Raw genomic sequence first — 243,793 nt, forward strand, 5'->3', positions numbered from 1 at the left:
CTTTTGGAAAATTCACCCATAAAAGCATCAGACTCGCCTGCATTGTATGTGGAAATCTGCGATGTCATCCTTTGAGCAAGGGATAAAAATTCACCCCTGGGTACCAATTTTAATAAGCCTTAATTAGACCAATTTGTTGTAAGCTGAGGTTTCCAGTCTGCAATTTGACAAGCAGCTTGAGCTGGTTCACTACATTTTTATGGTCGGGAATTTCCGTATCTCAAACAAAAGGTCAAATGAAACATAGGATTTTAGCCGAAAGACTCCTAAAGGGATACTGAATTTCTGCTGTCTTTCGTATGTGTGTGTTTTGTTTTGTTTTTCGAGTGTCTTTATGAATGCTGAAACATGATCATGGGGGCGGCAGAATAAGTCAGATCCTCTCAGACTGTCTTTGCATGCAGCAACATGCAGGAGGGCACATAGAACAGGTCATCTCTTGTGCAGACCTTGCCAGTAGCTCACAGTCTTCTTTCCTACAGAGTTGGAGATGACCTCCCAGTCCCCAACACAGACCACAAACAATACCTGAAAATCAGATGGAGAGAGCATAAGAGATAAGGCATCTTGCCCAGGAATGACAATTTTTTTTTATTATTATTATCCTTGGACTGGAAAACTGTTTGCTTAAATTATAGCATCTTTAAGATATCCAAGAAAGTTAATGTCACCAGAGTTGCACTTTGAGGCTGTATCCCTGGAATTTCATTCAGGACCATTCGAAGGAAAAGTTTTACAAAATTCACTGATTTTGCTGTAGAGAGTTGAGGTTTCTCTTCAGGAGAAGGGGGTATGTGAGTCAGAAAACAAGAGAAAAGAACGTTGAACATTATCTCTTTCATCAACGAAGTTTTGATATCAGAAATTCTAGGCAATCTACCTAAAGATGGAAGGAAAGTTCTACAACTAAAAGAGGTTTCCAGGCTGGGCGTGGTGGCTCACACCTGTAATCACAGCACTTTGGGAGGCCAAGGTGGGCAGATCACCTGAGGTCAGGAGTTCAAGACCAGCCTGGTCAACATGGCTAAACACTGTCTCTACTACAAATACAAAAATTAGTCAGGCGTGGTGATGGGTGCCTGTAATCCCAGCTACTCAGGAGGCTGAGGCAGGAGGATCACTTGAACCTGGGAGGCGGAGGTCATGATCACATCACTGCACTCCAGTATGGACAACAGAGCAAAACTGTCTCAAAAAAAAAAAAAAAAAAGAGGTTTTCAGAAAGGTTTCAAATAGCCTGTGGCAAACAGAGCCAGGCCTCAGGGCTGGTCTACTAGGCAGTGTCTACCCTGCGCCTATATTGCTGGGGGCATCAAAAGGCCCAGTTTCCCTCTAAATATTATCCCTTCCAATCCAATACCTAAAATGCCCACATTGGAACTAGACCATTGGTTAAAGGCCAGAAGAACCAAGATAAGAATATGAAAATATGGTGCCTAATACTGATCATGCATAAACCTCAGACTAGTTCACTGATATTGTTGGCAAACTGACCCTTGAGAGTGTAGTAGCCAGGTCAGCTATACTTCTTTGAGTTCCAGGAAAGAACTAGAGCATAAAATGCTGCCAGGAGGATGGGGCAGTTTGGAACTGGGGTGTGGCAGATGACAGAGGCACAGGGGACAACTCCATTTGGGGCAAGGAGGCGAGAGGCAAAACTTAAGGGTGGAGGAAGAGGTCAGTTACAGAGGGGAGGGTGACACAAATCAATAGCTCATGTGACAATTTTTTCTTATTCCTGGTGAGAAAGCTCAGAGAGCTACACCGGGACCTGTTTTTCCTAGTGGAAGAATTGCCCTTGGTCCTGGATGCTCTATTCCAACTGCCAGACACTGGCTAAGGATGCTAAGATCCTATGTTCTATGAGGGAAGCCTTTTCCCCATCTACAAGAGAAGGAGCATGAGCAGCCAGAGTGAAGTCAGTCCTAAAGGCTCACTGGACATGCAGCAGGGATCCCTCCCCAGGCATGTGCTCACCCACACCCATGGGCTGTGGAGACCTGCCTGGAGCACCTGCTTGCTGCCCAAGGTCCAGGCATCAGTCAGAGTCCAGCCCTCACAATTCCCCACATCCAGCCAGCCCATGCAGTTAGAAGGCTGGGCCATCTGGAAATCTGCCTCTGCTCCAACAGACGAGACATTTGGATGACAGATCACAGCTTTGATGAAGCTCGGTGGCTGCTTTTAACAAGGGGTCCCTGTTTCCATGTGTCACAAAAGGCACATTCCTGAAAACAATGTGGTTAGACCATGCAGTTCATAGGATGAGAATCTTGGAACTGGATTTTATTTCCTTCCAGTTGTTTAGAGGCGACGTAGATAAAGCCACATCTGCACGACTTTTGCATGAAGCAGCTCCTCTCAGACTGGGATGCAGAAATATCCCTGTGGTTGTATCTGATGTGTCTTTGCTGTTTGCCTCAGTCTCTCCCTGTCGCCTACTGGGTCTCTTATTTCACAGTAAAAAGAGTTGTGTACTTAGGCTTGGAGCAGCAGAAACAAATGACATTGCGAGCATTACTGCTATAAAGATAATATATGTCAAGTGATGCGGGATTCATCATATTCATATACATTATTTAGGCAAACATTTCAATACACTGGTTCTCACAAAACAGTCAAATTAGACTAATCATATAAACAATAAATCATGGAACCAATTTCAAGAAAAACAAGTTTTGCTTTGGAAAATTGCATTCAGAATATATGCACTGGAAACAACTTATAAAAAAGCAGCTTGTAAAAATAATGTACAACTATTAAGTTAGATTAGGTAGGATTTGGATCCAATGAAACAAGATTTCCAAAATTTTTGGAAACAATTTTTATTTTACCCAGGATTTTGAAGACAAAAAATTAAAATGTGTACCTTATCGTCCTTTGACATTTTTACAGTTTCCACCCCGCCCCCCAACTTAAAACCAAAGGAAATAAATAGCAGATTTGGAAATAAGTTATATGGAAAGTGTCTTCCCTTCTTTGCCACCCTCTCCATTCCCAAAGAAGAGGGAGAAACTGATGAATCCACTCTGACTTTCTGGAGCAGTTCAGCAACAGGAAATGCCTCCCAGCTCGGCTGGACATTTTGGTTCCACTGGGAGGCTTTTCTAACCACCATCTTTATTTTCTTTAACCAAAGCAACCCAATCATTCTGTGGTTTGAGCCTCCATGACAAAGCAAAGAAAGGTTGAGGCAATCCTACTCTGAGTTACTGATGGTCTCAACAGGCAAGCCAGTCCTGGTTTGGGGTCTAACTTCTCCTGCCAGGACCTGGTGGAGTGGGGTGGTTTTGTGTGTTCACACGTTCATCTGAATAATTCTTTCAAATGCATCTCAGAAAATCACAGCATCAGGACAGTGTGTGGATCACCACGGAAATGACACTGCTCAGGCTGAGCTGCTCTGACTATGAAAGCAGATAGTCCCCAAACATCATCCTATAAAACAGAATGGAAAATGCTTTTCAATGAGATCAAGCCAGCTGTCCTGTGTCCTGCCTGAGGTTCCTGGGGTGTGCCTGGAACAATAGATGCTGTGGATAAACCTGAACTTTAATCCTCTCTTCTCCTTCCAGATTTCATTTTCTTCTCACTGCCAGTTAGTTCTGAGAAAGTGATGCCAACAAATAAGGATAGGAAGACAGAATCCCACTGGCCTGACTGTCTTCAAGAGCAAAATGGGAATTTATCTGAGTAGAGAGGACCTTATGAACCGCCTCCCTCAAAGAATTGCCTGCAAGGGGTCATACTGGAACACATCGCAGGCTCACACTGTCACAAGGCAGCCTGCTGGCATGGAGGGAACCCAACTAGCCTGCTGCCACCTTCTCCTCCCCAGGGATCCCCCAACCACTGGAGCCAGAAGGAGCTGTCCAGGATCAGACTCTTTAACTTATGTATAGAAACGTGGTGAAAATGACAATATAACAGACGGTATTTATACTCCTGGAGCCAAAGTGAAACTTTTTCCTCACCACTAACATTTCCTTAAGCCCCAAATTTCACAGCTCAAGAAACTTCTCAGGGGAATTAGTTAGCCAAGTTCAAGTTGGAAGAAGCAGAGAAGTAGCTTATGTAAGTTTCTAAGGCTGTAGATTCTTCTGTGGATCCCACTAGAAATGAAGGGAAGCCTGCAGAGGCCTCCCAGGGTATGTGAGTTGCATTGTCAAAGCTCAAAACAGTTCCGTGAATCTGTTACACCCAAGCTGCGTTATGACACGAAGTGGCTAGAACGTGACAGAATTGTTCCAACAGAACTCTGGACGAGCTGTGTTTCCTGGCCTTTTATCTGTAGGTGTGATCAGAGCTGGTGACACTAGCAGGACCAGCTGTTTAGACGCTAAACCTCCTCCATCCATTAGCCCACAGCCAAGCAAGTCAACAGAAGCAGTGGTGAAATGTATTTACCTTGGACTGGTTCTGCTAAAGCAAGCAAGGCCTCCCTGTAGGCACTGGAAGACTGAAGGTCAGAAAGAACACTCTTGTCAGAAGCCTCTTCCTTCTTCCTTCCCTCTCTAGATGCTCAGAAGACAGATGAAGGAAACACAAATACAGCCTGGTGTAGGAGGCAAGGTGTCTTATCACAAAATGCCTCCAACCTTACTTCTGTGGATCCCACTAGAAATCAAGGGAAGCCTGCAGAGGCCTCCCAGGCTATGTGAGTTGCGTTGTCATAGCTCAAAACAGTTCCGTGAATCTGTTACACCTCAGCAGTACCCAAAGCCTGTTGTTCCCTGCACACCCACACTGCCTGCTTGTCTCTCTCCTTATCTGCCTAGTTACCTGTTCTTTAAATGCCCAGAGACTACTCCACCCCTGACAATACACGCACATACACGTACACACACACATCTTTGCATAGGTAAAGGCTGCTTAGTGCTCCACCAAGACTCATCTCAGTAGTCACTTTCTCTGGCACCCCTGACACTCTCCCAAACAGAAAACCTCAAATGGGGCTTCTTGAGGTGGTGTGGCCTTCTGGTTCACCGCAAGCCATTCATCCTGCACCATGATTGTCTGAGAAAGGACCGTGTCTTAAACCTGATGTTCAGAATGTCTGTCGAATTTAATCTAATGTAGCTTTGCAGAGAACACTTTGATTGACAATATAAATTCCTGTAGACATATTTGTCAGTGCTCCTTCTGTAGGGAACTGGCACCGTCACCACCATCCAGTTACTCAAGCCAGAGACTGGCCTGTCCACCATCCAATCTGTCACAAGCTTCTCCCCATGCCACTTCCTACTTTGTAGTCTTGGGGCTTCTCATCTCTCACCTGAACTATCTCAGGGACTCCTACCTGGTCTTTGTACTGGAAATCCACCTTCACTGCACTGTCACTGATCTCACTGAAACAAAGGCCTGGCTGGTCACATCACTCTATTGCTTACCACCACCCATAGCTGGAGCAGGCCTTCCCATCTGGCACCTTAGCCCACCAGGGAGCCATGTGGAGAATGTGTGGTGGGGATGTTGGCACCTCCTCCACTCTCGAGGCAGTTGGACAGGACATAGGACTTCCCCAGATGTGACATCTAGCTGCAAGCAGCTTTGTCTATTTACCCCAGTACCTAGACAGATGCAACCTAGTCATGTGATATGACTAGAAGCCAAGACCCCAGCCTCCTAGCACCCCACTCCCATTTCCCAGCCACATCTCACGCTCATAAGCTCCACTCTTGCCCTTTAGCCTGTAGCTTTGATGGTGCAGCCCCAGGTATGCAGCTGCTTGCTACCAGGAGATTTGCTCTCCCACTACCTGAAACATCTTCCTACTTTATATTTTAAATTTATATTTTAAGATTCTCTAAATATAAATTTCCCATCTTTTCTCACCACATTGAACTTTTCCAAGCTAGCTTGCTCAAATTAATCGGAAAGGGAACCACAATAAAAATGGATCTGATGCATGTTCATGTCATTCAACTGATTTAAATAAACCCAGTGTAGCATCATGACTCTAAAGCCAGAAAGAATCCCTTAAAGAAATGAACGTCCAGGCTCTTAGCTCAGCGTCGGAATAATTATCAACATGTGCTCCATTTCCCTCCTGATTCCTTCTGGCCCACTTAAAACTTGTCATTTTTCAGAATTAAATCTCAAGTTTTGCAAAGGCTTATACTTCAGGATGTAGAATCAGAGATTATTTTTGCTTGCTCCTGAGAGTTATGTATGGAGGAGATCGCTAATTAAAATATCTTGGCGTCTGTCCCTGAAGGCAGTCTCCTCCTGCCACTCCAAGAGCTTTCCAGCTCATGTCCTTGTTACTTGTCAGATCCAGATGAATGTGAGTGACAAGGAGTGGCAAAGTGAAGAGGAATGCAACCAGGCTCAAACTGAACAAACCCACAAACAGCTGTTGCAACCATGAGACGCAGCATTTATCACATGTTATTGATTCAAGAAAAATTTATTGACTACCTACCAGGTTACTTTTCTTAATTAGGTAATGTATGTATGAGTGTTTGCAACATTATTCTCTATGCCTTTTTGTTATGTCTGAAATATTTTGTAACAATATTTACCAATGGAAGAGTTTTCCAGTTGAAATGATTTATCCATGTTTCAGTGAAAGCTGGGAGAAGAGTCAGCCTCCTGGGTCTTTCTCATTCTTACTGAAAGATGCACTCTTACCAGGACAGTCTGATGGTCAGGAAGCAGTCAATAAGTTGAGTGAGGTCTTTAACCTGAAGAGTTAGTGATTCTTAGTGTGCCACAGTATTAACAAATAGTGCTCTTGTCAATGCCAAAGAGGTATTTTTTCTTCACAGCTAAAAACGTTTAGGTCAGGACCCTCAAACATTCCTATTTACAGAAGAAAAGAAGAACGAACTTACTTTTACTGAGTACCAACTATGGGCAATTAGAATCATAATTATGCTTGTTCTTCATCAAGGGTGTTTGTTTCTCATCAAATTCAATATTCATAGAACATTTTTATTTCAAGTCATCTCACTCTGCAAGAGTTTTGAGAACCCATTGAAAACATCCCGTGTAAATAAAACAGGACTGCTGTCATTGAAGCACTTGGTAAATCCTCATTGTCTCAATCATTAGACTAAGTCATTGCTCAGCTGTAGCCTATGGCCTAAAAAAGAATATGCAGACCAACCATTCCGCTGATTTCCTCACCCTCTCCCATCAGACAGATGCCTGTTTGAATTAGTAGACCCAAATAACTCTGTCCTCTCTTTCTTCTTCAATTAGAAATGAGAAAAAAAATGTACAGAGGTTAAGCTAATCCCTAAAGGAATGCCACACCAACTTGTAATCAAGTCATCCCCCAAAATGATGGAACTGGCCCATGCAGAAAAACTTTCATCATTCACCCACCCTGGCTGCCATGATTAAATATTGAGAAAGAGGCCAGTTAGCCTTATGGGAAGAGTTACAGCTTGGATGAATCATGAGCTGTAAATAACCATCCACATTTCCCCCTTCTGCATCATTTCCCTTATGCCGCCCTCCTTCACAGAGGAGAACCTACGGTGAAGTGAAAAGGGATTTAAAGCTAATCTTAAGGAATCTGTTTGTTTTACAGAAGGTAGCAACCACTGGGGCATGTCAACTGACATTCCCTGCCCTTCTTGTCAAGGTAGAGCAGGGAATCACTGAGATTATAAGTAGGAAAGTGTTCGAAAGCCTTTAGTGCCTCCCATTACTGCCAACGTCTCTGAGCCTGGTAGTGGCAGGGGTCTAGTTTTCCTGATTCTCAACCCTGCTAACTGTACTACATGGCCTCTTTGTTACAGATAAGCAGAAGTGAGACTCCCCAAATGCTTAAATCATGTGGACACAGTCACAAACCACACTTAGATCTCAAGGCACTTAAGTCAAAGTCTACTTTCCAAGGGCAGCACTGAAACAATGACATGACTACCTCAGGCTGCAGATACTAGGGTGATTAAGATCCAAACACAACAATTGAAAAAAAAAAAAGCCCCAGTGCCCCAGCCAGTCACTATTACGCCCTGTACTTTATTCAGTTTACTCAAACAACTCGGGATTTTCCAGCAAAACAGAAAAAAATCCAAGTTAATACTTTAGCTGTCATGAATGTGAAAAAAACATAAATGTCTTTGACAAGCATTGGCAACATGCTGGGTTGTTGAAAATGTGAGTTTGCTTTTGTCTATTAATGATAGTCTTTATATAGACTGTTGTAAGATATAAAAATTATAACTAAATAAAGCTGTTAAAATTTGATGAATCTGAAGTTGAAAAACTTATTCGTAAAGTACAACACAGGACATCTTGAGAGAGAAAATACAATGTTTTACATCTGAAGCCCTTTATTGACTACAATGCAGAACATTTTATTTTATGACACAGTGGGTTTTGTTATTGTTGACATTTTCACCAATTTAACTGAAGACAAAAGTCAAGACAATCAAATGGTAACTAGTAGCAGATAAATGAGAGCAAGCATAGAGATTGTTCTTTGGACTGATGTTAAATCAATTAGTCAATAAAGGATTTTCCACCGTCAAATAATTATGACGTATTAACAGTCGCCAAATAACATTGGATGGGACTCCTCTAGAAATAGCTAAAGCCTTTCATTTTATATATGGAATAGCCAGAAAATGTAGATGGCTTACATCAACTCATAAGATTTGCCCATCTTAGATTGCTCTGAGATTCAGAGAAATAAAAATTTCATCATATGTTATGCAATAGTTTCTTCAAATACCTTCTCATGCTCAATAAAATTAACATGTCATCCAGGCACCCTTTAATCTCAACACATGACATATAAATGGTCACATCCATCATACACACATAGATGATTAGAAGACTCAAGAAATATGCAAGGATGGCAAGAAATCACTTGATTCTTTGGTTATGCCCTAGTGACAAATATACATTACTTGGCAACCAGCCAATCAATTTTGGAAATAATATTAGCCCATGACCTAATACATTCTAACAGCCTATCCCTCATTTTTCATGCATCATTAGGGCCGGTCACCAATCTCCTGCCATCTTTCCCAGGCATACATTCCTTTCTTTGGAAACCTGAAATGCCCCTAGATAAATGTGCCCTTCTCCAGAGAAACACATTTCCCACTCAATTACAAATCCTGACTCAAAGCTAAAATTAATACAGGCAGGCAATTGAGGGTTCTTAGAAAACTTCCTTAAAAATGACAAATGTATGTGATGTTAACACTATCCAATGTATCTGCATGCCACCATATTAAATTAAAAACACCTGGTGTATTTATACACGTTCAGTGGCTTACAGATTAGAATCCTAGAAACAATACATGTCGTATAGCAAAAAATATACATATAATAATCCCCCTATAGTTTATATAAATGATGAAATGTTTTTGAATATATCTATATATATACACATATATACTCTGTGTGTGTGTGTGTGTGTGTGTGTGTGTGTGTGTGTGTTGACAGAATCAGGCACACAAATACTGCAGTCCTTCATTGGCTCTTCCGCTTCAGTGTCAAAGTCACCAGGTTTCAAAGTCTTAAGGATCAAAACAAAGGTCACCGCTGGGGACAAAGGACTGGCTTGATGCACCTGCCTTTGTGAAGGACCAAGTTTGCTGGACAGTGGCAACCGGCAACGCACGGCTTGTTGCAAGGACCAATTTCATTCCAGTTGTCACAGGTCTTGACACATCCTGGGCCACAGGTATCGTACACAGCACCATGCTTACACTGCGTGGCTGAAGAACAGAAGGAGACAAAGGCATGACATGGAGAAAGGCCCCATTAATTTACCCTCAGCCGGATGCCATTCCTGCAGGCTCATGTCACGGCATAGACCTTTCCATAGCACAGGCTCAGATTTGCATTTTAACAAGAGAATTACAAACATACAACACTCCTCACACACTCTGGGAATCACCTACATCTATAAAAACAAATGTAGCTAGATCTGAATAAGAATTTATCTTATTCTGAGATAAGATAAACTATAAATGTGTAAGTCTACAGGAAAATCTTTAAGGCTATTTAGTTACTGTACAAATAACTAAATAGCATAAAACATCTGCTGCAAATAGTCCTTTCAGCTATTGAGCTGTGATGAATAGGAATATTTTGTGCAACTACATTGATATTCGAACATATGAAATTACACACAAAGAAAAGACCTACCAAGGATAGTGGAAATGTGTGACATATTTTAATCAATGTGGTTGCGTGTTAAATCAATAAATTTAAGGCATGTTGGGGCAAGATTGGGATAAACAAAATAGAGAAAAGTCAGATGTGTGATGCAGGGAGGACAGTGGCTGGCTGGGTCAGATGACGTTACCATGTCACAGCCAATTTACTAACTTTATTGACTTAGACACAAAGTGATTTTGACAAAATGCTGAGAGATCCTGAAAACTCCTGACTAGACTTGTCAGAAAAACATAATGCAAACATGCTGGAAGTTTTGTGACACACAGACTTTTCCATCTGAGTTATATCTAGTGACAGTCCAGGGGGCCACCCCTCATTTCTCAAGAATAGGAATGTTGACACGAGCAGCAATTTAGAGCAGGAACTCTCCAAGAACACCAATAACTATTCAATCTTCATTTACAGTTGCTTTAAACAAAAGTAACAACAATGGAAGACATTCTCAGCTTAAACAGCTCTATTGTTTATGCTGTTTGGAGAATAATACCTGGTGAGGAATCATGTAATTGTAAAATTTGAAGGTAGAACTGGTTTGCCAGCAAATGAGCCTCACTTTGAGTCTTTCAAGTTATGCATTTAGAATTCCCACAAAATGTTGGTGTTTGGTCATATTTAACTAACAGAAAGTTAACAAGCACCATAAAATAAATCCTATGAAGGTTTCTCAAATATCCATTACACTGGTTAAAAACAAATGAGAGAGCACCTTCTATCCAAACAGTAATCAATGACCTCTCATCACCTCTTACTTACTATTCAAAAAGCGAGTTGTATAAAACATAACATTTAAATAAAACAGACTTGACTCTGTAATGAACATTTTTCTGTATAGACTCATATTAAGCACTGCCATATTACTTATGTATCCCTGCTTCAACTGTTAATGAAACCATTGACTCTTAGTAAACACCTGCTCTGAACAAAGCCCTTATACAAGATGATTTGGGGACAGAGGTTAATGACATGGCTGCTGTCTGATACACCAGCACAGGGATGAATTCGTAGCAGCTAATTACTGTCAATGATATGGAAACACCCCATGTAACCTAAGCCTTATCGATTCCTATGCCTAGCTCACTCTCAGCTTTCTGCGGTGCCTTTTCAAAGGTAACTTCCTATTGAAAATAGCATTTTCATATTCCCTACCTCTTTCCCTATTTATATCTTCTTTACACATACCACTACCTGACATTGTATCATATTTACTCTGTCTTCCAACACTACAATGTAAGCTCACTGAGGGTGGAGATTTTGTCTGGTCCCTCACTATATCATTAGCACACACATTTTCTGGAACATGGCGAGCATTAGATATAGAAGCTAGCAATAAATATTTGCTCAATAAAGCTGTTATGAAACAGACATAATCACAACAGAGAGGGGATTGGAATTTTCCATTTGCACCTCAGGATCTGTCCTCTACCCCTCTTTACCCTGTTCTGTGATCTGTGCCCTTGTTCTTTTCTACAGATGACATCAGCGGACACCCTTGTGAATGGTGGACTCCAGTGCCTCGATCTGGTGCCATTATTTAGCTCAATGAATGTCACCACCATTCACCCCATCTTCTATTCTTCTCAACTGAGTTTCCAACCTTTTCAACTGAATTCCCACCTCATCCGTGTGGATGAGATGGATGTTCCTTGACTGATATGCAGAGCACCTGCTGCTTATCCCATCACTGCATCTACAACATGAGATTGTAGTCACCAGTTTCATCCTCTCATACTCCTCTCTCTCTACACACACACCAACTAAAATATAGGCTACTAGAGGGGAATGCTGCTCTGTTCCTTTATTTTTCTGCAGGGATATGGTGTTTAACATTTAGTAGATACACAGGGGACTATTGAGAGATTGAGTGGACGGGTACATGGATGAGTGAGTGGGTAGATGGACATAACCCTTCCTTAAACTCTCTCAATTTAGGCTTCTCTGGTAATCTTTTGACTTTTCACTGATCCCTTCAAAATCCTCTTCTCTTCTCAGTGACTAACAAAATACCCTATACACTGCATATACATCCAAGCTGAGTATCATATTTACACACAGTAATTGTATTCATGTATTGTTATGCTTTGGTAGACTAATGGTGGTCACAACTAGAAGTTAGAATCACCTGGGAAACTTCCTGATGCCCAGACTTCACTCCAGATCAATTGCATTAGAACCCCTGAAGGTGGGATCAGGATATCGGTAAGGAAACAAAACAAAACACTCCCCTTTTCCTTCCAACCTTGCCCCACACTGGTGATTCTAATGAGTGGCTGAGATTGAGATTTGATCCTGCAAACAAACCCTACATTTATGCTTCAGTCACTCAGAGACTCATTCCTTCTTAGCAACCGAGAAGAAAACTATTTCCAAAGTAGAATTAGGTCCTACGATTTCCCAACCTCTTCTACCTCAAGCCCTACTGGAACACTTCACCGTCCCAGAGCCCTCACCTCTTTTAGTGTTGGATTTAGGTCATCTGCAGGAGCACCCTAAACTCACCCCTCACTGCCTCTTCTCATGTGCACCCATCCTGGATCTGCCATTCTTCTTTTCTGCCCCATCTCTTTCAGAACTTGCCCTACTCTTTGTCTGTCTCCTAGCACAGTAATCTTCTCCCTATCTATTTAACAACAACCACAACAAAAATATTCCCTAAGCCATCAGATTTATTTTCTTTTTCCTTTCACCTCCAGACGTTGTGGAAGAATGTAGTCTTGTTAGCCTAGTCGCCTGCAATTAATGAACGTTGACAGCTCATCTTCCTCAGCCAGCCCTTGGTCGAAGCAGTTCCCTCCAAAGCTTTCCCTGATGTCCATATCCACTGACATCTTGGCAACTCCTGTTTTCCCAAGACCACTCTGCAAAATATTTGGTCTTTGTGTCCATTTTATCTTATGACACGGAACTCTCCTGGTTATTCTGTTGACTCTTGGAGAAGACCGTCTCTCTTGGGTTTCTTTGCCTACTTTTTAGCATTAAATGTTCACATTACCTCCTGGAATCTCCCCTTGACATTGTTTTCTCTTATCTCTCTCTCTTCCTTAATTAATACAGTTTTATCTCTTTCTTCCAGTTAGAGACCTCTGAAATCTGTTACCATTAGTTCTGATTCTTTTTCCAGTCTATCCATTTTATTATAATGCAGATGTCCCCTCCTTCAAATAGTTTCTGGATATCCCCCCCAAGTTGCCTTCTCTCTGCAACCCACAGTACTTTTCATGTTATAGTTATTGGCTTATTTGCTTTAATCCCCCAATTATAATACAGCAATTGTTCTTAGTCAGAGATACTCATAAGAGTCCCCTGAGGTGCTTTGAAAAAATATTTATTTCTCAGCTCATCCCTAAAGGTTTTTGCTCTGAGTCTGCAGTGGTATCTGTGTAGCTATTGATTTTAAAGGTTCTGGGGGTCACTGTGACAAGCACCCGCAGTTGAAGAGAACATATCGCTGAGGCCTGGGCTCCCGAGGGCAGGATTCTTATCTTCTGTAACCAAAGGTTCTGACACAGGGACAGGCACGGGGGAGCAGCTCAGTGCATACCTCCTGGATGAGGATTTCATATTAATGACATTCAATCCATCATTCCTTTTTCCAGTGTGGATTTCATTTGGGCAGTCTTGAGTTCGTTCTCCACCCCGCTGCTTCCAGAATCTCTCTTTCAACTCACCTTACCCTATAGAGGCTTTGCTCCCCTTTGAGTCTTGCAAGGATTCCTCGTAGTATAAAGACTTCTCAGTAGCATTTCTTCTTTCCTATCACATTCTTTGTGTTTCCCTGACTATCCTCTCGCTATGAACTCTCCCATGTCTTCTCCTCTCTCCGACCTCTCAATTCTGTCTTCTAGTTCTATCTTTCAACTTCTTCTGAGGCATTTTACCTTCGACTACTAATGACTGGTATGTCCCTCACAGTCTACAAGTCAAAAGTAGACTGCAGAAAATGAAAACTACTAGAGACAGAGAGAGAGAAAAAAAAAAAAGATCTTTCTCTCTTGTATTATCCTTCCTCATCTCCAATTCAATTCAGAATAAATCAATAAACATCCACGGAGTATCTATGTGCCAGGCTTTCTCTTAAGCCTGGAGAATAAAATGTGATCAGTTATCATCTCTGTCCTCCAGTTATAGAAGGTTGGGCTTATAACCAAATAGGTAAAGCTGATGTATAAATACATTCTTAATAAAATATAAGATGTGTCACATCAGACAATGAGAACAAAGTACAGGAGAAGAGTTAAGAGAGAAAGACATTAGCTCAGCGCTGAGAGTTGGGTAGAGATCAGGGAAAACTTGAGAGAATGGATCCTGTGTATCAAGTGAGCAAACCTGTCAGACAGACAATGACAGGAAAAGCTTCTCAGATACACAGAAGAGCAGAAACAAAGGTGCGGGTGCAGGCAGCAGCAAGGTACTGTGGCTTAAACAGAGAAGGGTGGATCCTTGGTTTGGGGGGTTGGAAGCATGGACCTTGAGGAGGGTGAGCAGCAGGAGATAGAGGCATAGAAGTAAGCAGGGGTCAGAGACCACAAATGACCCCATGAGCCTTGGCAAACAGAAGCCTTGGGATGTTTTAAGCTGTGGAGTGACATCATCAGATTTGCCTTTAATTCAGCACAACGTTTAGATGATCCTAGAACACTAACACTACCCTGAACCCTCATTTACCCTCTGTGAATTCAGTTGTTTTTTCAAACTTGTAAAAGGCATATGATCATTTCTTAAAACATAGGTGTAATTTGATTTGCACACATGCATTTTAAAGGATTTATTTGGTTAAACAGTGTAACAACAACAACAGGGATCTGCCAAAGTGGTTAGAGTTAGAGTGCATTTATTCTCCAAGGGGCATTCCAACAGCCATAGGTGAAACATAGAAACATTGTGTGCCAGCTTTATCAATACATTCAAGCAGCATGGCTCTGTGACTTCCGGAGCTCAACCGTCTCTGCATCCCACTACAGGATCCTGAAGGTCACAGTATCTGACTTTATCTCTTGAACGTTTACAGGAAGCATCCAATCAGTCAAGAAAAATCTCAGTGTATATAAGTAGGGCAGAGTTGCTGCAGGGAAGGAGCTAGAACCATCTGGGGTTTGTAGAACCAAACAAAGAAGGAGGAAACTGTTCACAAGCCCAGCAGACCATCCACTGTGTCGCAGAAAGATACAAACGCCCATGTTTCGAGCACCTTTTCCACGTATAAAATGTATTACTGAATGCGCAGTGACAATTAGTATCAGTAATAGGCAGGTGGCAGGCATTCTGCTAAGGACAACAATGTAAGAGACAGCAGACAAGATCACAACAAATTTAGAGTCAGAAGGTACCGAGTAACAACCACCAGTGACAGGGAACAAACAAACAGAAATTGGAAAGTCACCAAGGTGACTACGATTTAGCTACATGTTTGGATGAGTTAGTTGACACTAATATAAGCACATAAATATGCATTCTTTTTTTCCCACCATGCTCTTGGGTCTTTGTGTTCTCATAATGATTAATAAAATGTGATCAGATATCATCTCTGTCCTTAATCATAATGATTAAGGATGGGGCAATGATGCAAGTTGACCTGGGTGCAACTCCCAGCTTCCTCACTTTCTAGCTCTGTGAATTTCAGCAAATTACTTAACTATTTTAAGTCTCAATGTCCTTATCAGTAAAATGTGAGTAATATAATGTTACCATATAAAGTATTATTGGCATTATTAAGATAAAATATAGTATAAAATGCTAGTATAGTCCTTGGGGAAAAGGACATGTTTAAAAAGGGTGAATAGTAATAGAAATGATTATTATTAAACTTTTACATACTTTCACTATATCTCTTAGCATATTACATTTTATTTAGTAATTTGTATGCTAAATTAGTTCTTTATGCTATAGGTAGTGGAGGCATATTGTGTCTGTAGTCATAACATTGTTTAAAATCCAGGCTAGACTTTAAAACGTCACTGGTTCATTATGAATTTCTTGCCTGACTGACTTCTTATATGTTCAACTTCCAAACTTTTTCTGGGGAAGATTTCTCTTCTTTGCCTTATGTGGCCTTAAGTGCTGTCATGAGTCAAAAGACCTAGGAGCTATAGCTATTATAGTCTTCAATATTCTAGATGAATCTGAACTGAATCTACTGAGAGATGCTACAGATCTCTGTAAATTTACTTCTTCATGTACCAACTGTCAGTCTCTGGAAGTCCATAAAGTGTGTGTATGCATGTGTGTATGTGTGCGTGTGAGAGAGAGAAAGAGTGTGTGTGTGTCTAAAACATTCCCCTCCCACTGAACTTCATTCGATGAAGTTATACTTCACCCAGATGGCTAAACTAAGAAGTAAATGGAATCTTTCAGGAGCCATATTCCTTTTCCATTAGAAAAGTAATTTTAGCTCCAGAGACTCAGTTTCTGAAATCAAGATGCTGACTTGAAATGCGTAGTCCTCAGATGCAATGTGTACACTGAAACGGTTTTAAGTATAGCTCTGGGCCAGGAAGAGAAGGCTCATATATCCTATATCTAACATGATCACAACCACAGCACTACCACAGCTAAAAATATTAATAGAATTTTGCTGAGCGCTGCATTATACCAGGATAGATGGCTGCATGGGTGCTTGACTTCATTTATTTATTCATTTTCTGGTAGATTCAAGGAATGGGGGATTCAAAATAAAGGGTGCTAGGAGTCTTCAAGATGGCTAGAAGGACCCAGTTCCTCAAAAACCTTACTCTTGCATATTCTACCCAGCACTGATGCATTAGGTTACAGGTTGGCCATTTGCCTCACCTTTCAGCAGCCTTAGCCACACTGTAAGTGAATTATTTTTATTGAATTAATACCTCTCTGAGAAGGGCAGCATTGATAGAACAGCTCACTTGCTATGGAAAGGTGAACTCTGATATAAAGATTGGACTTGAGTTTGCAGAAGAGAGGGCACAGCCAAAACAGAAGGCAGAGGAAGGTGAAAGGGCTTTGGTGCTTTTTGAAAAACACAGACTAGTGACTGAACCAAGGGGCAGCTGAGGAAGCTTCAGCAACCCCCAAATATCCAACATCCTATGTTCCCGAAGCCACCCAAGTAAACACACAAACTAACTCAGGAAATTCAACACTGGCTGCCATGTCAGAATCGCCTGGGGAGTTTTAACAGGTACATAATGTCAATTGAAACAAGAGGTCAGGGCATAGGGCACAGGCTTAGGTTCTCAGTTTATTTTTTAAGCTCCCAGGGTGATTCCAATGTCCAGCTAGGTTATGACTCACAGGTCTCAGTGAATGCGATATCTGTATACTGCAATCACAGCTTCAAGGCAATTCTTCTTGACCCTTCTTTTAACGAGATGACCACTCTTATCTTCAGCCAATGTAGACATTGTGGAGTCAGCCATGGCATGAACGGCCTTCTTTTCTGAGATGTGAGCTAAAGCTATTAGGACTAGGATAGTATGCTGAAAATCCCAGTCTTTATTTCAGGCAAATCCAGCCATTTAAAGATAAAAATTTGCCAGTCCTTGAACTGAATGACAACTATTCAGCCATTTCGCCTTCAAATTTTGATTGAGCATCTTCTATGACCTGGATACTCTTTGAGATGCTGCACCCACATATCACTAATGTTTGTAACTACATATCAGGTATTATTGTAAAATTGCAAATTTCCAAAATCTAGACTCTCTTCCCTCCTCTTCACATGCACAGCCAGCAACTTATTCCAAGCCACCATCGGCTTTTCATCAGGACTATCACAATAGCCTCCTGCCTAGTACCCTGGTTTCAATCTTGTCCCCTTCCAATCTATTCTCTATCTAATATCCAGGGTCATCTTTGGGAAGCAGAAAGAGGCATGCTTAAAAGCTATCAGAGGCTTCCACTTCTCTTGGAATAAAAGCTAGACTCCTTTCAAAGCCTTGCCAAGTCCTTCATGGTTCAGCTCCTGCTCCTACCCCACCTTCCTCTTGTGCCCTTCTTCCCCTTGCCCACCAGGCTCAAACCACACTGGCTCCTCTCCACTTTGAAAGCAAGCTAATAATTTTTCTCCTGCCTTATGCCATCAAATATGTTTCTTCTGCATAGAATGCTTGCCCTCCCTTCACTTCTTCAGGGCTAGGCTGAAATATCACCTGCACAGAGAAGCCGCCCTCTTCAGCCCATCTCAGCCCTCTCCAATTGTTTTGTATCACTCTGCCCTGTTTGTTTCCTTCCTCATACTTACCATAATTTGCAAATATTTATTGTACAGTTATGTTTCTGTCTGTTTCCCCCACTAGGCTGCCAGTGCGTCAACGACCAGGGCTTCAGCTCTTATATTCATAAAAGTACCCACAATGTTAGCACAATGCCCAGTACCTAGCCATTTTGTAACAAATATTTCTTGGATGAATAAAGGAATCCATTTTACAGATATCAAATAAGCTAATTAACTTGCCTGAGGCAAAAGAGCTATTAACAACTATTATAGGAATCTCTCAGAGCGAAAAAAAGAAAAACATGCTACTAGGCTTTGTATAACAATCTCTAAAAAAAAAAAAAAAAACTATCATGTTTATCATGAAGACCTTAAATGACTGTAATTGTCCCAAATCTCCTTTGCTTCACACATAACCTAAGCCACAGCTATGACTGTCCATGAGCTAAGTATATCCAGCTGGTAGTTTGAGGTCGAGAGGATTTTGCAACAGTGGAAATCCTTAAATTGCTTAAATATGCTTGTCACAAAGCATTTATCTTAAGTGCTGTCTACCTTGCCCAGCTGGGCTATCAATGGGATTTTCCTTTGGCAAGGGGGCAAGCGGCCATTCACATCAGCATCCACAAGTTTCCTCCATTGCCATCTTGGGCATTGCAGTAAACTTCTGATGGGTGGACCCACCAGGACTTCTTACCTGCACAATTCTGCTGAGGCTCCCAGTGGACTTTGATGCCCTCTCTTTGGCAGGCCCGGGTGTATGCCAGGAATGACTCACAGTAACAGTTTTTATGGACTGGACATTCACACATGTCTGTCACACAGGACCTATAGGACCCAATAGAGAGATACAAATGTTTAAAAATATCAAGCCATAAATACTCTAAATGTAACTTCAGAAAAGGCTGTAGTCGGGGAAACCTGATTGGCTTATTAAAATTTGCTATTTTAGGTTAGAAACCTAAATTGGCAAAATTCTGCATGAAACTTAACTACTGGATACCTCTGAACAATGTGATACTAGATTTTCTTTCTTCTGGAGCAATATTATCCAATAGAACTTGCTGTAAGGATAGACATGTTCTGTCATCTCTACTGTGCAAAGCCACTGTCCATATTTGGCTACTGAGTGCCTGGAATGTGGCTACCGAAACTAAGGAACCAAGTTTCTAATTTGCTTTAATTTTGATTAACTTAGATGTAAATAGCCCCACGTGCCTAATGGCTACCCCACTGAAATACCATTGCCATCTTGTGACGAACACTGATATAAAACTAACAGATTTTACTGCAATGTTTCCAAAAATGGTGACCAACTTGATGAAAACACAAAATCCCATAGCTTTCTGAAGACAGACAATTAGAATTCACTTCTGTAATATCTTAGAATCTTAGTCTTTTAAAGAACACTGAATCTTCATTCTTTGGAATGTAAAGTGACAAATTCTAAATAAAGCAAACATTTCAGGGCTCTAATTAGACTGCACAATAAACAGGATTGAATCAGCCTCCACAGCTGAAATATGGAAATGATGGACCAGGACATAAATTGAACTGGAATGTGTGTAAATGCAAACTAACAAATTTGTAAACATGTTGACCACAAAGACATAATAATGGCCTCACATTAGTATATAATATTAGTTTACAAAATGCTTTCACATCCAGCCTGTCACTGAATAGTAAACAAGGCATAGTACAGTTTCTTGTTCTATAAATGAAGGGGTCATTTTACAAATAAATACATGGGCCCAAAGTCAGCACTTTGAAGTGGAAAAGAGCAAATTAAATTATATCTCCCAGCTTTGAAAGCAGTGTCCTTTTTATTATACCATACAACAACTCTCATCTTCCCCTTCCAGCAAATTTACTGCCTAACAGTTGCAAATTAACACTTATGCAAGAGGCCTCCAATATTAATAAAATTAAACTATCCTTATATTTTTCATAACCTTGTTCAGCAAACTCCCTTCCTCACAGAAGCTATTTCAAGGCTGAACACAGAAAAAATAATATCCAAGAGTACAAGTTGCACTTATGATCTTGAAAAGTGATCATGACACTGCCATCGGGTGTTAATAATGTCATTTTCCAAAGGTGTGGGACCTGTGTCAAACAGCAAAAAGCAGATTCAAGGAGCAATAGATCCACAGTGAACCCTCAAAGTTATTGCAGCCTAACACTCAAGGGCACAGCTTTGGGAAATAGGAACTAACAGGGACAAAAGAAGAACAGATCTAAAGAGGCTTCTTCCGTGTCATGGACTGAGAGATTATTTGGTGAATGATACCTAAGACACAATAACCAGGACAGAAAAAGTGTTCTTTTTTTCTTCGTAGTAATAACAAAGTTGTGTTTGTTGTTTGTTTGCCTTGAGATGGAGTTTTGCTCTTGTTGCCCAGGCTGGAGTGCCATGGCACAATCTTGGCTTACTGAAACCTCCACCTCCTGAGTTCAAGTAATTCTCTTGCCTCAGCTTCCCACGTAGCTGGGATTATAGGAACCGGCCACCATGCCTGGCTAATTTTTTATATTTTTACTACAGACGGGGTTTCACCATGTTGGCCAGCCTGGTCTTGAACTCCTGACCTCAGATGATCCACTCACCTCGGCTTCCCAAAGTATGGGATTACAGGAGTGAGCCACTGCACCTGGCTCAAGGTTGTATTTCTTAATACCTTTTTCCACGTTTATTACAGAAACCCGGGAAATCACCTTCACTAGCAAATGCATTCAGGCACTAAACACCCAGTACTGTCTTTACACTGGGTAGAGCCTCTGGAATTCCAAAGAGAAGCCAAATAAAGCTTGCCCTTAAAATAGCATCTAAACATCAATGAATGAATCCCCCTCAATGCCATTTCCCTTTGTTGTTTCAATTTTCATCTCAGAATAACCCACACCCACTGTATTCATGCTCAGACTTCACAGCAACGTTTTTGGCTGCCCCGGGTTCTAACCTCTAATGCCATTACTGCTTCACTTTCCCAGTAGAATTTGTTCCCCACCCTCTCTCCTGGCCCATGGGGGTGGGTCTCTTTCTATATACACAGCTCCCACTGCCAAGACATGGATGGAATGCCATCTCATGGGCCTAGTAAAATGGCGGCACATATATGGGAAAAGGCTGGTCTCAGTGTGAGGAAATGTGTCCTTGGATTTGAACAAATGCCTATGGTATTTCTGTAAAATTCCGTGGACAATAAACAAATAAAATGTAATTTATTTGGATAAGGGGATTGTTGGTGAGTGTTTTCCTTCTTTTCTCTTGATTACCACTTGCCTTGTGAAGCTATTTACACAATTGAAGATATAGACAGCTAAATCCAATTCATTGAGACTGTTGAGAGAGAATGTTTTAAGCACACATTTAATAATCACAGTGTACATATACTTCCCTTCACCCACAGACAGGCCCTTCTGTCTCCACAGACACAATCAATGATATGCCTTCGCTATAAAACTAAGGAAGATTTGACCTTTTTACATGATTAAGCACTCACTCAAGGGAACAACAATGAGAGAAAATTTTTTTATCCAAGCCAGTACTTTACTTGAAAATGTTTTATATATTTTTAAAGGCTTGAAATATGTGTTTTGTCATGGAAGTTAAAAATTCAAGTGTTGTTTTTCACTTAGCAAGCTAATGATCTTTACACAAAATCATGAACAGAGTTTATGAGAGAATGGAGAAGTAGCCAGCCCCTGCTCCGCTGGCAGAGGTGTGAAACTGCCAGCTCTTACGCAAAGTGTTTTTCACGGACTGTCTCCTCCACTCCACGCAACAATGGGATATGAGGCAGAGATTCCCACTGCTTCATTTAACAGGTAGGGAAACTGAAGCTTGAAGAAGTTAACTTACTCAATGTCACATGGTTGATCATAGATCCAGAACTGCAAAGCTAGGACTACATCTTGGTTTTTTCTGATCTCAGAACCCATATTCACAGTAACTATACATTAGATCTTTCTAGAGAGTCACTCAATTGAGTAATATGGATAAACAGCCCAGAGAAGGTTCTTACTCTCTGATGAAAATTTTACACCTAAGGAAACAGTAATGCACGTGAACATAGGCTTCAAATCTAGGAATTTTCATCACAACGCTATTTACATTGAAAAAGAGAAAGGAAATAACCTGAATTGTCTATAATAAGGGCCCAGTTAAATAAATTCAGATGACTTCTATGATGAAACACCCTACAGCCATTACAATGATGTTTTGGAAACATATTTTTAAATATGAGAAAATGTTCAGGAAGGATTAACTGGAAAAAAAAGGATAATAAAACTGTGTTTCAACATCATGTAATCACACAAGGAAAACAAGAATAACTGAGAACAGATACGACCAAATCCACCAGCCAACTCGGGGTAGTGGATTGGGCTTCTCTTTAATTTTCTTACCTGTATTTTCCACAGTGAATACATATCACTTTTCTAAAAAGCTAAACATCACCAGTTTACTATTACGACTACACAAAAGAATATCATGAAAGATATTAATATTTAAATCAGAATTTAGGAATGATAGTGAGAAAATAAAGAATGGGAGAAAATGAGAGTGTCTATTTGTAGGTCTTAGTTATTCAACATTCCTCCGGCTAAAATCTTCCCATTCTGTGCCCTGACAGCCTCTTGAGATAGACTTCAGCTGGACTCACTTTGCACTGCCCTCACACTTGCATTTCATTGGCCTGCTGCTGTGGTGGTGGAATAGGTCATGGAATAATTACGCATGCTTCTGCTGCTTACAAAGGTATTAAGAGAAAAGTAAAAGCATCTTCAAATGCACTTCAAATTTTAGGGAGGAACAAAACTATTATTCAACTATTCAATTCGTGTTTATCACACTTAATAATTCAGTGTGAGGAAAATCTAATTTGTGACACAGTGAAGTTTGAGTTTTTCTGTGTTTATGGAAGATTGTTGTCCTTTCCTTAATCAGTATGCACCCATAGTCTACATTCATATTGCTTTTATAGAATAAGTAGCAGAATTTTATCACTTCTGGTAGTGAGTAGATTTATGGCTTTGGTGTCTCCAGTCTCATAACATTGTTCTGTCACAATTACGTTCTATTTGATGGTGAGTTGGTCAGGAGACACAGCCGCCCACTGCTCCAGCGGGAAAACACAGGCCACATTACTCCGAGCTTTTCCAGGAAAGCTCTGCAGGTGAAGAGAGGCTGCCTGATTCTTCGGGTTTCTATTGCAACAAAATTGGCAAAATAACAAAGGAATCAGCCCAATGCAATTCCTTTAAAGCATTCTGTCTGTCACAGGAGTTTCAAATTAATGTATCTAGAAATGGTTTCGTGATTCATCTGCCCTACTCCTGGCATCTTGCCTGGCAGCCAAGAGGTGCAGGCAGGACTCTTGCTCTGTGTGGTTAACACAGCTGCTCAGTGCCACAACAAGGCAAGAGGAGTCCCGGAGCTGCTGCAGAGGCCCAGGGAGCTGGCAGCAGGCTGGGCAGCACTTTCTCACACACCCACTACCTCCCTTCTCTCAGTGTTTGGTGTTTGTGTGTCATGTTTCGAAGACTCCTTGAAGACATATTTTACCCTATTCCTTATAGCACTCATCCCAGTAGTGGGATTAGAACTGACCTGTGGTCAGTTCCCTCACCGAAATCCAACTAATCACGATTCAGCTGCAGAGAAGCCTTCAGAACTCTTTTCCCGCATCAAACCACAACTACTGCCTCCTGAAAACGTCACACCAGAAACCATTAGCCACGTGTGGTTATTTAAATTGGAATTTAAGTTAATTACCATTAAATAAAATTACAAATTCAGTTGGTCAGTCCCATTGGTCACATTTCAAATGTTCAATGGCGGCAGGTGCAAGTAGCCCCCATACTAGACAGAGCAGACTGAGAACAATTCCATCACTGCAGAAAGTTCTGTTAGGTGGTGCTGCCAAGAGTGCAGCTCCATCAGCACCAGGGAATCCCTTTCCGTCCTCCTAGAGGGATTTATAGGCGTACTGAGATTAGGATCAAGCTCACCTTCTGACTGGGCACCTACAGAAAAACAGTCCAAACTTCTTGGCATCAAATTCAATGTTCCTAGCAATCTAGACTTCAGCCTACTTTTCTAACTTTATCTCTTTCTTCTCCACTCATTCTTTTACCAGGTCATAGAATGTCCCATCAACCCTTGTACTTCCATCCACCTTGCTATTCCTGCCTTGAAGGGACTTCCATGTCTTTTCCAAGGGAAAAATCTAATGTCTATCCTTTAAGAGTTAATTCAAATTCCTCAGTGGGGTCTTCCAAGTGGCCCAAAGAAAGTTAGCCACTCCCCATGGGGTCCCATGTCCTTCATACCTTTCTTACTGCACAGATCCTTTGAAACATCACCTCTTTCCCTGTTGGGGGGACAAAGACTGTGTCTGGCTCATCTAGCCCCAGCACAGGGCCTTGAACACATAGGTCAGTCAATATTCAGTGAATTGTTCAAAGACTGAACGAGAGTAACCTCATGGCCGTTTCCCAGCTTCCACAGGATTGGACAGCAGGACGCTGACATCTGAAGGGCATGAATTCCATCCTTGCTCCCACTCTGTGGCCTCTGTGTGGCCACTGCCTAATATGGCCAAGGCCACAGGGGCTCTTGGCCACACCAACCTCTGAACTAAGCTGCTTCTTTAAGAAACTTTCTGCTGTCATTTTCATTTTGAACCTCTTGCACACCTCTCCTGTCTCAGGGGATTTTTTTTTTAATTTACTGACTGGTGGAAAAAAGGATTTGATGAGATAATTCTGCTTTAATAAAGCACATATTTGATATAAGAACAACCTACAGTTTTTCATGTTATTAAAAAGGCAAACCTCCAATACTGCTAAAATCAAAACATCAAACACATCTATGCTCCCTAGCAACAGCATATCCAAGTGGTTTCCCCTCTGCTTTCTCTGGCACAAGGGCCATTGCTGTCAGACAGAGACAAGTGCCTCTGTGCTTCCCAGGCACAGTTTTGAATGACAGATGTATTACTCATTGGGAACTCTCCACACTGCCTCTGGAGAACAGAAGGGCAAGCCAGGAGTGGCAGGAGCCAGCTCCATCTTGGAGCCAGATATCCAGAGTTCTGACTGTCTCCTCTGCCACCACAAAGGGTCTTTGACTGGACTATCTGAAGGTTTGTCAATCTGAAGGTCAGCTTTCCTGGGAGCTATGGCAGGACCAAGGCAGAACTCAACAGTGTAAGGAAGATAGCAAGAAAACCACCAGGTGGTCATACGGCTTTCCTTGTTCCATGTATCTAAGAAGGTCATAGAAGTGAGTGAAGGCATCTTAGGCTTATCGGTGCCTGAGCATCAATGGAAAACAGGGGAGGGAAAAGATAAAGGAGACAGAGTCCTGGCTCAGCGAGAAGCGTGGTTAGCTACCACAAACCTATTAAAAACTCACATTTTAATCCTTGAAATTCTGCCCTGATTTCCATAATCTGAGTTGCACGCAAATAACTAAAGGTAGCAGCCAAGGTAGGAAGGCACGTCCATCTCACTTTATGCCTCTGAAAACAATTTCATCCAGTATCATGCTCTTTTCCTCAGTCCTACCCAGGCACGTTCACACATTCATTCTTGTCCATCTATGGAAGGGGTATAATAAACACCACTCTCACATGGAAAACCTGGCCAGAAAGTTCAATCCTGGGAACTGTGAGGCTGCTTTACTGAGGTGTTAATGAAAGGGCAGCGCCAGTCTGCTGAGCCAGCCAGTAGGGAGCTCCTGCTGCTCCCTCCACAGCCTTCCTGGGCCAGCCCCAGTTTAGCATCCCTGTGGCGACTGTCCGTGCTGCCTTAAGTATGGTTGAGGATAGTCCAGGTTCTATGGCTGCCTAGGGTGGCCAGGACAGAACAGCAAGTCCAGGCATTTTCATTAGCTTGTCGATTTCATAACCTTAATCTGAGGAGACAGGGCAGGGGACTACCTGAAACGGGAGTCTGGCCTGTTTCTCTGGTTGTAGATACAAAAGTTATCCCTGGTTCAGCTTTCCCAAATTCTCCCCTCCCCCGCCACCCTCAAGTGAGATCATTAGGCCACTCCTCAGTGAAAAGAAGACATTCATGGAGCTCTGTTTGTTCCAGGCACTAAACAAGGTACAGAGGCTAGCAGAGATGGACTCCTCCAAGAAAACAGGATTGTGCAGACACTAAAAACCAAACTCCAAATGACATAACGACATTAAGAATGAGCAAAAGGGAATTCCTGGCTAAGGGAGGTGCCTGAATAGAGGCACAGAATTTCCAAATCACCAGATCTTAGATTTGATAGTCACGTGGTCAACGACTCCCAACATCGAAAACATTACAAAGCAAAAAAGTCCCTGACAGAGAGTCACACAGCCTCTTCCTGAGACCTTGCAGGACAGGTGGCTGGTTTCTGTGCAGAGCAGCTCTGCAGATCTGCTGGTTATGACATTTCTTTCTTCTAGGGATCCAAATCCTCATAATCTCCAGTTAACTCTCAGGTCTGACATCGGGAGCCACACAGAGTCACTCAATGTGCCTCTGCTCATAAGGACTCTTAGTCACCTTCCTGCACTGCCCTGCTCAGCCTTGTATATTCATCTTCCTGCCTTCTGTGTCCCTCCCTCCCTGTCACCTGCTTGCTTCCTGGCTTGACAAGAACAAAAATTCAACAACCAAATTAACAGGAGAAAAACATACTGAACCATTTTCGTTCATGATTCACAGTGAATCTCTTACTTGATTGCCTGCCCACTGTCCCTACCTTATATACATTGCCTACTTATACATTCCAACATTTTTTACCTAATTTAGATTCTCTCCAAGTACTAAAAATACTTATTTTTAAATCCTCCTAACTTTCCCCAGGAGATGAATGGCATTACCACACAGCAGCACACAGGAGCTCCGGAAATGGTCATTCACCTCTGACCCTCTTCTGAAACTACAGATTGTTTTTGTGGAATCATGTAGGCATCTGTGGACACAGAGACCTCTTTTAAGAGAGTAGCAATTCTTAGGATTTTCCACGGATGCCAGTTTTAGAAGAAGCCCCACATACTTGCTTTTATAGAGGTATGCTTTTAGCAGTGACCAAACAACCATCACACATGTCTGGAATCTAAAGTATTTTCTACCTTGATAAGGCCATATATCAGACCATATGTGGAGAGTATAATCCTTATGCCCACAGTTAAATTCTCTCCCATCTAATAATGGGGAAGGGATGTGTGCCATTTTGCTATTTCCTCTATATCCAGGAGCCACAGCTTTAAAGAACCCAAAGCCAGAGACTATACCTAACCAGTAACCCTGAGAAATACTCCTGTTGGGAAGTTGAGCTATCTTTGCTTGAGTAGGAAACACTGTCTTCACAGAAGGAAAAACTGACCATGATTAATAGACATTTGCTGAGTTGTCACTCTTCCAGAGATAACTCCTCATTTCAGTTTGGGGCCAATTCTAGCAGAGCCCAGCAACTCCTGAAAGAAGCCTCAGGAGCTGGCCAGGGAGAGAGAAGCTTGGTCACGACCCCCCTCTAGTGGCTGAGAGTTAGAGCGCCAAGTAACCGTAATTCTTACTTCAGCATTTGCTTCTAAATCAAACAACTCACCTTTTTGGAGGCTGGCTGATAAAAAAGAACATAAAAATGGTGCTTGGCAGAAAATCAATCACTTTTCTCTTAAACTTGTGCTCAATTCATCACTGTCATGCTTACTGTAAAACAATTGTAAGACCGGTGAACTAAACCCCTGTGTAATCCTGAGCACCTACCCCTATGCCTGCCAAGAAGGGTGAGTGCCTCTGAGGTAGGCTCCTGTGGAGGGCAAGGCGAGGTGGCCCACAACCACCGGGAAGAAGCCTGTACGCCATCCATCTTTTTCACCTTTTTAGTGAAATCTCATTTTACTTATGTACTGCATCAAGCTACATGTATCTTTTTTTTTTTTTTATGTGTCTCTAAAAACAATCTCAAGTACAAGTGAATCGGAATCTTTCAGCTAAGCAGAAGAGAAACATTCTTTACCACAAAAGGAAAAACCAAGCTGTTTTTTTCTACTCCCACACACTCATTTAACACAGAATCTTTAGGTCACCAAAATGTGCAGGAACTTTCCCCACTAACCACTAGTTCTCCAGGGGACACCAACTAGATGTCCTGAAATTTAACTCAATTCTGACACTATCTCGTGGAGTTAGTGTCAGATCCCACAGGCAAAGGTCTCAGTCCCACAGCACTGCTCCCCACTTTAGATGTCAGTTGCAGCCCCAGTTTGTGGCTTGTGCTTCTGACCAACCGGTTATAAATCAGAGTTTCCACAACCCACTTCTTGGATCCAGTTAATTTGCTAGAGTGGCTCACAGAACTCAGGGAAACACTTACTTACATTGGCCAGTTGATTATAAAGGCTGTTACCAAGGACACAGATGCACAGCCGGATGGAAGAGACACACTGGGCCAGGGTGCGGGAAGGAACACAGAGCTTCCTTCCGTGCCCTTTCCAGGCACACCACGTTCTGGAACCCCTGTGTGTTTAGCTATCCAGAAGCTTCCCAAACCCTAACCCTCTGGGTTTTCATGGAGGTGCCATTACATAGACCTAATCAATTACATCACCGGCCATTGGTGATCAACTCAACTTTCATCCTCTCTCCCCTCCTCAGAGGCTAGGGGGAGAGGCTGAAAGTCCAACCCTATAATCACATGCTTGGTTCCTCTAGCAATGGAGCCCGTCTCCATCCTGAGGCTGTCCAGAAGCCCCCCTGTGGTCTTCTCATTAGAACAAAAGATGCTCCTATCACCCAGTAAATTATAAGGGATTTAGGAGCTTTGCATCTGTCACTCCTACCATCCAGGAAATTAATTGTAAAGGTCTCAGGAGCTGTGTCAGGAACTGGGGTCAGAGACCAAATTAAAATACAATACTGGAAAAAAAAGATTTCCCTAGTGTCCTTACATACAAAGTTTTAGGTGCTCTGTGTCAGAAAACAATATACACATTTCAGTATACATATTTCATATCTATCAAGTCTGAGGTGGTAATACTATCAGGGGCCCACGGTACCAGAATGTTGCCAATATTCAGCTGCATTTTGGGGTATGCCTGCCTCCTGGTTTATAAAATGATGGGGTTCCCACCATACTAGTATTCTAACTCTGTCAAGATATGAACTTGCCCAGAGCTCAGTTAGCCCCCAAACTAGGTAGTATATGTATTTCAAAAGCCCCCTGCCCAGAAATGAGAGAGGGATCTTTACCCCAAAGAAACTCACTGTCTCCTCTGGTGAGCCCATCTCACTATAATTCTACTTCCAACATAGATACACACCATCTTTGAAGCTGTTCTAGTTCCCTCAACAAACAACAAGGGAATGTCCATTGTGTGCAACCTGTGGGCTGGGCAGTGTGGTAAGTGCAGAAAGAAAGAAGAACCTGGCTTTGATCCCGGGGCTCTGGGGTATGGCGGGGAGAGCCGGGCAGGACTGGGCCAGGCAACACGCAAGGAGTCTTGAGGGCCACACGTTACAGAGCACTGGTTCTTGGGCCCCAGTAAGTACAGGGCTGGCTCTTGAAAGCAAATGCCTTCTTAACTGTTGCTCCCTCGCATGCGTCTCACGTCTGGGCCCTCGAGAAGAAAACGTGCCTACACAAGTGTCTCACAGCATAACCTATTGAAAGAGGCAGCAAGGTAAGGGGTCACCACACCAAGGCTGAACCGCAATTGTGTTATCGTGGGCACATTATTACCTCCTTCTACACCCTCCTTTCCTTGCCTAATCACTCTCCCTTAGGTTTCTCATAGAAGGTAAATGAAAATCTTTGTTCTTTCCTTCCCCAATGAATCCCTAAAGAGAAGAGCAAATTTCATCCATGCACAGAAATGGAAATGGTTAGGGGACTGAGTAAAACAGAAATTATAGCCCCCCCATCTTTGACTCTGCCAAAGTTAAGAATTTGAAGGATGTGCAGGAATTGAATTTTGTTCTTTGTTTCCTATCCATCTAGGGTGCCATCCCTCGGGACCCCAGCCCCAGCAGTGTCTCTAGTCTTCCCATTGGCAGCAGAACAATACCAGCCTGGGTTTGCCTGTACTGGCCACAGCCACCTCTAGAGAGGGCAGTCATTGGGAGTGTGGAGTCACAAGTGGCAGCGAGGAAAATTTATGAAAGTGAAGGCATCTAGCATCTGGAGGCCACACCCCAGCCACACGCAGCAGCCACCACCAGCCCCCTGCTTCAAAGGGGCCGATCCTTCCATAGGCCTTTTTCACATTAGGCAGTGGATGGCTGCCAAGTCACACAAACAGGCAAAGGCACAAATCCTCCACTACATGCATTAATCAAAGGACGGCAGCGGCAGTTGCCCCAGGAGGATGCGGTACGGTGGTGAACTTTTCAGATTCCGGGGGCCTTGTATCAAGCATCTGCTGTGCCTTTTGGCTCCACAATAAACCAGCATTCACATCCCATCAGTGCACAAGAGGGGGTCTTTTCACACTCAATGCCCTTTGCAGTCTTGTCTTCCCAGGGATAGCTCAGTCCACTGGACTATTCTTTCAGTAGGCTGTCAGAGCAGAGGAGAGAAATGAGGAGATAATTTGAAGGGCAGTCAGAAGACAGAGAGAGAGAGCAAGACAGAATCAAGAAGACTTGAATATGTTTTGCATCAAAAGGGGAAAAGAAGCCCAAGATAGCATGCTGAAGCTGAAGAGGTAGAGGGCTGGGGTAACTGGTGACATAATATAGGGAAGAAAACAGGAGAAGGGGTCAAGAACGCAGGAAAAAGATTACCCTCCTATTTATTTATCATTGCTAGTAGTCAAATTTCTGAAAAAAAGAGAAAAATATAGCAGTCCTTACATGCATATAAGGCAACATAGGGAGAGAGAACTTCTAGGTCAGCAGGTGGAAGAAGGAAGACCAAGGTCCCAATCCAAATATCTAGCAAAGAAGCCAGCAGAGCTGAATGCAATTTGCAAATGGTGTTTGCAGGTGAGAAAAGATTCCAGACAAGGGACAAGATGAAAGCCTCTACAGAATGAGATTTTACTCCCCAGCTCATCTATGCCCTTGGGGACTCATGACAAAGGAACTGAAATGGAACTAAGCCAGCATTTTAATCGGGCAGAAATTTAGTGCTGGAGAAAATGATAATCTGGCAGGTTTTCTGGGTTGTTTTTTTGTTTTTGTTTTTTTTTTTTCAGATGGAGTCTCACTCTGTCTCCAGGCTGGAACCAGTGGCACAATCTCAGTTCACTGCAAACTCCGTCTCCTGGGTTCAAGTGATTCTCCTGCCTCAGCCTCCTGAGTAGCTGAAACCACAGGCACGCACCACCATGCCCACCTAATTTTTTTGTATTTTTAGTAGAGATGGGGTTTCACCATATTGGCCAGCATGGTCTCAAACTCCTGACCTCATGAATCACTCACCTCGGCCTCCCGAAGTCCAAACTCCTGACCTCATGAATCACCCACCTCGGCCTCCCAAAGTCCTGGGATTACAGGTGTGAGCCACAGCATGTGGCCCTAATATGGCAGGTTTTCTAGATTTTTAAGCTTGTTATCCAAGAGTAGTGATAGAACATTTTCCCCAAAGCAGGGGACCTAAAATTGAGAACCTTTTTTTTTTTTTTTTTTTTTCCCCTTGGTGGTAACCCTTATAGATGTTTTCTTACTAAATAGTTTTATGTTCTCACCATACAATAAAAGTCTTAATTGCAGCAATCATAGCAACCCACTGTGGCTTAGGGCTGTGAGGGCTCAAAAACCTCACAATAGGCTGGATGACTCACAAAAAGTCAGAGAATTATAGAATCATAGAGTTTTAAAAGACCTTAGGGAATATCTACTCCCTGCAGGAATTCCTTTTATAATACTCCTGCCAGATGGTCATACATCTGCATCATGTCTGTGATAGGAGCTCGGGAGCTTTTTAGGAATCTCATTCCTGTGATAGACAATTACAGCTTCCATCTCTCAGGACGTTTTCTTATATATTAAATGAAAATGTGTTCTATAACTTCCAGCCCTTTATTCAGATCCTGCCTTCTGTTACATTGTAGAATTATTCTATTCTATTTCAGCTTCCATGTGACAGCCTCTTCAAACACATTACATAACATAAAAATGTTCCACTTAAAAGTTAAACTTTTGGGGGGCCTCCAGAAGTATTACTATTGAGAGAATATGTTAACTTCTCTTCCCAGGTCAGTAAGAGGCGTGGTTTCAAAAGCAAGAACTTCCCAGCGACGAGCCTGACCTGCCTTCTTTCACGTCTCCAGGAGCTTAGAGGTCTTTGTCCAATTTTCACGGGCGTGGGAAAATAGATTGCCCGGGTGAGCTGCTTTCGTTTCGAAAAGCCCGCGAAAAGCTATGGGAGGACTGTGGGCCAAACAACCAATCAGATGTCAGAATCAAAGATCAGTCATTCCAGCGGAAGTTTAAAAGAACTGCTCTCACTGGACAAAAATTTGAATGGGGCAGGAGTAATTCCCAGATGAAAAGACCCCCTGCCCCTCACCTGTATGGATTTCCCTCTCTGGGATCCCCTCCCATGACAGTGTGGGAGCTGGCGTTCTCTCTCCCTACTTCTCTTTCTCTCTCTGCCTAAGAAATCACTTTTCTGCAAAAGCTCTTGGTGTCCAATATTTACTTGAACAGTATCACTGCACCAGGGCCTCCTACCCATTCTTGGGTGGACGAAGGCCCAGGGACTTGAGCACATCGGGCACCTCCCATGGGAGCTGAGCCTCCCCCGCATCCAGCAACCTGGTCATACTATCATATCATTTTTTATTTTCTTTGCTTTTATTTATTTATTTATTTTTACTTCCAGCAGCTAAAGGGTGTGCCACCTAAGTGTAAATGCTATTTCCCTTTTATTTATTCTTTTAATAAATCTCTACTGAACTACCCATTGTGCTTGTCTCTCAGCAAGGGACAAAGATGAGTGAGGTGGGGTTCTTACTCCTAACTACACATTGTGTCAAAATAGGTTATAATAAAGGAGGAAATAATGTGTGTTACAAAAAGCAGTCTAACATCACCAAGGGAGTTCAAGGAAATGGATTATTCTGGCATGGAGGATAGGAAGTGAGAAGTTAGGAAAGATTTTGAGGAGGTGGTATCATTTGAATTACATCTAAAAGAAAAAAATAAGTTTTACCCAGGCAAAGAGGAAAGAAAGGCTGTTTAGAAAAATGTGTACTTTAGACATACATTTGTTTGAAACAGGATACGGTCCATTTGGGGACCCATGAACATCAAGAAGGGGAACAGACAACACGAGAAATCAACAGGACAGGTAGGTTTTGCTTATTTAATGACTTCCTTGTATGCCAAGCTATGAAGCATGAACATTATTTAAGTCATCAGAAGGAGTCATTGAAAGTTTGAGCAGTAAAGTGATAGAATTCAAAATGCACATCAGGAAGGTGAACTAATAACAATATTTTGGATGGAATGGAAGAGGTGGAGAAAGGAAGTTACACAGGGATTAAGCAGCTATTTCTGAAGATCCAACTAAGGATTACAAGAGGAAAAAGACACCACAGGGAGAGTTACCATTTTCCTGTGGTGTCTTTAAGTTGTAGTCTAAGATACCATTTACCTGGGACAACACTGGTAGAAATTGAGAGGGGACATAAAGCATAGAGATAGGTGAACATATAGAGCCTCAACAAGGATATTATATTGGGGCAAAATGAAAAAAGAAGAATCAAAGATGCAGCTAGAGATTCAAGCCTGGATTTAAAGTCTGCCAAGAATTTAGAGTGATGCAAAAGAGCAGGGTGGGAGGAGAGATGATGAGTTTGTATTTAAACACACTGTGTTTCTGATGGAACATCCAGGCAGTGGTGTGGTGGTAAATGTTCAACTACTGCCTCTTGGTGGGATCAGGAAGAAGAGGGGACCCCTGATTGGTAGCGCATGCTAACTTATGTGGTATAAATACTCATAGTGTGGCTGCTTCTAAGCTACAGTACCAACGTGGCATTACTGATTACTAAACACACCGTTTAGGAGAGATTCTAACAATTGGCATTAGGGGGACAATCCAAGCCAGCTTCATCACACCACTGTGTCTACATTGGAGAGGGGAGACAGGGTTGAGCCAGAGTGTTCCTATTGTACAGTCAACAAAATGTGATTCTTTGCCAGACAGAGACAATGACTACTGACAAACTTGGGCATCTCTACTAACATGCATCCAACTTCAGCCAAAAGCCCACCAATGGGTTCTCTCACTCTCTCTTACCAACATTCATATGCAAGACATAAAAACAAGGGCTGACAGCAACCAATGAGTTCATGCTGGTTTTATTTTTTATAATGTCTTAGGATGATTCCTCCTTTAAGATTTATTATTGTTTTGCCTACCATGAAATAGTAACTAAGCATTTTGCTAAATCAATTTAAAGATTGCTTTGTTTCATTGCTATCATTGTAAGTACCTCTGGGCTGTCTGCTGTTTTATAACGGCTCTTCATAGTGCCACTTAGTCACTCATAGGATGCAATTTGGACTTTTTTTTTTTTAAGAGAAACTCTATTTTTTTTATCTCTTTCCAGGTATATAAAAATCTAGCATTATGTCTATATAATACTGGGGAAGTTAATGATGCTATAAGGTTGGTAAGGAGTACTATGTGGAACACAAAATTTAAAAGCTGAGTGAAGTGAATAATCCATATAAAGATAATGATTGAAAGCCATGCACTGGGGAAGAAAGTAGGAGGAAAGAGGAAAAAGTAGAATAGTTGAAAAAGATTTTTACTAACACTCAAGAGGAAAAGTTGTAATTTCTCACTTATATATTTCCAACTACAGCACAGACATCATCATATGCCTTCTTGGGGACACAGCAGCCAGTTTAATATTTTTGTCTAACCATTTCTTGTAATAATGTATAGGGGAACAAAATGCTTCATCCCTATATAGCAGCCAAATGTTCTTTCAAATGTATTAAACCGATCATAAAACTCCTTTAATCAAAAGTTTCCAAAAATATCTCATCACATTTAAAGTACAATCTAGCTAAGCCCTAGTCATGATCCGCAAGCCCCCAGATGACCTAAGCTCTTTCTGCATTACACCTTCATCTCCATTTAGAAGCCCTAGCTCACTACCGTCCAACCTGGCTGGCCTTCCTGCTTTTCCTTGAAAATGCCAATCTCATTGCTGCCTCTTCCTGGAACAATTTTCTGGGCTAACTGGAGAAGTGGCTCTCTTCTTCTCAAATTTCAGGCTAATATTACCTCCTCAGACACTCCTTCCCTGACCACTAGTATCTAAAATGACCCAATTCTCCCATGTTATCACCTTCTCTTAAGTCAGAAATTATTCTGTTTAGTTGATTATGTTTGGTGACACTCCCCAACTAAAATGTGAGTTCTATCATGAAAGACTGTGTTAAATTTCCTGCCAAATCTCTGGCGTCCAGCACAGTTACTAGCACATTGCAGCTGTTCATCTGTGGAATGGCAAATGCTCCCACTCCCATTAATTGGGTACATTTTAAAGGAAAAGGAAACTTTATTGAAGAATGATCCATGTCTTCACAATCCTATCTTTCACTGTATCTAAATATAATGCCCAGCCACCATGATGTCACATTAAGCAACACAACAATATTGAATGAATATTGAATGAATAATTCAATACATGTCTTGGGGTCTTGCAGAGAAGCATAGTCAGGCCATTTAAAAGGAACATGAAAGAATGTGCTCATTTCTCTCTGCCATGCTGGGAGCAATTTACAGTATCCTTAGGAAGCCCTGCAGTAAGATAAGGTAAATACAGGTATTAGTTTCCTTTAGTCACTCATGCATTCAACTAGTATTTAATAAACATGGAACTGAGAACTAGTGACTTAAACATAAGAAGTCAAAATCTCCACTTTCAAAGACTTAAAATAGAGTGAGATAAGCAAATACAAAAGTAATTTTATTACCATATGATCAATATTATAATAGAGATATGAAAACAATATTGAGAGACACCAGAAAAAGAAATGATCAACTGAGTTGGAAATGGAGAGGGTATATTTGAGAAAACTTCATTGAAGAGGGGACCAATGACCAACAATGATCAAAGTTTTGCATGAATGTGAAAGGCAAAGAAAAGCAAAACACAAAGGAGGATAGCACATGGAAAGCCATTAAGCCTTTAAATGGCATTACCCGCTAGGGAATTATAATAAATTTTATATGGTATAAGTAGTTGAACATGTGTGAGAAGAGATCACAGGCTTACCAAAATGTAACAAGGAGAACATAGATAACAGAACTATACACTATCTATTTACAAATATAATGGCAAAAATAACACATAAAACATAATTAAGCAGAATTCAACAGTATATTAGAAGAATAACATATCATAACAAAATACTGTTTTTTAGGAATGCAAGGTTGGTTTGATTTTAAAATATCTACTGATATAATTTTTCACATTAATAAATGAAAGAACTGCTATGTATTCATGCTTACAGATGCAACATCTTATACAATAAATTTAACATTAATCCTGGTTTCAAAATGTCACAAACATGGTAAAACTAAAGCAAAAGAATATTTCTTTAACACTGTGAAGAGTCTACCTCAAGTTAGAGAAACAGAATTGTTCTTAACAATAAAATATTAAAGGCATGCCTGTAAATTCAAAAATAAAGAATGCTTTCCATTACCACTATTAACTAACATTATTCTAAAGTTAAACAGCCTCTAAAATTACACAGAAAGCAAATAATATGCATCGATTTTAAATGACATGACAGCCTGTAATTTAGAAACTTCAAAAAAAATTAGCTATAAAAACAATTTTCCAGAGCCAGGTACAGTGGCTCACACCTGTAATCCCAGCACTTTGGAAGCCAGAGGTGGGTAGATCACCAGGTCAGGAGTTCAAGACCAGTCTGGCCAACATGGTGAAATCCCATCTCTACTAAAAATACAAATATCAGCCAGGTATGGTGGTGGGCACCTGTAATCCCAGGCACTTGGGAAGCTGAGGCAGGAGAATCGTTTGAAACTGGAAGGCAAAGGTTGCAGTGAGTTGAGATCGTGTCACCGCTCTCTAGCCTGTGTGACAAGAGCGACACTCCATCTCAGAAAAGAAAAAAAGTTTTCCTATATGCCATTAATAAGTGCTTAAGACATAAATTATACAAAAAGACCCAATTTACAATGCTAATCCATCAATGTAACAAAAAAATAGACTTTACAATGTAAAATATATGAAAAGCAAACAATAAAATGTACTTGTATAAATGAAGAGATATTTTCTGGGCTAATATGATGTAAGTATTAATAACATATTAAAATACAACCCAATACATGGAAGAAAATTAATTTTAAAAATCACTTTGGCTGCACAGAGGAAGCTGGGATGTGAAGGCAGAGGCTACTTTAGTCCATCAAGGGAGAAGATCCACCTGAAAGGAGAGTGAGTAGTTGGAAGGCAGAAAAGATAAGAATGATCTACACCAAGACAATGATGGGTGCTAATGCAACACAGGAAACGGCTTTTAAGTGTTTGAGAGCCTATGTCAACAAGATTCAGAAGCTGATTGAATATTTGAGCTACTAGAGTTAAAGAAGAACAAATGCACATTCAACAAAGATTTGCCGAGTACTCTCTATGTGCCAGGCATTAAATTATACACTGTGCAGCATGGATAATTAAATGAAAAGACATTAATTCAGCATCCTCTTGGGAAAGGAGATAGATTAAAAGATACAGTCTCAACCAAAAAGAAATCTACATGCATTTCTTTAAGTACAAACAAAAATCTGATGTGAATCCTAATTAGCTGGAAATTACAAAAAAAAATGATACTTTCAAAATTAAAGAATAGCTCTATTCTTAGAATATAAACATACTTAGAAGAATCTAAAAAAGAGAAGGATAATGTAGAAGTTAAGGGAAAGACACCAAATAATCCGTGAATGTGGCTCAGACTGAGCAAATTTATGAGTTAGAACTATAATCTAGGAGATGAGAATGGGGTTCAGAAGTGAAAGAAGACAAGGCCTCTCTACTGCTGGTTCTCAGTCCTGATTGTACTTTGGAATCATCAGGGAGATTTAAACAGCACTGATGCCCAGGCCACAGCTTAGAAGATTCTGATTTAATTGGCCTGAATGTTGCCAGGGCATCAGAAAACTCCCAAATGACTCCAATGTGCAGTCTGTCCAAGAAATACATATACCCCAGGAGTTGATCCTCATCTCTAGGAGTCCTTGGTTCGTGATCTAGATATTTACTCCAAACGAACGCAGCTAACAAGGACCTAATCTTAGTGCTCAAAGATTGCAGGGGCCTCTAATTCTCTTCAGAAACCCTCTTACAGCCAGCGAACTCCTGTTTTTAGAATTAAAAAAAACCTATGATACATAATTTTAGTTCTTCTACAATCTAAATAGCTTTTCCAACCTTAAAACTGCACATTACACACTAATAATTATACACAATAGACTGTAGCACATTACAGTCTAATGATTTTCTTCCACCTCTGTTTCGGAAATAAAACTTTGGGGACAACATGTAAGCTTGCCCCCTCTAAATCTGCATTAAAAGAATTTTAGTTCACTTTAGAAATGCTGGTTGATATAGAGCTCTTAAAATTGTATCCCTTTATGCTATATTCTATAAAGAAATACTGTATTAATGCATGTGAAATAAAAACTAGTCTGAAGAGTTTCTGTGGACTCTGAAAAGAACATTATATCTTCCCACTGACCTTTGCACAAGAATCAGGTAAATACTGATAGGAAAATGTTATTTCAGACCTTTGATGAAAATCATCCCTATGTACCTATCATAAACTCAGAGAAAAATGAACAATCTTGGTTGTTATTAAAAGCATACAGAAAAAAGAACTGTAATATTCTCTCTCAAAGCCTTTGACTCACAATTGTCCTTTAACTAAAGATCAATGTAAAACCAAAATTCTCAAGGAGCAAAGGGCAAATAACAAGGTTGCAAAAGGTTCTCTGTTAACAATGATTTCTCTCCAACAAAAGTAGTCTATATTTCTTCTGGCTTTTGCTCTGCAGGGCTGGTGTCTGCGTGCAGGCAAATTTACTAAGGTCTCTAGATCCAGGTGACAACCGATCTCTATAACCCCTGGTCCTTCTATTCAAACCCCAGCCATGACTTGGCCTCATCTGAGACTTGTTACAAATGCAGAACCTCAGCCCTACCTAGAACCTATTGAGTCACATTCTGTTTTAACAAGATCTCAGATGATTTGAATGTGCTTGGAAGTTTGAGAAGCTCTGGTCTAAAATGGGCTACTAAAAGTTTGATTTGCGGAATACCAGCATCAGCCTCACTAGGAGCTAGGTGAACATGCAAATTGCTGGGTTCCATTCCAGACCTATTCAAGCAGAATCTGTTGGGGTGTGTCCTGGAGCCCAGATATCTACAGTTTACTAACCTGTTCAGCAGTGTCTTGTATACAACAAGCTTTGAGTGGCAACAGTCTAGAACAGGTTTCTGTGCCAGCCCACCCACCCCATCTTTGCCCAAGCTGGAGTGCAGTGCACAACCACATCTCATTGCAGGCTCCAACTCTTGGGCTCAAGCGATTCTCCCTCTTTAGCCTCCCAAGTAGCTGGGACCACAGGCATGTACCACTAAAAAAAGAAATTGCAGAGACAGGGTCTCAGTATGTTGGCCAGGCTAGGTCTTGAATTCCTGGTTCAAGCAATTCGACTGCCTTGGCCTCCTGAAGTTCTGGGATTGCATGTCTGAGCCACTGCACTGAGTCTGATTGTCACCTTTTGTGAGGGCAGAAAAAGTTTTTGCTCCGTATTTCTTTGGTCCTCCACAATGTGCTGGATTTGAGGCACTGTACTGGGCACATCAGAGATGCTGAAGAAACATTATTGTTCCGTGATTGAAAAGTAAAAGAAGTCTTTTTTCTTCTGAAGTTCTGGATAATGCTCAGAGGCTAGCAATTAATGGTAAGTCAGAATCAAGTCAATAATAACAGTGGATTTACATTTCACCCTCATATACAAGCTTCCCCAATGAAAACTTTCTCTGTAATTCTTTCTTGTTTAGTAATCATGACCAAAACTCCCAAGAGGTCAAGGAGAAAAGTGAGTAAGAATGTGAACAGAATAAACTTCCAGAGTGGAAGATGAAAACTCAAGTCACTTTTTAAGTTAAATAAACCTAGGAAAAATGGAAGGAATTCAGTTTGAAATTATAAACAGTAAGTACTTTTAAACAATAAAAAAATAAGGAAACCAAAATATTGAAACTAAAATATCAACTACCAGCTATCTATCACTGGCAAGTAACTTAAGCTTTTGTTCATAATGAAATATTTCAAACAGAAAAGAACAGACAGTAATACAACAAATACCTATGTAGCCAGCACTCAGAATTAACAAATGTTAACATTTTGCTATGTTTATTTTAGATTTTGAAAAGCATAGTAGAAATCTTTTTGGCCTCTTCCATCCGTAATTCCATTCCTTTCTCTTCTTCCCCAAAGGCAAATAACTATTCTTTGTTTAATTATTATTTTATTAATATATCATACTATGTATTAAACAATCTATAAGTATACATTAAATAAATATAATCTTAATTTATATATTTTTAAATTTATATAATTAAATAATATAGTAAATAATTATATATTGCCTACAAATAACTAATTGTTAATATAACATTAAATGACATAATTTTACTACATATAATCTTAGCCATAATTATATGTGATATTCCTTTATATTTTGAATTTTACATAAATGATATTACACTATATATTGCTCTTGAATTTGATTTTTTCATAATTGTTTCAAAAATGTATGCACATTTATATCATTATATCTAATTCATTCACCTTAATCAGTGTATAATATTCTTCTTTAAGAAGTCATTCACCTAATCACAGATAATAAGATGTATCCAATTGGTGGCTACTATTAAAACTATTCCAAATGGCCAGGTGCAGTGGCTCATGCCTGTAATCCCAGCATTTTAGGAGGCCAAGGCAGGCAGATCACCTGAGGTCAGGAGTTCATGACCAACTTTAACAATATGGAGAAACCCCATCTCTACTAAAAATGCAAAATTAGGCAGGTGTGGTGGCACATGCCTGTAATCCCAGATACTCAGGAGGCTGAGGCAGGAGAATTGCTTGAACCCATGAGGCGGAGGTTGTGGTGAGCTGAGATTGTGCCATTGCACTCCAGCCTGGGCAACAAGAGTGAAACTCCATATCAAAAAAAATAAGACAACTCCAAATAAACATCTTTTTTTTTTTGCTATTTTTAATTAAAATTTAATTGTATTGTATGTCATATCAATCTTTGGAATATGTTGAGACTCTTGGAGTCTAATGAGTGGTCAAGTTTTTACAATTTTCCATGTATGCATTGATAAATGCGTATTCTTCTCTCCAATGCAAAGTTTTAAATATGTCTATTAAATCACACAATTTCAATTGTTCAAATATTTTATACTTTTACAGCTCTTCAGCTTGAGGTATCCATTTCTGGGCGTAGTATGTTAAAATCTGTCCTTATGATGAAAGAGTTGTCAAATTCTCCTTGTAAGGTGGACAATTTTTTATGTAAATGTGAAGTCAATGTTACTGGGAATTATTATAATATTTTCTTAACATATTGTTTCTAATATCACTTTTTTCACTTTTTTACCTTTATTCCGTCTGATATTCTTGCTATAGCAACTTGCATTGATTAGTTTTAGGTTCTATTTTTTCACACCTTTACTTTCAGTTTTTCTGTGTCATGCTGTTAGATATTCCTCTTGCAAACCACATATAACCGTATATAATGACTTTTCCTAGATATTTGATTTGAGGGTCTCCAATTTTTAATAGGGAGCTTTAATCCATTTATAATTTTATTGATCACTGATCTATTTGAATTTTTGGCCTTCATCTTTTTATGTTTTCTATTTATATTGGTTTTTCTTCTTGATTTTGCTACTTCCTGCCTTCTATTTCCTTTAGAAAAACCAAATGTTGTTACTGTCTGGTCCAGTAATCTCATTACTGGTTGTTTCTCCTTCAGAAACAAGGGATCAGAAAGCATATATGCATGAAGATGTTCCATGTAGCATTACTTACAATGTTGAACTAGAAACATATGTCCAACAGTAGAGAACATGATGACATGTTTTATAACCACTAGAAGTATTTTTGAAGCTTATGTAGCATAAGAAAATGTTAATGATGTGCTATTGGGAGAAAAAGCAGAATACATTATTTCATGTATACCATGTGTACCATGATTTCAACTATGTAAAAAAAGTTGGTGCTTGGTTCAAAGATGTTCAGCCCATCTGGTTCCTTTGAGCAGCACTGCCCTCCTCTGCTGCGGGTACTACGTGGGTACCCTGGCACATGCAATGTTAACATTTAACTCAGCTTGTATCACACATCCCTCGTTGTTTTTCACTCTCAGTAGTCCTAGCCAGTGATAGATGTATTCATCCAGAAAGTTCTCCTGAACCTACTGCATTATTCAGTTCTTCAGAGGGTTCTCAAGTGAAACAGAAACAATAGCATGCACGTATAGGTCACTGTATCGAGTGTGTGTGTGTGTGTGTGTGTGTGTGTGTGTGTGTGTGTGTGTAAGAGACAATGACAGATTTTAAGGAATTTTTTGACGTGATTGTGGGGGCTGGTAAATCCAAACTCTGTAGAGAAGCCTGGCAGGCTGGAGACCCAGGCAAGAGGTGATGCTGCGTTTCATGAAGTTGATCTTCTGGCAGAATTCCCTCTTGTTTGAGGGAGGTCAGCTTTTTTCTGCAAAGGACTTCAACCAAATGAATGAGGCCCACCCATGTTACAGATGATAATCTGCTTGATTCAAATTCAACTAATTTAAATTTAATTTAATCTAAGTGATACCCATGCAGAGGAATCTAGCATAATATTTGACTAAATATCTGGGTATGGTTGCTTAACCAAATTGACACACAAAACTAAATACCACACTCATCATGTTCATGCTATCATTCATCCACCTATCCATCCAGAAAATTTTCATTGAATATCACATACACGCCAGGCAGACATTGTTGTCTTTCCACTCATCCCCCTAATGGCAATAAATCCCAGATCAAGTGATCACCCTCCCAGCACAGGGAATGTGCTTTGGAAATGTTCCTCCTCTTCGAGCAGGGAAGGCCTTGCATCAAAAATGAGATGCAAAAATGTATAGTATCATGCATAGAAACTGGGCTACTTTCTTTTAAATTATCTTTTGTGACTCTAGATTTTATTTTGTTTTGTTTTAATAAAATGGAATAAATAAATTGAAAGTTTGGTTAAGAAAATGGAAATTAGGAAAAACCATACTAAAGAAACGTATTCAAGGTAGAAATTTAGTTCTCAGGGTTTTTCAGAGGTTTATGCTTAAATCTTTAACACAAGAAGTAAAAGTTCTGGAAAACGCTTTTCCATTCCCTTAGGATGGCCTGTGCTTATTACATTAGCAGAGTGTCTTTAGAACTGGCCTTACAGAAACCTCTCTGATGCCAAATTGGCAGAACTTCTTATATCCCAACCTTCTGTTTCTGGGTTGAAAAATGATTTTTGAAGCAAGTTTGGCTTATGTTATGCAAAAACTTTTCAGAGACCCGCAGTGTCCAAGGTATTAAATAACAGCTGACAAGAATGAAAAAATTATAATAGTAAACAGGGCAATCATAACACTTTAGGTACGTTTCTTCAAGTTATCATAAAGGTTTTGTAGTTGAGAGTTATTTTATTGTCTCTCCCTAGGGAGACTGGATATCATGAGTGATTGTCAATCTAACAGCTTTCTTGTCTGTTTTCTATTAGTCATTACTTTTTTTTTTTTTTAAACCTAGAAGGGGCCTGGGACAAGGTATGGCCTCCTGATATATCCTCCTGACAGCTAAGTTTGGTGCTTCTGACTCTAGGGACTCTTGAGACATCCTCACAGGAATGTAAGCCTAGTAGTACTCTTGACCCTGGTGGTCTTATAAAAATGACTGTGACAAATGGAAATAGCACCACTTTATATTTGGAAACTAAATTTCTGAGGTAGCTTCCCATTGACGAATGAAGCAATTTGACTTTAGGCATAACTGATGCTCCGACATTTTACTGTATTATAAACAATTTCCAAAAACATAAGGGTAGATGAGGTCTTGAGTGGGGGATATGGATTTACATTGATTTTTCTTAAGATTCTGTCCTTTTAGCCTTTAATAATTGTTACTGTCTACATACCAGTAATAATACCTATTAAGGAAAAAGAGTGACTTTAAGAATCCCCATCTGCTTTTCTCTTTTTCTTTTTCTTTTTTTTCTTTTTGGAGACAGAGACTCCCTTTGTCACCCAGGCTGGAGTGCAGTGGCACGATCTCAGCTCACCGTACGTCCACCTTCCAGGTTCCAATGATTCTCCTGCCTCAGCCTCCTAAGTAGCTGGGATTACAGGTGCATACCACCATGTCCGGCTAATTTTTGTATTTCTAGTATACACGGAATTTTGCCATGTTGGCCAGGTGGGTCTCGAACTCCTGACCTCAGGTGATCCACATACCTTGGCCTCCCAAAGTACTGGGATTACAGGCGTGAGCCACAGCACCCAGCCAGGATAGTCTTTATGATTGCTGTTTTGCTGTTTATTGTTTGATTTCATTAACAATCATGAAAACAAACAATTCAAAGAAGATGACAACAGTTGCTTATAAAGGTGTAAAGAATGAAACATTTAATTTAAAAATCTAATTTCTAAGGGTCTCAAAATTCTCAATTACATTCCACAATTCTGTAATTCTAAAAATGAGTCATTCAGAAAGACAAAGAAAATGAGCTGTCCCTGAGCACTGAAACACCAGCTTCATTAAAGATCTAATATCCCACAAGTTTTCTTTCTTTGTAAATATGGGAATGAGTCAGTAAGCTGAATAAGGCAGAGTAAAAGGTAGGTGGAAGAAAAACTCATTGTATTTCAGAAATCTTTTCTCTTCTACCTTCATTAGAAGGAAGAAGGCAGTAGTCAATCAGCCAACTAGCCAGCCAGCCAATATTTTACTAGGTAATGGAATTACAGTTATAAATAAGACAGGGAGGTCCCTACTCTCATGTAGTTTACAGGCAACCTCAATTTTAATCTCATTTTAAAAATCAACTTAAAAGGGAATTAGTTATTCATTATGTTTAAATGTGAGAACCAATGTCACCGCATTAAAAGATGCTGGACGTCATTGGTCATCAAGGAAATGCAAACCAAAATTATAATAAAATACCACTTCATATCTACAGGATAGCTTTAATTAAAAAGTCAAAGTGTTGACAAGGATGTGGAGAAGTTAGAATACTCAGAATACAAAACAGCAGCCATTTTGGAAAACAGTCTGGCAGTTCCTCAAATAACTAAACAGAATAACCCAGCAATTTCACTTCTAGCTATAGATCCTAAAGAATTGAAAACAGAATTGAAACAAGTACATGTACATGGCACTACTCTTCACAATAGTATAAAGGTATTAATAGATACAAATCAAATGTCCATCAAACAATGAATGGATAAATAAATGTGGTATATCCATACAATGGAAAATTATTTGACCATGAAAAGAACTGAGTTACTGATACATGCTACAATATGGATGAACTTGGAACACATGCTAAGTATGGAATGTTCAGAATGGAGAAATCTATAGAGATAGAAAGTATATTAGTGGTTGTCAAGGGCTAAGAATAAGGTGAAATAAAAGGAGAGTGATTGCTAAAGCATACAGGGTTACTTTTATAGGTAATAAATATGTTCTAGAACTGACAGTTAATTTTATAAGCACATAGCTGTGAAAATAAAAACTATTAAATGACATATTTTTGGTGAGTGAATTATATATGTGTGTAAACTATATCTCAATAACACTAGTGTTTTTTAACTTTTAAAGAGCCAGTGCCATGATTATTGTCTCAAGAGATTAGTTACCTCTCTCACAAAATCATCATTCTATCTCCAAATACTTGTACTAGTTTATCTGTACTGTTCTTATTCATATTACAGTCATTTGTGCACACATTTAATGCCCTCTGCTGGAATTCCAGCCCCTGGAGGGAAGACATCTACTTCATCTCTGTAACCCCTGAAGCAACCAGTTTAAAGCCATTTTTACATAGCATGCTTAATTCACTTTTGAAAAACTGAACCATCGTTGGTCAAAATTAAGAATTACTTTATGACATGGGAATTGCTAATTTAATAATATTTTAAAAACACACACACATAGTAAATGACAGCCTTTCCACTTAACACACTTCCTTGACTCTTACTGTTTTTAGGGTGGCCTGCAAAATCTGGCCTGGACCACCCTCTTCAGTCCCAACTCATCCACCTGTCCTCTGCTCTCACCTTGTCTTCTTTCAGTTCTAGAACTATGTGTTTGCCCCTTTCTACCACAGGGCCTTTGCACTGGAGTTTTGCACTGCCCTCTCCTGATAGTGTCCACTTTTCTTCAGATGGCAGCTGAAGCTCCCTTCCTCAGGTTGCCTTCCTGTGGCCAAGAACCACATCATGTCTACATGATAGTAGCTCACAAATCTTTCCACTTTTCCTTGTGACATTTTACACTATCACAGTTTGCAATGGCATTTACATGTATGATTAATTGATATCTTTTTCCTAAGTTGTAAACTCAGTGAGAACAGAGAGCTGCCTCTTTTATTTACATATGCATCCCAAATGCCTAGCACAGAGCCTGGGAACTAGAAGGCACTCAGTAAATACTTTTGAATGAATTTATGAATTGGATTCTTAATGGTCAATCAATAAAACAAAACTGCAGAAGAACCTCAGTGCTAACATGAGCAAGATTCCATAAACTGGCAATTCATGTGTCAAATCTGGTTTGAAGAACAGATACACAAAGGGACGACAAGAATCCATAAACAGCAACTGCTGTTCACAGCCAGGGCCAAAAAGTAGAACAGCATAGGACCTTGGCTGGCTGCATTTGCAGCAGCACAATATAAGGGTTAAATTCCTGGGACCTTGGGCCCCACAGGGATAGAGGTGAACTCCCAGAGATGCTGGAAAAACATGTGCAGATGTTGACGCTTGTGGTGCAGATTACAAGAGGAAGGGGGTAAAACACATGGCCACATGAAGACAGCTGCCTAAAAATGGAAACCCAGGCTTATTATGGAAGAATCATCTTCCTCCCTCTAGATTAAAAGCAGAAAGGCAATAACAATGCCAATTGTGTCAATAAATACTGTCGGTAAGAGAGAAGATGGTCCTAATACTCATTCATGGGAACAGTTGTACTTAAAACCACTGGAAGAAGCAGATGGCAGGAAAAAGACAAGAGACAGAAACATCACCCAGATTACCATGCTGGCGTGGATAAGAAGGAACTTACAAATAAAACCAGTATTGTGGTTGAATAATTATGCCCCTCGCCAAACAATGTCCCAGCCCATTTGGGAAGATAATTGGTCACCATGACGCCACTTCGATAAACATCAGACACTTTAAATCACACTTACTATTAGAAGCCCATGAAATATAGATACAAAGTCTGTAGCACACTACCCGGCACATGATGAAGAACCTAATCTATGTTAATTTTTTAAACTTAATTATTATTAAGCCCAAAGTTTTATATTTTCTTATAAAACTTATTCTAAAACTGCAAGGACAACATTTGCTCCTATGTACTGAAAGCATTCTAGATGGTTTAAAAAAAAAAAAAAAAAAAAAAAAAAAAAAAAAAAAAAGGATGCTGACCAAAATAAATTCCGGATGGATTAAAGCTTTAAAATAAAATAAAATAAATGAAATGAAATTATAAAAGTAACTTGAAGAAAATTTATGTATATTTCTTATGTAATTTAGGGACCAGTTAGTCCCATATAAACATAAATGGAAAGGGAAAACCTATAAACCACAAAAAAAGACATATTGACTACCAAAAAATGGTAACACTTGCATATGATAATAACTACTATAATTAGAGAAACAAAGCAAATGGCAAAGGGAAAAACTGCAGCATACTATAAAAGGCTAATATCTTTAATACCAAAAGAACTCTCAAAAATCAATAGGAAAAAGAGGAATAACATTAAAAATGAGAAATTAATTTTTACCTATCACTTCTTTTTGAGTGATAAGAATTTCTTTTTGAGTTTTTTCGATTTTGATTGTTTATCTTAATGAAAATATGTTAGCAAGGTGCATGCAATGAGCTGCTTGCTCACATATTTCTGCTTAAGTTATAAAATTGACAATTGGCCTTTCTGGCTGCCATATATATATATATACACACACACACACACACACACACACACACACACATATATATATATATATATATATATATATATATATACACATATATATATATTGCACCTTAAAATGTGCATGCCATTTGACTTAGAAACTCTACCTCTAAAATTTTATCTTAAAGAAATGAGGGTAAGCTCAACCATAACTGTGAATTATGTTCATTTTAATGATACTTAGAATTGCCTTAAATGCTCAACATTCAACATTAACAAAAATGATTAGATAAACTATGACACATCTATGTTCATATTAATGAGTTAATTTTTGTAAAGCAACTAAAACTTTGGTGCACAGTAAGTTCTAATAGGTATTTAATAAATGAAAAGAAAAAGAAAATATTATACAGGGATTTAAAATTATCCTGTAAAAGAGTATTTACTGATGAGTAAGGATGTGAATAATATATTGTTAGACTGAAATATGCTGCCGCAGTATATACAGTATGACCTGATTGTTGTAAAATAAGCGTATGTGTGGATACACATACCTGGATATCTTGAAATTTAAAAACCAGGTCTCTGGGTGAAGTAATTTTTACTTTTTTCATTGTCTGTGTTTTCTAATTTCCTATAGCATTCAAAATACATGTGTAACACATTTTTTAACATAATGAATTTGACTTTAAACTTGCTAAAAGGAAGAATTTTATAAATTTTGTAAACTCCCCCAAAAGTTTAAACAAAACTTATATAAAACTTTCTATAAATTCTAGAAAACAATAATTATGTACATTCTTTCATAACTACTTAGATAATACAAGATTATTTTCTTTTAAGTTCATTTCAGAATTGACAGCAATTCCCACAGACCATAATTCTGCCTTAAATTGTTTTCTCTTTAGAGGATTTAAAAGAATCTTAGCCTGTGAGATTCACACAGATTACCAGGGAATTATTTATCATTTTCCAATGCCAGCTGAGATTCAAACCAAAGTCTTGAATCCAGACTTACTCCACCTGGTTATTCCCAAATGAGATTTGTTTTCCACAGACCACCCAACTGCCTCCAAATGACTGTAACATTCAAGCCTCGGCCAATCAACAGTCTTCACAACCCAATTGGATCAACAGCAAAGTCCATCTGATTGATTGTGCAGACAAACCATATTCATGAAAAGGTAACTGGGGAACAAATTAAATTTGAACAAAACAGGCTGATGCAGGGCTATGATGGGCAAAACCTTAGGTACAGCTCACCAGGACAAAACCTCTGTTAACAATCTAGAACCAAAAAATTATGCTGCGGAGTCCCTCACTTCCCATTTGAAATTCTATGAAACAGCAGGAGATTCCATAAACGCTTACGAAAAAATAATAAAAAGCTGTCTCTCCTCAATAATTTTTCCTACAAGTTGTTAACAGGACCGTGTCACTGAAAACTAATTTAAGCATTAATCTTTCTTATGGAAATCCCAGCATTTACTTTCCTTGTTTTGCTTTCAGAGCAGGTTCGGCCATTGAACTTAAAAGAAAACTACTGAACCAGAAGGATTTTTCTCTTGCAAACATTTTAAGGGCAAAAGCAATCTTTATCTTTCCATACAAGTCCTTGAGTTTATGTAAGTCTCTCCCGAGAGACTTTAACTCCATAGACCTACAATAATCTCTCAATCCTAAAATTAATATCAATTTTTCCATACCTAATTCTTCACACTTTTGTCTGATTATTCAGTTTGTATGCATTTATTACTCCAATTATAAATTATAAATTATAAAGCAATCTGATTCAGATTAGAAAGAATAGTTTTGGGGTTTGAGACCAGCACCTTTAGCTTCCATAGAAAACCCCTCCCAGATGCAGCTCATCCTGGTTCTCCATACGACACAACTAAACCTTTCCATCCTAAATTCATTTGTACAGATTCTTCCAAATATCACAGGAACACACAGTATATAAGGTCTGAAAGCACATGCAACAGTGATGAGGAAAGTGACAAACACATTACTTTTGTGATTCCAGACCAGCAGGCCAGCTGTTGTTCTCATCACATCCTTTCCTGAACCCTCCGGAGGCTTTGCAATCTGGCGCTCACCCTCAGTGCTAATCAAACAGAACAGGAGGCAAACGCTAACCTGTGCATCCACTTTCCTACTCCCTCTCCTGTTCTGTACCCTCACCTTCAAAAAATACAGACACTGAGCAGGTGGGAAAAGCAGGGTGGGGAAGGAGTCAACCGCAGGGAAGTTGTGGGAACATGCTGGCTTGGGATCCACAAGTTGAGATAATGTGTCCTTTGTGCTTACAAAGCCAGGTGTCCTTTGCCCATGAGAAGACCAAAGATGATAAAAATGCAAACTACAGTGCAGAGCCAATGGATACACAGCCAGCAAAGTCCACTGCACTCGAGAGCCAGTGGAAACCTTGACACACAGTTCAAATTCAGGTCGCTGCTTCAAAATCTCATCAGGAGCATGACTTCATTTGAAAAGTTTCTAGGACAGTTGAGGGTTTTCCTTGGATGGCATTTCCCCCCTTGATATATAGTGACTGTCAGCAAGATTCTCTGTAACATTAAAAACCAGGGGAATAAAAAGCAGCCCATTCTCAAGGGGAAAGAGACTTTGCAAGGATCAAAAAGAAGCTAGAGCAAGTGGAAGAGAACTAAACCACTGGTACTGGTGAAACCCAAGATTGTCAAATCTTCAAAGAAACCTTTTAAGTGCTGACATACTTAGAATAAACTGGAGTAAAGAAAATTAATTTCTCAAACAAGGTTGGCAGCAGGCATTTGGCACAGAGGAAGTTTTAACCTTGAGGCAGAAATCATAACTAGTTCATCTTTGTCTCCCTCAGAGCCTAACTGGTACCCACAAGCAGTGAAAACTCAGTCACTGCTCACTAAGCTAACCTCTTTTTACTATTTTATTTATTATGCCAGTTGAGAAACCTAAGAAAGTATAACAATTAATAGGAGAGCTGTTGAATGGCCCAGAGAATTAAGCAAGGTAGAAATTCATATCTCAATTGTGATGATTAATTTTACATGTCAACTTGACTGGGTCATAGGTGCCCAATATTTGGTTAAATACTATTCTGGGTATTTATCCAACGTTGTTTTTGAGTAAGATTCACATTTAAATTGGTAGACTAAGTAAAGCAGATTGCTCTTCCTAATGGGTGTGGGCCCCATACAGTCAATTAAAGACAAAAAAGCTGACCCTCCCCTGAGTAAGAGAGAGTTCCTCCTGCCTGCCTACCTTCCAACTGAGACACTGGCTTTTTGCTGCCTTTGAACTTGAGCTAAAACATCATCAGCTCTCCCTGGGTCTTGGGAGCCTGGTGGTCTTTGAACTGGGACTATGACATCAGCTCTCCTGGGTCTCAAGCCTTCAGACTCAGACTGAAATTACACCATCAGCTCTCCTGGGTCTCCAGCTCACCAACTCATCCTGCAGATCTTGGGACTTGTCAGACTCCATAGTTGTGTAAACTAATTTCTTATAATAAATCTCTTTCATACACATATACACATATCATATTGGTTCTGTTTCTCTAGAGAATCTATCTCAAAATCATCCGCCAACCTCTTACATGACTACCCACTCTCTTGCAAGAAATACTGTAGGCTTAGACCAACAGTAAAGCACCTGGTAGCCTATTTTAGGGTGAAAATTAGACCTCTGTAATATTCAAGGAAGTATCTAGTGTTTAGGAACATTCAAAAATACATGGGGATTTTTAGGAGTTTTCCCATTGCAGTCCAAGTATTTGGCATCAGGTGAAAAGCAGAATTAAACAATGCATGTGCTTTCTATTTCCTGTGTAAATACTTAACAAAAACAAACACAGAAAAAGCACAGTCAAAAAAGTCTCATTTTCTCTATTCTTATAATCAAAATCCATACTAAAGTTTACAGGGATACACTGAAGAGATTTGCAAGAACATGGAGGATCCACCCTTAAGTAAGGGAGCCAACAGCAACCACATGCTCTGTATGTCACTCATTATGTCATGATGGTTTCCAGCATTCTGAAGAACACTGCCCAGTAAGATCAGTGACCAAGAGAAGACAGTGAAAGAAAATTAACATGGAAACTGTGTTACCTCAGCCAGTGGGCTGTTGGCTCCAGGAATGAGCTGACTTCACAATAACAATTCATGAGACCAGTTCCACATGCCTTATTAGCTTACCTAAGGTTGTGATGCAAGTCCATTTCTACTGAGCCAGGTTCATTTCACAACACTGGAGAAACCAGAAGTGTACAACCCCCATGTAGGTCTAATCTGTCAGGGATCAGCATATCGAAAGACAAACAATCTCCATTAATTTGTCAATAGCACTGCTGATAATCGGACTTACAGAATCAGCACAGGCCTCTCACTGGTATTAACATTTTCAAATCTCTACAAAGTCTTGCAGATTCACATTGTAATCTGAAAAGGTATTTGTTTGTTTTGTTTGTACTATTCCCTATACTCAACACTGGTAAATGAGTATATATGCATAGCATTTTTTAAAAATTGTACTAAGTATTTTAAATATATACCTCATGTAACGGTTATAATTATGAGGTGGATATTAGGTTATATGCACTTTATAGACAAGGAGATGGAGGTCTAGAACACGTAAACCATTCTTTTAGGTACATGCAGTAATGGTGAAGCCAGGATTTGAGCCCAAGTGATTTGACAACAAGTCCTCACTTTTAGCCATTATACCAAACCTCAACACATCAGAAAACCCAATACACAGAGCACCAAACCTCGTATGTCACACAGCCTCTACCAGATAAGGAGCTGACATGACATGAAATAAAAAGGAGGCTCGTTGAAAAAACAGTCTTATAACATAGAAAGCTGCCCTAGATTTATTTTTGAAGACCAGAACACAGAAGAGAGGAGAAAAACACCTGGGCCTGTGTTGGTGTCAGATTTCTATTTTACTTCCGAAAAAAACCTAAATCGAAATCCAAATTACATAACGCTCCAAATCAGTTGCTAAGCCAGTTGCCTTTGTTCCAATTTGGTCCCCGGAGGACTTCAGCCAGAGCTACTCTCTGAGGTTTGGCAGCAATTAAAAAATCTGAGAGAATTAGCATTCTAATGTCCAGAGGATACAGTGACAAATTAGTTTGTGGATGCTGTTCAGTTAATCAGCTCATCCAAATCTGCATCTCCCAATTGAGATTAAGATGCTGTGTGTTGAATTGCCACACCCATAGTTTCTGTATGCTAAAAACAATTCTATAAAGAAAAGATTTATTCTAATTCTGATTAACTTCTCCTGCATTAAATCAACTACTGGAAGTCTGCAATGCCAGGACCCTCACACTAGGAGACGTGAAATACAAATGTGCTCTAGTTCTCATCCTTCTGGCACTTATACCCTCTGGTTGAGGAGATGGGAAATGAGCCAAAGAAAGGACACCAACAGAGGACCTAAATTCTACTTAAAGACCACACAAGAAGCTAGATAGTTTGGTTAACAAGCAAATCAATGGGCTGGTCAATTTATGATTCATGTAGGAGTTCAGAAGAAAAGAAAAAGCATGTGTCAGTGAACAGGAAAGACTGCACAAATGTCATGAAATTTCAGCTAGATCTGGAAAGATGGATAGGATTTGGAAAGATTAAAAAAAGAAGATTCTAGAAAAAATGGTCTGAGGCACAACAGAGGACATTACAGTCAAAGCCTGTCAGCCTGATTGGACCAGAGGTTTGAGAAAGGAAGAATTTATTTGAACAGGTAGGCAGAGTAGAGAGTAGAGCAAACCTTGGATGTCAAGCTAAAGAATTTGGAATTTTGTCCTGCAAATAAAGTGGGCCACTTAAGATTTCTGATGAAAGGCCCACATAGGCTGGGTGGTGGCTCACATCTGTAATCTCAGCACTTTGGGAGGCCGAGGCAGGAGGATCATGAGTCAGGAGATGGATACCAGCCCGACCAACATGGTGAATCCCCGTCTCTACTAAAAAATACAAAAATCAGCCGGGTGTGGTGGCACGTGCCTGTAATCCCAGCTACTTGGGAGGCCGAGGCAGGAGAATCACTTGAACCTGGGAGGCTGAGGTTGCAGTGAGCTGAGACTGCTCTACTACACCCGATCCTGGGTGACAGAATGAGACTCTGTCTCAAAAAAAGAAAGAAAGAAAGGCCCAAAGAGCCTAAAGCAGCACTTGGGTGTGGCATTCGCCAGGCAGAGGTTGGGAGCAGACAGAAGCTGGCAAAGTGGACTGCTTAGGAGTCTATGGCTGTAGAGCAGGCTTAGGGGAATGAGGTCCATAGACTCTACTGGGAAGTGAAACTGGCAAGGAGAGAAGGAGAACAGTGCTGGCTGAGCCTGTCTACACACAGGGCACCATGTTTCCTAGCTCCACATTCATTTTCTCATTGGGGTTGAACAGCCACCGAGAGTGTAGCTCTTATTCATTTCACCTTACAGACAAGGAAAGTCAGAGAAGTTATCTAATTGTATGACTTGCAAAGGGAAGAAAAGTGATATATGCACCTTGGATAAATCAATAGAGTCAGTAAGTGGTTGAAAAGGGTGTGAAAGGCAGGATGGAGTCAATCATGCCTAATTATGCCTAAAACGTTTCAAACAGTAAAAAGCTGAAGATGTTTCCTAATAAAAATACGCACCCAACAAGAGCACATAGGTCATGTAGGTTTCCCTTTCCAGGCTAGCTGTTCGCCCCGGAAGTGTCTGGAGTGTGCCCCCAGTAGAGCTACACAGATCACATTCCGTTTACTCCCACTCAGGACTGAGATGAGCTCCTGACTTGGCATAAGCCTTGTGCGTCTAGTCTTGTGTGGCACAAGTGTTGTTTGGCTAAGGATCAACAACACCAACTAGAAGACAGGATTTGGGGCTGGGACACGTAAGGCTTGAATATTAATTCAATGCTTATTAACCTAGAATAGACTGGGCCACCTTGAGAACATCTAAAATCTGATTGCTCTATTCCTGTGATCCAGTAAAGGGCATCAATGAGCATTGTTTCAGTGCTCCTCCAACACAGGGGTCATATTACTTTGAATGAAGATGTGTCCCCAATGCACATGAAAAATAATTAACTTACTTCAAAGCAAAATGGATATGTTGGAAACAACACAGCTACCTTTTTTAATTGGAACTGTGAAGTAAATATACACTCGAACATTAAATTGTCTCATAGTCAAAAAGCCAGAGAGGGACGAACTTCATCCCTTCATCCTCACTAAGGAATTCACCTATCAAAAATTATTTCATCTGCCATTGGAAAAATAACAAGACTTGTGAGTCAAAGATCAAACTGTTCTCATCACTGGGGACTCCAGATATCCCTGATTGGCCCTCTATGGTAAACTTGGTTTCCAAGAATAAATGTGATTGACTTTGACAGGTCCTCAGGTGCTTTTAGTTTTCTTCCAACATCATCTAGAGAGAAGAAGAACAAATCCCAAATTGAACCTGTCTTCTTAGACCTTTCTTAAGGAAGTCCAGAACAGGACATGAAGGCATGTATGACTCCACTGTCACGTTCACAACCTGTTGCCAGCCTCTGCTGATATGCAGGAATGTGTTTAGAATCATGCACTGTGCTGGCCCTGACAGCTCCCACTGTGCGTGCCATGCTTCCAACTGTGATTCATCAGTGAGATGAGATACAAAGGACAAGCAGTTAGCAGCAACATGACTCTACCTAATGCACTCACGAAGAGCCCAGAACATGGAGACACATTGGTATACAGCATCACTTGCCTTCTCCACCCCAGAGACCAGGTACCTCCTTCGCTTGCACATACCATACATTCCTAGCCAACTGTTTGTATATTGCAGGCAATTCCTGATTAAAATAAATCAGAAGACAGATCATTAAAAATAAGCAAACAAAACTACATGTATGGAGTAAGGAACATCTCTGGGAATGCTTTGGGTCTGAAAATCCTTCCCCTTTCCCTTCCTCAACTGAAATGTGTTTCTGAACATATTTCACACCAATCTGTCAGGTTAGGAGATCCATGATGGTGACATCTCATGTCCTTTCTCACACCCAAGCAATGGACAGAGGGGAGACTAGCTGGTTACCAGAGGCCAGGTAGTTAACCACGTCTAAGACTAGAATGTATCTGAGCTCATTTGGGGGCTTCACCAGCCACTATGGCACACCCATGTTTCACCCCTGGAGTCAGACTGGTTGGTTGGATTGAATCATTTTTTTCCTTTCCAGAAGTGGTTCTAGAAATTTCTTTAAAAAATGTAAAAGTGGCCCTGAGCTCAGTAAAGTGCACTTCAAATGTCCTAAAAGGAGAGGTGTACGAAAATGCCAAAAAAAAAAAAAAATACCCATGAACATTGTTCGACAAGTCCCAAGGTTTAAACATCCTACAACCATTGTCATGCAGCCAAAATTAGAATTCAGTTCAGCACAACTCGCTGTGTCTTTGCTGAGCATCCCCTCTGACTTCCTCCAGCATATGCTGGGGTGGTGTTGGGAGGGGAAGGAACATAAACATGAATGACAGATGGCCTTTTTCCTCAAGAGCTTATCTCTCTTGAGGAAAGCTGTCATAGAGAGGAATCATGGTAGTATATCTAAGGCCAAATGGAATTAGTGCGTAAAACAGAATAACTGAAGCATTAGAGAGAAAGCGGGGAACAACTCATCAATTTTAGCTGGAGAAAAGGCTACTAGAAAGAAATAATCCTTAGCCTGGGCTGGAACAGGGAGAAGCAAGGAACAGCAGTCCCAGCAAATAACGTAAGACATAAACAAAGGCAAGTCCAGAGGTAAGCACCAAGTGCATTCGGGGATTGCCAGACTGGATGGAGTACAACGTGCGTAAAAACGGGCAAATCTCAAAATGCAAGTTATTGCCAGATGGCATGGGGCCTTGAAGGCCATGCTTAGGAATATAAACTTGCTCTAATAAAGAGAGTCAGTAAATCCTTCTGAACACAGAGAGGATACACTGGACTTTACAGGCGGCCCCTGCACCTCCAGGGTGAGCTTGACCCTGAGGAAGACTGGCTCTCTGTTTTCCTTTTTGATTCATTCTCTCAAGGTCACAAGAGGCCTGCTTTCTCAGCAGCCCTTCAAACCTGTAAACATGTTCCTCTGATGCTGTCCTTGTATTTTAATCACAGTTACTTTTTTATGTCTTTCTATTCTTTAAAGAGAAGCTATTTAAAAAAAATTGTGCTTCCAATACTTTCTCCCGGGCAAAATTCAATAGCAATCTCCATCCCTCTTTGCTCGAGGAAGAATGGGAGAAATGCCTGAGCTTCAAATGCATATGATGCTAGGGCAGTCACTTGGAGTTTAAATTTGGAGGAAAACAATCTTCTCTTGGACTCAGCTAGAAAGGAACTCAGACTTGGGATCAAGAGGCACCAGCTGGAAGACAGAGGGTCATGTATTGTTCCCCCCATAGAATGCCGGGTTTCAAAACATATGGTTATGGGAAACATCTACACCCTCCTGATGAATGTGATGCCTGCTGAAGTTTGACAACCACAGGCCTAAACAGACCTGGGAGCAGAAGTGCCAGGTCCACTTAGAGCTCAGCACTGGTTTTTTGATAGTTGGATATTAACGGAAAATAAGGGCAGAGCTCATGCTCTCTACACCTGTGTTTGTCCCACCGTATTTTAAATCCCTGTTCCCAGAAGTGCGGTTCATGTCTCCTAGTCATTTCTCTTCTTCCTCACAGTAAAATCCAGTGCCCTTCCCACAGCCTGTAAAGCCCTGTATCTGCCCTTCCACTCTCCCCCAGGATCCTTCAGTGCCAGATACAGTGGCCCTTTGTATTTTTCAAGCTCTCTATGTGCTTTGTACTCTGCTCAGAAAGCATTTTTTCCACACACGAGCACAGCACACTCCCTCGCTTCCTCCAGATCTCAGCTCAAAGGGCACCTTATCCAAGAGGGTCTCCCCAGCCACACTATGTGAAACAGCCTCCAGAGGCCCGCTTCGTTCTCCATCTCCTGCTGGCTCTGTGTTTCTGCGTGGTAGTCACCTAATATATTACATATGTGTCTTGTCTACTTATTGCTATTCATCTACACCCCGACTCTAAATTTGGAGGGCCGTCTCAGCCCTGATCACAATGTGTCCCCTGAGCCTAGCAGAGTGCCTCGTGCAGAGAGGTCACGCCTCGCATATTAGTAGCTGTGGTTTAAAAAGAGTGCCATAGATACTCTAGAACAGACATCCCCAAACATTTTACGCAGGGGGCCAGTTTACTGTCCCTCAGACCATTGGAGGGCCGCCACATACTGACCACCAATGAAAGAGGTGCCCCTTCCGGAAGTGCAGCGGGGGGCTGGATAAATGGCCTCAGGGGGCCGCATGTGGCCCGCGGGCCGTAGTTTGGGGATGCCTGCTCTAGAATAAGGAGAAAGGGAAATATCCATTCTCTCCCCTTCAAGTAAGAGTCTGTAGAATGGCCTTGGGAAGAACACCTCTCTCCCACTCTATGTATATGGTTAGCAGGACCCTTGATTGGTCTCAACCAGTGGTTCTCAAAGTGTGGTCCACAGACCAGTGGCAGTGTCGCCCCCCTCCATCCTACTCAATCAGAAACTCTGGGTGTGGGGCCAATGATTGGCATTTTCACAGACCCTCCTGATGGATGTGACACCTGCAGAAGTTTGACAACCACAGGTCTAAATGGAGCGACTCATTTTATTTCCCCAACTAGGGTGATTGGCTTACAGATGGCGACAATCCCAATCAGAACCAACAAGGAGCATGAGGCTTGCCAGGGTTTCTGGGAGAAAAGACTCGCTTGGTTGTCTAATTTGTCTGAAGCTATCACCATGAGGAACTGGAAGGAGGACCATGTCCTCACTTGAAGCTAGAGCCAAGGCAGAGGAAGCTGTGGCAAAAATTGGAGAAAAGACAAACCTGGGTGACCTCAAGGAAACCTTGAATCAAGTCACATGTGAAGTGAAATTCACCCTGGCTTTCAGTTACATGAGTCAATTAATTCCCATTTTTACAAATGAAATATGTTACAACTTTAACTACTTTAGTGGGTTTTCTTCATAGGTAACTAGAAAAAGATCTAATTAATACAAGGTGAGTAAAAGTATGTATTGCAGCCAAATAGGAAACAAGGGATGGGATGCCATCAAAGTGCAAAGGAAAGTGACATTACCACACTAATACACGGGCTCCTGTGTACACTGCCCTGAGCTGTGGCTTTCCACCACCTGAAGGGGCCCTGAGCCTGAGGCTGATATGGGAAGGGCCTCTTACCCCATGCTAAAGACAGCCTATGGAACAAAATGGGTGGTTAGATGGAATAGCATGGTAGGAAGGAGGTCACAGTTCCCAAGAACTGAAGGACAGAACCCAGGAATCAGTGCAGGGATGAAAGGGTCCAGGAAGGAAATGAAAGGTGCAATACTTGAGCCACCTATACCTGGTGCTGCCTTTCCCTGGCCTCTTGTGGCTCAAGGTCTATGAAGGACCAAGAATGAAGCAGACACAAGTGACTTCACAACTCATGATTGTGATCAATTTCACTGATTAGTACACAGTTTTCTTGCCTTATTCCTGCATCATCTATTGATTATTTTAAAATTCTGTTAAAAGATTTTCCAGTTGATGTAGCTAATGAAGAAGGATGTCAGTGACACACAGGTGACAGTCCGTGAAATGAGGGGTGCCGTGGGCTGAGACTGGTGTGCCTTTACCCTCTGCAGGCACAAACATCTGCTGCACATTCCATCTATTCCACAAAACAGTTACCTGGACTCCTTTCTCCTGCATGGAACACAACATCGTGATGGTTCTATTAAAATATAATTAAAAGTGATCTCAAAGCTTAAGTGGAGGCATTTGGACTAAACTATTCAACAACACAGACTATGCCAGACTGGAAATGTGTGTACATGATCTTTGTACACACATGATCTTAGCATGTACAAAGATCAGGTCGGGACCTTGTCAAATTTGCAGATTCTGATCAGGGCGTCTAGGATGGGGCCGGGGAATCTGCATTTCTAACAGGCTTCTGATGCTGCAGGGTGGTGATTTGAATAGCAAGGGTCTAAACCTCATGCCAATGTGGTGACATTACAGAATGTGTGCTTGGGAGTGTGGACATGTCTGAGCATGTGTGTGTCTGTGTGTGTACATGGGTAGCAAGTGTATCCTCCTCACCCCAGATGTATTCTGCAAAGGAACATGGCCCTGACTCTAAGCTTATCATAGCAAGTCAAATAACCAACAGCAGTTATTGGAACCTAAGGCCACTGCACCAGATATAATGAACCCAGTAATATGGAATCCCTTTGAGAACAAAGAAAAAATCCATTTTAAAACTCCACAAGAGGGGGCCAGGCGTGGTGGCTCATGCCTGTAATCCCAGCACTTTGGGAGGCTGAGATGTACAGATCACGATGTCAGGAGTCCGAGACCATCCTGGCCAACATGGTGAAACCTCATCTCTACTAAAAATAAAAATAAAATAAAAAATTAGCTGGGTGTGGTGGCAAGTGCCTGTAGTCCCAGCTACTCAGGAGGCTGAGGCAGGAGAATAGTTTGAACCTGGGAAGTGGTGATTGTGGTGAGCTGAGATGTGCCATTGCACTCCAGCCTAGGCAACAAGATCGAAACTCCATCTCAAAAGAAAAGAATTCCACAAGAGTGATTTATCTTCAGGAGAAAAATGATTTGACCCATAACATGAATGAATCATTGGCAGATGAGATTCTGCAAATTGACTTTATTATGCTGGGAGTATAGCACAGGAAACACATAGAGCCTTGGGGACAGGTACACAGGCAACAGAAGGGGCTGGCTGTGTCAGCAATTTGGAGGTACAGGAATGCACAACACTCCCTGGCCAGACCCCTCTCCTCCTGCCCCTGGGCCAACTCCTTCCTACCCATCCTTTTTAGCTCAGTCCAGATGTCATGTTCTCATGAGGGGCCTTCCCTGATTCATCTGCTTTCCCCTCCCCACACAGATACACATAGTAGGTCTGGCCCTCCTGTATATAATCTTCTTACACAATTTTTTTCCTTCTTAGCACACATATCACAGCATAGATACATGTTTATGAGGATATTGGTTGAATGTCTTCCTCATTCACTGGACTACAAACTCCATGAAGACAGGAACCATGCTATTTATCTCATCCCTGTAACCATAACACAGAGCACAGTGCCTAGTATTAGGAGGGTTCAAAAAAATTTATGTTAGAATTGAAGAGAGGGAAGGAGGGAAGGAGGAAGGAAACAGAATTTATTGACCCAGTGTCCACTGACCAGCATCCCAGGCAGAGAATCCCCTGTTAAATGCAAAGGCAGTAGTGCACTATTCTGGGAAAAGGAGACTCAGTTGTCTCAGAATCTCAAAAAAAAAAAAAAACAAAAAAACAAAAAAACTGTGGCTTCCCAAAAGTTAAGAATCACTGAGTGCTAATATCACATCAATTAAGAACATCTTAAGCGAAATGTGAAAAAAAATATGTTTCTTTCTTTAGAAACTGTTACTAAATAGTCCTTAAAAGCAAAGAGATGAAAAGGGAAGAAATAGTTTACAAGTACATGACATTGGAATGAAGGATCCTAATACCATGATGAATTCAGCCTTCCATAGCAGGGTCAGACATGAATGTGCATTATCTTAGAATTAACACTATAGACCAGAAAAGAAATAAAAAGAGAGTAGAAAATGGCCATCATTTTGAAATCCATAAATTTCCCCTTAAAAGACAGATAAAATTGGTTTATTTAAAATTCAGTCAACATAAACCATAGCATATTATTTTCAAATAATTTTGACACTTTTGTCAAAGTAGAACTAAACAGATAATTTTGTTGAAAAGACAAAAATCTTTTACAAGAAGAAAATACCCTCCAGAATGAAAATACATTACACCACAAGAAACATTTGCAAGTTCCTAGTGTTTTAGCTTAAAGAAACAGAAAGTTTGAGGATGGCTTACGAGCAGGAACTATTACCAGATTATGGTGGTTATGGTCAAAAGCACAAGTTCTGCCTGGGTCAAACAGATTTGGTTTCAAATTCTGGTTCTGCCTCTTTCTTGCCTGGTTGCCTTGGACAATGTTGGTAGCTCCTGTGGCTCAGTTTCCTCATCCACACAGGGAACAACATATGCAGGGAAAGCCCTTAGCTGCTGCCAGGCACACAGTGAGCACTCCAAAGTGTAAGCTCTTACTCCTGGCCTTATGACTATATTGTCCATTATTATTAGCCCTGGAATACATTATGAGGCTTCCCAGACTCCAGGCACATCACACATGTTCAGTCAGTGCCAGCTAACATGACTGTCATTACCTCCTGTTATCAAAGGCAATGGGCTCATTATAGCAATATAGCCCTCTGTTTTTAGGCATCTGATCTTTTTTTCTCTTGAAGTAAATGCCAACCTCAGCTTTCCTGCAGTCCTTAGTTGCTATGTATATCAATAAATCCTACTAGTGGCCACAAAACTACGGGTCAGTATCTGCTTAATATCCTTCCTCCCTGGCTTTGATCACAAAGACAAAATGAAGACTTCAATTTCCTGGTTTCCTCTTCATATGGAAAAGCTTTCAGGGGTTCTGAAAGGTCTTCTGGCCCAAGTTCTTTGAGTGGCTCAGACGCATCTACCTTCATGCTCACAGATGGGCCATTTGCTGGGGATACAATGAAGAAACCAGCTCACCCTCTCTCTTTCCCCTTTAAACTCCAAACACTAGGTAAGATGGTAAGGATCATAAAGAACAACTCTTTCATGTTAAAAGAATTATTAATTCCAGTATCGTCACCAGATTTCCCCATTTCCCTGCAAATCATATATTTCCCTACTCTCTGTGCCCATTGACCAGACTCTTTAAAAGCCTGAAGCCCGTAAAAAGGAATCAGATTTTTACAGATACATCCTGTTGGCTGTTCTGGGTGCATGGACCTGGACTCCTGGCTCTCAGCCTCTCCATCTTGTGCATGGTGGGAGAAAATTTGGGCAGCTCTACACAGGAATACTGGGCTTTGTTTCTGTCCAGTAACACAGCTGCATTGTATCCAGTGTTTTCTCCTTCCTCCCTTACTGGGTCCTCAGAAATTCATCCAAAAGTTACCAGAGTGGTTCCCCACACTGGCCTCTCTATAGAAAGCATCTCAGCAACCAGGAGAACTTTGACTCTGGATTCTAACTCTGAGTTCCCATACGACACAGCCAAGCAAGTCCAGCACTTTCTCTGGGTATGACTTCATGAATGAGAAGGCAGTCAAACCAGTGCCCTTTTTCTTCAAAACAACAACAACAACCACCACCACAAAAACCCAGGAGTTTAAAATACTACAGACCAAGAAAATGCCACTGAGCTCAAATTACAACTTCGGTTTATCTAGGTGAGCATAAGATTAGCTCCTAATACTTTTAACCAGGGACCCACTTTGCATTCTTGTCTCTAATGTGTAGAAGTTGAGTGTACAAAGACAAAAGAAACCTAAGCCCTGTTCACTCGAAGACTCAAAAAAGTTTTGGAATGAACAGACTCAGAAAGTTAAGTCCCTTGGTGAATCACAGGAACCTGGGGACTGGTTCTTAATGTAATTTCCTGGACTGGTTCTTCATGTAATTTCCTCACCTGGTGTAGTGGTTCTCAAAATGTGGTTCCTGAACCCCAGCATCACCTGGAAACTTGTTAGAAATGCACATTGTCAAGCCCCACCTAGACCCACTGAGTCAGCTCCGTAGGTGGTTCCATTTCATGCTAAAGCTCAAGAACTATGGACCTAACACATAGACTATGTAATAAGTATAGCAAACTACTTGAGAAATGAATGATGATGAGTGAATGAAGAGTCTTGAGCTTTACTGAAACCCTGCTCAGTATAACCAGCCCATAGTTAATGGTGAAAAACACTGTAGGGTGCCCCCTGTCCCCCGCCCATGTCTGGTGAATGCTTACGCCTGAAACTATAATAATTTGGCCTCTGCCTTTGCTTTCTGATTCACTGTCCACACACCCTGAAGTCTATGGCACCACTCTACAGAACACCTGTCTCTTGGCTGCCTGTGCCAGGCTCTCCCTGGCCTCTGTGGCTGTGAACATGAAGTCTGCTATGGCTGGAATCTTTCCCTCTGTTCACTTCCCCAGCCTCCTACTCCTCTTTTTGTCTAGCTAAACCCTATGCATGCTTTTGGTTTCAGCCTAGAAGTTGCCTTCTCCAGGAAGCTAGCCCCCTGGCAGAGTACATTTCTCATAGCATCCAGCATATCCTCTATCAGAAAACACAACCCTCTCTCTCCACATCATATCCGTGTTTACTCATGTTGCTCATTCAGTAACCTGCCCTGCAAGCTCTGTGAGCTAGAGGACTCCTTTCTCATTGCCTGGAGGACTCCTGTCTCATTCCAGCACCTTGAACAGTGCCTGATATGGTTATTTAATCACTCAATTATGACTGTAAAAAATAAATCAATGCTCTTTTTGATAATAGGTAATATGTGCCTATTTTAATTTATTATTGATTGATTTCATTGACTCCTAGACATAAATAACTGACCATTAGTCTAGAAAAGATGCCTTTGGATACACGAATATAATTTTCTCCGCACTTTCTTCCTTAATAAAATTGCCAACCTCCAAGTCTTTTTTTTTTTAATGTGTACACTTCTGAATATTTGGTCTCTACTATACAACTGCTCCATTTCTGTGTGCAAGTGGCATGGACAGTGCAGCAGCCCTGCTGCTCCTTTTACTTGCCAAGTAGGAAGAAAAATGAGACTGAGTCTCAGATTTCCACATAAACAGAGTACAATGTGTTGGAGTGTCCAGGAATGCCAAAACCTTTCCTCCTATTTAGTATTTGCACATGCCCCCATCAATTTTGATTTTTGCCAACTTGATCGGGAAATGGACAGAGTCTTGAAAGGCTGTCAAACCCAGCACAGCTCTGAACCCGAGCCCGAGCTCAAGCCCGAAGCCCTGATACCGCTCCCAAAACAGCACAGAGGCCAGTGTGCCTTCTCTGAGAGGCCCCTGCTGCTGCCAGAACACCAGCTGATTTCACAAGATGCTGTGCCTGCCCATGTGGTTTCACTGAGTCATGATGCTGGCCTCATAATGCATCAAAGCTCCAACCAATCTGTATGTGGCCTGATGGAAACCAGCATACACAGGGCTGCCTCTGAGGACACCCACCCCAGTTCCTCTTGCTTGCAAGGAGTTCTGGCACCCAGGTGGATACTCTGATTTTTCAAAGGCCAACCTGAAACCACAGTCCTCAGGCCTGTTCTCGCAAGAGGCGCTAGACCTTGTCGGTGATGTGACCAGGAGAAAGAGACGCCTTGATCATTCCATCTGGGATTTACAAGGAAAACCTCATCCAGCCTCATGAGAACCTGTTTGGTGAAAATATTATCTCTATTTCATAGTGAAAAATAAATGGTAATTCAGAAGTGTTAGATCCTTTGCCAATGGCCACTGTCACTTACTCTCCAACTTGTTTCAGAAAGGATTTAAGTCAGCTACATGCAGAATAAAATAAGATGAAATGTGAATGAGAGGCAAGAAATGGGAAAGATAAAAATAAAACCAGGCTTGAGGCTAATTTAAAAAAAATAAAATTCATGCCTGAAAGTTCTGTATATTGGATAGAAATGGGATAGAAATGGATCATAAACTTGGCTCTGAACTATCTGATAACTCTTGGGAAAAGGGAAAAAACACAGCTCATTTCCTCAACTTCATTTACTCTTCTCATAGGAGAAAACTTTGAGTCTTCTTTCAGAACCTTTTAATACTTAGTTTGCATACAAGATGAACTAACGTTATTTTCTCCATCCAATGAGGAAAAGGAAGCAGGCAAAGGAAAGCTAAAGTGAGAAGACGAGCTTAAAGATAGAAATAGCAAAGAGAGCTCAAAACTTTCTCCCCCTTTGAAAGGTCTCCTAGGAAAGGCAGTTCTAACAGCAATTGACACCCAAACATTAACTTTGAATTATCACATAAAATTAAATCATTTTCATATTACTGTTTACAAAAGCAAAGAAGATTGGCATCAAAAAAGATAAAATTTGTCATGTATTTCTTCTTTTCCTACAGCCTGAATTCTACCCTTACAAACAACAAAACAAGTCACTTGAACCCCTCCTCAACCGCCGCCCCCACCCCCCGTAAAGCACATTGAGGATGAGTTTATTATTTTTCAAGTTCAGAGCTGTATATTCATCTTATGGAATTAATTATCCTTTCTGCACCTTCCCCTTCGGTCCAATCTCATCCATTGAAATAATTTATGAAAAGTGCATTATGGAAATTTTAACTCACTCCAAAGTATTTGTGTGTGCGTGTGTGTGTGTGTGTGTGTGTGTGTGTGTGTTTCATTTTAGGAAACAGTATCAATTTCTGCCCAGAATTGTAAGAAGTTATTCTGAATGAGTCTAGAAATGACCATGTAAAATAAAGAAGAAAACTTCTTCAAGTACTGGCAGCAGATGGCATAGGACGTTCTGAACACCCCATAGAACAGACTTCTGTCATTCTGAATGTGTCTAGAAATGACCAAGTTATTTTGAATGAGTCTAGAAATGACCATTCAAAATAAAGAAGAAAACTTCTTCAAGTGCTGGCACCATATGGCCTAGGACATTCTAAACACCCCATAGAACAGGCTTCTGTAATAAAATAATATTAATAATGAAATTGACCTTGACTGAGCATTTGCTCTGTACCAGGCCTGGATAAGTGCTGTATATGGAGCGACTGATGCAATCCTCACACAAACCCTCATGCAATGGCGTAGGTCCTCTCGGCATCCCCTTTACACATGGGGGAGTTTTCAGGGGATTCAGTGGGTGAACTCACCTGCCTGGCAGCAAGGGCTTGTAAGTGAAGGAGCTCAGAGTTGACCCAGGCAGTCTGATTGCAAAGCCTACTTGACACCTACACCATACTCATTTGTACCATTGTACTGATGCTTTTCTAAAAGTAACAGTCATGGTAGACCTGCTGCTCCCTGCCTGCCTCCTCACTGGCTTTTCCCAGGGGTCATGTTCCACTCAAGGGAGAGCTCCCCACACAGTCTTTTCCTGTTCATCTACCTCAAAATCGGGCACCCCCACACCCATCCCATCACACGACCCTATTCCCTCCATTACTCTTCTTGCAATCAAGAATGGCTTCTTTCTCATGCATACCTGTCTGCCCACACTAGGCTATGATTTTCTGAAGGAGGAGCTTTGTCTCTCTTGTTAAGTCTCAAATCGCCATGCCTACAACAGAACCTAGCTCGTAGCAGGTGTTCAGCTGAAAGTTTTAAAAAGGAGTGAATTAAATAACTGATAAACTCCTCCTCTGAGAGGTCATAGCAGAGCAGAATATTTGGAAACCTGAGTGGACAGTGATAGAAGGAAGCAGCCTTGGCTGCTCTTGCCAAGTTCTCGGATGGAGCCCTCAGATCAGGTGTGCCTGTCAGGCTGGCTGCTCAGCTGCACTGGTGGCCTGGAATGAGCCCCTTCCCCTCACAGTGCTTCAATTAGCTCCACAGTAAAATGAGGAAAACACTACTCATGTCAGCCTCATCTTCATGCATACAAAGGTCTTTATACCCATAAATAATGAAAATATAATTAAGTTATACCATTCTGCCTCCTGCTTACTGAAAAGTAATCAAGTCCCCCAAGCAGCCAAGAGAGATGCTACAAAATAATTAGTATTTTACCTGCTACAATGACACTCATTCAAATCTGTGCTTGAAAGCCTCCAACTGCATCTCAGAACGTAATTTTCTGAAAAGAAACACTATAAAATTCTAGGATGTTTATGATTAAAATAAACTTAAAGCTAAATATATAAAATCAAATCAAACTGGCATTCAACTTTGAGCCAGGAAGGTTATACAGTCAAGAATTAACCTTCCCTAAAGAGAGTCTGGTCTTGCCCTCTGCCTTTAGCTATAGAGAGACAATCTTTAAGCCCCTGGAACGTCCTGCATGACAGGAGTGTGTTTTTTGGCTGATGCATTTGGTCACTAGACAGTCTAACAATAAGATTTAGTATGGGGCTTTGGAGCACACAATAACAGTTCCAACATCTAGAGAAATTGAAGACCAAAAGTATTAGCATATTACACCTCCAACAGAGACTAGATAATAAGGTCATCCATGCAGGTAGCATGTGATTGGGTTCCAATAAAGACTCTGAACTACCAAGGGCTTGGGTGAACATCCCTGGTTGGCAATACCCAGTGGATATTGTGGACAAGAGGGGTTAACACCATGCTGCCACAAGGTGAGGACAGCAGGAGCTCAACATTTAGACATCTCTCCATTCTGCCTTACGTATCTCTTCTGATTTTGATCTATATCCTTTTCCTATCACATAAGTGATAAATCACACCCATGAGTATTACCACTTGATGAGTTCCTTCTAGCAAATTCCTGACCCTGAGAGTGCTCTAGGATCACTCTAAACTTGTGGTGCCAGAAGTGAGACTAGTCCTGTGTGGACTGTGCTCTCTCTAACTTTGAAGCTGGCTAACTACACAGTTGGCCCAATCTCTCTACGAAGGTTAATCTCTCTGTGAAGACATGAACAGTTTTCTTTGTTTTCTCTTTTAACAGAAACAGTATTTGTCTCTCTTCAAGACAAAAAATTAAATGTAAGAGGATTTTAGACTTGGATAAAATGATTTTCTATACATTCTCATACCTTTCTGAGTGAACTCATGTCTTTATTTTTACTTTGGCTCCAAGAAAATTGGACGGACCACATTTTGAAGCTAAAATTCAGGTTGCTAGAAAGCTATTTAAGATCCTTATTTTGGGCGATTTGAATGGATCAAGCAAGGAAAAGCCTACTTGTGGGTGAGATGAAGAAGAACGAATGAAAGATTGAGAGGAACTCGCCACAAAACTTTTGAGTACAGCCTAACAGAAGGCTCAGAGCCAATGACAAGGCAAAAGGGATGTGACTATTAGGCAAATTGCTGAGTGATGCCAGGGCAAAGGATTAGCCATGCCATTGGAGGTCCAGTTGTTGCAGCACCATACAAGTGGAGGCTAGTTTGAGGTCCTCAGACAAACTGAGGTCAGAGCAGAAACATTGGTGGATCCAAGTATTTCATAAGAAGATGACAAGGCCAAACACTATCTGAGGGATAGAAGAGGAACAAGGTCATCCAGGAGACGTGAATTATACATAGGCAGAGGTAGATGGAGATTCAGAAGGGTCATCATGCCTGCCACTGGCAGTCACAAACAGACTTGTACAATAAGAAGTGCTCACAACACTTGGAGCATCAAAGGTGGAACGAAGACTCTACTCACTCTGACCAGTTTATTACATGAAAAGACAGAGAAGTGTGCATACTCTGACTGTAAGTGTATAATTGAGCATGGGGATAAAGACGTAAGATGAACTCAGAATTGGGGATAGCAAAAGTCACAAGGAGATCAGAGAAGATGCCAACAAGAGGCAGGCTAGGAAGAGCAGCCCTTCTAGGGGTGGTGCTGGGTGAAATACAAAAGGGTCAAAAAGGAAAAGATTCTCTATTCCCCAAGAACTTAAAATCCAATGCTGGAGAAAGAAGGCAGCAGTGCAACATAAAACATGAGTTAAATGATAATGAACATAATTGGAATAACTAAAAACCTAAGAGAGAGCATTTTCCAAAAGCTAGGAGGAAACTGGAGCTGTGTCTTCAGCTTAATTTATGCCTGAGGTTGCAATTTTTTAAATTTTTGCAATCAGACCTTGGTGATGACTTTGAGCAGTAGGATAGAAATAACTCCTACATGCTTAGCATTCCAAAAATTGAACACTAGGCATAAATGGGTTAAATCAATGTAGAAAGTAAAGGCATCCTAGGGAGGCAGGAGAATGACATGAACTCAGAGGCAATTCATTGTGTATTTAGATACAGTGAAGGAAAAAAAAGAGACTTTTAAGGGGGCTGAAGTCTGTTAAGTAATACAACTGCGGTGTCTACTGCCACCTGGTGTCAGCTGCTACCTGGTGTCAGCGTACCTTAATTATGAATTCAGTGTGACCTAATGAGTCTGCTAAGGAAAAATAAAAGTAAGGCATATAACGTCACACTTTAAAATGAAACATCTCATTTGATTTAGGTCCCTATCTCTAATGGCAGTTCTTGACAAGTCATTAAAAGATGTAAACAAAAATGTTTTCAAGCATGTTGAAGCAGGGGAAATTGACTTGATTTTAATTATAGAACAGCAGTTAGCTTTATGCGATTTTTCTCATACAGAAACACATAAAGCCTGTACCCCTTGCCTGTATATATTTTCTTGCTTTATAGTAAGTGATTAGTTTACTTTGTAAGAACACACAAAGTGGGTCATTGAGGAAGTCTGTGATCTTCCCCTGGAAGGAAGCCACTGGCAGTCCCAGGATCCCAGTATATTCAACACCATGGTCCTGTCAGAGTTCCAGTGTTGTCCTGCATGACCTCCCACCTCCTACCTCCCAGTACCTCAACAGGAAAGGACACATCTGTGAATCCTCTGGCATGACTTCAATTCCTTACAGCTGTAAAAACCACTGCATGGAAGGAAAAGAACATTTCCTAGACTGGGAATCCCCAGACACTTTCCCAAACTGAACAAGTGAACAGGGTTTTTGCTCTGGTGAATTATACCCCATCAAGGAGAGTGCAGAGAGAAAAACAGTCGTGAGATGACTGTGGTCTCTAAATGTCTGTGCTTCACTGCACTTCACATTCATTTTTCTTACTTCTCTGAAATGCAGTCCTGCCCTGACTTAAGAGTTCTGCTTTGTGGGCAAGTTATACTTACTTGCAACAAGTTATACTTTCTTATACTTTCTTCCAAGATGTCAGTCTGAGTTAGGGAAAAAGCCCATTGCTGGGATTTCATAGACACAAGGAATAAAAGATAATTTCTTTCCCCAGTTTGGCCCACGAAGCCCTAGCTCATCTTCTGACTGCTCTCTGTACCCCTGGCCGCCCAGGGCTGGTCCTGTTCTGTGGCCTAAGTCCACAGCGGGAAGGTGGGTTTGATACTGGCCGCTAAGGATCTCCAGAGAGCCTTTGTGGTGGGAGTTTGCCTATTCCTCATGGATTGCTCAGGTGGCATCTGGTGCATGAAGAGAGAAGCAACATGAGTCTGGAGGAGAGACATGAAGATATAAGAAAGGAGAAAGAAAACAAAAACACACTTAATACGTTTTCTCTTCGAAGTAGTCTACGTTTGAATCCAAATATAATCTAAAAAAACTTTACATTAATTTTTCCAGGTAGTTAGATAATACACTGCTTCTCTAGCTCCTGGGAGTTTATCTGTTACACACTAATAAGAGATAATGCAAAACCTTATTTAAAGGGATTATCTAATTTGAGAAATCAATTAGCAAAGCTAAGACTTGAGGTGTGTTATCAATACATTTAGTTAAAACTTTTCTGCAGTTGGTAACTAAATTATTTTGCACCCAAACATACTCAGTTTGTTAATTAAAGCAAGCTATGCTGATTAAAAAGAGCTTAATTATATGTCAAATTTTTAGGCCAAATTAGCTAAAATGGATCAAATTGATTTGTGAAGCTTAGAAAGTTTCCTTAAACAGAAAAAAAAAATAAAAAAAATACTGATTACTATGCAGTAATTTTTCATTCATTTACAAAGCGGTAGTTTATCAAGTACTTAGACAATGGACAGTTTACTATTAAAATGTTAAATTGAATAAAAGACCAAAATAAAATAGGAGTTATAAATCATAGACATTTCAGGGCAGGTGCAATGGCTCACACCTGTAATCCCACCACTTTGGGAGGCTGAGGAAGGTGGATCACCTGAGGTTAGGAATTCAAGATCACCTGGCCAACATGGTGAAACCCCATTTCTACTAAAAATGCAAATATTAGTCAGGCATAGTGGTGGACACCTATAATCCCAGCTATGTGGGAGGCTGAGACACGAGAAGTGCTTGAACCAGAGAGGCAGAGGGTGCAGTGAGCTGAGATGGTGCCACTGCACTCCAGACTGGGCGACAGAGCAAGACTTCGTCTCAAAATAAATAAATTTTCAAAAGTAAAACCTAATTCAGACAAATTGTAATTATTATTTTGACCTTATAAGAAGCACTATCTCATAATTATCAGAGAATTTCCCTGTGGAATTTATTATAAGATTAAAAACCCAAAATGGGTAGTATTTTCTCAGAAAAAAAATACTCTCTTTGCATTTCCTTTCCCTCTGTTACAAGACAGTGGTGCTCAGAAGGTTATTTGAGTGTGTTACACTATTTTATTCTTTGTCCTTAAAGGAAAATGCAGATATTTTTTGGATGGGGGGGAAAAGAAATAAAATTCCAATGCAGTTAATGTATATAACCTCTATGACCGTCCATGATATCAAGGCAAGTCTCTTTAGGTCTGTAAGGACTCAAAAAATGTGTTACAGCCACAGATCTGAGTATATTTTTGGGTTCATTTTAGAAATTCCACCAATTGTATCAAATGTACAGGAAAAAATTTACATGTGTGGGAAGTCATGTGATTGCTGATTTTACCTTTTTCAACATTATTTACAAGTACAATAAACACCTGACGTTCTCATGAGACAAAAACAATAGCTTTTTAAACCACTGTAATGCAATCATCACTTACACTACCTGGCAAAGTATCCCAAAAGAGAAACAGTTCATTTTGAGAGTGTTCCACAGATTCATCAGTGGGAATTTATCTAATCAGTCCTCGGTGAAGACATCAGGAGAAGATATGCACAATCAGAAAGGTAAACGGCCAAGCCAGGAGTGAGGTTCTCCATGGAAAGGAAGGGACACGGGACAGCAGCACACTCTGTGCCAGGACTGCCTACCTACCGTGTGCTAGTGCTGCACTGCCGACTGGCCTCAGTCCTCAGAGAAGCAATCCTGCCAGGTAGTTACTGTGTATCAGTTCTTTTGATAAAGATCTTGAACTCAGCTAAGCACCAGGGCACACTGCTATATTCAAGAGTTGGGCTTGAGTCCACCTTGCTGTACCCTTCCCCACGGCTCACTCTCAGTCCACTGCTCCATAAAGTCTCCTACAAACCTTGAGGTTAGGTCTTTTCTGGAGCTCCCCTGAGAAGAGAATTATCTTTCCATGTTGCACCTTGTTTATTTTCTTCTCCTGCCACACATGTACTTGGATTTAAGGGGGAGAAACAGGATCTAGCCAACACTGACCATTTTTCCTTTGCGATGCATGAAGGTGCATCCTCCTGTTGGGCTGTGAGGTCACCAGCTGTGGGCAGGGCAGGCAGAATTGCCCAGTTTTCCTTCCTGAGTTCCTTGGCCCTTTCCAGGAAGAAGTGGCCTGCTGTGGAAGGGGACTCTGCCATGACACCATGACACTAACCAGGAGAGCACACGCCTGCTTCCCACCACATCCTGGCCTCTAAATCTCCATGCACAAGAATCGCACAAACATTCTCAGGGGCTGCCCAACTCAGGGCATCAAGCCGTTTACACAAGTAAGCGTCCTCCATTGTAGCTGCTATAGAATCATTAAGGGCAAAAGGGGAGCATCTGCCTGGCCACCTAAGGAATCTAACGCTCTTTATTGATAAATGTCCAAGTCGTCATTCATAAATTCTATTGAAGTTGCAGTCCAGAAATCATGACACTAAACAAATCGCCAAAGGCAAAAGACATAGAAATTCAAAAAAAAGGAACTAACCTCTGCAGGCCTGCTCTCCAATTTTTATTTTCAATACACTCTTTTGAAATGGGGTATAAATCAAAGGTGTAGGCTGCTGGGCTCCAGGAGAAGCACAGCTTTTCCATTCTATTTTAAGCAGAGAAGGGTCCAATCCAAATTTGCAAACAAGATAGGGGAGCTTCCAGAAGAGACCTTACTTTTCTTCATTATTTAGTTAATCATGAAGGGAATGATGGCAGCAATTATAGAGCAGTGACTATGTGCAGGCATTGTGTTAAGCACATGCATTCATGTTCATAATCTTGCTAAATCTGGATGGCGACTCTTCAAGATAGGTTCTTTTATTATCCCCACTTCACAAATAAGTAAGCTGAGGCTTAGAGAGCTTAGGTCATTGTTTCAGGTTGCACAGCAGGCTGGATTTCGAGTTCTGGGGCACCACAAAGTTCTTAGTTGCTATATTCTACTGCTTTCCATCAGACCTTCAAGTGAGGGTATTTAGATTTCAAATAAAGCTATGTTTCTCTATTAGCTGCTTAACTCACTGCAAAGCCTCCTGTTAAGATCCCCCAGTTTCACTGGACAAGAGGTCAGTCTAGGGGTGGTGCAGGGAGGAGAAAGAAGGGAACCCAGGGAATTCAAATTACAACAGGAAAATGGCTTGAAGGAGCTAAAACCATGACTTGGAGCCAAATGGTTTGGCACATGCAGCCATGTTCGGGGATTTGTGATGACAGGGACAGTCTTTTTTCCACTTGGAGCTGCCTTTATAGAACTTTATCTTTTATGTCCAAAGGTTAAATAAAAAAATCATATTTAATGAGAACTAGGGGAAGTAAACTGGAGGCAATTAAAGAGCAAAAGTAACCTCTCTGTGGCTTCAGACCACAGGAGTTTTCTAATTGTAAGAGGCACAGGCAAATCACTTAAACAAGGCCTTCTGGGCTGTGTTCATCTTGTGTTTCCTCCCACACCCACAGTGGTTAAAATTACAGGCAGCCATAGCTCTTGAACCCACGGCATTGTGTAGCAAATGGAAGTACACCCAGGCCAAACACACCTACTCAGAAATGCAACCTTGCAGCGTGGAAGTCAAATCCAAGTCTCCTGTGTAACCAGTTGCTTTGCGTGGAAAGGGTTAAACAGAGTTGGAAAAGGTCACGAAGTCCTGATTCTTAATGAGAGTCCTTCCTCCCTCTGTCCTCCAGCCCTGTTTCTACTGTCCTTGGACTCTGGACATGCAGTCTCAGTTGGCCAAGCTCCAAAGAATCCTCGTTTTGCTTCCTTCTTTTCACGTGCATATTTGATTGGGGCTAGACCCTAAGACACACCTAAACTCTTCCTCAGGTAGAATAACCAGACTCATTCCAACACTCAAAGGCAGCCAAGTGACTTGAGATTCCACTTAGGGGAACCAGCTCTGCCCTGTACTACTGGGGTTGAGGCCAGAATTTGGGAAACCCTCCTCAATCTTGGAGTCAAGCTAACACCTGGAAAAACCCTGCAGTGTAGCCAGCTTTCCAGTAAACCTGCACACCTATAAAAGCATGGAATTGCCTAGAGGACATCACTCTGAAATACCTCTTGGAGTTTCTCAATTTGGGACATAAAATGGGGCAGACTCTCAGATGAGATCAGCTGCTGAACAGCAAGAAGATGTCTACCCTGAGTTTTGATACTTTGCCCTGCACAACAAGAGATTTCATATACTATGTTCCAAGGTCAAGCCTATTCTTGGTCTGCAACCCAAACCCATTCCCCAGAACACTGTACTTACCGGTAGAAAGTGGCATAGTCCACAGTTGAGTGGCAGGTCTGAAACTCCCAGAATTTGAGCTTCTGGCATTCTCGATGGGCCCGGAGCTTTACCTTCACCGTCCCTTGACACAGCTCAGGCACTGGCTTTCTCTGAGGTCTGTTGCAGAACTCATTGGACTCCACTCTCCAAGACTCAGCAAAGTCATCCACATCAAACTTGAAGTTTCCGTCTCCACCAATTAAGTCATCACGTTTATGTCCATTGTAGTTGCCACAAAGACCACAGAGCTTGCCCTTGAGCTGCGGGGCAGCCATGACTTCTACAAAACTGTCTCCATCCCAAGATATTTCCAAGCCTAGAGGAGGAGGAGAGAAAAAGGAAGTCAACCACTCATTAATCCACTAATAATTCCCAAATGTATACATCCTTACACAAAACATACGACTGACCGTCCTCCAACAAGTAACATCAAGGGTCTGTCTAAATTCTTGGTTACCTCTTAATCTCACCATAGTGAGTAACGTGTGAAATTATATGAGTCATTTGCTGGTTGGGGCTTAGAATTCTTAAACTGTATAAAGTTTGTCCTGATAACATCCTGTGTAGCCTGGTTTGACCTACAGATGACTATTCCTTGACTATCCTACCCTAGGCTTTATTTTTTTTCCCTTTTCCTAAAGTAATTGTGTTGGTTCAAATCAAGTGTTCATTTATCTAATGACTACTATAATGTGCAAATGGAAAAAAAAAAACAAAGATGATTGTTTTTTAATGCGATTATTTACAGCCAGAAATTGCACCATGCAATTATTTCCCCACTGCCCAAGGAAAATTTCCAAATTATTTCCTATAATGATATTATTAAAGCAATCAATATGTAGTTTCTGAATATATATCCCCTTCAAAGGCAAGACTGATAAAATAAAAACGCTTGTCCCCTCATTATTTTACAATCATTCCTGTAAGGACATGGACACTATTTGATTAACATTTCCTGGGTTTGAGTTGTTGTGAAACCCTTCCAACCTCTATCCCTTGGGCCTCTGTTTTGGATTTGCTCAAAAGCTTCAACATTTCAGGTGGTGGTAGAGGATATCAGGCCATGGGCAAGAGTTCTTGTTCATACATCAGCAGGCCAGTACTGCTGGTTCATCCAGGAAACTCTCTTTACTCCAGAATGTAGAGAACTTAGACCTTTCTTGGTTTGCTAAGCTGACTGTTTAAAATGTTGAAGGATTGTCTGAAAGTATGCATATATCTCGAGACATGCTGGTCCAAGACTTCCAGGAGCCACACTGGCCAATGACCCTTCTGAATGGTGGAATTTTTATGTCACAGGTAGAACAGCCAGGTTATGCTGTGACACAGCATAGATACATCTGACTAGAAGGTCAAGAAGAAATGCTTTCATATCTACTCTCACACTGTGTGTGAAGATACCATCCATAAGAGAAAGGAGAGACTTTCCTGAAAAGTCTTCTGAGGTTCAACCCAAAATAAGTGACAAACTTTTCTAACCAGAGTTTTTGTTTATGTCTCAAATGAGTGTTTTATTACTGTTCTGGGAATACACTGGCAGTACCTGGCCTCCCCAATGAATGGGTGAACTCTGTACAAGTGAATGCAAGCGGCCACCTGTGGCATGGACACCAAGAAACATCTACAGTGGCATCAATGTGTATTTCAGCCCTGGGACTTCTCCTTATTCACTGTCTCTGTCTCCAAAGAACGGTATCCACGGAGGAAGCCTCTTTTTAACAGAATGGTCTCTGCCCCCTTTCCCCCATGTATGTATGTTTTTGGTTTTGTTTGTTTGTGTGTTTGTTTGAGATGGAGTCTTGCTCTGTCACCCAGGCTGGAGTGCAGTGGCACAATCTTGGCTCACTACAACCACCACCTTGTAGGTTCAAGCAATTCTCCTGCCTCAGCCTCCGAGTAGCTGGGTGTGCAAACCACCACACCCAGTTAATTTTTTTGTATCTTAGTAGAGATGGGGTTTCACCATGTTGCCCAGGCTGGTCTCAAACTCCTGAGCTCAGGCAATCCACCCACCTTGGCCTCCCGCAGTGCTAGGATTACACGCGTGAGCCATTGCGCCCAGCTGTGTGTATTTTTTAAAAAATCTTTCCTCTTGTGATCCTGACAAAAACATTTTTCATTTTGCCCACTTTGAGGTGCTGGAAAGATCAAAATGACTTTCCTCCTAAAAGGCTTTGGTTTTGTTCCTGAAAGACCAAGATTCAGCTGATGAGCAAATGTTCAGAAGTTGGAAGATGAAGTGGTAATGGGATAGGAGAAACAGTAGGAGGGAGCCTGTGAGGGAAGAGAGAGAGGATCTTGTCTAGATATGAAATTGGCATAAGGCAGCAACATCGGAGTGATGTGTGGAGGATCAGGAAGAAACACCCAGAGGTAAGACTCTTAAGCCAATATACCCTAAGTTTGGATATAGTCCAAAAGGAGAGAAGGTTGACAGCATTCCTATGAGTAGGTCACACAACTGTTACAAGAGTTATTTCAAAGAGAAATACTGGTAGAATAACCTGCGGTCTAAAACTGGACTTCTCTAGAAATAAATGAAAGACCCACAAGGAAATCACCCTATGGCCAATGGAAGAAATAGAAGCATGCTTAGACCAAAGAAAATTTAAGAGATTTCTTAATTGAGAGAAGAGTCCGAGTTCAGAAAAGAAATTACATAGACTTAGATAAAGAAGAAGGAGAGTCATAGGAAAGTCTCTTTGGGAAATAATTTGATAAGGAGAAGACAGTGATGGGACCAGGTATGAGAGAAGGGACATGCTGCTAGAAACCCAAAGGCTAGGCTGACCTCCCATGTGGATCTCTGTGAGAAAACTGTCAACTCTGGCAACTACAACTATCATAGAAAATGAATTCTATTTCTTCATGCTCTATCATCTAATACGTTATCTAGCACATAGTATGTACTCAGTAAATAAATGAATTACCCTAACCTTGATACACTGAATCTGTGAAGCCAAAGACATTCTGAGTTTCATGCTCGACAAGACACTGAAATAACCATTTTGAAAGAAGACAAGCAAACTATAAGATGATTTGTAATACACTCTGTCAGGTATTGGAGAAATTTGACCTCACAAGCCTGTAGCCAGGCATCTGCCCAGCAAGAAAAATGAGGGAAGAAAATCAATTCCATTCCATACAAAGTTAAACTTTTACAGCATAATTCTGAAGGTCTTCCATGTTGCAAAAGTTTCCAAACTACAAATCTCTTTCCTAGACAGCAGGCAAATACTGCTCTTCTAAGCACCACAAATGGTTGAGAATGTACACCCCAGGGGGTTCCAAAGTCTTTACTACTGACAATGATATACTCAATTTGAGACTTTGGACAACTGAGTTCATGGGAATTCAACTCACAGTGAATGACTGTATTCTTTCTTTGCAGTGGATTGGTGGTCCATACACTTTGAAAGATGCAGACTGCCGTGTTTCCAGTAAACCCTTCTCAAAACTCATGACATCTCCTTCATAAAACACAATCCCCGAAGTAAGAGAATAATTTGTAATTCACTCTCCTGTCTTCCTCTTTCTCCATGTTACTATAACATGAAGATTTTTCACAGACTAATGCTAGGCTTCACATTGTGAAAGGATGATTTATTCTACTACAGATGCCTTTGTCTTGCTATATCATTTACATATGAGTTTGCATGGATATTTTTACACTCTACATGAGCAGAATCCATACAAAGTAGATTACAGTAGTGAAAGGAAAAAAAAAAACCCTAATAAGTTATAATTGAGGGAATTGTTCTTCCAAATAATATTTTAAATAGGCATCTTATGAGATTTAAACCTCATGGAAAGGTTTGAGAGGCTGGGCACAGTCCTTCCTGCAGCTGGGATGAGTTTCTCCATTCTCTGCACGGGAAATTGGGAAGAAAAACTGGCAGAATCAGAAGGCTAAAGCTGAAGCATATGTCTCATCTGGGGATGTGAGCGGCAGCCACATTCCTTCCACTGCAGGAAGGGCCATCCAATTTTCCCTTCTTACCAGTGAACGCTTTACCAACTTGTTCTTCCCCCTTCAAACGTGTGACCTGGCTCCAGACCACTAGTTGGGTTTTTTTGAGGTTGTTGTTTAATATTGTGGATATTGTTGTTTTGCATTGTTTATTTTCTGGTTGTTATTGTTGCTTTTGCTGTTGTCCACTGAAAGGAGAGAGGAGGTGCAAAAAGGAGAGAGGAGGTGCAAAATTTGTAGCTATATTATAGTGAGGTTTACAAACTGATTAGTTTTTCTATTCAGATTCTACACTAAAGAAAGAGCAAGGTAGGCTATATTCTCTGGGTTCACCAAGTGTAAAGCTCTACCAAAAATAAAGTAAAAAGCCATTTTCCCCATGTGCTAATGCTTTCAGGTACATGTGATTTAATTCTTTCAGGTAAAGTTGATGAAGTGAACAGATGGCAGAAAGGAAATATTTTTAAATTATTTGCTAAGTGTCCAAAGTTGGGGTGGAGCTGTGTGTTGAAAGTGGGCAATGCTCTCTCGAACTACTAAGCCTTGTCCTACCCCGATTGTTATATTAGCTAAGCAACTACAGCCTAATTCCACCCAAACTTCACAGCCACCTGTGCTGCCAAATGATCCCATCGTAAGTGCGAAGTACATAAACTGCAGAGTGGAAGAGCCATTCCTCCCCAACTCCCATCTTCCAGCTGCAGGCTTGATTTAAGTTGCTATTTTGAAGAAAGTACCCTTTGATCACATGAGCTTATAATTTTTTTTTAAATCCATGGAAGAACACGCAAAGGAAATGCTGTAATATTTTAAATAGATAATCCATAGGTGGTAAAAAAGAAAATATCCCTAAAGGGTAGCTCAAACTGAGATGGATAAACCAGGGTGGAAAACACTATTGTCTGGAAATAGAATTGTTTCATTCAGAGAGTAAGTGCAAAGCAAGTTCAATGCCCAGAGGAATAGAGTTCTTCTGTAGGAAGCAGAGGGCTTGTGTGATTTGTGTGCTACCGGAAATTGTTCAGCTGGGTATTGAATGCCATGAAAATGACTTGCATCGTGGAAAGAGATGGAAAAAAAAATTTTTAAATGTGTAAATGAGTTCAAGGCATAGAACAGTTAAAGTCACTAATCTAATCATGGCATTTATGATCTATTACTATTCTCTTAGCAGCCTCATTCTTTTGCTCATTTTTATAACCTGGAATCTTTGTAAAGAGTACATTTATTCCATAGGGTTGTGTCAGCTGTGAATGAAATAATATTGAACCTTTTAGGTTGTTAGTAAGCTTTCTCTTTCTCCATGTTACTATAAGATTTACCTCAAGATTTCTTTGAGAACCAGGCTATGGTTGACTAGTAATTTCCATACCAGTAGAATCTATTGTGTTCAGCTAGCTTGCAAATAGTCAAGGTGCTTTTAATTAGTGCTGTGTAATAATGGGTCATCTTAGGCACACTTTACAGGGAGCCAAAAAACATTGCCTCCTTGAAAGGAATGACTTGGGGCCTACATTTACAGAGTGCCACGTCTTTTGGATATAATAGCAGGTGTGTGAATTTTCTAAGCAGGACTAATCCCTCTGAACTTGAATGAGTAGACCTCTCACAACTGTGAAACAAATAATAGAAATCTTTCCCCCTTGATAAAATGTTCCAGTACATTAATACTTAACATTCTGTCACTGAAAACATGTTATACTCTCTAACTAAAAGCTCCCTGTGCTTCTTCTTGGTTTCCCGCCTTTGTTTAGCTAAGCTGGCATTTCATAAGCTCAAATCAACTGATCAAAATACATTTTGGCTTGAATGGAAGCAATTACCAGGGTTCTGAAGGTATGGTATAAACAGTCTCTAGAGTCCCTGAAAAGTGCCTGCTTTATCAGATGTTTCACTGTCTAAAGAAATGGGAACCCAATTGACACTTTCACATTTGTTAAATTCTTATCAATGCAAACAGCAGGAGATAACTGATTTCCTTAAAAGTATCATGCTTTAAAAAAATAGAGTATGCCAGAGGAAAGGCAGTGCAATATCTAACTGACAAACGATATATATTAACCAAAGGTACCACAGAAGGAACCATACATGATATAACAAAATGTGAAAATGAGCTGAAATTATGCTCTGGGGCTGATATTGAAGAACCGAGTTCTGCTTCTAAAATGCCTTTCTTAGGTAACAAATAACAGAAAAGAATTTGAGCCTCATGGACTGCTGGCAGTCAAAAATCGTTTGGCCCAAGGGGGAATATACCAGCTCTTGGAGTGGAAAGGCAGAGACCAGTGAGTCTACAGCATCATGGGCTGCTGAGAGAGAGAGGGCCTCGGTGACACAGAACAGATACGTGGGATATGGCTACTCCTGCATACCAGAGTCTGCAAGAACAAGCCCTTCTGCTGTGGACATTTACGTTTCTTTCAAACATCACTGATACTAAGCTGTTTACTTTTGAGGACTCCACTGCAAAGTCTTGGACAGATGCTAACACAGTAACATTATTTCTCATAGACGTGAAACTGTACATAGCTGGCTGAGCTGGGTGCACTGACAATTCCAAGCTGGGCATCGATGGCCTAAAAGAGCAACAAAACATGAGAGAGGGGTTATGTGGAGAGTACAACTGCTATTTTTAGGCAGAGGATGGAAAGGTCCTGGATGTGCGAAGATTGCAAGGCTGATGGGACTGGCATCCAACTGCAAGACTCCATATGGTGCAAATGTCTCCAGCTGTTTTTGGCATCTTCAGGATGTGCTTTCCCTGTGAGTGGGGGGTGATGAGGCAAATCCCACAGTTGGAACCTGGCTCTGCCTTGGGTATTTCCTCGGAGGAAGAACCACATCTCCTGAGCACTCTAACCGAGTAGTGCTGCTGAGACGGTAAGTGAGGTGGAGGTTAGAGCAAAAGGGAGGCCACAGATGCCCCACCTGCTTTGGTGGTCACTTTCAAGAGGTAGCCATCCAGGTCGATGTGGAACTGCGGCGTGCGGCAGGGGAGCGCGATGCGCGAGCCGTTCCACCGCACGGTGAGGTGCTGCTGCAAGCTGACCCTGCTTTCGCCCAGCACCAGCTCCACCGACTTGGTCCACGAGAAGGAGCGCGTCCGGCGGGCATCGTTCTTCACCAGCACCTGGAAGGGCGAGGCAGGGGAGGAGCAGTCTTTTGTCAAAACGTACTGACACGTCCCCTGAAAGTTAAATGTCCGACCGTCAAAAGTGTTGTAGTGGGGATCGCCAAACACCGTGCAAACGCCGGGCTCTGCGGAGGAGTGAGAGACAAAAGCCGGGTCACAATCCAAGGCAAGGATTCACAGAGAAATCAGGGGCACCTGCCAGGTAAGGGAGGGCCTTAGCAGAGATGCACTAAGGGAAATCAAATAACAACAAAAAAAGTGGTCGTTTTTAAAGGTTTGTGCCAAACCTCATAGAATACTCATAGAATACTTCTGGTGCTTTTATACTTGAAAGTTATTTAAAAACCTCCGAAGTTTCAAAGCATACCTATTTTGTAGCCTTGGTATGCTTCCATGGTCTTAACATAAGGAATGAAGAAACTGAACTGAGATAAGTAAGAACTGGCCTTACTTCATCACCCACACACACAAGAGCAAAGTCAGTATATAAAGAAACAAAGGGAAGCGACATAAATGACAATACCCCAAGACATTAGCATGATTTTCATTTAACTAATTCAAAAAAATCAGACACACTGTGTGCTAAATGTTTCCCATGCTCTTAAGGAAAACTGTGATATTCAATACCCACGTATTTACCTAGGACAGGTCAATAGAATTACCAAACAGATACATGTTTAATAGTATCAGGAAACAAATTACTGATAATATTTACAGATAGTCTTTACATGTTTTCTAGAAATTCCTATATTTTGATCTAAGAACCAAGATAAAAAATGGGATTAAAAAAAAAAAAGCTACAGAATGTAATTTAATACAGTTAAGGAATTCCAATAGAGTCATCATTCTGAAATATAATTAATTCAAATGCTTATGAGATCAAGTAAAGTTTTACACTTTGGGGCCGCTCAAATATTTTTATAGAAAAGTAAATATTGTTTCTTTTTTAAAATAAAACTTGACGTTGGTGTGTTCTGCATGTCAATGTATCTTATCTGTTTTCAAAAAGGCATGAAACAACCAGGAAATGAGGAATCCATTTAGAGATATTAGCCCAAATAATTTTTTAAAAAAATCAATAATAACAAGCACAATTTCCAGTCAACACTAGAATAATTGCCAGGTCAAGAATAATAGCCAGAATAAAAAGTACCAGGTCAAGAATAAGAAAATGTCATACAAGTAATTGCTCAGAGTATCTAAGGGAAGGATTGAGTCAAGACAGAAGAAGGATGTGCCAACTGATCTGATAGGACCAATGGGATCCAACGCAAACATTTGCTTTTAATTTCTAAAGTGTTTGGAGAGTAATGTTGCTTTATGTTACGATACATTATGTCATTTTATATGTTAATTTCATATGACTCCATACAAAGCACATATATTTGGAATTTAATAAATTAATTTCTTGTTCTAAATTAGTTTTCCTTGTCAATATTTAATACAGACTATAAAAGAAAAACTTTTGGCATTTATGAGAAACTCAATGAATAAATACTTTAAAGAATATATAAAAGGCACTCCTCGGGGTGGAGGGTGAAAGAAGGAAGTGGGAGAGGCACAGTTTGAAAGCTCAGTGGTAATACTCGAATTGATCCTCCCTTTCTGTTCCTTTCTTCTTCTTTCCTTGGTTGCTTTTTCTTCTGACCCCAGTTTTACACCATGTGTTGCTTCACATTTTACCCTCTCCCCATCTTCCTGGTTCTGCATCTTTTCAACTAGTTCTCACCTATCTAACCTCTTCAGATTGCACTTACAAGTCCTTTCTCCATGTGATTACTTCCAAAATCATCCTATCCCACATTTCCCTGACATTCTCTCTCCCTGGCCATGAAAATGTTGCCTTTTGGTTGAAGGAGAACAAGGTAGTTATTTGGGACTCCAAGTGGCATCTGAAGAATGATAGTTCAGAAGTAATACCAACATGTACCACAAAAGGAATACATAGTAGCCTGACGACCAGATGCACCCAACTCAAGGGAAGGACTTTTCCAGGTCCCTAACTCCACCTTTTCAGCAACAGCACCCAGACCAACCAATGTTTTTGAGCTTTTGAGCATGCAGCAGATGGACCTCAGCTTGGAAGGCCAAGGCACTTCCTAAAATTTTGAAATTATACCCCTGAAGAAGTCCATTCTCAGTGGGGTACAGGCACAGGCAATGCCCATGCTTGATGCCCACACTTCCCTGTGGCAATCTTCTTTCTCCTTGTATCAGGGACAACAATTACATTAAAATTATCATCAATCAAAGCACTAATAGTTAACATTTGCAGAAAACTCATCACATACCCTAACAGTCTTCCACATGCCTGCTATCATGGATGCATTATCAGAAAATTGGTATTTAGATTGTCTCCCAGATTAAACAAACAGCTAAGCACTTTGTAGTAGAATCCATAAAATGAACTATGAATGATCTAGTCACTGAAAAAGTTTGTAAATAATCTTTGTGACTGAGGAAATGCTTATGACATGTTAAGTGAAAAATCAAAAACAAAACTCTATGTACAAGATAATCTTAACCATCTTAAAATAAATACGCAAACCTCCCCCCACCAAAACATACACACCCCAAAATTGAAAACAGTGGTTATTCCTTGGTGGAAGAACCAAAAATGACACGATTTTCTTTCTTATGTTTTTCTGTTTTTGACTTGTTATTTTTTGTTTTGCTTTTAGGAGTCAAGCTGTGGGTACTTGTAGATAAGGCCAATTACATGACAAAGCAAGTCCTCATAGAAGCAACAGAAGATCTACTGCCTCAAATGACCCTGGGGAAGCCTGAGATTGCTCATAGCTGAGCAGAAAGCAATGAAGAACATCCAGGGAGACTCTGGGCAAGGGAAATCATGTGTGAATGGGGCTGTCAGGAAAGATATTTTTCAAGAGGCCCTAACTTATGGAAGGGAAGGGTTTGGAAATCAGGATGATTTTTCTATGTGACAGCAATATCGAAGAGGCCAACAAAATATCATGACTGCGAAGATGCCTGAGAATTATGTGTTGTATTTGGGGACATTTGTATCATGAGCTAAAATAACTTTGAAACCTTGGCCCTTTTTCCTGGCACCTCAAGGTCCCTATGCCAGATCCTGCAGGCGCAGTGAACACATGCACTAAAGGATGTCTGCAAGTGAGAATTCTCAGTGTTACAAGAATCTGCCTGGCTGCAAAAGGAAAAGGCTCAAGAACAGAACAGTTAGGGGACAAAAATGAACATAGCATCCTCATATAATTTTTTTTCCAATGGACCCAGAGAAGTAAGCTTCAGTCCAACATGTCCAGATGTCTGGTCACACTCTTTTGGAAAGCTTGGTGTGATAGGAGCAGGGAGGGAGGCTACAGAAACAGACCATCCTGAAACTAACCTTGTTTGAATATGCATAAGTCAGAGGATGGAGAGAAAGGTGCCAGCTTACCACTGGTGGCACATTTTTTCATAGTCATGTAGGTCAAATCAATAGATCTCATTTTTGTGTTGAGTTATTTTCAACGCAGGAATACAAATGCACAGGTAAAGGGGGGAAAAAGATCGGAAGTGTACAAAACCAGGTAAGAGTGTGTGTTTTTTCTCTAAGGTAATAGAAGTACGTGTGACATTTCTTCTTTCTTGTTTATGTGTATTTGCATTATTATTTACACCTACATTTCATTATTTACAAAGATTGTACACTTTTGGAATAGAGAGTTGCTTTAAAAGTTTTAAAAATACGGATTAAGACATATCACTTTGATGTCCCATACCTTAGTAAGATTGCTATAAGAAATAAGAGAGTCACACAGCCTCTGAAATTATAGCACGATACTGTTCTCCTAACCACATCAGGTACATTTATTTATGCCGTGGACATATTTATTCTAATGAAATGCCTTTCTTCTGACAGCAGTGACTATTTTCAAAACATTTGTCAAAGAAAATTAAGGAAAAATTATACAATCACATGTTGTAAAAAAAAATAAGAAACTGAGCAAACTCTAACCCTACTCCCCAAAAACACAACAAAACAAAAACATAAAAACATAAGGAAGGGGGAAAAAAAAGCATCATTCATGCTTCTGCCACCAAGAAACAGCCACTGTTTATAATTTTGTGCATGCATTTATTTGAACATAGTTAAGATAATCCTGTACATGAAATTTGATATTCTATTTTTTACTTTACATGTCATAAGATTCTCCAGTCTTTAAAATGTTTTTCACTTTGAAAGCACAGAATGGAACTTCTATCCTCAGTCCATTACTTTGGCAAAGAGAGCAGTCTCTCCAACTCATCATACTTTGCTACTACATGGATCACTGCATTTCCAAAAATAATGCTCTAACCTTAAGGAAGCCTAACAACAACAACAACAACAACAACAACAACAACAACAACAACAAACATGGCTTTAAACCTTTTCAGCTCAACTTGCAGGGAAACAGGCCCCATGGGACTCTGGGGTCCCTGTGTCATGCAGGGGATCCAGGGAACCCTAGAGGGGTAAATGTCATGATGATGCCAAGTTTGGTGAAGAATCAAGAAAGGCCGTCTAGGCTCTTCCTGAACAGTGATAGAGGCCTTTGCCAAAAAGAGGCTGCGGTGTGACCCAGAAGGACCCAAATGTCTGCATTCAGGAGCCCCTCGCCTTGCACAGAATGTCACTGACAGCTGTTGGCCCACAAGAGACATAAGGGTCAACACGTGATCCACCAAATGGCACCTGGGTGCCTATAAAATTTAACATACTTGGCCTCTTAAATGGGAAACAATCTAACACATATGGGGATGGGGGTGGAAAAGAGAGGAGTAGGTCACTTTCTACCAACCTATAATCCACCAGAAATGGTAACCGATCTGTACATTAAAAAACTCTTGAAGAAATATTGTGTAGGTACATTGTTAACTGTTATGAATTTGCTTTCAGATAGTTTCCATAATTCCATGAGCTCACCAACTTGAAATAAAAGAGCAAACAAAGGAAACAGTCCCTAACTACAAGATCTCATTGAAAACACATCCAAACCCAAGCCAGGGCTACGGTCCAGGCCTCTGCCATGGAGCCCAGCGCTGCTCCCCTTACCTGGGCCCTGCAGTGGCCAGTGCCTGCCCAGTACTCCCCCACAATTCACAGCACACATATCCTTCAGCTCCCGGCCCAGTGCCAGCTTCCCACAGCAACGCCCCTGGTGCCTCAGCCAAAGTCGTCTATTTCCTCCAAATTCCAAAAGCAAAACTGACCACATAGCCCAGATGTTCTGGGACAGTCTTAATCTCAAATACTCTATCTTGTAGTTTTTCCTATGTAGTTTAACTATGTTTTTCCTTTTAGGGGTCAAAAATATGGTATACCAAAGTCATAGCCTGCTTATAAATCATTTTCTTCCTTAGCTCATAGTTTTAATGTATTCTTAACTCCTAAGCCAGACTTAAACCCCTTATGTGTAAGTTTTATGTGTACCCCTCAGTGCCTGGCACACTGCTGTGTATACAGGAGGGTCTAACAATAGTCATGCACCTCATAATGACGTTTCCATCAACAACAAACCACATGATTGACAGTGGCCCCATATTATTATACTATATTTTTACTGTAGCTTTTCTATGTTTGGATGTATTTAGATACAAAAATACTTGCCATTGTGTTATTATTGCTTACAGTGTTTGTACTGTACAGTTTGCAGCCTAGACGCAATAGTGTGTGCTATTTAGCCTAGGTATGTGTAAGCACACTCTATGATGTTCAATGGCAAAATCACCTAATGATGCACTTTTCATAACATATTCCTACCATTAAGCAACACATAGTGGTATATATGTAATACATGGGTTCATTTTTTAATTACTCCAAAAGTATTATGGTATAACACATATCATGTATCAATAAATATTTGTTGAATGAATGAGTTAATTAATTTGAGAACACATTTTGGTGAAAAAAAATTGCTCACATGGAACTCACTAAAATAATTAAGTGGAATGACACATACAGCAGGTAACCAAAAGAATTGTGCCTACTCAATTAACTGGATAATTAATGAATGTTCTCAGAACAAAGAGACTATGAGGAAACAAATGTGTAAAGTCAGGAACATTATGGGGGAACTATATCTGAGACGAAGAAAGCTACCTGAGAAATTTAAATCTGTGGAAGTCCAATCTCTCCATTTGAATAGAGATAACCTACTCTACCAAAAATTACTGTCAAAATCAAAAAGCTAAATGAGAATCAGAACGACATGGGAAAAATACTTACCTTTAATGCCTAATGTGACCAAGAGTGATAGCCAGAAAAATTGCCCTCAAACATGTCCACGTCCTAATGCCCAGAATCTGTAACTGTTATTTACATGGCAAGAGGGAATTAAATTTGCAAATGGAATTAAGGTTGCTAATCAGCTGACCTCAAAAAGGGTGCTTTCGAAAGGGGTGAATGTATTTATTCACAAAGGCCCTTAGAGAAAGAGGAAGGCAGGTGCATGGGTCTTATACTGTGAAAGGGACTCAACCTACTGTTTACAAGTTTGAAGCAGGATGAAGTGGTCAGAAGCCAAGGAATGTGGGCAACTTCCAGAAGCTCAAAAAGAGGGAAAGAAAAAGAATTCCCTCCCCTAAGGCATTCAGAAGGAACACAGCCCTGCTCACACGTTGATTTTAGCCAACTGAGACCCTTTTCAGACTTCTGACCTCCAGAACTGTAAGACAATACATTCGTGCTGTATTAAGCCAGTAAGTGAGTGAAAATTTGTCATCTGCAGCCATGGGTAACTAGTATACTTAGCAACAGCCAACATGGCTAGTATAAAATAACTAGTATATGCCAAGTACCATGCCAGATGCTTTCTGTATTTTCAGTATTCCCTTTCATCCTTACTATCCCCTTCCATCCTTACTATGTCTGTACACATTGTATATTCATACCCTAATTTTTTAGCAATGAGTTTGAAGAAGTTGCCTTGTTGCCCGTGGCGACTCGGCCAATAGTTGTAAAAATGGAATCCAACCCAAGCCACTGTGGCTTCAACACCATTCTTTTCCCCACAGCATCTTGCAAACATGTTAACTAGCTGAGGTCACAGAGCTCTTTGAGAATCTGAAGAAACGTGTAGACACTCATATCCTCTCAAACATAGAGGTTCATAGCTACCCTGTCAAAAGACTGATCAGTACTGTCCTAGGAGTCTGGGAAGTTCAGATTAAGAACACTTATCTAGAAGTTAATTATAAATGACAGTATATGATTCTCTTATATAATGTGTTTCTATTTCATTTCCCCAACTACATTAAATGTTTCTGAGCTCAGGGTCTGTATCAGCTTTTTATTCACATCCTCCAGAACACCTTCCAGAATGTCATGTTAATACATCATTCATACAGAAGATTCATTTTTGCCACTCTCACTATCCAAGATCTGACCTTAAAACTTCTTCTCTATTTAAAACAAAAGTTTTTATTTATCAATTGAGAGAGCTCCATACCTGAGCTAAAGAGTTGGGTTTCACATCTTCATGTTAATCTGGCTTTCAGCTTTAAAGCCCCCTCGGAACTCGGCAGACATTAAGCATATTACTGCCTTAAAGAGTCTTGTGTTTGAATCCTAATTTTGCCACTTAAGGCTTATAAAATCATGCACAAACTACCTACATAACTTCAATTTGTTCACCTATAATATGAGTCTAAGAGCAATTACCTTGCAGGGTGATTACAAAGATAGAGATAGCATTGCAAAGGTGCCAAGAACATAAGAGATGCTCAGAGTAGTCATTATTCGGTTCCTGATTATAAATGTTATGCAAATCCAGCAAATAGTTATCTACTGCTGGCTAAAATAGGGTTGAATAAGACTGTAACAAACTTAGAAAGTGCAGATTTGTTGAAAAGACAATGTAAATCGAGGTAGTCTATAAAACACATAAAATATAGATTTAGGGCTAGAATGAAGCCTTCTAGGCCAAAAGAAGAATGTTAATGAAGTCAAGGACATAGATAAGATGGCAGCTTAAACACGAAGTGCAGGAGGCCGACTGGACCAGAAGATGCAGCTGCTTCGGGAGATGTAAGACACCCAAGTTGTCTAAATAAATTGGCCCGAGATATATTGCCAGCCTGAGAAGTTTAATGTGTTCCAAAGAACCAACATTACTTGATGTGTTTCGTATGAAACATCAATACTGCCTGTTGCTCTGCCAAAATAAGTAGAAATTAAAATAAAATTTAAAAAAAGCTCTGCCGCTCAAATTAGTTTCGGAGGTGCTCTATACTCCATCAGCCTCCTTCACCACGCACACCAGCATATTAAGGGCTCTGAGAATTCCGCAGTAAGAAAACACATTCAAGTTTACTTGACCCAGCATTTCCTGAGTGTATTTAATCACAGAACCTTGTTTTGAAAATATTACTCATTACTATCCCTCAGCACTAGTGTTTTATAAAACAAACTCTGGGAAACCGCGAGAGACCAGTGAAGGAAGCTGGCGTAGGTTTCCGAGAAAGCCGTTTGGGTTCTGACAAGGGTGTGCAAAAAGGGGTGAAGGAGAAGAAAGACGGAGGTTACGTGCAGGCAATAGGATGAGGGTCCAGCTGCCATGGGAATGGCAAGGAAATTATTTATTCGAAAAACATCACAAAGAGACAATCATGCAGACCTGATGATTGATTAGCAACATGGGGGAGAAATGCCAAAAGTATGAGAAATAACATCAAGGCTCAAAACTTGTGCAGCTGGGATATGTGGACGCCAGAATTCAGTCAACAATAGGGATGGGAAACAGCCATTAGCCCCTCCATCCAAGTCCCAGCTCAAATAATTGGGGGAATCAAAGGTAGAAACTATTAACAAAAATCAAATGCAATACTTTAAAAGAAGAATGTGCTCTCCAAGAAGCTGAGAAGCTGAGATCTACCATATTAGCATCTTGTTAAGAAGTGATACATTAAGGACCTTGAAGCTTAAACAAATCCAAATCCAGAATGAGAAAGTAACTACAGAAGGGGCACCATAGGTTTACAAGACGAAAAAGCAAGAAGTAAAACAACGATACTTGCACTAAAGAAGGAGACAGGAAGTCAGAGAAGAGGGGTGGAGCAATGAGTGAGGGCAAAGAGTACTAACGTGGAAGGGAACTGTGATAAGGAGAAAGAAGGACAGCATTCATGAATATGAATTTCACATCAAAGGGCCATACATAGCACAGCTAATGAGTCTTCTCTCCATACTCCCAGCAAAGGTTACAACTGAAGTTTTGTAACCCAAGAGACTGAAAAAGTTAAAGTGACCTCATAAATGTAGGTATATTTTTAAAAGGTGAGTGAATATAACCGCTGGTGATTAGACACTGCTAGTCATGTAAAAGAAAGAAATTGGCAAACCTCATATCTATTTGGAAGTGAACCTCCAAAATGAATAAAAATGTAATCAATGGAGAACAGAGAATAGTGCATAAAAGTTTGGGCTTTGGAGTCTCGTCAGCCAGTATATTAGCTGACTTCAAACTATTTAATTTCTCTCACCCTCAGGCTAACGAGGGCTTCTAATCCATAGGAATGTGGTAAGGATTAAATAGCAAAAGACATAGAGAGCATTTATCACAATACTTGACTGATATGGACTAATGTTCAATAAGTCGCTGTTAGTTATAGGTGCAATTGCAGAGGCAGCAGAAGTAGCAATTTTTGTTGCTTTTATTTTGCTCATAGGAGATGTGATCTCCAGAGAGGAATAAATCTGCCACAGTTCTGCATACAGTAATGTATAATTCATTATACAGTACTATCCATCAAGTGTATTTTTTGAGTTTCACAGTTTGGAGTTTCTATTGTTCATTTGTTTTGTCATTTAGCTGTATTTTAGGTGTGTCATTACCAAGGAGTTTCCGTCACACATACCCTCAGTCAAAACTGGACGCCTGCAACTTTCCTGAGATACAACATGGCAGCCTTGGCTAAACTGTACCAGATGTCTAATAATGAATTCACATATCTTTTTATATATAAAATGCATTCTTTCAAAATTAAGCAAGAAACTAGCTTCTAATTGAATTATGTCATAATGCTACATCTATATTAAAAATAACTTTTCTAACCAAAAATCCAGGGAGACCTGCAGAATGAATATTGAATTAGGAAATTTTTTAAAATATGCAAGTCCTCATCCCAGCTCTTTCAATTAGCACTGCTGTGAGTCTCAGCTTCCTCACCTGCGAAGTGAGAGGTCTGACCTCATATCAAGATCCCTTCACTTACAAATTTTCTGAGGCTAAAATGGTGACGAGCTCCAGAGGCAGAGCAACTCTGTTCTTACTCATTCCTGGTGGAAATTATATATGGAGTTATTTCAAGTTTAAAACTATATGTACTTAAAAAGAAACTTTGGGGAGATCTTCACTTGACCACAGTAACTTGAGTTACCAAGAGAAAAAAAAAAAACTAGAAAAATGAGTAGACGTGAAAAAAAAAAAAAAGGAAAACCAAGCCAGTTTGATTTTTCAGTGACCTCCGAGCATATAAACCACCACTTCTCTGTACTGAAGCAGAAAGATGCAGGTGCCGTGGTAGAAGAAAGCCTGGGGGCTTGAGTCTCCATTTCCACCAAGGTGTGGTTGGAGAGACAACACTGTTCATTGGAAATTCTCTTAAGGTCCTTCTCCAATCTCCAATTCTTACAGGTTGTAAAGCCCTCCAGACCTTCTCTTCCCCTTCTTAACTTCAACTGGTTATCAAACTGTACGAAATGACAAGGAAGCTAAGGGAAGTAATTCTTCCAGGCCAAGCTCTCAGGCCAGCTGCCCGGTTGGAATTCAGGCTCCACAACTACTTTGAGCATCCTTCCTAACCTCCAAGCCTCAGTTCCCTCAACTGTAAGATGGAGCTAATAGCACTATTTGACCATAAGATGGCTGTGATAATCAAATGAAATCAAATGAGATCACCCAAGATAGTGTTTAGAGACAGCAGATGCCAAATAATTATTAGCTGCTGCTGCTGCTGGTGATGCTACTGTTACTATTGCTGTTATTGTTACTTAAGGATGATGATGGTGGTGATTGTTAATTCATCAAATACTTATCGAGGACTTCCTGAGTATTAACACCCTGTGGGAACTGACAATAAGTGGTGGAGAAAAGGTGATTCCTAATAACTTCAGTCTCTTTCAACTCTGTACTAATTTACAGCAAGAAAAATTAAAGTAACCGTATCCCTTAGAGCGGAACAGCATGTAAAACAAAAAACAAACTGATTTCCTCATGCTCCTTCCAGTGCCACTTATACAAGTGTGGGATCTCCCAGCCACCATGTGTGGTACAGCGGGTTTTATTTGCCACTCCTGTCTGCTGTTTGGGCCTGAGGAGCAGCATCAAGCCCGACTCCAGATGCTGGAGCAGAAACTACAGTGGCCACTTAGCTTAACACCTCCCTGGCAGGGCTAAAGTCAACACCACAAATTCTTATTCTACAAGCATCTTGAGCTCTGGTTTCGAATTTCCTTGCTTTCCTGAGTTAAGGACAGACTCTTGGTATTAAGGGACCTGGAGTTGCTTACAGCCCCAGAGGCCAGAAACCTTGTTCAAACACAGATTCATTAATTTGCAGAACCTCTGTCTGTGGAGATTTCTCATAAAATGGGCCCCTAGGTTACTGTTTCATTATGGGTTTCTTTTTCCCCCGGGAAATAAATGAAATTGTTATATCCTACTCCTCCTACAGCCACTCTGTTTAATTGGAGATACCTGTACGCATCCCAGAGGCTTACAGATGTGTCAAAACTAGTGGCTGTGGTGGGTGCAGGCAGCAGGCAGGGCCGCTAGGGGAGCAGACACATCAATGCAGCTTGCACACAGCTGGAAACTAACCCTGGGGCGGGGTGGGGGGGGTGTTAAAAAGTCACCTGGCAACTGTGAGCCTCCTCCCACCCTGAGCAGCTGACATCTGATATTTCCTGTTACTTGTGAGACTTGTAGTTGAGGTTATTTCAATTAAACGCACATCTGTGCTCAGCATATTCAATCGGCCTCAGTGTTACGTAATTGTAATCATGAACTTGTGTTTCAGGCTGGGATTCTGACGGTTAAGTCTGATGTAGCTACAGGTACAGTTTAATGAGCCTATGACACCAGGGGCTGGGCATGTACGTCTGGGCTGCCTTTAGTTATCTCTGCTTTTGTAGAAGGCTGAGAGATTTAATTTTCTCATATACTCAATGTGTCAATCTCTCTCTCTCTCTCTGCCCCTCCCTCCATCCCTCTCTCCCTCTCTCTCTACACACACCTCGCACCCACCTTTCTTATTAGTGACAACTTTGACACTATGTATTATTTCCATGTCAGAAAACAGATACTCTGCCAGCAAAGAATTTATCTGATTCAGGTCTCTGTTGGGTGGTTAGGTCAAGATTCCACCTACTATTTGCCAACATACAGTAAAACAACACTTCACATAAACCAAATGCCACACACACGACAGGCAAGTGGCTTCCTTGGCACCCACCCCGTGCTCATGCGAGCCCAGCTGAGGCAAGGCCAGACTGGCTTTAGGCTAGAGTCTCACACTTTGGCAAGAAAGAGCATTTGCCAATAAAACTTTATAAAGTTTGTGTAGCCCACTTCAAATATTTTATTTTAAATAAATCATCAAAATCAAATCTAATTATTTTCAGTTGGAAAGGGAGAAACAGAGACAGTTTCACGTTATTAAAAGACAGCATTGCTTTTCGTACTTCCTTCACCTATGATTTTGAGAGGACTTTTGTTCCCCTATTTTGAGAGAATTATTGCTCCTTCAGGCCAATCCTACAATAAAAAAAGTTCCTACTGTGGGGAGAACAACAGCGTTGTGCTTCATCTATTGTCTCCTACCTACAGAACTGTAAATTACCATTACTGTTGACTGTTGCAAGGAGAGGTCCATAAGAATGTTCTATACATGTACTTTGAGTTTCCTTTTCGTTACTCTTTCGGAGATCTGAGACAGCTCCCAGACACTACCAAGATTAAGACTAATTCAGGCAGCAAGGGAGAAATTCTGTGAGATTTTAGAAATAATGCAATGCCTCTACTGCTGAAAATAATGCAACATTCATTTAACTACCACAGGTAACCAAAATAAATTGGAGAGTATCTGAAGCTCTGTAATCAATCCATTTAATGCATGTGTGTATGGATTTCTTCTTGCCTCCTTTCAGAAAAGGGCTTGAGGTAGCTTACAGACACGCAGACTAAATAGTTGAAAACACATGAGAATAGACATATATGATGAAGTCAGAAGTAAGCTTATTACTCACAACATGCATGCTTTTTTTTTTTTTTTTTTTTTTTTTTTTTTTTTTTTGAGACAGAGTCTTGCTCTGTTGCCCGGGCTGGGGTGCAGTGGCATGCTCTTGGCTCACTGCAAACTCTGCCTCCCAGGTTCAAGTAATTCTCCTGCCTCATCCTCTCCAGTAGCTGGGACTACAGACGCATGCCACCATGCCTGGCTAAATTTTTTTTTCTTTTTTTTTCTTTCTTTTTTTTTTTTTAGTAAAGACAGGGTTTTACCATGTTGGCCAGGCTGGTCTCAAACCCCTAACTTCATGATCAGCCCACCTTGGCCTCTCAAAGTGCTGGGATTACAGGCGTGAGCCACCGCACCCAGCCAAAACCTGCATGCTCTTAACTCCAAATTTATTTTTAGCTTCCTAGCAACAAAACCAAAGATAGTAATCATTCAAGATATAGTTATGCCTTCATAATTTTTTGCAGAGTCAGAGAAACAAAATACAGAAACATATTCAGTTAAACCCAGAGGCTTCTAGTCTCACTTTCGTCTCCTACTGCACCTAATCCACAGATGTTGAGGGTCAGTTATTGTCTGCATTCACCCATGCTTTTTTCCCTATTTGGAATGCCTGTGGCACCCAATGCGGGGTAATTTTGCTCCCCAGGGGACATTTGGCAATGGCTGGATATATTTTTGGTTGTCACAACCTTGCAGGGGATGCTACTGGCATTTAGTAGTTAGAGGCCAGGGATGCTGCTAAAGATCCTGCGATGCACAGGACAGTCCCACAGCAGAGAATGATCTGGCCAAACTCAGTAAGACTGAGGTTGAAAACTCTGCAGTGATATAATGGAGTGTGTGTGTGTATGTGTCCATGTATGTGTGTGTGAGAGAGAGAGAGAGAAAGAGGGGGAGTGTATGTGTTTTAATAAGATATAAATTAGTTGTTTCTCTGGCTTTAGAAAACACTAGACTTTTTTATAGTTTCAGTCTTGGTTTCTCTGCTCTAGAAAGCCATATATCAAGAGAGCTTTCATAATTTACAAAGGAGGAAAACATGTGCCCAAAGGTTTGCTCTGACTCCTGGATATAATGACAAAGAAATTTCAAAGTAGGAGGTCTCAAAGCCACAGCTAAAGGACATCAGAATAAATCGACCTGAATGTGTTATGAAAAACTGGGCATTGCTTAAAAATTGGAAGTCATCCCATCTCTTAACTCAATCTGAACAAATAAGTCTTGCCAAATAGAATGCATTTTACAGCAGTGATGGAAGAACTGCTGGAGAGCAGGAGAGAGTAAACAGATGGAAAGAACACCGAAGGAAATTGAGAAATAGCCATCTGATGACATAATTGAGATTTGGACAGAGAACCACATGCCTGGGCTCTTCCAGCGCTGACTGACCTGCTCCATGCAGGTGCAGAGTCACTGTCCTCCTGGTGCCCCTCCAGCTGGGTGGCTTTCTCTCTTGCCAACTGCCTCTCTCAGTGATAGAAGGCATGAGCTTATTCACTTGGTTAACACAATATGGTACTTAATATAACCAGTTAAAAGCTTGCTTCTATTTTATCATACCTATCCTTCTATTTTTATTCTTTTCTTTTTCTTTATGACATCACCAGTTTTCTAGATATGGAAAGGCAAGCTTGTAATGAATCAGATAATAATATAATGTAGCTTTCCTCTCAATTATCTCAATAATCACTTATTTGATCCTTGCAGCACAAAGTCAGATAATTCAAGATTTAGGTCAGGCTGGTCTCAAACTCCTGCCCTCAAGTGATCCACCCTCCTTGGCCTCCCAAACTGCTGGGATTACAGGCATGAGCCACTGCACCTGGCTGCTCATAGGTTTTTATGAAGCTGCTAAGCAGTGATCCTACCTGACAATAATGCGATTGGCAGACGTAACAGGTCTGTGTTCATGCAAATCGAAAGAGTTAACTAGAAAATATGAGGCATTCCTATGAGGTCTGTCTCTGCTTCAACTGGGAGACACTTTATAGGGAAATGCAAACATCTCCATTGACACGGATACAAAGGAAAACCGCATCAATGTAGACTCGATCCTGCTCATCCAGAAAGGAATTAAGTGGAAGGCAGCCTCTGAACTATCCCCTAAATAAAGTTTCCTCAGGGTTTCTGGGAGGACGATTAAATGTCTTAGATTTCACAAATGTTTTTAAATCAACTGGTGTGTTCATCATAGCTAATCTGTCTACCCACATTATTCCTGGATTCTACTAAGCCATACTTCATTGGCCTCCTTTGAGTTATTTCATGTACTTCATTATCTTTAAAGTAAACCTTTTTTATTACATCTATAATTTATTTTTTTGTTAATTCAACCAGGCTTTTTAACCAATATGCAATTGTTTAATAGCTCTCTGCTTCTAAAAATAGTAATATATAGTAGATAAATATTATATTTAATAGTTTTATATAAATACACATACACATATGTAATAAACCTGCATATATATTATCTAAAGTCACTAAGCAATTAAAAAATAAGAGTTTAGTAATTCTAGCAAAATAACTCTGTTTTAGAGACGTGTAAAAAACAAACTTGTTTCCATGTGAAAGCTGCTTTCCACTATCCTCCAGCCCACTTCTCTAAACATCACTGGCTCATAAAATACACTGATAGATTTTATGACTTTGTAATCCTACTTATCATACATGGGAACTAATTTGACAGTGACATTACTAATTCCCCTCTATCAGTGAGACACTCCAGGAAGCTATCTCAAAACCATATGACAAGGACTAAGATGGCAATTTGCTAACAGATCTACGCATATGACTACATGTAGGGATGATACGAAGCTAGTGCTGTGCTCTGCACGTGTGATAAGCAGTACAGTGGCAGATGACTTCCAAAATAGGCCATGCTTAGAAGGAACTTTCAAGAATTCAGTTAAAAATAATCATGAGTCACACAACAACATTTTGGTCAATGATAGACCATATATAGGACTGTGGTCCCATAAGAATATAATACTGCATTTTTACTATACCTTTTCTATTTAGATACACAAATACTTACCTTGTGTTACAATTGCTTACAGTATTCAGTACAGCAACATGGTATCCAAGTTTGTAGCCTAGGAGCCACAGGCTATACCATATAGACTAGATGTGTAGTAGGTTACACCACCTAAGTTTGTGCAAATGTACGCTATGATATTCACACAACAACAAAATCGCCTGAGGATGCATTTCTCAGAATGCATTTCACACCCTGTTAAGTGACACATGAGTACAATAAGTTGGCAAAACCACCCAATGACTTCTGGTTTTCTCTCTGCCAACAGCCAGACTGGATGCAGCCAGGTGAAATGGTGATGAGGTGGGGGTGAGGTGAGGGAGTAGGACATGCTGCTGTTTGGTTTTATAATGGGAGAAGGAAAGCCCCTCCGAGACTTTGTATAATGTTTGGTTTTACTGGATAGCATTATCTTAGCCTAGATGGCTACAAATGCTAAAATGCACATTAAGTTATCTGGTCCTTTTAAAAATCTAATCAAACCATTTATATTCTTAATTTCTCACAGCAACAAATTCTGATGGAAACATCTATATTTGTCTCAATTGTGCTTCTATGTGAGGATTACAATTGACTTAAAATGTCTGTAGGGAGGTGAGATGATCCCATCCTATATATACCTACAAAAATAAAATGTGTGGGAAACATACACCCCTATTTTTCTTGTTGCACTATAAAATTCAAAACAAACACTAATAGCATATTTTCAAAGGAATAAACTTACTTTCAGTGCAAATAGGACAGCATCCTTTTCTGTTGAGAATTTTGCCCTAATCAGAAGAAAAACAAATAAAAGATTAATGTTAAAAAAAAAAAATACAGGGTCTGCTGAGGACAGATATCTTTTTTAAATCTAATACCAACTAAACCAATGAAATCAGTCCAAGCTGTATCTGAACTCAATGCCCAGATGGTGATGATGTAGTGAAAATGAAGTTTCAGGTATCAGGTTCTAAGGCCAGCCAAAGTTATTCCGTAAGCTTTTCTGTTTTTATCCTCCAAGAAATATAATACCTAAAGGGCTCACTCGTGTGATTTCTCTCACATGGAAGGAAGATGAAGACAGTTTGGACTTAACCTTTTCACTGATATCCAGATCTAGCCCTCTAGAGATCAAGGGCACATACATAAAAATGGAAATTATCTGTCAACCTATCAATCCCTACAAGACCTTCTTTCTGTCTTTGCTTGTTGGAGAAGCTTAAACAATAAACTGTAATCCAAGCTCAGGACTCATCAGCACTATGGATATGGGCAATATCTGTGCTATGGATCAAATTTGGTCAGATTTCTTGTTTCAGGAAGTGGTATGTATCCATGTTGAATCACTGTTATGCACTCAAAGCCAAGGAAGCTGAGAATTTCGAAACACTGAGTAATGCTTCCTTACCTTTCCGGAAATACAGCGCCATTTTCTACACTGCACATCTTTTAAGTTTTTTTAATGCATGACATTTAAAGGAGGTGGCATATTCTGGACTCATGTCAGAAAATCAGTTGTCTTATCTCTGACTCAATGGTTAATCACAGAGAAAAATAAATGTGGAAGAAGTTTAACATTTAGGGAGCACTTGCTATACAACAAACATCTTACTCCATATGTTATCTAACATCAGGTTAGTGATAAGGATTTAATGAGTTAATACTTATGACCTATTAAGATTTAATGAACATTAGTGATTTTATAATCATTGTTATTAAGATGCATAAGAACCCTGTGAGCTGAGTATTTCCCTTTTTATCTGTGAAGAAATTGATGATATGCAACACAGGGGTAGTAGAAGCAAAAATCAAACCTAATTTTGTCTGTCCCTAAAGGACATGTTCTTCTCACTGCAGAGTTTTGTCCTCTTGAGTCTTTTCTCTTGAAGATAATTTAATATTTGTTATCTGCTATACACCAGACTGAGTGCTATGTATTCCTCATACTTGATTGTTGAAGTTTCACAATAACCCTCCACATGCAGGCATCCTTATCCCCTGTTTACAGGGAACTAAGGAAACAGAGACCACGGAGAGATTACCAAGGCTTATGTCAAAGCCACACGGCTCACACACTGCTCATTCACTCATTCACTACTGGTCAGTCGCATCAAGAGTAGGCTTAAGTATCCCAAAAGAAAAAAATCATATTGACTTAAAGGATTCTGGTTAATTATTGAAAATCTTTAATCAGGTGTGATTTGGTTTTGTATCAGCTAGGCCTAAAATGATACATTAAAGGCTTTGACAACTTTGAATGAGACTTAAAACTCAGCCCCAGCCAGCCAGCCACACTGTGGGGGCATCACCATATATTTTCATTGCCCAGAGCTATGCTGTCAATTGCAGTTTGGCACAGGGGTCTCTTTAGGTTTTTCAGTACTGAAAGCAGTTGCAGATGAAGCCAAACGAGGTCAGCTAGGCCCAGGGAATGACGACCCCAAGAGGATTAAGGCACTCCATCCCAATGCAGCAGAGCCGCCTTAAAGCCAAGGCCCCAACCAAATGTGACTAGGATTTCCTGCATCCACATCTCAGTGGAAACTTCCATCTCTCGTCTTCAGAAAATGAAAGTGGCAATGATGATATCACTAAATTAGATGGGGGAATAAATCAGGTACAAGCTGTAAAGTTAGAGCACCTGGGTAATATGCAATTAGCTGTAAGACTCTAGTCATGCTCTAGGCTCATCTATAAGCAGGGTCTAGAAATAGCACCCACCTCAGAGGGGTGACGTTAGCATTAAATGAGATTAGTGTTGTGACTATAAAATCTCAGTACGTATTAGAGATAGAGAGATGACCGTGTCCTGATGACCCAGTCTGTGCTGCAGGCCTCATAGCCCTTCTCACAAATGGCACTCCTTTGCCTCTGCGGGAGTTGCAGGACCGGGACAGGATAGACATGGAATTCAATCATAAAACCCTTCTTCCACAAGAGATATTCACATATGGAAAAAGAGATACGAAGTAGCCAGGAAAGAGAGCAGAGAATACAAGCAGCTCTTTTTTCCTTTTTCTTTTTTTTCAAAATTTCCCCAGGCAATGTAGGGGAGGGGAAGTGAGTTTTTAACAAGATTTCCATGGTAGATAGAGCTGAGTTATCTTCCAAAGACCTCCTGCTGGCCCCTGAGAAGGGAAAGTGTGAAGTGGAGGAGTGGTTGGAAGGATGCCTAGAAACAGAAAGGTAGCCCCTGAGGCAGGGGCACCCACTAGTTTTGACAAGGCCTGGAGGGGGTGGGTGGGGCGGGGAATGGCCTCTGCTTGAAGGAATGGATGCCTCTGGCCCAAATGTGGTCCACGATGATGAAAGGCTATTGAGACACCAGTGACATAAAGAACGTTGACCTCCCCCCACCACTAGCAAGAGCACAATGAAAACCATCAATCCAGCTACAAGTGGCAGAACTCAAGTGAAGCTGGAAACTCCGCGGCGGCGGCCTGCTGAGGCTAGTTACTTGAGCCACCAGGTTGGCACAGCATCCTGTTTTTGTCTTGTGGAATAAGGAAGCCCATTATTACTAACATGTGCTGCAAGAGTTCATTAGCAGCGAGGGTTCCCGGAGGACTGGCATAAATGATGTGATCCCATTTTTCCCAATGAATATTTATAAGCAGACCGTGTTCAAGTCTACTTATTGTACCTTCTTTTTTTTTTTTTTTTTCCTTTTATGGGAGGCTTTCAGTTTTATGTCTGAGGCTTTTTAAAGCAAGACTAATTAGGATTTTTTTTTTTCTTTTTTCCTCTCCTCTTTATTCAGTTGTGCAATAGCAACAGCTGTTGTTTTTTGGTGCCTCATTTGGCACTCAAGTAAAAACAGCAACTTTTTGTTTATAATAATAACAGATGAGAATAAAATTAAAAGCTGTCTATAACAGAGAAGGGAGGACATGTCCTGAATATATGGATATATTTTTTCATTCAGGGGAAAGTCTTGAATAGGTTTGACATTTTCCAAAAATGTATGAAACTTTAAAAGGTTTCAAGTTGCTGAGGTGAATTCAATGAAGTTCATGCTGTAGAAGATAATGGTTGCTTTATTCAGTGTGCTGGAGCTATGGGTTTTTGAAAAGAGCTATTTCCATAAGGACACTATTTCCATTTGGGGCTACAATGGAGGCCAGGGATAGAGGGAGAAAACTTCAGCAAAGAAATCGGGGCTGCTGTGAGGCAAAAGAAATCCCTTAGTGAAGAATTAATAAACAACCACATGCTACTTTGAATGGTTATAAGGTGAAAAGCTCTGATTTGACAGGGGATAGAAAAGAGGAAAAGGCAAAAGACAGTTGCGATGTTAAACAAAATCTGGCAAAAGAAAACAAAGAAAGAGATCTTACAGGAGTTGGAGAAGTTTTACAAAATAAATTGGGAGAAGTCTATAAGAAATCAGAATCAGGACAAGAGCAAAGCAAAAGCCATTTTCATGCAAGGCTAACATCTGCAAAAAGAAAGAGCAAACTTTGCAATGGGCATTTGGCTACTCAGGAATGTGGAGGCTTTGGGGAGCTGGAGTCTGTGTTCGGAAGATGGTATGCGACCATGTCACACACAGGACATTTCTCGAGACACCAAGGTAAAGTCAGTCTGCATTCCAAATGTACCTGTGGGCAGCTACTGATGGGAATGCACTGCTTGTTGCGACACTCCGTCTTGCCTTTCACACAAGCACAGATGGTACAATTGATAGAGGACCACATCTCTCCATCCTACGAGAAAAGGCACAGGATCTTGTCAGCAGCTGGAGGATGACAGGGTTGAGGCAACAGACTGATTTCTTCATGGAGGAAAGCATTTCTGGCCCTGAGTGAGGGATGCCATCATTAGACTAAATGACTCAGTTGTCTGTCTACACCCAATTGATTTAAGATAAAGATTAGTGAAGATTTCAGATTGTGTGCAAGCGTGTGTGTGTGTGTGTGTGTGTGTCCCCTCCTGGATATAAAAAGAATTCTTGGCCCGGCGCAGTGGCTCCCAGCACTTTGGGAGACCAAGGCAGATGGATCACGAGGTCAAGCATTTGAGACCATCTTGGCCAATATGGTGAAACCTCATCTCTACTAAATAAATAAATAAATAAATAAATAAATAAATATAAATTAGCTGGGCATGGTGGCGCATGCCTGTAGTCCCAGCTACATGGGAGGCTGAGGCAGGAGAATCACTTGAACCCAGGAGGCAGAGTTGACAATGAACGGAGATTGTGCCACTGCATTCAAGCCTGCGACAGAGAGAGACTCTGCCTCAAAAATAAATATATATACATATATATATATATATATATATATGTATATATATATGTACAAAAATTAGCTGCGTGTGGTGGCATGCATCTGTAGTGCCAGCTACTTGGGAGGTTAAGGCAGGAGAATCACTTGAACCCAGGAGGCAGAGGTTGCATTGAGCTGAGATCTCACCACTGCACTCCAGCCTGGAGACAGAGTGAAATTCCATTTCAGAAAAAAAAAAAAAATTGTGTGTCTAACAAAATCATATTTATGTCTTATTGTCATGCACTGTTTACTTAGTTCCACCCTGGGGGAAAACCAAGCATGAATTTTCATACATGAAAAAGTGACAGGAATCTAATTTTCCCTGGTTTGATAAGACTGAAATATTTAAGTCAACCCAGGCACCAATGATTAATTGAGATGTCCAGAGGTGGTTAATCACTAGATGTGCCATGGTTCCAACCCATATGGGGCATGCCTAAAACAGAAGCTAATTCAAATGACTCCCAGAGCTCAGACAGATACTTGATGGGCAAGTCACCGAAAATGCAGAGCTTAGAGAGAAGCCTCTAAGCGCCATGCACATCCTGTCCCTGCCTCTCTAGTCCTCTCCTCTCAAAAAGCATGGCAGCACTTTGGGACACATTTCCCAGACTAGATCCTTGCTGAGACAGAAGGAGCCATTTGAGGAATTTCTTTCACTCATGAAATGTGTAATCCGTGAATGCCAAATGCCGCAAGAAGCCCTTGTACCTCTGGAGGACAGGCAGGGATGTGCATCCTTGCTTATGAGTAAAAAAGATCACAGAAAACAGAGTTGTGCCTGAAAACAAAGTAAGGATTCCGTCCTGGACTTGTAGATCCAAGCAACAGATTTTCGTTAAAAACAGAAAAATAGTTCAGATCTTTGATAATTCCCCTTCCTCGTTCCCTTCCTGACTTTTTGAAGCTATTTTAAGGATCGACTACCCTCTAGTGCCTTTCAAGAGAGGGAGACCTAACTGGATCTGCCTTTAAAAACACCTGACTGTTCCAAGTGCTCTGAGTACACATTTCTAGGAATCCACGTTTCTGTGAATTATTTTAAGCCTCAATCATTTAAAGGAACTGTTTTACAAGGTGACTTAAAAGTGTGTTGCACACAGCACCATAGTAAGGATGAAGCTATTTCATCTGGGTATTCTGGAGACAGAGGAGTAGACTTTATATCAAGAGGACATACGAGCATCTCTGAAAGCCTGGTGTAAATACAACACACATGCCTCCCTCTTTACTGGGAATGACACCTTATGTCTTTTTGTGTGTGTGTCCTCAATTGTTTTATCTTTTTAAATTTATTTATAATTGTTTTATTTTTAGTTCCAGGGTACATCTGCAGGATGTGCAGGTTTGTTACATTGGTAAATGTGTACCACAGTGGTTTACTGCACTTATCAACCCATCACCTAGATATAAAGCCCAGAATGCATTAGCCATTCTTTCTAACACTCTCCTTCCTCCACCCTACTCCCCAATAGGTCCTAGTGTGTGTCGTTCCCCTCCCATGTCCATGTGATCCCACTTATAAGAGAGACCATGCAACACCTCATGTCTTCCTACTGATTCCATCAGAACCAAGATCTCTCCCTCCAGCTACTTCAGTGTGATAGGAAGTCTGGCTCATTGCAGAACTACCACAACCGGCTTGATTCTAAAAGTCTTGATTCTCATGGGCTTCATGACTTGACACCTTAGGTACAGAGTGATCTGACTCCTTCTACCCCTATAGAAAATAGACTAGACGGGAGGTACTTTGGGCAAAGCCAACCGTCCTGCATTTTGAAGTTTAAATGGCCAATGCACTGTTTCCCACTTGGGGTCCTCAGAAAATAATGTAAAATACACCTGAGATTGATATTGGATGGCCAAAAGAAAACCTTTTCAGTTCAGCTGGGCAGAGCTCTCTCACCTGGCTCAACTACTGTGCTGGCCACGTACGCTATGAACATCCTTATCTGAATATCTTCCAAATGAGACAATTTCTCTTTGAAAACATGGCTTTGTGAAAATATTCTGAAAGCATCAAGCTGTATAGATCCATCAGGACCTTGACAAGGATCATCACCTTGACAAGTGTCATTGAGCGTCTCCAGTGAGACCAGGTACTCCCAGGCATTCAGGTAGGTTTTACAGGCTGAACATATTTCAGCAAAAATATAGAGCCAAGAAAAACATCTTTCAAACAGTTGATTCTCTGCCCCATCTGCACTTGATTCTAAATATATATGTATACATAATACTGTAATGTAAATAGATACCTTCTATTAATATATGCACACATATACATTGGTATATGTATATGGAAATTATGAGATAACCCAATCTGCATCGTGTCTGGAGCTCTTTAACTGTCAGTGTAGTAACACAGCAGTTCCCATGTGCTTGTCTCATGACATACCCGGAAAATCTTGTTGCCAAATTTGCACACTTTGATGTCTTCTGGGGGCACTCGTAGGAGGCACTCTTCACAACAGCCCTCCTTGCCTTGGTCACAGCCACCAGGGTGGGAGCACTTCTTCTTGCAAACCACAGTAGAGTCCTAGGGACCCAAAGGCAAACTAGAAATTAAAAATGATCTTCACCTCTACCAAACGTCCCACCTGGCCTTCCTTTCATAACCCATAACTATCTGTGTTAAAACATAGTCTGTAGGTATCATATTTTAATTTATTGCAATAAATCTTTCACTCACTTCAAAATGTGATTTGTTAAGCATCTAGACTAGAATATGAGGGCACTGGGAAAACTATGGCCTGCAACCCCTACCTCCCAAAGGTTTATGATTTCACGTTCTAGAGTCTGAGGAGCCTACTTCACCAGCATGTAGCAAGACCGCCCAGCTTACCATGAGCCACCAGTTTCTTTCTTCCTGCCCTCTGTGTCTTTGCAACCTACACTAATAGTGCTCTCTTGGGTTTCCTCCATGGCTTTATGCCACCTTTTGGAGTTTAACATAAAGGCACAATATCTTTGGTCAGAGAGTAAAAAATAAGTGTGAATGCACCTAAGATTTCTCAAGTGTGTTCTGTGCTCACAAAATAACAGAATGTTCAGTTTCAGAACTGGACCTGGATTCCAGAGCTCTACTGGAGTGGAGTTACTTTGACGAGGCCATTTATTCACTGAAGATGAAGAGCTTATATCATCTGTAAGTTAAAGAAGCATGATTTGATTTCCAAAAAAAGTGCTCTTCTGCCTATTGCGTCTCAGGTTTACTGTGCCTCTTAAATGTAAAATACCTGGCACATCAAAAATATTATAAACCAGCTTAAATTGGAAAAAAATCCTTTGTCAAACTGCATATTCTGATTTCTTCTTTAAAAACAAGGGCACTCACTAGCTGTCAAACAATACATACTTCATCATAGATCTCCCTGCTTTCATTGTGTGTGTGTGTGTGTGTGTGTGTGTATGTGTGTGTGTGTGGAGAGAGAGAGAGAGAGAGAGAGAGAGAGAGAGAGAGAGAGAGAGAAGGGGAGGGAGAGAGAAAGAGAGCTTTATGTACATACCATTAGAATGTGATACCTAGCGCTGTGTTAAGCAACGATAATATGAATACAGAGATAGATAAATGTACTGTCCTCAAGGGATTCCTCACAATGTAAGAAGGGAGATAACCATGTAATCAAACAAACTGCAATTATAATATGGTAAACAGAACTAGCACAGGGGTAAAGATAGCAAAGACCAGGGAAAAGTTACCTATCCAGGTAAGTCAGGAAAGCCTCTCAGGTTGCATGACACCCGAGATAGGCTATTGTGGATGAACAAGCATTTGCTATTCAAATTTAAAGACAGTAATAACATTGTTGTAGAGGAATTGTCAAATTTGAAGGCACAAAGATCAAAGATCTGAAACCATTTTGAATGTGGAGAAAACTACAATTGACACTTGAGCAACATGGATTTGAACTGCATGGGTCCACTTACACTCAGAACTTTTTTCAGTAGAAATTATATTAAGTGTGCCTGCCTTTCCTGCCTCCCCTTCCACTTCCTCTGCCTCTTCTACCCCTGAGACAAGACTGACCCCTCCTCCTCTTCAGCCTACTCAATGTAAAGAAGATGAAGACCTTTATGATAATCAACTTCCACTTATTAAACAGTAAATATATTTTCTCTTCCTTATGATTTTCTAAATAACATTTTCTTTTCTCTAGTTTACTTCATTGTAAGAATACAGTATATAATACATAGAACATACAAAATATGTGTTAATTGACTGTTTATATTATTGGTAAGGCTTTCAGTCAACAGTAAGCTATGAGTTAAATTTTTAAGGAGTCAAAAAGTAGATATGAATTTTCAACTATGCAGGGAATCAATGCCCCAACCCTCGTATTGTTGAAGAGCCAACTCTATTAAACCATATTCAACAGGTTCCTGCACCTGCCATGGAAATCATGAGAAACACTGGATGGGAATACTAGAGAGGGAAGCTCAAAGCAAAGAGAAAATAATACTGAATACTCAAAATAATGGCAGCTTGATTTTTCAAGCATTTAATATCCCCAAGATGACTGTGAATTCATACTTGAGTAAAACAGCCTCTTGGAGGAAGAGTATTAATTACACTTCCTGCTAAGCACTGGGATGTATTACCTAGTCATCCCCCAAGGAATCCACGAACCCAAAGCATGGCAAGTATAACTAACCCATTCACGGGATGACTGGCTTTCCTGTGAGCAAGAGAATTGGGAATGTGATATGTTTCATCAAAGGCTCGGTATCCCCAAGAGGAAGCTATCACCTGTGAAATGTTTAGTGGAGAGAAGTCCTGAAGATAAAGGCCAAGGCGAAAAGCGGGTGCCACACGTTTAGCAAAGGATAACACAAACCATGGAAGGAGTAAGAGGCTTCTGGAAGGTATTCTCAAACTTAGGAATTACTCCATGTTTGGTGTTCAGGGGAACAGACAGTTCAGCCCATACCAAGCCACCTCCTGAAATGGTGCATGCTACTGAACAAAGCATGCCTCAAGTAATCATGAACTGCTGAGCTCTAATCACAGCTACTGACTCATAGCTGACATTGAGCACAGCTCCCTTCTTTCTCTCTCCAGATCTTTAACTATTGAAAACAAAACAACAACAACCATGACCACCGAAGTGTATTCTAAACTTATCAGACAGATGTGATTCATTAACTCACTAATGAATAATCTTAAAAGTCCTCCCTGATCAATGTATTTCTTCTTGGTTTCAAAAATAAATCACTGCATAAGTACAGTCATTGAATGTGTGATGTGTGTCCCTTTAAAATTCTGAAGCTGTGGAATTCTTTCTTTAGCAGTAATTAGACTTCTGGTTGCCTTTTGAGAAAAATGAGCAAAGCTTCAAGTAAGACATGATACAATAAACAACATGTAAATACTCTCTTCCTAAACTGCCAGGTTTATCTTGTGATGAACTGTAAATCCATGCCTTTCTCTTCTCTTGAATGTGGTTAAAAGCAATTTTTATTGCCAGGTGTGTTACAGAATTCATCTTGCATAATTAGAGCCAGAGGGCACTGCCATATGTACTTGTCTGATTTCAGAAAATCCTCACAATAGGCCCTCGGAGCCTGATTCTCATTACAAGGAGCTAACTTCTTGGTCCTTAGAAGATGACTGAGCTATAGCATGGGTCCTGCGTTTAAAGTTCTTGGTGATCTTGAGTATGCTTTTCTTGTAACATGGAATCATTAAATGCTTCCTCTCAATAAATAACATACCATTGCTTTTGGCTATGGCTGTGATGCTAATACTGAAACCCAAACCCTATCACTGTTGGACCACAGCCTCTCAGAACCACCTTACCCTGCAAGTGCAAACTGTGCAGTTATCATAGAGAAATGAGGATCCATTGTCATAAACATCACTTCGAAAGAGGCAGCTCCCAAAAGGAAGGTCAAACACTTTCCTCTGACCTAGAGAGAAACAGAAGTACAGTGTAAGTAAGACAGAATCAGGGATGTCCCATTTTGTCATCAGTGATTCCATCATAGGACCATTATACATTCTCATAAGACCAAGTAAGGTAAGTCTGGAGCACAAAAATAGAGCCTAGGGTCAGACAAGTCTGAAGAATCCCCAGGAGTCATTAGTTTGGACAAAGCTTGTTAAAAAAGAGTTTGATTCCACAATGAAGCTTGTAAGTTCAACAAATCTATAATGTGTTCGTCACAGTAAACCAAAATCGCTGACATGACCTCCCCTCATGACGCTCAGTTTAGTGAAAAGGCAGACTCATCAAAGATTGTTTCAATACAACAGTAAGGCAAGTTCTAGAAAGAAAACAATCTAGAAACTGTGGGAACTGGGAAGTCAAAGAATTCTTAGAAGACATAATGACTGCGGAGATTCTTAATAACAAGTAAAATTATCTAAAAAGTTGGGTGTGGGTGGGGGGCAGGGGTTGGTAGAGGTAGGAGGAGGCAAGGTATCTCAAGAAGGTCTCCAGTGAGCAAAAAGAACTAATGAAATATTGTTTGCTATGGTCTGAAAGTTTGTGTCTCCACAAAATTCATGTGGTAAAATCTAATCACCAAGGTAACGGTATTAGGAGGTGAAGCTTTTGAAAGGTGATTAAGTCAGGAGAGCAAAGCTCTCATGAATTAAATTAGTGCCTTTATAAAAGAGGCTCCAGAGAGAACCCTCATCCTTTCCACCACGTGACAGCAAAGCAAGAAGATACTATCTATGAGCCAAAGAGCAAATCTGCTAGCACCTTGTTCTTGGACTTCCCAGCCTCCAAGACCGTGAGAAATAAATTTCTGTTGTTTAAAGGCTACACAGTTTATGGTATTTTATCAGAGTAGACTAAACAGACAAAGACAGCATCTCAGTTACGAAGTTACATAAAAGAATAAAGGGTGAAGCTAACCCAAAGGGCACACAGAGGCACATGTCCAGCCTTTCATAGGCATAGTAAGTATCTCTGTAGATATCTGGTTTCCCCTGATGTGAGGACTGGATTGGTGAACAAAAGGACCAAAACAGCAATCCCAAATAAAGAGTACAATCGAATTTCCTCCTTTCTTTTAGCATTTGAGTTGCTACTCCTTGAAGCACATCAAAACATCCCTGCAATGTTACTTTAATTAAAGACTAAGTTAATTCATGTTCGCTGATCAAATTTCTATTCATACCACTCTTTCTTCCTGTAAAAAGATTAATAGCAATTTCTGGCTGGGCGCGGTGGCTCAAGCCTGTAATCCCAGCACTTTGGAAGGCCAAGGTGGGTGGATCACGAGGTCAAGAGATCGAGACCGTCCTGGTCAACATAGTGAAACCCCGTCTCTACTAAAAATACAAAAATTAGCTGGGCATGGTGGCGTGTGCCTGTAATCCCAGCTACTCAGGAGGTTGAGGCAGGAGAATTGCCTGAACCCAGGAGGCGGAGGTTGCGGTGAGCCAAGATCACGCCATTGCACTCCAGCCTGGAAAACAAGAGTGAAACTCCATCTCAAAAAAAAAAAAAAATAGCAATTTCTGTTTATCAGTTGGCCCAATGGCATGCTCAAAATACCTAAACATACTGAATCCTGTTCTGAGAATTAGAGTTGTTGGAATAACTATTAGTAGGAGTCAATAAAAATGTGCTTCCTATTGTAGTCAACCTCAAGGCCAGGAAACAATACAGATGCAGAACTAAATCATTAATTTGGTTCTCACTACCAAGAGCAAACTTGTTGGCCCTCAAAAGATGGAGGTGAGTTATAATTTGGATCCTATGTATGGACTCCCTCGTAACCACTGAGTATTATATCTCCAGGCCTCACTGAGTTCACTCATAAAATGGCATCACCAATAGCACATTGCCATGTCACTACCTCTTACTACAGTGTTAATATTAAAACATACAACCAAAAACTCTGTCACGGCTAGACATGATTTAGCATGGTGACTGTTAATTCCCCAACCAACACAGGTATTATGTGTGCACCCAGGTCTTGTGTCTGGTACTTCCTAAGAACTGACATTCTAAATTAAAGGAGTATCTGTCAAATAAAAAAATTCATTCTTTCCCTAAATATTTATCTCAGGAACCCAAATAGGTTTACCCTGAAGTATCAGAAAGCTGTACACATCCTGAATCACATGGATTTTGCCCATCCCATTATAATCACTTCTGTCTAATCATAAAAATTATTATTATGAGCAGTTATTTTTTTGAATTTACTATAAAAATGATGGTGAAGTCATTTTTTACTACTTTAAACATTATCATCCTTTTAATCAATCCATCAGATGTATTTCTGTCCTTTAATAATTTAAAGTATCTCTGCTTCCATTGAGTAGTTTTTTTTAATTGTGATAATCTGGTTTGCCTTTTTACTATCCTTTATCTACATGTACTTCATGTATTTTGTAATTGGCCTTAAATCCTCGTTGGCAAAAGGCAGAAGATAAATAAATAGATAGTTACAGAGCTCTCTGTAGAAGCTTCATCCTCCACTAATCAAAATGCATCTTCTTCATGGCTGAGCTCACATTGTTTCTGCAGAGGCCCTTCCACCTCTTAGAGCTATGACCTTTTCCTGCATTCCCATAACCTGTTACCTATACTACCATTATAGCAGTCAATACTGTTGCACAAGTGGGATGGTTGGATAGGTCTATTGATAAATTAATTTATTGATTGATTGACAGACTCTTCAATGTGCTTATCCTCCTGAACAAATGTGACAATGGCTTAAATTCTTCCTCACTAAAATTAGAATTTTACCTAAAATTGTAAAAATAGAGCTCTTGGAGCAGTGCCTGATGTTCATTACACATCCCCAATAAATGGTAGATGCTTATTAGATTATTATGATTATTAGAGGTGATATAATTCAAATATGATCCTGGGCTGTGTCAGTGAGAGGGCTCTCAGTGCTGCTTTACGTACACTGACCTGTGCTGAGACTCTCCATTGAGAATGAGGAAAACGAGGAAAGGAATGTTGTAATGCGAAAGGCAGAGGTATATCATGTCAATGAACCCTGCCCAAGGGAAAATTTAAGAGCGAAACAGCACCTAATCATCTCAAGTAAAATTAGACTAAGATTTCAGCATCTAGAAAGCATCCTAGTGTTTGTTTGCTTTTCTGTCTTTGTTTCTTGCTATGTGGGGTTGTTTTTTACCCTCAAAGAGCATAAAATCTTACCTTAATCCCAAAGTCATCATGATCCAACATAAGATAAAACATTCAATGGAGTGGTTCAGAGACTTCGTGCACAGCCTGACTTAAGACATTTCTATATCATTCCGCTGGGGTCTAGCCCAACCGAAAAAGATGTCATTTGGAAGAGTTATGATTTTCAAGTTTCTCAAAACTTACTGTTCCTTTTATAGTATGCCTTATTAGCCCCACATGAACAGAAAAACCTGTGTTCAATACGATAGCTGTTGTTCATGTGGGAAACTTCTGAGCTGACTCAGCATAACCACAGTACTAGCTTCAAAGCATTAATCAAGTTTACTCATCTTTTGGGCCAGACCAAATGCCACCTCCTTTGTGATGACTTCCCATTTAAATGGCCACTACTTCCACTGTAGCCCACAGTGTGATGATTTTGTACCACACTGAACTGGCTAATCCTATTCCAGGAACACTAATACACACTGGCAACCCAAACAGAACACATAGAAGAGGAAATGTCTTTAATCAGGAATGTCTAAGCAATTCTGCTTTGTCCTTCTGTTTCACATTCACTTAAAATGTGTGTACGTATGTGTATATATGTGTATGTAGCAGGTGTGTGTGTGTGTGTGTGTGTGTGTGTGTGTGTGTGTGTAGCAGGAAGGCAAGCATTGCTACATGAAGTTAGCAGCAGAAGACATCAAGGAAGAGAGAGCTCTTAGTTTAACAAAATACCTGTATTTGTCAACTTGGTGTTAAAAAAAAAATAGACTTCATGGTATGGCTGTGCTAACTCGGGAATGAGAAAAATAAATTGACAGGCTGCTTTGGAGTTGAAGACAGTAAACTCTGAAGGGAAGGAGAGAGGATTCAAGGAAAAGGCCTGGGCATTAATTGACAGGAGGCTGGAGCTCAAATAGAGACAATCAGTGAAATTCTCCCAAAGGCAAAACAACTAAGACCTTTTAAGAACGAGGGAGTTTAATATTCCATTTTATGTTGTTCACTATGTTCTGGGTAAAACAATCACTCTACTGCCTGCAAACCTTCTGCGAAATCTGCTGTCAAAGCCTTGACTCAATGGCCCCCCAGAATGTAAACAAACTTGAAGGGAGATGCCTCTACAGAGACAAAATGATGTTTAAAAAAAAAGAAAAGAAAGAACAGAAATCAAGAGAAATAGCAGGAGCAGAAACACCAAGCCAGAGGTGATTAGGAAAAGCATTAGGCCCTCAAGGATCCCTGGTGATTCTAGGGAGGTTGCTAGAGGTTCTAATGTATTTGCATGGTGGCTCAGGCCACAATATTTTTTTGAATCTTAGTCTGACCTCAACTAGCTCAAGGGCCCAGGAATCATTAAGAAGGCAGCATAGGCTGGGCATGGTGGCTTATGCCTGTAATTCCAGGGCTTCGGGAGGTCAAAGTGGTTAGATCACCAGGTCAGGAGATTGAGACCATCCTGGCCAACATGGTGAAACCCCATCTCTACTAAAAATACAAAAATTAGCTGGGTGTGGTGGCTCATGCCTGTAATCCCAGCTAGTCAGGAGGCTGAGGCACGAGAATCGCTTGAACCCAGGACACAGGGGTTTCAATGAGTCGAGATAATGCCACTGCACTCCAGCCTGGTGACAGCGAGAGACTCCATCTTAAAAAAAAAAAAAAAAAAAAAAAAAAAAAAAAAAAAAAAAAAGTAGCATATATGTAGCATGTAAGCAAAGCCAATGAAGCTCATGCTCTAGAAAATATCCATCATATATTGTCCCCTTTCAGTTGGCAATGTGCATGCAGCCCTCTTGTGTCACCAGGGAAGGTGAGCTGCAGCAAGTTAGAGCTGGGCTCAGGAATCACACAGATTTGTGGTAGGATATCAAACCCGTAACACACTGGTTGGACTGACATCTAGGAATCTACTTCCTTCTCAGCACAATAAAACTAATAATAGCACCTGCATTACACATAGGAATTATATATTTAGTACCTACATTTCACAGTTTCTTGAGATCAAATGAGAAACAAATATATAAAGTGCTTAGCATGGTGCCTAGTGCCTATTAAATGTTCAGTAAGAAAGAGATCAGACTCTCTTTCTGTTGGCTATTATCCACTATTTCCTTCCAAAACTCTCATTTTCTTGCATGTGTTTCTTCCTCCATGTTTTTGACTCTGAAAATAACCCTAGTCTACATTCCTCCATGGGTTTACTTCAAATGCCTTTAAAATATCTTCTAGTTAATAGTTGATGTGCCCCCTCCTAAAGATAGTTTCTTCAATTATTTTTCACCACAAGGGAGAATTATCTGAGATTATCTGTTGTACTCCGTTACAGATACAAGTGAAGACCATAGAAAAGCCTCGCTAGAGGCCTCAGTTAAGAAGCAAACCCTGTACACACCTTCCATGTCTGTAATTAGAAGAGGTAGTTGTCTCTAACAAGCCATGAAACAGGACAATTTGAGAACCTCAAGATAACAATGTGGATAAACATTCCCAGCAGAAACTTTGAGAAGAAATCACATTGTTGTTCGACCTGAAAATAGTAACTCACCCAAACACTTGGGGCAGCACTGTCCTGGGGGTATGTGACTAAGGTGCTGGGGACAGGAGAGAATGGGACAGACTTCTCTCACACATTGTGTCCTGCCTCCCTAAGAAAAGAGAGAGAAAAAAGCATATTTAGAAAAGTAAGTGCACGTAGATTGTACAACCAAGATACCTAGAACAAACCTAAGGCACTTCCTTAGTATGAGGTCCCTAGGCCAACTGCTCAGGCCCATGTGATTTTCCCCAAGCGTCCTTTAATCTTCCCTGTAGGACACACAAATTGCAGCTGCAAAAAGACTGCCTTCAAGGAGGTGATTCCAGCATCATCTCCCTTCACCTACCACCACTTTTCTTTATCTTTTTCCTTCTCAAAACCAGCTTTAGAGTAGGTGTAGAATGACCAACTGTCTGTGTGCTTGGGATTGGAAACAAATAATGAAACCAGGAAAGTTTCATGCAAACTAGGATGAGTGGACCATCCTGATAGTTCACTGCCTTCCCTTTCCACTCTGCCAAGCAAGCAAAGAAACCCTTTAACATTTTGAGACTTTTCCTCCTATCTTCCAGACACCCATCTTTCTACAGATTCTGTAGACATCTTCCTCCAGGAAGGCTTCACTTTCTGCCAAAGCAGGAAGGTGCTGCTAAAATGGCTCAAGGAGGTTCCAAGTAGAGGAAGTGCCCAACCTGTTGAAAATGGATACACTGAAAGCCCATGTTCAGAAGAAACTATTTCACTGAATTCACCAAGCTATCCAAATCTGTTTCCACTAGTTAATTGTACGGATATGAAGTATGATATGAGAAGAACTAGCACAGTTTCAGAAACCTATTTGGAGAAGTTTTGGAGCCTCTGAATATTTTCCCTGCTCCCTCATTCTCATTCTTGACCCTTTCTGTTCTCCAGCACTCCATACCTTCAACATCCACTGTCCCCCTTGTTTAACCTCAGCATGCCCTCTTCCATGCCTAAGGATACACTCTACTGACTTCCCCTCCTATCCCTCACCAGAGGCTCCTGCTTTCCCAGGCTTGGCAAGTTGTAACTTCATGTTCAGAAAGCTGGGACAGAAATAAAAAGCTTTTCCAGTTGATTTACATCCGACAAACTGGCAAAGCTGAAGTGAAAACTATCCTATGCAATAGAAATTGCTATGAAACTTTATGAATAATTAAGTTTTTTCCTTTAAGAAAATCAGTGAATTTGGTAAATAGATCACTCAGCAAGTGGAATTTCAATGAATTGGCTTCTCTGGGATTTGAGCTAGAAACCAAACTAGTACCTGCAGGTACTCCTCGTCTTGAATGCATAATTTATATCTCAAGAGGCCTCAGGAAATGAGAAACTCACAGCTCAAAGAGCCGTGGGTCTGGCAAAGGAAAGATTCCATTTGAGGCGTTTCCTCACACCTTCCCCACTCCTTTCTGGTCATAGCAGAGTTAGCCTCAGCCACGAGGGACCTGTCCATCCCCATCCCAGCACACTGCATTCGCCTGTTGTTTCTGTTTTCCCTTCCTGTTCTCACCATTTTTATTATGACAGTTTATTTTTCGGTGGAGAGGGATGAAAAAGGGGAGGGTATGTGACATGTCTTTTAAAATATCTGTTTTTTTATGCCTAGTTAATGTTGGATTCTTCCTCCAAAACAATAGATAACATGCAAAAATACCACAAAAAGCTCTTCTGTTGTTTTTACATTATTTCCAGATCAACAAGAATCACTAAAACTCTCCCGAGAATACCAGGCTGTTCTGAGATTCCTCACTCAACTCTGCATAATCTTAAAGTTAGGGGCCTTTCATCAGACTTCAGGGGCATGTAACCCGAGTCATGGCCAGGCCCTGGGGTCAGCCCCAGCTTAGACATAAAGTACAAAAGGTGAATCTAGAGGGAGGACCCAAGATGCTGTCCTTAGCTTTTAATTTCAAAGAAATTCATCTGTGAGCAACTTCCTAAAATCCTGAAGCCTCTGGCCACACAAGGTTGCCTGTGTGTTGACTTCTTGTAGGTGCACAGAGAACACATTCTTTTCATTCATATTTGTTGGATCAGCATCTATTTTTCAAGCATATTTTAAAATTGAAATTTAAAAAATATTGCACAATTGCAAAAGAGTAACTCATCCAATGCTTTTGAAAGCTGGCAAAAGATTCTGTGTACTCCAGTAATTTTCCTTACAATAAGGTCAAAGAGTGAATTTTGCGTACATAATACAACTGCAGTTTGTGTTTCCCAAGAGTCCGTTAAAGTAACTTGAATTCCAGTCTGGGTTTGCTGGTTTAGTCAAGTTTTATTTTGTTTGGGTTGCAGTATTGTGGCATAGCCCAAGTCCAGAGGCTGTATTCCAATTAATGCCTCCAAAGAAAGTCCAGGTCCTTCATAGGAGCACAGTTGCAGCTCACAACCTGCTTCTAAGATTTCAACTCAGCTGGGACACTGGTTAAATTATAATCTGTGGCTATGCTGTAGGCTAAGAGAGTAAAATTGCGAAAGTTAACATTTCTCTTTCTAAAACTGAACAAATTCCTACTGTAGATGTGCTATAAGATGCTCAAAATAGCTTTCTGATTGGCTTCCCTGCCTCAACTCTCTTTCACTGATCCATCCTGGAATGTTCAACGTGACCAGGCCTTCTTTCCAGCATCCAAATATCATTCCATTATTTTATCAAACATTTGTTTAAGGCTTTTCATATCCTAGGGATACACCAGTGAAGATAATACAAAAATCACTCCCTGTAAGGAGTTTATATGACCCTTATATGAGCATGCCCCACTTCTGCTAAGGTTGAGGATGACCTACCACTGCATCCAGGATAAAGTTCAACCCACTCAAGCTAAAAGTCAATATAATAGAGACCACGTGTTCACCAAAATCAGTTGCCTTCTATATTACATTTCCCAGACTCTCTTGCAGTGAGGTGTGCCCATATGACTGAATGCTAGTCAATGGGAGGTGGATGGAAATAATACATAAAACACTTATAGGCCTACATCAATCCTCCACACTCTCACTCTTTCTCTCAACTAGATGGATTGCCAGCTAAATGCAGAAGGCACCATGAACATTACAAAAAATTGAAAGAGTCTGGTTCCCTGGGTTACCACAGGGAAGTCTACCTGCCCGATCCCTGCAATGAACTGTGAAATAAGCAAGAAATAAATTTTGTTGTATTATTCAGATGCATCAGTTCTTTATTATCACATTAGCCTACCTTGTCAAAACATTCTATAATCTCTTATCCAATCTTTTCTCCCATCTCCAGCATAAAGACAGTTTCTTTATGAACCCCAAATATAAATTATGGTTTCCATCTTCGTTAAACATACCTCTTTCCCTCTGTCCCAGCCCGACCTCCATCCTTAACCCCTATCAAAATCCTGCTACATTCAAGGTCAATCTCAAGCCTCTTCTCACCTGTGAAGTCTTCCAGACCTTCAGTTCCTAGTAACCTCCTCCAACTTTCCATATCTCTTTTCCCATCTATACCCCTGTATTTGGGGCACACACATACATTATTGTTGACACATACATAAAAGCTCAATCCTGCAAGGAGACATTGACTTTACTTGCAAGCTAAACTGTCTTGTGGGTAGGGGCCAGTCCTCTGTGCCTACTATCCTTCAGAAGAGCAATGAGCTCAAGGAAACAAAACGACAGTAGAAAATTAGTGAATGAGAGGCAGAGCTACCACATAGAATGAGCTCAAGAACCTGAATATTTCAGGCCACTTTAACTATAGGATGCTGAAGAGAACTAAGCCCAGGCATAATTCTGGGCTGTCTCATCCACTTTCACATTGTAGCCTTGTGTTTTGCACATTTTTGGTACTGTTTGTTGGTGCTGATACATCAAAAAGCAACATTCAACTTCAGCATGTAAAGCTGGTTGGATGCATATAAGCATAACTGAAAACTATGTCTCATGTATTGTGTTAAATGTTTGAAGATTCCTAAGTGATTAAAATACAGAAGGACAAATTGCTGTATTCATATCGGTCAGCAAGAAAAGAAATGCTAGGAACTTTCATTGTACTTGAGTGTTATAATTTTCATCATCTGCCTTTCCTTAGAAAGGTAAGTTTGTTCTTCAGAGATGGTCTTTTGTTCCAATTGCATACCCTCGTGCTTCTCTCAAAAATGAGCTGTTTTTTTAAAAGAAAGATCTGAAACCTAAGCCAAGTCTATTTTCTTCCCCTTTATTTTTGTTTTAGCTGATTCCATTAAGAACACAATTGCTTTGTGTAAAAGTTTACCCTAGAGCAGCAGTTTTGCTGCATAATAAAAATCTATCTTCCTGAAAATAGTGATGAGTTCAAGACGATAAAACAACAGCCATGTGTATGCAGGATGCTTCTCCAACAGCTGAGTACCCAGTGAGACTTGGGGGCTGGAAACCATCTTGTAGCATGTGATGTGGCACTCATTCCCTGACCAGGAGCAGAGCCTGACTCCCCAACAAGAGACTGGGAGCTGAGTAGTGCAGTGCTAACCCATTACATTGAATCAGCTACACTCTTCCACATTCTAGAGCAATTTTTCCTTCTCTAGAGTTGCTTCTGAGATGGACATGGGAAGAAAAGAGAGAGAAGCTGAAGGGGCAGTATAGGGGAGAAATACGTCTTGAGTGCAAAGTGTTTACGTGTGGTCCATAATCTTATAGCACATCAGCTGGTGGTGCAAAGCTGACGTGTGAGCAAAGCAACCACTCTGAATTACAAATTTGGTCAAAAAACTTCACTAAAAAAATGAATGTCCTTAGCCACGCCTTATTTTGGCCTAGAACTGCATCTTGCTAAAGTTCCAGAGCATGACACTTAACTTCCAGGAGTAAAGATTCTGGGATTTGGTTTTTCCTGTTCTTGGCCTGCAAAGAAAAGTCTAATCTACCAATCAAAGCAGAAGAGGGAGAGTAGATGAGGTGGCAGGCTGAGGAGACAGCAGTGTAGACAAGGGGAGAGAGGATACCCCCAATAGGTAGTGAGTGACAAGCCTGGGTTGTGCCAAGTGCTGTGCCTAGGTACTTTTATCATAGTTGCCAGAAAACACTATGGGCAAGCTATTATCACCCCTACAGTAGAGAATAAGCCTCCAAGCCCTAAGGAAATTGCTCAGAAAATTTGCCACCCAACAAGTAAGTGGCAGGGTTGAAATGTGAATTCAGTTCTAACATTCAAGCTGAGTTATTTCCATCTAATAAGGCCTTTCCTTCCAAAAATCAGAACACAATTTCTCAGCTGGAGTGTGAACTATAATCAATGGGATGGCCAGAACTTTCTCTCCTTCAAGTCATTTCTTGTGTCTTCCCGGGTAGATGTTCATTGTAGCTTTGTGTCTGCTTTTTATAAAAATGGCTTAGATAAAATGTATTGTCCACATTTTTGTTAATTACTTAGATAAAATCCACATTATGCATCTACCTTTTGCTTCCAGGGTTCTTTTCTGTCACGTTGTCTTCTCCTCTCCCACCCTTCTTTCCTTCTCTCCCTCTTTTACATCTTAAACAAGATACCCCTAATATGGAAATCTGAAAGTTTGGGACTTCTTCCTTCCTGCTCTTAGGAAGATAAAGTGTTCACCATCCCCATGCCTAATTTATAATTCACCAACACAGGGCCTTTACTTGCCTCTTCCATTCAGTTGAAAGAATGTGCTTTTGAATCTACAGATAATAATGTGCCATTTCTATTCTTTGAAACTTTTAGTGGCTCCTCATTCTATTCAGGGTGCTCAATCTAGGCAGTAGGTCAGAATCACTCATAGAATGCTTGCAAAAAAAGATATTGAGGGCTTCATGTCAAGATTCTGATGCAAAACCCAGGCATCTGTGTTTTAGTAAAGTTGCAGCTACATCTCAGTCACTAAGCTATTGTCTCCGGACTCCAAACCCACACATCCTCATTCACACTCTGCCTTCTGGTGCTGAAGCTGGGGCTCTGCGTGCCACATTTCTGCTTTGCTGGCTTAGTCCAGGATAGGCTCTGCCTACAGGGGCACTAGACAAGGGACTGGTTCCTTCTGTTTGTTGCCCTTGGCCTCCTGCCCCCAGTAATGCTGCTTCACCAGGCAGCAGCACTTGCTTCCCACATCAGCAACTGAACCCAGTTTAGAGATTTTCCAACATTTCATGCAAGTAAAACCAGCTTCATCTCAACATCCTACTCCAGGCAGCTGGTACCCCCTACTCAGAAGTCTGAATTTCAGCTCCACATAGCCCCTCCTCTAAGTTTTAATAATTCTACTCTCATCCCATTGTTCCCTGACCCTAGAGAGAAGTGGTGGTGGTGGTTTCATCCAGTAGGTGTTATCTCCATGATAACTCTGAATTCTCTTTTTGGCATTCAGTTACCTAGTTAATAGTTCTTTATAGTTAATCCTCTATTTTCAAATAACTGATATGGTTTATGCCTCCTGTTGGGACCTTGGCTGATACAAGATGTGGCCGTGATGAGCTGCCAAGTGTGGGAACTCAGCTTTCACCCCACCCTAAATTTCTCAGGCAAAGCCAGAGGGCAGTACACTTATTGCCCCAGAGCACATAATACTTTAAATACATTGAGAGAAGTGTTTATACAGACAGACAGACACACACACACACACACACGCACACACACATATACATATACACACGCTAGCAGGATACATGTGGGTATGTATAGACCACAGTGGTATAATTGTGTGTGTATGTGTTTGTGTGTTTGTGTGTCTTACCCACTAGATGAGCGTTCTTCAACCTTCACAGTCCTGACGTTTGGGGTCAGGTCATTCTTTGCTGCAGAGGCTGTTCTATGCATTGTAAGATATACAGCAGCATCCCTGGCCTCTACCTGCTAGATCAGTGGCACTCTTCATCCCTTGACTGTGACAACCAAAAATGTCCCCAGACATTGCCAAATGTCCCCTGGGAAATAAAATCACCTCCAGTTGAGAACTACAGTACTAGGCCAATGTTTCCTCAAACCACAGTCCAGGAACGTGCATTTTTAATAACGTTCCTGGATGAATTGGACGCCTCTGTCCAAGGCACTGTGCTTTGCCAAATGCTTCACTGGCATGAACTTCCAGTAAGTAAGGCTTAAAGCTTATTTACCTTATTCATTCCTCCAGCAGCTAGCACACATCATAGCTTCTAACATGTGCTCAAGACAAGTGTTTTGAAGGATGAAGCCCATTTTTCAGGTGGAACAGTTCTCACTGAGAGAAGAACAGACCTCAGTTCACTTCCCTGGTGACTGGAAGCCACTTTCCTGACTTGTGCAGGAAGAGGTCAGCAAGAAGCAGTGTGGGTAGAGACAGAGCTGTGATCAGAGTTGACAAGACAGAATTGTGCTTCTCTAAGAAATCTGTGCTGAAAATAATGCAGGCTTTATCATCAAAATCTGTGAGGATCTTGGAAGTTTTCTGACCTCCAAAACCTGGACAAATGGCTACATATGAGTTTTGGTTTCCAAGTAATGAAATAAAACTCAACTCTGATTCTATACATAGACATTCAAGAACATGTCAGCAAAGCTTGATCAAGACACTTACTTTGTCCTGTAAAAATAGCAAACAAAGACACCTGAGAAGGGTTCATGGGGCTGACAAAAACAAAACCCTTTTATATTTAACGACCTATCAGGAGAACTATGAACTAATGCTCTGTCTTAAGAACCAAGCCTGAAACAAATTCCTATTATTTTGCACATCAATTAATGTTTCTAAGTCTAATTGCATGATTGTTATTATTGTTTCTATTATTGTCGTAAATTTTCTAGGGCTGTTATAACACATTACTATTTAAATAGAGTGGCTTAAAACAACACACTCTTATTTTCTTACAGTCAGAAGTCTAGAATCAGTTTCATGGGGCTAAAATCCAGGTGTCAGCAGGCTGCATTCCTTCTGGAGGCTATAAAAAAGAATCTGTTTCCTTGCCTTCTCCAGCTTCCAGAAACAGCCTGCCTTCCATGGCTCATGGCCCCTCCTCCATCTTCAAAGCCATCAATGCAGCATCTTCAGACCTCCCAGTGACTCTGCTCTCTGCTGGTCATCACATCTCCTCCAACTTTGACCCTCCTGCTTTCCTTTTATAAGGACTATTGTAAGTGGGCAGCCCATCCAAAGAATCCAGGATCATCTCTCCATCACAGGGTTCTTAACATAATCCCATCCGCAAAGTCCCTTTTGCCATATAAGGTCACCTTCACACATTTTGGAGATTAGGACATAAACATCTTGAGGCCAGGGAATGCATTATTCTGCCTACCCTAATTTTTATTCAATAAATGACATTTAATTTCTCAGTGTAGTCCCAGATGTTATATTTCAGGTCTAATATGACTATAACATACCTCACCAAAAAAGCTAGTATTTCCAATATTTTCCAAAAGGAAAAGATAGCCAAGAAGTTCAATTTAAATCCTGGTTATATGGTTTGTGGTCTAAATACGTTCACATCCACTTATTTGTTCTTATTCCTGCACCTGCCTGTAGTTAGAAGGAGAAATTCAAACCAGACAATCCAATGTTTTCATCTCATTCGCCCTCTCCTTTTGTCATTAGGCAAATTGTAAGTGCTGATGGATTGCTTCAGGAGCAACTCTGGGTGTTAATGAAGTAAGAAAACTGTCCTTGTTGCCAACAGGTCTTTTCAGGGGCACTATGCCAGTCTTGCTGGCCAGCACTAACCCCTCAAGATGAAGTTCCCACTAAGCTGTGGTACTTGGCCAGGTACCCTATGGCCCTTGCTATAGAGTCCTGTAGGGATGTCAATGTCCTCTCATGGCCAGATAGATGACTCCCAAAGAGTTTAACCATGTTCGCTATAGTCCAAGATTCTTATAGAAAAATGCCTGAACTTGTCTCAGTGGAGGGGTTATATAAGTAGGCACTGCAAGGCCTCAGCCTGTGGACAGCACAGCTAAATGCCATCTTTCGACAGCTGCGTGAGTAAGCAGGTTCAATCCGGCTATGGAGATGGCATTAAACGTAACTGCATATAGGAGGAGAGCAAAAGATCATAATTTCATGAAGTAAATATTAGATTATTAAGTAAATACATGATAAAAATGTCTTTATCATAGTTTCACTAATCCTTTTTTTCTTTGTTTGTTTTTAAGAGACAAGGTCAGACTGGAGTGCAGTGGTGCAATCATAGTTCACTGTGACCTCAAACTCTCAGCCTCAAACAATCTTCCTGCCTCAGCCTCCCAAAGCATAACAATTACAGGTATGAGCCACACTGTCCGGCCACTAAATTCCTTTTCAAAAGGGGATTTGGTTATTATATTTGCTTAAATCTCTTTTTTAAAGGTAAAATTTATCTCATCTTCCCCTTGGAGTTCTTGATCTTAGCTCTTCCTTGTCACTTTGTTGAATGGCAAGTTTCCTTGCTTGTTTGTTCGTGTGTTTGTTTTTGTTTTATGTTTTTTCTTTGAAAAAGAAAATTTAGAAATTCTTCTCCTCCTACCAACTTAAGCTTTCCACTCAGGCAGACACACAAATCACTGATAAACTGCAATATCGTTTGAGGCAAATTCCAACTGGTTCCGGGTGTCCACACATATTTCACTTTCCTCTTTGTCTATTTTAGAAACAGGAAGATAAGACCACCCTATAGGCCCATGCTCAGATGAGATCTCTAAACAAATGCCCTGGGAACCGGGGGGAGAGGCAAAGCTCTGGGAGTCTGAGTAGATTTGGGGGCCTGGTTTGTGTGGTATGCGGAAGCAGGTGCTGAATGACAGCCAGACCCAGTGATCTGCCCCCAGCAAGCTCACTGAGCTGAGCCTGGAACAGAGGCGGGGCCTGCTAATAAGGGTCCTGACAGCCATGCCTGCCATGCCTCTGAGCCTGGGTGTTCCCTCTCTGAAATGATCAATAAATAAACAAGTAAATCCACAGGAGAACACCTCCTAATATTTCAGATTCCTGCAGACCTCGCAGACCACCCTGGTAGGATGTTTCTCAACTGCTGCCCAGAAACAACAACAACAAAAAAAAAGTGAAAGGAAGAAAATGAGCCCTTTCCCTTCTCTTGCCATTTTTATCAAAGTTCAACCTTTCATCATCATGGAAGTAGTCAAAGCTGTTACAAGCCTACTGCTGACACATCAAACGCTTTATCTACATCCTGGCCTGCTTCCAAGGAGATGAAAAGAACAATCATTCAGAACTCACACCTCCTATGAGTTATGAGCCATTCCTAAAAGGAAGGAAATAACACCATTGTGCAGGAGAAAGGGCATTTTTCATGTTCCCCAGGCTGCCTACATCACAGCAATGCTGGATACGCACTAAGGAGGAAGCCGAAGGGAGGCCTTTGACCGCTCAAGACTTCTAGAAATACTGAACTGCAGAGACAGAAACCCAAGACATCACCATTGAACTGTTCTCCTAAAACCTTTCTTCTGATCTTTAAGTTCTGGCTACCTAAAATAGTTTATATATGGTTTTATGTTTTTTTGTTTTCTTTTTTGTTACTACAATGTTTCATATGAGTTTATCATTTGTCCCAAACTAGGTTGAAAGTTCACAGTGGCCAGAAGCCATGTTCATTAATATCTCTTTAGTCTCCACAATGCCTAGCCACACAGTGAGGCCACAGTAACATCAAAAGTATTTGAGTTTCATTTAAACACCTACTTGTTGGGTTGTCAGCTAAAGCTGAAAATAACTCAAAAATGTTTGTGCTCCATTGAGGTTTCTTGAGGTACAAAAATATCTGTTATCTTAACATGAATATATTAATTAAGATATAACAGAATCTCCCTCACTGAATTGACAAAATTATACTTAGAAGTCTTTGAGATTTTCCTTAGCATGCCTGATCATACTACAGAAAAATAAGATTACATTTAAACTACATTCTAATTTCTAAATAGCCAATGAAGTCATGGCATCCTTTTTGTTCACCCTTTCAATAAATATTTGAGTTTCTATACATCAGACACTGTGGTCTTTAAATGAAAAATTCCAGAATATCTATTTAATATCTATTGTCATATGTAGTTCTCTCATTTGTATCAGGTGGCAATTTTCTAAAATTTTAACAAAATCTAAAATGACGTTAGTACGTCATGAAGTTCTATAATAAACACTCTGTGGCCTCCATCAAGAAACACTGTGCAGAGAGACTAAAGGTTTCCGGCACCATTCATTCAAACTCATGATGCTCCTGGGTATTGGTCTTATCAACCGATTTTAAGTTTGTGTTTTGAGACAGGCTGCAACCCAATCTTGGCAAGCTCTCAGGACAATCCTAATCTAGGCCAAATATGATCAAAGAAGAATAAGTGTGGAGTCTGTTGGCACTAGCTGTGGTGGGGAGTCCCAGCATGAGTCAAAGATAGTGTTCTGACATGTCTGGGCAGGTCCAGTGATGGGGAGAGGTTCACCAGTTGGTTTCTCCTGAGAGAAGATCCACCCTAAGGGAGGAAGAGATGAACAACAAGAGAATCACCTGCTGACTGAGCCTGATGGAAGGAACATGCTATCACCAATATAACTTGGCATCTGTCTCTCACATCATCCTAAGTTCAGTACGACAGATGCCTGCATTGGTCCTAGAGGAGAAAGAATGCTGAAAGTAAAAACACAAAAGAATTGTTTAACTAAAATCTTTGTGAGATTCAAGTACAGGCTTGATTGATTTAGGTGTCCTATAATTGAATAAAACACAGAAAAAGGAAAATGATATTGACCCTTATCACTTCAGCGGAGACTTCCACACTGCTTTGTCATCTGAGGCCTCCAGGATACTATTTGGAATGTGCAAAGGTAGTGAAAGCAGTGGCCAAGCCAGTCTGAGAACCAAAGTGCTTAGAAAAATGGCGGCAATGCTAAACAGAGGGAACAACAGCTGAAGATAAGAAACTTTTCCAGCCCAGGAAAGTGGTATTTCCTCTATCATGAACTCTGACTTTCTGAGAAGACTTTCCATCTTCCTACCGAGAGATGATCAGTGTCAGCAATGTTCTGCATTTGGCAGCATAACACAAATCCACAAGACATATTCTCTGACAAATTGATTCATATATTGGCCAGGCAGGAAGAAGAAGTGCTTGGCCAATAAGTTATATTAAATTCAAGTTCTTCTGGAATAATATTAAGGCAGGTTCAGAAGCATTATCTTGTAATCTTGGCCAGAACATGCTGAGAGGCCAGAGGGAGTAGCACCTCAGTAAAACCATGGCTGGATGGAAAGCTTACAGTCATGGGTGAGGTCTGCGTGGACCACAGCTCCGTAACTGTGACACATGCTTAACAATGCCACAGGTCTTTCTCAAGATGGATGGAGAAACACAAGTCTAAACAAGTTAAATAGAAGAAAATTCTACCTGAACATCCTTAACTAGTACCTTATTTCAGATAATGATACAAAAAAGGACAGCAGTTTAGGACTTTTTTTTAAGATCATGACTGGAATGACGAAAGTTCAAGGTCTTACCAGAAGTACCCTAAATGTTGCACTAAAAACCAAAGACAATCTCCACACTTCCTGTGAAGTTAATGTAAGACAAGTGGAAGGCCACCTTTGATTAGAAATCCAGGAATGCCCAAACTACTTAAAAAAGCTGTCAGGGCTTCTGTGGTTAATGGCCCAGGGGCACGTCCCTCAGCATATGGTCAGGACTCTCTTCAAAGACCACTACTGAAGGAGAATATTCTTAAGGCAAATGTCTAGAATTCAGGTACATAGTAGTTCAGGAATATCCATCATTTTATTCCACCAGTCTAACTTAAAGATGATGGCAATGTCTTAAAAACAGGCAGATTAAGTAAAAGTTTACATACCGAAGGCTGGACACTTAGCTTTTTTTTTTAAACCAAGAAATGCAGAAAATCACTTCTTAAATTGGTCTAGATTATTTATAAAGTACTACATTTGGTTGCCAAGTTCAGAGAACTGGTATAAACAAGTAAATCAATGTGCGTAATCAACTCATGATCATAACATTGCTAGCTCCCACTGGTTGAATATATTTTTGATGTGAAGAATTCCTGCACACTTCCAAGTCTGTAGATTATGGATGTTGTCCTTGCAGTGAAGTATTTCTCTTAATTTTTTTTTTTTTTTCAGACAGAGCCTCGCTCTGTAGCCCAGGCTGGAGTACAGTAACACGATCTCGGCTCACTGCAACCTTTGCCTCCCAGGTTTAAGAGATTCTCTTTCCTCAGCCTCCTTAGTAGCTGGGACTACAGGCATGCACTACCATGCCCAGCTAATTTTTGTATTTTTAGAAGAGACAGGGTTTCACCATGTTGGCCGGGATGGTCTCAATCTCTTGACCTCTTCATCCTTCTGCTCTGGCCTCCCAAAGGGCTGGGATTATAGGCGTGAGCTACCATGCCTGGCCTTCTTCTCTTAATATTTAGATAGTACATTAAATGCTTATGTGTTATAAGTGGCTGCCAGATAAGCGTTTATGGACTCTGTGAATGATACCCTAAGACAAAAGGTCTCTATCCCCCTTCCAAAAATTCTTAATGTAGAAAATACACTCCCATTTATATTGTATACTTTGCTTAAAATGCATTGTGTGGACTTCCGTATACAATGAGCATCTGGTGTTTTTGTTTTAGGAAAGGTTTTCCAGTGGTCTAGGACAAAGAGTATGATCTACTGAGCCTTTGGCCTGGATTGGTCTGTGGTAACCTTAAGGCTTAATTCTTGTTCCCTCTTTCCTAACTCCTCCCAGCTTCTAATTTTGAAATCAAAAGTGGCCCACTCTCTAGAATCAGTACTGCTGGAAAAATGGTTGCTCTCACTCCAACCGTGATAAAACATGACATGGTAGGAAACAGGCAACCTCAAGAGCACAGTATTCAACATTAATATTTCTTGGAGGATCTGATGAATTTTACTTTAGAAAGAAGAAGCATTCTTAAAACTTGGACATGAAAGAAGCACTGTTTGTAACAAAATTGTTCATAGCAACAATACTAAAAGGTTTTCTTCTCAAACATTCCAAACTCCAAAGGGTACACAGTTACCTGTGCAGCCCAATGGTATGGGCAAAAGCTACAAATCTTTGTAAAGAGGACATTTCTTTCATCCACTCTTAGATGTAAGGTGTCTGCATCAAAAAACTCTTGAAGACTCTAAATCTTCTCTATCACTCTATCATTTCATTTGTAGAAATAACAATATCCATGCATGTGGAACTTATGCCACACTCCAGATAATGGGTGACAAATCAAAACTTTGGGGAAAAATAATGACTTCAAAATGTTATGGAAACCCTAGTTCCTGATAACACAAGAAAAATCTATGCCTTAAACTCAATACAAACCAGGAAATAGTTCCAGACTGTAAATCAAGGAGGAAAGCTGGAAACACATATGGTTAAGGGAATAAACTCATGGGGTTAAGAGCTCCTTCAGATTCCCAATTCTATTCCTTACTACATTGAACCAAAGTTAATTAACTTCTTCTAAGCTTCAATTTTTTCATTTGTAAATTGGGAAAAAACAATAGTATTCAGCTTCATAGAGTTCAAGCAAAGAACAAGACAATGGAATTAAACCTTTTAACTCAGTGCCTGGCACATAGTAAATGCTCAATAAATTTTAGCTATTATATATATATACACACACACACAAACACACACACACATATATATGTATATATATATATATATATATGGTCAAATTAATTTTAAATGTCAGGCAGATTCATAAAATAATAAATGAGTGACCTTGGGCAATTTATTTAATTGGAGTCTTGGTTATTTTATCTCTAAACAATACTATTTTCCTCACAAAGCTGTTGTGAAAATTATATGCAAAAATGTGCTTAAAATGCCAGCACAGTGCTTGCTCTATAAGTGTTATCAATTAAAAATGAACCTCTGGCACCCTGGTGCTCACTCCACTGTCTTTGAGTTTAGCCAGTCAAAGTATATTTCACTGGCCAAGAGAACAGGGCTGTGAAAGGTACAGGGCTGTGGTGACTTTTCCTTTGAAAAGTTAGGAGAACATTTATGTTTTCCTTGGCAGCAAGAACACATGGGTAGTCTTCAGGGTGTACAGTAGTGTATACATCACCCATGTATTTGCATAAAGTTTCAAAGCACTTTCTTGATATATGCAGTATGACAGCTGCTGTCACAATATATTTATATAAGTTCTACACAGATTTTATAAAATAAACTTGCAAGTGTTTGTTTTCCCAAGGAGGGGTTTGTTTGGGGGTTGGTGGGGATAATCATTTCATCTCACTGTAGAAAGCAGCACATGCTGACACGCTTCCTTTACCAATGCCACAAATAGGCTGGGTTCCCTATTAATGTGTGAGGCAACCCCACAAATATAGTAGGCCACTATTACCATTTTTAAAAAGCCTTTTCTGTTAATCAAAAAAAAAAAAAAAAACCAAAAAACCAAAAAAAAACAGCATTGATGGATGCAGTAACCACAATTCATCTGAAGTGCAGAAGGAAGGATGAAATAGATAACTATAACTTTTGCACACAGAATTTTTCCAGCTAATTGTCATATTCCCAGCCTGGTGGTCCTTTTTTCTATATGAAGGACTTGATCTAATGTGAAAGACAATGAGAATTCCTTACTGCCACAGCCAACATTCACTTCAGTCTTCCTCAGAGACACTAGCAACTCAGATTAGCCAAATCTTTTCATTAAAAAAAAAAAAAATTGATGTATGGCCAGGCACAGTGACTCTGGCTTGTAATCCCAGCACTTTAGGAGGCCAGGGTGAAAGGATCATTTGAGACCAGGAGTCTGATACCAGCTGGGCAACACAGTGAGACACTCTCTCTACAAAAAATAAAAAATTAGACAAGCATGGTGGCAGTTCCTGTAGTCTCAGCTACTCCAGCTGAGGTGGGAGGATCACTGGAGCTTAGGAGTCCAGGTTATAGTGAGCTATGATTGCACCACTGCACTCCCGGTAGGGCAGCAGAGAAGACCCCATCTAAAAAAAAAAAAATCAATGTAATTTTTATCAATAATCTTCCATAGCATCTTCTAAACTAGTACTTCAGAGAACCATGTTTCATATGTGGTTAACAGTGGCTCCATGACATAAGATTTCTACAGAGAAATCAGTAATGTTGGGTTAAACAAAGTTAAACAGGTTCCTTCATTGAGGACTTTTAAAAATCTTTTAATAGGATATGGTATTTCTCAAACTTATTTGACCATAGAACACTTTTGTCAAGGCACTTGAACATATTCTGGTATGATATAAAGGGAAATACAATTTGGAAAATACTGATCAACTTCAGTTTTACTACTATTAGGCCTTTCTTAAGGATCTATAGTGGTATGGTTCTTTCTCCTTGAGGCATTTCTTGCTGACAATTTTGAGTTAAACAAGTCTACATATTGAGCAATTGACTGTATGCCCCCAAATCTTTTTCTTCCCCTCTCTCTATATAATATCAAATAATATGATCTTCAAATTCTATTTAAGACTATATTTTTATGAATTCCTAAAACCATTATTGTCAATACAAGTGACATCACAATTCCTGCTCAGAATTGAATTTTTGTAACTTTTATACATTTAACTATAGAAAAAAAATAGAATTCTAGGTTTCAACATGGCCCTTTTCCAGTTCTATAAACCAGGTCACCCTACCAACGTCTGGCATTTCTGGAATATTTATAAATAACCATAGTATAAAAACTCTACCTCCCACATCCACTGAAAACATAGCTGGCTGCAAATTCCCAAGGCATACTATGTGGGATACATGGTTTCCACATGCCTTTAAAAGGGGTATTTGTAGGATAGGATGAGGAATATTTTAGCCAGGTCTTTCTCCTGTCTTTTTTAGCCTAGCACACTTTGCCCCTCAGTCCTGTCTCTGGGAGGACATTAAAAAGTGACACATTTGAAACAAATAGATCCCTTATAGAATACTCAGTTGGTGGCAATGGCAGAAGAATAAAGATCCAAGGGAAAAGCTTGTTTACCTCATGTAGGTCTCTTTAGGAGGGCCCTCATAGGGCCACAAGTGAGGATGAGACTGGGTCAAGAAGGTGAGTAAACAGGGAAAACAGTAAAGCAGGAGCTTTGGAATTAGACAAGAACACCAAGCTGGGAGCAGCAAGAACCAGCTCCCTTCCTTTTGCCTCTCTCCATGTGGGCTATACTCTTCTGATGAGGCAGGGATCGAGATTGCTGAATTGCATGAATTTCACTACCATCTCTAGCCTGGTCCCTCAATGCTGAAATAAAATAGTATCAACAAAACAACATTAATTTGAAAAGATATGAGAGGCTTGAACCAGCTTCTCAATCATCTATTTTCATTTTCACTTTTGACCTTCAAATTTGGCACAACATGCACAAACAATTTTATGTCTATAGTCAAAGACTGTGTCAATTGTTCACTACCATATACCAGTGCCTCACACGTTTTTTAATAGTCACAAGTTTTTGTTGACAGATTGCAATACCATTGAGTATTCTACCTCCCCTACTTTAAATCTTAGCATATACTTTCATTTTTCATAATTAGCATTTTATTGTCCATTTAATATTCCATGATGATGATATTCTTCATCATAAACTCATAATCACTTTTCCAAATTCTAATTCTGTCTTTAGATAAGAAAGGCTTTATGAAGAATCATTCAAACTAATCACCATGTCTTCAGCTTAGCTGTCCATCTCTCCACATGAAGGAGCTGGCCAGATAGAAAAGACAATGGCAATTTGTCTTTACTATACCAGGCTCCTCTATTCTGCTTCAGGTGAGTAGAATCCATGGATAGTGCCTTCTCCCAGGTATGCAATGTGCATATCTGGGAGCGTCAAGATTGAGGACCAGCAAAGCATTTCTGGATAGGAATACAAAGGAATCAAAGGACAATGGTAATGCTACAAAAACCAGAAAAAAAGAAAAATTATTTGGATTGCATGTAAACTAGATATGAATTCCTAGTTGATGCCATCACATATGAAAAATATAGCTTAGACTAGTGGTTTTCAAACTTTTTAACCTCAGGATCCCTTTACTCTCTTAAAAATTATTGAACCTACCAAAGAGTTTTGGTTGAACTGAGTTATATCTTATCTACAGATTGATTTTTACTACATTAGAAATAAAACTGATAAATTACTCTTTCTTTTAAATAACAAAAATCCATTTCATGTTAACATAAATAACTAATTTAATGAAAAGTAACTGTATTTTCCAAAATGAAAAAATTAGTGATAAGTATGGAATAGTTTTAAATTTTTGCAAATTTCTTTAATGTCTCGCTTAATAAAGGACATTGGATTTTCCTATTTGTTTCTTTCAGCTTATTGCAATATGTTGTTTTGGGTGTAGCATCAAAAGAAAACCCAACCTAAACATGGAAATATAGTTTTAAAATAGAGGCAGGTTTTAATAGCAATTTTATATAATTATGGATACTCTTCTTTGATATTATACCAATATAAAACCATATCAATGTACCATTCTCTGTTATATTAAAATTTATTGCTCTATCTTGTACTTTGAGTGGATCTTTTACCCATGCATTATTTTTTGTAACACCATGCATCGATCACATGAAAATATTGATTTGGGCAGATCTTCCAAATATTGGTGTATTTCATTATAAAATATCAAAAATAAGTCACATTTTTTAAATAGCATCTTTCAGAGAATCACATGAGTATTATAGAGCTGTCAAGTTCACAATGAGAGATAAAAATTTTTCAAAATTTGAATTTTCACTTGAAAGCTCACATTTTATCACTGGCAACGAATACTGCCACTTGTTTTCCTTGAAATGACATGCTTATTTTTTAAAATTTTTTGAGAAAATGTCACCAAATACTCAATTCTCAATAACCATAATTTGTCTGTCAAATCATGCTTTCAAGTAAAAATGGAATTCCATGAAAATAGCAGTTGGGTCAGTTCACAACTCAAATAAACACATAAGTGTTTTTCCTCTAGACATACACTGAATTGCAATATGCAATAGATTTTTTTTTTCTCATGTTTAAATGGGGTATATTCAAGGGTAAGATTTAATAAACACTAATAATTTTTGGTTTCATCTAGGAGATTTTTAAGTGAAAACTGACATTTTTCTTTCTCTTTGTTACTGAGAATACACAGCAGTGAATAAACAAGTAACACCTAATAACTTTATATCATTGTCTTGCTCTGTGCTGACTCCAGCACTTTTACTCACCATCGGAGCAAATGTGAATGTAGCAAAAAAGAAAAATAACATCTTTGTGTTATAATCAAAATAATTTTTGCCTTGTGAACCCCCTGAAACGGTTTTGGAGACTTTCAGGGGTCCATGGTCCACACTTTGAGAACTGCTTACTTATATACAAATGCTTTGACTTTTATGTTCCTGAAGTCTACCTCCATGCAGTAATTCTCACAACCATGATAAGCAAATCGAAGTTTGGCAGCACATTTCAGTCATGCACATGAACTCTACAGTCCCAGGGAAACACCGTACATCACCTCTGACATCAGCAAGCCCACTTTTCAGACTGCCATGCCATATGCGCTACAAGGCAAGGAAGAGGAAGTCAACAGCCACCCACAGAGCCAGCCAAATATGAGCCATCAAAGCCAGAAAACACCAGTTTTGTTCCAGTAAAACCGTCAAGAATCCTTATTAGTCATTTACACCCATATTTTCAGGTATTCAGTAGAAGGAAATAAAGCCTGTTGTGTGGGTAAAAAAATGAAGTATGAGCCTAAGAGGCAAGACTGAGAAAGAACAGATGCTTATGTCTCTGGAGTTTGCACTTTTTCTCTAAAAACACATCTGTCATCAACTTCAACTTAGAAGACCAACAAAGCACTTTTATAAATAAACACAGTGGCCATTTTCATTTTAGTAACTCTGAGTTCTTGTAATCAATCTGATGGCCCTGAGAAGCCCACTATCGCTTCCCCAGTATGCTTAAGCAGAGTGTCCTCAGAAGATGGTCATTGTCTTAAGTAACCCCAGGAACTAAAAGAATCAGACCTGGTGTGCTGAAGTCAACCACATGGCTTTTCAGCTGCTTGCTTAGAAGTCTGATCCAAAGAAGATTACATGAGAAGTTTCCATATTCCCTTCATTCCAAAACCTATTAAATCTTTGCATTAAGTTGCTCCACAAAGAGGAAATAATCCAATGGAAAACCTGTAATGCATGACCATGATGATAGCTGAAAGTCTGTGTTGTCCGGTAAAGCCATCCTTTTGCCTCATCTCCCTGACTGTCCCTAATCCTGTTGCCCACCACTAATTCAAATCCCGCTCCCCAGAGCCACAACCTAAACCTAGTTTTGAGACTAATCAGGGCTAAAGAAAGGGGATCACCCAGTCTCAACTCCACTACCCTCATCCCAGCTCACCAGAGGGAATGGATCCTGAATCATCCTTCTTATTATACTGGGCCACAAAGGACTATTCTAACACTGAACTCAAAGTCCAGAGTCCAGAATTGTTCCTGAAACTCCAAAAATGTTCTTCAGCCTTCATCCCGACACCTTCTGACTACAAGTATTGGCTTCCAGACCAACTCATGGCCCTGACCCTGCCCTCCCACATTCCCTGGAGCTGGACCTGGACAAGCTGTTCCAGCTTCTGAATAAATGCAAAAAAACTAACAGGTAGTTAAAAAATGTCCTTGGGGCTCTAAGTCCAGTGCTTGTCCTTTTAGGATTGCAGCACAGGAACACAGTCCAGGCTCCCTTGCTATTTCACAAATCTGGTTCATGAGCAAACACGCCTGATACTTGCAATGAGTACTAAGTGCTAATTGAGTCTCCCCATCTGTTCTTGCCCACATTAGCTCATGCTTTCAGCCTGGATTTCTGCCTCAGTCACTTCTTGAGTCATTGAACACCTAATCTGCCTAGCATCCGAGACCTGCAACCACTACTCTCTCTTCCCCTTAATCACAGACCAAAGGGTAGATCCTCCTTCCTGCAGCTAGAATTTCCTAAATAGGACCTGACAATTGCCTTGCTGGGTGTGTGAATACCATGCACTCTCAGCTCCTTAAAAAAAGGTTCTGCCCTCCTGGGATCCTCTGTATCATTTCAGGCCCCAGGCACCCACCATTCACCTGAAGCTGGGCTGTGGAGGGTTTTCTCCTGCGTGCCTGTCCCTGTGTCTGATTGAACTTCAACTTGCTGAACCTAACCTCTACTTCCTTCCCCACAGCTCTGCCTCCCAGGCAAATGCAAATGTATATTTAAAAATTAAAGGAAGCAATTCAGATATTATTTGAAATATTATAAATCATTTGATTAAAAGGTCAAGTTGAAGTTTATGGCCAGCTGTCTTGGAAGGATCATGTTTGCTGTGTTTAAAGAGTAAACTGCTTTCGAGCTTGTTTATAAACAGCAATTACACAATTATATACAAACAATTTGCACGAAGTCTACAGATTCATTTTATTTATTCATTAAGATAGAAGTCCTGAGTCATTGCTTACAAGTTACTACAGCTTTATATCCTTGACAATTCTGAATATTCTGTATTACCTGACACCTAGCAGAGAATCAAGAACAAAACTCTAAGCCCAAGTTTCTCCTATTTGAGAAACTTTCTTTCTTTGGGCACCTGCATCACCATTATCCAAGTCATTCACTAAAAACAAGTTTATAGCATAAAATAAATTCACCTTGTACATATTGTATCAGAATCTGAGTGCAAACCCTGGGATTTTGAAAAATATTTGCATATTCAGGATTTGTATTATTATTAGCATTAGTACCAGAATGTGACATATCAAGATAATGAGGTCAGTAAAGAGAATAAAATGCAAAAGAGCTAAAATAATCCATCTTTAGCACTATAGGAAGTCTACAGGTCATGTCTAAACTGATACATCAAGAAAGAGCAGTATATGCATATAATTGAGTGATATGGAGAAAGACATCAGAAGAAACAGCTAAAAGCATTGGAACTGGTCACCTATGAGAAACAGGATACTGGGGAGAGATTAGATGAATGGGACCTTACTTGTTTCATCATAAACTTTTAGCACTATTTGATTTTTTTTAACCATACTCCTGCCCCTCGCCACACACATACATGTATATATATGTAGAGAAAGAGAGAGAGAGTTTCCCTCTGTCACCCAAGCTGTAGTGCAGTAGTGCGATCTCAGCTCACTACAACCTCTGCCTCCCGAGTTCAAGCAATTCTCCTGCCTCAGCCTCCTGAGTAACTGGGATCACAGGCACGTGCCACCATGCCCAGCTAATTTTTGTATTTTTAGTGAATATAGGGTTTCATCATGTTGGTCAGGCTGGTATTGAACTCCTGACCTCAAGTAATCCACCCACACATATTAATTTAAATAAAAAATAAAAATCCATTAAAAATAAAGAAAGTAAAATACTCTATTTGGATTTTTAACTTATTCAGACTAGCATTTCTATCCAGTTTCCATTAAGCTGTGGTAGTAAGATGGTACTTCTTGAAAAATAACCATAGGAATCAAGGGCAACTGTTTTTTTTTTTTTTTTTTCAACTTTGGCATGCTTTAACAGAAGGTAAAGTATACCAATATATTCTTTTACATCTTAAATTCTCGATGTTCTGCTTCATTAAATGAATAAAGACATATAGAAGAAACTTCCCTCTTAATAGAATAAGCAAAAACACTAACTAAACACAAGTGATCACAAATGGATTCTAAACATAACTTGGAACACTTCAAATGTTTTATATGATAGCCACACAATTCCTATAAAAGTGTTACAGGAGGAGGCATAGTCCAGTATTCTCTGGAAACTCCTGTACTTTCTCTTTATCCAATCTTTATGTCAAATTTGTATAACAGGAGTTGGAGTTCATACATTTAGGCCCTCCTCAAGAGACCTGAAGATGACTTAAACATTTGACAAAGGATATTAGAAGTTGGGAGGAATGTACTTAGGACAGCAAAGACAGAAACGTGGTGAGAGGCAGAGAACAGGAGAAGCATGGGGGAAGGACAGATAGCTCAGAGGAGGAGCTGATTCTGTGACTAACATTCCTCAGCCACTGGCGCAGTGTGATTCTCCTCTTTCAGCAAGAAAATACATAAAGGCACACAACCCCATGACACTAGATTTATTTCCCACACTGAGTAACCTAAATCTTTGTCACCCCATTGTCATCAGAACTCTTTCTTTCACAGACGAGGGTAACAGTAAGAAAATTTCTTACCTGAAGAGTCTGGGTTCCCCAAGATGTATGAAGAGTAGCCTTAAGGGACATACTGTGACAGCAGTGGGTCCTGCCATAAGCAGGGTCAACAAGTTATCTATCACTAAGCCATTGCTTCTTCTGTGTCATTTGGGAAAATCTGAAGGCCTACAACATGAAGGAGATTAACTCGGCTATGTGCAAAGCGATGCCACTTTCATGAGATGTTTCTTGTGTACAGTGGAGCTCAAGATTCTTTAGGTTCTACCCTTCCCTGTAACCTTCTCAAATAGTCTTAATTCATTTTACTACTAATTTCAAAGAGCGTTCCAAATTGGCTTAAACTCCCTCAGATCATGTACCAACCTCCATGACAGGAGATACGCTACTGTCTCCTTTTGAGTTCCAAAGGGAAGCCCACAAGGATGATCCGTCACAGCATCACCCTGGAGAGCATGAGGCAACTACTGTATCTGAGATAAATCCCGGGAAATTGCAGGGAAAAGAAGGGTGTTGCTTGAGCATTTTGCCAACATGATAAATCCTTTTCTGCCTCTTTTCCTCTTGCCTTTCTTTTTTTTTTTGGCAAACCTTAAAGGAGTTGATTCACCAAGTCATAATCTTGTTAAGTGAAGCCAAATCTAAATTACCCTCGCAGGTTCTTTCTTATTCCAGGCTGAGCAGTAAACTCAGAAAGTTGCCTGTAAAAAGGGTTCATTACGTGTTCTGTAGAGCCTTAAAAAAAGACTTGAATTAAATACTGAGTCAATTTTGCTGATAAAGAAAACTTATATGAACAAGTTCAGATTCTTCCTCGAATGTTTTGAAGTCTCAAATATTTTGAAGTCTCCATTTCCACGTAGATTTGAGAGTTTGCTGCCCTAAGAGGCTGCGGAAATGGAGGAGGTTGCCTGGGCAGCACTCCTTACCGGGAATTCCCCCAAAGCTGGCGCAGGACAAGGGAAGGAAAAACATGGGAAAGGATCCCTAGAAGAAGCCCTCCCCAACCCACCACAGAGCATCACCAGCAAAATGAGGCAAAGACAGTAAGTCCTATTAAGTGGGAATTTTTTTTAGTTTCAAGTCTAATATTTTCCAAATTAAAGCAGCTTCCAGAACCTTGTAGTTTGGAAAGAATTCCTAAAAGGCCCATCATGGGATGAAAGGGCTCTGGGAATTTCTACCCAACTGGGACACCTTTCATTAAGCCAAGATGCCTCCAGAAGCCAGGATTGATAAGCTCCATGGAGCAGAACAATTATTAAATTTTTTTGAGAAAGGCCTTCACCACGAATTCTTACACTACCTGTTGATCACTGAAATCTCATCACTGCCATCACACTATAGGCGTCTGTACAGTCCATCAGAAAATAAGTTCTCTGAGAGCAGGGACTTATCTCTGCTCTCCACTACATTTCAAGATTTTGCATCATGTTGGGCACTCAATAAATATTCAATGGCTGGAGGGATGGATGGATGCACCAAGTGTGAAGTGACGAGTAAAGCTTAGACAACTTGGCATTTTCTTAGGAGAATCATCTCCCCAGGATTGAGGTCTCAACAAGGGACCTGCTAGATATCTTTTACGTTTCTATCCCATGAATATAAGCCAGTGGGAAAAGATGGCAATTTGATGCCTTCAGTAAAGCATTAGAAATTGAATATGAGTCATAATTCCCCCACAAATTCTTTGATGATTTACTTTGGAGCCAAAATTTGGTTCCAGTTCAAGCTGGGTCATTTAATTGTTGTGTGACCATAGGTATAACTGCCTCATCTGACAGTGGTAATACAAAGGTTTCTGTGAAAACTAAGCAAACTGTCTCACTTAAACCTTCCTAAACAGTCCCTGGCATATATAGTACCAATAAATACTGCTTCTTCTTAGGGTCATGACTATATAAAAATTATTTGTTTTGATTAGATTTGAATGCAGTAAGTCAGATTAAAATCTTTTAATTGAGGGAATATTTAGAATATTTTTTAAAACCATGTTATTACAACAGTGACATAAGATAATTAGCCTTACTTAATTAGATTTAAAAAAAAAAAAACCTGTCATTACAATTGATTATTCTGTGTTGCCAAAGAATTCAAGAGATAACAAACATCAGTGGTTAGGACTCAGTTAAAGAACTAGGCATGCTAAAATACTTTCCAAAAGTTTCAAAACTCATAAAAAATGTTCTCCTATTTTTTTTAACTTCATCCAAATAAAGAGCCATTTCTTCTACAAGCCAGTGATTTTCTACTGCATCAAGGTTTGTGAAGTATCTCCTTCTACATCAATTGTATTTATAAAGCAGTTAACAAACTGTAATGGAGAAGGCCACTTAAACTAACCTTTTGTTTATTTTAAGCCTCTCTCTTTACTCACACACACCCTATAACATATGCATGTGTGTATGTGCATTTGTTTGTACGTTAAGAAATCCATCCTGTTAAATCTCATTGAAAGACCCATGCTACCTGCAATGCATGCTGGTAATTGCTTTCCCTGTCCTTACTAACTGGTGCTCTTTTCTGCTGGGACTCAGCAGACACTTTCCTAAGGAAATAATCCCAGATAATTCAGTCCAGTCATCCTGCTCTTCGAGTTCTCTCCCAGAACTTCAGCTTTTACTCCTATACTTTATTTTCTCCAAGTCTGATCCACCAATCACATACATTAGAAGCACATGGGGAGTTTGGATAAAATGCACATTCCCATGAAGTACCCAGAACTTCAGGACTGAAATCTCTGGAATGGAGTTCAGGAACCTTCATTTCAGCAAGCATTCCATGGAATTCTTACCACCAGAATTTGATCATTTCTGATCTGCACATACTTCCAAAGGTGACTGTCATCTACACCCATGGATGTGAAACAGGTTGAAGATCCCACAAATCTGTAACCCCAGGCAAGACCCTACTCCCTCTGCTTAAAGCTAACTGCCAACTTATTTCTATACTGGATGTCCAGTAGGCAGGAAACACTGAACACATTTGCCATTACTTTACTTCCACATCCATGGTTTATACTGTTCTTTTTCAGTTTCTCCAAAGCTACATTTTAGACACAGTGATGCAATCCTGCAGGCAATTCGATCTCCAAAGCAAGATGCTCATTCCCCAAAGATCATCATCTTTCAGGGAGTAATTAAATAAGTTGTCAAGCAAGTCATCCATCTGTGGTGCTATTGCTCATCAGTCCTCTGGAAACTTGCAATTGTCTTTTCCCATCCTGAGCACTGATGAAGATTTTACAAGGGGATCAGGTACTGGGGTATTTCCTGCTGCACAGCTGCAGCAAACACCACTCCGAATCAAGGCAAGCAGCCATTTCAATTTCAAGGTGAGGCAAGAAACATGCGACATAACCCCCCCTTTTTTTTTCTTTTCTTTTTTCTTTTTTTTTTCAGTTTTGTTGTTTTTTATTTTACCTTCTGGAAATTTGCCTTTCATCTTCCATATTTACAGAGGAAAAGTGAGATAACTTCCAAGGCAAAATTCCACTGTAACATGGTTCCTCTGCAGCATGAAGCATCTCAGGAATTACTTGTGGTAAAGTCAAGGCAGATCTGTATCAAAAGGATCAGAAACTGGAAGCATTCACCAAGTGCAAGCCACATTTCCAATTGGAAATGAAACATGGGACACAGCCGATTTGTCTTGGAGTCCAGTTTCATCTCCCAACTTTTGTGAGGCATGCAAAATTTTGCCAGGCCTTTTGAAGGTGATGGTAAGATTCAGGTACAGCTTTTCTAAATGAGGATCTGAAGCTATAAAACTAAGTCCACCTTCAGTGCTAGATATCCTGCTTGCTTATTTTTACTTTGAAAGACTAGACCCATATAAAACCTCTCAATATGTGCTAAAGGGGCAACTTCTCTTTATATTTTAGGCCAGTTGGGGTGAAGAGGGAAGCAGGTTTCCATGTGGTTGTTGAGAGAAAAAATGTTCCCTTATGTTCCCAGATCTTCTCTTTGAAGTCACTTACTTTTCGATAGCCCATAATTTGAGTCTTCAAACCATTATGCACTCTGTTTTTTTCTAGCAAAGTAAAGTTGAAGGGTAAACCTGGATGTGGTGGCTGATGACTTCAAACTTGCTCAATGCAGCTCAGGTTACACATAGTGGTTCCGGATGGCAGCACTGACAGGATAAGCAGTGGATTTTTAGGCCACATTGAAATAATGCACCCTTGCCCAATATTCATTCATAAAACTCAACTACAGGCATTTTTTTTGACAAGTTTGTTTTAGGTGGAGGCATCACACAGAGGACCCTGGGATCTCCCAAAGAGACAGTAACACAGGTGGTAGTAAAGTTAAAATTTACAAAATTATAAGTTAGATACTCAGGCTTCTATGCCAGTCAACAGTTGGCTCTCCCTTTAGTTCAGTGGTTCCTAAACCACGGACCAGCAGCCTCAGCATAAGTTGGGAACTCCTTGAAATGCAGATTCTCAAGCCCTGCCCTAGAACTACTAAATCAGAGACTCAGGGTGAAGGCTCAGTAATGTGTGTGTCAAGAAGCACTCAGAAGATTAAAGTTTGAGAATCACTGTTTAATTCATTGGTTGTTTAATTCAAACCTGACTCATTGATAGGTTTTTGTTGTGTCCCCAACCAAATCTCATCTTGAACTGTAGCTCCCATAATTCCCACAGGTCATGGGAAGGACACAGTGGTAGGTAACTGAATAATGGGGGTGGGTCTTTCCCATGCTGTTCTCATGATAGTGAATAAGTCTCATGAGATCTGATGGTTTTATACATGGGAGCTCCCCTACACAAGCTCTCTCTTGCCTGTCACCATGTAAGACATAAGTCCTGGTTCACCTTCCGCCATGATTGTGAGGGCCCCCAGCCATGAGGAACCGTGAGTCAATTAAACCTCTTTCCTTTATAAATTACCCAGTCTTGGGTATGTCTTTATCAGCAGTGTGAAAACAGACCGATATACTCATCATAGCATCACTAGGCAGCACTTTAAAACTTCTTGATTCTGAGAGCCACTTCACACCTACTGAACCAGATTCTCTCCAAGTTCAGATGATCAGTCTTCACCAGAGACCACTGCCTAACTCACTCTATAGAACCAGCATGGTCAACAAAAAAGCCCTGTGGAGTGACTGGCCTTCCAGGAAAATGCTGACAATTTTCCAATTCCTGGTTCTAGTTTCTAAAGAGGCCATGCTTTACCCAAACTTAGTCATGTCCCCTCAATTTTTTCTGGGTTTAGTATCAAGTTGATTTCTGATTTGAAACCAAGTTGATTTTTGTTGCTTGTAATAAAATAACAACAACATTGACTAACACAAATGTTTTACCTGAAAATTCTGAATTTACGATAAATGCATATTAAATGATAAATGGTCCCATTGCTTCCACCTCCCCCCCCACAAATGGTTTTTCTTGAAAGTGTTGAAAAAAATGGGTTTATTAGGGAAGTTGCAAAACAAACGGAAGTGTTTTGTATGAGGGAGTTACTCAGATAAAACAGTAAAATTAGGAATCACAGAGGTTGGTATATTATGAACAATTTAACATCCAATACAGGTGAGGTTATGAAAAGACAATTCAATCACTTAAAATAAATTCAAGACTTGGTTCGGACGCAGTAATTCCACCCCAAGAACAAAAAGAAATTGCAGGTGTGATCTTAAAATGCAGTCAGGAATCTGAGAATTCATAGAGTTGAAATAGTGCCAGAGACAGGCCAAGGATCAATATTGTCCTAATTTTAAAAGAGAAGGGAAAGGTAAATTTTGGAAATTTCAGACTACTACATTTAACAATTTGCTTTAGAAAGTTTTCAGGCCTTGCATTACACAGATAGATTTAAACACTCAGGAAAGAAAGTAAAGGAATTGTGGACACTTGCAAGAATCATTCAAGAATGAACTGCAGCCCCAAACCCTCTCAAGACTGTTTCATATAGTTAGTTACTAGGGATCAAAGGATCTTTGAGCTGTGTAGCCATGCTGTCTCTTTATTTCAGTAAGGTAATTGGTAAACATCTCATTATTTTCCTGGGAAGAGGATAAAATATATGTGGGATGAATAATAAATGCCACCCACAAGTTTTCATCATATTTCATCAATATATAGGATTGGGGATAGACTTCCATCCCTATTGAGTTTTCTGTAAAAGCTTGAAAACCTGACAGTGCTTCTCTCTCGCTCGCTTTCTCTCTCTCCCTTTCTCTCTTTGTACTAGCTTTCCAATGTTTTATTTGAATGAAGCACCAAAGCCATGATTCCAAAAATGCTACTCTGCAGGCTCCTAAAACATATGCTATTTTTCAGGAGCACTGTGGCCGAGGTGGAGGCACACGTTCAGATCTCACTGCATGAGCCCCGTTGCTCAGAGCAGAGTCCAGGAGCTCAAGATTCAGGAAATACGCCCCATTCATTCTTCAGTCCCATAACACTGTTCCAGTTCAGAGGGCTCTATCAACAGATTCCCTTTCTGGACAGAATTAGCAGACAATGAAGAAAAACTGATATTACTCTGATAGATCAAATTGTTCACGTGCTCAACTGCAAAGGGAATGTGCCTTTTCCCTTTTACAACTAAACAAGCTTTGTTGCTTTCTGCTTTTTTTCATCCCACCAATAGAAAGTTGGAAGCTCTGTCACAGGAAGTAACCATGGGGCTGCTTGTGTCCACGTGCCTATGCAGGTTAGCAGGAACAGTACTCATCCCTCCTTAACCTCAAATTCCCATAGGTGGAATTCTCATAAGCATGGATTTACTTCATTGATAACAACATCAATCTTAACAGCTTTCACTTTTATACATATACATTTTACCTCATATTCGATACTCTTCTTAGAGTTTTTAACAAATCATTTGATCTTCACCCAACACTGTGAAGTAGTATTATTATTGCTCTATTTTGCAGATGAAGGAAAAAAAGCACAGAGCAGTTAAGTAACTTGTCCAAGTTCACACAGGAAAAGAGGTATGGAATTTGAATTCAAACCCAGGTAGTCTGGCTACAGAATCCAGTTTTCTTAACTTCTTTGTAACAGTCAACTCACCTTTACTTTGGTATATTTGTTCTTTTATCTAGAAGAATTTCAATCCACATTTAGATAAATCTTCAGAAGACATCTAGTCATTACATAAGGAGCATGAAATGAGAGACTCTATTATGAAATCACAAGAGTATTCAATATTCAGCCTCCCCCCTAGAAGAAGGGATACCACAGTGGGCAGAAACCCTACTGATGTGCTTATTACAGGTGAGAAAACAAAACAAGTTTATAAGCATCCTTTTAAAAAGAGGAAAATACTAAAAACATGCCAGTAAGCTGAAATTAATGATAAATGAAAATGGATCATTTGCTGTCTATTCTTCCTAATGAAATATGTGTAAAATATACAGATATTCTCTCTATTGTACTGATTTCACTATTTTATTTAATGAACATATAAAATATTTATGATGGCTTTTCAAGGCTTACTTACAACCTCAATGTCCCCAATTTCCTATAAAAATCTTAAGTTGCCCAAACAAGAACTGTTATACTATGGATATTTTCAGGGCCTGAGTCTCCCCAGATGGGGAGGAAATTCCACACTCCACGGTCCTGGCCAGGCACAGTATCGTACAGTAAGGCGGAGACTCAACAGACCTACAGGGATGAATGGGCTGCTTTGACAGGCTGGAATCCATCACATCACAATGATGCCTTCAAGGCCATTGAGAAGGGACACAGGGTGGCCTTGCATGCATTCACATGGCACAGACATCTTGTCTGAAGGATCTCTCTCCTGTCTTTGCTAAGTATTAATGCCTTACTATGCACTCAAGGAAGCTTCTCCTCTTCTCTATAAATGGTATGTGCTGCTCTACATCTGTGACCTTAGTGACCCATTGTCAAAAACACCCAGAATCTTCCAAAACCACGTCCTTTTGGTTTCATTTCCTCTACTTGCCTTTCCCATGTGTCCCCACATTCAAGAGGAAAAAAATAGCAACCCACAATGTGCCTTTTTTATTGGTGCTATGATCCTCCTTTCATTTAATGAGTTGCTTATCCATTGATTTCATCTATTCAACAAGTAGTAAATGAGCTCTACTATTTTACAGCACTGTTTTAGGTCTTCAAGGATGACCAACTACAGAGAGGGTCCTTTCCCTGATGGGCAAAGTAATCAGAGAACAGGCAATGAAAGAATCCCACAAAAGTATAATTATTCAGTGGTGAGGGACAGAAGATGGAGCTACGGCAAGACTTTATATTTTTTAAGCAGAAGAGGGACATGATTAGATTTTCATTTTTAAAAGCTCTTTGGATAAAAAGAAGAAAAAAGTTCATAGTGGCTTCAGTCTGGCTACAGGCAATAACCATCGATGGCTGCTATAAGTCATAGGGGGAAGGTTGATGAGAAATTTAAAATGGGTGGATCATGCTAACACCTGAACCCAAAAATCAAAATTGGCCTCACAAAAATAGGTACAACTAGGCATGAAGGTGCCTCCTGATGGAAGCTCATGAGACCAACTATGATGGAGTCTTCCTAGAAAATCAAACCTATGTCTGATCAACCCTCAAGGAATGCAGGATTTTGGTAATGGTTTCACAATTCTAAATTTACTTTAAAAATCATGGAATTGTACACTTACAACAGTGAATTTTATGATATGCAAATTATATTTCAAGAGAGCTATTTTAAAAAAGAATACAAAATAAGACATCTCACTATTAAAATTTTAAAGATAAAATGAATTATAGTACAGATAAGGGGATTGGTTAGGAAGCCTTCTCTGGAGATCAACTGAGAGATGATAGAAGCTTGAAGTAGGGTGGAAGCAGTGGAGGCAAGGAGCCATAGATTGAAGAAATATTGGTGATTCAAACTCAACAGGGCTCAGTGAGCGGGGGACGGGGCACAAGAAGCAGGTTCCAAATGTAATTCCCACGCCTGTGGCTTTAAAGTGAATGGAGAGTGTGCCACTGGCTGAGACAAGGAACTTCAGAGAAACAGGGCTAGTGGAGTGTGATCATGATTCAGTTATGGTACTCTAGGAGCATCAAGCAGAGATGAGCTGGGGCTGCTACAGCCCAGAAGGAGTTGAACACAATGTTCTGCATGCCAAGTTTTACATCTTTGGGCCTTTTCAGCAAAATCTGCCTGTTGGGGAGCCAGGGTTTCTGGGCTGAAACTTCTGGGATTCCAGAAGTCTGACAGCCAAAACAATGGCACAAAAGATGCTGCCCTTTCAAATACATGTGAGCTAGTAGGCTTTTATTTTAATATCACATAGAAATGACAGATGGTTAGAGTTTTCACATTGATTCCATTTGAGATTGCCTTTGGAGACAATTGTTTAATTATTTAACCCAATGAGATTTATGGTTATAATTGATATCTTTGATTTTCCTTCATGTGTCTTTTCCAAGCTTGTTTTTCATACTTCTTCAATAATTTCATTTGGTGCTGACTATTATATGAGTAGTTTGTTGGTATAGGTTAAGGCTGGTTTACTTCATCTATTAGAATTATCGATATTTTTATTTTATTTTCCCCAGGTTTCGAGATTGTGTACACCCCTCCATCTCACCCAGCTGCATTCTAAGAAAGGGTGTAGAAAAAAACTGTGCCTGGTCTTCTGTGTGTATTTGTGTGTCAGGTAATAGGATAAGGAACAGGAATTACTAAATATCTTCTGCTCCTTTTTGGCAGACAGTTTAAACAAAGGAAAATTAAATATGTGACAAACTGAAAATTGAGTCTATTTCCTTAACTAAGACCTATTTGCCCTATGATAATGCAAATTCTTTCTGGCTACCAACATTTTGTTTCTACTATCCCAGTTTTCAGAACTCTTGAGAGCACATCCTTTGATGTTTTAGGGGATTATTTTTGTGAGAAGTTGTAAGAGGTGGCATTGAAGACTACAATTTAAATGAGATTTTAAACATGAAATCCCTCATAGGAAATCAAACTGAAAAGAGAGTCATCTAGTCTCTGTGAACTTTTAGCCTCTGCTGTCTTTTTAGCTTATAGAAGTTTCTTGTTCCCTGTTCTCCTTTGTGCAATCTCTTGGTATAGAGTTTGTATTGGAAAACTGATTTCTCTTATTTCCTTCTTATTAAGTTTCTATGCCCCTTACCAATTTTATCTTAATAATTTGCAGATTTCATTTGGCTTCGTTTATTCCCATTGTTGCTATTTTGAGGCTCTCCCGATTGCTGCATGACATTCAACTCTGGATGCATTCTTGGGGTTTTTCCTTTCAATTAAATACTTCCAGAAACAAAATTTCAGAAAATGGGTTCACCCTAGCTGACGCAAATCTGAAAGCCTTTCCAGAGGGATTTTACAGGGAAAAATATTACTGGCTTAAAAATCTCAAGCACTGATTTCTGGGCTGCAATTTGAATTTGGCTTTCATTTATCATATGTCCAACAACGTAAAAATCCTAGCAAAGTAATAGTCTTTTCTAAGATGGGTTCAGGTTTTTGGGATGTGCTTGTTCTTCTTATTCAAAAGAATTTCAAGGTGCCGTGTAAATTTGCTTTTTTTTTTTTTTTTTTTTTTTTTTGCCCTGACCCACTGAAAGCAGCAAAGTCCTATTTATATTCTGGTTTAAAAGGTTTTCCTTTAATGGAAATTTTTACTCATCTTCCGTAGAGAGTGGTATGAGGATGAGTAAGCCCAGTGGAGTATTGTGAAACTTTGCATATGCAAAATATGCTTTTTATTTCCTTCCAGTGATACCTTTAGAGGAAGGCAAACAAGTTTCTAATAAATCCTTAAAGATACAGCATTATTCCTTGTCCTTGCTACTCAAAGCATGGCTTATGCACCAGCAGCATTAATAACACCTAGAAACTTGGAAGAAATACAGACTCTCAGACCTCTCTCCAGACCTACTGAGTCAGAATCTGCAAATTCACAATATTCTCAGATGATTAACAGGCACATTATAGTCTAAGAAGTACTGCAAATAGATCCCAGGTTGCTGCTGCTGCTAGTCTGTGGACTGTGCTCTTGAGATGCCAGAATCTGGGGATGAAAGGAAAAAGATAGTGGTACTGTAGAAGGGAGACAGTGAGAGTAGGAGTAGGTCCCCAAAAACTCGTGTGTGTGTGTGTGTGTGTGTGTGTGTGTGTGTGTGTGTGTGTTATGATTACTAAATTTCATAAAAACTTTGTAAGGAATATGTTTTCAGCTTTTTTTATACAGGAGAAAACTAAGGCTCATTGTGTTTAGGTGGGTTGCCCAAAAATCACACATGAAGTTAATACTGGGCATGACTCAAAGCTAGACTTAGCCAACTCCATAGAATTCTTGGGGAAAAAAACCTACTTTCATCTTACTATCTTCCTATGATTGAAGACAGTCAAGTTTACAGTGGTTAAAGTAATCTCCTCATTTTCTAATGAGTAACCTTACTAGAATCAGGCCTGTATGAAAATAAATTTAAGACAAATTCTACTCTCAAAGAAAACACCATATATGCCCAAAATAAATTGAGGAATTTTTTTAAAACCAAAACTTAAACTTTAGAAAAGGAGATTCCTCTTAAATTCAAATATTCACAAATCTCACATATTAAAAAGGCATTTTCTAAATTATTTTATTCTGAACACCAAATTACTATTTCAGAAAAACCTATTAGGCTGAATATATGTCAATTAACACTAAGCACTGTCACCCAATGGAATCATTAAAAAAGAAAATAAATTTAACAAGGACATGACAATTATTTCTGGAGCAAAAGTTCAGATTTCATAAATGTAGAATATCATCCCACACAAACCTATGAAAGATCACATTAAGAAGTAGTATAGCATGCAGTTACATTAAGAAATTCATGAATATAGCCTTAAAGATGAAAGAAAAAACTGGTATCCCTAATGTTATATCAGTGGATACTTATAAAAACCACAATCATGCATTGATTTTAAAAGTACTGAATCTCAGGCAACCTAAATGGAAATGAAGATGTTTTACTCTGGAAAATCATATTTGATGATTCAAAGAGTAGCCCAAATGATGGCAAAGATCAATGATAAAGTTGCATATAATTAGTTTGAATGAAATTGTTTTACAAAATGTAAGAATGGAAACTGCCAATGTTCCCTAAATATCATCTCATATAGCAAGTGATTTTAAATATGTATGTATAACTAAATTAGTAAGTTTAACCTTAAACCAAGTCTATTTTTGACTATCTCATCTACACTCCTAAAAACATAATTACACAACCATCTGGTAAGTGTTAGTAATGAACTGTGCTCAAACTATGTATAGAGGAAGGAGTAAGTCATTGGGATGACCAGGAAAGACACTATAGGGGATGACATCTGAGTTAAATTTCAAAAATGAATAGAAGTGGAACAGAAGAAAACAACTTGAAACATAAGACATCCCATATTCTGAGTCCGGGAGGTGAGGAGACATGGCAGGCTTGAAGGAGAATGTGGTTTATGAGATGTGTGAGGGATAGTGGGTGAATAAAAGTATTTGGAGCCAGAAGTAATTATTTATCCTACTGACACTGGCAGAAGGAAGGAGGAAGCTGGGAAAAACATGGTGTCTCATCGTAATTATGTAGAAGATCACCTTCCTTCTATCATTGTCTTATTTCAACAAAAATATAAGACAGTCACTTTCCTGCTCTCATGTATAAGTAGTTAGTCAACACAGAATCACCATACAAGCCTACAGACACAAGCAAAGTGATGCTCTTGAAGAAAAATGTTTTGAGAATTCTGCAGATAAAGCCTGAAACTGGCTGAACAAGCCAAAAGAAGAGACTTGGAAATCTTAGCCTTACTTAACGGTATTTTTGTTTTTAAATCATCTCTGTCTTCTTGGTTCAAGGATGCCACCCCTCTTCCAAAAGAACAGCCAAAGAATGCCACCTATCTCTCATATTTATACACTTTGTGTATGGATGTACCCTTCTTTAGCCACAGGACACTTTTACATTATTATATTTCTTTTTCATATTGAGCATTAGTTTTTATTATATGTTGAATAATGATATTCCCCAACAGCCAAGTCTGCTACTTGCATTTTGAGGTGGACAATAAGGCCAAAACACTTGTCTTGCATGCAACTGCCAAGGTGGTCTTTACTAGAATAAGTGGAGACTCTTCCCCAAAAGCAAGTTCTCCCTTCTGCTAACAGAGCACCCTCGTAAAACATAATCTGAAGAGGTTTGCAAGGGTAATTTAATCTTGTGGCCCTTAATAGTTCAGAAAAAATAAGATCTAATCTCAGAACATTATAACATGCAATCAAGGAAAAGTATAATAATAAAGTCATATTCAAAAATTCTGTCTTACTATGTGAATTTTACTTTTAATAAAATAGGGTTGAAGCTGGTCTTGGCGGCACATGGTTGTAGTCCCAGCTACTTGGGAGGCTGAATTAGGAGGATCACTCTAGCCCAGGAGTTTGAGGCTGCAGTGAATGAGGCATTGCATACCAGCTGGGGTAACAAAGTGAGACACTGTCTTTAAAATTAAAAAAAAAAAAATGCTGGGTGCAATAGCTCACACCTGTAATCCCAGCACTTTGAGAGGCCAAGGCAGGAGGATCATTTGAGGCCAGGAATTTAAGACTAGCCTGGGCAACACAGTGAGACCCCATCTCTACAGGAAAATTTTACAAAGTTAGCCAGGCACAATGGCTACTCGGGAGGCTGAGGTGGGAGGATCTCCTGTGCCCAGCAGTTCAATGTTACAGTGAACTATAACTGTACCACTGCACTCCAGCCTCAGCAACACAATGAGACCTGTCTCAGAAAAATAATAATTCAAAAGAAAAAAGTTAAATAAAGAAAAAAAGTAGGGCTGGGTGGATACTTCCCTAACAAGATGCTATCTATATCAACTCCAAGCCAGTCCCATGCGTGATACAGAAACATTCGGACATTGCTATTCAAATTAGGAACAACTTGGCAAAGACACCCACTATCACCAGTAACATTTAACATTGTTCTTGAGTTGCTAGCCAGCAATTTTACAAGAATTAAACACTTATCAGTGGAAGTACAAATTATTATTATTGTTAGATGATATGTTGATTTATATGGAAATACAAATGTTGCTTCCCTCAAAAATATCAGCTAGATGCTATTTACGAGACAGACCATAAAACTGATATAAGAAGAAAATTCTGGAAATAATAAAAAGATGAGGAATACATTAATGTAAAACTATCTGAATAATTTTTTAAATGGAATTTTTAAAAATCTCAAAGTGGGAAAGGCCTTTCTAATAGTGATACTAAATCCAGAAGCTTAAAGTAAAGTGGACGAATTTAAAAACTTAAAATTAAAATATCTGCACAAGAAAATACTACTACAGAATCAACAGTGACAAATTGAGAAATGTCACACATGTCACAAAAGGCCAATTTCCTTTGCTTATAAAGGCCCTTGGAAATCAATACAAAAGACCAACAACCCAGTAGAGAAAAAACATAAGACAGTTCACAACAGTGGAAATACATATCACTTAAGTATCATATTTTATTAGTTCTCATTTTGATTGTTATATTTTAATATTTTAAAATCCAGATGAGACTTATAACCAATTTACTCTTAAATCTGATAAATTTCAGTAATAAAAATATATTAAACTACACTCCATATTAAGATAAAATCAAATTAAAACTACAATAAATTAATATTTCCACCATTAAAACTGACCAAAAAAAAACAATAAAAATATTCTATTGACAAGGTATGGTCCAATGGGCACCCTGGCACACTCTCAGTGGAGATGAAATCACTGCAGCCTTCAAAAAGAGCAGTTTCACAGTACTCTAAAACAATTAAAATACATGTGGTCTTTGATCCAATAACTCTAGTTTTAGGGTTAATCCTAAAGAAATATTTTCAGAATTGAAAGAGATTCAAATATATACTAATTAAATCACTGTTTATAATAGAAAAACATTAGAAAAATGTGTACTTACGTGCATAAATTATCCCTATAGCTATGAGTAAATTATCCTTTATCTTTCAATGGAATAACATGAAGCCATTTTAAAAAATGAGGCAGCTCTTACATACACTGATTTGGCACAACATCCAAGATGTATAATTAAGTGAAAAAATAACACAGAACAGAATATATAGCATACTACCATTTGCAAGGATAGGTAATAGAAATGAGCATGTTTATGGCTATAAATGCAGAGATCATCTGTGGGAGAATACAGAAAAGTCTGTTAATTGTGGTTACCTCCAGAGGGATTTAAGAGACTAAGCAATAGGGGCTGGTAGGAGCCTGCATTTTCTCCATTTATTATCTTACAGCTTAGGAAGGTACATATGCATGTGAAATCCCTTAAAAAATAAAATTATAATTTTGATTTTAATATAATATGTCTAAAGATTCTAAGCCCCTTAAAGCCAAGCATAAGAAAAGTTGAGAATCATTGACTATCTCCCCTCATTTCATAAATGAGAAAATTCATCTATGATTAAGCAACTTGCCCAAGATCACTAAGATTATCTCAATGTCCTTTCCAATGCTAAGGTTCAATGATTTTATCTTATTTTATTGATGTTAAGGAATCCAGTGAATTAGTTATGGGAAGAAAAGGTTTATTGCCCTCATTCACTCATTGAATTCTGCCACTCACTGAATTCTAACCTAACCCAGGAAAAGATTCTCAGAAAATTATACTAGGAAGGTGCATTGGCAGAGAGGGACTGATCCACTTTGAAATAGGTGAATGAGAGACATTTAGCCTGACACACTCCTCAAATCTTCATTCTGTCCTGTTCTCCATTTCTGGTAGAGAAAAACATTCACATCAAAACCTGGATTGATTGCTTTGATAGCTATGCCAATTTGCACTACAGATCAAACTATGGCCACCTAATTCATAAACTTCTCTCAAATTGCATCCCAAAGAGGAAGAGAGAAACTACAACGCACAGATGTCCAAGAACTGAAACATCTCTGTTTACAAGTAAAATAGCAACATTATCAGCATATCTCCTGAGGATTCCCGGTGACTAAGCAAAGCCCAACTGTCAAACCACTGGCCTATTGCTAGTTAAGCACAATGTGCTTCCTAAAAAGCGCCTCCTGCTCCTGGAAGCAGTAGCTTCACCCAAGAGAGAATACCACAAATTAGCAATTTTGACTTCTGGAGTACACATCGAATTCTGCTCTGGTTGCTTGCATAGGCTCTGCTTTCTGGTTTTATTATTACTCTTCCTCTTTACTTGGCAAATGATAGGGTTTAGTAAGGTGTTTCCTTACCACTAAAACCTAGCCAAAAATACAATATAATTTTAGGGATTCACTCATACACAGTAAAACCTAGTTCTTAAGAAGACAAGCCAAAATCTCTCTCAAAATTTATAAACTCCTCATAATTTATCTTTATTTTTGTAAGGTTTTTAAAGTGAAATTAGCACTGTGTATAGATTTCTAAACAGAGGAAAAGTACAATAATTATTTTAGAAAAAATAATTATTTTTATTTCAATCATATTTTTAACCATTATCCTAGTTGTTATTTTAATTTTTTTAAATTTTTTTACAAAGAATTTTTTTTAAATTTTTTTACAAAGGATAGAATTAGAACTCTATATTTTCTAATTCATAACAGTAAAGTAATATATATTATAATATCTAGATTTGCCAAGCATGTAGGAGAATACTCCTTAACAAATAATGACTAAAACGTAAATAAAGAGAGTCTTTGTGGAAGGCAAATTGTCAAGGCATTACAAAAAATTCAAGAATATTAATATCCACTGACCCAGCAAGTATGTTTTTTAAATGTATTATCTTAGGAAAAAATTGAAGAACACAAGAAAAAAATACCTCAAGAGGTTTCCTAGCACTTAAATAAATTGATAAAATAAATGCAAAAGTAACATAAAGTGATTTTGAAGGGCTTAAAGTTTCTAGAATAGTAGAGTAAGAACTTCCAAAAAGCCATTTCTCCATAAAGCAGTAAGAACACTGTCAAAAATTATCAAAATCAACATTGTCAAGCCAAAAGCAGTGGCTCAAGCCTGTAATCCCAGCACTTTGGGAGGCCAAAGTGGGAGAATCACTTGAAGCCAGGAGTTTGAGACAAGACTGGGTGACAAAGCAAGAACCCCATCTCTGCAAAAAAATAAAATAGGAGGCTGAGGCAGAAGAGTTGCTTGAGCCCAGGAGTTCAAGGTTGCACTGAGCTAAGATCCCACCATTGCATTCCAGCCTGTATGATAGAATGAAACTTCATCTCTAAAAAAAATAGTCAACATTGTCAGAGTTCTCAAAGGTAAAATATTGCAAAAATCTAAGGTATGTATAGAGAAAAGAAATAAGAGAATCTCAATGAGAACAGTAAACTTTGAGGTATTCTAACTTACATTAATCTTGTCCTACCTAGCATTACAGTCATCTTAAAAACCAATAGCTTAACAACCATAGTAGCTTTGAAATCCACCAACCTAGAAGCCACTAGAGAAAGAAGAATGGATTTAGGGCTCCCTAAAAGTTTCATCCCCAGGGTATCACTATTTTACCTATCTGGCAGCTTGCTGAAAAACTCTCCAAACTTGTCATTATTTATCTCTCACTCAGAGTCACTCTGTCCTAACTCCAGTGCATTTGTTAAAAATTATCAGTGGTAATTGTTTAATACTGCAGCTACCTGAAGCAGCATTACAAGTAGGAGTTAACAAGATACTGACTAAAATATTTAAGAATGTCTATATGGGGCTTTGAAAAGCTCCTACATAACCCTGGGATCCAGAAGGTCACACAGGTGTGCAAGGCAGCCCAGGAAACACCTAAAAAGGCTCAAATCTCTTATAACTGGCTTACCTTGAGGCTCTGTGCAATCAGAAAGCAAAGGATCGGGCAGGATTGTAAACTTCCCACTGGAATGTTGAAAGTGTATCCGTTCCACAGAGTCCTTTGGCAAAGGTTGGGACACATACTGGTTTAAGACATTTAGGGAAATCTCTATCCAATCAATAGCTGACTAACTGAGCAGAGTCAGTGACCACAAATGACAAAGAATACAGACTTTACATAATAAGTTTTAAAAAGTCACTTGACAAACAGCAACAATGATAACCACAAAAACAAACAATAACAGCAAACCGTGGCAAGGAGAAAAAACAATTTTTCAGACTTGCTATTTACATTATTTTAAATGCATCCAGTTTTCAACAAAAACAACAGCAACAACAAAAATTAGATATGCAAAGAACCAGGGAAGTTCATTTGACTATACATAAAGTAAGCAATAGAAACTCCTTGTGAAAGTCCTCAGGTTGCACTTATTAGAGAAAGACTTTAAACCAACTATTAAAAATATTCAAAGAATTATAAAAAGAAAGTCTAAAGAAAAATAAAAGTATAAGAATAACATCCAATTATAGAATACATATAAAAATGTATCAAAAAGAAGTAACTAGAAATACTAGAATAGAATAGAGAAATACAATAACTATAATGAAAAATTCCTGCAGGAGTTCAAGAGCAGATTAAACTGGCAGAAGAAAGAATACATGAACTTGAGGACAAATCAGTTAACATTATTTAGCTGAGGAACAGAAAAAAAAAAGAGTGAAGAAAAATGAGCCTCAGAGCTGTGTGGAACACTACTAAGCATACTAACATGCAAATGATTATTAAAAGTCCTGGAAGGAAACAGGAGAAAGGGGCTGAATGAATATGTGAATAACGGCCAAAACATTTCCAAGTTTAATGAAAACATTAATTTGTACATTGAAGAAGTTCAGTAAACTTCGAGCAGGATAAGGTGAAAGAAATTTATATGCGGATACATCATAGTGAAATGTGGAAAGACAGAAAATTTTGAAAGCAGTAAGAGAAAAATCACTCATTATATACAAGTGAGCATCAAGAAAACAGCTGATTCACCATCAAAAATCGCTAAGGACAGAACATATTCAAAGTGGTGAAAGAATAGACTGTAAATCAACATGTACGCTAACTACATGCAATAAAACTGTAAAACTGTTGTTCCAAAACAAAGGAGAAATTAAGACATTAACAAGTAAATAAAAATTAAAAGAATTCATTAGTAGCAGATATGCCCTACAAAAAATACTAAAGGGAATCCTCTAGGCTGAAATAAAAGGATACAATTAGAGGTGACTACATAAGCAAATATAAAAGAGAATATTTAAGGTTTTTTTTTTTTCCTACAGGATTTAAAAGAAACTGCATAACGCAAAATTACAAAACTGTATTGGTGAGTTTATAACACATAGAGATGTGATTTGTGTAACAGTAGTAGTAGAAAGGAAGGGAGAAGTAGAAATACAGGAGCAAAGTTTTTCTGTATTATTAAAATTAAATTGGTATAAATCTGAACTGGATTATCTTAAATTAGAATATTAACTGGAATTTCCAGATCAACAACTAAAAAAAATAACATTTTCTTTTTGTTTACATATATATGTGTGTGCATATGTGTGTGTATATGTGTGTGTACACACATTTGTACTAGAAATTTATACTAGAATTAAAACAGTATACTAGAAAATTTCTACTTAACACAAAATAAGATGGTAATGGAGGAAATTAGAAAAAAATGGGAACAAAAAATACGTAAGACATACAAAAACCAGCAAAACAGCCAATATTAATCCTATCTTATCAAAAATTACATTAAATGGAAATGGATCAAATATTCCAATCAAAAAGCAGAGATTGGCTGAACTGATGTTTTTTAAAGCAGGATAAGACTGTGTACTCTCTATAAGAGACACATTTTAGATTCAAAGAAACAAGTAAGTTGAAAGTAAAAGGATAGAAAAAAGATATACTATGCAAAGTAACTGAAAGAGAGCAGTAGGGGCTATGCTATTATCAAACAAAAACGTCTTTAATAAGACAAAAGTTGTTGCTAGAGATAAAGACGGACATTTTACAATAGCAAGAAGCCATCAGGAAGACATAACAATTATAAACATCTATACTTAAAAGAGGCCTAAAATACATGAAGAAAAACTGAAAGAATAGAAGAAAGAAACAAAAATAATTTGAGACTTCAATACTCTACCTTCACTAATGGATGGAATCACTAAGCAGAAAATTAACAAGGAAACGGAAGACTCAAAAAACACTGTAAATCAAGTAAATCTAACAGATATAAAGATGTTTCTCATCTTATGATGGGGTTATGTCTCAATATACCAATCATAAGTTGAAAATCATTAAAAATGCATTTAATACACCTAATCTACCAAACTTCATAGCTTAGCCAGAGACTACCTTAATTACACTAAGAACATTTACATTACCCAATAATAAAGTATTGAATATCTGTATCTCTCTAGGAGAGAGAGACAAAAACAGAGGCAGACAGACAGAGGGAAAAAGAGAGAGAGAGAGAGAGAGAGAGGGAGAGGGAGAGAGAGACAGAGACAGAGACAGAGACAGAGACAGAAAGAGAGGAACAGAGAAATAGACTTTTTACTGAACCATTTAAGATTTCTTTGTAGATACCTTACCCTTAATTAAGAATGTATCTCTTAGGATTAAAGACATTTTCCTTTTCTTTTCCTTTATAACCATAACATAATATCATACTCAGGATACTTAATATTAATGTAGTAATATTATCTAATACACAGCCCACCTTCAAATTTCCTCAACTGTCCTAATAATATCTTTTATAGAATTTTTTAAATCCAAAATCCAGTCTCTTTTATCTATCTTCATTTAAAACCACTGTCCAAATTTTTCTTTTATAACATTGAATGAATGAATGGTTACACTCCTGCACTAAAACACGCCAGAGTTGCAAGAACACTAGAGACTTGGGATAATTGAGCCACATAGCTCCTTTTTGAACACAATTTGATCACCACTGTTCCTAAACCTCCTTTTCACCTTCTCTTCTCCAGCCTGTGCACTCAACATGTGATTATATGATTCATTAGTTTGTTGGAGAAAAGAATTACAGATGAGCCATTTAGTAGATCAGAAAAATGAACACAGATGTTAACCAATTTGTGATAGACAAACATAAAACTCTATCTTGATCATTAGGCTTTGGTTATGGCACTCTCCCCTAGAAGGTTTGATGAGGTTTCCATTTCATTTCTGACTATGGGGTGCTTTTAAGTTCTGAGGCAGGGTAGAAATCAAAGAGGTATTTAGAAGGAAATTGAGGGAAGGTAAGAAAGAAAAGTCTGGAGGATAAGATGTGTACTCTATCGCCTCCCTGCCCTCCCTTAAGCCTTGTCATCACTCCCAAGCCTCAGGTTTATGCAGAATTCAACTCATCCTTTCAAACTCATTTAGACTCATTGAACTAGGATTGTGGGAAGTCCAGAAACTGAGCAGCTAACAGGCTGGATATCCTCTTATCTAGATTATCAGCTCTGGACTGACAGTCCCAGAAGGAATGACTCTGAGAGAAAAGAGAAACTGATTTCAGGCAAAATATACTTTCTCTGAATGAATCCAGAAGTTGTGGTCAAATTATATCTTCTGTAAATGCTGTAACTGTACAAACCAGTAAATAACGTAAAGCCTGTTCCACATTAATCAAAATTTCAACATACAAAAATTATTTCATAATAAAAATAAAGTTTGAGAACAAGTCTTCTATATTTGGTTTTTTTATGGGGAGAACACATCTTTTCAAAGCTTGAAATTGTTGAGTTTAATTCAAAGCTACCTTATCATTTTTTTTAACTAGCTGCAAGATCTTCTTAACTTAGAATTCTAAGTTCTCATTCATCAACTTGCACGTCCTCTGCGGACGAAGCCCACAGTGTCCTCAGTGCCCAGGCAGGTAAAGGGAAGTCAAAAGGGAACCAGTGCCTAGAAAGTGCCATTTTGAATTTAGACTCTAAAGCTGTGGACAAAGGTTCGATTTCCTCTCTGGGAAAATGTAAGAGAATGGTGCGAGGCGCTGCACTGCTAGAAAGAATGACTTCGCATTAAATCTATTTACAGTCATTGCCAACTTTCAGTTCAGGGGCTCAGGCAGGGAGGAAAGAGATATTGAGAGCTCCTTGCTCACCTCCATACTACAAGTCATGAAATCCTGAGACAGCCTTTCCAACACCAGAGGCTTCTCTCCTGCTGTGGCCTTCAAAACTTCGCCTTCTTGAAAGAAAAATAATAAGACAAAAGAAAGTTGTTTGGTTTCTAAATTAGACCCGCCTCTCCTCTGATGAGCAGGTTGGCCACTGTGTCAGACTCTGTCGTCTGCCAGGCCTTCGGCAGCCGGGGGATCACATCACACTGTTTGGCTGCACAAAGCCATGGTTAGGGCTGCTCCCCACACAGATCCCGCCAACAACAACAGCCCTGCTCACCGTTCAGCCTTGACCCTGTGTTCTTGTTCACAACGTTCTCAGGGAGTCTGCTGAAACTGAACGAGAGAGGTTTGTTTGAAGTGTTTGTGGATTTGTAAAGTTAGAGGAGGTAATCCAATCTGCTCCCAGTAAATCTTCAATTTGAGAGTCCCTAAGTTTTGAGAATTCATAAGTATTCACTTCCAAAGAAGGAAAAGCATTCAAGAACTCTCAAATTTGAATCTGCTCTGGCATTCCAACAAGTCACCATTTAAAAGTGAGCAGTACTGGTGTTTGAGGGCAATGCCCACACTCCCACTGAAGTCTAAGTGACCTGGACACCACAGAAGGGTCCATTAGTGGGTTTTCCAAACCAGAACAAGGATAAGGCACAGACAATTTGATTGTGTTTTCCAAACTGAGCAAGGTAACTCCATTTATCTTGGGTAGTAGAATGGAACTCAGAACTTTCCCAAATGTTAATCAACTGTTAGTAAATACTGTGATTGGAATTTTGTGTCTTTAGAAATATCAAATGCTTGGTATTGTTCATTCAATCACTAAGCAAATATTTGTTGAGCACCTACAATGCGCAAGTACCATTTCAGGTCATGGAGATATAGCAGTGAACAAAACAATGTCTCGGCCCTAATGGAGCTTGTATTCTACCAGGGCAGGGAAAGAAGAGAAAGACAAAAGGAAAAAAAAATTCACATCAGAGGGTGATAAATAAGCAATGGGAAAAAAGAAACAAAATCAGTTTAATAGGGAGTATCTGGTGGCAGGGGGATGTAGGAGCAATGCAGGGTTACCATTTTAATAGAAAAGACCTCACTAAGAAGGTGACATTCAAGCATATCTGGCTTCTTCATTTCCTTCAAGGAGCTGAAGAAGTCAGATATGTGGGCCTCTGGGTAACAGTCTTTCCGACAGAAAATTCAAATACAAAAGAACTGAGGTGAGAATCTGTCTGGCACATTCAAGAAATAGCAGGGAGCCCAAAAGGTCTGGAAAAAAATGGCATACGAAGGTGTATTAGCCCATTTTCACACTGCTATAAAGAAATACCCAAGACTGGGTAATTTATAGAGGAAAGAGGTTTAATTGACTCACACTTCTACGTGGCTGAGGAGGCCTTAGGAAACTTACAATCATGACAGAAGATGAAGGAGAAGCAAGCACCTTCTTCACAAGGCAGCAAGAGAGAGAAAGCACAAAGGGGGAAGCACCAGACACTAGCAAACAACCAGGTCTTGTGAGAACTCACTATCATGAGACTATCATGGGGGAAACTACATCCATCATCCAATCACCTCCCACCAGGTCCCTCCCTCAACACATGGGGATTACAACTTGGAATACAATTCAAGATGAGATTTGGGTAGGGACACTGAGCTAAACCATGTCAGAGGGAGAGTCTTGGAAGATAAGGTTGGGGGCAGAGGGGTGCTCTGGCTTTAACTTGGAAAAAGAATAGATACCATTAGAAAATTTGAAACAGAGGGGGATACGACATTTAGAAAAGATCACTCTGGTTGGTAATTGACTTTCACTTTCACTTTCATCCTGGCTCTCCACATAGTATCAGTAACTTGGTAGAGAATATCAATACGGGATGTGATGGTATTAAGTGGGAGGGAGGGCGGAGAACGCTGTTGAGCATGAACATAAGACCTGCTCCTTCTTTATCCCTCAAGATTAGTCATACTTGCACTGTCCAATATGGTGGCCACCAGCCACATGTGTGATTGAGCATTGGAAATATGGTCAGCCTGAAATAAGAAGTGCTGTGAGAAATACACACTGGAATTTAAAGTCTTAGTACAAAAATAAAGACAAGGTAAGATATCCCATTAATATTTTTATAATAATTACACAATCAAACAATAATGTTTTAGATATGTGGGGTTAGGTATAGTGTATTATGAAAATTATTCACCTTTTAAAATTTATTTTAATGCAAAATTAATTCAGCTTTTTAAAAACTTATAATAATGCAGCTACCAGAAAATTTAAAATTGCATATGTGGCTTACACCATATCTCTACCAGAAAGCACAAGATTACATAACTAGAATGGTGGTAGACCTTCCCATCATAAAGAGGTACTAAGTGAAGTGCAGGTACTACTTACATGAAGAAAAGAAATGATTCAGACTGCAAACTACTATCTCCCTATGCACAGCCTTCTGTATGAAGGGCAATAACTGTAGACAGCAAGAAGCCATTTGGGAAGTTTCTCCTCAGTAAACCAAACCAGAAAACTTTGGCTTCAAATGCTTAGGTTTGATATATAAATTAGCATCCTAAAGAGTGAATTTAAGCAGGTAACCATCAAAAAGATGACAGCTAAAAATCACTCAGCTATGCAGGAAAAGGAGTTACCTACTAGATGCTGGCTAATAGGCACAGCATGCATTATTCCATGAAATCCTCAAAACCATCTGGGACTCCTTTTACTAAAAATAAAAATAAATAAAAATGGGAGAAGGACTGTCTGGATCTCCAAAGAGCCCTACAGTTTTACTGAAATTGGCTCTTTCATTTCTATGAGAAGCAAGGATCTTAACTTTTTTTGTTTCGCTTAAAGCTCTTTATGCATGAAATAGCTTTCTAGGTCCTATTTCCTGCAGTAACCATGTTAGAGATGGAGGAAGAGAACAGAAGTTTCCTGGATATTATTTGCCAAGAACCAGTACCCCATTTTATAAATGAGGAAAGTGTGGCTTGGAGTTGTATACTTATTTGCTCAAAAAGCAGAGCTGAATGGAATCCCTGTCTGACCAACTCCAGAAACCATGTCTTACCCACCGGGGCACTGTGGCCTCAGTGGGGCCAGATCCCAGGTAGAATATATGGAACTCTTGAGGTGGCCCCTGACTCTGTAAGACTCTGAACATGGGACTCCAACTCACAGAAAATTCAGGCCTCTTTTGTACAGCATTTGGACAACACCTGGAACGGGGAAGCAACAAATATTAACACAGAGAAAAAAGCAATACCTTAACATCTGCACAGGCCTCATGGAACCAACGCTGCCAAGAACAGCAGGGGACTCTGTCTCCTTAGAGAACCTCAAAGCGCTTCCAAAAATCATCAATCTTATACGGCCTGGTTTTATACTAACGTGGAGGCATATCATGCTACTGGAATGCCTTTCCATTTCTGAGCTAGGAATAGAAGATTGTGTAATAAGCATAGAAATACAAAGTTTGCCCATTCAGCAGCATTAGTGATAGAGCCCTACAACAGGAGGTCTCATCCTGACTCTCAGTATTGTCCTGTTTTATTGTCTTATTGTCTTCCCCTTGCCTTCAGGAGAAACAGGAAAGCTTCCTCCACCTCTAATTGTGTTTCTGCAAAAAGAACCCGCAAATCCATGTCATGAGTGAAGAACTTCATGTCCTTCAAAATGAACGAGAGCCTCTTGTTCTTTATCCTAGATATATATGAGGTACCACATATGTCTTAGTATTTTAGAGAAACTTTATTATGTAAGTCTTTTTAGTGTTTTGACACAATAAGCTAAAGCATGGCCACAATCATAAGTAAAGACTTTTTGCATCATTGAATATAATTTATGATAATATTGACTATTTAAAAATGTACAAGACTGCATTTGTAAAAACTCACAGGTCCCAAAAAGGAGTAAATTTTACCATGAATAAATTCAAAAGTAAATTTTAAGACATACATTTTTATTTATTTATTTGAGACGGAGTTTCACTCTTGTTGCCCAGGCTGGAGTGCAGTGGCTCAATCTTGGCTCACTGTAGCCTCTGCCTCCCGGGTTAAGTGATTCTCCTGCCTCAGCCTCCCAAGTAGCTGAGACTACAGGCACATGCCACCATGCCTGGCTAATTTTTGTATTTTTGATAGAGATGGGGTTTCACCATGTTAGCCAGGATAGTCTTCATCTTCTGACCTCGTGATCCACCCACCTTAGCCTCCCAAAGTTTTGGGATTACAGGCTTGAGCCACCGTGCGTGGCCCGACATATCTTTAATATGTATCAGTGACCTATAAGAAAAAATAATTTCTATTAACTGGTATTTAGAGTCAGACAAATAATTTGCTTCCAGGGAAAGTGAAGGCCCTTTCTGAATTGGGAAATTATAGAATTGCAGAACTGAAAATATTCTAACAAGCCGTTATTTTACTGATGGGGAAACTGAGTCCCAAAGAGGTTAGTGAGAAGGTTCCAGGTCACATAACTTGCCAATAGTAGACGCAGGGCAGGACCACAGGTCTCCTCACTCCCAGGACAGTGGCCTTTTGTTCACAACAATCCCCCAATGGCACACAGAATCCATCATCATGCCCTAAAGCTAATCAGAACACTTTAACAGCAAAGGCAAAACTTTTAAAATTACCAAATACTTCACTGCATTTTTCCTAGACCGAGGTCAAATGATTTTACTTAATGATAGAAGTTTGAGATAAACACACAATTTGGTTATAAATGAAATCTTGCTTCAATCTCTGAAAATGTCTGTGTTGGAAAAAAAAATTCACTTACAGTCTGATGTTTTTCTGGGCATATGTTCTGTCCATTCAGTTAGTGGGCTTAGTTATTAAAGACAGCTGTGTCTATTGTTTATGAATATTATGGATGCTGAAAACCTCATAATAAAACTCAAAATTCTCAAGAGTCCCCTCCCTCTTCTGTTCTTGAACTTGACACTGAAAAGAAATGCATTTCCCATCAATGTCAAAAAAGAGTCACTCCTAGCATTTGCCAATCACATTCATAAACTCAACTGGTGGGGAAAGGCCCCTAAAGTCAACACAGCCCTATAATCCAATATGTGAAAGGATATTAAACACTCCTTTCATCGAATGACAGCATGAAAAAATTAAGATATGTATCAGTATGAATAATGTAGTGAGAGTAATTTTTAATATTCATTTTGAAGTTAAAAAGTAACTTTTCTATTATTGAATGTTAGTTCTTAAATTATGACCAAAGGACACTTTTTCATAAAGGGTAACTGCTTTTGTTAATGCTTGACTACATTACAAATTTATATTTAATCAAGCCCAAAATGAAACATGTACCTCTCTCCTTTTGTCTAAAGAGAATGGCATGGATAAACTACAGTTTTCCTTTTTTATTCATTATGAATATCAAGTGTTTTCTGTTGTTTAATTCCATCAATAGTCAGAGGGAGGTTTTAAAAAGTCCTCACATAGTTTTGTAATTTAACATCTGGAACATAATGTGGTTAATCATAATCACATTGTCTGACTCTGTATATCATAGAGAACAGAAGAGAGGCACAAGAGAAAAAAAAAAAGAAAGAAAAATGTAGTAGAATTCTGTGATAGACGTGTTTGACACTGGAGCTGACTCCCGGTCACTTATACCTGCCATGGGGCCCCTTACATGGAAGGTGCACCCAGATCGCAGAGGCCATGTCCCCTCCAAACAGCAAAGTCTGCTCAATATTTCAGTTTGGTTCTTCCAAACCACAGCTCAAGATCTTAGGTGGATTTCAGAAGGATGAGTCACTGCGTATGACTCAGTATAGGCTCAGAGATGGGCTTGAGACGGGAATGTTGGATGGTGCAGAGGAAGTACTCTTCTCCTTGTGTGTTTGTGGTTCAGTATCCTCCAATCTTTAGGGAGGACTGTGGCTCCCTGAGATGCAAACACATCACAGCTCACACACCAAACAAGTGGTACCATTTAAAATTCCATTCTGAGGGAATGGTGGTAATTGAAGCCATTCACAGGCCCACAAAAGCACTGCCACCCTCCAAATCGAACATTTGAATGACATTTAAAAGGTGCCAAAATGTGTAATCAATTCATTCAAAAGATATTTCCTGAATATCTAGTGTGTGCAAAATTCTGGGATAGTTATTTGAGGAGAGACTAAGATAGCAATGAAAATGAGTCATGGTACTTTACTAATACCAGGCTATCGTGCAGAGCGCCTGATGGGAATGGAAGAGGGGAAGCTCAAGTAGGACCAGGGGATAGGGAAGTGGAAGCAGGTGGGGAAGGAGAAGGAACGGAAGGGCACAGAAGGGGAGGGGAGTCATGAAGCAGAAACGAACAAAGGAGCAGATAAAGCAGCAGGGCCAGAGGTGCCAAAATGGTTTTTAAAATGAAGTTATCGGGGTAATAGTGGAGAAAAAGATCAGAAAGTTCTGGAAATGTCCTGAAGTACTTTGGATAGCATTTTATCCTATTTGGTTAACCAAAAAAAGGACATTTCTTTTACTTTCATTAATGAATATTTTCATTCTTGTCCTCCGACACCACACAATGATACACTCTTATATTAGTCCCCTGAGCTCACCCCCGTTCCATCCTCTTCACACAGCTATTTTTAAGTCTCCTTACCAGCTTTTACAATGTTTTGGTTGGAGGCTCTTCTTCTACAGAATTATCATGAATGCTTCATGTAACCATGCTCATTAAAACAGTGAATATTTTCCTAGTGCCTTCACGATGGCCATCAAGACCCAAGTAGGAAGGTAGAAAATTCTGGATTGTATAACTCATTTTCAAGAACATGGATACCCAAATCACCAGCTGTAAGACTAGTTATTTAGGCAAATATTTGCTGTTTCCTATGTGTAAGACACTGTACTCAAGGTGTAAGGTACATTATGCCTGTCTACTAGGAACTTAAGATCTGGAACACAGAACAACATCCTAGGAAAAGTAAAAAGAGATGGGCAGAGGAGCCCAAATGGAGAACCAGGCTCAGAGAGTAGTGGGATACTGGATAGTTCTCTTTCTGAGCTAAGAAGGAAAGCAAGAAGGCTGGGGAGGTGACTGCAGAGCCATGAGTACTAGAGGAAGCATTGTAGAAACTCAAAAGAATGACTCATGTCAGGATGGGAGCAGGTGCAGAAGGTCACAATCTCAAAATGAACAAGTTAGAGATGGAAAAGAAGAAGCTTAAATAATGAAAAGTCTTGGACTAATTAAATGTGGGAGCGGACAATGCTGACTCACTTTTCTGTTTTTTTAATATATTTGGATCAAGCTTGGAAGATGACATGGGATTTTAGCAAACTATGCCATTATCCACCATGCCATATGCATGCTAAGGTCAAACGGTACACAAGGCATTGTTTCAGTGTTTTTAAACACAACTTATCTAGCAGAGGATTAAGATTCTTCATACATGTATACATTACAATAAAACTAACTTCGATAAAACTTTAACTTTCTAATTTCTAATTAGAAAAATTAGAAATAAAAACATAGACAATTTAAAGAAAAAAAACACACAAACAACTGATAAGCATATGAGAAATGTTCAGTTTCAGGAGCCAAATGCTATGAAAACAAGATTCCCACATGGAAAATGGTTAGGTACAGGAAGATATACACCAATATACTTGTTTCAATCCTTGACCCACTAATTATACTTCAATGAACTTAGCCTAAGGAAATAATTATTTTTAAAAAAGATTAATTTTCAAAGATGTCTGTCATATTATTCATAATAGTGAAAACTGAAAATGTTAATTTTTAATAACAGAAAATGATGAAATACGGTTTTATAGAATGTCATGTAGCTATTAAAAGTATTTTCAACTTTTGCATGAAATGGAGATATATTCACAATATGTTAAATGAAAATAACAAAGACATAAAACTGCCTACAGAATTACATGTACATATGGAGGGAAAAAAGTTGGAAGGAAATATATTAAATCATATTAACAGTAGTTATCTTTGAGTTCTATAATTATTTCCATTTCTCAATATATTTAGGCTTTTTAAAATTCTCATACAATACATGTGACACAAGAAAGGCTGCGTTAGGGCTTTATTTGGGGTTTATTTTCACAAGCCAATAGATTGTGTTTGGCCGAAGAGAAAAAGTGAATCCTCTTCATTTTTGAATGCTCAAGGCCTAATATAGTGTGTAACATAGAGTAGACACTTAAACATTGTTATGCTAACACAGGACTTGCTGGCTGTAGAAAGAAGAGAGAGATACAATGATGGAAAGAGGAATGGACAGATAGAAAAGTCTTCAGCATTTAGTAAAATCTGTATCTTTCTTAGGATTTTTAGGGGATAAAAGGAACTCATAATCTGACAGAGAAAATAGAAGGATGAGGAAGAAAATTAAAGGAATGATCCTTTCAAGGATATAACAGTGTGAGACTTGATCAGTTGAGGTAATTCTACCAACTCTCAATCCTTATTCCAAATTTCACTCAAATTTCTAAACACATCTGCTTCTTAGACAGATAATAGAAAGTAACTTCAAAAGCAATGACACAATATCTCCTTCCATCTACCAAGAGGATAAATTTACATTCGCAGAACCACTGAAAGCCATGTCTAGGTGAACCCAACTCCTCCATAAAATCTTCAAGGAGGGCTATCAAAATTAATGTTTAAACTTCAGTGGACCATTGCAAGAGAGAGATAAGCCCATTGGATAAACACTTATTTTTATCTATCCTTGGGCGTAGAGAAAATGAGGGTGGCTCTGTCCCAGAAACTATCACATTTTCTTTGTGTATGCACAATTTCTTGGTGAAGAGATGCATTATAGATTATGTCTTAGTTTTCTAGCTTACCTGAGAGTAACAGATATGTGTTCTTCATCCATACTGGTGTTACGGTGGCAAATGCTTAGGCTCAATGCCCAAGGCTGAAATCTGGTATGAGTTTAAGCTTGCTTAGACTCGTGAACTTTAGAGAGAAGTGTAACTTATTCTTCTATTGTGTTGACATTTCTTGCACCAGATTTGGGGGTTTTTGTTTGTTTGTTTGTTTGTTTGTTTGTTTGTTTGTTTTTGAACTCTTGTATCACCATTATTTCTCCCTCAGAATGGCTGGTTGTTCTTCACTCCATAGTCTTAAATGTCATTTCCCAGTTTCAAATGTCCACCAACAATGATATATAATATCTCAAAATTACACTGGTTGGTGAAGGGAGAGGACAGGCAGAGAGAAATGACATGTAGCTTTATAATCAGGCAGTTTGGGGCTTCAGTTCTTGCTAGCTTTTTAACTTCTGGCAAGCTATTAAACTTCTCAGAAGCTGGAGCTGCTTTCATTTTTGTTTTTAACAAAAAAGAAGCTAAGACTACCTAGGCTGCAGGACAATTGTGAAAATTAATATTATATACTATATGTACCTGGCACAGGGTACACATTCAGTAGTAATAACTATTATTATCAATAATTCCTCTGTAAATAAATTATTTGCAGATTTCTTTTCAAACTATGCATTTTCATATAAATGCTCAAATGTCAAGGAAAAAATTTCCTCTCCAACTTTTTTCCCTGTTGTGCTCATTATGAAGTTGATGTCTCCCTGTGTCGAAGAATAGCTTTGCAGAATATTTCAGCTGTAAACAAATTATATAAAGAAATAATCATAAGGAATCTTACAAGCCATTAAAAGAAAGACATATATGAGGATTATAATTCAGGATTTGTCCTGAAAACATGTAAGTTCAGGATGAGGTAAAATTTAAAATATAGAACAATTATTCCCAATATTTTTAATATAAAAATATTGAGCCCCCTACTGGTTTCAGAACTTGCTACAAGTACTCAACTTGCTGAAGGTACAGTCTAGTAACACAGTTAACTCAACTATGCTCATGAACTCTTTAAGATGTGATTTGAAGCTCTTGCCTTACTTTTTTCTGCAACTCTAAACTAACATATCATGACATTTCCCCAGTCCACATCAACCCCTCACCCTGAATGACCCCTCTCAAGTCAGACCCCCTAAAACCTCATCCCACCTTTGCCCTCTTTCTTCCAAAAAACTACTAAGGCTCTGTCAAGGTAATGCTCAATGACCGTGGTAGGCAATTAATTCAACTTTGCCATATAAACAGGTCATTTTGGGGGTATTTTTAAGCAACCAGAATTTGATATCCCATAACAATAGTTGTGCATTTGTGGAATCACCCTGATGACAATGGCATTATAAGAAATCTTCCAATAGAAGCCTTGGCTGACAGGTAAACCACAACTATTCAGATTCATTCTAACATAAAACACCAAGATTCACAACCTCTTTGTCCAGTCACAAAACAAGCAGAACACCAGCTACTTTTCTAAGCAAGTTGAAGGCCCCTCCTAGTGGTCAAGTGCTATCCAGTCCTTTAAGAAAACACCTTTTTTTCCCAGTTAACCATTCAAAATCAAGACCTTTTTGGCCTCAGGGTGATGGTACATCCATAGTGCGAAATGGAACACTGCAGCAATTACACGAATATTTCAAACTAGTTTTCAAAACTCCTCTGGGGCTTTTTGGCCCAACTAGTTAGATAAACTGCCCACATTGATCTAATTTGCTCAATAATTGCTCAATTCTCCAATTTATTGCCCAGATGTAGCCAAATTTCTCCCCGTGGACAGGGAAGATATAATGACAGCTTATAACTAAAATGCATCAAATTGCACATATTATTACAAGTAAGGCAGAGGCCATGAGAGAGGTTTCAGGCATTGAGGGCCCCAAGACCCCATGTCAGAGGAGAAACAGCACAGTTGGGAATCTGTAACTTGGAGTGCTATGGCACCATGTGACCACACAAATGATGAGGACTCTCTTTGCTTCCTATTACAGAGAACTGCAATCTGAGCTGGAGACACCGGAGGAGGAGGAGGAGGTCAGACATGCCTCCCATATACTTCATTCAGGGCAAGGCCAACTCTGTGCATAGTGGCTTCTACTCTTTTAAAAGCTCTGCCACAGTGAGTGGCTCTGATCATTGGTGACTGCTTCTGGTCACCACAGCTTCCTGCCACCAGAACTTGTGGGAATCTTTGAGGCTTAGGAACTCTTTTCAAACAAGACATCTCCAGGGAAGTCATACACATTCCACATCAAGCAATTTATCACAAGCGCTACAGCAGCTGAAATGAATCCCTCTTCCTTTCTGAGCTCATCCACGATGACGTGCATCTCTCTATTCTCTGCTGAACTGGTAAAGACTAAATGTTTGGGGTGTGTGGGGGAAGTAGGAGTGAGAGAAGAGAAGCAGAGGGGAAAAGAAGGAAAATAAAAATCAGCATTCATCTGTTCGTGAATTCAGCAAATTATTATGTATACTTGTTATGTGCCAAGCACGGAAGATACAAAGTCACCATTTTACCCAAATGGATGGAGTTAAATAAAACCATCAAAACCAAAAATATCTAAATTACAAATCATTTTGGATGTTTGGAGAGTAAAGTGTGGGGTGCTATAAAAGAGTTTCCCAACAGGAAGTGATCTGGTCTTGGGAATCAGAACAAGCTTCCCTAAAGAAGGAGTGTTTGGGCTTTACAATGTCGGATGAGTGAGCGGAAGCTCCCTAGGTATAGGGGCGATGGGAAGGAGGAGAAATGGGAGGAAAAGGTAAAAACAGCCTAGGTAATGGCCATGAGATATGAGACGAGTGCTTCTCAAACTTTATTTGGCAAATGAACCTCTGGGGATCAGGTTGAACAGCAGATTTCAATTCAGTGGGCCTGGAAGAGGGACAGAGATGCTGCATTTCTAATGAGCTCACAGGTGAGGCTCATGTTGCTGGTGGGACTCTTCCCTTTGTGTAGCAAAGATGGAAAGGTTCTGTCTGAAGGCCAGAGTGGCCAGAGCAGAGAAGACAAGGATGAGGGACAGTGATGAGGCCAAAGAGGTTGATGGAGGCTGGACCCCACCTGGCTGCTCAGAACATCTTTAGGGATCCGGTCTAAGAGACAGGTAAGCCGTGAGGATCTCCATTTTCTTTGTTCATTTCAAATAACCTTCCTTGGAGTTCCATTTTCCCTGGGAGACAGCACTTTGCAATATCTAAAGTGTAAGTGAGAGCAAAGGTGTTTATGGACTTCAGGGCTTCTAAGAGCCAATAAAGCACAGCTCCTTCATCACAGACAGCCCATTAACAACCCATGTTTATTGGTAAAAGTCCTCTGAACTTAATACGCCTTTGTCAGCAAAAGTAATTGATCTTGGCCGGTTAATTTGGCTGGTTTTACAGACAGAGGAGTTGCTGCTCTTTTAAGAGTATCCTACCACTCTGTGGGCTATACTCTCTCTTGCAAGCAAACTTCTAAGAACACTGAGCCCCTCGGGTTCTTAAAATACTTTGGTAAAAAGAACACAAACATCTCTCATTGGCACCTTGGTCTTTAGTCTTGCAACATTGAAGACGGGTTTTACAGAAATGTCTGTACCAACTTCCACCATCCTGTTTCCTGAAAATTTGACTAAACAAAAGCACACGAAGCTATCTGCTGTACAGTGAAGCAGGTAGGGAGCCAAGGTGCACTTTAACTAACACTCAGTATACTTTATAAACTATTCTTTGCTTCAGCATTAGGAAAGAATCCTCTTTCCATTTTAAAATGAATATAGTGCTTATTCACACTGAACACATTCCATAAAGAATGCACTCTAGTATGAGTCAGACCGCCATATGAAACAGCTAACAGGACTCAAGCTGTCACTCCCCTGATGAGTATCAGGACTCTGGAGAAGTGATTCTCTATAATGGGTAAACAGGGAGGATGCAGTTTCACAAGTGATAAGAAAGCACCGCATTTTCTAAGTGAGTCATGATGATATTCACACCTAAAAATGTTAGGTCTGCTTCTGGAATGGATAAGAGCAAAAGGCTGGGAAATCCTCTCCAGATAATCCTCAAACATTATCATGTTCTCAACTGTCTGGAATGCCATGGAGATAGCCCAGCTGAAACCAGGATGTACAATCATGTGTGAGGCATTTGTTTCATTATCTTAGGAATACATCACAACAAGACGAGTGTCTTTCTGGTGGTCTGACTCTCTGTCACCACGTCACAAAAACATCAGTAGACAAATTTTTACAAATTCAGAGAGTGTAACTAAGTGAGCTGGACCTCAAATATAAGCCACATGGTACATATAAGCCATTTGGGAGTGGGGACACCATGAAGAGTTTGCAGTTCATTCATTGGAGCTAGATGATATCCCTGAGGGATGCTTCACACACACAACTCCATAGGGCGTGTCCCCAAGGTGAACAGTAAGCTAGTGATAAGGGGATATCTAACCAGAGTTACTCTCCCAGGCAAGAATAGGCTGGCCCGCTTGGAAGGGTAGAAGTCACAGGACAGAAGGGGAAACATTACTCTTTCTTAGTGTACTACATCAAAAGGCAGCAATAGAAAAAAAGAAGGGTGCTCACATTGCTGAGTGCCTGCCAGTGGTGCTAAGCACAGAGGTGGAGGGAGGGATAGGAGGGAAGCTATAACAAGTGAAAACCATGGAGCCTCAGGAATACAACAGAGAAAACAGTTGCTTCTCCTTGGGAAAATCAGGGGCTCAGGGAGTTGCAGTGGGGTGGCGATGACAGATTGGAAAAGCCAAGCATTCACCAGGTGAGCGAGCAGAGGAAAGGAGTTACAGACAGGTAGCAGCATGAGCAAAGGAGTGGAGGCAAAAGAGTAATACTTGGGAAAAAGCTAGTGGTTTAGTATTTCGAATATGCATGTATGCATATGCATCTGCACATATACACAAACATATTCACAAATAAATGTATAGATGTTTATGTGCATATACATGAACACATATGGATACACATATATGTTGTAGCTGACTCTCTTGCTGCCCTACCCACATCCTCTCATCCTTACCATTTGGGTGTGTGCACATGCCCACACTTCTAACTGCCGGTACAGTTAGCCCATGATGATACTTCGACTTAAGCAATATGCATTCAGTAGCACATGTACCCATACAACTATTCTGCTTTTCACTTTAAGTACAGTTTTCAATAAGTTTAATGAGCTATTCAGTACTTCATTACAAAATAGGCTTCATGTTAGATGATTTTGTCCAACTGTATCTAATATAAGTGAGTGTTCTGAGCTTGCTGAAGGAAGACTAGGCTAAGCTCCTATGCTTCAGTAAGTTAGGTGTGTGAAATGCATTTTTAACCTAAGATATCTTCAACTTGTATCAGAACACAACTCCACCGTAAGTTGAGAAATATCTGTTTTTGTGTTTCTGCCTCTTGCTGCTAAAGGGCACTTTGCCACCTGAGGGATAGGCTGGAAATGCTACCCAATCAAGACCCTCTGGGAGCAGCCCTCAACCAAAGCCTGGTTGGAGTTGGTGTGTGGGTATTTCAGCTCTCTCACTCCTTCAGTGAAAACATTCTGAGGCATGAATTTTACACTGGCTTCCAGACTTTCTCCAGCAAGACTAAGCTCTGGTCACACACAACGGTAGCTCGTTTGGTGTCAAAGTCTATTTGTACTCTTATAACAAAATATCTGAGCGTGGGTAACTTATAAAGAACAGGAATTTATTTCTCACAGTTCCGAACACCAGGAAGTCCAAGATGAAGGTGCCGGTAGGTTTTGTGTCTGGCAAGGGCTGCTCTCTCTGCTTCCAAGATGGCATCTTGTTGCTGCCACCTCCAAAGAGGAGGAACACTGTGTCCTTTCATGGCACGAGTGACAGAAGGGCAAGAGAAACGAACTTCCTCCTTGAGCCCTTATATAAGGACACTTGGACATTCATGACAGCAGAGACCTCATGGCTTAATCACCCCGTTAAGTGTCTCACCTCTTAATACCACCATAATGAAGATTGTTTCAAGCCATGAACTTTGGGGACCATTCAGACCACAGCACTTGGTGACATCCCTCAACTGGCTCCTACTTCACCCTTGTCTCCCCTCCACACTCTTCTGCGTCTCCCAAACAAAGCACTTACATGTATATACTTGTCTCAAGTTCTGTTTCTGGGGCATCCAACCTTAGACATGCAAATGTGTGTGTTTATATTTGTATTTATAGGCACACTTTTACATATTTATATGTGTGTGTGTATAGATACATGCAATTATAAATACAGAGATATACATACAAATATATAGTCATGTAAATACTATATACATGCTTAAATAATGTTTATATTTCTCTATATATACATCTTTCTATTTTTACCAAAGCACAACAGGTTATTATATGCAGTCCTCATTTGTACAGGAAAGCAGCCTAACCTTCTCAACACCCCCCCGGTAGCCTCCTCGGTGGGGCATTTGACCTTGCACGGGTCCTGTCTAAAGCCCTTCTCCAGCTTTGCCCTCTCATGCAGCAAGCCAGCGCCGCACACCCGCACGCACCTCACGCCAAAGCTTCCAAGCTGGCTGCCACGGCAACACTGGCAAACTCCATGCCTCCTCGTTACAGAGCCAGGCCATACATTCAGAATATTCCATTCCGAAGTGAAGATCTCCACAGCTACCACCCTCAAGAGAGGGCCATTTGCTGCCAAGACATTACTTTTTTTTTTTTTAGCGTACTCCATCAAAAGACAGCAAAAATGAAAGAATATTAAAAACCAGATTATTTTACTAACAACCAACCAAAAAGCATGATTACATCTCCAATGTTTGTGTACATAAAAGAAAAACTGCTCTTATGACACTCCCCATACCTAAGATGACCACACAAATGTCCTATCTTCAAGCAAGAACTCCATTGTCTCTCTCATTTATTCTATTAATCCAAAGACTGGCATCAGGAACATAATCAAAGTCATTAGTTGCCCTCTGAGTGCCAAGGCTGGCACTGTAGAAAACTAGAAAGAATACGGGAATACAGGAAATGAAAATATAAGGATATGAGAAAGGAACAGACTCTAGGTCTGTGAAGAACTCACCAGGGAGGAAAACTTGGTGTTTCATTCATCACACATTGTGTTTAAAAACATATGAATCAGAACGCCTGCAGTACAGTTAGGCTTGTGACCCCCGTACATATCAGCTCTAAGCTCATTTCCAGTTCCAGCACTGGATAACTCTGGCTGGCTGTCACTGGTACAGCTGCAGGGACTTTCCATGCTCCTTACCACCTTCTAAATTTCCTCTCCAAGGAGGCTCGGCTGCCTGACCTTGGCACACCTTTACTAGGAAAGGCAATTCATTCAGGTACACATTTACAATTTCCTATTGAAATATGCCTTGATTTTCCTCAATCTACTCCCAAAGGCATGAGATCAATTTAAAAAACTATCAGGAAACTTTATAGCTTCCAGTATGGAAGAAATAAAATCGAGAAATGGGTAATATTTAATGGCAAATAGAAATCATTTACATAAAAAATTAAAGCTATTTAGGCTGGGCTCACACAGTGGCTCACACCTGTAATCCCAGCACTTTGGGAGGCCGAGGCAGGTGGATCCCTTGAGATTAGGAGTTCAAGACCAGCCTGGTCAATATAGTGAAACCCTATCTCTACAAAAAATACAAAAATTAGATAGGCATGGTGGCTCAAGCCTATAATCCCACCTACTCAGGAGGCTAAGGTAAGAGAATTGCTTGAACCTGGGAGGCAGAGGTTGTAGTGAGCTGAGACTGTGACACTACACTCCAGCCTGGGAGACAGAGCGAGACTCCATCTTTAAATTTTTTTTTTTTTAAATGCAGCTATTTAGTCATAATTAGCAGGAGAGGAACAACATGGAGGTTAAACTGGAATATGCAAGTTCATGCTCATTTTCATTAGCACATTACTTTTGTGTTTTTTATATATTATCATATACATGATGTATATTACATATGTTTTATATCTAGATATATAGAGATATACATATATACTCTGCCTCCCTCCCTTCCTTTTTTTTTCCTCCTTGTCCCCCATATAAAAACCATCACACTTGGTCATATTTCCTCTAATCCGTATTCTCTAGCTTGGGTGCATTTGTGCTGCAGGAAGGAGGAAAGATTTTTGAAAACACATGTAGAGAAATGACAAATGCTGTGATTTATGCTGATCCACATATGATTCTGCATTGGTGAAATTAGGATGCTATAGTTCCCCGTGTATTTTCTTTTTAATATTCCGAGAGGCATACTGAGTCACAAGTGACTTGGAAAATGTATGTTCTTTATTATAACATATTAAAAGCTTAAAACACAGAATGGTTGTACTAACTTCCTACTGTAAATAAGTTGCAGCAGCTGATTAAGACTATATTCCCTGTCACTATCACCACCACTGATTTCACCCTAAATTTAACATATACTAATTTAAAAGATCCCCTTAAAGTTGTAGAATGTGCCAAGTTCTTTTTCATATCTAAGCATGTGGAGAGATCATTAGTATATGGATTAGAATTCAGCAATGCTTAGAAAGAGAAGCCTGTGACTTTGTCTCACTGATTCCTGTTCTGCCCTGAACCCCCAATTTCAAGAGATTTCCTCCTACCCACTCTGCAACCTGTAAATGATCAGTCTTCAGACCAGGTTCCTTCCCCTCAGGATGCACGGAAGCAAGCTGTGTTTGTCCCCAGTGCTTCTTGTTTGGCTGCACTAAAGAACCAAGCAGCTGTCTCAGCAAGAAGCCCCTCAGCCCCCGAGGAACAGAAAATCCATGCTTTCCCCTCAAAAAGGAGGCACATGAAGGAAAATCAGCCTCTCTTCCTCATGCTTCAGAGCAGAGGTTCTCATTTGGGAGCGAGTTTGCCCTCCATGGGGCATTGGGTGGTGTGCAGACATTGTGGGCGATAGAGCTGGAGGGTTTTACCAGCATCCAGTGGGTGGAGCCAGGCGACCTTGCTAAACATACTCCAATGCACAGGACAGGCTCATGAGGAAGAATTCCCCAGCCTGGTATGTTAGTAGCACCAAGCCAGGTGGATGAGTTTTTCCCTGGGCTCCACATCAGGAGAGACTGACTTTTCCCCAAAAAGGAGATGAGAGAGAAGCTGTAGAGACTGGAGGTGCTTTTGGTGAGTGTAAGCAGCGCTTAGCCCAAAGGACACCCTGGGAACATCCACAGCAGGACTTACAGTGCAGGAACACTTGGTACATTGGCTTCCTTCCGGGCGAAATTCCTCTCCTTCTTGATACTGAACACCCTCAAACGTACACCCTGAAAAACAGAGAAGAGTTTAGAATTAGGGCAGCAGCCATTGTCGTTCAGCCTGACAGGATCCTTCTATCCACAGCTCATCCATCACCCACCTACCCACAGCCAAGTGTCCTCTTTAACCAGCGGACAAGACTGCTAAATTGTGAAAAGAAAAAATGAGGCAAAAGATGGGCATGGGACCCAGAACCCCAAAGATGCTGGAAAACAAATAAGACAGTGAAACCCAGGTCAGCACCACAGAGAGCCCTGCAGCGGGTCCTGGAGCTGCATGGTGACCATGCTGCCCACTGCCAGAAGGACCAAACCCAGAGGGGCCAAAGAAGCCACATGGAAGGTCAAGGGAGAGAAGTCAAGTCAACCATGAGTTTGGAGCAGATGACACGAGGGGCCCCACTCGATTAGAATGACATAGCCTCTACCGGGTCCTAGGTACTCCAATCTCATGCCATATTCCCAGCAATCCGACACAGTAGGGACTTGCACCATTCTTTTCACAGATAAGGAAAACATGGCTCAGTAAGGGGAAAGTAAGTCACCCAGCTGGCAGGTGGCAGAGCTGGAATTCAAAATCAGTTCTGACCCATCTGCTGCACTGTTCAGACGGCCAGGTACGAAGGCAAGAAGGGGCATAGGTAGGAAACAAGGTGTCACACGGGTTTTCTACCCCGCCCTCTCTGTTAAAGGGACTGTGGCCCCCTCCAAGTTTGAGCTAATTATAGGACCAAAACCCAGGAGCTGTTCCCTATTCAGAAAGACGCCCAGGACACTGCCAAATTCCAAAGAGAGGTCATAAATGGTGTGACGCACAAGCCAGACAGGAACCCCATGTCACACAGGCCATGGGACAACGATGAGTTAACAGCAAAGCCACTTCCTAAGGACTGACCTCACAAGGTACTAGACCAGGACAGCTAAGGTTACTTTCTCCATGAAAGACAGTGCTGGGAGCAGAGCTAGCAGTGGGCAAAACTTAGCCAAAGCAGGGTCTCATGAAAGACTGTTCCACGCCCCTGAGAATGAATGTTCAAGGCCTGCCAGCTAAAGCCATCTGCAGAACTCAGCAAACTCTTGAGCAGCTGGTTCCTGACAAAGAATAATGGGCATTACGCCCACCTGAACTGGCCACTGACCTTATTCATCTTAAAGCTAGATACATAGCCCTTTGTTAAATGGAAGACAGGCAGACAAGCACTACTGAGCCTGAAGTTGCATCACCAAGTGAAACTGTAGTTTAAAAAATGCCCCAGGCATAAGATCTCTATACTATTGGCAAGCAGAGTAGCAATCAACCAGCTCCTTGCTATTCTTCATGATGCCACAAGGCTTGGTAAGTGTGGGGCCCTTCTTGTGGCTGTATCTCACCACTGTTACTATGCCAGACGCCTGGTTGTCTCTCTTTAAGGTGCACTTCCAACAAGTCAGGCTTAATCTTTCATACATGTTTGCACCACGAATTTTATCATACAGATTGCCAGATTAACTACAACAATCTACCCTTGACGACTTAAAGGAATTTTAAATGAAAATTCTATGCAAACTGTTTCTATCACAATCCCACCATTCCTGAGCAAAGAGCCCAGCGAAAAGGAAGAATGCCCTAAAATCTGTGTGTTTGTCATTACACAGAATACCATACCCTGATCAATGCCAGTCTTTCTGAATGACCAAGGAGAATACCCAAGGCTTCTCTCAACTCTCTATATCTAGATTTGCCTGAAGCCTCCCTCACAAGACAAAGGATAATGCCTTGTGGATACAGTTTCTTCTGGTTCTTCCAATTTGCAATCCAAAGATTGGCCTTTGGAATTAAGGAGAGGGAATGAAATTGATTCATTATCCCATAACTGAGGACACAGAGCCTGCCCAGGTGTCAGGGTACTGGTGGGTAGCAGTAGCATGCCAATTCTTAAAGATTTGCCTACCAGGGCGCCTGCACCTAAGCTTTTCAATTCTCACGGTGTGTGTGGGCATGGGAGGTAGTGCCCTTTGGTGGCCAGAAAAGAGGAGGGGCCAGACCCTGACCCCACCTTTGGCCCTTACTCACTCATGGACCTCAGGCAGGCACTTATTCTCTCAGTGGCCTAATTTGTTCTTGTATAACCAGAGGATGGTTGTAAGGACTTATCGCTGCAATGTGAGCAGTCATGGAGTTCAGCACTTTACTTCCTAGAAACTCAACCAAAAAGAGAGTGGAAGAAGCAACTGCTCAAATATGATCACTTCAGCTGCTGAAATATATCACTCTGCTGTTTGTGTACCCACAGTTTCAAAGGCAGTCTGAAAATATGACTATCTCCTAAGTGAGGAGTATGTTCTTTAGGGTAAGAGATCTTGAGCTTTAAGTGTTCATTGCATTATTGTCGGTCCATTACGGGTCCCTTGGTTATGAGTAGGCGGTGGCTGTGAGTTGATTCTGTCTCAATAAAGCAACAGTCTACTCAACACAACTGAATTCATATTTAAGAGCTATAATTTATTTTTTTCTTTTCTTTTTATTTGTTAAGCAGTCTCGCTTTTGTTGCCAGGCTAGAATGCAGTGGCTCCATCTCAGCTCACTGCAACCTCCACCTCCCAGGTTCAAGCAATTCTTCTGCCTCAGCCTCCCCAGTAGCTGGGATTACAGGCATGCGCCACCACACCCAGCTAATTTTTGTATTTTTAGTAGAGACGGGGTCTCACCATGTTGGCCAGGACGGTCTCGATCTCTTGATCTCGTGATCCACCCACCTTGGCCCCTCCCAAAGTGCTGGGATTACAGGCATGAGCCACTGTGCCCAGCCAATATTTTTTTAAACTATATGGTATATAAAATATGCTCTGTTATCAATGTCAGGGTTGGCTGTGTATAGAAATTATCTGGGAGATTTGGGACTCCAGAGTTCCTCAGAGATTCTGATGGAATTGGTCTGGGATGCAGTATGAGCATCAAGATTGATTTTTTTTTTTTTAAGGATTTCCAGGCGATTCTAGACTGTAGCCTGGACAACTAATCATCTCATTTAATAAAGATCCTGTAGATATTTAAGGATATGGTTAGGCAATACAAACCTTTCAGCGCATTCAGAGGGAAAAGTACTCAAGCAAACTCTCTGCTTGATAGATAGAAAACAACGGGATGATGGAAAAAAGTGGTTTTACTTTGAACCAGTTTTTGGCTTTCACGTAAGCTCATGAAGAATACAAGCTTTACAGAAATCCCAGTGTGAAAAAGAAGCTGAATAAAGACGGCCTGGGGAGCTGAGGAGGGTTAGCCATAAGTGGAAACTGGCTGTCCTTGTCATTCAAGGGTGAGAAAAGGCTGAACTCTGAGAGGGACCATGCCTTTGAGACTGTGTGGAGGAAAAGTGGCAGGTGCCTGAGAATGGAGCAGAAGTTCATCTCTGCAGAGCTCTGGTGGTGCCTTAACCACTTCACGGGAGGTTTCCAAGAAAAAAAGGCCCTTTGGAGATTAACCTCAAAAGCAGAGCAGTAGTTGTTATCACTATCCTCGAGGAAAAGCACTCAGAGAAAAAGAAAAAAAAAAAAAAAAACACTGAAACGCAGAACACCTGTCAGAGACTACTGGCCAGTGGCTTAAGAGATCAGAAGAAATCTCTCACCTTAAAATCCCCAGGCTTGTATGTAAAGGCAGGAAAAGATTCAGGAGGCCTTTGTAATCCTGTTCAGAAAAGTAAAAGGAAACGTTCCAGCTACTGCAAAAGAAAGATTCTTTTGCTGTCAGCCTAGGAAACAGGGCCCTCTATAAAAGACAGAGGGTCCACCTTGTTGAACCACATGGAAAACTGAGACCAGGAAAACCCTAAGCTAAATTCACTTTGGGACACAGCTCTCAGTTTTCAGAAAACATCTGGTTGCCTCATCACCACGGTGAGCTCTGGCCAGGGTTTTGCAATATGAAGCAGTAAAAAGACATTTCTGGAAGCCAGAGAAAGCCACAGTCTTTTCTTCCAAAATAAGCATTACCTGTGGCCCTGTGGAGTGGAAAGCAGGCCTAGGAGCCTGGAGAACCACCATGCCAGGACCTCCAGCACATCGCATTCATGCTGGGCATGCCAAGGAGGTCAAGCGGATATTTCTATGCAAAGGAGCTCACTCTCTAAACCCATTATGTACACAGATGTAAAGTGAGGAAAATTTTCAACAAGAGGGGTTGGGAGATTCAAGCATTCCCGAGAGAACACACACGGATTTCCAGTCTTGCGTTCCTGAGAACGTTACCTGGACACGTGGGGCAGCACGTTCCCAGATGCTTCAAAGGGTTTTGACAATGTACCACACAGCGTACCTCAGACTCTGTGACAACGCCCTCCTGAAACACAGAACACCACAAGCAACGTTAGCCCAGAATTCCCACGGAGTGACTACTTTTGGAAAGTGACCTAAGTAGCAGAAGTGTCCAAGCACAAAAACCGCAAGGCTCAGTGGGTGTCGAGGCCAGAGGTACTAACGAGGTGAGAAGGGTGAGATCCCGGCTCACCCCAGTCGATGCTCTATAACTCACAGTGCACATCTGTCACATCTTCTTTTCCCTGTCCTTGCTTTCTCTTTGGCCCTAATTTCTTTCTTTCTTTTAAATCCAGTTTTTAAGACCTTCTTGCTGTCAGTAAGCACCCAGCAGAGTCTAGCTGCTCATTCACAACTGTTTGAGGTTTTCCACACTTCCTGTATTTTCTGTCATTGTTATTCACGTCAAGCCATTAATGGTGAGGCACAGAGTATAAGCATCATAACCCAGACTAGCACCTGGAGATCCTAAATCCTTACCAACCTTCTAGAAATAATTTTAGACCAGCTCTGCAATCTTAGAAATGTCACTGTGCCTCACACAGATCCTGGGTCTCAGTGTTCCTCAAACATCAAAGGAAGACATTAGACAAAACTATTTTTAAGTTCATATTATATAAATTAAAATAGAAACTTTAGGGCTTAGTAGTAAAATCAAGTGAGTCATTTGCAAACTGATAGTGGGACTCTCATATCACCTTAATGTCAACTGAAATATTTTTAAAATTAATTTTCAGAGTTGGCCTTTGAATGACTTTCTCCAGATTCTCTACCCATTTTATAAATGGATTTGTGTGTCTGTTTGGTTTTTGTTGTTGTTTCGTGTTTGTTGTTGTTTGTTTTATTTTGTTTTGTTGTTTGTGTTTCTGGGCCCTGCTGAGAGGCTACCGGCCAGAGATGCTAGGCAATCGGAGTTACAGGATTAACAATGGATAATGGCTTAATGTGTTATTCAGTCAACAAAATAGTGGCACAGGATGAAAAAAAAAATGTAACAAATTGACAACTAGGTCATTTTCTTCATCGTGTCTGTGACCACATCATCTCAACCCAACAAGGAGGGCTACATCCTAAATGTCTCCATATCATGTCAGGCCTGAGGTTTCCACTTGCTGGAGAATTTATTATAGCCTATATCACATGGGAAGGAAAGAAACAACTAAAGTATCAGCAGTACACAACACCTCAAAAAGATCTATGCTTTAGTTATGTAACTGAAGCAATGCAAAAAGCTATGCATGGACCCAAATCAATTTTTCTTCAGTATCTGCAATCCAGATGGAGGATTCAGGTTAGTTCCCAGCATGAATTTCCTGTCTGTGATCTTCAAATTTTCCTCTTCCCATAAGAAATTAAAGGCAGGAAAATAAAAGTAAATGTCTCATCATCAGAGTTCCCTTGTTAGGAAGACAGACGAAATAAGGTAGAATTCAATTCAAACGGAACTAGGCCAGATCATTAGACTTCCTGTCATCTGTCTGGGACCTTGTTGTACCTGGTGCATGCAGGCACTCTACCAGAAGCATTTTTAATGAAGATGAAGATAGCACTATTTTAATGCAGGTGAAGATAGCTGAAGATAGTACTATTTCTGTTTTATAGGTGGTTAAGGTGAGGTACAGAGAGGTTAAGTAGCAAGTTACGTGAGAGGCAGAATCCATGTTTCACCTACTGCCCTACGCTGTATCCTCTGTTACTGATTTTGGGCCCTGAGAAAAGAAGAGCATTAGAAGAGAGGTTACTATTGTGTCATTCTGCAGAGAAGCAAGTAGACTTCCCTGACATGTGCCAGTAAATGACAATTTCCTGCATTCCATGACAAGGTCTCATACCTAAAGAAGGGAACAAGTAAGAAGGAGAGGGAAACTCCCTAGCAGCCTTTGGCAGGTCCCTTCATCACAGGTTGCTTTTCTGTGTATTGAATAAAATATTATCCTAGCTAGCAGGACACAGGGAAAAATTTAGAAAACAAGGAGAAATGAAAGGCAAAGTTCCTCTTGGGTAGGTAGCATCCACTTTCTGTGCCCCATTTTACAGGTCAGCATATGCTGACTCCTAGGGCTGCTGGACTTTAAGATCTCTTCCAACAATAATTTGAAATTCTGGCATCACTGTTTCTGGCTACTGACCAGAGATGCTAGGCAATCAGAGTTTCAGGGTAAACAATGAATAATGGCTTAACGTGTAATTCAGTCAACAAAATAGTCCCTCCCATATAATAGCTAATAGCTTCTACTTGGCCAGGCACAGCGGCTCATGCCTATAATCCCAGCAGTTTGGGAGACTGAGGCTGGCGAATCATGAGGTCAAGAGTTTGATACCAGCCTGGCCAACATGGAGAAACCCCATCTCTACTAAAAATACAAAACTAGCCAGGCATGGTGGCACATGCCTATAATCCCAGCTGAGGCAGGAGAATTGCCTGAACCCGGTAGGTGGAGGTTATGGCCGAGATTGCACCATTACATTCCAGTCTGGGCAACAAGAGCAAAAACTCCATCTCAAAAAAAAAAAAAAAAAAAAGCTTCCACTTAATTTAAACAAAGTGTTCACCCCAAAGGCAGCAAAATTCACCCCTGCTCTATGCAACTTGAGTTTCTTCAAAACCTCTAACTGTTATGTAGAAATACTATTCTAGATTCTAGAGGATATGTGATTGTCTTGTTTAACATTGTCACCATGGCTTTGGTTTTCTGAGTGCTCTACCAAAATGTGAAAATTTTGCTAGTCAAGAAGCAGAGCATGAGTGGAGTGGTATAAATTTTGGAACAAATGTGGGCTTTTGGTGTTATGGAAACTTATTGCTGTCATCTCTTTGCAGTATGACACCAATTGAACCTACATCCTGGAGTAAAAACTCAGCAAATATTTGTTGATTTAATAATGTATTATTTATATTTGTTTACTTACTGCTTATTTTCACAAATAACAGATTTCCTAAATAAATAAGTTGAATATTTAACTGAATAAATAGCTGAAAGTCTTATGAATGAGTATACCTATCGTGGCATGTCATAGGAACATAACTACATAAAATTTAGATTTCAGTAAACCAAATGTCACTATGCTTAATATCAGAGCTCAGGCCTGTTTTCCTGGCACATAAGGAGGTAAGGCTAGGTGTGCAAGGCCAGCCTGGACAACATAGGAAACCCCTCATCCATATAACAAAACAAATTTGGCTGGGCGTGGTGGCTCACACCTGTAATCCCAGCACTTTGGAAGGCTGAGGCAGGCAGATCACCTGAGGTCAGGAGTTCAAGACCAGCCTGACCAGCATGGAGAAACCCCCAACTCTATTAAAAATACAAAATTAATCAGGCATGGTGGCACATGCCTGTAATCCCAGCTACTTGGGAGGCTGAGGCAGGTGAATCACTTGAACCAATGAGAAGGAGGTTGTGGTGAACTGTCTTCACTAGATAAAACCTTCCAACTCTTACTTCCAATTCTAAGAGATCATGCTATTGCACTCCCACCTGGGCCACAAGAGTTAAACTCTGTCTCAAAAAAAAAAAAAAAAAAAAAAAAAAAGATAAGAGCAAAGAGAAATATCCATTATTACACTAACATTTCAATCTCCTTTAAATGCAAAAACACATCCTTGGACAACGAAATGGGGTCAGGGACAAAATAATTTAATAGCACCTTCTCTACAAAGAAGAATATTTAAGTTTTGTCAAAATTATATGGGCATAATTTTTAACAGAGTATTTATACAGAGTTTTTGTTTGTTTTATTAAAGTAGGAGTTTGAAAATTCAAGTTTTTCATTTCTGCTTTAGTTTTTCTTGCTGTGTTTAACACCTGACAGGATTAGAGCCATGTAGAATTACTGCTCTGAAACAGAGTTCAGTAAGGATCAGCCACAGTGGACTCCCTAGTTGCTGAATTGGTGTTTTAATTTGCCAGGTTGAAATCATCGAGTTACAGTGTACTAATTGCTTCAGTGTAATAGTTTACAGATTGGATCCATTTCAAAATCTTTCTAAATCAAAGAAGGGAAACATACATCCATTAACAATACCCCCTTTCTGCTAAGAGGAATTCATGTTGTGCTCACAGATTACTTCACAGGAAGACATGAATTTTCCCCAAGGACGTGTGAATCTTCCTGGAGTTTTTCCAGGACAGTTTCAACAATGGTTCACAATTCTGCTGTGTGTTTCTGGAAGCAAGTTCTATAAAATATCTATGCTGTACCTGTTTTGTTATGGTGATTGTCAAACAGTAAACACACACAAGGATACAGTTGCTTTTTCATTGGTTTTTCATTTTTGTTTGGCTTTTTTAGGGTTTTGTTCTGTGTTGTGGGAAGGGGTAACTGAAGAGGACTCTATGGATTCCTTTTTACTGGAGAGAGAAATAGTTGAACTTTACCTGGCACTGGCGTAGAACACAAGGCTCAGCCGGGCTCTGCCATTTGAAGGAGCTGTTATAGGTATTTCCTTCATAGGTGCAGCCTAGACAGGAGACACAGAAGCAGGAAGAAAGGCCAAGAATGAACGTGGGTTTCCTTTACATTTTGGAGCAAAATAAGTTATGTTCTCTAAGCCCAGATTAGCCACCACAGCAACCACCATGCTTTTTGGCTATTTTTGCCAAAAACACAACTAAGCCTTCCAAGTATCCACTTGACATTCACTTACATTAATTCCTTGACTACTAAGAAGATTAACCTCCTGGATTATATTATCAAGTGCAAAGCCGTAGACTGATGAACACTCGTGGCCAAAATGTCTAACCTCATAACTTAATTTATGCCTAATGATGTCTGAGGAGGACCAGAGCTAAAAACATCACTGTGAAAGAGATATTACATGAGATTAAATTAACTCAAACTTGCTGAAGGTCAAGAGTAAAGTTTAAAACATGACAGAAAATCAAAGCAGGAAAATAAAATATAGAAATTGAACTAAAAATTCTATACCCATCTCAGATTCTTAAAGAGCTACTGTCTTCACTAGATAAAACCCTCCAACTCTTACCTCCAGTTCTAAGAGCTATGACTATTTATTTTTTATATTACTTTTAGGTAGTAAATTAGATTAAGCAAATCTGAAACTACCCAAGTATGGATTATCACATGTTTACTCATTGGCAAAAACAAAAGTCAAAGGCCAGAGATCCTCAAAAGAAGAAATAAGCCAGTTAAGAGTCTCTGTGGAAAAAGGCCAAAGAAACAATAGTGTGGAGATCACAGCCTAGGTCTTGAGTCAGTTTGTACAACCAACCCTCCGCACTGTAGGTTACATGTTCTAGGCCAGGCGTCCCCAAACTACAGCCCGTGGGCCACATTTGGCCCCATTAGGCCATTTATCCGCCCCCCTCCCGCTGCACTTCAGGAAGGGGCACCTCTTTCATTGGTGGTCAGTGAGAGGAGCACAGTATGTGGCGGCCCTCCAACGGCCTGAGGGACAGTGAACTGGCCCCCTGTGTAAAAAGTTTGGGGATGCCTGTTCTAGGAAGATGCACCTGGCTATGGCTACAGTCACTGTATCCTTGGGAGCCCAGTAGGCAAAGAGATTTAGCAATACATAGTCTGGATTGCTTAACACAAAAAGTACAGAAGCAGGAACACCCACATGTTATAATGCAGAAATAAAAGGGCCTGGCTCTCTGTTTCAATGACTGATTTCTGGCAAGCTAATCAACCTCAATTCACATCAGTTTTTCTTGTGTAAGACACAGAGAAAAGAAAGACTCATTCCTTCCATGAGAACTTTTAGATAATGCTGTGGTTAAAAAAAAAATCCCTCTTAATACATTTAAACAGAATAATAAAAGACTTAGAAAAAATTCAATAGATGTTTAATTCCCAAAGAATTATGAATGATTGAAAAGGGCTCAGTAATACTCTGCTCTCTGGTTCCTACAAATCAAATTACTAAAGTACACAGCTGATTGGAAACACATTAGGGAAATGCTTTCATTATATATTTTTTAATTTCCTTTGCGTGAAGTGTTACAGAGATAAAATGTTCAACCACAGGAACCCCTAGCACACTACCAATACTTACGCCAAACCGAGAATGAATACAGTAAATTTTCAACAATGAAAACCAATATAAAACAATTTGGGCTAGCATAAATCTTACTGAACAAATGTACTTACAAGAAACGTGCCATGTGCATGTCTGATCCACTAACACAGACTCATTCAGATAATAAATAACTTGTTACGAGAGATGGAGGCGGGGAAATCAGAGAACCAAATCCAATTCATGTTAAGTCCAAGTAAATATGAAATGCCTGCCAAGTCTGCCAGTGGAGTTTCCGAATATGTTATATACTTTCATCATCTGAATTAAAAAACTGAAAGAAAGGGTGATTTTTTGCTGCTAATAGTGCAGGCAAAGATCTTGCCTTTCTGGCTTTGGAGGAGGAAGTGTACTACAAAGTCCATGTTGGCCACGGTTAAGAGACTGTTCCCAAGCAATGCCAGGTCATGTGCACAGGGCTCCCAGGAGGTGCACCAGGCTGCTGGATTATTCCACTCTTTATGGGATAAAAGGTATTGGAATAAATGGTCCATAGTGCAAAGAACCCAACCGTGTTTTCTGCTTCAAATAACTATCAGTGAGAAGTGGTGTTCCTTCACCATATTTTACCACATAAAGATTGGACAATAATACTGGAAAATCAGATGAAGGTCATGCTGTGAAGTGCCCCATTGCTTAACCATCCTTGTTTACACATCATTCTATCACATCTGGGTCCATGTAACAGATCTTCCTAAATGAAGGATTAATTTGAGTGACTGAATAGACTCCAAAACGTCTGTGAAAATCTCTTTAGCAAATGTAATCCACACCTTTTCCTTCGTCACCTACCCTCACTACCATCAACTACTTATGGATACTTTAGTATACCAAGCATTAGAGTGGATTTCATATGTAAGGACTCTCAGAAAAAAAAAAAAAAGATAATTAAAGAAAAGACATTCTCATCGTTCTTTGGGTTTATGTTCTAAAATAAACATGTTATTTTAATTCAAGAAACTAATTTGAGCTAAATAAATGACGTCTTATTTTCTGTTAGACAAATTTCTTTACAATCTATTCTATTTGCCACCAACTTTATGCTGCTAATGGAGTAAACAGACAATATCTTGCCCTGTTTTTATTTGCATCCCAGGGAGACGGAATATACTAAGTATCTCTTATTAGTCATGATAGAAAGAGATGCAGACAAATTTTCCATCATACATCCAGGCATTGCTTCCCAAACTCCCTCTAGTGAAAGACCAGTTTTGTTTTTGTTTTTGTTTTTTAATCCAGTGTAGACCTTTACTTTTATAAAATATAATAAAAGTGACTTACTAGAAAAAAATGAATTTCAAAGAGACAAAATATAAGCCCAACTTTTATTATTACATCTAATAGGCATAAAATATACTGCCAAATTATATTAAATGTTTCTGTTTACTGTCCCTTCCTATACTCATCTTATAGTAGAACAGCACCATAGACTACATTCTGGGACACATTCTGTGTTTAATTCCATTGGAAGGTAAATTATGGAAGCAGGAGGAACAACCCAATGAAATAATATAAATACATTCAAGTGTTGATGTTTAGAATAGAAGCAAACTTACAGATATTATAGTTTATCTTTTTACAGATGAGAAAATTTGCACAAAAGGGCTGAAGAGCTTACTCCAAATTAGAATAAATTAGATATGAAACTAACACTAGAATCCAGGTGCTGTGTGAAATTTACATTTTTATATCCAGGTCTAAATTGCTAGTATTATTTTAGCATTTTCTAATTCAGTATAATACCCTTTGCATTGAGGATTTCAGGGCCCAGGAATAAAATCAGCATTTGTCTATATAAAATTAAGTTATAGCAGATCTAGTAATTAAACAAAAGAGTAAGTGGCTGGAATCGTTAGACGACTGGTCAGGTACATATGTAGCAACCAGTAAAGTAGCTTTTCCTTTCAAATATTTTAAAAGAAACTCCCTACAAGGAATTTATAAACATTCATTAGTTTTCTTCTAGCGATAAAAAGAATTTGAGATTTTACAATCTTCAATAAAACCATCAGTATTGTAGCAGGAAAATCTGGCGGTTTTCTGTTAAAATCACAACAATATCTTTAAACCAGCAGTTCTCAAGTGAGGGTGATTTTGCCTTTCACCCTAACCCCTACCCACGGGACTTTGGGCAACATCAGGAGACATCGGTGGTTATCACAACTGGGATACATGGAGTGCTACAGGCATCTAATGGGTAGAGGTCCAGGATGATTCTAAACACCCTACAATGCACACCAAGAATTAACCAGCTCAAAATTTCTATTGTGCCAAGGCTGAAAAACCTTGATTTAAACCATAACACAAAACTCAATGGTTCCTCCTCACATCTAAAATAATACAAAAATGAGCCTAAACCATCTACGCTTTCTTTTGTATATATCTTGGCTTTTTTATGTTAATTATTTTCAGGATGGGGAAGAACTCCAAAGTATTTGTCCTAACATGCATATTCTTGTAGAGAAGCCTGGCTTAGCCAACTAGTCAGCTAAGAAAACAGGGCAATGAAAACAGGAAGAACATAAATTAATTGAATCCACAGTTAAGCAATAAAACTCATTTTTCCTATTAGTTGTGACCTTTTTCAGTGGCCACATTATCCCAAAGGAGAAAGAATACCACACATTTTCATCATTCTGTTGTTAAAATAGCTGTTAAAAATCATCAGGAGCATAAAAAATGGCATTGGTCTTCTAATGAGCCTTAGCTGTGCCTAGTTTCTCCCATCTAGTCTTAATCCTCTCATTTTTTCACATTAACAACAATCTAACGGCACAGAACTGGATCTTAACATTACCAATAACCTACCCCCAGTACCCAAAGCCTTCACAACATGGCCCCAAGCAACCTTTCCAGTTCTTTCCCTTCATCCCTTGAACTCCATGTCATTGCCTGGGGTTACTTTCACAGTAAACTCGCATGCTTCTGAATGCATGTTCAAGTTCGTCAACTAAGGCTATCTGGCTTCAGACCTTACCACCCCTCCACTAAAACTTCACTCTCTTGTGCTACAGCTGCCCTCTAAGGGCCCAAACAAAAGACATTCAGTCTTTATCGTCTGGTGCCTCTCTGTGGAGGGCTTTCCTTCTTCAACCCCCCCTCCCACACCTTCCAGATGTTCTTTCTCAGTTATGTCTCCAACCTCTCTACTCCAGCCTCAGCTACTCTGCTGGTTATTTCTCATGTGCCTAAACTATTGCAACAGGCTCACTGTGTTTCTCCTGGTTGTGGTAGGGACCTTTTTTAAGGCATCCTCCTATACAGCTGTCACTGTGTGTTCTTTCTGGTCTGCTCATGTCATTCCCAATGACCAAGTGGTGCACAGCGTGGCTGAGTTCTAGACCAGGCACCAACCCCTAGCCCTTTTATTCTAGACAAATTGGATCAGTTTCCAAAAGTAGGAAGCAGAAGAGGAATCTAACATGTAGCCAGGATGGAACACCATGGACCTTTACTATAAACATCAAAGAGATCCCAGGCCTGGCCTTGACTCACCTTTTCATCCTCTTTTCTGCTGTTCCCAAACTTATACTCCCTCCATTGCAGACAAGCTCTACTTAGAATTCTCTCAAACGTGGCCAGAAGATCTCATCCTGTGATTTTGTACATGCCGGTTCCGTCTTAAAAAGCCTGGATCTAATCCATTTTCTCCATCTCTACTGCCACACAAGGATACCTAGGTCACCACCCAAGCTTTCTTTCCTTACCTAACTCATCCTTCAAGGCTCAGCTTAAGATCATAGCCTCTGAGAAACCTTCCATGAGACTTCCCCACTCAGGGTATACTCCTGTGTTCTTTCTCTATGCACAATGTGAATTCCAGGTCCCTTTGTTTGTGGGAAGGACTTGATAAATGTTTAATTTCATTACTAATAAATAGTTGACACCAATATATAGCTATTCTTACAAACCACAAAAATAGAACATAGAAAGGGTGACATTCACTGGACCTCCTGTTTTCTCTTGGGCGTGTGGGCCCATTAACTCATCTTCCAGAAACAGGAAAGCTTTCTTGGAGCTATTCAGATAACTTACTTTCAGTAGAGTGCCTTTTCTTTCCAACATCTACTTTGGTTCCCCAACTACTGGTTTGTTCTTGACTATTTTTTTAAGTAACTATACAAACAGTCATATTTATTTAAATTAAACCAAACTGGGAGTCTTTGAAGTCATTTCATGCCACATGGCACAAGGAAACAGAGAAGACAGGTCTGCCTGCTTTGCTGCTTCCAGGCCATTGGATACGGCATCCCTGTCCACCTGGACTTGGTCAGTGAGCCCAAATAACCCCAGCCCAATACATTTTTTAATGAACTACTTTTCAGACACTGTTCTCCAGAAACATATGGAAGTATAATCAAAAGGCATAAACATAAAATCTGACTATCCATTCTAGGGCTTAAACAGTGTCCTTAGGAGTTCATTTAAAACAGGCTTTTATTACTCTTCAAGGCTCTACCTACCATGAATCCTGCAGGCAATTGTGCTTATTTTTGGCTAATGGGAATTTTATAGCCAAACCATTTCCTCAGTCCCAGGAGAAAGAATCAGACTCATGAACTGAGTTCTTAAATAATAGAGTGTGTGCTCCCTCACCACAAAATTTTTTCATTGCTTTTTAAGATTTGTTTCCAATTAGGAATTCAATATGTGATTGAAATGAAATAATAGACAATAGAAAAAAATGACAGAAAGCTATTTCACTTAATTTTTGATGATTTTATGAATAAACTCCAAATATGCAGAAATTTTAGATGAGTACAGTGAATCACTTGCAAATTCAACTCACTTCACCAGAATAAAGGAAGAAAAACAAACTTCCACATGACTTGCTTGAATTTCTAATATTTGTGTTTATTGGAGACTGTAAGGTGATGAAATTGTGGCTCAATATCTTCCATTGAGCATAAGGTAATAAAAAACATAATATGAACCACAAATAAATTGGGATTCTAGTCAATAAAATATGCTTTTGAACTTTTAATGTAATTAATACAATAAAGGAAATATGCAATGCATTAAGGGAGAAAACTCCTTGCCGCAACTTTTTATACATCAACCACCATTCTTGCATTTGCTCTCTTCTTAGTATAAACACTTCTAAACATGGGAGTGCCTCTTGCTCAGGGCTGAATCCCATTGCAAAAACCATCCTGCCCTCAGCACCCGACTGTCAAGCACTCAGCCCTCACTGCCTCTTCACAGACAAAGAAGAATAACTAAGTTGAGCTCATGCTGAACAAAAATGGAGAAAGAAGGAAAATAGTATTACACCAAGAGAGACAGTCCTGTGAGGTTATAAGCCAGGAAAACGTCACCAAAGGCCACTTCCAAAGGTGAAGTCCCAAACACAATTTTAAAAAATGTTATACAAATAATTTTCCAAAAGGAAAAAGGAAAAAAAGGAAAGAAAATTTAAGTAATTGCGTAATTATTATAGGTGAGGCATCGAACTTGGAGTTTTTACATAGGACTTAATTTTATTCTCATAAAAGCACTTGTATTAGTCTGTTCTTACGCTGCTAATAAAGACATACACAAGACTGGGTAATGTGTAAAGAAAAGAAATTAAATGGACTCACAGTTCCACATGGCTGGGGAGGCCTCACAACTACGGCAGAAGATGAAGGAAAAGCAAAATGACTTCTCACATGGTGGCAGGAGACAGAGCAAAGCAGGGGAAGTCTCTTTTATAAAACCACCATATCTTGTGAGTCTCATTCACTACCATGAGTACAGTATGGGGGAAACTGCCCCCATGATTCAATTATCTCCACTTGGCACCACCTTTGACACATGTGGATTATCACAATTCAAAGTGAGATTTGGGTGGGGACACAGAGCCAAACCATATTAGCACTATAGAAAAGTAACAGGGACCTCGTAGCACAAAGGTAGCATGTCTAACACCACAACAGATAACATTTTACCCCAGTATTTAAAAATGGGGAAACCAAGCTTCAGAAAAAGCACAGTTACTCTGGGAACAAACGGCCACCCTTCTGCCTTACTCTAAAAGCCATGTTCCATTCACTATTTGGGTTCTGCTAGACAGAAAGAGTTCAGGAAGTGGTAGCCTCAGTAGTAAAAATTATGTCCCTGGGGAAGATGGCATGCTGCCTTTCAAGGATACTTTAAACGGATGTTCCAGTGGTGATAGAAAGCCAGTATTTAAGGTTAAATGCAGATTTTGTGGCTGGAGTGGCAAGAGCTGATTTTGAGGATTTATGTTTGAACTCTGTTCTAAATGTATTTACATTTGGCTACCAATTATGCTAAGCCTTGGGCCTTTCAACATTAGGAAGCAACAAATAATGAGGGCTCAAAGCATCAAACTCACATATCTAAGGGTGAATTCATGCATTTTTCATAATAGGAAGATGCTTCACAGTTTGGGATGCATAATAGCAGCCTAAGAAAATAAGATTTATTTAAAGACAACAAACAGTCAACAACCTCATAAGATAAATTACGGTGGCTACAGACAAAAAGTCAAGAATGGAACCCTCAGTTTCCTCCAAGTAATTTCAAAGACATCAGTGACAGTGTAAAGAATAAACGAGTTACAGGCAATAATATGAAACACCATCTGTGTCACTAATGCATTATCCTGCATGATTTTCATACTTTGGAAAACATTATTTAATGTAAACTTTCTAGTTGATTAAATAGGGTGGTCAGGGCTTATCAGGAAATATTGTCAAAACTACTTCACCATCACTCTTTATCTTTTATTTTTAATTCTGTAATAATTATGGATTTATAGAAAGGTGCAAACAAATATACAAGGAGGTTCTACGCACCCTTTGCCCAACCTCCTCCAATTTTAACATCTTGTATAAACTACAAGACAAAATAGCAAAACAAGGGAAATGACAATGGCATAATCCACAAAGCTTATTCAGATTTTACCAGTTTTACATGCACTCATTTGTGTCTGTCTGGGTATGTGTGTCTTTCTGTACAGCTTTATTACGTGTACATTATTGTAACCATGTAACATACAGAATTGTATTATCACCACAAGACTCCCTCAAGCTATTCATTTACAGCAACACTCAGTCTGCTTCTTGACTCTGTCTCTAACCCCTGACAACCACTAATCAGCTCTCCATTTCTATAAAGGTATTGATCGACTTACCACCTATGCAACTTACGACCATTCGACTTTACGACCACAATAGCTAGCCATGACTGCTCCGCGTCTGGCAGCGCAAACATTGCCCAGCTGGGCGTACGACAGTGCGGACCAGCTTCCGGCATCACTACCATCTCCACGTGCACCATTTCAACTGTACATATAGCCTACTCAACTTACAACCAAATCATGTTACAGCCGGTCCTCTGTCCCAACCGTGGTCGTAAGTCGAGCACTAGCTGTAATTTTGTTATTCACAAATACTAAAGGAATCATCTATTATGTAGCCTTTTGAGGTTGACTCTTTTCTCTCTGAATAATTCTTCTGGGCTCCATCCAAGTTGTCACATGGATCAATAGTTTGTTTCTTTTTATTGCTGAGTAGTGTTCCTTGGTATGGATATACCACAGTTGATTTAACCACTCACCTACTGTAGGACCTCTGGGTTGTTTCCAGTTTTTACCTTTTGCAAACAAACCTCTGATGAACATTTGTTCATCACAACAGGACTTTGAGTGAACAAAAGTTTTTGTTTCACTGACATAAATACTCAAGAGAGCAATTACTAGGTCATATGGTAAGTATAAATCTAGTTCTTTACAAAACTGCCATACTGACTTCCAAGGTGGCTGAACAGTCATTTGACATTTTCAGCATCAATGTATGAGAGATTTTCCACATCTTCATCAGCATTTGGTGTTATTACTCTACAGCTGACCCTTGACCAACGCTCTTGAAGTCAAAAATTCACATATAACTTTTAACTCCCCCAAAACATAACTACTAATAGCCTACTGCTGACCAGAAGCCTTACCAATAATGTAGTCAATTAACATATATTTTGTATGTTTTGTGTATTATACACTGTATTCTTACAATAAAGTAAGCTAGAGAAAAGAAAATGTTATTGATAAAGTCATAAAAGAGAGAAAACATATTTACTATTCATTAAGTAGAAATGGATAATCATGAATGTCTTCATCGCCATCACATTAACATAGGTGGAGGAAGAGGAAGGGTTTGGTCTTGCTGTCTCAGGAGTGGAGGAGGTGAAGGAGGTGGAAGGGGAGACAGGAGAGGCAGGGACACTTTGGTGTAGCTTTTAATATAAAAGATCTGTGTGTGAGTGGACTCACAGAGTTCAAACCCATGTTGTCCAAGGGTTCGATGTTTAGTTTTTAGCCATATTAATAGGTGAGTTAATATTTCATTGTATATTTAACTTAATAATTCATTGTAATTTTAAGCATTTTCCTGATAGCTGATGTTAAACATCTTTTTATGTGCTTAATTGCCACCTGTATATACTCTTATGATGTATTTTCATATCTTTTGCCCATTTCTAATTAGATTTTTTGTTGCCCTCACAAAGCTTCCATAGAACAAATGGTTGTTATATTGATGAGGTCCAATTTATCAATTTTTTGTTTTTATGGACAGTGCTTTTGGTGTTATCTAAAAACTCTGCCCAGCTCTAGGTCACAAATATTCTCCTACATACTCTTTCTACAAGTTTTATGGTTTTTCATTTCACATTTAAGTCTGTGATTAATTTTGCCCTAATTCTTATATGATGTACAAAGTTTAGGTGAGGGGTTTTTTTGGTTTGTTTGTTCTGTTTTGTTTTTGTCTATGAACAGCTCTCATTGCTCCAGTGCCATGTGTTTAAAAAGCAAGCCTTCCATCAAAGTGCTTTGGCATTTTGTTAAAAATCAGGTGGATATACCTCTGTCTTATCCCAGGCTCTCCATTCTATTCCACTGATCTCTGTATCCATCCCTCTGTCCATGCCATGCTGTCTTTATTACTGAGGCTGTACTATACACTTTGAAATTGGGTAGACTGATTCCTCTCACTGTATTCTTGTGTTTCAAGACTGTTTCAGCTATTCTAGGTCCTTTGCCTTTTTATGCAAATTTTGGAATAAGCTTGTCTATGTCTACAAAATACCTCTGCTAGGTGCTTTTTAGATCATTTTAAAAATTACTTATATGGAACTATCAGGCTTGACCTATGCCTCATTGAGAAGCCTCTTCCGCTGTGAAATGAAGCCTTCCCATGTTTGCCAAGTACACTTTTGGGAAGCGTTTTTCCAAGAGTAGTCCAAGTACTGAGGCCATCTGTAGAGGGTCTCTGAAAACACAGGTCCCTGCACCTATCTTTTTCTTCTTATCTGCCATCTCTGCTACCCAGGTAGGGGCTCTTGGATCAAAAGTCTGAGCTGACACTCATTTGCTTGGGATGATTTTAGAATTGTGCAGCCAACAGAAGAGACGTCTGATTCAACAGCACAATATCGTACAGAGTCTTCTGGGAGTCTGTGTGGCTGCCTCTGATCTCAGGTCGTGAGATCAGAAGGGTTCTCTGTTACATTTGAAACATGGGTAGATTAGAGCATTAAAGAGGAAAATTAACCCATTCTAAAAATAGGACAAAATTGATAAAGGCCTTAACCTATGGGCAGGAGCTGTGGAAGAGACTGCCAAGTACCTGTCAAGAAAAGCAGCTACCGACCCAAGTGACCACACCGGGAGAGAAATGAGGAGAAACTTCCACACCATAAGCCCGCACCTCATCCAAGCTGGAGCTGAAGGAGGCACTCATGGGAGCTGTACTGGAATCTCCTGCACTCCCTGAATCTCAGAGCAACCACTGATTTCTGAATTTTAGTTTATCAACAAAGGCGTATCCTTTTAAATTATTTCTTTTGTTAGTGACTCTTGTTAAAAAGAAGAGAAATATCAAACACCTGGCTTGTAGTCAGTGGTGTGCTGCTCCTATTTAACAGCCAGCTGTCTAAGAGGAAAAGCCCTGACTTTGAAATGCATTCTGATTTTCAAGATAGGAATACTCTCACCATGGTCAATTCCAGGCTACTAATGTGCTATCAACGAAAACAGTGTTGGGAAGATAAGCACGTCAGCATACCATGGTTTACAGTACTGTATATTTCAACATTAGATGCCATTGGCTCTATGAAATCTTTCATCATCCTAACAGGAGCCCATGAACATTTGGGTAGAGTTTAGGGTATTTTATTAGCATTAGAGGTCATACTGTTAATTCCACATACTTAGATAAAAATACTTAAGCATACTAACAGTCACATATTTTCAGTTTATGGCATTATGTCTGGCTCTCCTTCTCCTAAACTTGGTATATAAACACATCATTTAACAAGGAGAACATTCATTCCAGGGGCTCCCAAGCCTGCTGAACATCAGAACCACCTAGGGGGATAATTCAGAATACAGACGCTCAGTGAAATCAACACAAATGTCTATCAACAAATGAGTGGATAATCAAAATGCAGTATATTCATACAATGGACTAGTATCTAGCCTTTTGAGGAATAAAATTCTAATACCTGCTACAACATGTATAAACCTTGAAGACCTTATGCTAAGTGACAGAAGCCAGACACAAAAGGACAAATGCTGTCTGACTCCACTTGTGTGTGGTACCTAGAAGAGGCAACCTTATAGAAACAGAAAGAGGACTGCAGGTTATGAAGGGCTGAGTGGGAGGAATGAAAGAGGAGATATTGTTTAATGAGTACAGAGTTTCCATTTGAGATGATGAAAAAATTCTAGAAATAGATGGTGGTAGTGGTTATTCAATAATGTGAATGTACTTAATGCCATCCAACTGTATACTTTAAAATGATCAGAATGGTAAATTTTATGTTGTGCGTATTTTGCCATAAAAAAGAACACAGTTGTCTTGGCCTCGCTCATTGGGGATTATGATTCATTTGGTCTGGAGTGGGGCTCAGGCATCTGAATATTTTACAAGCAGCCCTGGAAATTCCTAGACACAAGCAGGTTCAGGACCTACTAATCTAGTCCAGCCCCTGCATGATACAGAGGGGAAAACAAAGGTTCTGAAAGAAATATCTTGGCCAAGATTAAGTAACTAGAAGTGGCAGAGTCAGGAATTGATTCCCCATCAAATTCCAAGCCCTGTCTTCTTTTCAATTCATTCTTCAAATAACTGAGAGTCTTTATGTCTATTACACAATCCTCAGTCTGTGAGGCATAGAAGTTCCCTGTCTAGAGGTCTGAAAATATTAAATGAGCTTTTGCCTTCAGCTCCTCTGTGTGGCCTTGCCCCTGGAGGTGTGAAGATGTTTGCCTTGCTTCTGCATTCACATCAAGGTGGCCATGCCACAGTCCCTGGAACCCAATATATTAGAAACTCACAATGCAGGTTTGGAGAATGCTTGGATACTATCGGACAGCCAAAGGACTGCCTCATGTGTTCAGCATAAGCCAGTCAATGCCCAAGCATGTCTGAGGTAAACATCTTCAGCCCTCGAACCACGAAGCTACTAGAAACATAATTAGCTGGCTCTGGCATAAATAAGCTCATACTGAGAGAAAGAGGCACTAAGTTCATGAACGTACCAATGTACTTTGTTCACTTTCATTATCATATCAGTCTTGTTAAACATCAATCTCTCTAGCAGACAGATTTCTAAGTCAATACACATTATCTCTAAGATGTGTTTCCTCTCCAAAAGAAATCTACAACACTTAATTCTCAGGAAAAAAAAAAAGAAAAGAATCAACTACTGAAGAAACTAAGAGTATTCCCTGATCAAAGTCCAGTTTACCATTCAGCGTGATGATCATTTTAAAAATAACAATCAGATGCCTATACACTCACGCATCTTCATCAATAGATGCAGGTCACATATATGGACATACTTTCAGTTTCAGAGTTGCCGAATTTAACCAGCAAACAAAAGAGAACCTACACAGACTGCAGAGACTTCAGTGTCAAATCATTCCTCTCCCAGGGTTTCTGATGATGCACTCCAGCTTTCTACCTAGAATACCTCACTTTACTTCTCTCAGCTTTATAGCCCTCCATGAAACAATGTCATTAGAAGCCTCACAGGAGGTAAGAATGTTTTGGTTCCAAAACATTTGAAATGATAAGCATCACTGTGACTTTATTCTCACAGTGAAATATACCTAAGACAGGAAGGGGAAAAACCATCTTTAAGGGCTGAGCAGTTTTGAGGGAACGTGTTCTCTTTCCGGGTCCACAAGGGGGCGTAGTTTTAAGGGCAAGAACCTCCCAGCGCCAGGCCCCCGCTCCCCTCTCTCTCCATCCAGGAGATTTAATGGTTTGTGTTTGAATTTCACAGGCAAGGGCAGGGAAGAAACTAAGAGTCAACCACTCCAGCGGAAGTTCTAAGGAACTCCTTTCATTGGCCTGGGGCCTTAGAGAAGGCGGGGGTTCCTCCCAGGTTAAAAGTCCCCTTCTTCCACACCCCTTCGGACTCCATGTTTGGGTCCCCGTCCACGAACACTCCCTCCCTTCGTGGAAGCCATCTTTCTCTCTCCTGGATTCTCCCTCTGGAGTCCCCTTCCACACTCTCTCGTGGACGCCTGTCTTCCCTCCTAAACGCCGTCTCTCTCTATTCCCTTCCACTCAGGGTGGAAGCTGCTTTCCTCTCCTGGATTCCGCCTTCCTGGATTCTCTCACTCGGTGTGAGAGTTAGCTGCTTCTTTCTCCTTCTCCTGTTTCTCTCTCTAAATAAATCACTTTCTACAAACACGTTTGAGTCCGGCATTTACTGCGCACTGCGCCGTGGTCCCCTCTCTCATTCTTGAGAGAGCAAGGACCTGGAGAGACGTCCTCTCAGGGGAGCTGAGGGCACCCTGAACCCCAATATTACATTTTGGAGAGCCAGTCAGGAGAGGGGTACACCAGAAAGAGGGGTACGGCCAGGAAAGGGGTACAACCGGAGAAGGCTTGAAAATCGTTAGTAAAATCGGCCGCATTCTGTGCTGTCTCGTAACACCGGAGCGGCGGCGGCGGCGGCCCAGCCAGAATTAAAAGCGCAGTTCTTTTACCTCCAAGTTCCCTCTCAGCTCTCCCTCTCCTTCTCTATCCTTTGGATATTATCTCTGGGACCAAAACCTGCAGGCGCCTGTGGGGTGGAAATGGTGAGCACGGCCACTTTCCACTCCTTGCCGGCCGGAAACAGCCCAGCGCAGGGGGCGGGCGGAACCCAGCGCGGAGAGGTCAGCCGAGAAAAACAGCGGGGAGGGGCGGGGTACAGCCAGAGCCTGCAGGGGGCCAGGGAGCGCGGGGGCCTGGGGCAGGGTTCTGGCAGGCCTCTCCTGCGTTCCCCAGTCCCAGGCAGCAGAGTAAAAAAGCTCCCCAGAACGTTCGCCTGGTGGCCACAGGTGCCTCTGTGAACAGCGGCTAGGGGAGTGGCCCGACTGTGCACGTGGTTCTGGCGGGGTCAACATGGCGACGGAAAGCTGAGGGGGCGGGTGAACTCACGGTTTATATTATGGGTAACCAACCTATGAATTGTCACATTTTATACATCTTTTTTCGGTTAGAGAAAAAGAGGGGGTAAAGAAGTCCCTCTTGTTTTTTGGTCTTGTGTTTTTCTTGTCTTGAAAAACATACTAACAACCCCCACTCAAATTTCTGGGGCCAGGTGGATAAAATTAGTTAAACTGCATAGGTTAAAGTATCTATGCAGGCATTTCAGAATCTAACAACTTTTATTAAGAAGCACATGAGAAAGTCTCTTAAGCTCAAAATCCTGGAAAAAAAAACAAAACAAAACAAAACAAAAAAACAGTGGCACAGGAACTAGAAGTGAGTAGCTCAATGGTGGGGAAGCAATGCAATCTCCAAAGATGTTTTAAGTGACAGGTTAGAGTCTCAACATTAAAAAAGCTAAGAGTAAAGCTAAAGCCTTCTATTTGGTTAGAAATCACACACACACACACACACACACACACAGAGAGAGAGAGAGAGAGAGAGAGAGAGAGAGTATGCGAGTATGCAGAGGCTGGCTCTGGAAGGATCCCCAAGCACCTGGTACAAAGGTTGTCTTCAGGACAGGACACAAAGTAGCTAGGGACGAGGGTGGGAGGGAACCTTACTTTTACTACAGATACTTTTGGATGCTTTTAAGTGTGTAATTGCACGATCTGTTTAAAATGTTGTATGCAGCCAGGCACACACATACTCACACAAGGGCAAAGTTCATCTCAATGAACACTGCTGCAGTAACAAGCAAGCAGTCATGAGTACTAGAGAGGAAAAAGAAATTAAGTTGAAGGTTCCCAGAAAAAAGACAATTAGTGAGAAAAGCCACTGGTTCCTAAGCTATATGTTGTCAGTCATCTCCAAAAGCTTCTCTGCCCACATATTTCCTTTGAAATTGTTGGTCCATCCAGACTATAATCCGTTCTGGAGGGAGACGGGGGCTGTGGCTGGGTGAAGAACTGCTGAGTTTCTCTCTCTCTCTCTCTCTCTCTCTCTCTCTCTCTCTCTCATCTCTAGAGCCATCACAACTTATCTCTCCTCCTTCTTATCTCACAGGCAGTATGATACTGTATTAGTACATTCTCACATTGCTATAAAGAAATACCTAAGACTGGGTAGTTTATGAAGAAGAGTTTTAATTGGCTTACAGTGCCGCAGGCTATACAGAAAACACGGCTGGGTAGGCCTCAGGAAACTTCCAATCATGGCAGAAGGCAAAGTGGGAGCAAGCACCATTTTCACATGGCCATCAGGAGACAGAGCAAAGGGGGAAGTACCACACAGATTTAAACCACCAGATCTCCTGTGAACTCAGAGATCCACCCCCATGATCCAGTCACCTCCTACCAGGCACCTCCTCCAACACCGAAGATCACAATTCAACATTAAATTGGGGTGGGGACACAGAGCCAAACCATATTACATGCCAAGAAAGAGGAATGGGACAGTGGGAATCAGAAGACCCCCTCTGCCTCTCAGCAATTGTGCAATCTCTCATCATGTAAGATTTCCCATCTGCTAAACCAGGAGAGTAATCACCACCACCTCAGGGCTGAATACAACTCTATCTATGAAAGCCTAAGATTGGTGGATTGTCTTTTCTTCAAAAGTATTCTCTAAAACTCTTTCACAATATAGTTTGCATGACTGACAGACCTTTCAGGGGACAGCACTCAGTTCTTATTTGGGGCACAAAAATGGGGCAAACAGCATCCAGGTTGATCAGATATAGTAACTACCAGAGAATCTGGCCACATCTGAAAGAAAGGAAAGCAGAGTTTGAGACAAGAACCACTCTCTTGTTTCGGCAGCGGCAGACAATGCATGTTTACAGTTGCCGAAAGAAATTTGGTTAAAAGTAAGCAACCAGAATGGCACATGGCTAACTCAGTCTTTCCATCTTGAAACATTTCAACAATAAACAATTCACTCTGTCATCACAGAAAGTGTGATTATTTTCATATTAGAGTTTTTGAAATGTTTCTTTCTACATATGGTAAGTGGCTGCCTCCCTCCAAAACAACCACATAGCAATATTCTGAAAGGCATGATCATCTTCCAGGTCATTATCAAAGCAGCACTGAGAAGGTCCCTTATTCATGACCTTTTACTGTACAAAAAGTAACCTATAATTAATAATGCTTAATCTATTACCATTATTCATAGTCCCCCTTTACATTGGTCAGTAATTGGTCTATAGAAATGAGCTCAATTCTTTTAAATTTCCCAATGCATGTTTTGCTCTTTAATTCTTATTTAACAGAACCTAGGGCAGTTGACCTCATTTTGGAAATCAGTGTGCAAATATTTATATTTTGCCCTTTTCTTTTCATTTCATGAGACATCATAGTATTTTTAAATCAACATAAAAGTTAAACTTTTAACAAATGCAACACATGGATGGGATCATACCCCACAGAAAAACAAGACAAAACACAGAAAAATCAAAGACGAGAAAAGGTTATGGAAAATAAACCCCACTTGACAGATGAAAAGACTGGGCTGTTTTTTTCAATCCGTCATCAAACTCTTGTGGACAATTAATATTTCATGCTCTATATGAGGAAAGAAAATGGAATTTGACCTACAAATGTCTGAAACACACCTTATTCATTTATGATGTACTAATAACAAACATATATTCAGATAACAAATACATTATTGTTCAGAAAAGAGCCCCACATTAAAGGGTGATGTTCAGTCCAAGTAAATACAGAAAACTTGCCAAAACCATCTGTTTGACTCCCGATGATCTCATTTGTTTTCATCAAACGATATTGAGTTTTTTCAAATTAGATTAATCTTCTGCTCAGTTGTTAGGCAATTCGGATAAAAATGTGTAACTATTATTAGTATAAAAATAATCTCAAAAGCACAGTAAAATACTTGCCTGAGAGAAATTAGTTATGATTTACTTTTTTTTTTAAAGAATATTCTAGCTTCACAAAAGCTAAGGACAATTTAGTAAGCAGCACTATTCCACAAACACCTAGCCCATGGATTAGTAAATAATTGTTAAATTAATGAACGAATGGAACACATTAATCGCATTCAATTAAACAAAACAGGAACACAAATCCATGCACACACAAAACCTTTCTAAGAATACTTTTGAAATATGAACTTTCCTATTTCTGTTCTCAAGTAGATGTACTCTCCTACCATTGCCTCTTCAATATCAGCATCTTTTTCGGAGGAAAATAAGTCAAAGTCATGATAGGCTGTTATATTTTTGTCTGACCCTTCTACCCCTCCTCAAATAATCAACAAACAAACAAAAACTTATTACAGAATTGTTTTAATTCAGATTTGTTTAATTCAGGGAAGCCTAGAAACTGATACTTTAACAACTTCCCCAGGTGATTTTGAGTGACAGGCAATGACTAAGACCTATGTCATGCCTCTGTGTGTGCCAGAATCTTCACCCAGGAACCTTCTGCAGAGCAGCCCTTTTTTGAATGTGATTAACTTTTACTTGTTCATAAATATGCATTGCTCTTCTGGAAAGCATTCCCAGGCACATCCCCAATTCCTTGCCTGCTAGCTATCTTCCTTCTCTTCGGATATGGTTTGGCTGTGTCCCTACCCAAATCTTGTCTTGAATTATAATCCCCACAATCCCCACATGCTGTGGGAAGGACCTAGTGGGAGGTAATTGAATCATGGGGGTGGTTTCCCTCATGCTGTTCTCATAATAGTGAGTGAGTTCTCATGAGATCCGATGGTTTTATAAGTGTCTGGCAGCTCCTACTGCCCTGTGAAGAGGTGCCTTCCACCATGATTGTAAGTTTCCTGAGGCCTCCCTAGCCATGTGGAACTGTGAGTTAACTAAACCACTTTTCTTTATAAGTTACCCAGTCTTGGGTATTTCCTTACAGCAATGTGGAAATGGACTAACATACCTTCTCTCTGCACTTGGACATGACTTCCCAGAGAACTTCTCAACTAGATGGTACTTCTGTGTGTCCCCTCCATGAACCATCCCCCCACCCTAGTCCATGGAAAAATGGTCTTCCATGAAACTGGTCTCTGATGCCAAAAAACCTGGGAACCACTGTGTTAAATGCTCTGAAAAATGAGGCTCCATTTATTTGCTAAGGAGACCCCACTGAATATTATGTTATATATATATATAAATATATAATATAAATATATATATTTGTGTTAAAAATTATAATATGTCTAACTTATATATAAATTATATTATATATAATATACATAAATTATATATAACATATATAAATTCTTTGACCCTAAGACAATCATGCTTAGATATTATTTATTTTTAAAGTAAAGTATCAGCAAACTTCTCCCTTACTATGATCCTCACTAAATCACTCTCATTGAGCAAGAACAGTCAAAAGCTTCAGTATGAATATGCAGGTGCTTGTTAGAGGACTTATCAGAAATGCAGCTGCTACTACTGTCTCAGAATTTCTGCCTCACACTGATTTGCTGTTGTTGTTTTCTTCTATATGAATGCAGAATGCAAAAGAGTTACAGAGTGGCTTACTGGGATTTCTTGGAAGGCCAAACCCAGATTGGGTTAATGCAGATCTGAGGGGCCTCAGGGAATGCCCTCATGAGAGTCTCCCTCCAGTCCCTATTCCTTTACTATATAAGGCTCTTTGGTTTTAGCTTCTCACCTTTACTCATACTCAAAGCAAAAATACAAGGTACAACCTAACTGCCCAAAAATGTGGTCAGAAACAACCAAAGGAATGTTGGTGCATTCTTACAACAGAATCTCATGCATCTATTAGGGACAATATGTCCAAACAACAGAGCTTATGCCCTAATGTTCAGTGGGAAAAAATATAAATAATGCAATATGAGTAGTAAAATATCAACCCTGTAAACACTTTTACATGGGAAAATACAGAAATAAATGTATCAAATGATAACAATTGTTACTTCTGGATGGTGAAATGTTTTTTCCTGCTTTTCCACAGTTTAAACTATTTTTTGAGGATTCTCCTATGAGCATACGTTACAATTCCAATCAAAAAAAAAAAAAACTTTCCAAAATACTGGGAGTCTCCAGTACTTACGAGTGAACAGGACTGTGTCCCTTCAAACCCCTGAGACAAGCACTGTATTATGCAGTAGAAAGAGAGAGAATGAAGGGTGCTTCTTTAACATCCACCCCACGGCCCCTGAAAAGTCAGACTCACTGTATTAGTTAATTTTCAACACTGCTACACGGAACTGCCCAAGACTGAGGAATTTATAAAGGAAAGAGGCGTAATTGACTCACAGCTCAGCATGGCTGGGGAGGCCTCAGGAAACTTACAATCATGGCGAAAGGTGAAGAGGAAGCAAGGCACCGTCTTCACAAGGCAGCAGGAAGGAGAAGTGCCAAGCAAATCAGGAAGAGCCTCTTATAAAACCATCAGATCTTGTGAACAGCATAGGGGAAACCATCAACATGATTCAATTACCTCCCCCGGGGTCTCTCCCTTGACATACAGGGATTATGGGGATTAGACTTCAAGAAGAGATTTGTGGGGCCACACAGAGCCAAACCATATCACCCATTCAGGAATCCCTCTCATGAAGATCCACCTCAGGGAAGGGCAGGATTCTTGACCTCCCACCAAATACCTTGGGATTTCCATTAGGAAGAGAACTCAGGATACTGTACCTGCTGGCGCATTCTTGACCAGTTTGGTTAGAAGAAGCTTATCATCATAAGCCCAAAAAGAATGTTCAGGAAATGTGTCTGTCTTGGGTCTCTTTCCCTTGAAAGATTAGGATAAGAGAAGGAATGGGTGGTGATAAAGGAACTAACAAGTCAAGAAGGCTACACACACTGCATGAGAAAGCTCCCTACCACACGACCAATCATGGAGCAGCAAACGGAGAGCCTGTCAAGCATGGAAAGGGCACCAATTATACTTCTATGACCTGAGAGATGGTGACATGCAATACGGTGAATGCATCTTTCCATGTTAGTCCCTCCAACACAGTTGTCCTCATTTTTTGTTTTTTGTCTTTTTTTTTTTTGAGATGGAGTTTCACTTTGTCACCCAGCTGTAGTGCAGTGGCATGATCTTGGAAGTGTAGTGCAGTGGCATGATCACTGCAACTGCCTCCTGGGTTCAGCACTTCTCCTGCCTCCACCTCCCCAGTAGCTGGGATTTTAGGCACCCACCACCACACCTGGCTAATTTTTGTATTTTTAGTAGAGACAGGGTTTTATTATGTTGCCCAGGCTGGTCTCAAACTCCTGACTTAAACTGATCTGCCCACCTTGGCCTCCCAAAGTGCTGGGATTACAGGCGTGAGCCACAGTGCCTGATCCTGCTGTCCTGATTTAACAAATGAGGTGATGAGATCAAGGGAGGGTCCATGTCTCCCCTTGCTGACATGGAAATGTGGTAGATGAGTTTCCTGAAGCTTAAGACAATAGACATTTATTGTCTCACAGTTCTGGAAGCTAAAAGTCCAAGATCCAGGTGTCGGCAGGGCATGCTGCCTCTAGGCGGGTGGCAGCGTCACTCCAGCTTCTGCTACGCTATGTGTGTCTCTGTCTGTCTCTGTTTCTTCCTCTTCTTATAAAGACACCAGTCACATTGAATTTGGAGCCACTCAAATTCAGTATGAATTCATCTTAATTAACTGTATCTGCAAAAGGCCTAGTTCCAAACAAGGTCACATGCTAAGATTCCAAGTGGATGTGAAATTTTGGGGAACACTCTGCCACCCAGTACACTTGGATTCTGATTCAACAGGGTGACTTCAGAGCCCACACCCTGAACACTGGGCTAATGCTGCCTCCTGTGTGCCCCCACGCTGTGAAGCGCTGTTGACATATTGACGGTGTGAAATCCCCAGGGAGCTGGCCATCTACATGAAACACAGAGGGGAAAAATCACACCACTGCAGTATCCATGTGGGCTTCTGGAGGTCACAGAAATCTAAAGGGAACATGGTAGATAAGGGCTGGGCACCTTGAACACAGGCAGCGCCCAGATAGGTTGGGGAAAAGATCTAAGCTAAGGCCATGGGAGAAGTGAGACCAGGAACAGCACATTCCAGACAGAGCACGGGGCTGGAGGGCAATGGAAAATGAGGCTGGAGTAAGGAGGCATTAGAGATGCTTCAAAGACAGGCGAAGGGACTTAGATCTACTTTAGAAGGAAAGGAAAATTTTAATGAGGACCAAAATGATAAAATACAGGCTTAAAGACTTCTCTGGCAGAGGTGGGCAGGGTGAGCGTGACGCCTGGAAAAACTGAGTGTTGAAACTTGTTGACAAAATATGTTCATGTGCGTGTGTACAAATATGCAGGGCATGGTGATTGCCTCTTCTCTACAACATTTTAACAACCTGCCTTAGACAATAAACCAAATATGCAGATGCTCACATAGTTTCATCTCTCTTCCAGGAGAGCACCCTTCCTTCCAGCCCCAGACACACACATACACACACACACACACACCCCCTCTCCTCCCCACTCACGTGCACCCCAGCCAAGAGCTGAGTGAAAAGAAAGGTGAGAGAAAGAGAAATAAAAATGCCTGAAGCAGCAGCAGGAGAGAAGACGGCCAAGACATCAATCACCTTTGCACTGCTCACAACAGGCTCCCCTCTGCTTGATGGCCAGGGCGCAGTCTCGGGACAGCACGGGGCACTTCTCTCTCTTACATGTCACTTCCTTGTTCTAGGTAAAAAGAGACAGGAAACATTTGAAATAAACATCAAACAGAATTCCCCAAATCCTAACACATAGCAGAGGTTTTCCCAGCCCGCCTCTTATGTTGCCTTAACTTGGCAAGAAAACACTGTGAGAGTGAATAGGATTTTGCTGTCTCTGAAACAGAAATTCCCACCCAGGAACGCAGGACTTTGGAGATCAGAGTCAGAGAAGAGGAGATGAAAAGTCCCTTCTTTAAAAAGCCAGCTTCACCTAGATAACCGATTGCCGAGGGAGAAGTTGTCTCCTGCTCTGTTCTAAGGTTTCTTTTTAGTACACACTACAGAAACGATAATATTTACGTAAACCATATTTTGCCTGTTTGGCTACCTGAGCCAGGACTACATCGTGAGAACAAAAATATTTTCACATTGCTGTCCAACAATCCTTAATAGTAGAGTGCATTAAAATGCAGCAATCTAAAGTTCCAACTTAAATAATGACAAAATTGAGTATTGAATCGGCTCGGTAAAAGAAAAAATAATATTCTATATTCCAAGCAGAGACACGGTCCTCAGTGTTTTATAGCTGTGGGACAGCTGCGTTATATTAGCACTTACGCTAATGAAAGTGTGGTGAACATTTGCATCTTTGGTTTTTTCCTGAAAAGTTAGCTGTTAAAATGTCTTAGAGAAGATACAAACGTGACTGTATATGTCTGCTTGCATGTGGATTGTATGCACCTGAACCAAAAATACTGTCTCAAAAATTCAACAAAATGTGAGCTTTACCAAGTGACCACATGCTAGGTGCTTTCATTCTCACTCAAATTCTGTGAGGTCAGCATCATTATCCCCATTTCACAAACAAGAAAACTGCTGCTCAGAGAAAGTAGCTGACATTTCCAAGATTTCCCAGCTTTCAAGTGGGAGAGATGGAATTCAAGATGAAGACATAAACGCGTGCGCACCTATGCCCTTCCCTGGATGACAGCAAGCACTATCAGTGCCTGATTTGGAGGCAGGTTGGAGAGGAGCAACTGGCCAGCTCTGCTCACCTTGAAATGAATCGGCAACTCTCTTGGAATATGTACTAATAAAAAAGAAATCCAGACTCGGCCCTGACAACAAATTTGAGACACTCCTCAAGTATAACCAGTATGCTTCAATGTCATGAAACTAAGGAAGATCTCACCATTTTTTCCTCAGAACCAAGGAGATACATGCCAGCCTGCAGGGATGTGTGTGTGTGTGTGTGTGTGTGTGTGTGTGCACGTGCACATGTGTGTGTCCCTGAGTGCTTTGTATGTGTGTACATGTATGTATGTGTGTGTGCCTGCAAGCTTGTGTGGGTGCACATATGTGTTTGCATGCGTGTGTGTGTGTGTGTGTGTGTGTGTGTGTGTGTGTTGGAGTCTGGGAGCCCAAACCAAGCTCAGACACCAGGGTCCAACTCTAAGGTAGTTTCAAAATAAAACTTGTCACCTTCTATGCCGCTCTGAAATTCCCTGCGAGTTCCAGAGCCCCCCAAGATGCTTCCAGGGTCCGATTCTAAAATAAATCTAGGTTGCCATCGCCTCTTCTCTCAAAGATCAGAACATCTGCGGGTCCCAGAACCCCACTCCCTCTGACTCATAGTCACAACTGCCCGAGAGTGAGTCTTATGGGGAGGGTTGGGCCTTGCCTTGCCTACAGCTGTTTCCACATCAGTCCTGTTATTTCCCTACCCCACGGCTTTTGCAAGGCCAACTGAGGCACAGAAACAATAAGCCATGACCAGCGTTGCTCAAACGTTTCCGCTGAATAGCACACATAGAAAACGACTCTCATTTCAGTTAAGGAACACTGGGATGAACATGGTGAATATTCCTGAACAGTCCCAGGACTTGTCCAACACCCAGAGAAAGGAGATCGATCCACAGTCACCTGCACCCCACACCTGCACCCCACACCTGCACCCCACACCTGCACCCCACACCTGCACCACACACCTGCACCACACACCTGCACCACACACCTGCACCCCACACCTGCAGGGGTTGCTGCTGCTGTTTTTTTTCTGGTTCTCCTTATGATGAGAGGGTGACCTGAATCATTTGTCGTCCAGTCTCTCTCTCTCTCTCGCTCTCTTTCTTTTTTGGGGATCTGTATATGGTGCATGCTCTCAAGGGACTAACCTCATTTAGTTCTAAAATCCTGTAAGATAGTAACCTTCATCCTTCGCTGCAAATTAGTATCCCCTGTGGAGGTCTTAACAAACACTGGTGTGGTCTCCCAACCCCTGAAGCTCAGATCTGGTTCATCTAAGTACCAGGCATGGGTATTTGTTCAAGGTCCCAGGTAATTCCAACAAACATTGGGTTGAAAACTACTGCTGTTGGGAGAGTATTTCTGTGGCCACTGGGGCTGAGCTGGGATAAGGAGCTGTCCACAGTCCCTTTATGAACAGCAGACCTACAATCTGAAGCTAAGCATGCTGGCTCCATGTCCCCCAGAACTCCTTCCCTCACCCCGTCTTCTCCATGATGATGGTGGCATCAAGGCTAACTATAAGTCATGGTCCTTAGATTTATTTTTATAATTCTTTTCTTAAGTTACAAAAGTCATACATTGTTATGGTAACCATTCAAATTAATGAGACATATTTTTAAAAAATTAATAATCTCCCCCACTCCCGCCAAAGTCATCAAGGACTTTTTCTTCCACTCAGACACATATTTAATAACTGTAGAAATCCAAAAGAATTAGCATCACACCTTGAAGTTGTGAGTGAAGCTGTGGATTGGCTTGACTGGGCTCAGCCACTGAGCTGCCTCAATGGCTAAGGAACAGGATATAACTATGCGGACTTCTATGTTGTCTTAATCTCATTGTATGTAGTATGTATTTAGTTTCAATAAAGCATTTGTACCAATGGCTCTGGAGTTTGAAGGAAGACCAAAGGAATGTGTAGTGATTCTGAATACGATGTAGACCTATGCAGCAGAGCTATAGGGCAGAAGATTAACAAAGTCCTATCTTCCAGTACCAGGATGGTCATGAGTGGCAGTCCCATCTAAACAGGTCACTAGGGCTAGAAGGCTGGACCCTGCCCTCTCTGTCTCTGAACTATGATGGGTTCTTGCTCCCTCCAGAATATACATGCTGTTTGGCACTGTTGACAGTAACTTTGTTTTGAAAAGCGTAGTTCTTGCAAGCTATATTTCGATACTGACTCTCCCACCCCAGGACAATTGTGAAAGGAACTTCATTAACAGCGCTTCTGTTACCAGAACTTTTTGGCTTTATGCATTCAGCAAACCTGGCTGCAGCCTTAGCCAAGGGCCACTCCCAAGCACATCTCCCTCTCTGAAAGGAAGAATATTCAGATACGGAGAGTTCAAAGCTCTAGGGGCAGTCAAAGTGAAGACTTAATCTGGGATCTGATAAATGGGAAGGTATACACTCGCTTAAATATAGGAACTCTTTGCTGACTTAGAAACCTGGGAGCCAGTCAAAATCCATCACAGGATCCCAAGATTCATAATAAATAGCTTATAATTACAGTCCAGCATAAAAGTTATTCCAACCAGATGGTTTGTAGATTCACATCTGGAATTTTTTTTTTTTTTTTGTACATACACAGAAAGCAAACCTAAACCGTAGCTGTAGGTTTAGTGGGTTTCTCCCCCTCTGATTATACTGGAAGTTTTTAAATATCCTATCAATGGTCGCATTGGTACAGAGCTGCCATATCTGATCATTGCCCTGGTGTCTGATTGGCGTGGATGTGGACTATGTCTTTGGAATCCCAGGCCTTCCAAAAAAAAAATTTAAAAGCTCAGGGAATTGCTGGTGAGAGCTTGGTTTCCTCCATTTCCTTAATTGAGTCCAGCAGCTACAGAGTAAATGCAAACACAGGTTAATTAAGAGCACTCCATTCGCTTTCCCAATTTTCCCAAGAGACAAAAACACTTGTCCTGGAGCCAGTGGCTCTGGTGAGAAGTGGCACACGCAAAGCCAGGCCTTCAGGACTCCCTCATCCCCGGGCTGCCTCATGCCCACATGCACTACGTGTCATTCCCCACCGTGGCTCGAGGTCATGGTTCATTCCGTCCACATCTTCATTCAAGAAACATTTTCTAATACTGGCTCACACTTACTGAACTCATTCTATGTGTGTTCAGGCTCTGTGCTAAGAATCTTATGCGCATTTTTTACACCATAAATTCCTCATGATCGCCATCTTACAGAGGAAGGATCACGGTTAGGAATCTTGCCCAGGGTCGCCCAAGAGACAGATCTGGAATACAAATAGAGATCTGTCGTTAAATGCACTTTGCTACTTCCCAGGCTTTCAGAATACAGAAGAGAACAAAACAATGTTCCTGCCCCGAGGCCCCAGGGGAGACTGGTGCCTTCCTGGTCGCTCCAGACAGGAACTCTCCAACGAGAGCAGAGCGACTCCAGGAGCCTGTGTCATGGCCAACCTCGGAAAGGTCTGCAGACACCAGCTGTTTTCTGGTAACAAGGAAAGTCGTTCCAATTTGTATATCAACGGAGATGTGCCTATCATGCCTCCAAAACTCAGACTGGCATCTTCAAACAGTTTTCCCCAAATTCCAGCTTGGGTTTGAGTCTCCTCAGATCTAAACAAGAGCAATGGTGGTAAAAATGCACTCAAGGAAAAGGTCAGAACCTAACCAATGAATAAGAGCAATAAACCTCACTGCATCTTTCATCCTCAGCCTCCCATGTGTCCCTATTTCTAGGGTTGCCAGCGTTGCCAGTCAGTGGTCTACCTGTTGTCGAAGGTGTCTGCACTACTGCCTCCTTTCAGGAAGATCATTAACCGATTCTCTAACATTGATCAAATACATCAAAACCCAAAACATAGCCCCTAGAGGCACATTAAATGAAGTGCCAACATGAAAAACTAAAACGGGGCATAGGGAGTAAAACATTTTTAAAGAATCAACATGACTGGCAACAAAGCTCTATAAGGATGTGAGCCAAACCACAGCTTCAGCCACAAGCCAAGTTCAAGCAGGATTCCGGCAACCAGTTTGCTGTGCCTGAGATCTGCCACGCGATGGCAGCACAGAGTGCCCTGGTCTCCTAAACTGCAGCCCCAAGACCGCCAGCGCCTCGGGAGCATTTCTCAGTGTCTGGTGTGGAGGGAAATGAGCTCTCCCGTGAGCATAGCGCGGAGGGGTACCCAGAAGACAGCAGAGCACCACTGTGAAACGTTCTTGTGTGATTTCCTCAACCAGAAAACCATGCTTTTAAGATGCTTCTGTTCTATTCCAAGCCCCAATGTCTTGAACGTTTTTTTTTTTTTGTTTTTTTTTTTTTCAAAGATTCTTCCAGAACCAATCCTATTATGGAATAAGAAAAGTATTCCCTGATCTTTCATTTATAATAACAAATAATAGAATCAAAGTCTGGAGAGGAAAACACAGCAGCTAATAAGATGAAGGTAGGATCCTTTATTTTTAGACTATGAAACACCATCACAAATCCCTTGAAATAAGAGTGGACATGAAAATACCTCGTGCCTGCCTGCTGGTCTTCCACTTGATAAGCCATGCTACGAAGGTGACAGATCAGCATGAGACCCTTCCCCTAGATGATGGCGTTATTTTCCCTCCATCCCTGTCTCCGATGACAGCAAAGCCCGCCTGGGAGGCAAACAGCTGTCATTTGGCAAACTAGCAAATTCAAAGTGGCAGATCCTTTTTCAGAAAATCAAGAAGACTGTGAGGTTGTGCTATGTTTTTCTGCCCGAGTGAACAATACTCAATATGTCAATGAAGCACACAGGCCAGGTAGTGTGACTGTAGGGAATAAAGCGACAGAGTCCCCTGTTATTTCATCGCAGTAGTATGTTTTGGAGAGGAGCTTACAGATTTTGCTGCCTTCAAGAATTCCCCACTAAAATACAAATACCCTTGTGGGTAGAACCACATTCTTCCCAAATAGCCAGTTTCCCATGTTATCAGCTCCTAGGACAGATGCCCCAGCCTGGCGATTTTGAGAGGAAATGTCGCTTAGCCATGGAGGCTCCAAAGGTGAAAACAAAGCCATGGCCCATGTGTCACTATACTCAGTGCTGTGGGAGACAGACAGAAATCATGCAGCAAGGGTCCCAGTCTCCAGAAACCTACAGGTTCTTGGGGAAATAAGACAACAGGCAACAGCAGATCACACAAACACTGCGGTGTAACCTCTGGCACAGCAAGAAGCACGAAAGAGAATTTCACCTTGATTCGAAAGCCGTCATCCTTGGTGAGCACAAACAGGACACTTTCATGCTTACTCAAATGTTTATCATCAGAGAATTTACACAATAATGTTTCACGTGGAGAGGCTCAAGATGGCTCAAGTAGGAATTTGTTGTTAGGCATATGGATGTCTTATTTCAAGTGCCCCAAGGAGGAGGGAGCAGGGGAAGCTGATCCCACATCAACGTATATATTCTCATTGGAATTTCTAGTCTCTCTGTGTATGAAGTCAAAGAGGTCAACTTCTCCTTGAAGTATTCCTGGAATTGTGTTGTAACACAATTCCAGATCCCAAAGAGCCACAAGGAACTTTATAGCACTTTTGAACACAGGTCACAATTTCTCCCAGGCAATATTATACCGCTTCTCATAAACAGAAGAATAATACTTCATGTTTACATAGCACTTTTCTTCTAAAGACCTCTGTAGACAGTATTTCATTAATCCTCACAGGTTGCTTAAGATTTGCAGATGGAGAAATAGCACACAATGAAGCTGACTGTCTCAGATCTCTCAAAGAAGCAGCGAGCAGCAGACCTGGGAACACAACCCAGTTCCCAGCCTGGCTTATGGGACCAGCTGGGAAGGTTAGTTTGTAAGGCACAGCACTAAAATGTATAGGAGTATCATATTCAAATTAGGTTAGCTCCAATAGGACTGTTGAGATTTTAGGAATAGACCAGTATGGAGTTAAGCTAGTCTGCAGATTTTTCTGGACAGACCACCGGGGTCAAAACAGACGAGGTCTCCTGCCACGTTTCTGCCCTGGTACGAGATAACCTATGAGAGGTGCCATGGAAGGGATCAGCCAGGATTTGGGCAAGCAGACCTGACTTGAAGCCTTCGAGGTTTTAGAATGAAGAGATGGACACAAAAGCTAAGAAAGGAAGTGTGTTGGCAGCAACCAAAGACCCAAAGGGGCCAGATTTCATTGCTTTTCTTTGCAGCAGGGTCTTGCTCCATGACCCAGGCTGGAATGCAGTGGCACAGCCATGGCTCACAGCAGCCTCATCCTCCCAAACTCAAACAATCTCTCATCTCAGCCTCCAGAAGTAGCTGGGACTACAGGCGTACACCATCACAGTTGTCTAATTTATTTTTATTTTTTTGTAGAGACAAGGCCTCACTGTGTTTCCCAGGCTGGTCTCAAATTCCTGTGCTCAAGCGATCCTCCCACCTTGGCCTCCCAAAGTGCTGGGATTACAGCTGTGAGCCAGCCACTGCACCCAATGAGATTTCATTGCTTATCAGCGGTTCTGATCATTGGAAATGGTAAAATAAAGTGATGACCTCTCTACAACCTTTGGTCAGGGGACATCCTTAACAAGTGAGCATGAACTCACAGAGAGGACAGAATGCAAGCTTGTACCTGTTCCAGCCCGTCTCCTTTGGACAAAATCTGTTCTCAATCTCTTGGAAAAAAATAGCAGAGCATGGGTGGGGGGGGCCTGAGATAGCCCAGTGGTTGCCAATGGCAGTATTAAATTTGATTGATGATTTATTATTTTAATTAAGCTTTTCCTTTCTCATTCTTCATTACTGATAGGAAAATTGAGTTCCCCATAACTCTTACACAGAAATATCTGGAAGAAAAAAATAAAAGGCAGGTTGATCAGCCACGAAACCTAAGCATACAAGTGCAAGGCTCTGGGTCATGTCTCTCAACTCAACAGAACTTGAAAAAAATAGAGAGAAAGGCAAAATGAATGAAAACCTTTCTAAGGTGAAGAAGATGAAGCTGAAAGGGAAAAGGACCCGAACTCCCCAGCTGAAAGAAGTGGTTTCCCCCAAGATCTCCTTCCCAACTGAGTTTAGTCCAAGAGATGGGAGGTGTCCACTGTGGCCTCTGCATACTATGCCTCAAGCCTTTAAGGTAAAGTGGCATTTTCAGAACTTTCTGCAACCCCAACCTCCACTGCTTTTGCAAATCCCTTCCATAGTCAGGGCCACAAACAAAGCTGATCCATCTCTAACCAAACAAGGAAGTAACATACCACTTTTTGCAGGTAGGTTGCTGAACTATTAAGAATAATAACACTCGACATTTGTAGAAAACCTATTACATCCCCCACCATGCTGAATGTGTTTTGTGTATTTTGTCATTTAACCCTTGCAAAAAGCCTGAAGAAGACACTGATTTACCTCCCACCCCATCTTAAAGGTAAGTAAACTGAGGCACAGAAAGGTTAAATGGCTCCCACTGAGGTTTATATAGCCAGGGTAGAGATTCAAACCCAGCACTCTGATAGCAAAGCCTATGATTTCATCACTATGCTATACAGCTTGGTTTAGAGGCTAAATGAACCACCTTTCTCTTGAAGCTAAGAATTTAAATGTTTGCCTTTGTTAAGCACCCCATTCTCAGACCCTTATAAACCTCAGTGCTTTATGGTTTCATTTTGAACACACGAGTAAAAATAGTGCCTTTTAGGAAAGACAGATTAAGTCTCTGACTTAAAACAAGTCCCAGTCTCTGAGTGCCTGGTCATTTGCAAGGCTGACCAAAACCTGGACCCAAACCTGCCAAGTCCTCTCATTTCTTCTTTGACTTGAGCAGGAGGGCGTACTCTCCTGGGAGACTTGCAGCATCCCACGGCCATAATTTTGTAGACTTAATGTTAAAATGTCTTGCAAGAACATCACGCAATTCATTGCACTCCATCTGGGAGTGTTATTCTTTTTCCCTCCTGTCTAGGCTCAACGAGTCTTTACCCCAGAGACCCAGGACCTGGCAAACACTGCCTCCTCTGGCCCAGTTCACAGTGCAAACTCTGAACAAAGCTGCCCTTGAAGCCCGACCATTTAAAAAGACTTTATGAAGCCCACTGGGGCCCCCCGAGTATTTTGCAACAAGTCATATCCCATGAAGAAATTCACTTCTCTGCAACACAAAACAGAGGGAGATTAAAGAAAAAGGCAGGGGGGTGGAGGAAAGAAGTAAGACCCCCTGCGGTTCTGTCTGGCCAGAATCGTGTCTTTTCGTACCCATATCCTCTACAAAGACGATGTTCTGATGATGTATGGCCCTAATACATCACTAAATGACAGTGTTCTCCTGATCCTATACCTTGAAAATATGACACGTGCCAGCAGAGGCAACAGGGGATTAATAAGGAGGCCCTTCTGATATTTACGTTACCTATTTCCATTTTTTTAAGGGGCTTTAGTTTGTTGGAGGAATTTTTTTGGGTCCTATTCCGCTTAGAGTTTTAGGCCGGCTTTTTTTTTTTTTTTTTTCTGGCTTTTTCAAGAAACTCACGGAACAAAGAAACACAGGCCATTAGAGTGTCCCGCCCGCTCAAGTAGAGGTCTGATTTAAAACAGGGCAGTGTCAAACGGCTCCTCATTCTGTTTAATCATATTTTGAAATAGAACCAAAACATTAGAGATGGCAGAACACAAAACAACAACCACCAAATAAAAATAGTAGCCCAAAGAAAGTAGCACTGCCTGTTTCTTATTAGACTGCACATCATATAAGCAAAAGGCCTGCTGGCAACGGCACATTCGCGTAACTGGAGTGGACGGAACATGCAGAGCCAAGGATTAAGCCCCGTGGGCCCTGCCACAGATGCAGCTCTGCCACCGTGCTCAGTTCCCAAAAGCAAACCAAAAAAACAACAGGTAGGTTGCATCCCACTCCACCAGCGGACAGAAGCCAGGCGTGTGAACCGAGAGGGGTCATGGTGGCAGCCTGCCTTTACGTGGCCCAGATGCCTCAGCCAACACTTCTTTCTTCCTAACAGAAGGGACTCCAACAGCTGGCATGTGGGATGGGGTCGGTGCTGCAGAGAAAACTTCCAAAAAGAAAAAAAAGACTCCTGGGAAGAATTTGCAGGCCAAGGGTGAGAGAGAAGGAAGCCCTGCAAAGTGGTGCAGCTTCACGTGCAGGAGGACAGGCTGCCTCCTCAGCACCTCTGGTTATTTTACACCGTTGGGTGCCCTTCAGCACATGACGAATAATAAATCTGCTTCTTCCTCTGCCCAAAAGGAAAACAAAAAAGAAAGGGGCGATGAAATTCTATGAATATTTTTGCGCCTTTGTGGTGAGTTGTTTTGAACTAGGTAGAAGATGATAAACCACATATTGGGGGTCCAACTCCAACTACCCTGTAGGATCCGGGGCTCAGAAGGCATTAGTGGGTCTTTCCAGTCTCGGGGGGACAGTGCAGAATCTTCTGGCCAGGTTGGCGGGGGTTTTGGAGGGAGGTGGGAATGGGGGTAAAGAGTTAAAAGTGGTAATAAAATTATGTAACTCCATAGGAAAGCTCGAGACCTGACATTAAAGAAAGTGATACCTGGAGATGTTATTTTGACAGCCCCTTTCTTGACTTACTGCAATATAGGAAGTTGGGCTGTCTGGTATCAAAAGACATATGACTCAGTGGGCCTTTGAAATACACACAGAAATGACTCTCTGTCAAGGGTAGAAGAAGACTGAGCACAGACAAAACACAGAAACCAAATGTCTTAGATTCCTTTGGCAATTGGTGGTGGCAAAACCACTTCTTTGCAAGGCCAGCCCTGGAAGGTTGTCACTCTTGTCGTCACACATGTCTCATTCCTGGATCACATACCTATGGTGAACTCACCAGGTCCTCAGGTGTCCCTCATTCCTGTGGGTCAACAACAAGCCACGGAGCCAATGAAACAGATTTTTCACAGATTTCCCAGTGAAAGCCCAAGTGCTGTTGGGAGTTACAAAAATATCTGATCTTCACAAGTAAATGGAGCTGACATCCCAGGGAATAGGCAGGGAGGAGGAGCCACTCATAGCCCATCTGTCATTTTGACAAAGTAACTTTCTGGTCACCAGTGAGCCACTTTTAAAGACATCCGCACAATTGACCCCAACCACCAGCAATCACAGAGACTATCAAAGGCATCCCTGGGACAAAAAGCCGATCGGCTTTAGAGTTGGATCCTACGCTCCTCCCTCCAGGTAACAGTAAGAGTGGGGTGACACCTCAGTTGCTGGAAAGATCTCTGCTCCCAGGCAATCTTTACATTGGTACCAACTATAGGGGGTGTCCTGTTAGCCCAAGTAATGATAGGTAGGGAAGCAAAGGAATAGGAGCTCTCTAGCTGGCTAGAAATTTGCAGAACTGAAAATGTCAGCCTCGGACAGCATCCCCCATATGAAGGCAATTCTGTGAGCTATGGTGGGTCTGACTCATTCACCAAGGCCATTAGCACTGTGTTCTCTTCACCGAAGTTTTCCCAAGGGCCACATGCAGATGTCAGAAAAAAAAAAACTGGAGAAGCCACAGATTTATTTCCTCTGTTTAGAATGTAATTTTAATCCACTAGCATCCATTTGTAAACTCATTAAATCATCAAAGAATGCCAACTTTGCAAATAATCCATTTCTGAGATTAAGTTGTTATTTAAAAAAAATGAGAGCGGCCAATTACCCACAAAACATCATCAACATAAACTTGTTGCTGAAGGGATTCACAACATGTGCCCATTTTTAAAAGGAAAATATCAACCATGATTAGAACCCTTCATCGTTAATTTTAACAAGGGTTCCATCACAAAACAGCTTCCAGAAGCCTTCACACATCTAAAATAAGGCAAAAGTGTCAGCAGAAAAACAAATGGCCATGAGAAACATGTGGCACTGGGGCTATAAACTTGGATTTTTCTGCAGGTCAAACCTTTGCACTGCAGATCTCAGTTCTATCTGACCAAAAATCAACGAATCTGTTTAACTAATATTTTTGAGCCCGTGCTGCAGGCCAGGCACTATGCCAGGTTTTGATGAGAACAGAAAATATGAATCAGACACATCTTCTGCCCTAGAAGAGCTTACAGTCCAAGAGGGAGAGGGAGAGAGACTAAAGCCTAAACAGCACAGGCACCTCCCGTGTTGCAACATGAGAGGCAAGTGCTGGTTACCAGCTCAGAGAAGCGCAGAGGCTGGCCGGGAACTGTCAGTTTCGACCAAATTCCACTGCTACAAACTCCTTGAAATCATCCAGAGTTTCTTGGTTCTTTAGACACTACGTGGGCCACTGAAATGAGCCTTTGAAACGTTCTGTTATACAATCATCTCACTGAGACAGAATTTGACCTACATCTGTCAGCATTTTGGGATCTGACAATCCACAAATGAATCTCCTTCCATGATGACATTCCAATGTGCTCCAAATGAAGTGTAGCAACCTCACTCGGTGTTTTGAGCAGTTGAAGGGTTTGTTTCACATATATCACGAGAAAATAAGGGGTGCTTATCTTGTGCCATGATTTTCTTGCTCTATGAAATTGTAATATTTAACACACTTTGCTAGTCTTTCATCTACGTTTTAGCTAAAATATAAAACACAATACACTGAATTTTAACTTAAATTCTAAAACCAATAATTATCATGCTACCAAGTCCACCACAAGTAGTAACATTTATTTTTTTTAAAAGATTTTCTATAATTTTATTCTATAATGATATTACTCATCACACAGTTTGTTATGATTACATTAGTGTTTGTTGGAGATGGCTTTTCGTCTCTCAGTAGATTTGTTTAGTTTTCCCACCACCAAAAACAATACCCAAAATAGTGTAAGCGATGAAAAGGGCGAGTCATCAGGACAGAAAAAGCAAAGTTTAGAGTAGAAAGAAAAGTTCATCATTTATTTTGGGGAAGAAAAATAGTTAGATCTTCAAATTACCATATCAAAAAATTAAACCTAAATGGCACAGATGAATTCGCCCATCAAATACGCACTGAACGGGCCCAGCATTGTCCCAGGTACTGATGATACAAATGAACATGGGAAGACGGTGCTGATGTTCTAGCAGGGACGACTGCAGGGAACAGGAACACACCCACGAAAGATCTCATGGGCACTGGGGAGGGCTCCGAGAAAATGAAGCGGGACAAGGGAACAGAGTGACAAGGTGTGAAGCCGTTGCGGACAGTGGTCAGAAAAAGACCCTCTAATAAGGAGACATTTGCTCCTACACCGAGGCAAAGGAAGGAGAATATGTAAACATATTGGATAGGTATGTACCAGGCACAGGAAAGGGCAAAGCCCCAGTGGAGACGGGGTTGGGTGTCCCGCAAGAACGAAGAGGAGCGCAGCTCACAGCTGGAGCGCAGGAGGGGAGGGTGCTTTGGGAACTGAGGCCAAGATGGCGTCTATAGCCTCACCATGCAGTGCCGTGAGGCGGTGGTTATTCTTCAAACTGGTTTCTGGGTGAGATGACGAGCCACGGGAAGGTTCTGCTCAAATAAGTCAAATAATCTGTGTACTTTCAAATGGTCACTGGTTGGTAACATATCGCCCAAAGTCAAGAGCAGTAACAGGTAGTTAGAAATAATCCAATATATTTTCAAGATTTTACTGACAAGAGTTGCTAATGAATTGAACATGAGATGCAAGAGAAAGAGGAATCCAGGACCCCAGGACCCCATGGTTGATGGATGGTCTGAAAAAATGGAGCCATGCAGCTGATGTCACCGGCTGGAGCAAACTAGGTTTTAGGAGTGGTGACAAAGCAGATCCATTCAGTCTATTTCAGTTTGAGATGCCTCTCAGCATCCACGTGGAGATGCCAGTAGACATGTGGACAGCTGCAGCTGGATGGGAGATGGGGGTGCGGGAACACACATGTGGAAACTATCAGCATACAGGTGGTTTTAGTCCATGGATCTGTATAAAATTGCTTAGGGTATGAATATAAATAGAGAATACATCTTGGCTGAATCCTGGGACCCTCCAATATTTAAAGTTTGAGAACATACAGAAGATCCACCAAAAAGAAAAGTAAGCCAATAAAACAATTCTTATAAGTCCATCACACAAATGCTGAGAGCACCATATGTGTGAATTCTTACCCACCACAGACATATAAACACACATGTGTACAGACAACTATAAGTGGCCCTGGTTGAGATCATTACATTAATTCAGTGACCACCAGAGGTCACCTTCTATCAGCACCTGCCCTGTGCCAGGTATTTTAGTGACCAAGATACCCCAGGATGGGAGGGTTGTTATCTACTATTTGAGGCTCAGAAGAGAGGCTGCCTAAAGTGCCTAGTGGCCACTGCTGGCCACTCCTTACTCCCACTGCTATTAATTATCACCCCTTCCAACCCATGTCTCAGAGAGTCTGATTTGACTTAAGTTTAGGAAAATTCTGTTGGCTAGAAGAGCTAAGAATTTCAGAGAAAAGGTCTAGGACCAATGTCCCCAAACAAAAGGGCACAGGCCCACTAGAGCTGAGTGACCAAAGGCTGGGTGAGGATTAAAGATGGGTGGGGGGGGCATTAAACACGTGGCAGTAATAGAAAGGGAAAGGGAAATCTCTCAATTTAAGTTTTTCTTCTCTGTTATACTGAGTCCCGAAGCCAAAACCCGGGAGTGAACAGAGTCCACAGTCAGAGCCTCCCTCTTTTAATTTCTTATGCCAAAAACTGTGGCTCAAAGATAGAAACTGTGATACTCATCTACAGCAGAGTAACTAGGATCCAAAGATTTAGGGAAGAGTCTACAGATACAGGCAGGCATTGGCCAAGAAGCAGAGAAGCCAAGACCCCTCAGCCATCTTGGGACTCACTCTGGAAGCGAGTGAGAGGCAGAGGTCAGTGGAGAAACTGAAGCTAGCAATGTGTTGCAACTTTGGGGTTAGTACTCCTCGCTGTTCTTTCAACATAATATTTCCTTCCCACATATTAAAAGGTTGTTAAAGTTTCCCCTGGGCATCATCTTCACCAGGCTAAATTATATCAGCACATCATCATTAGCAAAAAAAAAAAAAATTATATATATATTTACTAACCCCCACCTGAACACTTGACACTGCTCCAAGCTAGCCTGTTAGCTAACCCCAGCAATCCTCCTCTCAAGCCTTTGATCAAGATCACAAGTGGGTCTCCACCAGCTCTCCAGCAGATCATCTAGCTTTGCCTAGAGAGCAGCTCCATGTGGCAAACTGAGGGGTGTCCAAGGAAGAGAATACAGTCATGGGTTCTTAGTTTCTCTTTCTGGTTGGGCCAGGAAAGCCCCTTCCTCATCGCTCTTTTCTGCTTATCACTAGAGACAGAAATTTAAAAACCATGACTTCAGGTTTCTAAAAGCCTAACATGAAAAAAAAAAAAAAAAAAACAGAACAACAACAACAAACTAAGGTGAGTTGGTGAGTTGGACAAGCTCTTCCCTACAAATGTCTGGCCGCCATGTTGTGTGGAGGAGGGACAGCCTGCCCACTGTAATGACTGTTTGTACATTTCAGTATCGGGCTGAACTCAAGAATTAAAAGCTGAGACTGAGGAAAACTAGACACAAAACTCAGGGAATGGTGACATCATGGAATTTCTGCACTAATGACAAAGAAAGAAAATAACATGGTAAAACATAATAAGGATGGAGATGAATCCTTGGAACAATGGAATGCCAGGCTAATTAAAAAAAAAAAAAAAGTTTAAAGGATTCCCATTTAAAGTATGGAAAACTGTCCAGCGACATGACCAGAATTCTGTGAAGGTGATGGGAATCAGAGCCTGGTCGGCTTGACTTTACACTGTCCCTCAGCAGGGAAAGAAGGGTGTGGGCAGAAACAGGGCAGCAAAAGGGAGAGAAAAAATACTAAAATTTCCCAGAATGGCTTTATTCTGGACAAGGAAGGTACCTGCTGGCTGTAATTTGCCAGCAGAAGGAAACAGCTTCCTACAGAGGTTTTGGGGAGTCAAGGGGGATGGAGTAGGGTGGGGAGCTGGATCCCACTTCACCTGGCCCTCAACTCTGTGTTATTTGCATCTGATTCCTGCAGATGTGGCTGGATCCCACCAGGTCAGTCATAAAACCCTGGGTTTTGTGTCAAATCGCTCCATTTAGTTGGCTCATGCTAAAGAAGCAACAAACATAACGTCACATCAGCTTCGTCCTGCAGCTGCTACCCATCCCAGAAAGACCACAGGAAACAGAGTGTATCCCCATGGGAATCCATCCCATGAAGAGACTGGAAGCAGCCCAGCATGACAGCCTGTCCCAACCAAAGGCAGGACGCTACCTAACTGGACCACAACGACTGTTAAAAACATAATCTCCAGGGAAGATATTTGCTGGGTCTCTCTTACCGACCCTGCAGGGCAATCTCTCAACCCTTGTGGTTAGGTGGCATCCTCTTAAAGAGAGCTCTGTGGAGTCTGCCTAGGATGGGACAGGATTCTTATACTTGAATAGTAGTCCCAACTCGCTCTGATTGCAGTGGGACTTTCACCGTGCTTTTCCTTTTCTGCGTCTTAATGAGCTCAGTTATGAAACAGGTTTCTTAAGAACACCAGCCCTACCTCACCGAGTGTCTTTGAGAAAAATGAAGTTTGGACTATCCCCAGCTTAGGAATACAACGTCTGTTCACAAAATATGTATTAAGACTTAAAGTCTGCAAGGCGCTGTTCTAGATGTTTTGATCATGAGAAGAATTACATGCTATTCCTATCCTGAAGAAACTTCAAGTCCAGTAGGGGAGAAAGTCATGTAACTAATTAATAAAAATTCAAAGGAGGGAAGAGTAAGGGTTATAATAAAAAGTAACCAATATAAAGTCTTCAGAGAACAAGTGAGTTAATTCTGGTTGGGTGACTAAGGGAGGTTTGATAAAGATGACATGAATAGGAAAAGAACACTTCAATAAAGACAGTTAATGTGCAAGATAATTGTGTAAAAGTTCCACAACAAGCAAAATTATGTAAACGATAGTTGATCTGTTACAGTTTTACACCAGTAACAGAATTTCAACTGTACCTAAGATTTAAATATAAACATACATGTTTATGTTTATATTCATATTCATATATCCCTCTCTTTCTATTATACATCAGGTGGAAAGAGTGTTTCAAACATTGGCCCCTACTAAAAGTCACTGAAAGCGTTTATTAAAAATGGAGCTTCCTGGACAGGCACAGTGGCTCAGCCTGTAATCCCAGCACTTTGGGAGGCCAAGGTGGGCAGATCACGAGGTCAAGAGTTTGAGACCAGCCTGACCAACCTGGTGAAACCCCATCTCTACTAAAAATACAAAAATTAGCTGGGCATGGTGGTGCACATCTGTAATCCCAGCTACTCAGGAGGCTGAGGCAGGGGAATCCCTTGAACCCAGGAGGTGGAGGTTGCAGTGAGCCGAGGTCACACTACCGCACTCCAGCTCCTGAGACAGAGCAAGACTCTGTATGAAAAAAAAAATATGGAGCTTCCCTGGTCTGTACAGGAGCTGGCCAGACCTACTCCATCAGGATCTTTGAACCAGGACACAGGAAATCTGCATATTTTAGCAAATTCCCTGGTGATTCTTACACACACTAAAATCTGAGACCCACCACTGTTGGAGCCCTGGTGGGAGAACAGAAGAAACTGAAGGCAAAAGTCTAACCACTGACTTGTTAACAACCTAAAACTGTGTGAGAGAAGAGAAGTAGCCAGATTGAAGTGTGTGAGGGAGGAAGGGGCAGAGGCCCAGGGAAGGGGATACATCAAGCAACAGAATTGTGTGCCCCTTGTCACTAGTGTTCAGGGTCCATTGTATGGGTCCCCAGCACACATACACAATGATTGGTTTTATCACACATTCATTCACACTTTCATCTAAGATTCTAACAAAGAGGGTAGTTTCCAAACTAAAACCATTATCCAAATGTTATATATATATATACATATATATATATATATACATATATATACGTATATATATACATATATATATATACATATATATATGTATATATTTAGAGAGAGAGAGAGGTTCCTCCAACAAAAGCCACCCCAGACTAATGAGATACACAAAAAGGGTAGGTTCCTGCACCCTTCCCTGCCAGCCAGCTCTTCCACAACTTGTGATATATATATACACACACACGCACACACACACACACACACACACACACACACACACAGATACATAACCATTTAAATTCTAGCATGGTCAAGGTCTAACAGGTTGCTCTGACTAATCGAATATTCCAAACCAAAGTTAATATCTCTGGCTTGCATAAGTTAATCAATTTTCAAAGACCTCTAAAGCAATAAAGGATATCTAACTTCAAAACTATCTCAACTATAATTTACTCCCCTTCTGTTCATGTAAAAAGCATTGCTCCCATCTTGCAGTGCCTCAGGACATTATTAACATAAATGCTCAATAAATGTGTGCTAAGTTTAATGACCATCAATCAGTCATTTGCCTACTGCAGTCCTGCAATGCCATTCAAACATTTCCTGCGGAGCCTCTACCATGTGCTCACCGCCTAAGCTGAGCACTGCTTCTCCCCTCCCTCTCCTACTGGCCCACCACCCCCAGAGGGGTCTTGAGGCTATACAGAAGAGCCCGTTAATTCAGAGTTGGAAGTTCACAGATTGAGAGGCATTTTACTATACCACCACATTTTAGCTTTAGTTTATGAACCCAGTGCAAATTCCCTCTGAATTTAAAGACCCCCTCATTCAGGTACACTGCAATAACCTGGAGGATTACATATCCCTTGCAATAATCTGGAGGATAAATACCTCCCTTGAAAAAGCCTAAAGGTCCTCAAAGCATACATTAGGCTGAACCACATAAAATTGCTACTCCTATAGGTCAACATCAGACAAATATCAAACATTTCTTAACTCCACAATCTGGGGGCTCCAGATTTCTGTAACATGACTAATTAGCATGCAAGGTAATTTAAGAATTTTTTTTGCCCTTGGTCAGCATATGGTTTACCTGAAACAGAAAAAAAATTCACGGTTTTTAACAATTTTCCTGCACACAGACGCACCCATGGAGGAAAAGGAAGCAGCACCATCTGGTACATGCATTTCCAGCACATCCCAGCAGGGAGAGAAAAGGGCTGGTTCCTCCAACAGAAGCCACCCCAGACTAATGGGATGTACAAAAACGGTGGGTTCCTGTGCCCTTCCCTGCCAGCCAGCTCTTCCACAACTTCCGATTTGAGTCACCACTAAGGGACAAGAAATTTCATCCTGGTACTCACCTATGTGCTAATGGGGCTGCAGCTGACCTCTGGTGGATCCCAATGGGCACCAGGATCACTGTTTCACATGTGCTTGAAAACAGGAAATCACCACAACTCAAGTCTAATGGGCCCCGTTCCCCCCAAAGGGCATAAACACAGGCCCTTGGCAAGACCTTAACTGTTTTGGCATTGCGGCTCCCAAGTGGGAGAATATCTGCTTCATCTTTCACGTTCTCTCACTCAGGAAAATAGTGTCCCCCGAGACCAAAAAAAAAAAAAAAAAACACTGCTATGTGAATGTCTTGATGCTACTGCTTTTACACCATAAATCCACAAAGCAGGAGAGACCCAGCAGGCTCTGAGTGTCTCTGGAATTCATGAATTTCTGAGCAGTAAAGGAACAGAATGAGGCAGTCTTTACTGGAGGCAGAAGCTGCAAGCCCCACAGGCCACTGACATGGAACGGACTCTGCCCTCTGAGCAAAGAGGGAGCAAATTTAGTATCTTGGCACAATGGCTCTGTTCAATTACAAAATCATGGAAACTGAATACCCCAGTATCTTTTAATAAGACATGGAGCAATCAACATGGCAAAGAATGAAAATGACATTCATTAATGTTATTGCTGCAGCCCATAGACATGCCTCAAAGAAGGATCTAAGAAAATAGGTTTTTAAAAGGCGCTTCAAGAGAAAGAGGGAAAAAATTGAGATCAAGATGCTGGCTGGATGTGGTGGCTCACTCATGTAATCCCAGCACTTTGGGAGGCCAAGGCAGGAGGATCACTTGAGGTCAGGAGTTTGAGACCAGCCCTGGTGACAGTGAGACACTGTCTACACACACACACACACACACACACACACACACACACACACACACAAGCTAAAAATGTCCCTTACAGTGGCCCAAAGAAATGGAGGAGCAGCTTCATGTTTTCATACCTCCTTTCCACGGGCCAAGCTGTCCCTACTAGAAATAGCCTTCCTGAGGTTACCCACATCCAAAAAGGCCAGCAGAGCCACCAGAGTGGCCAACGGACCACACAGGGTCTAAAAATAAGGTGCTTGGCCTATGTGGACAGCATTAGCAGCCATGAAAATCATCTGGTCAAATACTATATAAGTGACCAAGAATACAAGTGTTGTTTTGGAAAGGCTTGTTTTTATAAGTTAAAATGCGATGATTACTATCTTCCTTATTTGTATTCTGCCATTCTCTTTGAAGTGGCTCTGGGTACCATCACTCATCTGCAGAGCCTCGCTCAGAGTCCTGTTATGTCTATTCCCTTGAAGCAGGGCATTTGGGGGACATGCTGTGGTCAGTGGAGATGCCACGGTCCCACCCTCTCATTTTCTCTTGCTGAGTTACCTGCGTGAAACCTTAAAATTGCCCATCAGTTTACAGATCTTTGAACTTCTCATTTGGCAGATGGAGGTTAGTACCACCCATTATCTAACATTAAAAAAGAAAGAAAGAAAGAAAGCTCATTACACCACACGACATGTACATACAATAAGGCCTTTGTCCTTAAAAGAAAAACATAATTTTCAACAGAGTCAGCTCCCAGAAGCCAAGGGAACTAACATCCAAAACCTAATATAAACATGAAGGCTTGTGTCAAGATTTCAGAGTTAGCCTCATTGAAAGGGGCTAGAATGGCCTGGGGAATGCCAGCTCTAGCAATCAGGAGACATTTTTCATTGTGACTTTTTGAAAGTGGAAGTCAGATCATCCCAGAACCTCCCTTGTCTATACCTCTTGCCTTGTCAGGGACATTTCTGCTTTTGATAGCAGTATATTTCTATAAAAGGGAATGTTTCTTTTATCACAAATAAAAGCAGATCTAAGTATCTATATGATTCTATATTTTCAAATGTGATAACATTCCTTTCGAAGGAAAGACAGTGTTTACGTAATGATTATTTAGGATGTCTTTTATAGAGGAGGTTGACCTTCTGTGACAAACTTTCTGGGAGAATCGTGTTTTGGAACTTGAAGTTCCATTCTGGGGGAGCTATCCCAAGTGTTAACAACCCCAACTATAAACAGGAAACTCCAGCCTAACTCCCACTCAAGTCCCAAAGTTGTGGACCTCTCGCTGAAGCTATGAAGCTGATGACCATGACAAGGTTCTTACACTTTAAGACACCATCCCTTAAGACATGAATTGGCCCAACTCACTACACTACAAGGCAGAACATGCTATTACCAAGAAGCAGCAGCAGGCGCTTAGAGGAGTTGGCAGGACAGTCCCAAGAACAGAAAGTGTGTATGAATGTGTGGGGCCCACATGTCCAAATCCAGTCACAGCAGCTCATCTGGGCTTACCCTTTCTAGAAAGAGGCCCCATCCCACAGGTATGCACTAGTGCCTGTGGCTGGCTGGAAAGCAGGATGCTTGTCACATCACACTCTTTAAAATGGAGAGGACTCAGAAGCTTCAGGCTCAGCGGGGCCACTGGTCATTAGTTTTACATTTTGGCCTCCTACCTGCCACTTCCTGATTTGATGGGCAAGGACTGCAGAGGACAACTGGGCCTCAATGAGAAAACATCACTGTGATTCATTGTTTGTAAATTAGCAAAAGTTAAGCAGGTGAAGCTTTGAAAAGAAAAATATAGAGGAGCAACCCATCTTCCTAAGCCCCAAACACTACAAGGGTTTTCCACCCTTAACAGAAAAGCAGTGGCCTCTTCTGACCTTCCATTGTCTACCCTGAAAAAATTTCAGAATACGCCGGGTGGGCGGTGGTTCACACCTGTAATCCCAGAACTCTGGGAAGCCCAGGTGGGTGGATCACGAGGTTAGGAGTTTGAGACCAGCATGGCCAATATGGTGAAACCCCATCGCTACTAAAAATTAAAAAAAAAATTATCTGGGAGTAGTAGCACACAACTGTAGTCCCAGCTACTTGGGAGGCTGAGGCAGAAGACTCACTTGAACCCAGGAGGCGAAGGTTGCAGTGAGCCATGATCATGCCATTGCACTCTAGCCTGGGCAACAGAAAGAGATTCCGTCAAAAAAAAAAAAATTAAGAATAAGCACATTTCATAGGTGTTGACAATAAATTGCCATAAATACAGTCTGTAATTTGAAGTACGGCAAAGACAGTCATTCCATGACACTCCAGTGGTGGAAGTAGCTATCATTTCTAAACTGTTGACCATGGCCCAGACCATGTTGTGAGAATTTTCCGTGTTGTAACTTACAATTCTGACAAGAGCCTCATGATAAAGATAGAGATGTTGAGATATAGAAATGTTAGGCAATTTACTGAAAGCCATGCAACTATTAAAGGGTAGAGATGAAAACCACTAAGCTATCATTCCCAAAGAATATGTTCACTGAATTATGTGCTGAAAAGTGGTTTATGGCATAGATTTCACTTTCATCTATTTAAGTTCTTGCCCTTAATAACTGTTTCATTTACACTGTTTACAAACAACTTTCACAGGCATCTTGGCCTTTAACTCATACCCATCACCTCAGTTAATGCCCACAGCCAACCACTTAAGTCTGTTGAAGGGCACACACCACTGCGACTTGTCCAGGACTTCACAACGAAGTCTCAGAAAGGGTAAGGTGTCTGCTCAGCGGTGCACAGCTGCCAGGCAACCCAGGTGAGACTCAAACCCATACATTCACACACAGAGGCCCCCATACCACAGCTGTACTTCACTGACAAAATAGGATTTAAACTTTTCATGAAAAAAGAAAATATCTTACCTGAAGACCTAGAATTTAAGACATTAAATTATATCATAATATTTTTAAAGCACCATTAGCAATTTAATAGAGCAAACTTGAAAGTTTATAATACTAAGTTTTTATATTAGTCAGACTCTTTTATATTGTTACTTTTATTCCTAATAAAAAAGGCCTCAATGTGGCCTGGCCCATTTTACATTTAACTATAGAAACATTCCAATGACGTTTGCAAAAAGTATATTACTGTTATCCGTGAAATTAGTTTTGTTTGGGTACCTTTTAAAATTTCACATGGTATTTATTCACTTTTGCTAACATCTTTTAAAGTCAACGTTTGGAAAATTTGTGATTTTTGCATTAAATTTTCAAAATCCCTACAGCAATTTGGATTCCTGCCAACTGGGATTCCACTGAATCTCATCTATGATCAATTCAATCCCATGTGCAAATATGCAGGGTCTGGGTGGTGGGGGAGGGACCATTGTTCATTGTTTCAAATAGTCCAAGAAGATGAGAAAGTTTCTTCTTTGATATTCTCCTAGAATCTTCCAATTCTTTGTAATGTTTAATGCCACTAGTCTTTGTCTTCTTCAAACATCTCTGCCTTGGCCTGTGCATTCTTGGTTCTCCTCTTGCCTGTATAACTAATTGTTCCATCTCTTTCACAGGTTTCTCCTTTTCTGTACTTCTTTTAGATATAACCCTTCTTCTAGCTAATATTGTAGGCCCATTTCTTTAAAATCTCAATTTAAACCCCTTCCCAAGGCAAATAATTTATTCCCAAAGTTTTGAACTTTATTTCTATGCAGACAGGTAACAAGTTGCTAACCTCTAGTCCTGATTTCTCTCTACTGAACCCAAGATCCACATTTTTAAGAGCCTACATGGCTTTTCTACCTTGAAGGTCTATCGAGCCCAGCACATTACATCTAAATTGATTACTACCCACCCACCCAAGTGACCCCTTCTCTTCTTACAGTGTCTATATTGGCTAGAATTCTCAAAATTCCCTTGAATTTTTCCCATTTCTCACCTCTGCCATCTATTTTCTTGCCAAGTGCTATAAACGTGGGCTCCAAAACACCTCTGCAAGACTAGTGGTTCTTGATGTCATGGCATGCTGGTGCACTTTTTAAAGGTGAGCCACCCAATTCTGGTTACTGTATAAAAACTGTGCTAAAACTGAGCATACATACTATCATGAACATATCTACCAGACCCAATAATTTACCAAATGGATTATGCAGCAGTGTAAGGCAGAGTGTCACTGTGAGTAAAAGGAGAGGGGTGGTTCTCTCAAATAGAATTTCGAGAGTGCACTCTGGGAAGAGAAGTACTCTATTCAAGTAGCAGAGCCCTGCTCGAGAGGCACCAAGCGACAAGCAAAGTGGCTGTGCTAGCAATCACTCCACTGTAATGACTGCTGCATTTTAGCAACTATGTCTTGCTGGGCATGGTTTGGAGCCTTTCCACTGAAATATTCTATTTTTTTTCCAATACCTTTGGGATTCATCTAAATACACTGTGACTGGAAAGTAGTCAAAGAAATTCAAAAGACTGACGTTGGTTTGTCCCAACACCTTCTTTCCATTCTCACTGCTCACCCTTGCTCCAGGCTGCTTGATCTCACCTGACCACACAATATCCCTGTAGTCTGTTGTCCAAACTCCAGCCTCTGTACATGCTATATATCCCGTACAAAAGCACCCAGAGACCTTTAGATAAAATGCATTTTATTGTGACATGTGTTCGCACAAAAATATTAAGTGGCTCCTCCCAACTACATGAGTGGAACTGACATCCTTATTATTACTTTCAAAGTGCTCCCAGTGCTGGTTCCCATGGAGCTTTCTAACTCCTGCTCCATCACAGCTTGGGGCACACTAGACTCTGCCATTTCCACAGCCCCAAGCACACACTCTCTTTCTATCTTTTCTCTAACAAGCCTTTGCCTGGATCATCTCTCCTCCCCCACCATGGTCCTAGATACTCTAGTCAGAATTCAGCTGCAGCCCCCTCGGTACTTGGGTTTGACTGTATTACAGTGCTTTCCTGTCACTCCTATAAAACTTTATAAAACTTTGTATTTATGCGTGTGTTTGTCTCTCCCATTAGGCTGTGGGCAAGAATCTGTCCTGTTGGTCTTTGTCTCCTCAAAGATCCCCAGCCAGCACAATGCTTCAAACACAGAAAGGACTAAAAATAATAAAATAAAATGGAAGAGGGGATGAGGTGTGGAAAGAAGGAAGAAAGAATAATATTATTGAATTTATAACCTGCTATCCCTAGTGCCTTGAGTGGTGTTTTATAGAATTAGAACTGAGAATCAACAAGTCTTAAAACATACATCCAGCTCATTTGCTGATCTTAACTAAGTTCAACAAGCACACTTGACCTCCAAGTGCCATGAAAGGTGATGTTACTCATATTCTTTTATGACACAAAGGACTCAATATATCATCATTTATATAGAAGGGCCATAGAAGAGGGTGTGAAAAACTGATATCCTTTATTTATTCAATAAATGTGTATTAACTGGTTTTATTTTTCCACCATTTTGCCTGGCCTGACTTTTCCCATTATCTCCTATTCTACCATCCTCCCCAGCTTGTGTTCTAGTCTGGGGAAGGGCTCTTTCCTCTACATTATTTCCTACACTTAAAACACAGTTTACTCTCAATGCCTGCAGTCAAGCCCAGTGCCTTGAAAGAAAATAAACGGTGTTTGAAATAGAATGGGGAAGGGGAGCCGTGAGTAAGTAAGCAGCAAAAACATAGTCAGGTCTGGAAAGGGGTCGAGAGACTTCCACAAGGCAGGCCAGGAAAATCCCCACGATGCCAGGCCACTAGGCAGTTTTTCCAGAATTACAGCACTTCCAGGTCCCAACCCAATCCCTCTGCCAATAAAAGTACAAGTGAAGGTGACCCCACAGGCATAGAGATGTAAATACTCTGCAAAAAAGCAGGTCCCTCTTCCACGGAAAGTTTTTTGTTTTTGTTTTTGTTTTTGTTTTTGTTTTTATGTTTAATGAAGAACGAAGGGAAAACTCACACCAGAGCCCAAAGATCATTGGACCAATAAGGAAGTGGCCTAGATCAGCCCATTCCAACCCTGGACGGACAGAAAAACTAAGGAAACATTTCTGACAAACCTTTTCATGCTTAACAATGGGTGGATTTGCCATCATTATCCCTATGCCTCGTCTGTCTCTATCAGAGTCCCTTTTATCATTTTCTTTTCAAACTTTGCATCCTACTCCATGTGAGTAAATAAGAATTTTTAAAAATAATGCTATCATCAACAACAGCAATGAAAACTCATTCTGGAGTGTTTACTCTATGCCAAGCTCCAATCCAAACCTTACATGCGACATCTCATTTAATTCACATAGCAACTCTGTGAACTAGATGTTGACATCCATCCCACACTCTAGATGAAGAAACTACGGTTTGGAAAGGTGAAGTAATTGTCTCAACTTCACCACCAGTTTGACTTGAACCCAAGACTGTCTGATGTCTGGGCCAAAGTTCTTTTCCAAAATGTGATGACGCCAGCCAAAACCCGTATCTTCCTTTGAAGGGCTCTCCAAATTCTAGACGGTTTGTGGTACAAGATCAAAACCACTCTAACTGCCTCACAGAGAGCCTATGTTAGCTCTGTGCAGGTTGTAAGGACTCTCTGAAGCTCTTGAAGGTATCTGTAGAAGTTTTTAAGTAGTAAACGTTTCCAGCAGAAGGAAACTGTTTTAGCAGAGAAGGAACTGACTTCACATCCCAGTTCTGTCTCTCAGTAACTGGGTGAGCTCACGAGATTTGCTCTACTTGTCTGAGTCTGAATAAAGCATGGATAAGACTAACTTTCGGAACCGGTCTTTGTGAATTTGCCAACACAGTCCTATACATTAACTGTTACCATTCCCCAAAATTGTTCTGTTGAAAGGTAATTGGTCAAATCACCTTCTAAACAGAGTAAAAATAAATTAATCTGATTTCTTCCATAGTGAGCATCCAAAGTCTAGAAATGAGATGAAACAACTTGGAAAATATACGGCAATCTATGTATTTGTGCATATACTGAGTGGCAGTACCTCTCTGAACACCTCTTGCCTACTTTATATCTTCTCTTCCTCTCTCTCTCATACATGCTCACACACGTGAATTGAATCCTCAGGCAACGTTATCTCACTCATCCTCAAACATGTGCCTAACACTTGTTTAGATAATAGAAATCTATTCTCCAGGCAGTTAATTTGAGCAATGAAGAACATGAGGATTTTATGGAGATAAGGCACCAGAGAGAATCTAAGATGCTGGGAGCTCCTTTTGAGTGATATTGAATTTTTGTGATTAAAAAAGTAGAAGACAGCAGACAAGGTCTCTCTGTCTTCACTATTTGGTTGGCTCCAAGACAGGTGGAGCCCTGATTCTTGTAACATTGAATTTCACATTGCTTTTTATGAGCAAAGGGTCCATTTCTACACTGCACCTCTGAATTTAAAAGAGGAAATTTCAACCTCAGAATAATGTTTTTTGCTGAATAAAATGTATGCCAAACTAAGCTCTGACTCTGGGTTTTCTGAGTCCCAGTCTCCAAAGTTTTCTCAGGTTTCCAGTGCTGGGCCCAGCTCACTGGCTCCCGCCATGTCCTCCTAGTCTACAGTTAGGTGGAAAAGGCTGAGAAGTAGGAGCACCACCTCTCATGTGCACTCAGTGGACCTGGGGACGTCCCAAAGATCAGAGAATGGCTTCAGCTTCATTTTATCTAGGTATGGCTGGCTCCCCTATCAGCTGTCCTCCAGGACAGGCACCAGTGTGTTTTCCTAGGCATTATGGGAAAAAAAATGCTAGCAAGAAAACGGGGAAAAATATCATACAAAAACAGTATTAAGTGCTGGCCTCCCTTCCTTGGCTCCATAAAAGACCATTTTGTAAGGTGGGGGAAAGTTATGCTTTGCTTTCTAACTAAACAATAAAGTACATGCAGTTTAACCTAAACTGCCTACCCAGTTCCCTCAATTTTAGGACCATGATCCAACTTCTCACCTTCCCCCTTAAATAGATGAACTGAAGCTTTTTGGGCCACACACTTTAAAACGAGATTCCATCACCAGCTAACAAACCAGTTATTCTTGGATCGGGACTGGTTCTGGCAAGATGCTCGGGTCTATGCAGAGGATGATAAATGAGAATAAAATTATTCAGCTCTGCTGACCGTGGCCACTGCTCCTACTGTCATCCTCAGAACCTGCACAGAAATGAGCTCACTCCAACCTTTGAAACAATTCACAGCTTAAAAGTTTAAATCAGGTAAGTTGATTTTTGTGGGGTTTTTCAAGCTTTTACTCTGTAATTATATACAGGACTGTGTGCCACCTATTTCCTCCCAACTGTAACATTTTACATCTTTTTTAAGCATATGTTGACATTAGCTTTTTCTTTCTTTCTTTCATTCTTTTAGTACATGTTATGAAATAAGATACGAGCTTATACTCAGCCTTAGGTATCTTTCTGCCAAAAGGCTGGACCAACACAAACTAAATATGACTATTTTCTTTATTCAAAGTACAGTTGAGACTACTACATACCCTCTTAATGTACATACATAAAACCAGCTCACCACTAACGCTCCCTGCAGGTCAACTGAAATCATAACGAGATTTTCCTTTCATTTAATGCGATTAACAAATGTCAATGAACCGAACTCCTGAAAGACTCAAAAGAAAAAATAAAATAACCCAAGGAACACCGAACGGTAAAATAATTTGGACGTTCTTTATATTTTCTCCTTACTTTCACACGTCTTTAACTCAACAAATAGGCTATTTCTTACGGTTATAGATAGGCATGTATTCTAGAGGCAGAAAAACACGAGATAGTTTCAGCTCCACTATTTACTCAAATGCAACCTTTGCAAGCTACCTAGCCCTCTAAGCCTCAGTTTTCTCATCTGTAAAATAAAAATAAAAGCCCTCAAAGGATTTTTGCGAAGATGAAATGAACTAATGCAGGCTTAGATAAGGCTCTACAAGTAAAAATAAAATAAAATAAAAATAGTAAACATGAATGTTTACCATTGCTAATATTATCAATCTGCTAAATAGGTCTACCTTCCAGCCTAGGTACAAAAAATGCCAAGTAGCTTCCTGCCTGTCTAGAGTTCTTTGAAATCCACGAACTGCAGTGAGTTTGTGGAAATGTACAAGAGTGTTATACAAAGAAATAAATGGTTATCTATCTATTCTTACTCAATTTTACCAAGGCATTATAAATGTTTGGGAAGCAGTAATGACCGTGACAACTTGGGCCCCATAATTCTAAACCCCTGCAAAGGTCATGATAACATATCACTGAGCCTTTCAGCCAGTGAAGCTCTGTAACGGGTGAAGCCAATAGCCAAAGTCCTGATATTACATATTTAGAAAGGATTTCGGACAGCACTCACCCAAAACAGATACCTACAATTGTTACTTAAATGTTAAAGACATAAATGAACCTACTGCCCTTCTAAACTTAATCGACATTTTTCTGAAATAAATATCATTCCCACTTGAATTCCAACTGATGCATCCTTTCAGATTTACTCTTTACCTTCGGAACTGCAGGACTCGAGCATCTATCTTATCACTAAGTCTCCACTTTCCTAGAAACGTACTATTTTTAGCTGGAGTAGGAGTACTCAAAAGGCGGAATGCTGTGGGGAGAATTTCTCGTAATGTTATTTGGGAACAACTTACGAAACTCAAACTACATACGTGAACTTTATAAGTAGTAATATTGCTGAAGAGAAAAAACATTTTTATATGTGAAGCTCTCAGAACATTTACATATTACTTGGTCAGGGTAATTTCTTCTGAAATCTTAACAGATTAAGATAAAAAATTCACTCACATTCTACAGATAAGAAAACTTAAAAAGGAAGATTAAACACACAGACACTGCATTTGTGAATCTACAACGGAGTCGAAATTTAAACTCAAAGCTTCTTTTCAACCAATTATTTAGTAAAAGATCATTAACGAACACAGTAGCCCATTAGGTGCAATCGCAATACACCCTCTCACAGCTCTGTTTTATTAGGCAGCAATATTTATTGTGTCAGCAAACGCAGTGCATTTTTACTTGTTTCTGCTGATTTCATTAGCATTCTGAACCTTAGTCTTCTGAACCTGATAATCGTATGATACAGCCATTTACCTTCACCCATTTATCACTTCAAAACATTGACTCAACTCTTGTCATGAAAAAGTTTAGGTAGTGTGAACCCAGATGGCTTGGCTTTTGCCTAAACAGAGATGAATCCCTTCTCCAGTTCCACACAGTGTGCTGACCTACTAACAAGTAGTCTTCTATCATTTTTGTGCTTTGCATGTGACTGCCTTAATGTATTTCCAACAGGGTTTTGTAATGCGTAGTTTCTAAACAAATTTTGCTAAAAGTGATTGGCATGTAAAACACTCTTAAGCAAAAATGTTTCTCTTGTAGGTCTATATTTCATTTCAGAAATTCTTATTCACATTACTTAATCTCCCCCAAGTGGTTACTTATTAGACTTATCATTAACTATTAAACTAAAATAAAGGGACACAGATTAGTTTTTTAGTCTGCTAACCACTGATAGTGTTAACTAAGCAGCTGACAGCTAAGGGTCATTCTCTATGAAGGATGGAATTGTCCTTTCTGACTCATGCTTTCAAATTGGAAATGAAGACTGTGCTTGAGAGTTTAGGGTATAACAGGCAAAGAAACCCAAGAAATAAATCCAGAATTACATCCTGTCCTCATGTTTGTTTTTTGTGGCTCCTTCCCTTTGTTGCATACCTTATTCCTGAACTTCATACTTAAATCTTATCTCATCATTTTCCTGCGGAGCACAGATGACAGAACCAACGCAGAAAGTTTGGTGGTTTCGAGGATGTGGTTGTAGTAATCATTACTGGAAACAGACATTACAAACTGTAATTTTCAAGGAGATGTCATACAATGCCTATCTGAAATTTACTTCTAAGGATATAAATTTATAAGGATGATGTCAAAAATAGGAATTTCCAGTTGGATGACATGGAAATTGCCAAAGTCCATAAAACTCAGAAATTAACTGGACTCAACTCACAAAGTATGTACAGTTATGTGTAGTTTTGTAATGACTAAAGACAATTTGTGAGATCTGGTTATATTATCACATTTAATGGATTCACCTTATCAGAGAGAGCAATTGAGTTCATATTGCCTGATCTCCACACTTACCAAGCAGATACACATTATGCAAGGGTTGTCCGTGATAAATGGAATCTGGAGGACTTCTCCTTCATTTTCACATTTTGCAACAGAACCTGAAATTCAGGGGGGAAAAAAAATGTTTCATTTAAAGTTAGCTTAGTACCATGATTTCAACATTTAAATTTTTACACGAATCCTTTTTGAAACCTCTACCTGAACTTCAGAAATTCTTAATATGGTTTAAATTATTAAATTCACCAAAGAAAATCCCCTGCCCCAAAACTCCAATTTCAATAATTTTATTTAAACAGGGTTAAAAAAGAAAAGACTATGATATACTGATAGATTATCTGTTCTCAGATGGTTTAAGCACAATTCCAAGTATTTCACTGGATTTTTAATAACACGCCTCCTTTATGAAGACACACAGCCCCATATGAAAAAATAAAATAAAAAAGCTTAAATTGGACATTAGGGCAGATTTTAAATTGACCAAAAATCAGAACTGTGTCAATGAACAGGCCTTCCTATGGACCTGTCTTGCATTGTCTTAGGTTGAAATCACTTTGTGAAACGCAACCCTCTTTCCCCCTCTCTGAGAAATTGACTCTATATTTTCTTTTCTGCACCAGGTGTCAGTAAAGTATGTCCTTCAGAACAGCAGCTGAGGTCTTCACCTGCCTGAAAATATATAATTATTATATCTGGCTATTAGCGCCCTTTTTAAATGATAGTTTCTTTACATTCATAATGGAACCCCATAGATGAGAGAGGAGGATGTGCAGAAAACTGCACAATTTTTTTCCCTGAGTTCTACAGAGGGAGAGAAAGATTAAAATAAAAGTTGAGGAAAATACTCAAAATAAATAATTTTTCAAATTCACATGGAAGAATGTCTATTATTACTACATTGAAAGCAACAGCCTCTCAGCCGACAACCTCTTCACCGACTCCCAGTCTTCCCGGTCCTCCCAGCCCTTCCGGGGCTGCACTTCATCCCCCATCGACCAAGCACAGGGCAAGCACCAAGGTAAGCCCTCCCCACCCCCCCATTCCCCGGGCCAGCCAGCACCATCTCTCCGAGGTACCAAACCGGCGTCCCGGAGGGACGGTCCCTCCCGCCCCCTCCCCTACCTGTCAAAAAGGAGGAAGCCAGAGACATGGGGACCCCCGAGCAATTGAGCAGCAGCAAGACGCAGCAGGTAATCCCAGGCGAGCGCCGGCAGGGACGCTCAGCCAGAGCGCCGACGCCGGAGAACCAGAGCATCGTCACCTGGAGGGAATCCCGGGCGACTGCAGGTCCCGCGCCGCCGCCTCTGCTCCGCTGCCGCCGCTCGCAGTCAAAAAGGGCTCTCAGCCGGCGTGTGGGGAGACAGTCGGAGAAGGAGGGAGGCGGGCACCCGGGAGCTGGGGGGCGGAGGGGACGGGGGGGTGTGAGGGAGGGCGGCGGGATAGGCGAGGGGTGGGGGGCTCCCGGGGAGGAGGGGTCCTGCGGCCAGGCTTCTCCGATGCGGCTTTTTTTTGGGGGGGGGCGGGGGGGAGTTGCTTGCAGTGGCTTAGCAGTCAGCCACTCTACGCCCCCGGGAGGAGGGGGTGTTGCGGCAGCGGGAGATAGACCGAGAGGAGCCGCAGCGCTGCCGACTGCGCACTGCCGCTCAGCCGCCGCCCGGGCTGCAG

At 40.4% G+C, this 243,793-nt stretch overlaps 1 protein-coding gene across 2 annotated transcripts; it reads right to left on the minus strand.

The window, feature by feature from the left end:
• Positions 1-7,957: 7,957 nt before the first annotated feature.
• On the minus strand, positions 7,958-243,523 carry BMPER (BMP binding endothelial regulator). 2 transcript variants are annotated; one of them, XM_010341296.3, is made up of 15 exons: positions 243,251-243,515; positions 242,144-242,229; positions 210,899-210,998; positions 188,226-188,308; positions 183,781-183,871; positions 179,480-179,562; positions 116,317-116,416; positions 110,459-110,568; positions 107,057-107,197; positions 103,993-104,097; positions 100,134-100,179; positions 82,923-83,252; positions 76,004-76,340; positions 19,035-19,165; positions 7,958-9,689 (listed from the first exon to the last, which is right to left on the minus strand). In XM_010341296.3, the coding sequence occupies exons 1-15, from the start codon at positions 243,381-243,383 to the stop codon at positions 9,508-9,510; spliced, it is 2,058 nt and encodes a 685-aa protein (XP_010339598.1). In that variant the 5' UTR covers positions 243,384-243,515; the 3' UTR covers positions 7,958-9,507. The 2 variants fall into 2 exon arrangements, with proteins under 2 accessions (XP_010339598.1, XP_074235943.1); XM_074379842.1 differs by lacking the exon at positions 82,923-83,252 and having other exon boundaries at positions 243,251-243,523.
• Positions 243,524-243,793: the final 270 nt, after the last annotated feature.

Source organism: Saimiri boliviensis, chromosome 10 (genome assembly GCF_048565385.1).
Source record: "Saimiri boliviensis isolate mSaiBol1 chromosome 10, mSaiBol1.pri, whole genome shotgun sequence".
NCBI lineage: Eukaryota > Metazoa > Chordata > Mammalia > Primates > Cebidae > Saimiri > Saimiri boliviensis.

Bases quoted from the DNA above. Each gene is read 5' to 3' on its own strand.
- BMPER (XM_010341296.3), bottom strand. From the start codon at position 243,383: ATGCTCTGGTTCTCCGGCGTCGGCGCTCTGGCTGAGCGTCCCTGCCGG. The intron at 110,569-116,316 runs GTGAGTTACTAT...GTTTCTCTCTAG, and splicing joins GTGCTGCCCCAAGTGTTTGG to GTCAGAGGAAAGTGTTTGAC. The intron at 76,341-82,922 runs GTGGGGCATCTG...CTCCTCCTCTAG, and splicing joins GAAAGTGACCACCAAAGCAG to GCTTGGAAATATCTTGGGAT.